This window comes from Pleurodeles waltl, chromosome 3_1, assembly GCF_031143425.1.
Source record: "Pleurodeles waltl isolate 20211129_DDA chromosome 3_1, aPleWal1.hap1.20221129, whole genome shotgun sequence".
NCBI lineage: Eukaryota > Metazoa > Chordata > Amphibia > Caudata > Salamandridae > Pleurodeles > Pleurodeles waltl.
Window position 1 is genome coordinate 1031387522 of NC_090440.1, and position 243793 is coordinate 1031631314.

Consider the following 243793-nt stretch of genomic DNA (forward strand, 5'->3'; position numbering starts at 1 on the left):
GGAGCAAAGCAGGGGAAAAGGATGGGCTGAGCTATGGGACAGGAGAAGGTACCGGGAATATGTTCATGAGAGCTGTACTTTGCAGGGGAGAAAAGAAATTTCAGGGACGAGATGGGAGGTGAAAGGAAAAGTATAGAGCACAGAGGCAGTGGGATCATCCAGGAGAGTGGGTAGCGGTAGAGAGCAAAAGGTGATAATGTAGTAACAATGTCTGAGTCGCAGATGTATTAAAAGGCTTTTATTGATTTGAAGAGCTACACAGTAGCGGACGATGGACACACAGGAGCTCCTCAGCTGCCAATTCCAGTTAAATTGTCACATAGCAAGGCACAACATTCCATAACACCCACATCATCCCATTCTAATAAGAAATACTGAGTGCCCGGGACATACTGAGTAAGTATTAGGCATCTTCTCTTCTCTAAAAATACAAAACAAAGAAAAAACACACCAGACAACCATGGAGATAAAACCCTGACCGAAACAATACAAGATAACACAGACACAGCAACACAGAAGACTTAACCTAATATAAAATTAAAATAAGTAGAAACAATCAATTGCGAAACCTGCTTTTCTTAAAAATGACTCTAAAACTCTTTAATCTACAGGTTACGTGAGATAGATTGTCATCACTTTGAGTCCCACTAGTTGTTTTACACTTATTATTCAGTTTATTCCCCCAACACATTTTCACACTCATCACAATTATCAGACATATTTTTGATCTTACCAGCTTTTGCCAATTCCACCAGTGTCCGCCACTAACTTTGATGGCATTACCACAGACTTTCTCCACTCTGACATGATGGCTGAACTTGCTTCTCCCTTTCTGCAAATGGACAGCAGACCTACTGTAAACAATTTCACCAATCTTAACATAGACCAATTTGACATTTCTGTTTTTGTCATGCCAGTTTTTATGATTCTCTTGAGTGAGTTCCACATTATTTTTCACTAAGACCATCAAATGCTCCACATCAGACTTGAATGCTGGACAAAAACTGGTACCAGCCTTTTGTACTCTCAGAAGTTCAAAAGGGGAAGCTTTGGTGGTAGAGTGAGGTGTGGTCCTATAGAACCAAAGCATGCTGTGCACAGCTTTCACTACATCAAGATTAGAACTTTTGGCCTACCTGTTGCGTTCACCCATTCCCCTGTTCATTCTCTGTACAAGGCCATTGGCTTTTGGGGGTGGTACAAAGAACTTCTCAAGTGCTTGACTCTAAATACCCAAGAAAATACTGCAGTTATTTACTAATAAACTGCGACCTATTATCAGAGACCAAATACTCAGGAAAAACGTCTCTCAAAAATACTTCTCTAAGAGAATCTACAATACTACCTGCATTTGGATCTCTCACCAATTTGAGTTCATGTCATTTTGAACAATAATCAATCAAAACAACTATGAGTCTGTTACCTTCAGGTAAATAGTCATATGGCCCCATAATGTCAACATCCAACTTGGCCCATGGTCCATCTTGGCATTCAATGGGGATGAGAGGTGGGGTAGACACCTTCCTACTTTTGTCAGCAGTCTTGTATATTGTACAATTCTCCACCACTTCAACTACTACAGAGTCTATTCTTGATCACCAAAACAATTCACAAATATGTCTAATAGTAAGAGAAGAACCAAAATGACCCTTATGAGAATTTCAGATTATTTTGCGTCTCATTGTATGCAGGGGAATCAACCCATGTGATCTCAATGCAAGACTATCCTTCACAGAAATGTCATCACTCATTTTACAATACGGCTGCACTAATGGAAAAATAACTTTCTCCCTAGGCCAACTTCCCTTTACAAGATCTATCATTTGCTGCAAAATCTGGTCCTTTGACATGGCATCTCACCATTTGTCTTTGGAACACACCTTTACCTTTAGTATATCTATGGAGGCAACTAGGCAGTCTTCAAAATCTTCATCCAACAAGTCAGCTCAATGTACATTTCCATCACAGTCATCATCATTCTTACAAGGAAAACAGAAAAGAAAATCTGCTCTGATGTTCCCTCCCTGGGGGATATGAGTTACATCGAACTGGAATTGCTTCAACTTTGCAGACAACCTTAAAATACGAGGTGAGCAACACTTGCTTCCTCCCCCACTCAGGATGTTTACCAAGGGCTTATGATCTATTTGCAAATTAAAATGTCTTTCCCACACATATCTCAGGAATTTCACTATGGTCCAGCAACAAGCCAACAACTGACTCTCAATAGCAGAATATTGAAGTTCTGCTTCATGAAATAACCTAGATGCAAAAACTATGGTAATTACACTGTCTCTATCCTTCTGCACAAGGGTAGCTCCAAGTCCTACTTGGCAGAGATCAACAGTGATGCAACCATGGGTTAAAAGGCCTGCAAGCCTCACTGTTGCTCTGTATCACACTTTTCACACCACACAAACTTTGTGCCTTTTTTTAGTAAGTCACTAATGGACCTCACTTTGGTGGCAAAATTAGGAATGAAGCACAAGTAAAACTCGCACAGACCCAAGAATGATTTCACACCTTCCCTATCAGTGTGAGTGGTGCACAACCAATGGAGTCTACTAAGGCAGGCCTGGGTCTGAATCCATCCTTAGAGATGACATGCCCAGAATACTTCACCTTATTGCAGAGAATTTTACACTTTTCCCTTTTTTATACCACTCTGTAATCCCTGAAGATGCCCAGCAAGCAATGTAGAATAGTATTGTGGGCTTCAACATCTTTAGCAAACACCAAAACATCATACTGGAACACCAGGACTACCTCAACATCCTTCAACAGATTATACACGACCCTCTGAAAAACAGAGGCTGCAGAGGCCAGACTGAACATCATCCAGCGGTACTGAAAAGTATCAATGTGAGAAACAAAGGCAGTTAGGTGACTGGACTCTTTATGGAGTTCAGCCTGATGATAAGCGCACACCAGATCAAGTTTAGAGAAAACAGTGGCTCCTGCTGTGCATGCACATAAATCTGAAATTTTGGATAAGGGATGGGAATCCACCGAAACCTCTTTGTTAAGAGATCTGAGATGAACACAACCATACACCTGGCCACACCTCTTACGCATCACAACTAAATGTGAAAACCAGAATGAATAATCTGTTGGCTCTTTGAGGCCCTTTTCGCACAGACTTCTGAGCTCCTTTTCAAGATATTGTCTGGCACTGAAAGGGACCCACCCTAGGTTTACATTTAACAGGCACCACCCCTTCTTTCATCCTGATTTTGTGTTTGAAACCAGAAATTCTACCAAAATTCTCTCTTAAAACAGTAGGAATTATTTTTGCTCCATTCAAGCGCTACATCTTTGAAGTCCACCACAAAAACCTGTTCTTTAGTAACTGGTTTGAGGATGATACTGAATAACCCCTGATGGAACCAGCCAAGTATGTTTTTTCCTGCAACCTAAACTTTCCTTTTGATCTTCCTCCCTTTGAATTCCAAAATGTCCTCAAAATAGCCCAATAGTACAATTTTAGGACCTTTATAAGAAACCAGAAATCAGTCTGGAGGAGGTAAAGGCTTACCTCCCCACTTATCAGTGAATAGGCAATGTGTGATCATTGTGATCCTGGCTCCGGAATCCAAAAGGAGTTTCAATACTGTGTTCCCTACACGAATATCAGCCACTAGAACAACACAAATGGCTGGATCTCCCACTTGGGGTTCATCCACTATTGTGGTTTGCTCAGATGAACTAGAAACCTCATCCCAAATTGCCAGGACAAGAGCTTGCATTCCACCCAAATCTGCATCAGATTCTGGATCAGATGCCACCACGCACGCTATTGATTTCATGTTGTTGTATTTTTTTAAAGCAAACTTTAGCAAAATGGCAAACTTTTCTCCAAAGGTTGCATGTGACATTTGCAGCTTGACACCTACCCCACTTAACATATGTAACATTCCCACACTTAAAGCAAAAGACGGCATTCGTAACTGGAGAATTCTCAGCCCTCGTAACTTTAGATGCTCCATGGTTTTTAGTGTATAGACCAGATTGGTGAGACCTTCCCACCTTTATAGCACCTATACCTTCAACAGGCTTATCATCAAGTTCCCTGACAGAAATCTGTGAAATTTCAATGTTTTGGCAACCTTAATGGTCTCATCTAAAGATGGAATTCCCTGTGCCAGTAGTTTTTATCTAATTTGTTTTTCCTTAGATTGACACACAAACTGATCTCTAATGAGTTGTTCAGAGAAGTTATCAAATAGGCAGTCACCAACCAGTCTGCGCAGCACCAATATGTAAGCATCAGCATCCTCATCAGCACCTTGGCTGTGCTTGACAAATTTGTGCCGCAGAACCATTAAGCTAGGCTGTTTTTTTAATCTTAATTTGAGTTTTATGACTGCTTCTGAGTAGTCAACAGGATCTTCATTTTTCGTCAACTCTGGTAAAGGCTTGAAAACAGAACTGCCTTCAGTTCCCAAAGAGTGTAAAAGTAAGCATTTTTTCCTTTCAGGCCTGAACCTTGAGACACCACTCGCTCCCAAATGTGTTTCAAAGGCATCAAACCACAATGCCCATTGAACTGCTGGTTCACCTGAAGTAGGAGGTGTGACTCCTGCATAATTAGGAAAATGAAGAATTAGCTAGATATATAGAGAAATATTTGGCTACATATGTAGAGAATGACACTATTAAACCACTGGATTAAAGACAGCAAAGATATATTTTAGAAATAAAAAAATAGACTGTCCAAAATATTGGTGTGCGTATCACCAGCAGTACGTGCAAAATAGTGACATCAAGAACGGCAACTGTGTAGAAAATGTACACTAGGCCGTGCTATAGAATGGCTGTCCGAAAAACTCTTGCTGTCTAATAAAGATGTGCGTGTATCACCGAAAAGATGCACACAAGACGAAAATCCTGTGTTCATGAGGTGTGCATATCACTGTGTAGATGATGCGTACATGACAGTGCGTTTCAGTAAAAAATGGTGTGTGTATCACCGAAAGTGTAAAGTAGTTGATAATGGTACTTTGCATGAACAACACAATTAAACTTACGTCTCACTATGGGTGTACGCATTACAGCACACGATGTCAAGAGCCTCACCAGTGATGTAGCTCAGTGGTTCCCAACCTGTGGTCCGGGGATCCCTTGGGGTCCGCGAAGCCTCCTCGGGGGGTCTGCGACTGCTTGGAAAATTAAATAATATTAACAGATTAGGTCCTTAGCTTTCAGTAATGACCCTGTGGGGGGCCCCCAGATTCCAAAAATGATTCAGTGGGGGTCCCCGAGTTCCAGTAATGATAAAGTGGGGCTCCATGGAAGTCAAAAGGTTGGGAACCACTGATTTATCTCAGACCTCCTCAGCAAATGATGGCGCAGATGCACCGAGTGTCTGTTTCCTTACACTGTAGGAAAGGGTGGAGATAGAGATCCCCGCTACTGGTGGGCTGATCAGGTGAGGCCTCACCAAGATGGCTGACAGCCTGCATGTTCTGACAATGTAGAGCGGATTATATGCCAGTAGAATACATTAAATAAAATGGAGGCAGCAGCTATGCTCCAAAGCAAAAACTTAAGTTGCAGTCTATTCTCCCACAAATACATAGGGAGAGGAAAATACAGGCGCTGTTGCATTCTTCTCCTGTTTAAAAAACAAAAACAAAAATAGCAATGTCCCTCAAAACTGGGTAGGCTGGCATAGACGATACACTGAAAATCAAATCAGAGGCAGGATCATAAGGAAACACCTTGCAGCGCACACATCCGCAGATGAGGACCTTAAAGTTGATCGTGGCGGTGCACTCACCTCTTCAACAGAAAAAAGAAGATGAAACGCGGACCTTAAACAGCGCCATGAGGAGGTCTGTCTGATAAGCTGTGAAGTACATGCTGGATCTCTGCGAGAAGCTCGGAATGGCCGAGCACGTGGGTTGTAGCCGTTCAGCTCAACTCGTGGTGACTATTTTTGTGGTGACAATGCCAGATTTGCAGAAATATTAAAAGGAGTCTATTGATTTGAAGAGCTGCACAGTAGCGGAGGATGGACACGAAGGAGCTCCTCTGCTGCCAATTCCAGTTAGACCGTCATATTTCAAGGCAAAACATTCTATAACACCCAATCATCGCACTCTATTAAGAAAGACCAATAGGCCTGAATTCCACATACATAGTAAGTATTCGAGATAGGTATTAGGGGTCCAGCGTAGAGCTGGGGAATGCTGGCGCGAGGTGGAGATGACAGGAAGAGATAAGCTGTGCAAGGGAAATGATAGGACTGGGTAGAGCAGATAGAGAGGTAAAACAAATTCCTGTTCCGCACCCCACCCTTGTATGCTGTGTAAACGTGGTTCAGTACCGCCGCCTCAAAATTCTTGACCTTGCAATAACTTGCGACAGCCCTGTATGTAATAGATTGACATTCATTCTACCAAATTAGCTTTGATCTTGTTGGTTCCGTACAATAACCCATCCTGAGCACCCTGTGCAGTTTGTTTTACTCTCTGTACCTAGCACTTACAAAATAGAAAGATTTACATTTTCAAAAGCACAGAATGCTACTACTAGATTCTTCTCAGAGATGAAAGAAACTAGGTTTAATTAAATAAGCAGTAAATTGTAATGTCATAGTCAAGCCTCTTACTGATGGGTTGGATCAATCATCTCCCACACAGTGACTTCTCCACACCACTTCATTTGCAATGAGGCTGACTCTGACACAGGTGTACCGTAATGAAAAGTGCACACTTTCAAGTTGTAAATTAGGAAAGTGCCATGAAACTTGCGTGGGTGTGCAAACGCTTTAAAAAATAAAGAAACCTGTATTACGGATACAGTTGCTTAGAGATGTGCTGACATACATTTAACAATATTTCTCAAGGGAGGACTAATTTTCATATCCAGTTGTAGGGACAAAATATGAGACAAAATTAAGCTGGGCAATACAAGAGAGCTTCAAATGCAATCATCCACCTTTCTGGGTCTTCTCGACATGTTGTAATCTATTCTGTGGGTTTTAACCACACCGATCACTTTCATTTCTTACTGGGCCTGCCTTTTAAAAATCCCTTGATGTCATTGGTAAATGCTTTACATTTGTCCCGCCTTGAGGCTGGTTTGTTACTGTCTTGGAGACTGACCTGTTTCATGGATTATTGCATGATCAGGCATGTACCATTAGTGTGGCACACAATGTTTTTCTTTTTACTTGCCGCTTAGTGCTCATGGCAGTATGTTGTTTCTTCCTCTTCCTTGTTTTTGGGCATCTTGCTGTTTCTTTGCTATGTCTGTGGGGTCTTTTTTTATTTTTTTATTTGCAGCTTTATGTAGCACGAGCTCAACAAAAGGTATTGGGGTGCTTTACATGAGCACCGATTACATTACACAAGAACACATTCACTTTTGGTAGCAAGGGAAGATTAAGTGATTTGCCCAGAATCAAAGGATGTGGAGCTGGCACCACAACTCAAACCATGTTCCCCCGCTCCAAGGGGGGCAGCTCTAGTCCTTACGCCATATCATCTCCCCTAGGATTCTTTGTCTGGTGAGTGTTGGTGACATCTAGGAATAACTCATTTTTATTTATATAGCACTTGGTAATACAGGTTCTGCCATTTCATAGTATTGCAAAGCACGTGCCATTCTTAACAAAATCTCTGTAATTCGAATTAATTTGCAATTAAGCTGCCTCTTCTGTTATTCCACTTGTATACAGTCAATGTTTTCAAAAGTTAGGCTGGTATTGCACATGTAGAAGAATAATTCCTTAAAAAGTTTAACACACAGAAATATATGGCTGCCAATTTTCATTGCTCCTAACTCTCTTGGCTGCCTCATTCTCTGGGTTAAATGCCGTGAAGGTGCCTCTTTGTGGCTTGTTTGGTGCCATAAAAGTTTAGTTAAACACACTAGAAAGGGTTGCACCCCTACGGTATCACAGTTAGGGGCATATTTCTACTCTGTTTGTGCCGCATTTGCGTCATTTTTTAACACAAATGTGGTGCAAATGTAACTCCATATTTATATTTTGACGCTAGACACGTCTAGCATCAAAATATTGGAGTTTGCACCATTTTTTGGATGCGGGAACCTACCTTGCGTCAATGAGATGCAAGGTAGGCGTTCCGATTCAAAAAATGGCGCTATACCCATAGTGCCATATTTATCCCCGGTGCAAAAATGACGTGCGGGTGGGATGCCACCCCAAATAATGGCGCTAAGCTTGCTTAGTGCCATTATTTAACGCCTGGGTCAGACCAGGCGTTAGGGTACCTGGGGACCCATTTCCAGGGTCAAACACCATGGAATGGGCCCACAGGTGCCCACCCCAAGCCCCAGGAACACCCTCACCCACACCAGAGGATGGGGACCCCATCCCAGGTAACTAGGTTAATTATTTGTTTTTTAAAATGCCATTGGGGGCCCTAACATGCGCCCTGTGCTGGCCATAAGGGTGATGGGCATGACTCCTGTCTTTTCTAAGACAGGAGTCATGTTTTGGGATGGTTGCGCATCTGGAAGAGCTGCAAGGCTGGTTAGCAGCATTTTTTGCCACTAACCAGCCTTGCATCATTTCCAGGTGCACAACCTCCTATCCCATACCGCGACCCTCACCAGGCTACCAATTTTTTTTTTATTACGTTAGCCCAAGCTTAGCGCTGACTTGTGCCATTTCTTAAATATGGCACCCGGTTGGTGCTGTGGAATGGTGCAAACCAGCGCTAATCTTTTTGCCGCAAAATTGCATTTAAGAGAGGGGCTATGGAAAGATGAGGGGCACTTTTGCCTAGTGGTAGTGAGGGAATCCAAGGAGAAGGTCATGGGGAGAGGGGCAAAAATGATTGTTGCACCAGGGGCCACCAACGCTTAAGCCGGCACTGACCAGGGGTTTTGTACCTATGTTTTGGAACACAACACACTTTCGGGTCTAAATTACAGTATCGCAAGGTCATGGGAGCTGCAGGAACTGGAACTAGATTTAGTACATAATTTCTTGAATGTGTTCCACACAACTGTAAGACCGTTTGATTGAAGGCTCATTCTTGAACATCCAAGTGATTATTTATTTCAATAATGTCATATATATATATATATATATATATATATATATATAGTCACCATTAGGTAATTACAGTTATTCCATAGGAAGATAGTTTTTTGTTTTGACAATAACTTTGGCACTGCTTGACAAATCTTCACAAACTTTTCAAAATGTATACATTAGTCGGGTCTGACCACTGCCTTGAATGTTTTGGGGTGATTTGTGAAGTGAGAGCTGAGACAAGGGGGGCAAGATGCGTTTTCCCCATGCATTTTCACATAGGGATTTTGAAACTACTAGATGGAATTATACCCAATTTGGCAGAAAGTAGCTCTTGGTCCAGAAAACTTCCTTTTTGTGAGTTGGTGTAAATCCGTTCAGTAGTTTTTGAGATATCAGAGTTTAAAATATACAGATATCTAGAGATGCAGATCCTCCGCGGATCCAACTGTTAAAATGCTGATATCTGATTGGCTGCCAGCACTTGAACAAAAGTGTTGCCAGCCACCTTGGGACTTGGCTTCAACCAAGTCCCACAAGAAAGATAGAAAAAAGAAAAGATGCCAGAGTAGCATCACCCTGACCCCTTAGCACTGGTGCTAGGGTTCCCCAAGGGACCCCGGCAGGACTAAAAGGTGTTTGTTTTTTTAAATCTCTGAAAAATCTGCGGACGTTTCTGCAGATTTTTTAAAGATTTTTTTTTTAAAAGCACTGTCTCCCATGCTTTTCATTTTGTTTTTCCCCAGGTGCGCCAGTTCCCGGGGGCATTGAGGGGTCAGAGCAAACACTCCGGTTCCAGCGGGCAGAGCTATCAAAATGCTTTCGCTGGCTGGAATCAGACATTTCATCTCTTTCTGTGCCCGCAGAGATGCAAGCAGGGAAAGAGATGAAAATATTGCTCTTGCACACAAGGAGCTGCATGTTTAGGAGCTCCCTGTGTGCAAGAGCATGCTGGCTCCTACAGGAGGCGGGGAGCCAGCTGGGACCGCAGGGCCTTGAGGCTCCCTGTGGTCCCATTGCACACTGGGTGCCCTGGGGGGCACCCAGGAGACAAGGCCGGGCAACAGGGGACTGGGTCCTCGGTGCCAAAATTGACCTGGGAAGGTGGGCCGCATGCCCACCCCCAGTCCTCCATTTGTTTCTTCTCCTCTCCTGGTAAGAGGAGAGTCCATGGTTCTCCCTTTAAATTGCTACAGGTATGCAAATGTGCAAATCACCTGGAAGCTCCGCCAGCTTTGCCCCCCACTGTCCACCTTAGTAGTAAGGAAAGGTCTTCCCACATTTTGCCAGGTTGATGGACAGTTTACTAAAGGGCCCCCAGTGATTTTGGTGCTGATTTTGGTGGCACGTTCTTGATACAGAGGAATATGAAGACATCTCCACAAAACAAAGAAGCACTTATGTTATATAGATAAGAAGAAGGGCCCTGGTTTGGTAGAGATTTTCTTCTTTGTAGTCTTGTTGGCCTCTCTATAGGAGGATTCATGTTAACACATATTTCTAGATAAAGAAGCACCGGGCACAATCATATTGCCAAAACACCCACAAGGTCACTGGTGACATTTCCTTGTACTCCATTATGCAGCCGTAGTGTAGGATACGTACTGCACATTTAGCCAAGGAGGCAGAAAAAACTCTTCTTGGGTAGATATTTTGTGCCTAACTGTGGACTCTTGTTGGTTTAAAGGACAGGTGAGGTTCCTTTGTGGCCGAGTCACTCACACAGCTACTGACACACCAACACAGACATTCCCACATCTACTCATAGATGCACTCAGGCACTCATGCACCCACTCACAGATCCACTCAGACATTCACACACCCACTCACAGACCCACTGAGACATTCACGCACCCACTCACAGGCCCTCTCAGACATTCATGCACCCACTCACAGACTCACTCAGGCTCATGCACCCACTCACAGACCCACTCAGAGATTCACACACCCACTCACAGACCCACTCGAAGACTCACACACTCACTCACAGACCTAATCACAGACTCACACACCCACTCACAGACCCACTCACAGATCCACTCAGAGACCCACTTGGACATTAATGCATTCACTCACAGACCCACTCAGACATTCACGCACCTACACACAGACCAACTCTGACTCTCACACACCCACTCACAAACCCACACAGGCACTCATACCCATTCACAAACGCACTCTCACTCCTACTCTCACCCCGATAGACACTCTCATGCCCACTCTCACACCCCCATAGACCCTCTCACACCCACTCTCCCAGCCAGACAGACACTGTCACACCCACTCTCATACCCAGGGACACTGTCTCACACCTATTCTCACATCCAAACAGATAGGGCCACCGGTCAACCCCTGCCGTGCACAACAGAAGGCTATGCATGGCGTAAGGATGGGTGGGGATGGGGTTTGCCGCAGGGTCTGGCCACAGACCATCTCCTGCATCCATCCCTCACCACGCACTGCCTTTTTCCATGCGCTGTGTGAGTTAGCTGTTTATAGGGGTTGGGTGCAGGGCCTGCCTGCAGGACAGGCCCTGTGGCCAACCCCCGCTGTGCACGGCCAAAGGCTGTGCACAGCAGGGGGTGGATTAACATATAGTAATTAAAATTATCATACATTAAAAAAACATAGAAATTCAATTAAAAAAACAAAGGTTACAACGAAGTTATAGTTCTGAATTTACTCACACAAAACCATAGAAACTGAGCAGTTAGCGTTATTTTAAGTAACAATAACTCGTGCCCTAAGATAACAATAACTCACACCCTCGCCAGGCACTGCTAGTTACCCCAGATATTACAGCACTCATGACAACTTTTATAATGTCAGTAAAAATACCAATGAAATATTTGCAGTCAAATTATTGAACAAAAAACTGTGCATGGCAGAGGCGTGAGTTATAGTTACTTGAAATAACTCTAACTATAACTGCTGAATTTCTATGGCTTTGTGTGAATAAATTCAGAACCGAACTGTAACATCCCTGTAACCTCTGTTTTTTTTATTAAATACACATGTGAATATATATATATATATATATATATATATATATATATATATATATATATATATATATACCTGCTGCAGACATATGTGGCTCTATCTGCATTTTGTGTGAGTACAAATCAGTACCAAAGTTAGATTTTAACGATCAAATCTATTTATTTGTATTTGCTGTAAAGGACACATACACACACCTACATCCAAAGGCCAAAAACAGACAATTAATATCACCTGAAAGTCGGAATTTTGTCTGTTACAAATTCAGAACTGAAACTCAGATTTACGATAGCTTAATTATCACCTTTGAAAACTGCCTTTACTGGATTGTTTGTGGATGAGGCTCCTCTGGGCCTGAAACTGAGCCACCCATCAATCACAGCACCTATACTGCAGGAATTCAATGTCTTAGATGGGTGGGCCCCGGTTAGGATTTGATAAGGTAAAGTAATCAAGACCCTGCAAGCCCAAACAAAGATTTTACTTTCTCATTACTTTTTCTTATCATTTTCTTATCATTTGGATAATAACCCAACATAACATAAGTAATGAGCATAAAGAACAAAATGTGCTAAGTAAAAACACAATAATAAGCATTAGCAATGCCAATAGGTCTAGCTTATGAATGTACTGTCAAGCCAGACCTAAAAATCTATATAAGTTAATAACTGCCCACCTTCCACCTGTGCTGCTGCCAGAGAAATACATCATAAATGATTTAGTTAGCTGAGAACCTTTAATAGGATCACAATGGCATGTCTGACCCCCTGAAAGTTCAAGTTTAGATAGCTGAATAAATACACAAAATGATCATAGCTGTGTGGAGGACAAACGCTCTTGTGTAGAAGCACATTACTTCTACCCAATCAAAACATACTCCTGGCTCCCAGTATGTGGGTGGATCCAAAGACCCTCTCCTGGTGATTCTGTCATAAATGTCAAGCCAGGCGATAAAAATCATGGTGCTAAGTAATGCAACATTTAAAAAACACTCTCTGTACCATCAATTCCTAATGCAGAAATTGAATACATTAACCTTCATTGAGCAAAGACCGTAAGTAGGAGTGGTCAATAAAAAATGCCTGTTAGACCCCCTCCACGCTCCAGATTTACTGTTACCTGGAGTCTCAGGATTTTCAGAGGGGACAAATCATAATTATTTTCCCAGATATTTTGCCACCACACTTGCTTCAAGGAAGTGAAATCTCTGGATCATAAACCACTTACCAGAAGTGTTTCTGTTGAACTCATAATTCACATAGGGGTGGTAACTCTTGCTGTGGTCTAAGCAGGTAAGCAGGATTAATGGGCCAATCGTAATGAATGCAATGATGAACACAGTGCCATGTAAACATATTCAATCATGTTCAATTTTAATAATCTCTTAATTGTGAATTCAAGAAAGCCTACTAAACACGTACATATTTATTCAGAATTCTGGTGTCTAAAACTTCAACAGCTGTTACTATTGTAACTATTCAATAATTATTCAAATCATTTTTTTAAATTGGCAGTGTAAATCATGTACACTAGTACAAATTCACAAAAATAATGCAATATTTTTCATAATCTACCTTACAAAGATTGCCAGTTGTACCCTTGCAAATTTTTCAGTTATACAATAAAGTCCATGAAATGGAGAAGTTAAAGATTGAATAAACTCTTCTAAAATGTTTGGGCCATATGGTACTGGCAAGTAACTCTGAAGGCTAATCTTGTGGTATTTTTTGGCCAATATCTCATAAACCTTTAATCCTTTAATTATTTGTAACCATACTTAGAACCTGATTTAGGCTTTGCCAGATGGTACTTACTCCTTCATGATGGCGGGGGACATTACCCCCACCACCCTGATAGACTACTGTCTGCCAGATTCAGAGATGACCTCCTCTGTACCTTGAAGGGAAGCGCCTTTGCGATTCCCTTCACGGTACAAAAGTTTGATGGACATGCCCTGGTTTTACTTGGCAGTGACAGACGAAAAAATGGGAATTTCACTATCTAGCCTAAATAGGAAAGGTGCTGTTAACGCCCTTTATCTAACAACCCCTACTTTGTTGGAGGAACCTTTCTGTTGACAGTGCCAATGGGGCTCCGTTGACCGAAAGCTTATTTTGTTTTGTAAATTATTTTTATTGAGTTTTTGAAGTGCAAAAATGCAAACATTACAAAGAACAAGAAGGAAACTTAGCCAGTTCTTACTGGATGTTGAGATATTGGAGGGAGTAGCAATGAGTGAGTTTGTCATCTTGACTGGGGAAGCAGAGTAAATAAGATGTGTGAGGAAAATATAAACAAAGAATGAAAGGGGGGTAAGGGTAGGTAGTATCGTGCGGGTGTGATACACAGGGTGTGTTGTGTTGCGGGCTATGTCTGCGTAGTGACTGTGCGATTAGTGGTTCGAATCCGTACTGGTATTTACGTGGACCTGGGATATGACGGCAGTGACGAAGTCTGTGGCTTATGGTGTCTTTACAGCCTGCGTATGATATTTGTATGATCAAGGTGGAAGGTCATCTGTGTGAACTTCTTGTTTGAAGTGAGTCAGTAAGGTGGCCTACTGGGAAGGTATTGGACGTGTATGCAGACATCTCGCTTCTACAATGCAATGTGCCTTCTCCTCAACAACATTCCATTTTCGTAGTGTGTTCTGCCAAGCTTCAACTGGGGGGCTGTTAGGGGACACGAGTGTAGCGTGATAGTTATCTTGGCTAGTAGGAGGCCCAGGGATGCAAAGCAGGTTCATATTTTCTGCTGTTTCTTACACTTAAATATGCCAAGAGAGCATGCCTCCCAGGTGGCTAGGTTCAGAAGCTCTGTGACGACCCTCAAAGTGGTGTCTATTGACTGCCAGTAATTGTTCAAGGAGGTTCAGGCCCAGAGCATGTGTTTGAGGTCAGCATCAGGGGATTGGCAGAGTGGGCATGTCGCTTGCACGTGGGGAAAAATTTGATTCAGCTGTGCTGGTATTAGATATGCCCTATGAAGTATATGAAACAGAATACTCTTGAATTGTGAATTGGTGGAGACTGTTTTGGGGCATTGAAGTGTTTTTTCCCACTCTTTATTGTATAGTACCCTCCCCAAATCATCTTCCCAAGTTTGATGCAGGGGAAGAAGGGAGGCAAGGGAGAGCCCTCAGATTGCTTTTTATATCCATGTAGTGAGTTGCTGACCTGTCCCCATAACTAAGATAGATTGTAGGACTGGGTTGGTGGGCACTTCCTCATCTGTGACTTTCCAGAGAGTGAGAAGGGTGTGTTCAAGTTGTCTGTGTAATAGAAATTGCCCTGGTGGGAAATTATAGTCTTCGATCAGGTGCTCGAAGGGGAGGAGATGGTCGTCTCAGAACAAGTCACCCGTAACTTGTACTGAATGTTCTGTCCAGGTCTTTAAAGTCATAAAAGTGTAGTATCTTGGCCGGCGAGGCAATTCAACCTGAGGGAGGGTGAGTGGGTATGATGGGGTTGTGCGGGATAGATGGTGGATGCGGGCCATACAAACCTGTGACATTGAGACCTGAAGAGGCCAGGGGGAGGAGGGCCATGCCTTCAGGAGGACGAATCCCTTGAGAGTCGATACTGGTATGGATCCGTTGCTGTCAGAAGCTTCCCCTATATATCTGCCTGATAGCCAACTGGACAGCCATTGAAGTTGTGATGCTAAGAAGTAGGCCTTGTTCAGTTTCGAGTTGCAATTTAGTTGGAGTTACTCAGTGCCGTTTGGTGCCCCAGATTAGGTTGGAGAGGATAGTGTCCAGTTGTTTAAAAAAGGAACATAGAGGGATTACTGAGAGATTCGCAAAGTAATATAGTAGGTGTGGTAAGACGTCCATTTTTGCTAATGCTATCTTCCCTGATGGGGCCAGGGGACAGAAAGCTTATGACCTGCTTGTCTCTAAATGATGTGAGTGGACTGAGAGTTTGGCAGACAGGATACTCCATTGTGTTTGTGACAGAGTATTATATCTGTCCAACTCTATAATCACGCTCTTAGTTCCTGACGTTATTGCATGAGGAAATGTTTCTATACCTTGTCTGGATAATCTAAAATTATTGGAAATGGAAGCTCGGTCAACCTGAGGACTTTATTTTCTTTGTAAACTGACAAACTTCCCTAGAAAATTGCTACCCAAACTATTCCCTAATTAGAACAACCATCAAATTTGAGTTTGACTGCTCTACTCTTAAATATATAGCAGTGCAGATTTATTTACCACAATAACCATTGTTGTTTTACCCTATTTTAATGTATTCAAATACCACACTTTAATCGAGGATTACAGAATAACATCCCTAAATTTGGAAAGTTGGGAGAAAATGAAATGTTGCAGAAATATAAAAAAAACTTTGGTAAAAAATACCATACATAGAAAACACTGAAAGGATGGCAGGCCATAAGGACTAAATATATTTTAAAATGGATTGCAAGAAAGGAGTCAACCAGAAGAATCAATTCGGAAAATGATCTGGTATTAATCATTGTAGTGGTGATCCTGAAATCTCCAACTGGATTGGAATTCTGGGCTACCATAATGTGGATGCCCGGAAATTATATTATTCAAATTATAACTTTTTTTCTTTTACATATGGATCCAATAAATGCTAATTGAGATTTTTCTTTTGTAATGTAATGCATTCCATGTTTTGAATCCCTGGTATGACTTTTGTCAAATCAAAAAAATAGACACACACATGCATGCACTTTTTCTCTCTCTCTCTCTCTTTCTGTTTGTCTCTTTCTGTCTGTCTCTCCCTCCCTCCCTCTCTCGCTTTGACTCTGTCTCTCTCTTTCTCTTTCTCTACAAGACTACAAGAGAAAGGACAATAAGAAACATCCAACCAGTATAAAAATCTGGGCCCAAAAAGAAACGAGTCACAGAGAAATTTAACACCAAAGAAACCTTGCACTGCCTAAGGAAGGCGAAAGCTGAAACTTGTTGTGGATCTATATTTTTGTTATTTGGTAAGCCTATTTTTTTGAGTCACTGGTGATAGCCATGATGCAAATACGGTTAGGGTAGAGTTTCCATTGAACAAATGTTTTTTGTTTTAAGTGTTCTTTTAGTGTCAAAACATGTCATGCAGTTTGGGTTTGTCATGCCATGTTTCATGCACATTGGCAAATAAGGGGTGAAAATAAAAATAAAGGGAGGAGGAGAGTCAAAAAGCAGCCTTTTCCCATTTTAACTCTCCTAGGAATTTTTGCTTACCACACAGAAAAAAACACTGAACCAAAATAGACCAAACATGGCATAAAACTGGAACTTTGCTCTGGTAACTGCCATTTCTTGCTTTGTGTTTGTGTAGAAATTTGCTACTAAAATATGTTGCTGACCTTAAAAGGGTTACAGAGCTATAGATATTTTCAAAATCAAAGTTGATTTTGTACTTTCGTCTAATTCTAGGGTCTCTGATCAATTTAATTTAAAAAGTCACATGCTTAGCATGTTTAGCTCACACTTATTGTTTTTAAATTTGTGCTGCTTCATCAAGGGGGGCATTGTCAAAAAGTGCTCATGTTTTATTATCTGTGACTTCATTTGACGATTTTGCATGTTTAGTCTTATATGGGTATGACACCTTTCATGCAGGTCTGTTGGACCTGCCCATTTCTGCAGGGTCACCCACAAATGTTTTGCCTTTACCATCCATTGTTTTTTGCTGAATTTGATTTTGTGGGCCTTAGGAGTCTGTGAACTTTACCACTGCTAACCAGTGATTGTGCTCTTGCCTTTAAACATGATAGGATTGGCTTACACCTGTTTGGTCTATGTAACTTACTGATAAGTCCCTTGTAGAGTGGTATATCATAAACCCAGGGCCAGGAAAAAATGACGCTAGTGGGCCTGTAGCACTAACTGTGCCATTCATTAAGTGGTCCATTAAAACATGTCCCAGGCCTTCCATTGCAGCCTGAATGCAGTTTAAAAGTGCTATTTTGACTTGGCAAAATAATCCCCTTGCCAAGCCTTAAACTCCCCATGTATTGCATGTCACCTCTAATGTATGCCCTACGTAGCCCACGGGGCAGGGTGCATTGTAATTAAAAATGTGAACATGTAATTTTAAGCAGTGGCCGCTGGTGACATTTGAAGTGGTCGGACATAAAAGTTTACAATGAATGAACAGTGGGGAGCGAACGGAGCGAACCCGACTGCCACGATAGACGGGGTTCCCCCCAGAGAAAAGTTTGAAAAAAGAGTGGGCAAATGGTGCATTTTCAAGCATATTTGAGATAGCAAGAAGGTTAATAAAGCAACTGTGAAAGTGTAGTTATGACATCAATAATGAGATTTCATATGATAATGACGTAGGTAGCTGCTTATTCAGTATAACCACAGAACTTCATAATAGAATTTGAGACAACAATGCTGAGTACCTCACAGATTTCTTCATTTATTTGTACATCTTTACCAATGAAATCTACTGTGGCAATACAAATTATTGTGATTTGTCAGACTGGACACAATGAGACAGCAATAAACAATGAAAAGGCCATATGGGACCCTACAAGGCACTGTACAGATCATTCAGGGGATGAAGAAATATGATCACATCACCCCTATCCGGATGGAACTCTGTTAGCTCCCCTTGCTGGTCCACTACATCATCAAAACCAGCAGCATCATTTACAAAGATTGCAAATGATGCAGCTTTTGTTTGTGAAGTAGTGGCCCAGCAAAGCCACTGTGACAAAAAGCACTATGAACATGTACATCATTATTGTAAACATGCATTACACACATTATAAAACAGGCTGCTACAGAATGCGCAAAAAGGTTTAAGATAAAAAGTGTTTCCAAAATGTTGATTTTTTTGTACACTGCACTAGTGCAGGTTTTTTTATAACTGTCTTTACATCGTAGCTGGTAGCTCCCTTACAATACCTCTTAAAAAGCACCAAGGTATATCAGGAAGGTTCAAGTGATTCCATCAACTAAAGCAAATACCGACTTCCAGGCACCCTTTACATTTGCAGATTGACCAGTTGCGCACATTTACATTTCTTTCTGGGAAGGAGGCACAATGGCAAGAAGGCTTGCTTAGATGTTTAGCGGTCTGACCCTCCCTCGGTTTCACAGCACAGGAGACTCGTGCCTTACTTCCGCTGAAGCATTTCAGCTGTCAGGACAGCTGGTCATGCCCTTCAGATCACCCATGCCCCCCCCCACACTTCGACCACTGGATTTCAGAACGTGAGAACAAAGCTCGGCCTTGGAGTCAGGACAAACGTGATTCGCGCCTGGCCACAGCAGAGGTCACAAGGTGTGATCTCCAATCTAGTCTCCTCTTTATGTTTGCCTCCTTGGGCAAACCACGTTTGGCGAAAGGCGCACAAAGAGGGGAGGTGGTGACGAGACGGCTGCGCTATATTTCTCGCTGAGTCCTCACTGGCACTCTGTCTCCGTGGAGGGCCAATGAAAGTGCAGCTGTATTTGCAATAGCTGCAAGAAGAAATGAGCGAGGAACTGGGGAAACAATGGCTTTGGATTTTTTTTTAAACAGCGTTGAGAGTCAGTATTTATATTGCACACAACTGAATTACAGTTAAATGTATGCTAATCTAACTTTTAAGTGCAACCCTATAATTCTCTAACTTGCACTAGCAAAAACATGAATTTGAACTTGTCAGCCATCATATTTTCCCTCAACATGAGAATTAGCGATACTCCTGAGAATTTCTAAAGTACCTAGGTAAAAGCATGAATGTGATATACAAATTAACACATTTTAAGGCAGATTTATGAAAAGTGGCGCCGCACCTAAAGCCACTGTATTTATTATACGGCGCACCATGGCGATAGTTAGGAAACTAGCATCAGATTTTTTAATGCTAGTTCAGCGTTTTGCAGGATTAGCGTAAAAAATGTTGACACTAATCCTGCAAAGCACCCAGAGGCCAGTTGAAACCAATGGGAGCCTCCTTTTAATGCCTGCTGTGAGCAGGCTTTAAAAGTGTTGAGATAATTATGCAAAGAAATCTTGTAGATTTCTTTGCACCATTTTTTTTTTAGGCCCCTCCCTAAGGAGGGAACACCCCCTTTGCATACATTATGCGCAGGCATAATGTAGCACAAGGGGTTACAATGTTACGCAATGCATGCATTGCGCCACTTTGTAAATTTGGAGCAGCGATTTTGGCCTTGTTGGGCCACATTAGTGTAAAAAACAATGACACTAATGTGGCGAAAGGAGGCTCTTAAATCTGCTCCTTTGTGTTCTTATTTGGCCAGAACGTGTGCCTACTGATGCCACTATGTTTAGGATGTTTAACTAAATAGAGCAAATGTGCACAACGCATGAGTCCGAGAAGAGAGACACAAAACACTTCGATGCATTAATCAGTTAGCTTGTGACTCGCCTTTGACTCTGAAGGACAGGCAGAGACTATGTAGTACTGTGTATTGGTCGAGGGATTTAGGCATCATAATCTGAAAGTGGTGTCCCTTCTTTCCATGATGATGTTAGAGCAGTGTTTAATTTGTGAATAAAAACGTGCCAGTGCCCAACGCCCGCCTCTTAAACACGCGGCTGCTGCAATTAAATGTGCTAACACGGAATACTGAGGCAGGTAATCCTGAAACCATCTTTAGCCTCTTTGATCCATTTAAAGCCAATTCCTGCCCCTTCAGCTCACTCTGGCAGCTTTCTGCTTTCTCCCATTGTGACGCTTTCTCGTTTTTCTTTTCCTCCGTCTTTCCGATATGTGTCTTTTGCTCACAGTAAATACTTGAGGCAGAAAAATAAGCGCCGGCCCTCAAAAATAAGTGCTGGTGCTCCACATCGGAAACAACAAGCAGAAATTAAGCACTGTGTTAGAGTGTTAATAGGATGCATTAAAGATGTTAGCCTTGATACTTTACGTCACGGTGAGGTATGTTGTGGTATGGTGCAACATTTTTTGGGGGAGTTTGATATTGCACATAATAGGACCCGAAGTTATCGGAGAGCTTTACATAAGCACCAGTTGCATTACAGATGGACAAGTAATCTAAAACGGTTTGTTTTGTTTTGCTGGTATGCCACGTTATGTCAAATAGATATTATTGAATTGCAAGGCTGAGAGGATGTTCAAACACCATGCCTACATTTTTTATAACAGCTCCCTTGGTTATACTACAGGATTTCTTGAATCAACATCATGTTTAAATCTGCTGCTGAAATACATTTGCGCTCGGCTGGAACCCTGCGGAAACTTGGCATTCTGCGTTTAGAAGAGATTTCATAAATAGGCCCTTTCATCGCAAACACCGTTTTTATACAGCTGGATGACCGTATATTTATTATCACCCAGCTCACCTGAATGACGCACAGACTAGTAAAGATGGACTTCAATCCATAAAGGGATCGATCGTATCTGATCTTTATTCATTTCATGCAAGGCTCGGACGGAGTCAGACAAAAATGCGACTCCAACAGAAGTCGTAAATTGTGGTATGCTCTGCATGGTCGTTACCTTGCACCCATTTCCAAACAACAGTGGTGCACGAAGAGGAGGGACAGACACTGGCTGAGCAGCCCTGCCCAGTAACTGCAGAAATGGGCAATCACTGCATGGCTTCACAATAGCCATTACTGTGATTGATCATGCTCCGTGGGCAAAGCCTTCCACCCCTGTGGTGCCATGCTACCTGCACTGGAGGCCTAGACTAGGACTAGCAACACTTCTGGCAGCCAATCCATACCCTGCTCCCTTGCTGGTACACAGCATGAAAGCAGTCAGGATTGGCTTGAGCGGGCAAACTTACTGCTCATTAGGAGACTGGGAGTTGCAGCTTTGATCAACCACAGTCACTAAATGTGCCCTAGAGAGAGATCTCTAGTGCAAATGCCGGGCTGGCCTGAGAAAGGTAGCCTTCCAACCTGACATGCACACTTTGGGCCCACTTTACAACATGTCTGTTGTGGAAGGCTGACTGCCTCAGACACAGGCATATGAAAATGAAAGTGTTTTTTATTAAATAAAAGTTAATTTACATATGCATATGAAAATGGTCAAGGGGGGCAAAATATGAGTGGGGCAACGCTCAAAGGTAGTATTTACACTTACAGTTCAACTCTGCCTTTTAAATCAATGGCAAAGCTTCCCTAGTCCTTAACATTAAATGTAGGTCTCTTAAAAAGGAAGGCCTATAAAGTCCTATTGGCAGGGAGCTTTATTTTGTTAAGTAAGACAAATGTTTTATGATATGTCTTAGCAGCAACACATCCAAACTTTCATTTTGCTGAGTGTAGAGTGATAGCCCTATTGGCTACTACAGAGTTACCAGGTGGCATCTCAAACCCGACTAACATTCGACTTGTACTTCCAAAAATGGGTCATGTGAGGTAGCAAATTAATCGTGGCATTAAATGCAGCCTGATGACTAGGTCAAAATTAATTTCCCTATTAAAGGTAGGCAACTTTTAGAAAGTTGCCACTCTGTACTCTGCTTTGCCAGTAGTATCACAAAGGCATACACACACAGATAGCGTTCTGTCCGCCTATGGAGATGTGTTAACGATTCCCAGGCTCAGGAACAAAGGCAGTGCTACAGCAGCGAGGTGTCTCGTCCTCTGCTAGAATGGCCTATCGGGGGGTTAACCAAGAAGCGTGCTTCAACAGTGAAGCCGCCTTTGATGGGCCACCTGGCTCAACATCCCTGCACAAGATGCCTTTTGTTCCTGTATACAGCATGGAAGAGAAAGGAAACTCATCCCCAAACCCGTTTTACTGTGGGCGGGTTGCCCTCAGGTAGCCTGCTGGGCTAACTTGTACCTGACGACCAAGGAAGTGTCGTGCCATCTTGAAGGAGGCAAGAATGTGGCATTCTGGGATAGCCAGATGCAACACATCACAGGAACTTTGTCACTAGGTAGAAGAGGACCCAGTAGAACAATTGCTAATGACTGCATGGTCCCCTCAGGGCACTTCCTGGGATAAATATGGCATCCGTGGCACATTGACCTCAGTACTCGCTGGACTTGGAAGAAGGATGAGAAGATCACTTTGCACCTGTTGGAAGTGCACAAAGAGAGACTGCGATGCCATAGCAACTGCACCTGCTGCACTTTGGCTTGCAGTGTTTGGACCCTGTTCTGCGTGCCTGGCTTGGGTAAAAGCTGCTTCCTGGCCCCAGTCCAAACAGAGACTTCAAGAGTCATCCAGCTGACCTCCCAGAACTGTACTGGGGTCAATAAAGCTGAAAGAGCCCAAGTTGCATCGCTGGTAGCTACCACAGAGGTTTTGCCACTACCTGACGCCGGGCACCCCAGAGGACAATTCGGAGATATCCAAAAGGTGCCTCCATGTCTGCTGGACCCGTGGGTGTTGGCTGTGACAAGATTCATCACCCAAGAGGCACTCCAGCCCCCACCAAAGATTTGCACCGTGACTGCTGTGTTGCACAAATGCAGGGTCTGCATTGGCAGCCCTGGGAACCCTTCAAATGAGACCTTGTCAGACACGAGATCCGTGGACTGAGTTGCCCCCACTGCTCCCCTATGGACCAAGGACTTAACAAGACTTCACCCCCGTCAAACGCACAACATCAGGAGCATCCTTGAGCATCTTTGAGCCTGCATCTCTCAGCATTAGTAACACTCCTTTGTCATTTATGGCGGTCATCCCGTAAAGTTTGGATCTTACTCTAAAAATGCTCCCGTAGTCAGGTAACTGTCCAAAGTATCCTTTCTGGTCGACTAGACCCATCCTGTTGGACTTGTCCCCCAACTCAAGCCAGAGGTGTTGAACTAACTTTTACAAACTTTTCAAAAGTTTCCAAACTGTTTGTTGGCCAGTGCTTGTTTGCGGTTAATATAAAAATTATTTTATTTTTTCTAAAATTTGTATATCAGAATCCTCCAGTGGATTCTGATAAATAAGGTCACAAAAAATGTATAAAAATCTGCTCTATGTTAATAAATCAGTGTCTTGTTTCTTTTGTGTTGTATGACTTTCCTATTCTGTTTGGTGCTGTTAAATGCTATACACATTGTTCCTTTGCTAAGCCTTATTGTTCAAATCTACAGCTACCTAGGGTTGAGCTAAGATTAAGTAAATGTACCTGACTGGACCCAAGATGGTATTTGTGAGCGTACCGCACGGTAAGGCTTCACAGCCATATAATTTGGAAACCCAAATCCCTACGTTGGTGCCTAGCTGCGGGATTCAGAACTTGTGTTTAGCTTTATCAGTCAACAATTAAGTTAGTAACTGACCAAAAGTGTTTTTGCCAAGTTGAGAAGCAAAAGTTTGGCCAAGTTCTGACATTTTAAAGGCACCTGCTTCAAAGAAGAAAAAGTCAAAAGAAATGCAAAAAGTTTTTAATTCTACTACAAAAAGTTTTCCAGGATGAAGGGCAAAGGAATTAACTTGGCCACCTTGCCTACTTTGAAAATAAATGAGTTGAGGGCTTTGTGGTAAGAGATAAAAATCCTTCCAGGAGTCTCAGCTAAAAAGGATGCCCTGGAAAAGGCCTTCAAAGCTTGGGAAGAGGCAAGGAAAGAACAGGCCCTACTGCGGGATGAGATTACCCCTGAGAGTGGGGATGAGGATGACAATGTGGATCCTTTCACAAGAGAGGCAGGAGAGTGTGGTCCCCACAAGTCATTCAAGACATGACTCACTGTCTACGAGTGAAAGGAGCTTCACATCTTTGAGAAGGCCTAAGGACACAGAAGCCCAGCTTAGACTCTTGGAGCGACATTAGAGGAAGCTGGCATTAGAAGAAAAGTGATTGGCCCTGGTGGAGAAAAGGGTCAAGCTTAGGTTGAGACCTCAGGAAACTGGTGGCAACAAAGGTCACAGAGGCAACCCCTGAGGGTGTCTATGATCCAAAGTTTCCAAAAGGGATTGTGCCCGAGTATTCCTAGGGGGGGGTGACATAAACAAATGACTGACATTCTATGACCGAGCTCTTAGGTTGAGAAGGGTGGGTGTACAACATTGGGGGTCCTTACTGTGGAAGCTCATTCCAACTATATGGAATAATAGATTGCTGACACTAGAAGATGAGGTGGCAGGATCTTACAGTCACGTGAAAGGTGCACTCATTGAGCTCTTTGCTTTAACCCCTAAAGCGTATAGGCAAAAGTTTAGGAGTACACAAAAGGGACCAACATAATCATTAGTTGACTTTATAGATATTGGATGGGTGTATTAAAGGTTAATACCTATGAGGACTTGTATGATTTAGGGGGTCATTATGACCCCGGCGGTCTGCAGTAATATGGAGGAAAGTACTGCCAACAGGCTGGCAGTACTTTCCTCCATATTATGACATTGGCAGTTTGGCTGAAGCCAAACCGCCAATGTACCACACCGACCGCCACGGCGGTAACGGCCGTCGGGCTGGAGGCAACAATCTCCAGCCCGGCGGCCATCACTTGCCCGCCTGCAGGATTATGACCCCACCTACCACCATGGTTTTCGTGGCTTCCTTACCCCCACGAAAACCATGGCGGTAGGCGCTACCAGTGACATGGAATCCCTTCCATGTCACTGATAGGGGTCTCCCCTGCCCCCCTCTCCCTCCACTTATTCTCCATACCTTCATACACGCCCCTCTCTTCACACACGCACACATCCATACACACACACATTCATCCTAGCATGCATGCACCCTTTCAGACACACATCCACAAACACACACCTACATACATACACGCAGACACGCAGTCACACTACTCAACATACACCCACTCACACCCTACAACACGCAACATACACCCACACACCATACAACACGCAACACACACCCTAATACTCGCCCGCTCAGACATACACACACACACACCCACACACACACACAACTCCCCCCTCCCCTGTCGGAGCACCCATTAACCTGTGTCCAGGGGGTCGTCTGGCAGGAGACCAGAGTGGGTGCTGCTGACAGCAGCAGCGTCCGACAGCAGAACACCGCCAGGCCATATTAATTCTCATAATACGGCTTGCGGCGGTCTACTGGCGTGGCACTGCTGGTGGCAGCAGAGCTACCTTACCGCCATCCGCCGGCATGGCCACAGCTGGATTTCCGCCATCCTTCTGGTGGAAATCTGGCTGTGGTCATAATTTGGCGGACGGCTGGTAGCCGCGACGATGGTCTTTTGGCGGCTGTCGCTGCAGCGGTAGACGGTTTTTACCGCCGGGTCATAATGACCCCCTTAGTGTTTAAAGAACACATTTTTGACAAATTGTTTCTAAGAGAAATTCCAGCAGCATCTGGTAGACTCTAGGTTATCTAGCCCTAGAGAGCTGGTGAAGATAGCTGATGAGTGGGTACGCACTAGGGTATCCAAAAAGTCCTCAGGTGGTGAACACTAAAAGGGAGGACAGCCCCCCCCTTCAGGGAAAAGATGGGGGGGGGAGTTCAAAAAGTCTGAGAAACCCAAAGAGTCCCCAAAAGAAGCCTAAAGTTGGGAGCCCAGAGCCACATCTCAAAATAAGGGGAGGGCATATTAGGAAAATAATTTCGACCCTTCAAAGTCCGAAGTGTGCTCTGAGTGTAGACAGCCAAGACATAAGAGGAGCGATGTAGCAGGCACCAAAAGGTCACCAACTGGTGACACTCCCAAGGGGTTTGCCAGTGTAGGGATTGGGATAGAAGTTGTCCCTGGGGATTTCAAAGAGTACACTGAAGCCACATTAGTTTTCCTGGGTGGTGAGGAATTTGAATCTTTGCCCGCTGGCCTGCCAGTATGGAAAAGTACAGTCAGTGGCCAAAAATAAATGGGGTGGAAGTTCAGGCCTTGAGGGATACAAATGCCAGCATAACCATGGTGATGGCCAAGCTGGATTCCCCATGCCAGATCTTAACAGATGAGGTGCATGAGACAGTCAACTCTGACAACGTTACAAAGTCACTTCCCATGGCTGTGGTAGACTTTGAGTGGGTAGCGGTTACTGGCCTTAAGATTGTAGCTCTGTCCCCTGCCATCCCAATGAAGATTCTTATGGGTAATGACCTTGAAACGCCTGCTTGAGCAGAGGTGGAGCGAAGGACTCATCCAGCAATGCAGGGTCTCCTTGAGTGGGTTTGTGTCTCCATGAGAGCACAGAAGGCTTTAATGGAAAGTACAGGGACTGTGGAACCTGAAACAGTGGACCCAATCCCTAGTGACAAGAGGAAGGGCAAGAAGCAAATCCCAGGATGGCTTCTACAAAAATTATTCATAACCAGAACGAGCCCAAACCTCAAGGAGAGGGCTGCAGCAAGTGCTGCCTATAGGGGGCACAAAGGCGACAATCCACTAAGCCGTAACAGCTTACTCTGCATCTCATTGCTTTGATATTACAGCTTTTACATGAAAACAAGCAATGTCACTGATCCCTTGTCTGTATGTAAAAGCTGTAATATCATCTCGGCACCTGCAGAGGGCTCCACCAAATGTAATGTGCATGTGTCAGATGGAGAATATTACACATCCTAACACAGACACAATACATGTCTGACATGCTGCACTAGCATCAAGAAGTGCAGCATTTCAGATAATGGAGATTTAGGGCCTGTCTGTCATGCACTCTTATACCCCATCAGAAGTTACGATAATGGAAAAAGGACAGACTCCTGTCCTGTCTGAGATTCCAAATGGGAATATGGTAGTGAGCCTTGCTGGTGCGCCGTTTGTTGGATCTCAGAGTTTGGCTGGGAACCGTGGTAGGTGTTTGAATTGTAGCACAAGGTGTGTGTAAGTTAAGTTTTCACCTTGGGGGTATAAGTGCTTATGTGTTTTCTGGAACCGTGCACCAGTGTCTGGGTGTATGTGTGAGTGTTTATGTGTGTGAGGTTGTTTCTCAGCAGGAAAGAGCAGCGGATAATAGAGGTCTGTGACCACCAGGTGAACAGGCAGTGCAGCTACAGGTCTTTGAAATGTTTAGCATGCAGTGAGTCAAGGAGTTTGAGGAGTGGTACACTTGCTGGAGCCTGGTGGCAGGATTTGTGGACTTAGACCATTAGGCAATGAGGTGAGGGAGAAGAGAGCGCCATTGGTGAGAACCTCTGGAAAGGTCAGAGCAGCGCAGAAGCTAGTTGTTCGCCATGGTTGAGCATTGCATGCTGCTTTCGGAGTTCAGCATTACCATCAGCAGATGCTACAATTGGTTGGTCTCTTATCTTGTCTCTCGGGCCTCGGTGGGAGAGTCAATACAGCCACAGTAGTGTGCTGCACACCCTGGAGTACTTCAGTGCCTAGTTATCAGGAGTAGTGGGTGCTATATGATCCAATTGCAATTGCAGTTACAATGAAGTGTCTTGGGGGAAATCGGTATGGTGCATTTCTTTGACATGCAGACATGTTTCCCTTTGGCATATCAGACTGTGTCACGTTAATGAATGGTATTTACTAGGGGTAAAAGTTTTTCAACATGAGCTTGCTGCTTTCACCGTTCCATTCATCACTGTTGCTTTGGCTTTCACATTCATCAGTACTGTCTTGTACTTCGCTCTGCTGGCTTTTCTCCTGCATCGCTGTACCCTATATGTGGGCTAAATGCTTACTGTGAATAGAGCAAGTTTGTGATCTGTTGCATTCAATGGAGGATTGGGGTTTCCACAGCACATGCCCTGAAGTCATTTGTTTGAAGGTGCTCTGATGTATGATGAATGGGGAAGGTCCATTTAGGCTCTGTGAAATGGAGTGTTTGTCTACCATCACATGGTTTAGTGGGGCAGAGAACCCAAGATTTTCCAAGATTTTCCATGCTCACACTGTGCAGTTTGGTCACTGGACACATGTCTTTTTCTGACATCAAAGTTTGGTTCCTTGTACTTTATTCTTAGAGGATGGGATTGGAGCGCTGGACGGGAGACACAAGGTTGCGTTTTTCTGTACAGGGAGATTTCCTCTCATTTGAGGCTGCTTACCCATGTTGCATGGTCAGCAGCTGTGTCCACTGGGCCACATCGCCTCCCATGTTTTGGACATGAACTAGAGCCATGACCCGTCTTTAACCTCTTCCAACCCTCACCCCAATGATGATGCCATTGATGAGCTGGTGAGAGGTGAAGTCTGTAGTGGTGCACACCCTGTGTGGCCTAGATTCTTGTTATACGTGAAGCAACATTCTAGTCTACTGGAATTAAAACAGGAAAGATTTTTGTGTGGTGCTTATCCTAGGCTCATGTGTTTTGGGGTGCTCATATATGTTGATAGAAGAGGTGAATGCTCACTGAGCTGGTGTGTTTTCCTAGGATCACACTGTTTGGTCACAGGGCTTGGGGCTGGGTTTGGTCCCAGGTTTTCTGTTTCCATATTGTGAGGTTCAGCCATTGGATGGGTTTCTCTTGCACCTGTTTTGCATCTTGAGGTTGTGTTTTCTGTTTAATTCTTGGTGCATAGGGTTGGAGTGTGGGTGGCAGGCAAGGGCCACTTGGGGGCTTGGTTTATTTGGGCTTGAAGGTCAAAGAGGACATCCTGCTGAATTGAGCATCTAGTTCAGGCCTGCAGTGGCTCACCGACTGGCTGAATTTTTAGATCAATGTGTGAGATGATTGTGCTGTGTTTTTTTTCCAAGCTCTTATGGACAGAGAGCTTAGTCAAGGTCATGGACTTTGTTTGTGCCCCACCACTTTCTAGATTCACCAGCCACCACTGATGGAGGGCCTGGTCGCTGAAGACGAGGGTGCAGCCTTGAGAGACTTGCCTGACTTGGCAGAGCTTCAAGGAGAAGGTGGTCCTCTGGAGAGAACTTGAGCCAGGGACAGAAGACTTGCTCCACTCTTGAGGGTCTGAGACAGCTCGCTGTCAGGCAGGAAGAAAGTGATGTCAGTGGTACCCATAAGGTAGGAGGCAAGTAGGCAAGGAACCCCAAACCAGGGGCAAACAGGAGGGTGGTGGTCCACCAACAGTAGAGATAGCTCCCCCTTAACCTGGCCAATGTCATCCCCTTGGTTGGGCATCTGGGGTAGATCAAAACCTGGGACAGGCTGGTCAATCATTTCCATTACCTCAGATGTCAGAAAAGGTAAAGGAGTTCTGTCACTCCTGTGTGACCTGCCAAGCCAGTAACAAGGCAGGTAGCAAACCAAAGCTCCCCCTGATACTACTTCCAATGGTGGGGCTTCAGCCCAACTCAGCAGTGAGACAATGGACATACCACCCTCACAGGACCTATGCAACAGACTCAACAACTACTTCCACCACAAAATCAAGACCATCTACGACAGTTTCAACAAGGACAGCCCACGCGCCGAACCCCCCATCCGACAACCGACACCAACAAACCCACTATCTCCACCTGGACACCTCTCTCCACCGAAGACACATAGAAAACCATGAAGTCCATCCACTCCGGGGCTACCACGGTCCCATGCCTCCATCACATCTTCAACAGAGCTGCAGACACCATCGCCCCCAAGCTCTGCCTCACCATCAACTGCTCACTAGCTGCCGCCAAGTTCCCTGATGACTAGAAACACGCTTAGATCAACCCCCCCTCAAGAAACCATCGGCTGACCCAACCGACCTCAAAAATGTTAGGCCTATCTCCCTACTTCCATTTCCTACAAAAGTCATAGAAAAAGCAGCCACCTCACCACGTTTCTAGAAAGCCACAACATCCTCGACATCTTCCAATCCAGATTCAGGTCAAACCACAGCACCGAAACAGCCCTCCTGTCCACAACAGACAACATCCGCTCCCTACTGGACAAAGGAAAGATGGCGATACTCATCCTACTTGACCTCTCGGCAATGTTCGACACAGTCTCCCATCACACCCTGTTAAGAAGACTCTACGAAGCCGGCATTAGAGACAAGGCCCTCAAATGGATCCAATCTTTTCTCTCCAGAAGAACGCAACAAGTGAGACTCACCCCCTTGCTTGCAGAACCCACACCCACCACCTGCAGAGTGCCCCAAGGATCCTCCCTCAGCCCCACACTGTTCAACATCCACATGGCCCCACTAGCCACCATCGTCAGAAGCTACAGAACAAATATCATCTTCTATGCCGACGACACACAACTCTTCCTCTCCCTCTCCAACGAACCAGACAAGGCCAGACACAACTTCCACAAGGGCATGAAAGCAGTCGCCAACTGGATGAGAGATAGCTGCTTTCAACTCAACAAGACTGAGGTACTCATCCTGGGCCCCCAACCCAATGCATGGAGTGACTCCTGGTGGCCACCCACCCTCGGAAACCCACTTACCACCGCCAGCCATGCCCACAACTTCGGAATCATCCGGGACCCTGACCTTAGCACGAACCATCAGATCAACTGAGTCACCTCCACCCTCTTCCGGACCCTCCACCTCCTACGCAGGACCTTCAAATGGATCCCCCTCGAGCATAGAAAGACCGTCACACATGCCCTCATCATCAGCAGACTGGGCTACGACAACGCACTCAACAAAAAACACACCTGCAAATTGCAAAACATTCAGAACGCCGCCGCCAGATTGATCCTTGACCTACCCTGACACTGCCACATCTCACAACACCTACGCACACTGCACTGGCTCCCTATCGAAAAAAGAATCACTTTCAAAATCCTCACCTACACAGACAAAGCCGTCCACAACACCAGACCTGCCTACCTTAACCAGCAAATCAACTTCCACATACCCCACAGGACCCTACGCTCAGCCCAGCTCTTCCTCGCAGAAGTACCCCCCATAAGGAAAACCAGAATAGGATGACGCTCCTTCTCTTACCTCGCTGCTACCACCTGGAACACCCTACCCATCCACATCAGACAAACTCCTACAACCCCAGCTTCATGAAGGAACTGAAGACCTGGCGTTTCTAATCCACCTCCGGTACACGCTCCACCCCTCCACCCCTTCTTCCCAGCACCTTGAGACCCTAACAGGTGAGTAGCTGCGTTCTATAAACTTTGATTGATTGATTTTAAGAGGGTGGGGATTGACACTGTTGGTCCCCTGGACCCACCTACTGCCTCAGGGCTTAGGTTCATCCTAGTGGTAGTAGATCACGCCACTAGATATCCAGAAGCCATACGCCTTAGAACAGTTACTACTACTGCAATAGCTAGAGCCCTCTTAGTATTTATACTAGAGTTGAGTTTCCTAAGTAGGACATTTCAGATAGAGGTAAAAACTTCATGTTATCTGAAATCAATGTGGGATGAGTGTGGGGTAACCTATAAGTTCACTGCACCTTACCACCCACAATGAAATGGCCTTGTTGAAAGAATTAACAAGACCTTGTAAGGCATGGTTATGGGTTTACCAGTGAAACTCAGGAGGAGATGGAATATTCTTCTCTCATGCCTGTTGTTTGCCTACAGGAAGGTTTCTCAGAAGGGAGTAGGTTTTAGCCCTTTTGAACTGCTCTTTGGACACCCTGTCAAATGTCCCTTAAATTTGGTGAAAGAAGATTGGGAGAGGCCTCTCAAGGAGCTCAAAATAGGTGTCCTAGATTATGCATAAGGCCTTCACTCCATAATGGCAGAGTACATGAAGAAGGCAGAGAAGAACTTGAAGGCCCGCCAGGAGCTTGTCAGTCACTTGTATGACCAAAAGGCTTCGATAGCTGAATACCAACCTGTCAATTGGTTTGGGTACTGGAGACTGTAGCACCCATAGCACTCAAAGACAAATGGCCTGGGCCCATCCTTATCTTAGAAAAGAAGGGGGAGGTCACATACTTGGTGAATTTAGGGTGATACATGTGAACAGGCTCAAGTTACATTACAACAGAGCAGATAAGATCATCCTCATAGTGACAGATGGTAGGGAAGAGGAGAAAAGTGACCCTCTCCCAGACTTGTTGTCTTCAAGATGATTCAGTGGACGGAGTAGCACTCTCTCCCACTTTGACAGATCAGCAACAAACAGACTGTCTTAACTTACTTAGACAGTTTGGTGGATTGAGTTCCTTGACCCCAGGTCTGATAACATGGTGTACTCATGATGTGGGCAGAGGTGACAGTCTATCTGTCAAAAGTAAAATTTACAGACTGTCAGATCCGGTCATGGCTAGCATAAAAGCAGATGTTGCTCAAATGCTAGTATTAGAGGTGATTGAGTCCTCTTACAGTTCATGGTCCAACCCAGTGGTTCTAGTGCCCAAAGCTAATACTAAATGAGGAGAACCTGAGCTAAGGTTTCGTGTAGACTATAAATGACGATGCAGTCACAAAGTCTGATGCGCATCTCATTCCAAGAGCTGATGAGCTCAGGCAGGTTGGGGGCTGTAAATGTCTGAGTATCTATGAGCACGTCAGTTTATTGTTAGATAGCATTCACACCAGGAGCCAGGGAGAGGTCTGCCTTTTCAAACCCAGGAGGTCATTTTCAGTTCAGAGTGATGCCCTTTGAATTCAAAAATGCACCTGCCACCTTTCAGAGTTTGGTGAACAGAGTTCTTTCAGGATTGGAAAGGTTAAGAACAGCATATCTTGATGACACTGCTGTATTCAGTTCCACCTGGGAGGATTACCTGGTCCACCTTAGGAAAGTGCTTCAAGCTCTTCAACAGTCAAGGCTGACTATCAAAGCAAGAAAGTGCCAGATAGGGCCAGGGTCCATAGTGTACCTGGGCCACCAAGTTGGTAGAGGCCATGTACATCTCTCCCACCGAAGATCCAGACAGTTGGGGCCCGGGAAGGTCAAAAGACACAGACTCAGGTCAGAGCCTTTCGAGGCTTGACCGTGTACCATAGGAGGTTTGTGAAAGGCTATGGTACCATAGTGGCACCTTCAATAAAATTAACCTCTAAGGAACAGCCAAGACAAGTCATTTGGACTGACTCCTATCAAAAGGCCATTGACACCCTGTGCTCAGCACCTGTCTTAATGGCACCTGACTTCACCCAAGAGTTTATTGTCCAAACTGATGCTTCAGAACATGGGAGTGGGGCTGTCCTATCACAGCTTAATGGCCATGGTCAGGATCATCTAGTTGCCTTTATTAGCAGGCGACTCCTCCCCGGAGAGCAGTGTTGGAATGCCATTGAAAGGGAAGTCTTTGCTGTGGTTTGTTCCCTGAAGAAGCAAAGACCCTACTTGTTTGGGACTCACGTCAATGTTCAAACTGACCCCAGACCTCTCAGGTGGCTAATGCAGATGAAAGGACAGAATCCCAAACTGTTGAGGTGGTCCAACTTGCTACAGGGTATGGATGTTACAATGGAACACTGACCTGGGACTAACCATGCCAATGCAGATGGCCTTTCCGGGTTTTTCCACTTAGATGATGGGAACCACCAGGATTAGGGTTACGTTGCTCATCACTTTTCGCTTGGAGGGGGGCATGTAAGGAATTGTCTCATTTTGCATGTTAACCCCCACATTTTTGGACTGATGCTGCTGGTTTTTCGACTCTGAGAGTGCATTGAGGCCTGCTAACCAGATCTCAATGCTAGTATTTTAACCCCATACAAATTGCATGTTGAATTAAATGCACCCAATTGGCAAGGCCTTGCTTACTTATAAGTCTCTAGTACATGGTACACAGGGTATGCAGGGCATGTAAGACGGAGTGTCCACTGAGGTCTGCAGCTCTGTTTGTGCCACTCTTCGTGTGATAAGGTACAAAATGACTCCCAGACAGCCACTGCAGACTGGAAGGGCAGTATTTACACTGCCAGTTCAACTTTGCCATTTAAACCAATGGCAAAGCTACTCTATCCCTTAACATTATATGTAAGTTCCCCTTAAGGAACACCTGTAAAGTCCAATGGCAAGGAGCTTTAGTTTGTTAAGCAAGACATATGTTTTACCGGGTGGCAACCTAACCCAGCTACCATACGACTGGGACTAACAAATTTGGTCATGTGAGATATCAAATTAGTTGTAGCATTTATTGTAACCTCATAACTAGGTCACAATTAATGTCACTGTTAAAAGTAGGCAACTTTTAGAAAATGGCCACTCTCTGCTCTGCTTGTCCTGTAGCCTCACAAAAGCATACACACACAGCCAGCTTTCTGACCGCCTGGAGAGACATATGAATGACTCCAAAACTCCGGAACAAAGGCAGTGCTGCAAAAGTGGATGGCCACTCGGGGGATATCCCAAAGGCCTCCTTCAAAGGGGAAGCTGCCTTTGATGGGCTGTCTGGTCCAACACCTCTGAGCAGGATGCCTTTTTTCTTGTAGGCTGCATTGAGACTGGGCCAGAGAGGGGAAATTTATCCCAAACCGGTTTTACCATGGGGGAGTTACCCTCAAGTATCCACAACTCTAGAGTGGGCTACCTTGATCCTGATGACCGAGGAAGGGTCACGCCTTCATGAAGGGGGCAAGAATGTGGCATTCTGGGAACATCACAGGAACTTTGCCACCAGGTAGGAGGGGAGCCAGGAGCCCCTTGGTTAGTGACAGTGTGGTCCCTTCAGGCCACTTTCCTGGGACAAATACGACACACCTGCACATTGACCCTCAGTACTAGCTGGACTTGGAAGGAGGACGAGAAGAAGCCCATTTAGCACCCCCTGGAAGCACACAAAGAGATGCTATGATGCCGGAGTGACTATAGCTGCTGGACTTTGGGTAAGCAGAGTTTGGACCCTGTTCTGCGTGCCTGGCTTGGGAAAAAGCTGATTCCAAGCCCCAGTCTGAAGTAGAGATGCCGAAGGTCAGCTGGCTGACCTCCCAGAACGGCACTTGGGAGATTAAAGCTGAAAGAGCCAGAGTGGCATCTATGGTAGACACCACAGACGTTTTGCCTCACCAGATGCTGGGCACCCCAAAGGACAATTTGGAGATAGCCAAAAGGTGCACGTGTCTGCTGGACGCATGGGTGTTGGTTGTGACCGTATTCATCACCCAAGAGGGACACCAGCCCCCACCAAAGATCTGGATTGTGACCACTGTGTTGCAAAAATGCAAGGTCTGCATCTGCAGCCCTTGGAACCCTGCAAACAACATTTTGCGGGCCCCCGAGATCCATGGACTGGGTAGCCCTTACTCACCTATGGACCGAGGACTCGACCGGACTTCACCCCTGTCAACCGCACAGCATCAGGAGCATACTTGAGCATCTTTGAGAGTGCATCCCTCAGCATCAGGACCACTCCATTGACGTCTATGGTGGCCATCCTGTAAAGTGTGGATCTTGCTCTAAAATGCTCTGATGGCCTGGTAACTATCCAAAGTAGCCATTCTGGTCTCCTAGACCACTGTCTGGTCAGTTATGGACATCCACCTCAGGCCAGAGTTGTCGAACTTACTTGTAAAAACTTTTTAAACATTTCAAAACATTTTGTTGGCAAATACTTGTTTATGGTTGCTATATGAAATATTTATTATTTCTATAATCTGTTTCTCCGGAACACTCCTGTGGATTTTGTATGATGAAGGGCTCTAAAAGTTTATAAAAATCTGCTCTATTTTTATAAATCAGTGTAGGAAAGTACCATCTTGCCTGGCATGTTACCCCCATATTTCACTGTATATATGTTGTTTTAGTGTATGTGTCACTGGGACCCTGCCAGCCAGGGCCTCCGTGCTCATAAGTATGCCCTGTATGTGTTCCCTGTGTGATGACTAACTGTCTCACTGAGGCTCTGCTAACCAGAACCTCAGTGGGTATGCTCTATCTGCTTTCTAAATTGTCACTAACAGGCTAGTGACCAATTTCACCAATTCACATTGGCATATTGGAACACCCTTATAATTTCCTAGTATATGGTACTGAGGTACCCAGGGTATTGGGGTACCAGGGGATCCCTATGGGCTGCAGCATTTCTTTTGTCACCCATAGGGAGCTCTGACAATTCTTACACAGGCCTGCCACTGCAGCCTGGGTGAAAAATAGTCCACGTTATTTCACAGCCATTTACCACTGCACTTAAGTAACTTATAAGTCACCTATACGTCTAACCTTCACCTGGTGAAGGTTGGGTGCAAAGTTACTTAGTGTGTGGGCACCCTGGCACTAGCCAAGGTGTCCCCACATCGTTCAGGGCAAATTCCCCGGACTTTGTGAGTGCGGGGACACCATTACACACGTGCACTGTACATAGGTCACTACCTATGTACAGCGTCACAATGGTAACTCCGAACATGGCCATGTAACATGTCTAAGATCATGGAATTGTCACCCCAATGCCAATTTGGCATTGGGGAGACAATTCCATGATCCCCCGAGTCTCTAGCACAGACCCGGGTACTGCCAAACTACCTTTCCCGGGGTTTCACTGCAGCTGCTGCTGCTGCTGCCAACCCCTCAGACAGGTTTCTGCCCTCCTGGGGTCCAGCCAGGCTTGGACCAGGAAGGCAGAACAAAGGACTTCCTCAGAGAGAGGGTGCTACACCCTCTCCCTTTTGAAAAAGGTGTCAGGGCTGGGGAGGGGTAGCCTCCCCCAGCCTCTGGAAATGCTTTGATGGGCACAGATGGTGCCCATCTCTGCATAAGCCAGTCTACACCGGTTCAGGGATCCCCCAGCCCTGCTCTGGCGCGAAACTGGACAAAGGAAAGGGGAGTGACCACTCCCCTGACCTGCACCTCCCAGGGGAGGTGCCCAGAGCTCCTCCAGTGTGCTCCAGACCTCTGCCATCTTGGAAACAGAGGTGCTGCTGGCACACTGGACTGCTCTGAGTGGCCAGTGCCAGAAGGTGACGTCAGAGACTCCTCCTGATAGGCTCTTACCTGCGTTGCTAGCCTATCCTCCTTCCTAGGTAGCCAAACCTCCTTTTTTGGCTATTTAGGGTCTCTGCTTTGGGGAATTCTTTAGATAACGAATGCAAGAGCTCCTCTGCATCTCTCTCTTCACCTTCTGCCAAAGGATCGACCGCTGACTGCTCAGGACGCCTGCAAAACCGCAACAAAGTAGCAAGGACGACTACTGCAACCTTGTATCGCTGATCCTGCCGCCTTCTCGATTGTTTTCCTGGTGGTGCATGCTCTGGGGGTAGCCTGCCTCCTCTCTGCACTAGGAGCTCTGAAGAAATCTCCTGTGGGTCGACGGAATCTTCCCCCTGCAACCGCAGGCAACAAAAGACTGCATCACCGGTCCTCTGGGTCCCCTCTCAGCACGACGAGCGTGGTCCCTGGAACTCAGCAACTCTGTCCAAGTGACTCCCACAGTCCAGTGACTCTTCAGTCCAAGTTTGGTGGAGGTAAGTCCTTGCCTCCCCATGCTAGACTGCATTGCTGGGTACCGCGTGATTTGCAGCTGCTCCGGCTCCTGTGCACTCTTCCAGGATTTCCTTCGTGCACAGCCAAGCCTGGGTCCCTGACACTCTAACCTGCAGTGCACAGCTTTCTGAGTTGTCCTCCGGCGTCGTGGGACTCCCTTTTGTGTCTTCGGGTGAGCTCCGGTTCACTCCTCTTTGTAGTGCCTGTTCCGGCACTTCTGCGGGTGCTGCCTGCTTCTGTGAGGGCTCCCTGACTTGCTGGGCATCCCCTCTGTCTCCTCATCCAAGTGGCGACATCCTGGTCCCTCCTGGGTTACAGCAGCATCCAAAAATCCTAACCGCGACCCTTGCAGCTAGCAAGGCTTGTTTGCGGTCTTTCTGCGTGGGAACACCTCTGCAAGCTTCTACACGACGTGGGACATCCATCCTCCAAAGGGGAATTTTCTAGTCCTCTTCGTTCTTGCAGAATCCACAGCTTCTACCATCTGGTGGCAGCTCCTTTGCACCCCCAGTTGGCATTTCCTGGGCATCTGCCCTATCTCGACTTTGTCGCGACTCTTGGACTTGGTCCCCTTGTTCCACAGGTACTCTCGTCCGGAAATCCACTTTGGTTGCATTGCTGGTGTTGGTCTTCCTTGCAGAATTCCCCTATCACGACTTCTGTGCTCTCTGGGGAATATAGGTGCACTTTACACCTACTTTTCAGGGTCTTGGGTTGGGCTATTTTTCTAACCCTCACTGTTTTCTTACAGTCCCAGCTACCCTCTACAAGCTCACATAGGTTTGGGGTCCATTCGTGGTTCGCATTCCACTTTTGGAATTTATGGTTTGTGTTGCCCCTATTCCTATGTGCTCCTATTGCAATCTATTGTAACTATACACTGCTTGCATTACTTCCTTTTGCTATTACTGCATATTTTTGGTATTGTGTATATATATCTTGTGTATATTTGGCATCCTCATACTGAGGGTACTCACTAAGATACTTTTGGCATATTGTCATAAAAATAAAGTACCTTTATTTTTAGTATATCTGTGTATTGTGTTTTCTTACGATATTGTGCATATGACACCAGTGGTATAGTAGGAGCTTTGCATATCTCCTAGTAGAGCCTAAGCTGCTCTTCTATAATTATCTTCTATCAGCCTAAGCTGCTAGAAACACCTCTTCTATACTAATAAGGGATAACTGGACCTGGTACAGAGTGTAAGTACCCCTTGGTACCCACTACAAGCCAGGCCAGCCTCCTACAATCAGTGTCTTGTTTCTTTCGTGTCATGTGACTTTCTTATTCTGTTGCTTGGTGCTGTTAAATGCTTTACATAGTGTTCCTTTGCTAAGCCTTAAAGCTCAAAGTCACAGCTACCCCAGGAGGAGCTAAGGTTAAGTAAACATACCTGACTGGACCCAAGACAGTAATTGTGATTGTACTGCATGGTAAGGTTTCCCAACCATACCACATGGTACACCCAAATCCTCACACCCACTATGCACAATTTTGTCATCAATGATGTAATTTCAAATGTTGCAGTGATGTTATTAGTGATGTCATAGAACATGTGATGACTGATGCAATATGTGGGATAATCAGCTGTGCCTCATGAGGACGCAAGTTATAGTTACCTGAGGGTACGAGTTACAGTTAGTAGAGATAAGCATAACTGGTGAATGTAGTGTTTTCTTGAATTTTAAACATTATGTTGTCACTGAAACTTTCACCTACGACATTACGTTAACCTTTTTTTTTTCAGTGAAATTCTAGAGTATTTTTAATATAAAGTAATATTTTCCTAACATATGCAAAACCAAACCCCGCTGCTCTGTGTCCAACCCCCTTCAGGCAGCCAATCCCTCTCCACACACGTCCTTCTGGCATGTGCAGCGTGCAGTTGGTCTTGCAGGTCAGGTCCTCCCACACTCAGGCAGACAACATCCCTGGGGTCAATTTGTAAGGGAAGGGCCATTCCCGGCACCATATTTTTTACTGCAAGTAGGGAGGGGTGAGCACCTCCCCCTTCCTGAGCCATTGAGGCCCCAGAGACCCTATCCCCTGGGTCTTAATTTAATGAAGGGGAGAGGTTAAGTCCCCCCACCCCAAACCACATTGGGCCCTGGAAATCCCATACCCCAGGGCCTTTCTTATTTATTAAAGAGCGGAGGGTGTGAGCCCCCACTCCCTGAGCCACTTTGGGCACTGGGGACCCTATCCCATGCAGTCTTTTTGTTATTGGAAATGCATGGCTCCCCTCTCCGAGCCACTCTGAGAACCCTATCACCTGGGGCCCTTGTGGTTTTTTTTAAGAAGAGGGGGGTGAGGGGTCCTTTCTCAACAGTCACTTTGGCCCTGGGGTCCCCAAAGCCTTGGGACCTTTTTTTTAACAGGAGGGGTGGTACAGCTCCCATACTCCAAGCCACTTTGTGCCCCAGGAGCCCCACCCTCCAGGACCTTATTTATGGATTTTTTTAAGAGGAGAGAGGCATGTGGCCCTCCGTTCTGAGCCACTTAGGTTCCTGGGGACACCATTCCTGTGGCCTTTGTTGTACTGTTAAGGGGAGGAGGGTGCATGGGAATGCTTCATGAGCTACTTTCCCCAGGAGTGTTTGTTTTTTTCAAGGTGAGAGGGCGTGCAACCCCACATCCCTAAGCAAATAGTGAGAATAGGAACCGATATCCCTGAGTCTCTGATGGGTGCCATAATGCCAATCTGGTGCACCAACAAAACACTACATTGTGGGCCGTAGGGGGAGTTCAGGGCCCCACCAGCATCCTGCATGTACCTATTCTGGGTGCATTGGGAGCAAGCATTGCTCCCATCCAACAGGAGCAGTTACTTTTCACTGCTCCTGCCAGGTGGGAGCAAGGTGAGTGTCCCTGCCTGTGAGAGTGCAGGTAGGGAATCATATGTCTGCACCCACCCGGCGGAAGGATTTTAAAAACTACCACCAGGTTAAAGCAGACATACCTTCCCTCCCCGTGCTCCTGCAAGCAGAGAATTTACTATGTCCCAGGCGTGGCCCCCTGGGACACAGTCATTGAGCCGGCCCTGGAGGATGAGGTACCCTGGGCCTTAACGGGCTCAGCCATGGGGGCCACACACAACCTCACCTTTTTTTAAAGAATTGGTTCCAGGGGCTCCAGGGGATTTTAATATGAAATCAACCCTGGTGTACGCAGTTCCCGGGGTCCAAAACTGGCTTGGGGAGGGGAGCCCCACTTATGTCCCCCTTCTCAAATAAAAAAAAAAGCAATTGTGGGAATTTTTTTCTAGCATTGCCGCACACATCCTACATTTTTTTTTTTTTTTACATTTTGGAGCAAGGGGGTGTCCCTTTGACACCCCCCACCCCCCCAGCAAGGCCTAAAGGGGCAGTGTATCCTTTACCCAGCCCTCTTATATATTTTGTTAATACAAACAAAGGACAGTGGACTAAGGCCCTAATTATGACATTGGCGGTAAATCCTGCTTACCGCTGCCATGACGGCCGCCAACATACCGCAATGGTGGCGAATATCACACACACCAATCCAATAGAATACAGCCACATACACAAATCCGCCAGCCCAAAGGTCAGTGATAAAGTGACGGTACCAGCACCCATACCGTAACGTCCACCTCATTATGACCCACAAATCACCATGGTGGACATTCAACGGCGGTAAAGCATTGGCGGTACATACCGCCACGCTCAGAATGGACACTACATTGGCCAATACTAAAAACACACACCTGACACTCATACACACACCACAACCCTTTACAAACAACAATTACTGCCAGGAGATTGACACGAACAGCACAGAGATAACTAGAAACACACACCACTTACACCTGTACATCCCTCACGCACTCCACATCACACACCCCACCACATTACTCAACACACTCTCACCATCACACACCACACAACACCCATGTCCCCACAAAGGCACCCCCATTTCACTGATGAGGAGTTAAGGGTCATGGTGGAGGAAATTGTCAGGGTAGAGCCACAGTTGTTTGGAGCACAGGTACAGCAGATGTCCATTGCAAGGAAGATGGAGCTATGGCGGAGAATCATGGACAGGGTGAACGCTGTGGGACAGCACCCAAGAACAAGGGACGACATCAGAAAGAGGTAGAACGACCTACGGGGAAGGTACGTTCCATAGCAGCAAGGCACCAGCTCACCATACACAGGACTGGCGGTGGACCTCCCACCTCCTCCCCCACAGCTCACAGCATGGGAGGAGCAAGTCTTGGCACTACTGCATCCTGAGGGACTTGCTGGAGTAGCCAGAGGACTGGACACTGGTAAGTCAACATTTACTACTCATCAACCCCATACCTGCATGTCATCTCACACTCTCACTCCCATCACTCCGCTCCATCCCACACACTGCACCTACACATATGACTAACCACAATGCCAAGCCCTGCATGCCATACCAATGCATGGACAGCCCTCCCAGCCCTGCATGGACACCCATCACCAAAGCATGCACAGCACAGGGGAACTAACAATCACACAATACATCACCATACACCAGCAAAAGGTAGCAAGGCAACACCAACGATAGAGGGGAAGCCAAGGATGTACAATATGTCACAGACATGAAGCATAATACATCCCTTACATCCCCATAGGTGCCCCATCCCATGTCAGCGGAGAGGAGGTGCCACGAAAAACCAGTCCCCCAACAGAAGATGCCCCCAGTGATGACAGTAAATCTGGACTTCAGGATCTGGACCAACAACCTGGCCCATCAAGGACCACTGGACAGCCAGTCACCCAAGCCACCACAGAGCCTCCCCCATCAGTATCCAACACCACAGCACCCACCCAGCGTACCCACACCTCTGTCCCCAGGACACGCCAATCAGCAGTGTGCCCACCTATACAGGGACTCCAGTCCCCACCTCATACCTAAGACAATCAGGAACCTGGGGTCAACCTAGCTTGCTAGCATTCTATTTCAGTCAGGGCTTTGTGGGTACCAGGAGGGGTGCAGTTGGCGGTGTGTGGCCCTCATCTTGCCGTAGCATCTAGCCAAATCACTGGCAGTGCAATGCATAGTGCTCAAGCCTGATCCCTGTATGCGTCGGTGCTGTGTATGCCAAATGTGGTGTTGGCGCAGTAATTGACCCAGTGTTTCCTTTTTCTCTCCCCCCATTTTTTTCTTCTGTCATCCTGTTCATGTGTGCATTAGCATCATCTGGCAGAGGAGCAGGGGACCTGCGATAGAGGGAGCTGCATCCCACAGGACCCGGCAGGCAGAGTCCACCAACACCGAGGGAGCCAGTGGGACTGAGGCCGAGGGCAGCACCACGGCGGAGACAGGAGGTGACAACACAGACTCAGATACCTCCTCTGATGGAAGCTCCCTGGTGGTGGTGGACACCTCTGTGACCACCCAAGCTGCAGGTACAGCCGCCTCCCCATACCAGCACCGCCCTCCCAGTAGCCCCTCAGCAAGTTGCCCGTGCCTGCTCACCCGGAGGGTGGGCATCTCCTTCGCCCCAGGCAGCTCAGGCCCTCCCCCAGTGAGCCCTGCTGCCATGAGTGAGGAGGCTATTGACCTCCTGAGATCCATCTCTGTAGGGCAGTGAACCATTGTGAATGCCATCCAGGGGCTGGCATCCCAGATGCAGCAATGCAATGCATTACTGGAGGGCATCCACTGTGGTTTGGTGGCCCAACAGAGATCAATACAGGCTCTGGCCTCCTGTCTGATGGCACCCATTGTCCCTGTCAGACTTGCAGTTTGAGTTCCATGGCGGCGTTGTTCTTCCCTGTGTCTCAAATGGTGAGTCTTTTCTCTTCTGTGATGTGTTTCTGCCAGGCTTTTGATGGCGTTGGTACTGCCCCAGAAAACGTGGCGGATTGCTGTGTGTTAATATGGTGGGCGGTACCTTGTCTTCCGACTGGCTGTTGATGGCTACCGCCATGGTGAGTGTTATTTCCACCCTGGTGGTTGGTATGGTACATTGGCTGTCTATGGGAGTTATCACCGCCATGGCCTTAAATTGGCGGTAATTACCGCCAGCCTTTTGGCGGTGTTACCGCCACTTTATCACTCACCACCAGGGTCATAATGAGAGCCTAAGTCCTAGAGTCCTGCAATGGCTGTCTGCAAAACATTTTCTCATGTTGCAGGCAGCCAATCCGACAGGGTCACAGTAACTGAACTGTGTGCCCAATTGGAGCCAGACCTGGTATCTGCTATCCGTCATCCCACTGGGATCCCCCCTCTTGTGCAAGTGCTATCAGTTCTCTATTTCCTGGCAACTCGTTCTTCCCAAGTGACAGTGGGCTTGGCAGCAGGAATGTCACAGCCAATGTTCTCAATCGTGCTGGCAAGAGTCTTGTCCCGCAGGAGCCTTACTTTCGTGGGAGCGAGTTGACCCAAGGAGAAAAAAGTTCCCTAGGCCAATCAGAACATTCTATTTTTTCAAATTGAGGAGTCCTTTGAACCCAACTGTCCAGTAGGCTGTACACAGCATGGAAACCCCTAGAAATTCACTGAAAAAAGAGAGGTTACAGGGACATTATAGTTAGATTCAGATTTTATACACACAAAACCATAGAAATTCAGCAGGTATAGTTATCCTTAGCTCAAGAAACTAACATGCCCTAAGGTAACTATACCTTGCACCCTCTCAATGCACTTCTAGTTACCTCACATATTACATCACTCATGACATTTTCTATCACATCAATGATAATATCACAGCAACATTTACAGTTAAACTGTTGATAAGAAAACTGTGCATGGTGGGGGGCACACACCCAGGATCTTCCCCCCTTTTGCCCTAGCCTGTCTTTTGTTATATACAATGGGAGGTGAGGGATTGTGAAGAGGATTTCTATTGTCTCTGAGGGGCCTCACTGATGACTTACTCGCAAGGTTCATGGTGGTCTGACAAGCAGACAGGGTGGTGGTGACCCCACAGACATCTCTAAACATTTGCAGAATCGCCATCATGGTAGCTCCAGTCAGTGTAGGAACAGTTTAACAGATTACCCCATCAAACATGGTGGCCAGCTGTCAAACTTTTTATTTTTCAAAAACAAACACCCAATTGGCTTCTACTTTGCAGGAGTTTTCTCCCATAATGAGGGGGTAATTTTTCTGTCTGAATGTCCACTCTAGATAGAGCAGAAGGCTTACCTCCAACAGCCTCTGCTTCATTGGGCCATTGTAGGAAGTTTTTCACTGACAGATTAAATTTTACTACATCATCTTAACACTTGCAGTCCCCCTTGACTCAAAATCGGCTGGGCAGACTTTGAGTTTGGTGGACAGAGAACTCTGTTGACATTGCAATGGAGTACCTGTCCACCAAACTCTAAATCAACCCCAGAGGCCCACCAAATGCAAATCAGTGCTGATCCTGCTCCTCATGGGAACAGTCTATCCCAAACCTCAGCCATCTCACTCATTCACACTGCCTCCGACTGCTTTTTAGCTGGGAAACTTGAGATACACACCCCGAATCTTACTGACTAAGCTATGTCCCTGGTCACCAGAGCAGGTAAATGGCTGGGAGAGCGGTGCTGCATGCCACCTTCCCTGTAAAACTGTAATGCAGCCATGGGGGATGGGATCCCAGTGCTTACTAAAGGATTTGGGAAGGGTGCTGCATGCCTTCCTCCCCGTAAATTATAATTATATTAACGCTCCCCCAAGCACTTGCCAAACAGGCCTGGGGGGCAGGGTATCCATACCCTGCCTCCCCATATGTTTTTTCCTTTTTTTGATGACAGGGGAGTGAGTCCTCTAGTTCTAAAATGGCTGCTGACACATCTGTATTGATGGTGGAAGCCAGTCAGAGCTCATCTTTAGATCTGTTGGCTCTGTGGATCCTCCACTGTGTGGTTTATACATACATTTTAATCTCAATTTGTTAGAAACTACTGAACAGATTTACATCAGAAAGCACACTTTCTGGACTAAGATTTAGCCTTCTGCCAAATTTTGTATAGTTCTGTTCAGCTAGTTTAGCTGTATCGCTGTTCAATTTTCCTATGGAAAATAGCATTGGGAAAATGTTTTTGGAACTCCCAATTTGTTAGAGTGCCTGCTTGACGGATCACCGAAAAGCTTTCCAGGAAGGAGCTGAGATAGATGGCCTTATATTTTTTTTAATGTTTGTGAAGATTAAGCAAATGGTGCCGAAAGATATTAGTGAACAAAAAAATGATTTTCCTATGGAAACATGGTCCTAACTATAGCCCCATGACCACCACTGAGTTATATTTATATAGTAGCTGTAAGTGCGGCTGCACTGCAGGTCATGTTGCATATCAGATTTAATTCACATAAGTGTAAGGAAGGTGCCATACAAATAAAAAAGACAACATGGTTTGACTGAGGTCTGGATCACACTTATGTGGATTAAATCTGATAGGCAGAGATAATTTAGTCAGTGAGATTTGGGGGGTATATCTCAAATATCCAAATTAAAAAAGCAGTGACCTTTGGGTGGAGGGGTGAGGTGAACAAGGTATGTGATGGGATGTTTAAAGGAGGAGCAGTGTCAGTATTGAAATGTATTGAGCAGGTCTCTGACTAGAGTTTCACAGTGGGTGGAAAACGATGGATTGGAATGCTACCCTGAAGGATTGCCTGTGGCTAGACTATTTGCAAGCAATCATCCCATCAACTTTAAGGTGTTTGATTGCCAGTAGCATGCCTGGAAACTTGAGACTAGCATGCTTGCCAAGGCTTCTACTGCCAATGTTAGTAAATTCCAAAAAGTAGTCCATTTGCACCCATTCAAAGAATACTTCTGTGGGTGCAGATTTACTACTTTTTTCGATAAACCAGTCACTATACATATTTAGGATTCTGATGCAAGAAATGAACAGGTTAAAACCTCTAAGTGAAATGAAAATGAGAAAAAATAACACAGACCCAGAGACCCGACTCAGGGTCCCTAGACACAACTACCTAACTAAGAATGTATTTGATGGGTGTCACACCCCAAACACTCTTGCTGAAGCTACATCACTACCCGTTTCTCCTAGGTCTGGTAGTTTTCTCTGGGAACTCATGACTATGGTCACATATAACACAAAGGCTTTAAGTATCTGTCCTGGGAGCACTTACATTAAATGTATTTTCACTATAAGCACTTTTCTTTGTCTGTGCCACAAGAAGCCTTGATGGTAAAGTTGTCAAATCGGTGAATAAGGCAGGGCTTTATGTTTCTTGTCCTCACCTTTTACTAATAATTTTCCTCAAGTGACTGACAGTCCCACGTACTAATCCTGAATCGCAAACAGAGGTGGGTGTGCAAGCAATTAATAGGGCAAGCCAAGCTGTAGGCCTGGTCTGGCTCTAAGAGTCCATGCACAAGCCAAAATATAAAAACGTTTGAGGTGTATTGTGCAAAAAACATAGGGGGTCATTACAACATTGGCGGTAAAAGGTGCTTACCGCCGTGCAGAAGACCGCCAATACACTGCCGCGGAATTCCGCCACAGCTATTATGACCCACATCTTGGAATCCGCCGAAATTCAGACACCCACACAACACCGCCACACCAAAGGTCAGTGATAAACTGGCGATAACAAAACCTCCACCTCCACAGAAACACGCCCATGCTATTATGACCCACGAATCCATGGGGCGGTCTTTCAACCGCGGTAATCCATTGGCGGTACACACCGCTGCGCTCAAAATACACACACATCTCCAAAACACCGCCACATTGGACAATTCAAAATACACACACCTGATACACATACAAACACCACTCCCACACACCCAACACAATATAAAACACACACCCACATCACCCACAAACCCCTACGACCAAAAATTAGAGACGAAGGCCAGAGAGACTGCACAGCCAAGACAACACCACCATACAGAGGCACACAACACCATCACCCAACCCACATCCACGCACAAAACACCACACACCACTACACATCACCACACACATCAACACTCACACAGCCCCACACATCACACACACCACCCCATGTCACGCCAAAGACACCCCCGCTTCTCCGAGGAGGAGCTCCGGGTCATGGTGGAGGAAATCATCCGGGTAGAGCCACAGCTATGTGGCTCACAGGTACAGCACACATCAATAGCCAGGAAGATGGAGCTATGGGGAAGAATCGTGGACAGGGTCAACGCAGTGGGACAGCACCCAAGAAATAGGGAGGACATCAGGAAGAGGTGGAACGACCTACGGGGGAAGGTGCGTTCAACGGTCTCCAGGCACAACATCGCGGTTCAGCGGACTGGCGGCGGACCCCCACCTCCTCCCCCACAACTAACAACATGGGAGGAGCAATTCTTGACCATCATGCATCCAGAGGGCCTCGGAGGAGTCGGTGGAGGATGGGACACTGGTAAGTCAAATCTTAACTATCAAATCCCCACTCTACCTGCATGCTATCACACACTCCCACCCTCACCCCCTCCCCTATCACCCCAAATCCTCACTAATGTACTAATAACACAAACCACACATCCCAACACCAAGCCCTGCATGACACAACTAAGCATGGACACCCAGCACTAAAGCATGCCCACTGCACATACCCATACAACCCCCTAAACCACCATCACACAAGCTCCCACACAGGAATGCTTGCACTGGGGTACACGCTCACCCACCCATTGCACACCATTACACACACACATGCAATAATCATGCTCTTATGCCCCTGCAGGAACCCGAAGGACCGTCACCACACCAGAGGGTCCAGATAACACCACTCCACCCCCAGAAGAGGCCCACAGTGACGAGGACAGGTCAATCAGCGGTGTGTCCACCACTACAGGGCACCCAGGGTAACCCACCACCCCAACAACAACAGGGACCTGGGGGCAGTGGTAGTGGGCACACGGTCCAGGGGACGGAGGCACAGGAACACAGGGGAACTGGGAGGGCTGCTGTGCGACAGGGGGCGGACAGCCAAGGGAACCCACTCTCCACGAGGCACTACCCTCCATCATGGGAGCATACCACCACTCCCAGGAGACGATGGCGACGGTCCTGGACAAGGAGACCCTGCGCCTGCAGGAGGAACAGTATTTGGGGTTCAGGGAGGAGCTCAGTACCATCAGCTCCGCCCTGGGCACCATCGTAGGGGTGCTGAAGGACATACAGCAGACCTTGAGGGACACTGTGGCACTCCAAGGGGCCCCTGACACTAGCCAGGACGATGAACTAACCACCACCTCCGCCGGCGCTAGTGGACAGGACGCCCCGCCACAGGACCACTACACCAGCACCCCACCCCCTGCTGACAGACAACCACCACGCAAGCGGTCCCTGAGATCCAGGAACAGGACAGAGCAAGATGGCAAGACCCCCGCCAGGAAATGAGACCACCCTGTTTGTCCTCCCACTGTCCCACCTTGTTACCCTGTCCATACTTTAACTGCCCCAGCTCCACTTCCTATGCCCAGATGGGCAGTGCACCTGTGAGACTAATAGACTGGACTCTGCCATGGACATTCCTCCACCATCACCCCTCACCATTTTACCACCCCCTCCAATAATTAGCACTTCAATAAACACCCTTGAAACACAAAACAATCTGGAGTCAGTCTGTGATTTAGTAAATATGTATTATCAATGACAGTGTGATAATGCGTTTCCTATTGTAAAGCTAACATACCTATGTCACACATCACAAGTCCTTGAAGGATGCAAGCAGATGACACGTTGGTAACCACACCTGTGAAACAGTAATCGAAAGGTACAACTCAGTTACCAAATATTGGTTGAAACCGACAGACAGGATAGAGGTAGACCTGTGAAAGTTAATGTAATGTTAAACATGAAAATGTTCTCACCTGTGTGTCACTGGAAATATTGCTGTATGACTGACTCCCTGTTGTCGTTGTCTTCTTCCTCAGCTTCCTCCTCATCACTGTCCACAGGCTCCACAGGCTCCACAGCTGCTACAACACCGTCATCTGGATCATCCTCCTGCAGAAAAGGCACCTGGCGTCGCAAAGCCAAATTATGAAGCACGGAGCAGGCGATGATGATCTCGCACACCTCCTTCGGTGAGTAGAATAGGGATCCACCTGTCATATGGAGGCACCTGAACCTGGCCTTCAGGAGGCCGAAGGTGCGTTCGATCACCCTCCTAGTCCGCCCATGGGCCTCATTGTAGCGTTCCCCTGCCTTGGTCCTGGGATTCCTCACTGGGGTCAATAGCCAGGAAAGGTTGGGGTAACCAGAGTCCCCCACTAGCCATACACGGTGCCTCTGGAGTTGACCCATCATATCAGGGATGCTGCTATTCCGCAGGATGTAGGTGTCATGCACAGAGCCAGGGAACATAGCATTTACCTGCGAGATGTACTGGTCTGCCAAACAGACCATCTGAACATTCATAGAATGATAACTCTTCCTGTTCCTGTACACCTGTTTACTCCTGTGGGGGGGGACCAGAGTTACATGGGTCCCATCAATGGCACCTATGACGTTGGGGATATGTCCAAGGGCATAGAAGTCACCTTTAACTGTAGGCAAATCTGCCACCTCAGGGAAAATGATGTATCTCCTTACGTGTTTCAGCAGGGCAGACAACACCCTGGACAGCACGTTGGAAAACATAGGCTGGGACATCCCTGATGCCATGGCCACTGTTGTCTGAAAAGACCCACTTGCAAGGAAATGGAGCACTGACAGCACCTGCACGTCAGGGGGGATTCCAGTCAGATGGCGGATTGGTGACATCAGGTCTGGCTCCAACTGGGTACATAGTTCCTGGATTGTGGCACGGTCAAACCGGTAGGTGACGATGACATGTCACTCTTCCATTGTCAACAGGTCCACCAGCGGTCGGTACACCGGATGATTCCGCCATCTTCTCAAGTGTCCCAGCTGACGGTGCCTACGAAGGACAACAGCGACGAATCAGTCATTATTCCTCCAGGTATGTACCCACAGTTACACACAAGACTACACCACTCACAAATCCCTTCCTGTATGTGTGTTGAGTGTAGGCCTAGCTATGTGTGACGCAGAGGTAAATCAAGCCATGTGGGGCCCTGAAATGGCGGCTGCCTGACCTCTAAACTGGGACAATGGGATTGTGGGGTAACTGCGCTGGCGTTGCACACCATCGCGGTAGGCGGTCGTAGACCGATGCGCAATGCTGCATTGGTTAACAATGGACCCTATGGGTCCCAGGAGCCAATGAACAGGTGCGCCGGCGGTGATGATGCGCACCGCCGCGGACGTCACCGCCGCAGACATCACCGCCATTTTCTATCTGTTCAATCACTAGATCCCTGACCTTCGACAGGAGAGGACCTACACTGCAAGTGCTGCTGTGACCTCGGTCTGGAAGTGAGGATGGCTGCTGCATCTGGGGAAAGGGCCCCTGCCTTCACTGCACAGGAGTTGGAGAAAGTGGTAGACGGGGTCCTCCCCCAGTACACGCTACTCTACGGTCCTCCAGACCAACAGGTTAGTACACAGGGAGCACGTTGTATGGGCTAGGCCTGGGTGAAGCGGGCTGGTTGGATGAGGGAAGGGGGCAGAGTTCATAGAACATTTATGCATGGGAATGAATGGGCCACATGGGCAGAGTAGGGAGGGGGCCACTCACATAGACGGTGCAGTTGGTAATGACTGTTCCTCTTTCCTTGTGCATGTCATGTAGGTCAGCACGCACCAGAAGAGGGACATTTGGCGTGCCATCACCAAGGAGGTCCGGACCCTGGGGGCCCACCAGAGACGGGGCACCCCCTGCCGGAAGAGATGGGAGGACATTCGCCGCTGCAGCAAGAAGACGGCAGAGGCTCAACTGGGGATGGCCTCCCAACGAGGGAGGGGTGACCGTCGCACCATGACCCCTCTGATGTTCCGGATCCTGGCGGTGGCCTACCCGGAGTTGGATGGGCGCTTGAGGGCATCACAGCAGACACAAGGGGGTGAGTACAACCTCATTCTGCGGACTTTGCGCACAGTGGAGGGGTCTGGGTGGGGGAGGAGGCCTGTGGGTGTACCTAGGCTAGGGTGAGTTTTCGTAGGCTAGGCCCCTCCATAATGCAGGCCATGTGGCACTCTACCCACCTCAGCAGAGTGCCAAGTACAGGTATAGTTGCCCCTGTGGCATCCATGTGTGCAGATGTCCACCATAGCCATGTAGGCCATATCCCAGAGATTGCATGTGCAGAGGGCAGGAGCACGGCGTAATGCAGGGGGCTGCTGTGTCTGTCTTGTCCGCCAACGGTAGCGGTGTGCCATGCACTTAAACTCTCTTTCTTCTGTCTCCCCCCCTTTTTCTGCTCTCCCTGTCCTTTTGTACATCAGCATCATCAGGCGGAGGTACAGTGGCACCGGTGCACGAGGGAGCTGCATCCCACATGGCCATGGAGGGCCACACCACGGACTCAGAATGCACCAGTGGGACGGAGGGCGAGGGGAGCTTCACGTCGGCCACCGGATCACCAAGCAGCGACACGGACTCGTTCGCCGATGGGGGCTCCCTTGTGGGGGCGGCACCATCTGTGCACCCCACTTCTACAGGTACAGCCGCCAACTCCCCTACCAGCACCACCCTCCCAGCAGCCCCTCAGAGTTTCCCCCGTGCCCGCTCACCCAGGAGGGTGGGCATCACCTTCGCCCCAGGCACCTCAGGCCCTGCCCCTGTCACCCCAGCTGCCCTCAGTGAGGAGGCCATTGACCTCCTCAGGTCACTCACTGTTGGGCAGTCGACCAAGGTTTGTGGAGTGCACCAGCCACCAGGGCAGGCAGTGTGACCCGGAGGCAAAGCACTGGCAGCCCACCCCCTGTAAAGGCTCTAAAATTAGAGATTGGACGACGGGACCGTGTGAAGACTCCTGGTGGGAAAACAACTCACATGGGTTCCAAGGGGATTGGAGAGTCAGCTGTGACTCCACCAAAGGTGGGGAAGGGCCAGAGGAAGTCTGCACAGCCTGTTGTGAGTGTCACGGCGGAGAAGGGCGCCATCATTCCCGGCGGTCGAGACACAACCGCCAGCACCGTCGTCACTGGTCAGGAGACCACCACCGGAGTCACAGCCCAGGAGGGCCCAAGTATTGTCACTGGTCAGGAGACCACCGCCCTAGTCACAGCCCTGGAGGGCCCAAGTATCGTCACTGGTCAGGAGACCACCGCCGGAGTCACAGCCCAGGAGGGCCCAAGTATCGTCACTGGTCAGGAGACCACCGCCGGAGACACAGCCCAGGAGGGCCCAAGTATTGTCACTGGTCAGGAGACCACCGCCGGAGTCACAGCCCAGAAGGGTCCAAGTATCGTCACTGGTCAGGAGACCACTGCCACCGCCGGAGTCAGTGCCCAGGAGGGCCATGGCTGCCACAGCCCAGGTGGGCTATGATGGAACGTCATGCCACACACCAATGCCCAGTGTAGGGAACGTCATGCCACACACCAATGCCCAGTGTAGGGAACGTCATGCCACACACCAATGTCCGTACCAGAACCGCCATGACAAAGCACCGCTGAACAGGGCAAAGACCGCCATGGTGAAGACCGCTGAACAGGGCAAAGACCGCCATGGTGAAGACCACTGAACAGGGCGAAGACCGCCATGGCAAAGCACCACTGAACAGGGCAAAGACCGCAATGGTGAAGACCGCTGAACAGGGCAAAGACCGCCATGGCAAAGCACCGCTGAACAGGGCAAATACCGCAATGGTGAAGACCGCTGAACAGGGCAAAGACCGCCATGGTGAAGACCGCTGAACAGGGCAAAGACCGCCATGGCAAAGCACCGCTGAACAGGGCAAAGACCGCAATGGTGAAGACCGCTGAACAGGGCAAAGACCGCCATGGCAAAGCACCGCTGGACAGGGCAAAGACCGCAATGCTGAAGACCGCTGAACAGGGCAAAGACCGCCATGGTGAAGACCGCTGAACAGGGCAAAGACCGCCATGGCAAAGCACCGCTGAACAGGGCAAAGACCGCAATGGTGAAGACCGCTGAACAGGGCAAAGACTGCAATGGTGAAGACCGCTGAAAAGGGCATGCACCGGGTAGGAATGAATAGACTGCCACATCAGGCATCCTTATCCCATGTGCAGCTGGGACAATGACAGGACAGGAACTTTCACGGGGAGACTCATCCAGTCTGGGCACCAGTCCCCCCCAGAACCAGTGGAGAATGTTATCGACTTGTGAGACTGTGGCTTTGCACTCCCCAGGATGGTACAGTGGGCAACCCACCCACTGTAGAGACTTGTGAGACTGTGGCTTTGCACTCCCCAGGATGGCACAGTGGGCAACCCACCCACTGTAGAGACTTGAGAGACTGTGGCTTTGCACTCCCCAGGATGGCACAGTGGGCAACCCACCCACTGTAGAGACTTGTGAGACTGTGGCTTTGCACTCCCCAGGATACATCAATGGGCATGGAGCCCCGTTGTGGGTCTGGCTTTGCAGTAATCTGGCTTAGGTGCCCCCCCTTCCCTTCCCCCTGAGGTGCCTGTAGTATTTCTATCTGATGCCCCGGCAGTGTTCTCTCCGATTGCGGTCAGGTATCTTTTGTGGGCCTCGCCCATGCATTTTTGGACTGTTGGTGCACGGACATTGTTATGTACATATCTGCACTACTTCTCGTAATGTATATATTTCTGACTGAATTTCGTATATATCTGTATATTTTTGTAAGACATGTATATTGCTACATTACAATGTTTGAACGGATTTTGCTTTGTCTTTTCATTCTTCCGGGGGGATTGTGGGTTGTTACTGTGATTTTTGTGGATGCATTGGTGTGTATGTTGTATTATGCGAGGTTGGGGGTGGGGGTGTTTGGTGGGTGTCCCCCTAACTTTTGCCTCCCCCATGTCGTAGGTGCAGTACTCACCATTGTCTTCGGCACCTACGTAGATGATGGTCGTAGAGGAGCAGAAAGACAAGGGCAGGGAGTATATGGAGTTACGGGTCCATGGAGTACTCGTTCCTCGTGGGATGTGTTCAGGTGAGCATTTTCCCATTGCAGCAACTGTTTCCGCCGTGTTTTTATCCACGGTGAATCCGCCCCGGAAAAGGTGGTGGATTGGCAGGTTGTGATACTATGGGCGGTACATTGTCTCCCGCCTGTCTGTTGGCGGTGACCGCCGTGCTGCTTGTCTGTACCGCCGTGGCGGGCGGTGTGTTAAAGTGGCTGTCTTTGTTGGCGGTTTCCGCCAGGGTCATAATTCCATTTTTTTATCCCCCGCACTGTTTGCGGTATTACCGCAGCTTTAATACCGTCCACCAGGGTTGTAATGACCACCATAGTGTAAAAATGTGATACATTCTCTTCAAAATTCAAAAAAATGTATTTCTTTAACATGCAGATGCTTTTCACCTTAGTGCAACAGATTATGGCCCTCATTACAACCCTGGCGGTTGGTGTTAAAGCGGCGGTAATTTTGCCAACAGGCCGGCGGTACTACCGCCAACAGGCAGGCGGTAAAAAAATGGAATCACGACCGTGGCGGAAACCGCCAACATAGACAGCCACTTTAACACTCTGACCGCCACGGCAGTACAAACAAACAGCGCGACGGACACCGCCAACAGACAGGCGGGAGACAATGTACCGCCCACCCTATCACAACAGGCCTATCTGCCAACTTTTCCGGTGCGGAACCAACGAAAATAAAAACACGGCGGAAACAGTACACAGAAGGGAAGACACTCACCTCTCCACACCCCACGAGGAACCAGGACGCCATGGAGCCCGAATTGCAGATACTGCAGATGATGGTCTTCCTGCTCCTCTATCAGGAGCTCCAACGACGGCTGTGACGACCACGGTGAGTACTGCACCTACAACACAGGGGCAGGGGGAGGGAAAAGAGAGTGACACACACACGCAACACGCAACACCCCCACCCCCACCCTCACCCACAACACCATACACACAAATACATGATGCAACATTACATATACACTCCCCCCCCCCCGGAATAACGCAAGGACAAAAGGAAATGATTTGAACAAATGTAATCATGTGAAATATCATTATCAAAATTCAAAATCCAGTATATACAATTATGTACACCAAATACACAAGTCCAGATAGTGCACCAATCAATGTCCATGGACCATTGGGCCCAAAATGCATGGGCGAGGCCCACACATGATACCTGACTCCAAACGGAGAGAACACTGGAGGGGCATCAGATAGAAAATATACAGGCACCTCAGGGGGAGGGGAAGAGGGGGCACTTCAGCCTGATGAACGCACAACGCCACTGCTCCACGGGGGAGCTCCATGCCCACTGCTTTATCCTGGGGAGTGCAAAGCCACAGTCTCTCAAGTCTTTTCAGTGGGTGGTTTGCCCACTGCTTTATCCTGGGGAGTGCAAAGCCACAGTCTCTCAAGTCTTTCAGTGGGTGGTTTGCCCACTGCTTTATCCTGGGGAGTGCAAAGCCACAGTCTCTCAAGTCTTTTCAGTGGGTGGTTTGCCCACTGCTTTATCCTGGGAAGTGCAAAGCCACAGTCTTTCCAGTGGATAACAGTCTCCACTGGTTCTGGAGGGGGCATGGTGCCCAGAGTGCTTCATCCTGCCAAGGACTGAGGTAGTGGATGTATCTCTCCACTGGTTCTGGAGGGGGCATGGTGCCCAGAGTGCTTCATTCTGCCAAGGACTGAGGTAGGGGATGTACTTCTCTACTGGTTCTGGAGGGGGGCTTTGTGCCCAGAGTGCTTCATCCTGCCTAGGACTGAGGTAGTGGATATATTTCTCCACTGGTTCTGGAGGGGGCTTTGTGCCCAGAGTGCTTCATCCTGCCAAGGACTCAGGTAGTGAATGTATTTCTCCACTGGTTCTGGAGGGGGCATGGAGCCCAGAGTGCTTCATCCTGCCAAGGACTGAGGTAGTGGATGTATCTCTCCACTGGTTCTGGAGGGGGCATGGTGCCCAGAGTGCTTCATCCTGCCGAGGACTGAGGTAGTGGATGTACTTCTCCACTGGTTCTGGAGGGGGCTTTGTGCCCAGAGTGCTTCATCCTGCCAAGGACTGAGGTAGTGGATGTATTTCTCCACTGGTTCTGGATGGAGCTTTGTGCCCAGAGTGCTTCATCCTGCCAAGGACTAAGGTAGTGGATGTATTTCTCCACTGGTTCTGGAGGGGGCTTTGTGCCCAGAGTGCTCCAAGTGCAGTGTGGCCGGAATAATACACTTGCCTGGGTGTGTGTGCCACAAGATTGCCGAGGTACAGGTAGCATGATATACCATGGTGGCAGAGACATACCCCACACTGCTGCGGCTTCGCATTCCATATGCAGGTGACAACTGTGATGACAGTGATGCTTCATGGAAGCTGCCCAGGGTCCTGGAACTCACCACCAGCCTCGGGCGACTGACCACTGGGGATGGTAGCCATGTCTGCGGTGGTGCCACTGTCTGAGGACGTCGCGGGCTGCTGACGGTGCTTGCGGTGGTGTCAGTCGTGGCGGTGCTTGCGGTGGTGTCAGTCGCGACAGTGCTTGCAGCGGGGTCTGTGGCAGCGGTGCTGGCTGCGAGGTCTGTGGCGGCAGTGCTGGCGGCGGGGTCTGTGGTGGTGCAGGTGGTGGTGTTCTCCGCCGTACAGGTTGGCGTGGAGGTGGACAGAAGGTGTGACACTGGTCCCTCAGTCGGTGCCACCATGCCCTCTCCTGACCTGCCCTTCAGTTTTTGGCCCTTCCCCACCTTTGATGGTGGCGCAGCTGTCTTGCCACTATTCCCTTTCGTTTTCCCTGACCCCTTGGTGGCAAGTGTTTTCGGTTTCTCCCTCTGGGATGTGGGCACCTTTTTCACCTTGGCAGGTGGCGGAATGTCCTTGCCGTCGCTCCGTGGCAGACTGGCAGCCCTGATGGTTGGCGCACTCCATGACCCCGCAGTTGCTGGCACCACTGTGCCTGGGGATGTGGTGGCGGAGGTGCTGGGCTGGGACCTGAAAAGCCTGGCCCTAGGGGAAGGACGGGGGGGAGTGTAGGGAAGAGGTCAATGTTAGCCAGGAAAAGTTTTTTAGATACACTGGGATGGGTAGATGGAGGGGGTTTGGGAGTGGAGGAAGAGGTAGTGGTTGTAGGAGGTGTACGTCTGCTGAATTTGGGTGAAGGTGCATGGGCTGGAGGCTGTTGTGAGGTGGATGGCTGTTGGGTGGGTTTGTGCCTGTGTTTGTGTACTTTGGGAGGAGGGCTCACTGACACACTGGGAGAGGACACTGGGGATGTGTGAATGGTAGAGGGGTGGTGAGTGCATGTGAGCGGTGTGTGGTGATGGGCGAGCTGGTGATGGAGGTAGTGGCTGAGGATGTAGTGCATGCAGGTGTGGGTGGAGATGAGACTGGGAGGGAGGAGGGAGACGTGGAGGAGGGGGACACAGTGGGGGAAGTAGATGTTGGTATGTGTGCATGGGTATGATGCATGTGTGAGTGCCTGTGGGATGTGTGGTGCTTATGTTTGCCTGAGCCACTCTTGTGTGTTGATGTGTGTGCATGCTGGTCTGATGGTGTGCTTGGCATAGGCTGAGATACAGGGGATTGGGTCTGGGTGGAGGAGGTTGGAGGGGGGAGGCTGGACACAGGGACAATGGCTGCCATCAGTGCTGAGGCCAGAGCCTGAAATGCTCTCTGTTGGGCTGCCTGGCCAGAATGAATGCCCTCCAGGTATGCATTTGTTTGTTGCAAATGCCTTTCAACACCCTGGATGGCATTCAGAATGGTAGACTGCCCAACAGTGAGGGATCTCAGGAGGTCAATAGCCCCACTGAGGGCAGCAGGGCTGACTGAGGCAGGGCCTGAGGTGTCTGGGGTGAAGGAGATGCCCACCCTCCTGGGTGAGCGGGCACGGGACACACGCTGAGGGGCTGCTGGGAGGGCGGTGCTGGTAGGGGGGGTGGCGGCTGTACCTGTTGAGGGGCACAGAGGGGCCTATCAAGATCGCCCTGGCCTAGGGGAACCCACTGCCCACCTCCCCCACCCAGACACCTCGTAATGCGCGCAGAGTCAGCTGAATGAGAGTGTACTCACCCCCTCGTGGCTGCTGTGATGCCCTCAAGCGCCCATCCAACTCCGGATACGCCACCGCCAGGATCCGGAACATCAGGGGGGTCATGGTGCGACGGGCACCCCTCCCACGTTGGGAGGCCATCCCCAGCTGGGCCTCCGCCGTCTTCTTGCTCCAGTGGCGCAGGTCCTCCCATCTTTTACGGCAGTGGGTGCTCCGTCTGTGGTGGATCCCCAGGGTCTGGATGTCCTTGGCGATGGCACGCCAAATAGCCTTCTTCTGGTGGGCGCTGACCTAGAGGAATAGTACAGGGGGAAAGGAAATTCTTTACCCGTCCGGACCGTCATACTCATTGTTCCCTGTTCCCACCCTTGCCCTGACGCACATGCACTCACCGTCCGCACATGCAGGCCTCAGCCCCCCATGTATCTTCCATCCACACCACTCAAAACAGGCATTGCCCATGCAGCATGCTCACAGTGTACTCACCTGTTTGTCTGGAGGACCGTACAGTTGTGTGTACTGGGGTAGGACCCCATCCACCAGTTTCTTCAACACCTCCGAAGTGAAGGCAGGGGCCCTTTCCCCAGACACTGTAGCCATTGTCGCTCCCAGACACAGGTCACAGCAGCACTTGCAGTGTAGGTCCTCTCCTGTTGAAGGTCAGGTATCAAGTGAGTGAACAGACAGAAAATGGAGGTTACGTCCGCGGCGGTGTGTACCGTCACTGCCGGCGTACATCGTCATTGGCTCCTCGGACCCATAGGGTCCAATGTTAACCAATGCTGGATTGCGCTGCGGTCTTCGACCACCCACCACGACGGTGTACAATGCCAGCGCAGTTACCTCATATCCCCTTGTCCCAACTTACAGGTCAGGCACCCGCCATTTCAGGGGGCCACATGGCATTATTATTAACTGTGTCACACCAATGTAGGCCTTGAATACACACAGTTACAGGCACATTGTGGATTAATAAATGTGTCCAAATGTCATTTTGTGATACCTCAGTGTTGGCTGACTCTCTGCTCGCTGTTCTCCTCCATAGGGCACATCTGCTGGGGCAGGTCATGAGATGTCGGCATCCTCCGGTGTACAGACCACTGGTGGACCTGTCGACAATGGAAGAGAGACACATATTAGTCACCTACAGACTTGATCGTGCAACAATCCATGAATTGTGTGCCCAGTTGGAGCCAGACCTGATGTCAGCTATCTGCCAACCCACGGGGATACCCCCCTCTAGTGCAGGTCCTGTCAGTACTCCATTTCCTGGCTAGTGGTTCCTTTCAAACAAACAGTGGCCATTGCATCAGGGATGTCACAGCCAATGTTCTCTAATGTGAACAAAAAAGGCAAGGGCACACCCAAAGTCAAAGTGTAATGTGGTAGATCCAAGTAGTATTTCAGGAATTGAGTCGACGTCCGGTAAAGAGAGTGATATTTGGTATTTATTATAACAGCAAGTATGTAGTCAGAGTATCAATCAAATGACTACGTGCAACATAAGTCCATACAGTAAAACAGCAAGATGAAAATGAGTGGTCAGAGTTCAAATCCAAAGACCATATGCAACATAAACCCATACAGCAAAACAGCCAACACGTGTTTCGTCTTCAAGACTTTGTCAAGGCTGTGAAAATAGATGAACAATATATACACGTGGATAAAATAGGCAATGTACAAAGGGATATCAGACATCAAAAATCCATTTATAGGAAAGGGGGGGGAGACCAACCAACAGTGTGACTAGGAAGATTACACCAATTGGAGTGAGGGATGTGCACCACATGTGTACAGTCATGTACAAAGCAAAGTGCATATTATCCACGGAACACACCTTCCCCCGTAGGTCATTCCACCTCTTCCTGATGTCATCTTCCTTGCAATGGAGGTGTGATGCACCCGTGATACGAATAGCTGTGGCTCTACCTGGACGATTTCCTCCACCATGACCCTGAGCTCCTCCTCAGAGAACCTGGGGTGTTGTTGAGGTTCCATGATGTGGTGTGGGTGATGTGTAAGGTGGTGTGTTTTGTAATGTGTGTGGAGATGTGTTGTTGTGCTGTGGGTTTGAGGGTGATGTGGGTGTGTGCTTTATATTGGATTGGGTGTGTGGTGTGTGTATGTGTATCAGATGTGTGTATTTCGAATTGTCCAATGTGGTTGTGTTTTGTATATGTGTGTGTATTTTGAGCGCCGCGTAGTGTACTACCAATGGATTACCGCGGTTGAAAGACCGCCACATTGATTCGTGGGTCGTGATAGTGTGGGCGTATTCCTGTTGGCGTGATGGTGTCGGTTTTGTTATCGCCAATTTATCACTGACCTTTGGTGTGGCGGACTTGTGTGGGTGTCTGTATTATGGCGGATTCCGAACTGTGGGTCGTAATAGCTGTAGTGGATTTCCACTGCTGTAGTGGTATGTTGGCGGTCTTCTGCACGGCGGTAAGCGGCATTTACCGCCAGGGTTGTAATGAGAGCCTATATTATTACATAGACAGACATTTATTAAAAGTGATAGTTCTTAGAAAGATTCATAGCTCGCCACCCAACGACAATTCCATTAGTGAGCTAAGCTGCACATCATTAATCATGTAAACTGTAAATGTGGCATAGACGCTTATTGTATATGGAGAAACATTATATATATCATCATATATCATTATCACATATATCATATATCATTAAGTTAAACATAAGAGTTGCTTGTATAGCACACATCCTGATCTCAAGTATTTAAAAGTGTGCTCATATGTGATAACAAAGAAAAAGGAGGCTCTGTGAAATAAAGTATTTGCCAAGGATCACACAATTTTGGATAAATAGGGAGCTTGTATTGATTCCAGGTTATCAGGTTTCCCATTTTGAAATTCAGCCACCAGGTGGGTTTCACTGTTTCTCTCCCTCTCTCCTGTTTATGTCTACGGTTACCTCTGAATCTTGGGTCACAGCTATAAAAACTGACACAGAGATAGCAGATCCAACTCAGGGTCCCCAAAAATGCATTATTGATGGGGAGTCACACCCCACCCCACTGAAGCTATGCACCTGAGCAGAGTTATTTTCCTTTACCAATTCCAGCATTCTCAAGTTTCCTGTTGCGCATATTTGTGAATAGCTCATCCAGACCCTGTTGTCAGTTTCAGTTCCATTCATCCCGTTATAACATCAGTACTACAAGTTCCATAATAAAATGCGAATACCTGGAATGGACGAGCTACTCATGAACCTTGAGAGCTCTGGAAATGATGCCTTTAAGCATTGTGCTACATCCATCCATTACAAACATCACAACAGTAATGTGACATATTCTTTAACAGCTTAGATGTCAAGGCTTTTCCTGCCTCAGTGCTTCAGGTGTACATAGCTGGCTCTGGGTGCAGACCTTTCCATAGGCTCCCATTCCACCTAAACCAGGTGTGCAGTTACAGTGAACTCCTCAGTCCCAACCCAATCAGGTGCACAAGGTCTTTGGCAGGGACGTAACTGAGGTTCCCACACCCAAAGCGGCAGACACGTTAATACTGACAGTGCATGTGCTGCTTTTCATATCAGCATGGCAGGCTGATAGCACAAAATGTGACTTGACGCTGCAGTTTCATGTTGAAGCCCACCTGTATTTCAAAGCTCTGCCACATACTGAGTATGTAGACTCTTTGCACACATGCGCCCATGTGCTTTATTTTCAGTCTACAGCAAGAGCACTTAAAATTGTAATTTCTCAAAATCCACAAAAACTGGAGCAAGAATACCAAATTATCCTGTTCTCAAATGTTTAGCCTTATTTTATGACTCACTTCCACTTTTTTATGTGAAGCATGGGAATTAAACTACTTCAGGGAGCACAGAACTGTGTGGAGACTTACACAGGATGACAGTAAGCAGACCATGATGGAATTTTAGCTGCTACCACATTACATCAATCAAATGCACCTAGGAGAGCAGAGAATCCTAAAATTATAAAATATTCCGCACCTCTTAGTGCCCCAGAGAATGATCTTGGGAATGAGTATAGTTGCAAGCTGCAATTTTCAATATGAATGCATTAAACATTTCTTTTCTTCTAGAGTCAGTAATGAGAGTTGATTCAAGTTTTAAAATATTTATTTTATCTTAAGTTTTTAAGTCTTTCTTTATTAGTCAATTAACTTTTACAGAACATAGCGTAAAGCGTGTCCCAAAATCTGTCCCTATTCCAATATTCTAAATAAGTGAAGTAAAAACATTTTAGTCAATTAATAATGAAGCAAACAATTCTAGGAGCAGTCTGGTTTGCAAGCTATTAGCACTCATAAAGAATACAGTAACAGACTTCTAAAAAGAAAATAGTGTAGGCAGGAACCAAATCTGAGTGTGTCAAGAGCTCAGAGAAAAAGAGTCTGGGTCTGAGAGTGAGCCTGCTAAAGTCTGCCAATACACCACTGTTTTTTCAATGGAAACACATGTATACATGTAACGTGAAATATAAATATTTAGCAAAGTTGCTTCATTCAAGATATTGGAAATCCAATCAGGAGCCGCGTTTTCTTGAGATTGGAACACCTTCTGTCGATGTAACTTTTTGAACAAAGAGCAGTCTAAACGTCCACTCTGTCTTTCTGTCACCATTAGTCTGGATACATATGCATTCTTTCTCGTGCGCTTTGCTTTCTGAAAAATGTGTATTAGTTTTAAGTTTATTCTAATTTTATCACTTCAATTCACACGTATCTTCACACCACAGCCTTAGTCATAAGAAGCATGTTTCAGATTAGTTTATCAAGTTTTGAATTACAATGCAGGTCAGTCAGATTGAAAGAATAAAATAATATAGCTTTCTTTGTTTCAGACAGAATTTAGCATCATGCATAGGCCATGCAAATGTTATGATAGAAACATTTCTGCCTAACTAAAGTATGTTAGAACTTGACAACGTTAGCAAATCAAGCAAGTCGAGCAAATGCAGGTCATGCACTGTTTAGAAAGGAAAGTGCACGTTTAAATACGGCTCATACAATGTACTTAAGTAATGGATTTTCTTTTATAATAAAATCTCTACCATCCCCTTAACAAGCTACTGAGCAAGATCACCAATCAAGAGGAGCAGACCAGCAGCAAGGAGGGTGTGGTAGTAGAAGAGGAACGAGAGAACAGAGGAGGCATTCATGGACCTATGGTCAGTGAGTAAAGTGGACTGATGTGAATGAGGGCCACTCAGAGCTGGTCTTTGCTCATTTAGCACCCTGGGTGAAAAACACATTTCTGCCTTCCATTTTCCTCAGGGCAAAATTGGTTGGGGGCTTGAGGGAGAAAGACTGTGAAGGAGGATAAATGGAAAGAGGTGAAAAATACTCGAATAAGGGAAGGGAAGAAACATGTTTATAGAGAGGCCACAAGATAACTGTTGGAAATGGCCCTTTCTGCATGGTCGTTCCCAGACTTTTTGCCTTCCTCGTCCTCATTTTCTGACCATGTGTTTGTTGGCTTTATGACTCTGTGCACGTTATCACTGCTAACCAGTAATAACGTGCTTGTGCTCTTTCCCTAAACATGGTAATATTGGCGTATACACAATTGGCATATTTAATTTACTTGTAAGTCCTTAGTAAGGTACACTATAGGTGCCCAGGGCCTGTAAATAAAATTCTACTAGTGGGCCTGCAGCACTGATTGTGCCACTCACTACAGTAGCTCTGTACACACATCTCAGGCCTGCCACTGTAAAGCCTGTGTGTGCAGTTTTAAACTACCCTTTTAAACTGGCAAGTGCACCTACTTGCCAGGCCCAATCCTTCCTTTTTATTACATATTAGTCGCCTCTAAGGTAGGGCCTAGTTCACCCCAAGAGCAGCGTGCAGTGTAAATAAAAATATGGACATGTACTTTTAAGTTTAACATATCCTGGTTGTGAAAAAATGCTAACTTTGTTTTTCACTACTGCAAGGCCTATCTCTCCTATAGGTTAATACTGGAGTTACCTTGAAGCATCCTTTAAGTATATCTTCCAAAAGATAGAAATTTGGAGTTTGGTGTCTCTGGTCTCACAATTTAAAATCACAGCTTATGGTGACGTTGGATTTTAAATTGTAAGTCTGAAAATGTCATTTTTAGAAAGTAAGGCATTTTCTTAATTTCACCATTCTGTGCCTCTGCCTGTCTCTGAGTACACGTCTGGGGAGGGGGGCAGCTGGACCTTGTGCATTCCCTCTGGACAGACGCACACAATAGGAGATTAGGTGTGACTTGATGGGGCTTAATGCACCATTAACTCTTTTGATTAGGGTGCCTGAGCTTAGCACTGTCTCATTTACACCTGAATAAGGCTGTGCCTCTTCCCCATACAAAGAGCTGCGTAACGCCCTGTAGAGTGTTTGGATCCAGGGAAGGCTGGGCAGATACCTTGTGATCTTCAAAGCCCTCTTCGAAGACTTCCTCACCTTAAAGGCACATTTGGGTATAAGTAATGGACTCCAAGCCCCACCAATTCAGGTCTCTACTGGAACCAAGGATACTCTACCAGGAAGAAGGACTGCTGTGCTGCCAGGAGGGACTGCCAGTCTGCTAACTACATTGCTGTGTTGACCTACTGCTTGCTGTGTGCTGTGCTGTGCTGTAGGTGGACTGCTACTCTGCTACTTGCTTTGTTGTGTTGGCCTGCTGCTGGCACCTTCTTGCCTGAAGTGAGAAGCACTGGATATATTCTCTACATCCTGGAACCCAAGTTCTCCAGTGGCCAGCTGGATGATCTCCTGTTTCTGAAGTCTTAGGGATACAAAACAGTTCCAGCCAATCTGCTCCTCCACCTGGACTTTGCCATCTGTGAGTCTGCCCTGCCGAATGGTACCACCTTATTCCTGGACCCTTGGAAATGGTCCTCACCGGAACCGCTGCAAAGCCTTGCAAATCAACGCTGTGCAGACCGCACACTAGGATTTAAGGTGCTGTGTTCAGCGGGCCTAAGTGGGTCCCTGTATCTGGTTCCATTCTATCACAGGAAGTCTAAACTCTTGATTTTGCCCTGGTCCGACTCGACCAGATAAACACAATTGGCACTTTGCACTTTTATGTGCTATTTTCACCTAAATCTTTAAAATTGCACATCTCAGAATCTACTTCATTGATTTGTGTTGTTTGGGTCTTGTTATACTCAGGTAAATATTCCCTATTTTTCTAAAAGGGTGTGGAGTCTTTTTGTAATGTCTTTCACAGTGGTGCTGTAATTAAGTGTTGCTCAAATACTTTACACATTGCGTCTTAAATTAAGCCTGACTGCTCTGTGCCAAGCCACCACAGGGTGAGCACAGGTTAATTTAGTTTGTGTATCTGGCTTACCTTGACTAGGATTGTGGTCCCTACTTGTGCATGGTGCATACCTCTAACAACTAGAGACCCAATTTCTAACATTGCTGATCAGTGCTGAGGCTAGGACTTGTATTTGTGTAGTGCCTTACCGTAATTTGGTATACACTATCATCCACAACTGAGACCATTACATGTTTCTCCCTTTTCTCTCAATTGGTCATTTTTTTTCTTAATGTACTCCTGCTTAATCTGCATGCATCTGAGACTCTTGTTGTTGCATCAGTTGTGCCTTAGCAGGGGGGGGGGGGCAATCCTTGATCTCAGTCTCTCTCTTGGCATGCTGCATTAGGAGTGAGCTAAAAGATTTCTGCAGGCAAGGGGGCTGACTGTATCTAGGAGATCCACAAGGCTGGATCTTCAGGAAGCCCTGTACGCTGTTGAGTAGGCAATCTGGGAAAAGGCTTCAACAGAGGACCAGGTGGTGATGATTGTGGGCAAGACTGTGAGGAAAAGTATGCCTTTGGAATTCTGAAAGATGCAAAAACTTGGAATCTCCTGGAGGATTCTGAACCAGAACCCTGAGAGGGCAGTGGCCCTGATAAGGGTGAGGAGGGGGAAAATGACAGGGCAGAGGCTCCAGTGGAAAGAGAGGACCCCATAGATAGGGAGTCCCTTGCTGGATCTATTGCCAGGAGCAGTGTCACCTCCCAAACCCTGTCTCCTGTTGAGCTCAAGGACAGAAAGGATGAAAAGGACTTGAAGCTGCAGCTGGTCCAGCTTGCTGTAGAGGAAAGAAGAGCTGAGGCACACAGGGCTCTGGCTGAGGAGATGATGGTGGAGTTTGACAGGGCCTTTACCAGGGACAATTTTGCTCCCGGGGAGAAGAAATTTGTAGTATTATGTTTATTTCTAGAACAATATTGTAGGTATTGTTTTGTTGTAGTATTTCAATGTAGGGTTGTATTTTATGTTTTAGGGGTTTTTGTATTATGTAGAATCTATTTGGTATCTCCCAGCTCCACCTGCAGCATTTAGTATCTCCCTCAGCTGGACAGCATTCCATGCTGGACAGTTGATGGTGCTGGAGGTTTTATTGGAGGCTGGAGTTCCTGTTTGTTCACCTGTGAAATATTACTGAATAAAAAGCTGATGTCAACATCACCTGCGTGGACCTGCACTCATATTCATCCCTGATACTACATTTTGGCGAGACTAATGCAAGATATTTTAGGGGGGCTGGGGGTGTGTGTGTTTTTTTCAAGATGACGTTCTTGTATTCACCAACACTCAGGAAGAACATATCAAGAAATTGAGAAGAGTGCTTTCGTTGTTCAGAGCTGAAGGCATCACACTGAAAAAAGAAAAGTGTAAATTTGTTCAGTCTCAAATAACATATTTAGGACATGTTATTTCAAGTGATGGTATTAAGCCGAAAGATGATTTAGTACGTACTATAACAGGTTTGTCTACTCCAAGGTGTAAAAAAGATATTCAGATCTTTTTGGGCATGGCAGAATTCTATGCCAGGTACATTCCCAACTTTGCTAAAAGATCAAACTCCATTAGATCTTTGCTCAGGAAGGGGAGTGAGTTTATTTGGTCCACAGATTGTGAGATGGAATTTCAAGATCTTAAGGAAGCACTCTCTTCTGCCCAATCCCTTAGTAGTTTCCAACCTGGTCTTCCGTGTTATCTTATTACTGATGCAGTTTTAAACTGCCATTTCACCTGGAAAATGCACCCACTTGCCAGGCCCAAACCTTCTTTTTTATTACATATATGTGCCCCCTAAGGTAAGCCCTAGTTTGCCCCAAGGGCAAAGTACAGTGCATTTAAAACATTGGATGTGTACTTTTAAGTTTAACATGTCCTGGTAGCGAAAAACTGCTAAATTAATTTTCTCACTACTGCAAGGCCTATCTCTCCTATAGATTAACATTAGGGTTACCTTGAAGCATCCTTTAAGTGTAACTTCCAACTGGGAAAAGATGGAAATATGGAGTTTGGTGTCCCTGGACTCACAAATTGAAATCACAACCTATGTTGAAGTTGGATTTAAAATTGTAAGTAAAAAAATGCCTCTTTTAGAACGTTGACATTTTCTTACTTTAACCATTCTATGCCTCTGTCTCTGAATACATGTCTGGGGTGGGGGAAAGCTGGGCCATGTGCATTCCCTCTAGATAGCCAATGGGAGATTAGATGTGACTTGATAGGCCTTAATGGGCTATTAACTCTCTTGATGGGGGGTGGAGTTTAGCACTGCCTCATGTTCACCTGAATCGGGCTGTGCCTCCCCCACACAAATGGCTGCATAACCCTCTGCAAAGGGTCTGGAGCCAGGGAAGGAAGGGCAGGGACCTCGTGATCTTTAAAGGCCTATTTGAAGTCTTCCCCACTTCAAAGGCACATTTGGGTATAAGTACTGGACCCCGAACCCCACCAAATCAGAACACTACTGGAACTAAGGACACTCTGCCAGGAAGAAGGACCATTGTGCTGCCAGGAGAGACTGTCAGTCCTCTAACTACATTGTTGTGTTGGCCTACTGCTTGCTGTGTGCTGTCCTGTAGTATGGACTGCCACTTTGCTACTTGCTTTTCCGTGTTGGCCTGCTGCTTCTTCCCTGGAGTGAGATGGACTGGACCTATTCTCTAAAGCCTTGAACCCAAGCTCTCCAAGGGCCAGCTAGCTGGTCTCCTGTTTTCTGAAGTCTTAGGGACACACAAAACTTCCAGCCAGCCTGCTCCTGCACCTGAACTCTGCCATCTTTGAGTCTGCCTTTCCAAGTGGTACCACCCCAGTCTTGGACCCTTGGGGGTGTGCCTAAGGTGCACTGCCCTCTGTGGTCATCTCCAGAACCACAGCAAAGCCTTGCAAATCAATGCTGTGCAGACCGTGTACCAGGCTTTAAGGTACTTTGTTCAGCGGGCCTAAGTGGGTCCCAGTATCTGGCCCCATTCTATTGCGGTCGATCTGAACTCTTGACTTTGTCTTGATCCGACATGACCAGATAACTACAGTTGACGATTTGCACTTTTATGCACTATTTTCACATAAATATTTCAAATTGCCTAGCTCAGAATCTACTTCATGGATTTGTGTTGTTTTGGTCTTCTTATACTCAGACAAATATTCTATATTTTTCTAAACTGGTGTGGAGTTTTTTGTGGTGTCTTTCACTATGTTACTGTAATTAAATGTTGCACAAATACTTTACACATTGCCTCTTAAGCCTGGCTTCTCTGTGCCAAGCTACCAGAGGGTGAGCACAGATTAGTTTAGGCTGTGTATCTGACTTATCCTGACTAGGATTGTGGTACCCAGTTGGGCAAGGTGCACACCTCTGCCAACTAGAGACCCGATTTCTAACAATAACGAACCGGGGTGGTGGTCTGTAATAAAAAAAAAAAAGATGAAACGCCTTTGGGAGGTAAGCATAGTGTGCCCCACTGAATGGAAGGTGCCCTGGTCCCAGGCCCTGCTCTCCCACGCGTCCATCCAGCCTGGGGCCACTGCACCTCCTGCACCATTGATCACTTTTTTTGTATACTTCAGTGTCTCACCACTGATAGCTACGCATCTGGATCCGGGGTATATAACATTCCTCTCTCTCCCTCTGCCTTTATCTGCCCGAAACAAACTGTGGGTCTGTAAGAAGATTCCCTCCTTCGTGGTCAGCTTTTAATGTAGCCTCTCCAGGCGCCCATCGTGTTACTATCGTGCGACCTTTCACCTACTTGACCTGCACCTTCCTAACTCGCCTATGCACACTATTTTCAGTTCCCCCTTTTGCCCTGCTATGACGGGCCCCGCAGAATAAATTCTCAGACTCTGTCACCCTTTCTGTAGTGCACAGACATCCCCTCACTGCCCAGCTTCCCTCCTGCCTGCACGTGAGGCCTGCTGCTCCTCAGGGCCCCGCCTCCGACCCAAGCAGGAGCATACGGGGACGCCTCCCGGCAGGGCGCTACCAGGAAGTGGGGATGGTTATCGCTGCGTGCCAAGGCAGGGTGCACACTGGGTGAAGTGGAAAAGGAGAGACGCGGGCAGAGACGGGAGCGGTTGACTCACTCCACAGCTGCTTCTGGGCACCGAGAGAGCTTTCACTTCGTCCACATCAGCAGGCAGAGAAGAAACATGCCGCCTCTCAAGGTCTGCATCGTCGGTTCTGGAAACTGGTAGGTGCCAACGTGCAAGGAAGCCTCTGCGAGCACCGGTGGCGCATAATAAAACAAACGTCCTGCTCTGCGTAGTCGCTGACTGGCGGACTGGCTTGTGCATGCTGCAGTGAGCCCTCTCGGATTTTACTCCAATGTTTGCGCGCTGTACAGCCGTGGTGCAGACGGGTTCTTTATGCTCACATTACTTCACACTTACAGCGAGCAGTGGCACAGAATTAATGTCTTCATTTCAGTGCTGTCTGAGCCGCGGGAGATTGGAAACATGTGATGCCTGTTTTTCCAACGGTGCAAGTCATTCGATGCGTTTGCCCAGAGAGTGCCAACCAGACACATATGCCCCTTATGTGTCCAGTCAGTGGACGCCACGCATGTGGGACCTAGAATTTGACAATCGACATATATTAGAGTCTACGTTTTTGAAAAAAAATGTTTTTGCATGCTATATTTTCTAATGGAACCGCTATCTTTCTTTGCACAGGTGGTTAAACTAATTAAGTCGGGGTGCTGGTGATGGGGTGGAGGTTGGATGCCTGTGCCCTTTACATATTCCTACATGTCATCTCCCCTTCAGTTGAGGGGTTTTAACTCTGCTTCTACACAAGCAAAATGCCTCCCATTGACTTCAGTTAACACCTGCCCTGAAAACCTACCATAGCACTTCATCTCCATTGGCTTCGATTCGATCACTCTCGAAACCACTGCACCCTCCTTAGAGGCTGAAAGCGTGGAGAGGTGTGTGTGTGCTGAAGTTAAGACTAAAGTGAAGGGAGATGCAGCACACTAGGCTCTTAATGCCGTGATATTTATGCGTCTTAAAATGCCTGTGTCGTGCTTCTGTTTAAGAGCCAAAAAACGCTACGTTAAATCTCCACCTTTGGCACAGTAACAAAAGGATCGTGCCTTGCTTCTAATCGACTCAGATCGGTGACACACCCGTTACCGCTATGGCAGTGGAGTAGTAATGGTGTGCTTTGCCCCAATGCCGGCACAAAATGGGCACCTGTCACTTTATGGTGCAGACATATATGCATAATTAGGGTGTAGTGAGCCTCTCGAACACCTGGGCCCCGGCGCCAATGCACCTTCTACGCCCTTGATAGCTACGCCCACTGAACATGCCATTTCTTCTCCGACCATACTCCGCTTCGAAAGGCAGCGACACGGTAACATTTGCTTATTTATTGAGAAGAAATCGTGCTTTCACCAAAGCGCTTTACATAGTAAAACCTGAAATGACAGTTGAGACTGTCATATAAAGGGAAAATCGATAAAAGTCGGAAGGACAGCAAAGTGCCCGGAAAGTCAATATAGACTTTTTTCCAACAAGGTAAAGGCTGCCACGAACAGAAGCATCTGAATCTCTGTGGTGTGCATGAATCAGACATGTGTTGGGGATTTGTGCTAAGAGGGAAGGGGTCTTAATGCCTCACAGCAGCCTGAGCTCTCCCTGCTCCTGTGGTGCACTGCACGGTACACGTGTATGCCTGTGTCTAGACAGATCAGCGGCAGGCACAGTAGACCTGTGGGCCTTGGCAGGGTGTAACGCCTCACTATTGCACAAAGTCCTTGCTTACACGGATCACGGTGCTGCATTGCTCCTGTCCCCCTTTCCTGCTCCCACCTGACGTGGCTTCCAGACAGTTAGGGAGATTTATTTCCTTGTTAAAGGTATTAAGGCGAGACGACCTTGCAGCACTGTGTAGACACGGCCTGTACTCCTCTGGGATGTTGCAGGTACTATGAGCCTAATCTTTAGCCGGATACGCGACTGAAATGCATACTCTCCCTGACACTTTCCACCACACAAATACCCTGCTTCTTGTTAGCCAACGTTTTCAGCACAGACATGGCACAAGTCCTAAAAAAATAAGTGGGGGACTAACCCAATTAGTAAGTAAGCAGGTGACATCATGGTGCATGACATCACAGCACAACATCACACCATTACAGGACGTGACATCACAACCCATTACCTCACTGGAAGTAACATCACAAGAAGTAACATCAAATCTTAACTCTTCACGCACATTGAGCGCATTATGAGATTTAAGAAATGAGATTTTGTGTCTGGGTTGTTACTAAAACATGACACAATCCGACGCAATATGTGGCCCTCAATATATACATCTATTTTTTTGAAACTCAGCCACAAAGAAGTTGGTAACGAGGAGAAACATAACAGTAAATCTGTTCTACTTAATTGACCGCCAAGTCTGCATTTTAAAATATCATATGGGGTTAAGGCACCTGTTGCAGAGATCTTTGTGTGCCCAGTACAGGTGGGGGACCGCAGCGAGACCGGTCATATTTTAACCAGACATACAATTACTCAACTTTCATATACAAAATTATACAAGAAAGACCCAATGCAAGCCGTTTCTTGCGTTAGAGAATATAACATTCTCCGGACGTATTTATTACAATTCACAAACACGACAAATGTTTTGTTTTCCACATAAATACGACAATAAGTATAATACAGCATAGTGGTTGTATGGTCAGATCTAATACATAGAATCTTCTATCAAACATTCCATAACTAATACATGAATACATTACATTTCATATCAAATTAAGGAGTCATGATTGACCACCCTCAGGCCCTTGTGGTGCTGACTGATTCAATTGACTTAATTGACTTGGACCCAGAGCAAGACTCTGCCGGTCTCTCCATAAGTTGTCTTTACCAAGGCAAACTCACTTGTCCCCTCAAGACAGAGGGAGCTTGAGCCACCATAACAGCTGTACCCCAGAACAACCATGCCAGAGCTACCCAATACAGGGATTCCCCCTGGCACCCATTGGGAGGTGGGCCTTGGCCAACTGAGCCATACCTTGGTCCCTATACCAGGCCACCATCCCCCTGTATCCCCAGGGCCATGTGATGGGGTACCCTGGCTGGCTATGGACAAATCGCGGTAGCGGGCATCCCCAGCCTTCCAGTAGTGACTGCAGTACCCCTGCCCCGGATTGAGCTAAATGCTTAAACAATCCAATTCATCCTGAATTCGCCTGCACAGATTCTTTAATGCCAAGGTTGTCTACCTGTTCTTAGTGGCCAAACATGACTCCTCCTCTGCACTCCTCCAAACAATGATTGAACATAACCCACATTGGACTAAACACAGGGATGGGAGGGTGGGGAAAAAACAAAGCACTCCATTGCTCGAGCAGGCCAAAGGGGCCAAAGGGCGGCGGCAGCAATCGTCAGGGGGGGCCCAGGCAGAAATGTGTAACTAGGCCACCCTGCTTGCTACTTAACATGCCCCGCCAACCCTGACGACCGCATGGGCGACCCGCCACTGATGGGAGCAACCAATGGTTGCTCACCGCAGGAAATTCAAAAGGTGGCCACCGTTGGCCACTGCCTGTGACCGGTCCGATCCAGCCCACACCTGTCTTCGGTGCCCGTGACCTGGCGGCTTGGCCCCTTGTCCACTGGTGGAGGACCGCAGCGAGACCGGTCATATTTTAACCAGACATACAATTACTCAACTTTCATATACAAAATTATACAAGAAAGACCCAATGCAAGCCGGTTTCTTGCGTTAGAGAATATAACATTCTCCGGATGTATTTATTACAATTCACAAACACAACAAACGTTTTGTTTTCCACATAAATACGACAATAAGTATAATACAGCATAGTGGTTGCATGGTCATATCTAATACATAGAATCTTCTATCAAATATTCCATAACTAATACATGAATACATTAAATTTCATATCAAATTAAGGAATCATGATTGACCACCCTCAGGCCCTTGTGGTGCTGACTGATTCAATTGACTTGATTTAATTGACTTGGACCCAGAGCAAGACTCTGCCGGTCTCTCCATAAGTTGTCTTTACCAAGGCGAACTCACTTGTCCCCTCAAGACAGAGGGAGCTTGGGCCAGCATAACAGCTGTACCCCAGAACAACCATGCCAGAGCTACCCAATACAGGGATTCCCCCTGGCACCCATTGGGAGGTGGGCCTTGGCCAACTGGGCCATACCTTGGTCCCTATACCAGGTCACCATCCCCCGTACTCCCAGGGCCGTGTGATGGAGTACCCCGGCTGGCTATGGACAAATCGCGGTAGCGGGCGTCCCCAGCCTTCCAGTAGTGCCCACAGTACCCCTGCCCCGGATTGAGCTAAATGCTCAAACAATCCAATTCATCCTGAATTCACCTGCACATATTCTTGATGCCAAGGTTGTCTACCTGTTCTTAGTGGCCAAACATGACTCCTCCTCTGCCACAGACCTGGATGGTTTCCCAACCAACCAGGTCTCCCCCCAGACTCTGTGAGACGACCGGAGACCATGCAAATGGTGGAGTGCTGTAGCACCCCGTCTGTGATTTCCTGGGCAAGCCTACGTACCCCATTCCGACAAAGACCTCGCTTCACATTCCAGTAGAAGAAAAGTTCAGCTTTTCGGCCTGTCTGTTAACCTGGTTCTGGGCAGAAGGTGACTTCGCCTGCTACCGGGAGTGTGACCGAGGATCCATACACAGGCGGTAGCCATGTGACCTAAAGATCAGATTTCAAAGGAGATAAAATAAATATCAGTAGACCTACAACACAGTGCGAGTCAATTTGTAGTTACATAATTTTAGGTCTCATGAGGCCCTTTTTCACTCAGGCCTTCTGGGTGAAGCTCTGTTTTTCCAAGCATGAGGGGATGACCCCCTCCCACACCTAACAGGGGGTGAGCTTAGTGAGTGCTAATAATGATTGTAGACCAGGTGTCTCTAGGCACTGGCTCATGGGGAACTAGCAACCCTCAAGCCACTCATAAGTAGCTCTCCTGTGTGTTGGCCAGGCTATCAAAAACTAGTGCATGTTTAAAATGACTCATGTGCACTTGTACTCATGTGGTCAGTACCACGATTCCTACAATATTCCACAGCTCCGGATGATTTTCAGCAACATAAGTAGTCTTTAGTACAAGTGTGGCAATGTTTTAGTTGATAATGTCAGGAGGTGTGGGGATGACCCTACTTAACACTACCAGGCCAGGCATGTGCAATGAGAGTAGACCTTTCAGTAGCCCAAATCACATGTGGACGAGATGATGTCTGAAACACCTTTATAACACACTGACAAGCCTGGTGAGAAATTCACACAGCCTCTGACTAATCTCCAGAGCGCCCATTCACATCTCCTCATGAATACTCAGCCACGGGCAGAATTCATCCGGACGTCCAGAAGTTGTATGCTGTACGTCAAAAGTATAGAGACTCAACATGTGCACAAACTGATACTCTTAGAGCAAGCAAGACCAAGTTAAAATATAAACAAGGACTGTATCACAGCTATGGATTACTTCAAGGCTTTCTGGAGTATTTGTAGCTCAAATCATAAAAGGAAGTGAAACAGACTTGTCTTCTATAGGTGTGCTCAGGGCGAGTGGAGGCCCTACAAAAAAAACAGGCGAGCGTGCCTGCTCGTTGATCTACAAGAGAAGAGATGTCATCAAACATAAATTAAACACACCCAAGGACAGTCAATACAGTCAGTATTTACCACCCGAAGGAAAACAATACTGGTAACAAACCCACATGCATGAGAGGTGTGCACACTCAGTGAGTGCAAGCATAGGCCAGAGCGCACAAAAAACACCCCAAGCGTGCTCTCCAGACACAACTAATAAGGTTTGAAATCTCCAAAACATATCAATACATCCTAGTGGCAGCAAGTGCTCACCACCTAGTACCCGCAACAAACAGGGTAACACCTAGGACCAATCAGCACTGCATGCGCATCAATGGGATAGCGCATGAATGAATGCGCAGCCCACCCCCGTGCCATCAAGTGCACAACGTGGAATACACATGTAGCAAGAGGCCCACGCTAAGAACAAAACAGGGTCAGCAGGGCTCATGAATCCTTCAAGGCAGAAGAGTTTGCACCTTCCCATGCCCCCAGAATGCATCCCTCTCACCCACCCAACATTTGTCTCCAGGGAGGTTACATGATCAGTGGGCAAGGGAACCTGCATCAAGCCTCACCAAAATAAGCTTGTTGGGTTACGCACCTGCAGCAGAGGTCTTAAGAGTGGCGTGCATGATACTATCCTGGCAATCGACCTTGACCCCTCACCCTTCTCCTAAGTTGATAATAAGTGTGTCGGTGAGTAGGGTGCCAGCCGTTCCTATGGCCCAATACTGCCCGGGGCTGGCAGATCTATTCTGAGCCACAGGACAGCGGGCAGACTAGTTTTTTTATTTTTATGAATACGTTGCATCGTTGCAATAGCAACCCAGACTATACGCCGGAAAAAGCCAAAAAGGAGAGATTACCTGTTCAAAAAAACGTTATCTGAAACAGAGGGTGTCAATAAAATACCTCTCGACCAGTAGGTGGAGTCTGCGCATTTCTAAGAGAAACCAGAAAAGTTCTAGAAAGACCCACCAGCCCCTACCTGAAGAGGATAAAGAATAAAATCGCTAGCCATTTCATACAATTACTTTGCGGGAATCCCTTGAGCATGAACACAACTTTACCGGGGTAAAATTGCAAGTTTTATAGAGGAGCCTAGTCAGACAACTGAAATAACCTAATTTCTTAGATGTATACACGACAAAGGGGCAAATTTTCTGAAAGGTCTGAATTACCTTTAGTATGTACGGCTTTTGCTTCGTTTTATACAAAAAAGTAATATGGGGCCTGTTCCTGAGTAATTCGTTGAAAATGTACCTGTAAATTAACCGAGTGTTTCTTTGTGTTTACAATAAACACAGAACTTCTCTCCACATACATATTTATGGCAGTGCTTAATTTGTAAATAAAAGCATGCCGGTGCTCAAAGTCCTCCTTTTAAAAACCGCGGCTGCTGCAAATAAATGTGGGAACATGTAATACTGCAGCAGCGTAATCCTGATGCCAACTCCGGCCTCTTTGATCCATTTAAAGCCACTTCCCCGCCCCTTCAGCTCGCTTTTGCAGCTTTCTGTTTTCTCCTATTGTGAGGCTTTTTCATTTTCCTCTTCCTCCGTCTTTCCCATATGTGTCTTCTGCTCGCAGCAAACGCTTGAGGCAGAAGAACAAGCGCCGGCCTCGAAACACAAGTGCCGGTGCCCAGAACCGAAAATAACAGGCACAAACCAGCACCGTCCACGGGACACATAGGAGGAGAACCCTCCTCCCGGTGGCAGTGACTACATGGAAAAAACGCCAATTGTACCAAACGTGAAACCAACCCCTGAACCAGGGTCATGGGACCTAGTGGAAGAACTCGACATAGCTGAAGGGGTGATGCAAGAATCACTACGTGCCTATATCACAACAACCTCTGAGTAGCGAACATCCCCATGAGACTACCCATTCCCTGAGAATGACCCCGCACAACATTACAACCCATCTCCTCTCCTGCAGATCGCAACCAACCGTAAAAACTCCGAACATTGCCGTTTCAGAACGCACCTGCTACTACAACTCTCCTGCTCTGTAGATCAGCAACTACCAGGTGCAACTATATTTCCCCCCATGAAGCTCGAAAAGAGAATGACATGAGGACCACAAGGCGGCCGAACCGGTGACCCTCAAGATGTCGTCAGTGAGTACCACCCCAGAAACCGCTACTCGCCTCATACACAAATAACGGCATTGCCGCCCCCCCTCCAATCCTACCTGTGGCTTCTTCTGGAGAAGAAGGGAGCGGTGTTCATCCAGAAACAGAGAGCAAGAACTCCCCGAATGTGGCTACACAGCTGGGCAACACAGGCCAAAGAACCAACCCCTCTCCCCAAGTGGCACCCAATAAGGCATGACCACAGCACGGCGGCACAACAAAAGGCCCCCGAACTCCAGTGGCCCCCCAGCTCAGCACACCAAAGTGCATGAAAGGAGGATACACTAAAAAAGCAAAGGCATATGTCCCCTGAATGAAAGGTAAACACTGGGCTGATTGAATTAGGTGACTTTCTCTCATTAGCCTGACAGTTCATAATGGAGCTGGATGCGCTCGTGTTTGGTTACTGAGAAAACTAGGGCCGAAGCTAATAAATCTGCTCTCTTCAGTGACAGGGGAGGGGGCGGCTGCAGGGAGAACTTACTTAACCCACTGTTGATGCCCTCGGAGGGCAGTGTTTCTGCCAGGTTAATACAAGCGGCAGCCGTGGTGGGCCCTCCTTGAATAACTCATTTACACCGGCCGAGCAGCAGCCCCCAGCCGGGAGATTGACATCCTGGGAACAGCCCGCAGCCGGGGAGTGGGTACACCTCACCCAACCCATGCCCCTCATAGAGGGCCCAAAACAGTCACTGAATACATCACCCCTTAGGACACCATCCGTCTCTGGCGCGGGTCTGCTTGAGGCCACAAGTCAGGCCAGGAAGTCCTCCCCGCAGATCTAGCCAAAAACGTGAGCCTCGTAGGCCTCCACAATGGAAAATCCACACGTCTTCCTCCACGACCCCAGGCCAGCTCAACGCCATGAGCCGGGCAAAGAACTTCTCTTCCCACGACGTCCTCAAGCTGCAAGCCCAAGATCAAACTGCGCGCTGGCGGCAGCAGGAAAAATCGAAGCACTCCATTGCTCGAGCAGGCCAAAGGGCGGCGGCAGCAATCGTCAGGGGGGGCCCAGGCAGAAACGTGTAACTGGGCGACCCTGCTTGCTACTTAACATGCCCTGCCGCCCCTGACGATTGCATGAGCGACCCCGCCACTGATGGGAGCAACCAATGGTTGCTCACCGCGGAAAATTCAAAAGGTGGCCACCGTTGGCCACAGCCTGTGACCGGTCCGATCCGGCCCACACCTGTCTTCGGTGCCCGTGACCTGGCAGCTTGGTCCCTTGTCCAAATCCCATGGAACAGTAATAATGGTAAGATAACTTTGGAGAGTAACATATTTGCTGGAGAGTCCTGTATTATCTCTAGTCCCAGTTTAGAATCAAAGTAGCGTAGAGGGTTAATGTGTCTTCTGCAAAACATCTGCAGATGACAGATTTTTATTTTATGTCCCTAGGTAACTGAGTTACTGCTTTTAACACAGACATCCTTTTGTTACTTGCAGTTCATACATTGTAATCCTGAAAATGTAGCACAGTAAGCTATGAAGGTATGTGACTGCTAGACCTTGTAACCCTCATTTTGTTATTTAACACATCTTGTACATTGATTTACACATTTATAGGATTTATTGTCAATGTATATTGTGTATGTCTGATGTAAAACACTCTGATACCGTGCATTGGGGTGAGTAGCGCTATAAAAGAAATAAAACAAAATAGTGGTATTTAAATTGTTGATTGTGTAAATACTGTAACAGACCAAACACATTCAACATTCATACGGTGCATTCATATCTCTTATATACAGGGCTTGAACACCATAAAAAGCATGCTGCTCTTAAATATTTATGAAGTGATAACAACAAGCTGTGTGCCTTTGTTTACCCTCCCTTGCATTTGCATATAGGTGTGAGCATCAGATAGACCCCAATCAGAGTAGTGGAACAAAAGGAGCAATGAATACCTTAAATTTGGCCTTTGTTGTGGGCCCAGCTGGAGTCTGAAACGTGAAAGCTCCCTTGCCACCTGTACGTTGCTCCTCGAAACAAGAGCAGACAAGTTGCAGGTGCTGCTGAATGTGTCCCGGTGTCTGAAAATTACACTGGGACATGTTCAGCATATTTCAGTAAGGCCCGCTTCTTGCAGGGTGGACGGCCTATACCTTGCGAAAATAGTGGGTGGATGTCATGTAACTGCGTGTACCCCCGACTTGTGCCCTCAGCACAGGTTAAAGACTCATGAAAATTATTCTATGGAACACTTACTTTTAGTCAGGGGTTAAGTGGCATGAAAAAACTGGGATGGGGGATCTCTATATGGGGCGTGACCTTTGTAATTAAGAGCATGGCGTAAGCATGTGAGCTAAAAATCTGTGCTTACCATAGTGTGCCGCCTGACTGCTATTTTGCTGCCTCTTTATGTTATTGCATCCAGTTACAACCTGCATCCAGGTGACATTACACCTAAAAAAAAGCCAGGACTATTAGCTTTGTCAATGCTTGTCAGCTGCATAACATAAACAAGTAACAATGCTGACATTGTTGTATTTAATATTGAAAATGCTTCAATCCTGAAATGTTGAGACTGTGACATCACTAATCGATCCTCTTTAAAGTTACATCAAAGGCCCGTGAAGGGTGGTACTGCTGCTGAGTTAAGATATTTTAGACATTCTGAGGACAAAAATAGAGAGCCTGTCTCAGCACCTGCTTTGTAGAACTGCTGGTGCTGAGCACCAACTGGACTCAGCCCACTTAAAGTGCTAGTTTTAGTTTACATTTGGGGATTCAACCCCTTAAGAGCTGAGGGTTCCCTCCACCCCTGTGCTGGGTCTTTGTTAGGTCTTGCTGACAGTTTGTTTATGAAGACATATTATGTACTATATCAATACCTGCAGTTGGCTTTGAGTCAGTCCATTGCTTACCGTTGGTTGGCTTTCTTGTCAATCACCTTTGCTTGCTTTTTATTCAGTGGCTTTCCTTCCTCTGCTTGTGTTTGTCCCTCCCCTGGATCATAGGCTATTTGCCATTCTTCTGAATAATTTATTGTTATCCTTTTTTTCTTACATTCAAGGAGCTATTGTTTTCTTTCAATACTATGTGAGAATGCATGTGTTTTCTTACTGTGTTGCTTGTGAGCTACTCCCCCCAGATAACCACCCACCAGTGCTAAATCTGAGCCGGCGGTTGCAGGTGGGGACCACCAACACTCGTTTTTGGGACTGGTGCTTATTTTTCCTCATCTGATTTCGACCCAGAGCAACAGTGAGAAACACACACAAGGGGGGAAGAAAGAGGAAGAGAAAGACCAAATGATTGTGACGAAGGAGGAAAGCAGGAACTTGCTTTAGTGTTATATAAGGGCAGAGAGTGTATGGTAGTGATTTACAGAGGCAGTAAGTGCGTACTTCAATGTCCAGGATTCAAGTCTAACTGCACCCCAAGGTCCCCAGACTTTCTTCAATTTTTGAGGGCATCTCTAGCTCTGATACACAAATGTATACTACATAGCCTTGGTATTTAGAACACCAACATTCAATAGTGCTAGCGTCTGAGCAAAACTTTGTTTTTATTCTTTCACAAATTAAGCAATTATCCCCACCTCCCTGTGCTCTCTGTATTGTGTCCCTCCCACTCTCAGCTCATCCACTGCTTTCCCATCTGATGCATCCAACTTTTTTTTATTACCCCCGTAGATCCTGTGTTGCTCCCCCACCCACCACTCAGTTGCATTGACTTGGTCCTCCTACACCATTGCCTACTCCTCTGTTGCTATCCTGCCCCTCCCCATTGAGTTTTTCTGTAATTATTTTTTTGAAGGACACGTCACCTGCAGTGTGCCACTAGGCCACTCCTTTCTCTTTGATGCTTTTTCACACATATTTTTAAAATTTACAGCACGAAGATTGGCATCCACCATCTTGAAACAATAAATTAAAAGTTTAAAAAAAAGTTCAAACACATTTTTGTGCATGCATGGTAACGCATGCTTATATAAATCATTATGCTGTGGTGTCTTTTTCATGTTTGTTTTGCCAGTGCTGTTCTGCTTTGGCAAACAAGACTTTTATTGTTGCCCGTGCGGAACAGTATTGTCAAAAAGGATTGTCAAAGCCGAAAGTTTAGGGATTGCTATTGAAAGGCAAAACCTACAGGCTTTGGCAATGCTTGATTTGGTATTTTGGGTAGTTTGTGCACAAGCCTTCATAACTCTTTTTTCTCAGAAGCTACCCATGCTAAATATGTATCTTTTCCGCACATGTTGGGTTGTAAAGATAATCTGGGTTTGTGGTTTCCCTCAGAAGATCCCCTGAGAAATAGACAAAAAGTTCAATTTGTTTAATTGCCCAGATGTGCTGGAAATAAGTGTGTTTTTGGAAACAAAAAGTTTTACTCAGGTATCGTCAGCCTCTTCCCAGCTTTAATGCACAGGGTGAGTTAAAAAAGTTTTTTTGTCACGTCAATATTTTTCAGTTTTCCAAGTGAAAGTCAATACTTTCTATTTTTTCAGTTTTTGCGTTTCGTGGAGGAAACAGATGTGAAACAGATTGATGAATCTGGAAAGATGTATATTTCTGAAAACTAGAAAAATGAAAACTCAGCAAAGGGTCACTTGTGTAGATTGCTTAACGTTTTCCCAAAGAAACTAATTGGTCAATTAAAAAAAACTGTAAAAAATAAGTAGGTAAAAACAGGAATAGGCCTGTAGGTATTCATTTGTACGTTTTTTCCACTAAAGACTGATTTAAAAAATAATATATAGTTATGTTCATCATACTCTTCTCGTCGCAGATATATATCATTTTTGTCTGGTGCCCGAAAAACACCACTGTACCCAGAGCTACAAACAGGTCCACACTTAATGCAAGATTATTCTATGGATTTTTTTTTTTCAAAATGTGTTTTATGCGCATTGACTTAAAAGTGAAAGTCAAAAATAAGGAGAAATTCAATAGATAATAATACATGTGCCATCATCTTGCACTCCAACTCCTTTCATAATAAAATGGTACCCAACTTGTATGGGTGCACTATCACTTTGGACAAGAAAGGCTGAAAAATGCAACTGTGTGAAGATTGGGAATAACACTGGATAAGATACCTTTGTGGTTTTCCTGATGTATTGGGGCCTGAGGTCTTGTAGGAGTCCAGGGTGGTGTGCTTGCATGGATCCCTCTACTTTTTCTTACTCTGCATTCCATGCAAATGTCAAACTTTAATTAAATCAAAGAATTGTCTAAGTTTTCTTTGTGAAATAAAGTGTCAGATTATGCAGAAAACATTAAAAGTCCTACTACCCAGCGTCCCACACTTCTTGTGATTAAAAACAGTAACCCTCTTTTGTGAGTGGCCTTGTTGCCTTGGGCATGGAAGTCCCCAAACACACTGAGGAAACATGAAGAGTTTTGCTTATAATTCCAGTCATTCTTGGGATGTTGGTAGCTGTGGCATTTCTGAAAACACCCAGATCAGTCCAGAGTGGTGTTTTGTTCATGGGTCTGACTACGTCTTCCTAAACTGCCTTCCAAACCTCAAACTTTGGTTGAAATGGCAGAATGTCCTCATATTTGTGTCCGGGGAAGCTAAGGAATCTGCAGAACCCAACAAAGGTCCTACCTACCAACGTTCCCAAATTCCTTTCAATAAAAACAATCATCTGTTTCTCTGGGTGGGCTGATTGCCTCAGACAGGAAATGTACAGAAGCACACAATGGAAAATATAAAAAATGTTGCTTAGAAATGTTTCATTACCAGGACAGCCTCTTGAAGCTGATGACCAAAGTCAAATCTGAATCCCCGGAAGATATTTGACCCCCCTACAAGTCCAAGTTTGTCTTCTCCTTCATGCCTGATCCTGTGATCCCATTGCTTAATCTATCCTTAACGCAGGGCATTGTTCCCCACTCCTTTAAGGAGGCAATAGTAATCCCAGTTCTATAAAAAGCTGGTGGGGACCCTTCTGTCTTAAAGAACTATCGCCCCCATTTCTTTACTTCCCCGCCTAGCCAAGATATTTTTATTTACATTTATTTTTTATCAAAGTGAATAACATGGAATAATAGCAGCATGAAGTTACAGCATATTCGACGTACAGTGTACATAACAAGATACACAGTGTCAGCAAACTGCTCCCGTCACTTCCTTAGAAAATAAAAAAATAAATAAAAAAGGGGCATGCATATTGTGTTGTACCTAGCATGGAGATCTAGCTGTGGTATTCCAACAAAAATATCCACAGTGCAACAGTAACAATGACTATATGGGTTGCATGTGGGCCAATGTTTGAGAGGTCCTGTGAGCGCAGTATTGGGGGGCAAATGTCAGGTGAGGACAAGAAGGGTGAGAGTGCAGCATGAGTTCGTTGGGGCTCTTCTAAGGAAGTGGGCCGGATAAATCTACGATGGACAATCGTCCGACTTAGCTTTCGCATCTATCTTGTCCAGGATTGTGTGCCAATCTGGTGGTGTGCGTGTGGGGCGGCAATTTGGAGGTGTGTTGTTCAATATTTGTTGTTCTAGAGCGAGGTGGGGGGTTTCCAGCATATGGCCATCCTGCTCTTGACCTGAACCAAGGCCAGGTCCAGGCATTTATTGAGGGGCTTGCACTTAGCAGACAGTTTAGTAATGCCTAACAAGCAGTGTAAGGTGTCTCTCTGGACTGAGATACCCAAGGAATCTTAGGTGAGGAAGCCAACAATCCCCTCCCATTATGGGTTGAGCATTGGACACTCCCATACCATGTGTAGGAAATTTGCCTCTGAGGTGGGGCAAAGGGGGCAGGCATCCGATGCGCCTGGATACATGCACTCTCCGTTTAGGGGTGAAATACGTGTGGAGTAAGTAATTGAACTGTGTATATTTAAGTCAGGGATTTGTGGAGACGCTCTTTAGGCCTTCCAGGCACTGGGCCCATTGTATGTCTGATAGTGGAGTGCTGAGGACTTCTCCCAGTACATTCTGAGGTATTGGAGGGGGTGCTCCCACTCCAAGAGTAATGCTGCATACAATATCGTGATGGCTTTACAGGCAGACCCGTGTGTCAGAAGGACCTGTAGTGTCACTGAGGTTACTGATTCGTCGTGAGTCGGGTGAGTGTAGCGTATAGCAAGAAGGAGCATTGGGGAATGCCAGAATCATCTATCATACTTTCTAGGGTGTTGAGTATCTTATCGGTTTATAGGTTTCCCCAGGTCGTGACCCCCTCCTGGGTCCAGGCTGAGGCATCTAGACGTGTTTGCAGACCTCTGCTTTCCGGGAGGACCCATGAAGGGAGCTCCAGGGCATATGGGGTGGCAATATTTTTTTGCCTACAATATATTTGGTCCAGGAGGCTTTGTCTGTCCTTCTCAGAGCATTGCCCCCAACTCCTGGAGGATCTAAGTAAGGACCCTGCAGCCACCGGAGGATCTGTGCCGTGGTCTGGTCACCCCGTCCTGTCTCTGTGACATTGTGGTTTGCAAGCCAGCACATGGGCAATTGGAGCCTGGGCCGCTGCATAGTAGCATTCAAAATTCAGGCCCCAGATCAGTGCTGTGAGAAAGGCACGCAGTTCTGTGAAAAGTTTCACTGGTAGGAATGTTGGGAGAGCAGAGAAAAAAAATAAAAGTCTAGGTAGGATAAGCATCTTAGATATGCCTATTCTCCCCATTGTGGAGAGCGGAAGTGACGTCCAAAAAGGGACGGAAGCTCTTGCGCTCCGAATAGCTCTGCCTGCATTGCCATTGATAAGGTCAGCAGGAGGAGTGATATGCACAAACTCCCAACTATTTAATGGAGTGGATCTCCCATGGGAGTGAGTTGTGGGGTAGGTCCCCCCGCTGGGCATCTGTCAGTTGTATTGATGGGAGGAGGATGGATTTGTCCCAGTTCACACGAAGACCCGATGCCTCTCCGAAGCAGCGTAGGAGTTCCAGGAGGGAAGGTAGGAAATTTGGGCTGTTTTTGAGATATATTAATGCGTCATTTGCGTACATTAAGACGATTTTCCAACTATTGTAGGCATAAGCTCCCAGCTCCAGGGCGTGTGCTTGGAGAGCGTAGGCCAGAGGTTAACTCGGTAGGGCAAAGATCACGGATGACAGGGGACAGTCCTGCCTGTACCCCGCTGAATATGGAACGGTTTAGATATAATATGACCAGTCTTGACCCGAGCTTGTGGAATACTGGGGGGCAGTCTGACCCAACGCAAGAACATAGGGCTGATTCCCATCCCCTCAAGCACCTTGAATATGTACGACCATTGCCTTTTCGATGTCTAAGGAGGCAATCCAAGGAGTGGTTCCAGTAGATCCCGCCCAGTCCATCAGCATAAACAGACGGTAGAGGTTTGAAAAGGTGTTTTGCCCTGTGATTAATCCATTTTGATCATGGTGCACTAATTGCTGAGCGATGGGTATGATGCGATTAGCCAGGACATTCCCCAGTATTTTTTAATCAGTGTCTAAAAGGGATAGTGGTCCATAGGAACTCATCAGCAGTGGGTCACAGTTTGGTTTTGGAAGAACAACTAATATAGCCTTGCGGAGTGATGGGGGGAGCATCCTAGTAGTGAATGCTTCATTAAAGACTTTGAATAGGTGGGGCAGGAGTGTGGGGCGGTATGCCGTGTAGAACTCAACTGGCCATCCATGTAATCCTGAGTCTTGCCCTGTGCTAATTGCTATATTGCTTCTCCAAGTTCATCCATGGATAGCGGGGCATCAAGAGCTGTCTTGTGTGCCTCCTGGAGACGGGGGAGTTGGATAGAGCTCAAGAACGTGTCTGTCGTTCTGGTGTCGGTCAGCACAGGTGCCTTGTAAAGTTTGGTGTAAGAGCAGAAGGCCTCATTAGGGGTGTCTTGGGTGTTAAGGATTTGTCCCGCTGTGTCACGTATGGCGTTGATTGGGGTCTTAGGGGTCACAGATTTAAGGAGCCATGCCAGTATTCTACATGCCTTGTCCCCTTCAGCATGTCTCCTAGCCTGGTATGCACTGTAATCCAAATGGCTCAAGTGTCTGTGTATGGGTGCGGTGTAGTTTATTGAGGCTAGGCAGTATGGTTTGGTCTTAAGGAAGCAGCCATTCGAGAGTGTGTAAGTGAGACTCCAAGGAGTCCAATTCTGTGTGCAGTACCTTACGCACTCTGTGAGATGTTTGAATTGCATGGCCTCTCAGGACCGCTTTAAATGCATCCCACTCAATGCCCAAGCCTGGTGCCTTACCTTTGTTGGTAGTGAAATATGTGTCAAAGTGGGTAGAGATGGCATCGCAGAATGGAGGATTGCGTAGGACTTCTGGGGAGAGCCTCCAAGTGGTTACACAAGAAAGGGGGCATCCCTAGTTTAAATAGAGTCATAAAGGGCAGTGGTCGGATATGGTTCGCTCTAAGTATTCAGCTCCGTGAGTCCCCGATAGTGCTGGTGCTTTACAGAAGAAGAGATCACTCCTAGTCTGTTTGTTGTGTAAGCTAGAATAATGTGAATAATCCCTGTGGTTGAGATTTAAGCAACACCACACATCGCTTACCTGCAGGCTGCTGCCCAATGTGTTAAGGCTTGGGTGGGTGTGATTGATTGTGCTCCAGAAATTGGAGGGTGGGAGCGGTCCCTAGCGGTGTCTGGGACACAGTTAAAGTCCCCCCCAGTAGATGGGACAGATAGGTCATGAAGTAGGGCAGGTGTAAGAGTTTGCAAGAATTGTGGTTGGTTGGCATTCGGTGCATACAGAGAGACTATCGTAATGGGGAGGCAATCCAGTGACCACTCTAGAATAGCATAACACCCATTAACATCTAGATTAGTGTGCATGATGCGCATTGGCATGCCTGGTGCCATCCATATAAGTACCCCTCTGGGATAGCAGAAGTATGCAGTCCTATGAGGATGCCTCGCCAGCGCTTCTGCATGTTGTCGATTCGGTGGCCGTCAGCTGCGTTTCTCACAAAAGCATTGTTATGTGCCTTCGATAGAGGTATTGGTAGATCTGCTGTTTTTTTGCTTGGCCTACCATTCCCCTCACATTCCAAGTCAGTAAGCAATATCTGGTGTTGGAGCTCGCCCCTGTTGTGGCCATGGAGATGTTACGTGAAACCAACCCCTGAACCAGGGTCATGGGACCTAGTGGAAGAACTCGACATAGCTGAAGGGGTGATGCAAGAATCACTACGTGCCTATATCACAACAACCTCTGAGTAGCGAACATCCCCATGAGACTACCCATTCCCTGAGAATGACCCCGCACAACATTACAACCCATCTCCTCTCCTGCAGATCACAACCAACCGTAAAAACTCCGAACATTGCCGTTTCAGAACGCACCTGCTACTACAACTCTCCTGCTCTGTAGATCAGCAACTACCAGGTGCAACTATATTTCCCCCCATGAAGCTCGAAAAGAGAATGACATGAGGACCACAAGGGGGCCGAACCGGTGACCCTCAAGATGTCGTCAGTGAGTACCACCCCAGAAACCGCTACTCGCCTCATACACAAATAACGGCATTGCCGCCCCCCCTCCAATCCTACCTGTGGCTTCTTCTGGAGAAGAAGGGAGCGGTGTTCATCCAGAAACAGAGAGCAAGAACTCCCCGAATGTGGCTACACAGCTGGGCAACACAGGCCAAAGAACCAACCCCTCTCCCCAAGTGGCACCCAATAAGGCATGACCACAGCACGGCGGCACAACAAAAGGCCCCCGAACTCCAGTGGCCCCCCAGCTCAGCACACCAAAGTGCATGAAAGGAGGATACACTAAAAAAGCAAAGGCATATGTCCCCTGAATGAAAGGTAAACACTGGGCTGATTGAATTAGGTGACTTTCTCTCATTAGCCTGACAGTTCATAATGGAGCTGGATGCGCTCGTGTTTGGTTACTGAGAAAACTAGGGCCGAAGCTAATAAATCTGCTCTCTTCAGTGACAGGGGAGGGGGCGGCTGCAGGGAGGACTTACTTAACCCACTGTTGATGCCCTCGGAGGGCAGTGTTTCTGCCAGGTTAATACAAGCGGCAGCCGTGGTGGGCCCTCCTTGAATAACTCATTTACACCGGCCGAGCAGCAGCCCCCAGCCGGGAGATTGACATCCTGGGAACAGCCCGCAGCCGGGGAGTGGGTACACCTCACCCAACCCATGCCCCTCATAGAGGGCCCAAAACAGTCACTGAATACATCACCCCTTAGGACACCATCCGTCTCTGGCGCGGGTCTGCTTGAGGCCACAAGTCAGGCCAGGAAGTCCTCCCCGCAGATCTAGCCAAAAACGTGAGCCTCGTAGGCCTCCACAATGGAAAATCCACACGTCTTCCTCCACGACCCCAGGCCAGCTCAACGCCATGAGCCGGGCAAAGAACTTCTCTTCCCACGACGTCCTCAAGCTGCAAGCCCAAGATCAAACTGCGCGCTGGCGGCAGCAGGAAAAATCGAAGCACTCCATTGCTCGAGCAGGCCAAAGGGCGGCGGCAGCAATCGTCAGGGGGGGCCCAGGCAGAAACGTGTAACTGGGCGACCCTGCTTGCTACTTAACATGCCCTGCCGCCCCTGACGATTGCATGAGCGACCCCGCCACTGATGGGAGCAACCAATGGTTGCTCACCGCGGAAAATTCAAAAGGTGGCCACCGTTGGCCACTGCCTGTGACCGGTCCGATCCGGCCCACACCTGTCTTCGGTGCCCGTGACCTGGCAGCTTGGTCCCTTGTCCAAATCCCATGGAACAGTAATAATGGTAAGATAACTTTGGAGAGTAACATATTTGCTGGAGAGTCCTGTATTATCTCTAGTCCCAGTTTAGAATCAAAGTAGCGTAGAGGGTTAATGTGTCTTCTGCAAAACATCTGCAGATGACAGATTTTTATTTTATGTCCCTAGGTAACTGAGTTACTGCTTTTAACACAGACATCCTTTTGTTACTTGCAGTTCATACATTGTAATCCTGAAAATGTAGCACAGTAAGCTATGAAGGTATGTGACTGCTAGACCTTGTAACCCTCATTTTGTTATTTAACACATCTTGTACATTGATTTACACATTTATAGGATTTATTGTCAATGTATATTGTGTATGTCTGATGTAAAACACTCTGATACCGTGCATTGGGGTGAGTAGCGCTATAAAAGAAATAAAACAAAATAGTGGTATTTAAATTGTTGATTGTGTAAATACTGTAACAGACCAAACACATTCAACATTCATACGGTGCATTCATATCTCTTATATACAGGGCTTGAACACCATAAAAAGCATGCTGCTCTTAAATATTTATGAAGTGATAACAACAAGCTGTGTGCCTTTGTTTACCCTCCCTTGCATTTGCATATAGGTGTGAGCATCAGATAGACCCCAATCAGAGTAGTGGAACAAAAGGAGCAATGAATACCTTAAATTTGGCCTTTGTTGTGGGCCCAGCTGGAGTCTGAAACGTGAAAGCTCCCTTGCCACCTGTACGTTGCTCCTCGAAACAAGAGCAGACAAGTTGCAGGTGCTGCTGAATGTGTCCCGGTGTCTGAAAATTACACTGGGACATGTTCAGCATATTTCAGTAAGGCCCGCTTCTTGCAGGGTGGACGGCCTATACCTTGCGAAAATAGTGGGTGGATGTCATGTAACTGCGTGTACCCCCGACTTGTGCCCTCAGCACAGGTTAAAGACTCATGAAAATTATTCTATGGAACACTTACTTTTAGTCAGGGGTTAAGTGGCATGAAAAAACTGGGATGGGGGATCTCTATATGGGGCGTGACCTTTGTAATTAAGAGCATGGCGTAAGCATGTGAGCTAAAAATCTGTGCTTACCATAGTGTGCCGCCTGACTGCTATTTTGCTGCCTCTTTATGTTATTGCATCCAGTTACAACCTGCATCCAGGTGACATTACACCTAAAAAAAAGCCAGGACTATTAGCTTTGTCAATGCTTGTCAGCTGCATAACATAAACAAGTAACAATGCTGACATTGTTGTATTTAATATTGAAAATGCTTCAATCCTGAAATGTTGAGACTGTGACATCACTAATCGATCCTCTTTAAAGTTACATCAAAGGCCCGTGAAGGGTGGTACTGCTGCTGAGTTAAGATATTTTAGACATTCTGAGGACAAAAATAGAGAGCCTGTCTCAGCACCTGCTTTGTAGAACTGCTGGTGCTGAGCACCAACTGGACTCAGCCCACTTAAAGTGCTAGTTTTAGTTTACATTTGGGGATTCAACCCCTTAAGAGCTGAGGGTTCCCTCCACCCCTGTGCTGGGTCTTTGTTAGGTCTTGCTGACAGTTTGTTTATGAAGACATATTATGTACTATATCAATACCTGCAGTTGGCTTTGAGTCAGTCCATTGCTTACCGTTGGTTGGCTTTCTTGTCAATCACCTTTGCTTGCTTTTTATTCAGTGGCTTTCCTTCCTCTGCTTGTGTTTGTCCCTCCCCTGGATCATAGGCTATTTGCCATTCTTCTGAATAATTTATTGTTATCCTTTTTTTCTTACATTCAAGGAGCTATTGTTTTCTTTCAATACTATGTGAGAATGCATGTGTTTTCTTACTGTGTTGCTTGTGAGCTACTCCCCCCAGATAACCACCCACCAGTGCTAAATCTGAGCCGGCGGTTGCAGGTGGGGACCACCAACACTCGTTTTTGGGACTGGTGCTTATTTTTCCTCATCTGATTTCGACCCAGAGCAACAGTGAGAAACACACACAAGGGGGGAAGAAAGAGGAAGAGAAAGACCAAATGATTGTGACGAAGGAGGAAAGCAGGAACTTGCTTTAGTGTTATATAAGGGCAGAGAGTGTATGGTAGTGATTTACAGAGGCAGTAAGTGCGTACTTCAATGTCCAGGATTCAAGTCTAACTGCACCCCAAGGTCCCCAGACTTTCTTCAATTTTTGAGGGCATCTCTAGCTCTGATACACAAATGTATACTACATAGCCTTGGTATTTAGAACACCAACATTCAATAGTGCTAGCGTCTGAGCAAAACTTTGTTTTTATTCTTTCACAAATTAAGCAATTATCCCCACCTCCCTGTGCTCTCTGTATTGTGTCCCTCCCACTCTCAGCTCATCCACTGCTTTCCCATCTGATGCATCCAACTTTTTTTTATTACCCCCGTAGATCCTGTGTTGCTCCCCCACCCACCACTCAGTTGCATTGACTTGGTCCTCCTACACCATTGCCTACTCCTCTGTTGCTATCCTGCCCCTCCCCATTGAGTTTTTCTGTAATTATTTTTTTGAAGGACACGTCACCTGCAGTGTGCCACTAGGCCACTCCTTTCTCTTTGATGCTTTTTCACACATATTTTTAAAATTTACAGCACGAAGATTGGCATCCACCATCTTGAAACAATAAATTAAAAGTTTAAAAAAAAGTTCAAACACATTTTTGTGCATGCATGGTAACGCATGCTTATATAAATCATTATGCTGTGGTGTCTTTTTCATGTTTGTTTTGCCAGTGCTGTTCTGCTTTGGCAAACAAGACTTTTATTGTTGCCCGTGCGGAACAGTATTGTCAAAAAGGATTGTCAAAGCCGAAAGTTTAGGGATTGCTATTGAAAGGCAAAACCTACAGGCTTTGGCAATGCTTGATTTGGTATTTTGGGTAGTTTGTGCACAAGCCTTCATAACTCTTTTTTCTCAGAAGCTACCCATGCTAAATATGTATCTTTTCCGCACATGTTGGGTTGTAAAGATAATCTGGGTTTGTGGTTTCCCTCAGAAGATCCCCTGAGAAATAGACAAAAAGTTCAATTTGTTTAATTGCCCAGATGTGCTGGAAATAAGTGTGTTTTTGGAAACAAAAAGTTTTACTCAGGTATCGTCAGCCTCTTCCCAGCTTTAATGCACAGGGTGAGTTAAAAAAGTTTTTTTGTCACGTCAATATTTTTCAGTTTTCCAAGTGAAAGTCAATACTTTCTATTTTTTCAGTTTTTGCGTTTCGTGGAGGAAACAGATGTGAAACAGATTGATGAATCTGGAAAGATGTATATTTCTGAAAACTAGAAAAATGAAAACTCAGCAAAGGGTCACTTGTGTAGATTGCTTAACGTTTTCCCAAAGAAACTAATTGGTCAATTAAAAAAAACTGTAAAAAATAAGTAGGTAAAAACAGGAATAGGCCTGTAGGTATTCATTTGTACGTTTTTTCCACTAAAGACTGATTTAAAAAATAATATATAGTTATGTTCATCATACTCTTCTCGTCGCAGATATATATCATTTTTGTCTGGTGCCCGAAAAACACCACTGTACCCAGAGCTACAAACAGGTCCACACTTAATGCAAGATTATTCTATGGATTTTTTTTTTTCAAAATGTGTTTTATGCGCATTGACTTAAAAGTGAAAGTCAAAAATAAGGAGAAATTCAATAGATAATAATACATGTGCCATCATCTTGCACTCCAACTCCTTTCATAATAAAATGGTACCCAACTTGTATGGGTGCACTATCACTTTGGACAAGAAAGGCTGAAAAATGCAACTGTGTGAAGATTGGGAATAACACTGGATAAGATACCTTTGTGGTTTTCCTGATGTATTGGGGCCTGAGGTCTTGTAGGAGTCCAGGGTGGTGTGCTTGCATGGATCCCTCTACTTTTTCTTACTCTGCATTCCATGCAAATGTCAAACTTTAATTAAATCAAAGAATTGTCTAAGTTTTCTTTGTGAAATAAAGTGTCAGATTATGCAGAAAACATTAAAAGTCCTACTACCCAGCGTCCCACACTTCTTGTGATTAAAAACAGTAACCCTCTTTTGTGAGTGGCCTTGTTGCCTTGGGCATGGAAGTCCCCAAACACACTGAGGAAACATGAAGAGTTTTGCTTATAATTCCAGTCATTCTTGGGATGTTGGTAGCTGTGGCATTTCTGAAAACACCCAGATCAGTCCAGAGTGGTGTTTTGTTCATGGGTCTGACTACGTCTTCCTAAACTGCCTTCCAAACCTCAAACTTTGGTTGAAATGGCAGAATGTCCTCATATTTGTGTCCGGGGAAGCTAAGGAATCTGCAGAACCCAACAAAGGTCCTACCTACCAACGTTCCCAAATTCCTTTCAATAAAAACAATCATCTGTTTCTCTGGGTGGGCTGATTGCCTCAGACAGGAAATGTACAGAAGCACACAATGGAAAATATAAAAAATGTTGCTTAGAAATGTTTCATTACCAGGACAGCCTCTTGAAGCTGATGACCAAAGTCAAATCTGAATCCCCGGAAGATATTTGACCCCCCTACAAGTCCAAGTTTGTCTTCTCCTTCATGCCTGATCCTGTGATCCCATTGCTTAATCTATCCTTAACGCAGGGCATTGTTCCCCACTCCTTTAAGGAGGCAATAGTAATCCCAGTTCTATAAAAAGCTGGTGGGGACCCTTCTGTCTTAAAGAACTATCGCCCCCATTTCTTTACTTCCCCGCCTAGCCAAGATATTTTTATTTACATTTATTTTTTATCAAAGTGAATAACATGGAATAATAGCAGCATGAAGTTACAGCATATTCGACGTACAGTGTACATAACAAGATACACAGTGTCAGCAAACTGCTCCCGTCACTTCCTTAGAAAATAAAAAAATAAATAAAAAAGGGGCATGCATATTGTGTTGTACCTAGCATGGAGATCTAGCTGTGGTATTCCAACAAAAATATCCACAGTGCAACAGTAACAATGACTATATGGGTTGCATGTGGGCCAATGTTTGAGAGGTCCTGTGAGCGCAGTATTGGGGGGCAAATGTCAGGTGAGGACAAGAAGGGTGAGAGTGCAGCATGAGTTCGTTGGGGCTCTTCTAAGGAAGTGGGCCGGATAAATCTACGATGGACAATCGTCCGACTTAGCTTTCGCATCTATCTTGTCCAGGATTGTGTGCCAATCTGGTGGTGTGCGTGTGGGGCGGCAATTTGGAGGTGTGTTGTTCAATATTTGTTGTTCTAGAGCGAGGTGGGGGGTTTCCAGCATATGGCCATCCTGCTCTTGACCTGAACCAAGGCCAGGTCCAGGCATTTATTGAGGGGCTTGCACTTAGCAGACAGTTTAGTAATGCCTAACAAGCAGTGTAAGGTGTCTCTCTGGACTGAGATACCCAAGGAATCTTAGGTGAGGAAGCCAACAATCCCCTCCCATTATGGGTTGAGCATTGGACACTCCCATACCATGTGTAGGAAATTTGCCTCTGAGGTGGGGCAAAGGGGGCAGGCATCCGATGCGCCTGGATACATGCACTCTCCGTTTAGGGGTGAAATACGTGTGGAGTAAGTAATTGAACTGTGTATATTTAAGTCAGGGATTTGTGGAGACGCTCTTTAGGCCTTCCAGGCACTGGGCCCATTGTATGTCTGATAGTGGAGTGCTGAGGACTTCTCCCAGTACATTCTGAGGTATTGGAGGGGGTGCTCCCACTCCAAGAGTAATGCTGCATACAATATCGTGATGGCTTTACAGGCAGACCCGTGTGTCAGAAGGACCTGTAGTGTCACTGAGGTTACTGATTCGTCGTGAGTCGGGCGAGTGTAGCGTATAGCAAGAAGGAGCATTGGGGAATGCCAGAATCATCTATCATACTTTCTAGGGTGTTGAGTATCTTATCGGTTTATAGGTTTCCCCAGGTCGTGACCCCCTCCTGGGTCCAGGCTGAGGCATCTAGACGTGTTTGCAGACCTCTGCTTTCCGGGAGGACCCATGAAGGGAGCTCCAGGGCATATGGGGTGGCAATATTTTTTTGCCTACAATATATTTGGTCCAGGAGGCTTTGTCTGTCCTTCTCAGAGCATTGCCCCCAACTCCTGGAGGATCTAAGTAAGGACCCTGCAGCCACCGGAGGATCTGTGCCGTGGTCTGGTCACCCCGTCCTGTCTCTGTGACATTGTGGTTTGCAAGCCAGCACATGGGCAATTGGAGCCTGGGCCGCTGCATAGTAGCATTCAAAATTCAGGCCCCAGATCAGTGCTGTGAGAAAGGCACGCAGTTCTGTGAAAAGTTTCACTGGTAGGAATGTTGGGAGAGCAGAGAAAAAAAATAAAAGTCTAGGTAGGATAAGCATCTTAGATATGCCTATTCTCCCCATTGTGGAGAGCGGAAGTGACGTCCAAAAAGGGACGGAAGCTCTTGCGCTCCGAATAGCTCTGCCTGCATTGCCATTGATAAGGTCAGCAGGAGGAGTGATATGCACAAACTCCCAACTATTTAATGGAGTGGATCTCCCATGGGAGTGAGTTGTGGGGTAGGTCCCCCCGCTGGGCATCTGTCAGTTGTATTGATGGGAGGAGGATGGATTTGTCCCAGTTCACACGAAGACCCGATGCCTCTCCGAAGCAGCGTAGGAGTTCCAGGAGGGAAGGTAGGAAATTTGGGCTGTTTTTGAGATATATTAATGCGTCATTTGCGTACATTAAGACGATTTTCCAACTATTGTAGGCATAAGCTCCCAGCTCCAGGGCGTGTGCTTGGAGAGCGTAGGCCAGAGGTTAACTCGGTAGGGCAAAGATCACGGATGACAGGGGACAGTCCTGCCTGTACCCCGCTGAATATGGAACGGTTTAGATATAATATGACCAGTCTTGACCCGAGCTTGTGGAATACTGGGGGGCAGTCTGACCCAACGCAAGAACATAGGGCTGATTCCCATCCCCTCAAGCACCTTGAATATGTACGACCATTGCCTTTTCGATGTCTAAGGAGGCAATCCAAGGAGTGGTTCCAGTAGATCCCGCCCAGTCCATCAGCATAAACAGACGGTAGAGGTTTGAAAAGGTGTTTTGCCCTGTGATTAATCCATTTTGATCATGGTGCACTAATTGCTGAGCGATGGGTATGATGCGATTAGCCAGGACATTCCCCAGTATTTTTTAATCAGTGTCTAAAAGGGATAGTGGTCCATAGGAACTCATCAGCAGTGGGTCACAGTTTGGTTTTGGAAGAACAACTAATATAGCCTTGCGGAGTGATGGGGGGAGCATCCTAGTAGTGAATGCTTCATTAAAGACTTTGAATAGGTGGGGCAGGAGTGTGGGGCGGTATGCCGTGTAGAACTCAACTGGCCATCCATGTAATCCTGAGTCTTGCCCTGTGCTAATTGCTATATTGCTTCTCCAAGTTCATCCATGGATAGCGGGGCATCAAGAGCTGTCTTGTGTGCCTCCTGGAGACGGGGGAGTTGGATAGAGCTCAAGAACGTGTCTGTCGTTCTGGTGTCGGTCAGCACAGGTGCCTTGTAAAGTTTGGTGTAAGAGCAGAAGGCCTCATTAGGGGTGTCTTGGGTGTTAAGGATTTGTCCCGCTGTGTCACGTATGGCGTTGATTGGGGTCTTAGGGGTCACAGATTTAAGGAGCCATGCCAGTATTCTACATGCCTTGTCCCCTTCAGCATGTCTCCTAGCCTGGTATGCACTGTAATCCAAATGGCTCAAGTGTCTGTGTATGGGTGCGGTGTAGTTTATTGAGGCTAGGCAGTATGGTTTGGTCTTAAGGAAGCAGCCATTCGAGAGTGTGTAAGTGAGACTCCAAGGAGTCCAATTCTGTGTGCAGTACCTTACGCACTCTGTGAGATGTTTGAATTGCATGGCCTCTCAGGACCGCTTTAAATGCATCCCACTCAATGCCCAAGCCTGGTGCCTTACCTTTGTTGGTAGTGAAATATGTGTCAAAGTGGGTAGAGATGGCATCGCAGAATGGAGGATTGCGTAGGACTTCTGGGGAGAGCCTCCAAGTGGTTACACAAGAAAGGGGGCATCCCTAGTTTAAATAGAGTCATAAAGGGCAGTGGTCGGATATGGTTCGCTCTAAGTATTCAGCTCCGTGAGTCCCCGATAGTGCTGGTGCTTTACAGAAGAAGAGATCACTCCTAGTCTGTTTGTTGTGTAAGCTAGAATAATGTGAATAATCCCTGTGGTTGAGATTTAAGCAACACCACACATCACTTACCTGCAGGCTGCTGCCCAATGTGTTAAGGCTTGGGTGGGTGTGATTGATTGTGCTCCAGAAATTGGAGGGTGGGAGCGGTCCCTAGCGGTGTCTGGGACACAGTTAAAGTCCCCCCCAGTAGATGGGACAGATAGGTCATGAAGTAGGGCAGGTGTAAGAGTTTGCAAGAATTGTGGTTGGTTGGCATTCGGTGCATACAGAGAGACTATCGTAATGGGGAGGCAATCCAGTGACCACTCTAGAATAGCATAACACCCATTAACATCTAGATTAGTGTGCATGATGCGCATTGGCATGCCTGGTGCCATCCATATAAGTACCCCTCTGGGATAGCAGAAGTATGCAGTCCTATGAGGATGCCTCGCCAGCGCTTCTGCATGTTGTCGATTCGGTGGCCGTCAGCTGCGTTTCTCACAAAAGCATTGTTATGTGCCTTCGATAGAGGTATTGGTAGATCTGCTGTTTTTTTGCTTGGCCTACCATTCCCCTCACATTCCAAGTCAGTAAGCAATATCTGGTGTTGGAGCTCGCCCCTGTTGTGGCCATGGAGATGTTAGTGCTAATGAATTAAGGTACCGCTATGTCCCTCCCCCACCCTGCAGCGCCTCTCACTATGTACCCCAGGTCGACCATGTAGCTTGCCATATTTTATGAACAGTGACTTAGAACAATATAAGAGAGAAAACAATACAAACATGTGTCCAAAGTCCCTTCTACCCTGGCTGGATCGTCAACTGGCGACCAGCTATTCACACTCAATTGCTGGGAAATTAGACAATAAGAAACTTAATACAAAAAGCAAATGACAACAACTAGCTGTCAATATAGGGGAGGGGACCGAGAGAACAAACTTGGTGCAAAGACAAACTAGTGTCCGGGAAGACCAGCCGTTGCGATAGGTGGCGATCCTCTGCTTTGTGGTTGGTAAGAACCAGGATGCTGCAAGGAGGGCGGGTCGAGTCATATGTACGGTCATTGGGGTATGCTGCCTCACATTGTTTCTTCAGCAGTCTGTGGGGTGACCAATGGGACACCACCAAGCACGGTATCCAGCAGTAGTTGGGGAGTGCTCATGTAGTCTTCTTCGGAGCTGCTGGCCCGTAACGGCAGAGGAGACGTTCCATGTTCTGATCATTCTAGAGTCGCCACGACCTTTGCCTTCTCCTTGGCTGCCTGTTCCATGGTGCGGCCTAAGGACGTGCGCTTGTTGAGGTTTTCAGCGCGTCTCTGTGGACCCGCCTCCAGAGGCATCTGCAGACTCCAGGGGTGCCAATGTTATGCCCCTGGACTCCAGCCAGTGCCAGGTCTCATCAGTGGTACTACAGAGGGTGGTAGTGCTATCATGCATGATCCGCAAGGTTGCTGGGAACTGCAGCGCATATTTTATGCCCTGTTCACGTAGAAGTTGTTTGACCACAAGGAAGGAGGACCTGTGGGGCTGCACCTCAAACGTGTTTTTCCGGGAATGCATTAACCCTACAGTTTTCCACCATCCACGGACCCTTATGACGGTGACTTGTAGGATGTGGTTTGTGTCCCTATAATTGAATAGCCGGGCTACCACTGGTAGAGGAGGGGCGCTGGGAGGAGGATGGGCCTGGAACCCTGTGGGCCCTTTCTATTGAGAAGAAGGGTGAGTGCTTGCCTTGTAGGATGATGGACGTGAACCATTGTTCCCGTTTTAGCTCCTTGCTGGGCCCTCTACCTGCTCGGGCAGGCCCACAATCTGTACAGTGTTCTGTCAAGACCTGCCTTCCTTGTCGTCCACGTGCTTCCAAAAATACTCCATTTCCTCTTGCAGGACATTGAGTTTGGTTGCGGTTTCCTTGATTGATGGTCTAAGGGAGGCTAATATGGATTCTGTTGTTGCTACTCACTGTTTCAGCTTTCTGTGATCGGCGTGCAACAGGCACATTTCAGAGCACAATGCTTCAATCTCCGGTTCCAGGGTGGCTTTGACGTCCAGCACCACCAACAGGATCTCTTCAAATCTGTGGAAATGAGCAGTGAGCAAGGACTCTGTGATCCCCTCCGATGGAGGAGGATTCCCAGCTGCCGGTGTCCCCTGTGTTGAAGATGTCGGGCAGGCCGGTGCCTTGTCAAGCTTTGAGCGGACCATGACGATGTTTAATGTCCTGATCTCTGATGAGGGGTGGGGAGCCAGAGAGCGGGCAGCCCATGGGGGCCTGTACCCATTAGCGGTGGGGCAAAGAGGTGCAAAGCCACCACCCCCATTTTAAGGTGCAGATGTGGGTGTCCTCTGGTGTGATGTCTGTCAGCCCGGGGCCCTGTGGTATGTGGTGCGTGTATTCGTAGTCAATTCACTTCAATAGGCAAGCCATGTGAAGACCACTGGTGTGGCCTCCCCATAAAAAGGTGAAGCAGTTGTTGGGGATTCCAGGGGTACCACATATGGGTGCTGCAGAGCCCCAGAGGCAGCAGTCCTGACTCCCCTCTAAGCCAGCGGGGTCCGGTGGCTGGGGATGCCCAGGGCCGTCACAGAGTGAGCCGCTGCAGCCAAATTGTTCGCCCACCCACGCTGACAACACAGGTGGCTCATAATACCGGCCTTTGTCTGCTGGGGCCCAGGGGGGGTCACGCAGGTGTTGTCCATGTAGGGGTGCCCCCCCCCCATCTTTCACTGAACAAGCAGCACCAATGCAGTAGGTCCACTCTTCACAGCCCGTGCTCCTGGGCCCACATCTTCGTAGTTAGAGGCAGGCAGGTCGGGCCGCGCCCGCTTATCCCATCACAGGAGCCTCAGTCGTGGCTTGTGGGTAGTGATCCCGACCATGGGCACAATATAGGAAAGTGGAGGGTAGCCACCTCAGTTCAGTCCCTCAGCATGCGTGACTGAGGCCCGCGCTGTCACGGCAGGAAGCAGCAGACGCAGCCGTGCTTGCCACACCCCCTCGCCAGCCGTGAGTCCGCTCGTACTCGAACCCTCGGGTGCCGATCTGTCCCCGCTGAATCCAGTAGGCTGGTAGGCGGGGTTAGTGTCACTCCCATCCAGAGAGCTGGGATGCCTCCTCCACAGGCCTGCTGCAAGTACGGGAGTAAGCCAGGGTCTACAGCCCGCATGCTCTGATCACCGCTGCAGCACCCCACTTGGGTGTCCACTAGCATCAGAGAAAGGTGGTTTTCTCATCATGGGTCAAATTTGTCAATTTCCCCTCGGTGGGGAACCATTTGCTGCAGTCAGAATAATGAAGTATGGCTGGGCACTCGGCGCTCCGCGGTTAGCGTCCAGCACGGCTGCCATCTTGACCACGCCCCACCTAAGCAAGATATTGGAGGCACATAAAGCCCATTGTCTTTACTCTTTTCTAGAGGATTGCTCCTTTCTGGACTCCCATCAGGCAGGTTTTCGCACTGCCCATTCTACGGAAACAGACATATTATCCCTTGTTGATGACATGACTGAAGATGCAGACAAAGACTTAGCCCAAGCATTAGTCTTATTGGATCTGTCGGTGGCTGTTGACACAGTAGACTGCAAAGTCCTTATCGAGTGTATCAAGGCTGCAGGTTTGCAAGGATCAGCATTAGACTGAATGAAGTCCTTTCTCTCAGGCCAGTCGCAATCAGTATGCATTGCTCCATTCTGTTCATCAAAGGTTAGGCTCAACTGCAGAGTACCACAGGGCTCGCTCTGTTCCCTCATCTGTTAAACATAGATAAGCAAGGAGTAAAAATACATAATTATGCCAACGATATGCAACTGCTTTTCATCATTGATGATACGACGGAATCTAGAGAGTTTTTTCAGAGAACAATGCTGTGTATCCGAAACTGGATGAACCTTAATCAGCTGAAGCTTAACTCTGATAAAACCGAAATTGTGATACTCAAAAACAAACTGCAGAGGTGGAATCCTTCCTTTTGGCCTTCAGAAATGGACATTCCCCCCGTGCCAAAAAATGCGGTCAAATGTCTTGGGATTCTTGTTGATGAAGATCTTTCCATGAAGCCCCAGATAGGCGCAGTAACCTCTGCCTGTTTTTTCCAACTCTGGAAATAATGAAAATTTGGAAATATTTTATCTTAGAAGCCATCATCCAAATGCTAATTCCCTCTACCTGGGACTTCCACAGAAACTGTGTCAGAGATATCAGAGATTGCAGTTGGTACATAATCAAGCAGCCAGGCTGGTGTGGAGCCAGCCCAGATATTGCCATGTTAAGCCGTTGATGGCAAAACTACACTGGCTTCCAGTAGCTCACAGGACTATATTTAAAACTGAGTATACCTTCTTAAAATCTCTATAGGGGAAGAGTCCAGCTTTTGTGGCCTCTAGAGTCTGCAAATACACGCCCAAACCCAATGTCCGATCAGCCCACCAAAATTTCTTAGAGGTGCCTAAGTTCAACAGGAAGAGACTGGGCAGCACCATATTTGCTGTGATTGCTCCAATCCCTGACATTTCTGAAAATTAGTCATCTGGGACTGTCCACGATGGTGTGACTTGAATGGATCCAACAGCAGCGGCCGCCGCAAATCTCAGTGGGGGGTGGGACAAAGGGGACGGGGGAAAGAACAAAAAATAAATAATAATAAAAAGACACCTTCAGCCTCCGCCCTCTTCTACTGCCTCGCTCGTTGCTCCTCTTCTTGTAGTGTCCCAGCATTCACTGGGACACCAGCACAGACTCCCCAGCAATCCTGGCATTGCTTTCATGCTAAAGCTAGCATGAAAGCAGCACCAGGATTGGTCTGAGCGGCTCGAACACATGGGCACTTAGGTGCACTCTCTCCTCCTCCCCCTCCCACCTCCTGTGGCCCGGCCCCGCCCCTCCTTGTACTGCTGGCTGGGCCAGCAGATGAAAAATGAAACAAAGGTGGAACTATTGTTTAATTTTTCATCTCCTAGCTCTTGGACAGGAGACCCCTAGGATCCAACAGCTTTTTCCTAACTGGAATGCCCTTTAAATGTCAAAGTATCGATGAAAATCAATTTCCTCATATTTGTAACAGAATTTTCCGGAATCTTCAGCCAGCAGCAAAGCTTCTGCTGTTCAGTATTTATAAACTTCTCCAGATGAAAATGTACCCCACACTTGTGTGTGGATGTATAATAATGGACGGGAGTCGGTCAAAACTCTGCCTGTTAGGTCAGTGTGATCTGTGCTAGCCAAACCCAGATATTGGGGGTACCATTTATTGCGAAAGAAATGTGGGGAAAGCAGGATGCTATGACTTTTGACATTGGCTAGAAGTTAATGAAATTGTGTTGCACAAATATGGAGGTATTGCGTTTTTGATCTGTATGTATACATTTTAAGGGTATTCTAGGTAAAGAAAAAACATACTGGAATCCATGCACACCATAAAGCCTGGAATGCCAGGCGACTCCTGTTCTAAACACCGGAGCCATCATCCTTGGAAATATGCGAAGAGTTTGTATGTTTTATCATAGTTTTGATGTTTGCAGGGCATTCTGTGTAGAAATAGGTGCTGGCATCCATGCAGCCCACACTACACTGGATTGCCCTCGGCCTATAGATCTGAGAAATACCCAGGGTTGATAGAGTTTTCTGGGTGCCAGCTGATCCCAAGCCCATCTGCTGCAGCTGGGATTTGATCATAGTTTTGACATAAGGGCTGACAGAGAGGAGATAGACCCCCAAGTCTGCCAACCAGGGGATCAGAAAGGCTGAAAGAGCACCCAGAGTGGAGGGTCCAGTCAGATTGCAAGATGGACCAGCCCCCTATCTCATTGATTACTCCCTGGCATCTCGACGGCTTAGATAGATTTCAGTTTGCCCCTGGGATGAGGGGTGCAGCCTAATGCCAGGAAAGATGTCACCCACCCCATTAATAAATCAGATATAATCCCTTGTATCTAGTGAGGTGCCCCCCACCTTGGGCTCAATGCAGGCCCTCACAACCCCGGGAAGGAGGGGAGCCCCCAACTCTTCAGGCACCTTTTATCGTACTCTGCAAGGGGGGCATCATTTTGCACTACTCAGCTGTCCCTGAGGTATGCATTTGGGGGGTAAAACCCCAATATGCGTCCCCTCAGGAAAGCAGATAAGTTGTATTTGCCCCTAGGGTGGGGAGTGCAGTCAAGGTCCCTGACAGTAACCCGAGCCCATTGAATACAAAAATATTTTCTGGCATCAGGTGGGCTATATGCTCCCCTGTGGTCGCTAAACTCTCGAAATCTTCTCCTCACAAGGGGTCAGGAAGACAATATTGACCCCTCAGTGGTAGGGACATTTGGCCTTGCTGGAAGGCTGTACTCCTTCATTCAGTGAACCAGATCGTCTAATTGTGTGGATCCCTGCTCGGAGATTCCCAAGCAAAAGTTCAGGAGTGCGATGTACCGTTCTAAAGGGGAGTGCCTCACCTCCTTTATCAAGGAGCTGAAGCAAAAGTTCAAAATAATGTAATGTAAAGCAGTGTAGCGTTTGAGTTGACAGCATCATCCAAAGACAGACATCCATTCATTTATTTGAGGTCCGTACAGCATTACATGCTTCCTTCTAGTTACTTTATGGCACTAAAATCAAGAAGAGGTAAAAACTTTGGTTCAATGGAAGGGGTTGCTTAGAGTCTGATCTGTAGGTCTGAATCGCTCAGGTTTCTCAGTCTTGAGCATTGTGTTGGATGGACTCTGTTGTAAGCAGGTTTGAAAAGACTTTTCTGCGTATAGTTTGGGTCAGCTCTCCAGTTTAGGTCCATGAAGCTCTATAGCCTGTGGCCATGGACCCCTCAAGGACCTGCCTTCATTATTAAGGTGCTTGGTGGATTGTGGTAGATCTCTGGCTACTCCGCGATAAGGCCACCTGATACTGATGGGCAGGTGTCATGGGAGAGTATGGATGTACACCTGATGGACTACTAGCTACAGGCAATGGCTGTGTCTCTTCTCAGCTTTTGAGGGGTAGACCAGAAGTCTCTTAAGAGCCAGCACCTTTTTCTTTTTCATACCTGAGAATGAAAGACGCCCACTGGCTAAAGCTAGGAGAAGCAGAGCTGTCAGGAGCAGCCCCTTCAAATGAGAATAGTGCACAGATTTTAGACACTCCGGGTTAGGCAGGATTTTGCCTCCCAGAGCATTCATCTTACAATGAAAACAAATTCAGGGCTTTTATAGTTATTTGGTATCACTGCTGGGTGGTGCTATTAGGTTGCTGCATTATGGAAACGCCAGCCATTCCTCGTTTGTTCTGTCTAAAAGTGTATGGGCATTTTGGAGCTGGACATCAGTGTTGCTGGACAGGTGGCGACGGGAATCTGTGGCCAATTATATTGACCTATGATGCTATAAAAACGCACCATGTACCATGAAATGTCAACTATTGGAAGAAAACATCCCCATTATCCTTGTAATGTCGTTTTAACATATTAACATGTGGAAATCAATAGGACTTGACTAATATGCTACAAAATGCACAAATTACCACGATGTTACCCAAAAAATCATGAGGGGAGTGTTTGGCCTAGAGACAGCTTTAGCTGCAACGCCAGCCTCATGGTTTTGCAACAAAAAAAAATACACACATACATTCATAGAGGGGCTTTCGTGTGACCTCATTATTTAATGGTCTTTATAAGTGTCACTTACATTTTGCTTCTGACCACCATGCCATGCAGCCTCAGGCAGTTAGTCAGCCTGCTTCGTCCTTTGGCTTCCTTGAAGCGTGAGACAGCAGTTTGCCGGATCACATGTGCACAGCTGTATCAAAAAGAGTGCCCTTCAAAGAGAGGACTGGTGTTACCAATTATTTAATTTTTTTGCTTATTGCATTTATTTCCAAAATAATTGCACGGTTTCCGAGGGCAGGCCTATCGACTTTGCGATACTTGTTAAAGCGGTAGTTAACTAAAATAAATTGTTATCAAAGTACTTTGTGAATTCATCTTTAAACACACACCATTGATCTATGTCAATAAAAATAAGGGCCTGGTTGAGAGGTTGGCAGCAACAGAGAAACCTCTTAAAACAAAAATGCTCAATTGTCTAACTGTTCAATTAAGGAAGTGGTAATTTGCGGATGTCACACCGGCATTGCTACTTTCATCTCCACCAATAGGTCGCCAAGATGCAGTGCTAATTCTGCCAAAGAACCAATAGGTCGCCAAGATGCAGTGCTAATTCTGCCAAAGATTTGGCGTTTCAGTTGTTGCCTGTATTATGGCACATCCATGCCCATGTTTGTAAGTTAGCACCATGAACAGACCCCTTTAGCTAGGGTGGTGGACTGTCCTAACATCCCCCGCATGGTATGATATGTGGACCTTGATAATTTACCTTATTGCCGAGGCATGTTTCTGGCATCCCCTGGAGGTCCCAGAAATTCCACACACTACAGCTTTGGCAGAACTTTTGTAAACAATTCCCCTCCCCTATTCCCTCGAAGTGGCTTTTTTCAAAGCAAACGATCATGTGATGGAGGACATTTAATGACCAGAATGGTAAACTCAGGCCCTGATTTATACTTTTTGCCGCAAAATTGCACTGACGCAGTTTTGCAGCAAAAAGTTTAGCGCCGGCTGCATCATTTAAAAACGCCAACCGGGCGCCTTATTTATTGAATGGCGCAAGCCGGCGCTAAACTTGGGCTAGCGTCTTAGTAGAATACGCTAGCTGGGTGGGGGTGACAGTAGAGAAGGAGGGGGTTGTGCATCAGAAAATGATGCTTGCTTGGTTAAAGGCAAAATAAATGCATCTAAGTAGACCAGCGGCATGTCCTGGCGCACAACCTCCAAAAACATGACTCCTGTCTTAGGAAAGACAGGAGTCATGCCCACCACCCCAATGGCCAGCACAGGGGACAAGTGTCCCCCTGCATGGCCATTGCACCCTGTGCCATGCAGGGGGTCCAAAGTCAGGGCCCCCGATGGCACTTAAAAAAAAAAAATAATACTTACCCATACTTACCATACTTACTTGGAGGGGTTCCCCATCCTCTGGTATCCCTCTGGTATGGGTGGGGGTGTTCCTGGAGGCTTGGGAAGAGCACCTGTGGACCCATTCCATGGTGTTTTACCATGGCAATGGGTCCACAGGTCCCCTAACGCCTGTTCTGACCCAGGTGTTAAATAATGGTGCAAAGCAAGCTTTGCACCATTACTTGGCCCCTCCTCCCACCCTTGCGTCATTTTAGCACGGGGATAAATATGAGCCTATAGTGTTAGCACCATTTTTGGATGGGAACACCTACCTTGCATCTCATTGACACAAGGTAGGTTCATGCATCCATAAAATGGTGCTAACTCCTAGATTTTGACACTAGACTTGTCTAACGTCAAAATATAAATATGGAGTTAAGTTTGCGCTGAATTTGTGTAAAACAAATGATGCTAATTTGGTGCAAACAGAGTATAAATATGCCACTCAAAATCGAAGCAGATACTGAGCACTGGTACATCTGTCACACTAGTGATCAGAATTTCTACAGATGAAGCTCTAAACCAGGCCTTACTTTTTTGAGAGGACAGGGTGCAAACGTATGGACGGTTCGACATTTGTCTCTTCATGTGCAAGAATCAAGGCTGTGCAGACCACACAGGGAGAGAGGTGGTTTCAAATTGTCGCATGGCCTACTGCTCAAAAAATGGTTTCACTAGCACGGTATGTCACTTATCCCGGAGCACCCAGGGCTCCATTCTGAGATGAGTGGGTTTCTGAGGGTATCTCCTCATGGAGTCATTGATATGGGGGCATTGGTCACTCGAGGAAGAATGCTTCGTTATAGGATTGGTGAATAGTATGTAGGAATTGGTATTTCCGCACCAATTCCTGCATGTTTTTGCCCAACTGGAGTCTATGCGTAAACATATGTGTGCACAAGCATCGTAATTTAGCCCCGAACTTGCAATAAGGGCCAGCTGGTGAAACACTCTTATCTTGTCATTCAGATGTTGCCGGTAACTCCCATTGAGGTTACCGGTCCACATGGAAAGAGGCCCATATCAGCGTGGGTTATGCCTGATGAGCAGTGTCAGTAAACTTTGTTTCATATTTGCGTATATCAATCCATTCATCCATTGACTCAATTCATCCATTCAACAGATGGATCTGACAATAATTCAATGCTTAGTCTATACCTTGTCATTTCTGGTACCTTGTTATGCTGATCTGTGTCCAATAAAATAGATTAAATAGATGATGTTAATTTATATTATAACATTTACTTAGCAACCTGGCTAAGAGAGAGAGAGGCATATTCAACCTTGGAGGTCAGTGTGCATGTCACAACATATTTGAATACCTGTAACTGTGTTGCTGTTGCAACTATGCAATGAAATAATGTATTTATTTGTATGCGCGGGGAAATCCTTAGTTGAACCGGGAATACCGTGAAAAAAACACTTTAAGAATAGCTGTTGACTACACTAAAATTAGCGATGGTTCCATTGCACCTACTGCACACTCTAACTTTCATATTTAGTCAAAATGTGTTTTAATTTGGGTGGCCAGCTTCCTGATTTCACCCTTAAAAAATATTGATTCTGCAAGAGCTACGGCAAATGCTCAAGACCTTCATTACAACTCTGATTGGAATGTGTCCAATTGCTTTTGCTCCGCAGGAGGGGAAAACAAAAGTAACTTTTTGTCACTGGTGTCAGAAACTGACGGTCGCCACCTGCTGCAAACAGCCGAATTCTAACTCCAGCTGGTCGGACAGGTTTTGTCGTGCACCCCCTTCTTTTTGGCTGGGCTCTCTGGAGTCACGACTTGGCTGCACATTTTATTTTACATTTGAAGCAAAAACAATGCGTTCTCTGTTTGGGACTGTAGCATTTACTGTAGTGCTCTCGGTGCGTGCACAACATTTTAAGCGTGGGAACACACAAATCTCTGTTTGTTTGGGGTGGTTCCCTTCAGTATAAACTGTGCTTGCTGTTTTCTCAGCAAATTGGAAAATGCCGTTGAGAGTGGAAGGCAGCATGTCAAGTTCCTTGCCCTGAGTTGCAGTCTCAGGGCAACATTGGGCGTGGCGGACACTGGGAGGTCAAATTTACACTTCTATCTCCAGGCCTAGAACATTTGGGGAAAGTTCAAGAGGCTTATTTTCGATTCTAACTGGAGACCTAGAATATTTGGAGAAAGTATAAAACTCACAAGGGTTTAAAATTATAGTAATGCACTGACCCGAGTGCCAAAAACCTGAGGGCACCACTCAAGGCACTGAACTAGGAATATGTGTTCAGGCTCCTTGCGAGACTTCCACAATGCATTTGATTATGTATGAGGACTCCGATCAGGTGTGCATCTTTGTGCACTTGTGCAGCTTCAGAGGAGAGGTCTAACCCAAAACTCTCCGATTGTTTGCTTTTCTCCGTTGCCTTTGGTAGGGGACCCTATGGGACCCTCAAGCGCTCCAGGTTTGTCAAGGAGTAGGGTGACCAGCATTCTGAAGCCAAAAACCGGGACATTTAGCAAAAATAGAAGAAGGACTACAATTTTACTTCCACTGAGCGCGCAGAATGACAGCGCTCATCAGCGTAGAATTACAGCAGAGCCACTAAGGACATAAGTAAAATGCAATTTTTTAAGTCAGTATTTTGCCTGTTAATTAATTTGCTTTCTTATAACAGTTGCTACTTCTCCCCACTTCGGAAAACATAAAAGGGCACTTCTCATCTTTTTCAGTCGACCCTCTCTAAAAACCGGGACAAGAGCTAAGTTTCCCAGAATCTGCTGGGACAGCTGGTGAAAAACGGTGGTTATCCCGGCAAATCCGGGACTCCTGGTCACCCTATTAAGAAGGGGTCTTGGTGTTTAGCCTGTACTAGGCGATCCAGGGTCTGCTTTTGGTAGGTTACCAGGCTGCCAACCCTGCGGATTGGACAGTTCGTAACTGCAGTTTACAGGCTGGGATCTCAGTGAATGTGTGGGATCATGGCATGGATTATATTTTGTCTTTGAACACTTCCGTTTACTGAACAGCAGGGTACTTTTTCAGCCATTTGTAACAGTCTGGCACCCTGTTGTTACTGTATGGTAGATGCCAGGAGTGGCCTTATTTTAGAATAGACCTTGGAATAGACCTAAGAATAAAGTATTGAACCATACTTGCATCCTTCCCAAGGTCTGACTTTGGAAACAAGCACAAAGCATAGAGAGACATTTGACTGGTCTACATTCTGGGCTTGTTTAGGGAGATGTGCTGTCCTGGTGCACGTTTTGTAATTGACCACGTGCTGGGGCAACCAAAGATTCCATCATGTGTAAGGAACCAACCAACACAAATGAGGGACCTACCTGGCCTGCATATACAGGATCTCCTCCAGTATGGTTTTTGACATTTCAGAAGGGTCTACACAGTCTCCATTGTAATACCAGTCGGATGTGGGTATGCCATAGTGGCGCAATTTGGGAATTGTTTACATTATTGTGCCCCAAGTACAATATGAAAAAAGGGCAATTGAGTGCGGGATCTGCCTCTGGACTAAGGCTTGAATCCCAGTGTTGCAAGCCAAATGATTTTGACCATGTAAGTAGATTTTCCTTAATCCTCTGGCCTGTGATGATAGCCTTTGGGCCTGCATAGCTGTGAAAATAGAGGTCTGACTTTCCCATCCATGGGCTAAATCACGGGGGCAGCTTCAGACCTCCAATACTCTAGCAGGGTCATTTATGTTGGCCCCCACACTCTGCCTTGGTTCTGAGAAATCAAAGAAAACACTGGTGTAGAGTTATACATATTTATTTATTATAAATAAATGGACATAGAGTGTAAACAAGAATTAGAATTGTCATGATAATAGTTAGCACACTGGCTTAGGTAAATATTAGGAAACTAAATCTATATATATCAATAAGATTATATAAGAGAGCTAACAGAATCCTACATTGTATTCTCTGCCACTTCACAAAGAGGTGCTCAGATCCCTGCATACTTTGTATATAGCTTGTCAGGAAACAGCACAGCCTCTTTTTTGTCCGTCATCCAAGTCCATGGCCATGTCACTTGTATCTTAGAAAGACTTCTTGCATAGAATAGCCCTCTTTACCTTACAGCTAAAGCATGTGCTTCAGTAGTCATTCACTGAATAAAAATGGATGAACCCAAACTGCGCATTGGAATGTAGATTGAGTAATATATACAAGTGAGACAGTGACAACATAGCAGGTGATGTGCATTTGTTGTAGGTCACAATGCTGGTCATTACATATTGTTGCTTAATAAAACTCATTAGTAGTAAATCACACACACATATATATATCATCTATGCAGTCATAAAAACGTAACAAACCATCAAGAAATTCATAACATGAAGAACAATGAAACCACACGTCATGTTACCCTAAACCGTGACAAGGGCCTATGATAATATCCGCTGTACCAAGCATTTTGTACATTTTTTAAAGATATATCTTTATTGGGTTCTTTATCATATTCAACAGTGACTCACAACAACTTGCAACACATTGATTTCACATTTTGCTAGAGAAAAAAAGCATCTGAACAGATATGCATTTGGGAATTGGGTGCGTATTAATGGTATGGCTGCTGTCGAGAGCAGTGGGTCGGGATGCTAAATGCGAGGGGTCTGTGGGGGAAAACGCCATTGTATTGTAAGTGGAGAGGAATAAAGTAGTCGTGAGGAGGGGTGGTGGGTGGGTTCGTTTCTATGACCAGGCTCGTAGGTGTGGGTGCGCGAGGAAAGCAGAGTGACGGTGGGTTTGTCATTGCAATGGGGACGTATAAAGTGGGAGAGGGGCCTGGTGTTTGTGTGTGCCATTATAAACAGCGCTGTGCGGGGTGAGATTTACCGCATGTGTGGAAGCAGAGCCCGAGAGATCATGGTGGAAGGTCATTGTTTCCTGCCTCCTGCAGAAAGTGTGCAAGAAGTGCGGCCCACTGAGGAGATATGGGTTGTTTGCGAAGTCGACAAACCTCCTCGTAGTGAAGTGCGTCTTCCTCTACTGTGCCCCATTTGCGTATTGTCCCCTTCCATGCACCTAATGGAGGGGCTGGGGGAGAGCGCCAGTGCAGTGTAAGTGTATGTTTGGTTAAGGGTAGCGCAAGGTCTGCAAAGCGGGCTCAAACTTTCAGGTTTTTCTTGCATTTGTAAATCTGTATGGAGCATGCTGCCCACGTATGTATGTCTGGTAGCTCTGTGACAGTGTGCAGTATGGTGTGTATGGAGCACCAGTTTTCCTGGATAGCTGGACAGGACCACAGCATATTTCTGAGGTCCACGTCTGGAAAGTGGCAGTGTGGGCAAAAAATTGCTTCTGGGGGAAGTGGTGGTGAACTTTCACCGGGGTCAGAGTAGGATAAAGAACTGTATATTTTTAAAGCCTGAGTTGCGGGAGACCCTTTTTTGAAACTCCAGAGCCCGTTCTCATTCTTTAGAGTGTAGCACCCTCCTGAAGTCATCTTCCCACTTTTGACGTAGTGTAGTGAGGGTGGCAGCTGTCTGCCCTCATATTGCTTTGTAGAGCCAAGTAATCAAGTGTCGACCAGTGTCCATCATGAGAAGGGTCTGGAGCACCGATGCACTGCAGGTTCCTCCCCCGAAAAGGTCCCAAAGGGTGTGGCATGTGTGGCTGAGTTGTTAGTGTAATATGAACTGCCCAGGAGAAAGGTTGTTCTCCTCGGCTAGCTGGTCATATTGGAAAAAGTGACCCTCAGCAAAGAGGTCACCTGTCGTAAGTACCGAGAGCTCTGTCCAAACCCTCTATTCTCCTGGGGGGTAGTAACCTGAGTTGTGAGGTAGGCCTATGAGTGGCAGGTTGGGGGCATATGTGGGTTTGTGCGAGATATTCAATGTATTCTAGCCGTGCAAGCCTTTGCTACCTTAATCTGGATAGGCCAGGGGGCTGTGTGCTGTGCTTATGGAAGAAGGAAGCATCGGATCATGGAGATTGGTAGAGGTCCAGTATCAGTACTTGCTTCGTGCAAGAAACAACCTGCTGTCCATTGGGATTCCCACTGCAATTGGGGTGAGGAAGTACGCCTCAAAGTTCGGGGTACCTAGGCCTCTCAGGGATGGAGGCAGTTGGGGCTTAGCCAGGACAATGTGTCTGCACCCAAAGCCCCATATGCATAGTAGAGAGTCCAGTCTTTGAAAAAGGAGCAGGGTGGTATAATTGGAAGATCTGTGAAGTAATATAGTAGGCGGGGTAGGATGATAATTTTAGCTAAGGTAATTTTACCTAAAGGGGCCAAGGGGAGCAATAGCCAAAACTATACCTCGGTACGGATTCGAGAGAGGGCCTTACGGAGGTTTCCCTCATATAGGATCTGCTGGCTGTGGTATAAATGAACTCCTAAATAGTGGATTGCTTGTGCTTGCCAATTGAGAGGGGTGTCTCTGAGGTAAATAATACGTGGTGTTTGATGGGAGCATAATGGGTACACTGCTGGTTTCATCAGTTAACGTAAGGGCCAGCTCCTAGTGAATGTTACACCAAGACATTGTGGAGCGGTATATGATTGGCCATTATGTCTTGATCGTTCGCATAGAGGGAGACTGCATGCGTTTGACAGGTGAGTGGAATGCCCCATTCCCAACCCTCCTCGTGGAGCCGCATGGCCACTGCTTCCATGGCAAGCGAAAATAGTAAAAAGGACAATGGGCATCCCTGCCTTGTGCCCCAGTTGACAGGGAAGGGGGCCAAAACAAGGCGTCCCAGGCGATTTTTGGGAGGTTGGCTTGGAGCAAAGTAATTTGGTGTAGGTCGTTAGCCTGGATTGGACCCTCATGTGGGCAAGTACAGCGAAGAGGTAGTGCCAGGACAGGGTGTCATTTGCCTTTTCCAAATCAAGGACAAGACTATCTGACAGGGGAAAACGCCCCTGTACCTGATCCTGGACATGAAAGAGATGTCAGATATTCTACGAGGTGTTGCGTCTGGGGACAAATCCATTTTGGTCTTTGCGCACCAGCTCTAAGAGGATCTGAGCATACCAATCTGCTAGGATTGCACCTAGAATTTTATAATCGGCTCCGAGGATGGCAGTGGGTCTGTAGGAGGCTAGAAGGGAGGGGTTTCTATCTGGTTTAGTAAGGGAATTCATGAGGGAGTGATGGAGCTCACTGCCGTGTAAGGCAGCATTATACATTTCCTTCAGGCATGGAGTCAAGAGTGGGGCAAAGGTGGCATAGTATTCCAAGGGCAGCCTGTGCAGTCTTGTGTCTTGTTGCGGGCCAGGTCCCAAATTGCCTGTTTCACATCTATAGGGGTGATTTCAGCTTCCAGAGATTGCATGGTGGAGGTTGGAATTTGCGGGAGATGTATTCCCACCAGGAAAGCTGTGACAACGTCAGATGTCGCGTAGGAGGTTGCTCTATAGATGGATGAGTATTAGTCATAGAAGGGTTGCAAGATGTTAGGTTGTATGCGGACTGTTACACCTGCCAGATTGACCAATTCAGTAATGGATCGGGTTTCAGAGTCTCGCTGGCATAGCCAGGCCAGAAGCCTACCAGATTTATCTTCCTCGTGATGAACCCTTGCCATGTGTTGGCTGTGAAATTATACTCCCGCAGATCTTCTAAAAGGGTCATGTATGCGGTTCTTTTGTCTGCTAGGCGCAGGGGCAGTGTGGAGTCGATGTCTGCTGCTGTAGCCAGCTCCGCCAAGGTGCAATCAGTCAAGGCTATGTCCGTCTCAAGGGTTCTGTGGACTCCAGAGATTTGCAGGTCCCACGTGTCACCACTTCAAAGGCGTCCAAGTCAAGTGTCCGGGAGGAGGCGGTGTTGTGATTGATGGAGAAATACTGTTGGATCTGTTCCTCTTTCTCCTCCCAGAACACGGGATCTTCCAAACAATTGCACGCAAGTTTCCATGTGGAGGTGGGGGCGGGAGGGGGGAGGGATCCACCTGAGTTCCATGATGTGTGTTCTTAGTAGTCCGTGTGCTGAAGTAATGGTATGAGCGAACTAGAGCAGTGGAATCGATTGAGCTGCACTCACAGGTTATGTGGAATGGAGTGAAAGGAATAGAGCCTGGTTTCCAGATGTTGAGATTGTGAGTGACCACTGTGAGTGACCAATGGAGCAACCAGCTTTGAAAGTGATCCACTTGGGCATATAGAGGGGAGTGGGGAGTGAGGGGTTAGATCTGTCTAGTGTCGGATCTAGTGCACAGTTATAGTCTCTATAGTCTATAGTGCTGGAAGTGTAGTAGTTTCTTAAGGTTATGGCGGGGCAAAGCCCGTCAATGGGCATCGGGCTGTGACAAGGTGTGCTCTTTCACGGGAATAAAAGGAGATGAAATCTGATGCCGGGGTGAAGGTTCTGAACCAGGCCTTTAGAATGGTGAGTGGGTTCTCACACTCTATTCCTTCTGAAAGCCCCAAGACACGGATGTAGCTCGTATGGGAGTGCCCCTCCAAGTCCTCCGTGACTCGCTGCTGATTGTCTTTTGTGAGAGGTTGTATGGCGGGCTTACGGTGGTCGTCCCGCAGAAAACCAATGTCTGCAGCTAAGGAGTCGAGCCTTGCCTCCATGGAGGCCCGATATTGTTCTATAGCTGCCAGCATCTTGTCTAGTTTATCTGCCTTTGAGAGGTTAAGTGTGTCCTCCAGTCGCTGGGTGTCCAAATGATGCACTTCCCCACTATGAAATGTAATGCGAGTTCATCTGCTGTTGGCTCCTCCATAGTTACAGTTGGCTGAGGCATTTTGGCCTTTCTAGCTTTACAGGCCTCATCAGGACTGGCGGTTGACAAGTGACCAATTACTGCAAAATCAAGAAATGCTGCATGAAACAGTGATCACCATTCTCGCTGCCTTTCCTGCTCATTAATAGGCAAAAACGTGAATAGCCCAAGCCATTACTCTCCTAAAAGTAGCCTGTGCCGCCTTTATGCTCTTAGGTTGCACTTTCCACAGTGCTAATGGAAAAACCATGAAGCTGTGTTACCGCATTCCACCTTACTGTGCTGTCAGTGTACACCGGTGTGCACCTGGTCTGTGAACACTGCTCCACGCAAGGATGTACCATCCATGTAGTTCATATAGTGGACATGAAATTTTGACAGATTTATATTAAAACCATGATATTGTGACACCCAATCATGTAGAGTTATACTTTCACTTAAATGAGTATTCGATTCTCTTTGAGTCTCAATGCCTCACACTTTCAGTGGAGGATGTTTACTCCACCATCCTGCCGGGAAAGAACTAAACGCAATAAGGTGGGTCGCCAAAGGTTATACCGGAAAATCTGCCTTTAAGGAACCAGTGAACAGGTGTTGGGATCAGTGCACCGCTCCATACCATGCACTGGTTGGAGAGTCTATCCAGTACTATCAGTAGGCTCATTCGACTAGATCCAAAGCAACTTCTGCAAAGCTGCCACTTGCATTTCTGTGCATATCTCCCTGGAGATACTTTGTGGTTTCTGCCTGTTGAATCAAAAAGACTGGTATCCGTGGCAAGAATTGCTGCATACCCAAAATAGTTAGGGTGTGTGTTGAAACTATAATCTGTGATATGTGTATAATGGTGCTGCTGTGATGACAGACGGACCCCAAGCTACCTAGGGCTGTCATACAGACTAGCGACTAAGGAAGCTTCTGCCCGCATAAATGAGCAAACTATGGCAATGGAGCATACAGAACGATAGTACTGCAATAAATGTCAGTGGACAAACGTAGTTGGGCTAATGGCAACTATATTTTGGTGAACAGAGAAACCAAAAAAAGAGTAAGTTGTCCCTACACATGTACAGTGCTTAACTTGTGTTGTTTCTGATGCGGAGCACCGGCAGTTATTTTTGAGGGCCGGCACTTATTTTTCTGCATCAAGGATTTACTGCGAGCAAAAGACATATGGGAAAGACAAGGAAGAGAAAAACGAAAAAGCGTCACAATGGGACAAAGCAGAAAGCTGCAGGAGTGAGGTGAAGGGGCAGGGAGTGGTTGTAAATGGTTTGAAGAGGCCCGGGATGACTTCAGGATTACGCTGCCTCACTATTCCGTGTTCGCACACTTAATTGCATCACCCGCGTGTTCAAGAGGAGGGCTTTGGGCACCGGCACCGGTGTTTATCTGCAAATTAAGCACTGCACATGTATCATCCTATTGGACCTTTTTCAAGGCCTACTCGAACAAGTCTGTAGCACAGCTATAGTTTTCATGAATATAGTTGTGTCCACAAGTACAACGCCTTGGAAAAAATTAGTGTATTCTGTCAGAGAAATGGTCCTCATTATTAAAGTAAAAACTGATGTGGCAAAGAAGCTCGAATCCTGCTTGTGCGTAAGTGAAGAAGTTCATTGTTCCATGTTGTTTGGGCCAATGCAATATACTAGAAAACGCAACCAAAGTGGCCGTGTCTGCTGCTTCAAGGCTTATAGTGAGTGCCTGGAGGATAAAGGGCTATGACAGCCCATATCATCTGGGTGTACGCGATGCGGCTCTTCTCGTTTGTGGTTCTGCCTGTTGGCAAGTCTAGCACAATAATTGTATAACTCTGGAACGTATATTTGGGGACGTGATGGAGGTGTCTTCTACACATCTGAGATATTTGGAGTTCCTTTCAATGTTTAAGTGAAGAGAAGTACATAGGCCCAGATTTATACTTTTTTAGCACTGCATTTGCATCATTTTTTGACGCAAAAGTGGTGCAAACTTACACAACACAATTATATTTTGTAAGTTTGCGCCGATTTTGCGTCAAAACATTAAGCAAATACAGCGCAAAGAAAGTATAAATATGGACCATAGTTTTACTAATCTGCATAGAATCACACATAGGCACTGGAAGTAGTGGTGCTGGGAGTGCTACACCACCCCCAAAGTAAGCATACCAAAGTTCAGAAGATGATTGAGCAATAAAGATGCATTTTTACCTTGTCTCATTTCCTCTGCATTCAAAGACATAGGTCGAATGTCAGGTTATGTCTGACATATCGCGCCTTATTCTTTTAAAATGGAAATTGGCATTTACTTTTCTTCCTCTAACTGCACACTGAGAGGCTTTTGTGAATGGAACTATGTGAAAACCTTGTTGGGGCGCATGGAGTGTAATTTTTTAACACATAATAACCTTTAAATATCGTTAATGGAACTGTACAAATATTTTTAAAATAGCTGTTAGGAAAGCACAAATGGAAAATCATTTTTGTAATTCTGAAGTGTGATGGAAACGAAGGTTTTAATAGGATCAAAACAAATCAAGACACTTTACTTGTTAATGTGTAAATGATAAATATTCACTGAAAGCCAATTTCTAGGCGTTATCTGTAGTGCATTATATTCTGCATGACTACAAATGTAGTGGTCATTTCAATAGAAAATGTGCTGTCTGTAAATGACAGTGCGGTACTATGCTTTAGTAATATATTTGGACAGCCTTCCAAAATGAACCACAAGCTAAACACCACACCCTTACCACTCTCCTGCTGAACTGATGTGCTTAGTTTGCTACACTTGTTCTTTGTGTAACACTATGATTTTTCACAATCCCTATTACTTCAGTGATGTAATATTGATAGCAGCACCCCCACTCTGGAATTTGTTCCGGCACCACTGGAATCACACCATGTAATGTGAGGTATATTAATGCTTTTGAAAAGAAAGGAGAGGGTCTCTACAGAACCAGAAATATTGTGCACCTTTCAGAAATGTTTCACTTTTATGGATGTAAAATGTATTCAATACTTCAGTCAGTTGGGCAGTGAAAATGGATTACTGGTAATCCCTAGGTTGTTGGTTCTGTGTAGTACATGTTTCTAACAAAACGTAGGGGGCTTCGTGAGTATGGCCCTCATTCCAACCCTGGCGGTCTATGACCGCCAGGGTGGAGGGCAACGGAAGCACCGCCAACAGGTTGGCGGTGCTTCCAGGGCCATTCTGACCGCGGCGGTAAAGCCGCGGTCAGAAAAGGGGAACCGGCGGTTTCCCGCCGGTTTTCCCCTGGCCCAGGGAATCCCAGCGCCGCCATGGGGATTCCGACCCCCTTCCCGCCAGCCTGTTTCTGGCGGTTTACACCGCCAGAACCAGGATGGCGGGAACGGGTGTCGTGGGGCCCCTGGGGGCCCCTGCACTGCCCATGCCACTGGCATGGGCAGTGCAGGGGCCCCCTAACAGGGCCCCATTAAGATTTTCACTGTCTGCTTTGCAGACAGTGAAAATCGCGACGGGTGCTACTGCACCCGTCGCACCCCTGCAACTCCGCCGGCTCCGTTCGGAGCCGGCTTCATTGTTGCAGGGTCTTTCCCGCTGGGCCGGCGGGCGCCCTTTTGGCGGTCGCCCGCCGGCCCAGTGGGAAAGTCGAAATGACCCCCGCTGTCTTTTGACCGCGGTGCGGTCTTTCGACGGGGTTACTTTGGCGGGTATGTGTTTTTAAACCTCATTTTAATGGCATGAAATCATATAGTATACATGCACGGTAGTATATTTATATGTATGGTATACATTTCCAATCGATCCACACACATATACATTACGGAGTTCAGGTTCTTGTAACTATACAAACACTTGGGAAACAAAACATCCATACGCTCAGGTTCTTACTAGTCCATCTGTTTCAAAGGTTGCGTTGGCGGGAGTGTGATGGTATTTATGATTAACTGACCAGTTAGAGTAGCAGGTGCCTAAGGGAGCCCCAGCCCATGAATTTCTCTTCTGGCTGGGGTGGGGGGCTTCTCCCATAACATCCTGGACATTTCCTGTGGGCTCAGTGGAAGACTCACTTTGAGCCCTGGAAAGATTAGAATACTCTATAAAGCTGTGGGTGACTTCCCTCCACATATCGGAAAGAGGCCTTCTGTGTGACCTATTGCCTCTTCCCTTAAAAGTGCCTCTTCCGCTCTAGCCCAGAATTCCACCACTGTTTTCCATCCAGTACAGTGGTTCCTAACCTGTGGTCTGGGGACCCCTGGAGGTCCACAAAGCCTCCTCAGGATTAGAAAATGTAATAAGTTTAGCAGTTTAGGTCCACAGATTTCAGTAATGACTCAGTGGCGGGGGGGTCCCTGGATTTCAATAATGTTTCAGTGGGGATCCCCGGGTTGCAGTATTGATAACACGGGGGTCCACAGAAGTCAAAAGGTTGGGAACCACTGCATATTTAGGACCCAAATTCGTCTTCCAGGTCCTAGCTATCTGCTCCCTGGCCAGAGCAAGGGCCAGGTCTATCAGTTTATCCCCACTCGTTTCAGTGTTGGACAGTTAAAACCCGCTAACAAACAGATCTCAGGTGACACCTCAATTTCACTCTTGAATGGTCTCACCTAAATGTCTAATAATATGTGTCCAGCAGCCCTGTATCTCTAGGCAATTCCATACCATATGGAAACAGTACCCTAGTTGCAATAAATATCTAGGATACAGTCTTGGGTCACCACCAAAGATGCCCCATATTTTCTTAGGGGAGATGTACGTTTAGTGTAGAAAATTAAACTGCGCGAACTTCAGTCTCACGTTCCAGGACACCTATTGTGTGTGACTCAGTATCTGGCCCTTTGCTTATTCCTCATTTCATGTCCTGATCTGCTTCCCTGACCTTCAGTAGATCCATCCCTACCATTCTATTACGTGCCCCGTAAAACAATTTTATAAAGTGTCTGCTGCTCCCTAAAGTCATGAGCTGGAGCAAAACAGCATGCTGTGTGGGCTGTTTTGTTCCAGAAACCCATAAGTGTGCAAATGTATGGATTAGGGCCCCATAGGTCAAACATTGCACTGGAGCCGATTATCATCTACAACCAACTGACCCAGGGGCATAGCATTGCCAATAACAGTCTCCCATTGCAGTTTGTATGGCAGTCTCGGTCCATGCTGGTAACTGACGAGCTTTAAAAAATGTCGGGCATATTTATACTCCGTTTGCGCCGAATTAGCGTCGTTTTTTTCGACGCAAATTCGGCGCAAAACTAACGCCATATTTATACTTTGGCTTTAGACGCGTCTAGCGCCAAAGTATGAGGAATGAGCGTCATTTTTTTGCGTGAACGCCTTCCTTGCGTTAATGAGATGCAAGGAAGAGTTCCCGTCTAAAAAAATGACTGCGACGCAAATGCGTCGTATTTATACTCCCGGGCAAAAATCACGCCCGGGAGTAGGTGGGGCAAAAAACCCCGCATTTGCGCCTCTTTTTAACGCCTGGGTCAGGGCAGGCGTTAAGGGACCTGTGGGCTCAAAATGAGCCCACAGCTGCCCTCCCATGCCCCCAGGGACCCCCCCTGCCTCCCTTGCCCACCCCAGGAGGACACCCAAGGATGGAGGGACCCATCCCAGGGACATTCAGGTAAGTTCAGGTAAGTATAATTTTTTTTTTTTAATATTTTTTTTGGGCATAGGGGGGCCTGATTTGTGCCCCCCTACATGCCACAATGCCCAATGACCATGCCCAGGGGACATAAGTCCCCTGGGCATGGCCATTGGGCAAGGGGGCATGACTCCTGTCTTTACTAAGACAGGAGTTATGTAAATGGCGTCTGGGCGTCGTTAAAAATGGCGCAAATCGGGTGGAGGCGATTTTTTTGCCTCAACCTGACTTGCCCCATTTTATGACGCCCTAACGCCATTTTTCCCAATGCCGGCGCTGCCTGGTGTACGTGGTTTTTTTCCACGCACACCAGGCAGCGCCGGTCTGCTAGCGCCGGCTAACGCCATTCAATAAATACGGCGCCCGCATGGCGCTTCAGAATGGCGTTAGCCGGCGCTAAACTTTTTGACGCTAAACTGCGTTAGCGCAGTTTAGCGTCAAAAAGTATAAATACGGGCCGAAGAATTGATCCCTCCCCTCCCCCCATGGCAATCCGGTCGGTGGTAAAGCAGGGGAGTACAGGTGGCAGCCCACTGTCATTTTAACACACTTTCTCCAACATGTCAAGGCTTTCGATAATAAAATAGGTAATTTAGGGGACTAGTCGGTCTTTCTAACAAGAGTGCTATAAGAGCACCTTTGTTGGGCTCCCCTCCAATAATGGCAGATTTCCTCAACACTCTCCCCATCAGAGCAACGTGCTATTCGTTGTGAGCATCGTGAGTATGTCGAGGAAGGTGATAACATTGCAAGCAGGCATTTCCCCTCCCAAACGGAACATGGTTTATTCCAAATTATGCCTAAGAGGGAATCGTACATAGACTAGTGGACCCTTGCAGAGTTCAAACTTTTGCTTAACTTTGACATATTGTCAATAATGGGACATTTGCTCTCTCACTCAAATACTGATATATTTAATGAAAAAAAATCTTGTTTACTACTTAAGCGGTATAAGAATTCACTCTTAACGAAGCCCTCAAAAAGAGACTTTAAAGATATCCGCACAGGTTTATATGCATTATGAGTTTAGGTCTATGTACATTATAGGTTTCTTTTTAAGACATTCATTACGAGTGCCCTCTTAGTACCATTTTAGGCGGAAGCCTGAGTTTCCGCTAAAACGGTACCTGCTTTAACACTCCATTCATCGTTTTCAGGGGGACACAACCTACAGAGAATTTTGTCCCCAGACATTAACCTTAAGTTACAGGTTCAATAGGCGCGCTACCGTTGCTTTCTGTGTGTATTTGCCCATTTCAAACGGGGCCTCTATGGTTCTAGGCCACAATCCCCCAGTAGTACCGCCACCCGGTATTACTGAAGCCCCGGCGTTGTTAATATCAGGGGCTGGACTCCTGCATTGTATTTTTGAGGGACCCCAGCCACTCGTGCTGATGGCCCAAGTAACACAGCTTCAGTGCGCAGCTTCAGTGAATCAGATTTAATTCTATATCCGCCATTTTCCCGAGACCAGAGCCTGTACGCACACTGCGGAGCTTGCATCAAAAAGCCGCTCCTTTTCTTGGCTGGGCGCGTGTGCATTCTGTGGTCAAAAAAGCATTCTTTCTTCCAGATGTATGCAAACCGGTTCCACGTGCTTCCCTCGCAAGTAATGGTTTGGTATTTTTATTTCAGCTGTTCCCAAAAATGTCAAAATCTGGCAGATCGCTTTTTTTTAATGGAAATATATGTGTGTATGGTAAAATGTAATAACGACAGTTATACATTACCACCTGGATATTTTGTGAATTTTCATAGTTTTTGTTTTTTAGAGTGAATCGCAAATGAGTTTAAATCATCTTCATCTTCTTTGGGAAAAAGGACCATTGTTTTATTGTTTTTTTTTTATGTTATCATATAGACAGGGCCACAGACTCTTACTGACTTTTGAAGACCATTATAGGAAAAAGGGTAAAATACATCTATACGTGCTGGGGTATGTACAGGACGAAAACCGAGTTTGGAGCAACGCAGCGTGGGATGTAATAATATTTAATATAACTTTTTTTGCCGCTTCTAAGCACTCTCAATAACGAGTACTTTCCTATTGAAAGTTACTCAAACATGTCTCCACAATGGACACATGGGGTACATGGCCTCGGTGGCATTTGGATTCTGGACCAGCAGATCGCACCAGATAGTGTTGACTCAATAAACCGGCTTGAATGTTATGATGAGAGGGGGCATTTGAAATGCAATTCAGATTATGTACATACATCAAGCTGAGTTTGCTTTACACGTTTTTCAATTACATAGCAAATATTAAGTTGGTTTAAACACAAGCAGATTTATTTACATTTCTTTAGGCGGTGCTTAATTTTTAAAATAGTAAAAATTACGGTTATTTCGCCAGTACGCTTACACTACTGTTATCTCCTTTTTATCCGTAATATATTTATTTCCGCTTCGAAGCACAGTGCACGCAAGAATGAGTGAAAAAGGGGGTGGAGTCATGTGACTAAATGTGTAGTTTACAACCTATAAACACCCAGCTTCAGTACTTTTGTGACTTTTAACGATCACCTAATCTCCTTGTGCCTTAAATCAGTGGTTAATTTGAGTTGGTGGTTGCCGATCGGGCACACCAGGACTCATTTTTGGGGACAGGTAAAAGAGTGAAAACCCCCATACGGAAGGAAAAGACGGAAAAAACGTAACAAAGGGAGAAAGCAGGAACCTGCTAGCGTGAGATGAAGGGGCAGGGTCAGGGAGTGTCTGGCAGTGGATTAAGAGGCCTGAGGCGGATTCAAGACTATGCGTTAGGGCGGTGACCTTTTAATAGCGCTGGCCACGAGGCTCTGGGAGCTTTTGGGCACCGGCACTCATTACAGTCATTAAACACCTTACAACTTTCAACCTTCTTTTTCACTGAGGAAATGGAGTATTGTGCTCCTTCAGAAGCTCACTGATTGTTGTCTAATTCTTGAAAAATCTATAGTTGCACACTGTACTAAAATGCACCTCTATAAAACAACCCAGCTAAAGCCAGGTGAAAACTGCTTCCACCCTGGACATGTTTAGCCCATTTCAGTGCCGGAGTTCTATCTTTTAAAAATATTAGTGATACCAAGGCCCATAGGTATACTTTTTTTGCGCCGCATTTGCGTCATTTCTTTTGACGCAAAAGCAGCACAATCCTACCCAATATAATTGTGTTTTCTAAGTTTTCCCTGCTTTTGCGTCAAAAAATGAAGCAAATGCGGCGCAAAAAAGTATAACTATGAGCCCCAGTCTCTGGTGCACGTGTGGAGCATTTCAAGGAGGTCCAATGACAGGACTCTTTGTTTACTCTCCTCGCTTGCTGAAAGTACAGCAAGCCTCATAAACACTTTTGCAACCTGTTCCATGGCTAGATTTGGAATGGAAAATCATTCTCACCTGGAGAATTCTGGTGTATTTTTATTCCATTCCTCTGAGTTCCATTGAAGGTGTAATGTCCTTGTGCTTCCTGCCTGGCACGTGCAGAGTTTCTGATTCGCAATAATACACTTGCTCTACACTTCTACACTTCCAGGCCTTGGGTGGGAAACCTTGGGAGCGTTGCAAGGGAAGAGCAGATGCCGACAGTGAGACCTCCTGCAGAATGTGAAGAGGGCCGCTCAGTCTTCCTTATCTCACAAATATTAACAGGCCCTAGGTTGAAAAAGGTTCCTCCTGATGGGTTGAGCGGCCTATGAATGGTTAGGGAGCTCTCTGCACTAGGGGATGCAGGGGCCTGTATTACGCCCTTGGATGCAGAAGAGGACGGCATCTGGCCCCGACTTTGAACTTTGCCAGACGCCGCAAAGGACAGCAATGGCGCGTATGAATTTCGCCTGCCCAGTGTGTGATACTGATGCCAGAACAAGGATACGTTGAAGCGCCACACTGTCTTCCTACCAATCACTGCAGACCAGGCACGCCTTCACTCAAATCATAGAAATACAGACTCTTCCGGGAGCCAAGAACAGATGTGGGAGCTTCATTGGCTTGAACACTGGTTCTGTATTACCAGTTTGGCTCCATCAGTAGAAGAGGAGTGGCAGTGCTTGCTTCCAGCTTAACAGTTGTGTTCACCCAAGCACGATGCTCTGCCTGCAGCCCTCACCAACCTATCCTGCTGACTGTACATTACCTGTTCGGTATCACTGGTGGAAGGAGGCTTGTTGCATTTGTAAGGGAAATATTTCCAGGCAGATCAATCTTGATTGTTGAGCTGAATTGATCTATGCATCATGCCAGTGGTGGCATACATGGCTGTAGGTTCCTGCAGCACAGAACGTCTTCAAATCACTTACTTGGAACCCACAGAAGGTTCTGCAATGAAGGATTTGATTTTCCTATCAAAATACTTATTCGGTGTAAATGCCCCCAAACAACTTAACTAACAAGTAATAGCTTGCTAATTAGCTCTTTTTCATGGTGGCCCAATAGAGCGACTTGGGACAAACCATTGCATAGTCGGACAAGGTGAGGAGCGGGACATAGACAAGAATGTGACAAACCACAGCACATCTTTCCCTAGGTTGCTTCCCAATTCAAATGAGTGTTTCGGGAGGTGAGTGTCTTTCTGACATGCATGTCGCGTTAAGCATGGCATAATAAGCCTGTTTAGGGCAAATCACTGCTAGGACGCTGCAATATGACCCACATAGTCCTTGCAGTGAGAAGAGAGCAATTCTCCTACAGTAGTCTTTCTTCATTGCCACTGATACTGATCACGTTTCCTAGCCTTGCCCTCCTGTGATAAACTCAAATCCGAGGCACAGAGGATCAGATAAATTCATCCCTTTTCAATTTACCTGTAGCTTTTGAATGAAAGAGGAGCAGGCTACATTGTGCCTGTCTCTGTCAGGTCACAAACCTCTTTGAAAACACAGCAGTAAATCCCTTCTGTGTGGACTCCTCCAAGGCCCCCAGAGCATAAGTGGCAGCCCTTACACTGCGGCCCGATTAGGACGCCGACCCTGCTCTGATTGTACCTCTGCTGATTCCCATGGCACACAGGACGCTAAAGGACCCACTGCGTCCTCCTGTGTCCTGCTGGGCCATCGTGTTGCTCCAGCCACCCTGTCTGCAGATATTTGAGTTTCAGGCCCACCGACTTGGTAATCTAAGGTCTAGGCTGACACATGGGTTTAGTGGGCTTAGTGCTTTCCCTGACATTTAAGACCCTGTGTGTGTGCGTGTGTGAGAGCGAGAAATTGACACTTGCCTGCTCCCATATGGGCTCTACCTGTTCTGCGGATGAGGGCACTTGCATTGCTGCTACTCAAGCTGCACTTGCTCTGCAACCCTGATTGCACCTGTTCTGCGTGTTGTGGAAGAGAAACCTGCTCCATTCCTGCTCATACTATGCCTGTTCAGCATGTTCTAGTGTAGCTTGAGAAAATCCCTTTCTTATGCAATTCTTCAAACCTTTCGATTTGCCAAGGCTTGATTAGAGCTTTTAGTGGTACCAGCGTGAGGAAGGACTGCCTCACTCCTCATTCCAACTGTCTGATGAATATAAATGTGATGTACAATTGTCTTCCATGGTTTAAATTTCTGTCATTCTTTTTCCTAAGGGGTTCCGCGATTGCCAAGATCATTGGTGGTAATGTACGGAAATCCAACAGGTTCAATCCCATCGTCAATTTGTGGGTTTTTGAAGAACTAATAAACGGAAGGAAACTGACTGAGATCATCAACGAAGACCACGAAAATGTCAAGTATCTTCCGGGTCACAAACTGCCTAAAAACGTGGTAAGTCAGACAGAGCTGGCAGTTGATTAATTGTGAAACAAACGAAACAACATTCACGGTGCAATTTTTCCCTTCTAGTGTTCACGTGGTGGCATTTAGCAATTCTTTGTCCTTGGATGCCCTTCAGAGTGGTGAGTAACTACTCGGAGTGAAGTGGAACCTGCAGATAGCTCACTGTGAAAGCCTATGCCGATCATTGACACTGATATATTGTATTGTTTAGTGCATAGAAACCATAACACATTTTATGTACAAATGGCTATGGGCGGCGTCGTCGATGCAAGATTACCTTTTACGAACAGGAAACGTGGGCACGCTGGCAAAAAGGTTGTGTGTTTTCGAGTCAAAGTGCACGACGAACGCCCCGCGAATTAAAATTAGACATTACAAAATCCTTTAAAATGCGAAGCACGGAAATGAGCAAAAAATGCAACACATAACCCGAATAATTGAAATACGGTTATACCAGATAGTAGTTTGTACACAGCTAATCATTGCAAAGTGCTACGTGCAGTTAGTGTGTGCTTACCACTGACGAGTTTTATTTGATGCTTATGTTTTTTAAATAAATGTGCTGTATCATTCTAGAAAAAAGAGGTATCAACCTTTCCATCCATGTATTTTAACAAGCATTGGCAAATGCACATTGTTGGCTTTTGTACAGTCCATGCAATAGACACACAGTTTAACAAAAATAATATTTCTTTATTAGTTTGAAATACAACAACAGTAGCAATATCAAGCAATATATCGGTAGGCTTCATCTGTAATGTTTACAGAGATGCACTTATGTGCTGAGGCATTCGTGAATAACACAAATACTGATAAATGAATGTTCTTCATTGCTATACACAGGACATTGTACTCCCATTTTAGGCGCTGCATACATAAAGAAACTATAGATTCAACAACAGACACACAAAGTTAATGCGCACGTTCACGTATAGCAGACACAAATATGCATGTATGTGACAGAGCACCACACCTACAATCCTGCACAACAACAAACACAGAATAAAAGAATAAACAGAGTTTAGAGCAGTTAAAATGATATTGCATTGTATGTCACCTCTCATGTAGAGAAATCTAGGAAACCCAATAAAGAGTTTCCTCTCAGAGAGTCAAGGGAAGGAATTGAGGATCTCTTCTTCTAAGGATAAGAATGGGCCTGGGCTCCCACCTAAAGAAAGAATAAGGGTCTGGCCGCAACTACTCTAGGAACATGCACCAACATAAATACACACCTTCTAAGTTGACACATTTCTGTTCTTTCTTCATCATGTTAACCAATAGGATTTCAACACGCTTCTGCGAACAGGTTTACTCCACATCTTCTCACCAGAATGCAAACCTCTTTCATACATGAGTCCTTGAATGTTGCGCTCCACCTTACTTGTTTTTCACCACCTCCCGAGAATTATTCTTCCTGTCATCTGCATCTTTTGCGGTGAGAACCCCACTATCAGCTGTGTAATAGTAAACAGGTGTCCTTTTACCAACTCATATGCAGTAGCTTATGAAACAGCAACATCTGCAGCAAAGAGAAAATACATCTTGTACAATAGCTATTCAAAACGAAAACAGGCCTTTCAATATTCATGTATTTTCTATTTAACATGGCAGCATCAGTTATGTTAGGCATATATATTTCATTTCTGTCTTAGTCTTGTAATGTTTAAGTATAATTGCCTACTACAAATTTTTACATTAAGCACATTTCGTTTTAAAACATGGGTTTTGCACATCATTTTATTAAAGCATTGTCATCAATTAAAATTCGCTTTAGCACCATGATGGCTTGGAGTTAGCTGATCATCCTAATTCACACATTGGAACTGAACTCAAAAACACAGTGATCGCTGTCAAACTTGTTTGGCGCACGACCCAGCCCTGTAAAAACAGAAACCCCTCCAATTACATAAACCAACAATCTGCAGGTGACTGACTGCACTCAGGAGCTCCCACAGGGAAAGTGGCCACGGAACTGGCAAACTTTACAAAAAACGTGTAATATATTTGATGTTTTCAGGGCAGCTTGTAACTTTCTCCATTAACTACAGTATTGCTAACAGCTGAAGCCTTTCTTGTGACAACGACCCTTGGTTTAGTTTCATCACCTCTCTTCTTGCTTAAGAGGAAATGTGTTGCTGCACATGATCTTTTGTCTCGGATAATTGCTGAGATTTCATATTTTATCAGTGGGGCAAGAGACTTGAGCAGTTGCTCTGTCTGGTTTCAAAAATAGTTGGACAACAGTTTATTTTCAGAACAGTACATGATTCAGAAAACCATTTTGTTGCCTGACAGATAGTGATGACAGAGAAATGCCCTCACTGCAGATTCATATTGCAAAATATGTTTTTTGCCTCACTGTGATAAAACATTTTAACCCTTTCTTTGTGCGAGGTCCCACCAATTAATATTTTTAGATTTTGGGGGTTATAACAACTTTGGAGGAGGTGTTAATCCGTCCCAAAAGTGACGGTAAAGTGACGGATATACCACCAGCCGTATTACGAGTCCATTATATCCTATGGAACTCGTAATACAGCTGGTGGTTTATCCGTCACTTTACCGTCACTTTTGGGATGGATTAACACCTCCTCCAAAGTTGTAATAACCCCCTTTGTCTTTTCAGAAGCTGAGATTGGGTGAACAGTTGAAAAAATAAAAGATCCCTGCAAGCAAAGCCTGAGGCTTTTAATCCGGTTTCTCCATTTAGTAGCTGTGGGGCCCTTTTATAAGACTGGAAAAGACAACGTCTTGTGCTCAGTACATGGAAAGTGGGCTTTATCAATGCCCCCTTTAAACTGCTGGCTTGCTTGTGTTTGCACCCTACAGTTTTTGCCTTGTGACTGTGTGTGTGCTGTGTCAGACTTCGAGACTAGACAAGCCCCTTCATATTGTAGGTTTCGGAGTGTTGGTGATAGTGTGGGGGGGGGCGGCTACGGCTGCATCTGCCCCTCTTTCTCACCCCTCCATGGATATCCCCCTCCCTCCTGCCCGCCCTCCCCCACCCCCATGGCCTGTTTCAACTCGTATCCATCGCCGCTTCTCCCCACTTTGTCCCAGTGGGATACACAACAGAATATCTCACATTGTAAAAGGCTGCAGTTTTTTGTTTGTTGACTTGCTGTTTCTTTTAGTGTAAGAGTTCTAGATATAATTTCCATTTTTTTACTGTATTGTTCAGGTTGTGCTATTGAAGGATGCACTTGGCACATAGTCGCCCTGCGTGGCTCTATGATGCCCAGGCTATCCTCAAGTGTCTTAATTTTGAACCAAATGCTAACAAAAACATGTTTAAATAATATATTTCAGCCAGTGGCAGTCACTCCTGGATAATGCATTTTTTGGGTTGCAACACTGTTTGACCAATCTCAATGAAATTTTTCCAGAAAATTGCTCATTTTTGCCTAGTTTGTGCGTGGAAAGTTTCGCGGTGATCCGTCAAGCGCAGGCAAAAAAAAAAGGGAGACCCAAAACGTGAAATCCCCAGGCATCCTCCTTAGAGTTTTTTAAGAAGTGCCACCGCAAAAAACGACTTATCGAAACTACACAAAATTTGTCAGGAAGCTAGATCTTGGTCCTTTTGTGCTTTTTGTGATTTGGTATAAATCCATTCAGTAGCTTTTGAAAAATTAAGATGAAAAAATAATTGTATATCTTGACGGTTGGCGTTTGAGCAACTTTTGTGAGAGTCCCTTTGACCCAATTATCCAGTTTTAAAAAACAGAGCGTTCTGATTGGCCAAGGGATCTTTTTTCACCTTGCTCTGGTTCACTCCCACATGAGTCTGGCTCTCACGATTGGCTGTCAGCATGATAAAATGTTGCTGACAGCCATACAGGACTCTGGGTCTTAGTCCCCTGTCCTGAAGTAAAACAAAATAACACAAGGGGGCAGTATAGGGATACCCTGCCCTCTATATCCCATGTGGGACCCAGAGGGAACCCTCCACCCCTGGGGCCAAAATGCAAAAAAACCCAAGAAACTGGCAACTGGAGCCATATTCTATAGTTATAAGCCCCGTGGAGCCCACCACTGGAGCTGCATTTAATAAGGGGACGGGAGCTTGTGGCCCTCCTCCCAGAGTCATTGTAGGTCCCAGGAAGCCTTCCCTGGGGCTGCATTTCAAAGTGGAGGGGGTGCATGCTGCCTCTCCCCAAGCCGTTGTCAGCACCAGGGAATTCACCCCGGGACAGCATTTTATAAGGGTAGCGGGGCTCGCGGCCTCCCTCCCTGAGCAATTATAAGCCTCTGGGAGCCCACCCCTGGGGCTGGAATGTTCAGAAAAAGTGAAGGGGGCTGTGTGCCCCCCCCCAGCCTTAGAAAGGCCTGGGGGCCTATCCCCCAGGACCACTATCTTGACAAAATGGGAGGGGACCACATGGTCAACCCGTCCCTGAGCCCCCTTGGGCTGTCTCACTTGCTGTGTCCCAGGGAGCCCAGCCCCAGGACCGCACCGGAGCAGGCAGAAAAAACAGCGTTTGCTCCCACCTGTCATGAGCACTTTAAAAACTCCTGCGATTCAGGGGCAAACACAAAGTCTACTCCCAGCAGGTGGGAGCTTTGAAACTTCTCCTGCCAGCTGGGAGCAGACTTTTGATCTGTTTCCATGTCTGCACTGATGCAAGCAGGGAAACAGATTAAGCTATTGCTTCTGCCCGGGGGAAGTAGCATAAATAGCTGCTCCTTGCAGGTGGGACCAATGTGGCTCTTCCTGCGGCCCCAACTAGAGTATTATGGGTGCCCTAGCTGGGCACCAGGGCACCCGACCAATAATAAACATAGGCCCCGGGGGATGGGGTACCCAGGGCCAGAATAGCCTTGGGAGGGGACTTCTCCCCCTATAAAAAGTAGAAGGCCCTGGGGAAAGGGTCCACAGAGCCTAGAGAGGCTCAGGGAGGGGGTCACGTTACCCCCCCTTTAAAATATATATATAGCCTTGGGGGATAGAGTCCCCAGGGCCATAATAAGCTTGGGGAGAGGGTCTGGGCAGCCCATATCCATTTTAATATAAACAGTCTCTGAGGATGGGGTCCCCATTGGGCCCTGGGGGGTGGGCTCCCTAGAGCCGTAATAGCCTCAGGGAGGAGGGGGCTGCGTGGGTCCCCTCCTCTTTGAAATAAAAGAAAAACAGCCCTGGGGATCCGGTTCCCAGGTACTAAAGAGGTTCAGGGAGGGGTTCCACATAGCCCCTACCCTTAAAATACACAGGGCCCTAGAGGATGGGCTCCCCAAGACCTTGTGAGGGTCAGGGAGGGGAGCCACAAGGCCCCAGCCTCTTTTAAAAGAAAAGGCTCTGGGGTTCCGATCTCCTGTGCCTAATAAGGCTCAGGGAGGGAGGTGTCCTGTGTCGCCCCTACCCTTTTTTCTTGTATTTGGCCTCAGATGGGGTCCCCGTGGCCCAAAGCTCACCTTAATGCTGCACACACTAGAGGACGTGTGCAACAGGAGTTCACTGCCTGGTGGGGATTTGGCTGGAGAGCCTGGCCACAGGCCAGATCCTGTGGCCAGCCCAGTGTCACACATGACGAAAGGCCGTCTGCTGTGGGGGTTGGCTTTATATATGGTAATAATATATTACTTTACATTACAAAAAAACTTAGAAATTCACAGAAAAAAACTAAAGTTAAAGTAAAGTTAGAACTAGGTGTAATAAAAAGACCCATTTTTGGTTAAAAGGAAAAAAACTTAGAAATTCACTGAAAAAAGCAAAGGTTGAAGTAAGGTTGTAGTTAGGTGAATATGTGTATGACAACATTAACGTTCTGAACTAAAGAAACTACAGAAATTCACCAGTTATAGTTAGCAGAGCTAACTGTAACTTGCACCCCTGCCATGCACTGCTTGCGACCTCACATATTACAGCAGTCATGACATGTTCTGTGACATCATTTATGACATCACTGATGACATCTCAAATGACATTGAAGACATCACTAATGACATCATCCAATGAACGTGCTAGTTTTTTGTATAGTATACACAGTGGTGGTTAATTTCCATATTACTTATCTACCTAATTTTGTACTGCCTGTTTTCAGCTAATGGGTGTAAGCATTTACAAAACGCATGTGCTGCTTATGCATCATAGGTCTGTAGAGGTAATGAACATGCTGTAAATCTTTGTGATGTATAGTAACTGTGTGAAGATGACAGTTGACGACTTGTGTCCAGCATTTTCCACTCAATTTTTTTTTGTTCTGCAGAAAATCTTTACAACAGGCAAAGGGGCACATTTAAGAAACGTGGCACTGCACCCAGTGCAGCACCACTTTTTTTGCACCCCTTAGCGCCCCCCTAATACCACCATGTGTGCCCGTATTTAAAAGATGGCGCACCATGGTGCAGGGTAGGGGGCAATAGCGTCAACATTTTTGACGCTATTGATGTACTGTTCAGGGTTAGCAACAAAATTTTGGCCCTAACCCTGAACAGAACACAGGGGCCCATTGTAACCAATGGTGTGCTTGCTTTTAACTCCTGCTCTGAGAAGGTGTTACAAATGCCACAAAAATCACGCAAAGAAAATTGGCTATCTGTAAAGGTTTTACCACAGGATGAAGGCTGCAGGTAGAATAATGTTTAGCACCTTCAGACCCCAGTTATTTTAAGTGAGTAGTGTATTTTTTTAACAAGTGACAAACTGTGGTGATGCAGCAGCACTCATGAAAAATAGTCTGCTGGGTTTTGGTCCTTCCCTGGTTTATGTACAATTTCATAGTCATATTCTTGAAGTCTTAACCCCCGCCTCTCTATGCGAGGGGGTACCTTGGCCTTCGGGTTCCAAAAAATTGTAGCGCCTGGTGGTCCATGATGATGGTAGTGTTTGCATGGCCACACCACAGCCAGACTCTCTTTCTCTGTCTGAGAGTAAGCATGTTCTATATCAGACAGGCTTTGACCGTCATAGGCCACAATGCATCAGAGCATTTCGATGACCACTGTGTTGAGCAAGAATTGCCCCTAGCCCTACTGGTCTTACATCAACTGTTAATTCAGTATGTAACTTGCGGTCAAAGAAGGCCTTTTCTGTTGCATTCTCAATTGTATATTTAATGTCTCTGAAACTCTTGTCGACTTCTGGAGACCAGCAAAATGGTACAGTTTGCTTTGTCAAGTCTCTCAATAGGGCACTTACTGTAGAAACGTTACAGATATATCTTGCGCAATAACTAGCTATGGCTATAAAGGACCTCAGCATAGTGACAAATTGGCAGGTTGGGAGGGCAAGTGGATGATAGTGCTCGCACCTTGTCTGGATCTGGAGTCATCCCCCCATCAGAAACTTAGTGCCCAAAGATTTTGAGTATGGTCTTGTGACACTCACACTGCAGCATTCAAAGTGAGGCCTGCATCAGTGAGTAGCTGGCACACTTGAGTCAGGGCTTTATCATGTTCTTTTTGTGTTCGCTCAAAAACCAATATGTCATCACTGTAATTGAAAGCATGCGTAACAGGCTGAATTACTCGGCGAGTAAAAGCCTGAAATATTTTAGGAGCCGAAGATACCCCAAAACTCACCATCTTATACCTGAACAAACCAAACATGAGTTGAAAAGGTAGTACTGTACTTGCAGTTCTCCTCCAACTTGAATTGATGGTACCATTTGTTCAGGTCAAGGCAGAAACCCATTTTGGCTCCGTTTATTTGCATGATCATGTCTGCTAAGTGTGGAACAGAATGTCTCTCCCTCTCAGTGGCTTTGCCTGATACATATCAACACAAACATGCATTGCTCCGCTAATGTCCTTTTTTGGATCTAGTACTATGGGCCAGTGAAACACATTGTGTGGGGCCTGTGGAGTGTTCAATGATGTAATGTTTTAAGAGGGCTTCCAACTCTTTCTCTACAGCTTCTTGTAGATGGAAATCAACCCTGCAGTGTCACTGAGTAACAACGGTGAAAGTCTTCATTAATATGAAGCTGTACTTTCATTTTATTGAGTTTTAGCAGGCCGCGGAACAACAGCGGCAATTGGCTTGTAATTTCCCACTGGACACAGAGGTTGTAGTTGAGGGATATTAATCCCATGTCAGCAGGGGTGGCACAGCTGAGTAAACAAGCTTTCAACGGAGTTCCTTGTAGGACTTGAATGGTGGCCTGCACCAATGTCTTTTTGTATTGCATTGTCACTAAGAATGACCCTTCGCTTTGCAGTGATTCAGAAACATCCTAAGTATATACCGTCATGCCAGATGGACTGAGGCATGACACAAGGGATGGTCTTTTAAACTTTTCTATTGCCATTTTGTTAATCGATACACCACTGTCTTTGATGAAGGTAATTGGGTGATTGTTTACCTTCAACTTGATTTGGGACAGTGTCCAAATGATGTTTGCCACTCTGGAGAACTTTTTTTCTCTTTACAGGTAGCTACCCCCACACGTGCACCTTTGGTGGATATCAAAAATGCACATTCATCTTCTTCGCTGGTGCCTGATAGTGATGTTGACAAGCCTTTGTACGATGAGCTTGGCGACAATTGATTTTGCCTGGTTTCTATTGGTCGTAGCTGATGTTTCTTTTTGGTTTTATGGGTGTGGCTCAAATGCTTCTGAACATCGTTGATGCCATTTTCTCTTGCCATTGTCACACATTTTAGTTTTCTTTGGCCCAGCACACAGTTATGCAGTGGTTCTCTCTTCCACAACCTTTGAAAATTTGACCCATGGTGGTACATTTACCGCATCAGAAGCATAGTTTTGCTTTCTTTGAAGACATCAACCTGCGTGTGTCCTGTTTATGCTTGTGCTTGCTTTTCACAATCAACGTCAATTTCTGGTGTGCCATTCCTGCTTCCGTGTCAGCAGCTGTCGATCTGCTTGTACTTCTGCTCTCACAGCCATCAGAATTTTCACTAGACTGTGTGTTTCTCTTAGCATGTGCCTTTTAAACAAGTAACAAAGGCAACCATCAATGATTCTGAGGCACATACCTTCTTCGTCAGTGAAGCTGCAGAACTTGCAGTGTTTAATGAGTACATCAAGTCTTTCAACAATCTCATCCATTGTTTCGTATACCTTCCATAGTCGACGTCCTGCATTGGATTGAAATTGGCCTCTAAGGCTTCTTCTACCTTTTGGTACGATTTCACATCAGTCTGTGAGATTTTCTTTAGCACTTCTTTCACTCCGTTAGCTGCAAGATTTTTTTAATATTTGATGATCTTCTTGTCATCTTCTTCCTCTAGTGCATCTATGAAGTCACTGAGGCCCATATTTATACTTTTTTAGTGCCGCAATTGCGCCGTTTTTGGCGCAAAAGCGGCACAAACTTACAAAATACAGTTGTATTTTGTAAGTTTGCGCCACTTTTGCGTCAAAAAACGGCGCAATTGCGGCGCTAAAAAAGTATAAATATGGGCCTCAGTGTTTCAATCCACGTAGCCCACCTGGCACTGATGTTATACTTCTTAGAAGCAGCTTATCACCCCAGACACCTCCTGGGGTGATAAGCTGCGTCTAGCAAATGCAATGATTGATTGAAGAATGGGTGAAAGGTTAGAAGGATGAAAAAATGCACAGGTGGGTAAAAAGGATGGGTGAAAGAGTGGATAGGTGGAAGGATATGTGTGTTGAAAGAATGGGCGAAAGGGTAGATGGATGAAGAGATGCGTGGGTGGGTGGAAGGATCGGTGAAATGATAAGTGGGTGAATAAAAGGGTGGATGAGTGAAAGGATGTGTGAGTAGGTGCAAGGATGGATTTGTGAAAGGATACATGGGTGGGAGAAAGGATGCATGAGTGAATTAAAGGATGGGTGAATGGGTCAGTGGGTGAACAGTTGCAGGATTAGTGAAACAATGGGTGCGTAAGTGAATAAATGTTTGGGTGGGTGGGTAAAAATGATTGATGAAAGGCTGTGTGAAAGGGTGGATGGCTCAAGATAGGCGGGTGGCAGGATGGGTGAAAGCATGTGTGGGGGGTGAAAGAATGGATGGGTGAAATGATGGGTGAATTGATAGGTGGAAGAATGTATGGGTGAATGAAAGGATGGGTAAAAGGGTGGGTGGGCAAAAGGATGTGTGGGTGGGTGAAAGGGTGTGTGGGTGCATGAGTGAAAGGATGCATTGGAGTGAATGGGTGAAAGGCTTGATGGGTGAAAACATGTATTGGTGAAAAGATGGGCAGGTGAAAAAAGGGATTGAGGAAACGGAACCTGCAAGATGCAGGCAAAGAGACCGGAAATGTGAGTTGGTGAATGAAAAACTCATGTGGAATCGAGACTAGGAACCCTTGATATTCAGCTGCCCATAAAGTCTGCAGTAAAATGTTAGGCCCGTTACTTTTTTTCCACATTAAGACCTGGGGATAGGCTGTCTGAATTGCTTGCCAGCATATGGTGCTTGTGAAACACCAATACTTCTCTTTAAATTCTCCTATTTTTGATTCAGGTCGCTGTACCGGAAGTTGTTGAAGCTGCTACTGGCGCAGATATCCTCGTTTTTGTCCTACCGCATCAGTTCATAAGCCGTGTTTGTGGACAGCTGGTTGGCCACGTGAAAAGCGGAGCATTTGGGATTTCACTTATTAAGGTAATGATCCATCTTGTAAATACCAGCACGTCCATCTATCAGAATGGGAAAAGGATTGTTTTTTCCAGTAACGTGTGTGAATCTGTAGCACACACAACCATTTCTCCTCGTGGAACTTTGAAGGGTTCAGAGTCTAGTATTGTTGCTATTGCATGAGGAACGGGTGTAATTTGAAGTTTCTAAAGGTCATCGGATACACCAGTACTACTAATCCTACAGCAATGTCACTGTGCATCCTATAGTTGTGCACATCATGGTACAGAAAAGGGTTGTCCAGCACAGCTCCAGTATGTACACGAGGTAAATTCAGATATATTGCAAAGGATCTGCATTTTAATCATCTACATATTGGTTATCCTGAAAATCAGGCATGGCATGGTGTAGCTGGTTGGGGCATTACACAACTCAGCACCGCCTAATCACTGGGCAGCTCCACAACATTAAAGCGACTGTTGACACCTAAACACACCTACACGGTGGACGCCTGTTTCAGTCTTTAGTACTTGAATGTAGTGGTCAGTCCTCACCGTGGACAAAGAGAGCAAAGAGGGTGCAATGGAGGGTTTGGTGGCAATTTAATTGTAGCAGCAGATGTGATAAGGGGAACAGTAACAAGTGGTGAAAGCTCATGGATTTCCCTAGCCTAGGTTTTGAGATCTTTTTCGAAGAGGTGAAAAAGAGGTTTAGTAGAATCATGAGCCACTGTGTATTCCAGATTTAAGGGGTCAGGCATGAAACGGACTGCTGGCCGGCAGAGGGCAGGGAAATTACTGCATGGAAGGGGAAGGTAATTATGGAGCGAGTATAGGAATATAGACCCTTTTAATGTACATCACACCCAGCTGCACTCTACTAGTAGAAGTAGTAGTATCCACAACAACAATAATACAAATTACAATAACGTTAGTAGAAGCACTTCAGAGGGGTAATCAGCCTGCTCTGCAAATCTCTGTAAAGCCTGTGGGGTAATACACTTGTTAAACTCCTTGCATGATCGACTCAAAGATCTTTGTGAGGTTAATTAAAGATCATTACTTAGAATAACTGTGAAATGTTGTACTGTCAGAACTGCACCTTCGAAGTATTAAGCGCTTTGAAAGACATCGTATTGTTATGATCTCTGAATTGTTATTAACACACTGTTAAGGTTTTGGTGGGATCATTTACACCTACGACTGGAACTCTAATTGCTTAATTTATGAAAAAATATATAAAATAAAAAACAAGTGAACCAAATTGTACTCAGCAGCCGCCTCCAGGGCTGCTAAATACCAAGGCTGCTCAGTCTTGATTCCGCCTCATTCTTCTTTCTCCCCCACCCTATACTTATTGTCTTTTTATCTCACTCTGCAGTTCCTTCCACATCCCTGCTTTCTCCCTTTGTCACTGTTTTCCTGTCTTTCTCCTTTTATTTTCCCTTACTTTCTCTCTCTCTCTCATGCTCTGGGTCTAAGACTGGTGATGAAAAAATAAGTCCCGGCCCCTAACAATGATTGCCAGCACCCGCTGAGTGCACTGGATATGCTCGATTCTTTTGAACAAAATATTCCTTCTTCTCCAGTCCCAGATGTCCCTTTGAAAGAATACAAATGTTCACATCTGTCCTTGCAGGGGGTGGATGAAGGTCCGGACGGCTTGAAGCTCATATCAGACATCATTCGAGAGAAACTTGGCATTGAAGTCAGTGTTCTGATGGGGGCCAACATAGCCAGTGAAGTGGCTGATGAAAAGTTCTGTGAAACAACAATCGGTAATTAGCATTTTATTGCAAGGCACTATCACGCGGCCTCATTTCCCTTCCTACACACGAGTAATTATTTACAATCCATGCATAATTACATTCTTTTCACTGACAAGGCCTCAGAATACATGTTTGCCTTGGCTTATTTTGTGCGTGAAAGGCGTTCAGTTTTGTTAAATGTAAAAATAGCAGAAAGAGTGATTGTTATTAAGTTTGAACTTCTGTTATCCTATGATCGTTTGACCCTTAGATAATTACGATTTATGTCATCAACCCTGGCGTAATCATCCAGCCTTTTGAATTGCTGACAGCATCTTGAGCCAGCGGCAGGTATGGGAGGCTCGGACTGGTTCAGCCAATCAGAATAGAATGCGGGCGCTGACTGCCTTTATTTACCCGCCGAGTCTCATTGACAGAGTGAATCAGGCATGCGGGAGACAGGAGCCCAGGGCGGTTTGACGAGGTTGAGATTAGGAGGTTGGGTGATAATATTCCTGCAGCTCTCATGCTGTTGGGCGTTAATAGCATTTTTAATACTCTTCCTCTCATACATCCTCGCTTTCAGGCCGGGCCATAATTGAGTGCTGGGCAATTAACAATAATCGACGCCTTCAGTAATGAGCAGTAATGCTTAAGTATATACCACAAGACACTGCCTTCCGTTCCTAACATCAACCTGTTAACCAAATGAAGTATTATTTTGCTTTGCCAGTGTACTGGGTTGTGTAGTCCAGTTAACACAGCATTTGGTCAGGGTCATATTAGGCTGTTTGTTCAGCTTGATACAGAATTGCACAGTAGGTAGGCTGCTAGTCGGAACTGTGTGTGATGGGTACCAGCAATCAACTTGAGTCAAAGACAAATAAAAACAAGCATTGCCAAAACCAATAGGTCTCAGCTCTGAACGGCAGAGCTGTTGACTTTGCAAATTATTTATAGGGGTTGCATGCAAATCTATGTGTCAAGACAGCTGGCAGTTTTCCAATGGGTTTTCTACCGAGGAAAATCCATTCCTAGATAACTGTTGACGTGCACGCATGTGTCCTGACCCATGTGCACACTTGGGTCGTGGCACATGACTTGTGACACTTGAGCATGGGTGCGTTTTGATGTGTGCACATATGCATGTGTTGTGACTCATGGAAGACATTTCTAAAATAACTTTTTAATAGCGTATGGCCATATTACAGCTTTATTTTAATTTTATTTTTTTTAAGTTAAAAACAAGTATGCGCTTTCCCCAAAAATGGGGGGCAAGTAACCTGGTAGCACTTTGCAACAAAAATAAAGTGAGTAGGAACAACCGACGTAGAGAGGGAGATCATGCTGTCCTGTAGACCGCTCACTGCAGAATACATTTTTTTGGCAAAGCCAGTAGGTCTGGCTTACAACTGGAAGAGCTTCTATATTTCCATCCATACAGTCCCTCTTCTTAATTGTTTATAATCCATGCATTTAGACACTCGTCCTTGCACTCATGCATCTCTTCATCCACCTATTTACTCATCCTTTTATTCACTCACTCACCAATCCACAATACAACACCCACAAACTTACAATGATTGAAGCGGCAATTTGACTGATAAGCTGGACTGATTGGCTGTGCTGCTAGTTTGTGAAGGATGTGAGAATGCTACCGGTGGTGTGTGTCTACTAATATTAGAGGGATGTGAGAGTGTGGTCACTAGTGTGGAACCTCTGCTCTGTGAGGGGTGTGTCATGTGTAAGTATTACTTTTTGACAGGTATGAATGCTGTCAGCATTGCATGTAGATTTGGAGAGGTGTGATAGTGCACCAGTTAGCACGTTACTGCTCGTCCGTGAGGGGAGTGAGATGTGGTCTGGATTGTGGGGCACTAGTCTGTGAGGGGAGTGAGATGTGGTCTGGATTGTGGGGCACTAGTCTGAGGGGAGTGAGATGTGGTCTAGAATGTGGGGCACTAGTCTGTGAGGGGAGTGAGATGTGGTCTGGATTGTGGGGCACTAGTCTGTGAGGGGAGTGAGATGTGGTCTGGATTGTGGGGCACTAGTCTGTGAGGGGAGTGAGATGTGGTCTGGAATGTGGGGCACTAGTCTGTGAGGGGAGTGAGATGTGGTCTGGATTGTGGGGCACTAGTCTGTGAGGGGAGTGACCGTGCGTCCGGTAGTGGACTCGTGTGACAGTGTGCTGGTGCTTCCGTGTTGTATCCCTGCTAGTCCTTGAGGGGGTGAGAGTGCTTCTCGTAGAAGTGTGTGACTGCGACTCTGAAAGCGGAAGAATGGTCACATAAAGGCAATACTGGCAAAAATGTTCAAACATAGCCCTCCGGTTCCTCCCGTTGTGCATTCATTTGTTTTCTCCCTCAAGCACCCTCTTTCTCGTGCAGACTCTGGGCCTGATTACAACTTTGGAGGAGGTGTTAATCCGTCCCAAATGTGACGGATATACCACCAGCCGTATTACGAGTTCCATAGGATATAATGGACTCGTAATAAGGCTGGTGGTATATCCGGCACTTTACCGTCACTTTTGTGACGGATTAACACCTCCTCCAAAGTTGTAATCAGGCCCTCTGTCTCTTTTTGCATCTGCTGTGCCTTCTGCCATAAACCACAGGGAGCTGTAGATAGAGTTGGCAGCTCAGCCCTCAAGCTTCAACAATGTCCACCAGTCGCTGCAGCCCACAGGGGGGAAATGCCTGGTGGAGTAAATAGCCAATGTGGCCCGGGGTTTGGTTGCTGTTGATAGTACAAACCTGTGCCTGCTGCTGTGTGAGGAGTGTGAGCGCGCTCTTAGTGTGAGGCTGCTGCTCTCCGAGGGGTCTGAGTGGGGTGTGCACAGGTTGTGAAGAGTATACGAGTGATGTTGACAGTGTGTCCCCCTCTAGTCTATGATAGTGCTCTCTAGTGGCCTGTTATGTAACTGCTGCTCTGTGAGGAGTGCGAGTGCTGTCAGTAGTGTGCGGTTGCTAATCTGGGCTCGTATTACACATACGGTGCACGTTCCTTCTTTGCTCCCAGGTGACCTTTCAAAAGGTGGGCGCTGTGCAAATAAGGAGACTGTGCCATACTAGACTGAATGTGCTGCCCCCAAGGCAGACACGAGCTCGCGCTACCCTGACGGCAGCACATTCAAGTTAAATACGGAGCGGCTTTGTAGCAGCCGCTCCGTGCAGGTGGCAACCTGATTGCTCTGTTAAGAGGGGTGAGAGATCCCCTTGCAGGTGGGTACAGTGAGTGACTGCACCCGCCTGCAAGGGATGTCAAGGAGGGTCCAGAGGGCTGCCATCAAGGGGCACACTTACAGTACGCCATCTGTTTGTGGCACACTGTCCGTGGGCCTCCTGTGAGCATCGTTCCCTTTGTGCCTGCAGGTAGATTACAGTACACCCTCTGATGTTAGCGCTTGTGCTAAATTTGTGAAAGTGCTATCTATATTACAGAATTGGCAGTACAGTGCTTAATTTGTGCTTGTTGTTTCCGGTGCCGAGCACTGCCACTTATTTTTGAGGGCCGGCGCTTATTCTTCTGTGTCAAGCATTTGGTGCGAGCAAAACACACATATGGGAAAGACGGAGGAAGAGAAAAATGAAAAAGCGTCACAAAGGTAGAAAGCAGAAAGCTGTAAACGTGAACTGAAGGGTCAGGGAGTGGCTTTATATTGATTAAAGAGGCCCGAGATAGCTTCAGGATTACGCTGCCTCAGTTTCGGTGTGCCCACATTTAATTGCAGCAGATGCGGGTTTAACAGGAGGGTTTTCAGCACCGGCACGTTTTTATTTGCAAATTAAGCACTCGGTTGCACACATTCTGCAGCACACATAGAAACGGAAAACTGCCTCTGAGGATTGTTTTTGTGCAGGAAGGTGCCACTTCCTGCACAAAAACAATCGTGCCTGCAATGCAGGCACCCTTGCATCATGGCGCAAGGGTGCTTGTGTTGGCGCTAGGCAGCCAAAAGTGTGCCAGAACAAGGAAACAACAGGTTAAATAAAGCGCATTCCTGCCTTTTCCGTTCCTGCAGCGCTGCAAGGTGGCTGGCTGCACAGCATGAAAATTTGTTATATGTGGCCCCCAAGTGTTATCCACTGTCTCGTTTTCTCACACAAAGCCTTCAGACTATGAAGCCAGGAATAATTTGATCTCTGCATTCTTTGTAGTGATGGCTGGTGGACCCCAGCTTCATACCCGTGCAACGCAAAGCAAGAAGTGGATGGGCAGCCCTAGAGCCTGACTGTCAGATTTGTGCTTATTATAAACTTTTCTGACGCTTGACATTTTATACATTACCATGTTGAGAATGTTAAGGTGATGGGCTTGAGACATAAAATAAAATAGAGAATTATCATTTAAAAGCTTTGCTCAAGGTTCTATATTAATGAAACTTTTTCAGCTTCACTTTAGCAGCTTGGTACATTTTGCCCTGTATTCATACTACCAAATTGCTTCGGTTGAGACATTAAATATCTATAGACAGTCCTTAATTTTACCCTCGTCAGGAAATCGCTGCAGCTTGCACCACAGATTGCCTCTGCCAACGCTGTCAGTTACAGTATTAACACAACTACTAACCACACTCCCGCAAGTGTGGCTATGCAGACTACTTCAGGTCCCCCAAAGCTAAAAGAATGGTGTGGGTGGCAGATATTAGACATTTTTAAATCTATGTTTAATTAATAAACAACTGTTGTTGGGCTCATCTCTAAATTAGACAAACAGCATCACCATGGGGCAGTGTCAGGAGTGCCGATGCTGACAATTAAGTGCCTTTGCCTAGCATCAGAAATCATTGGCTCAAATTAACACTAGTTATAGGAGAAGGGGAGGTTTTTCCATCAGTATTGTTTTTTAGGTCCCTGCACTGTCTCCATCTACTTTGTGGGCTTCAGTCTAGCCGGAGGCTTCCTATATGCTAGCTCCATCGTCACTCTCCCAGTCTTTATCCCCATTTGTCCATGACATGCATTTGTCATGCCTCTTCCTGTGTTTTCCCCTCCCCGAGAGCACCGTCCAAGTACACTATCCCTCCACTATCCCTCATTTTATGATCTATTTAGGAACTTCTTTTTTCTTTGTCTATGAGTCCTCCTCAGGAGTTCTGGTGTTCTCACTAGCTAAGAGCGCATTTCTTTCTTCATATCCTGTGCCCATGCGTCTCCTCCCTATTTATTTAAGGCTGCTGAGGCCTCCTCCCACCCCGTTTTTGCTTTGGTTGCTCTGCTTCTGCTGCAAGCTGCTTCTGCAGTGCGCCTTCCTCTGCCTCCCGCAGCCTTGGACCTGCCCGGCTGGTGCTTGTCCACTCCCCTGCCCTCGGCTCTGGTCTCCTCCTCCTGTCCTCTCCAGCTACCGTTACTCGCTCTCCTCCCCCTGTTCTCTCCGGCTTCCCTGGTACCTCCGCTCGCTCCCTATCCACTGGCGGTGACTGCCTCCTCCTCCCCCCTGCTTGTTAATTTATGCATTTTAATTAGGTTCACAGAAGGCCTGCAACTGACATCTGATGTATTTCTCTCCAGCACGGTGTTTCCTTGTGTTCACTTGATGTTTAGCAGCCCCCAACTGCTTCCACTCCATTAAGTGAGAGTGAAGTGACAAAAGTTACAAAAACAGCTGAATGTTTAAGTGTTTCTGCTATGGACTTGGCCATTACAGTTTGTTTCACTCATATCTCAAATCCTTATGTTCCAAGCAGTATGTTTATAGCTCTGTCTAGTGCTGCATCGAACCGCTACAGGTCTTACTCATGAATCTGACTTGTACCCCACATGAGCGTTATTTGTAGTTGGCCCTACTCCATCAGGAAAGTTTGGATTATTTGTTTCTTGTTTACTCAATTCTGGTGAAGTGGCCGACCTAAAAGCATTTACTGATCTGTAAGCCATACCCTGGTTAGCCAGTTCGGAAGGGAAGTTCATAATATGGACACTGTCAGACCCCATGAGATCCAAACCCCTCTGATTACACCAACCGCTCCAACAGGACCGAGCTGATCTATATCACTTTGAGGCAGAGTTTGTCCAAGCTTTGGAGAGAAAAGATTTAGCCTGTTCCAAAAGATCTGGGACGGTCCATAATTTCCAGTAATCACCATGCCATCAGACTCAGGGATACTTCCTGAATCAACCTCTGGGACTTTCCTCAAGAATCTTGCAAGAGATCCTGAAACAGGGATAGACAGATAGGAGAATCCCAAGAAAGTTCCATCAGAACTGGATACCATACTTGAGATCTCCAAAAGGGTGTCACCCGTACACTATCCGCTTGCTGACGTCACAGTTGCACAGATATCCGTGTTATCATAGAGAAGGGAGGGAATGCATAACCCCGCTCTTTGCTTCAATTCTGGAGTAACTCATCCGTGGCTGCTGCAAAGGGTTCAGCTTCCAATTGAAGAACTTGTCCATCTGATGAATCAGGCAAAAGGTGAATAAGTCCACCAAAAATGGGCCCCATATCTCTGCTAGGGTTTGAAATACCCGTATCTGTAGTTTCCACATGCTGGCATCTGAGAGAAGTCTGGAGTTCCAGTCCGCAATTTCGTTCCAGGCTCCTGGCAGGCATTCCACTGTCAATAAAATTCGGCTGTTGAGACAGAATTCCCAGAGGTTCCTAGCCAGGTCTGAGAGTATTTTGGATCTGGTTCCACCAAGATGATTGACATAACGGACTGCTGAAAAGTTTTCTGTCTTTAAAAGAACAAAGCATGGAATTTTTTCTTTGATCCAAAAGCGGTTGGGAAGGACCCCGCCAATAGCTCTAAACAGTTGATGCTTCTGTTCTTGCGATAACTCTCTGCAGCAAGCTCTCCAGCTCGCCCTGCTTGCGTTGGATATGATGACTATGGGCCTGATCACAACTTTAGCGGAGGGGGTTAATCCGTCCCATATGTGACGGATATCCCGCCCGCCGTATTACGAGTCCATTATATCCTATGGAACTCGTAATACGGCGGGCGGGATATCCGTCACATTTGGGACGTATTGGCCCCCTCCGCCAAAGTTGTAATCAGGCCCTATGTCTGGATTGGATCCAAATATGGCTCTCTCTTTCCAGGATTCAATATGGACCAACCATCATCTCATCCTCTGTTTGGCTTCCATTGAGAGCGAAATTACTTCTGAGTATGTTAATCCCTTCCAAAGATGGGATGCTTTCAGGTGCTGAAGCATTCAATAGATTAAAGGCCCGGGAAAGATGGTGTGTACTGACGACGAGAGGAGGTCCACAATCCTCGCAAGCTGTTAAAAAGAGGTTGTCTCCTTCTTGAGGGTATCCTGTAATGCCTGCTTGATCTTGGCCACCTTCTTGGAAAAGAGACTTAGAGTAGCTACTACAGAGTCTACCACGAATTCCAGGAATGTCAACTGTTGGGACAGTATCAGCTGAGACTTGCCTTCACTGATTACAAACCCCAACGACTCCAGGAGTGAGATCGCCAGTTGACGGTATTCTGACAGTTTCCATGGGCACTGGTCCATGAGCAAGTTGTTGAGACAGACGATAAGGCAGGTTCCCATGGCTCTTAGATACTATATTGCAGGTTTGAAACCTTGGTAAAACACCAAGGTGCTGAGGAGAGACCGAATAGTAGCTTTGTGGACTCAAACACATGTTCCCCCCAACTGAACTGAAGGAATCGCCGAGGAGGGGGATACATGTTAATGGCCAGGTTGGTGTCCTTGAGGTCCAGCCAGACCAACCAGTCACCCTGGCGAAGCAGGTCAGGAAGGAGGTGAATATCCTCCATTTTGAAGTGGCTGAATACCAGCCACTAGTTGAAAATCTTCGGATTGATGACTGGCCATTGACGGTCATCTCTCTTCTCCACCAGGAAAAGAAGGCTGAAGATGCCCGCTGGGTGAAGTGAAGTGGGGGTAATTGCCCCTTTGACCAGAAGAGCTCTGACTTCCTGATCAACCAGTTCTAAGTCACTGAGTGGGGGGAGTCGCTGCTTGGTGGGGAGAGCTGTAGAACTCTACATGAAAATCCTGTACCCTTTGGAGCACCCATGCTCTGTCGTGAGCACATGACAGTTGTGTAATAGTGTCAGTCTGCCACCTGCATCTATGAGGGAAGAAAGGAATATACTCACTTTGGGCGAGTCCTGCCATTTCCAGTGCCTAGAGCCTTGTCCTCTGGAAGGGGCTTGGAAGATGAAACGGCCAGTTAAGCACCCCTTGCCAGGACCAGCCCCAGCGAAAACCCTAGGGGTAAAAATCTGTTTCATCAATGCCTGTGCCTTGTCCAGGGAGGAGAAAGTGGGAATACATTTGCCCAGCACTTTAACAAACTGATCACCAAAAAGATAGTTTTGTGCCACTGCTTCTGTCTCAGAGGTGGCTAAATCCCCAAGTTAGGAGAGAACCTTGATGTGTAGAGAACGTCAGCGTTCAGTCAACAGGCACAGTTATCATTCCCTAACAGGATTACGGCAGGCGGAGCCCAGTCAGAGAGTATGTCAGGTGAAACCAGGGATCCAGAGGCCTTAGCCTCCTCTGGCTTTTCCAATATTTTGTTTAGGGGCCTGTGACATCCAGACGTTTATCTTGGCAGAAGTACCAGGACCTGTCAATGCCCTTTTTTTGGGTTGCAAATATATATGGCCAAGAAAGAGGCCATTTAGGGATCCAATTTGGGAGAAAGAGCAATCTTTCCCTCTAAGGGGGCGACGAGGGCACTCCGCTCTAAGATGGTTGTGCACTTCTTTATCCATGAGCTTTCTAAGGCGGCCTGCAACATAAGATGGCACTTTGTCACCGGCAACCCACTCTGTAGATCTAGGGTGAAAGAGATCGTCTGAGTCCAACAAACGCGGCAGTAGGCACTTCATTAGTAGAGGCTGGGGCCTGGGTAGAATCCCCCAAGGAGGACCTCCAATGCCTTGAGTGACCTAGGTCACCATCTGAGTCTCCTTGTGAATTGTCTGTGCCCTCCAGGGCTGGAGAGAGGGCCATGGGTGGAGAAGGGTCGCCTGTCTCAAAATCTGCTTCCCCGTCTTGGGCAGGTGTCGTGAGGGTATCTGAGGGAAAAGCCCTGTGGGACAGGAATGTCCTCTTAAGCCTATCAAAGGCATCCGTATCTACCCCTTGTGTATGTTTATGCTTTGCGCCCACCTTGTAAGGCTTTGCCCATGGTTGCCGAAGAGGTAGTGAGACCGAAGGTCCAGGAGGTTCTTCTCCTGAAGAGGGATACATTACAGCTTCCCATGAACTGTTGCAAAGTCTTCTCATAGGGTGCCATGGTGTAAGGCACCCCTCTAGAAGTTGAGGCATCCACCACTTCGCAAACCTGATTGTCAAATGGAAAATATGAAACTTCCTCTTCCTCAGAAGAGTGACCTTGCAAGGATTGTATTGTTGTATAAGACTGGGGGGAACCAGTACAATATGGATGCTTGCAAAGTCCAATCAAGTCTGCTGACTGGGACCTTACACCCTTATATGATTCAAAAGGCCAATGCTGGCGGGATCATGTGTCCCCAAAGCGCTAATGAAATTGCCTTTGGAAGTGCTAGAAGCGCTGTTTAATATACATTTGTGTTAGGTAGAAAATTGGGCAAATGCACAGGTACAGAACCCAAGTAGGGGTGTCAGACTCCAGGCAAATGGAGAAGTTAAGTCAGGGCTCTGCAATCAGCACCTCAGTGGGCCAGAGGGGTCGGCAGCACCCACTAATAGCTGGAGTCCTGCACCACGTCTCTCAGTCCCATAGGCCGATATTAGCTGAAAGTTCCACCTCATCGGAGTGCTTATGAGGGACAGTGCTGCCACAGGCCACCTGAATGAGAAAATAACAAGTTAAGCGAGCACAACACTGACATGGCCAGTGAGATATACACCTCTCTGCAACCTCCGACCTCGTCCCCAAAAGATATCTGGCAGCCTTTGAGGGGCTATCTGTCAACCCTGGATGACTCCGAAATGCGGGGCAGTCCTGCTTCTGAACCCACTGCATCCCATGGTGTGCGGATATCCAGAACAGAGACATCGCCGATGACTGACTCCTTGACTTCTCAGTGAAAATAGTGCATAAGATATGTCATCCTCCTATACCCTATATAGTACTGCCCTTTACTTGTTCCAGTTCTTCTTTTATGTACAGGGCCCAAACTGCAATTGTACAGAGACATGGATAAATCCAACAGCATGGATCTACTGTGGTATTGTAGAGAGATTAATAAAGTAGTATGCTCAGCCTCACTTCTTAGGCCACAGCACAGTCATTCAGAAGAAATTTTCTACATAGCACCTTACCTACATATAGAATTGTGTCCACTGGAAAGAATCTCAAGTATCGGGGAATGGTGGAGACTGATGCAAGAGGGCTACATGAAAAAAGAGTCACATTCCATCTTTATTTTCGATCACTCCAATTTAAGGGCAAGATTTACAAGGCCCTAGCACCACACGAGCGTCACTTTTTGTGACGTTCCGGTGGTGCTGTGCAGTGTGCCACGTTCAAAAGGTGGCGCTAAGCCTTTTTTTTGTGACTTACCCCACCTTGTAAATATAGCCACTCCGAAGCAGTTTGCTGCAGGGGCGTGCAATGGGTGTTGCAGTGGACCTTCCACCGCAACACCCATTGCTTTTGACGCTGCCCCAGATTTACAAGAAGGCGTAAATCTGTGGCAGTGCCAAAAACTAACCCAGGGGTGGTGTTAGCATGGCAGAACGAGGAGGAATACTTTTTTTCCTCATCGTTTTCACTTTTCCTATGTGTGGTGCATTCTGCGGCACACATAGAAAGAGCAAAAGGGCATGAATGAATGTTTATGTGCAGGAAGGTGCCCCTTCCGGCACATAAACAATCATTCAAAAATGACTATTTGTTACTTCTATGTGTGCTGCACTCTGCAGCACACATAGAAGTGACAGATCACCTTTGTAGATTGTTTATGTGCAGGAAGGAACAACTTCTTTAACATAAACGGTCAATGCCCTCTACGCAGAGGGTTCCTGTTTTGGTGCTGCCTGCTAAATTTAGCACTGGTGCAGGGGGAAACACGGGTACGCCATATTTTAGTAAATACAGTACATCCCTGTGTTTCTAAAGTGACGCAGCGATGCAAATTCTGGCGCAGCACTGTGCTGCGCCACTTTTTAGTAACTCTGGCCCAAAGTGTCTAGTCTGGAAAGGTTTGGCTCTATTCACACAAAACAATTAGTGTGACTTAACATTTATAGTATCCTGCTTACTCCTGAGTTCCAAGAACAAGACAAGTTAAATTTTTTATCAAAGCTCTTCTTGCAGCGTCTTGATTCCCACATGTCACAGGCAACCAGTATGCAGTTGCATCTTAATTTGATTATATCTTGAAAAGCCCTATTTTTCAATGTATGTGTATGATGTTATTGAATTTGTATGTTTGTGAAAAAACTGTGAAATTGAAAGAAAGGTCTTCAGACTCCTTATGGGTGTGAGTAATCAATGTAGGAGCATTACTAGCAACTACTGACAAGGTGTTTCCCATCATCTCATTTACGCCCCCACCCTTTAGAACCCAAGTTTGGTATAACGAGCAATACATATTAGAAGAGGATGAAAAGGGTTTGTGCGTATTTGCGTTGTACACGTTGTACACCATATTAAAATTCACTGTAACTCCCACAAAACATTGTTTCTTTTCACAGGGTGCACAAATAAGCAGCACGGTGCCATCTTCAAAGATTTAATGCAGACCCCAAACTTCAGGATTACTGTGGTCGAGGACTGTGACACGGTGGAGCTCTGTGGGGCTTTGAAGGTAGGTTGAATCAGGGCTGCTTTTCATGGTAGATGAACCATTTATTATTGTCTACTATTTTGATTAATTAAGATTTAATAGTAAATCAAGGTGCAGTATATGTGGTTCTTAGGTTTTACAATGAATTATCTAATATATCACAGCTTTTTATCCTTTCTGTGTCTGTGGGAGAACTATGTTGATACAGAATGGTCAAAAATCAAAGTTTACTCTAATTAAAATCATTATTAAGTGTGGAAAGCTCATGTGGCCTTACAAGTAATTATGTCACTACAGTAATAATAAGCACATCACTTACAGGGCCATTTAGACGCATGAGTCAGTGCTAAAAGGGATACAGATTGTATGTGTGCTTGCTACAGCTTCCAGTCCACATTTGGAGCTGAAGGCTTATTGCACTAGTTCTGTATTTTCATTGGCAGTCACTGCCAGAATTTCTTATGATGGTAAAAGCTGATGCAAACCTGTGCGTAATGGCGTAATTGCCATTTGTGTACGATATTCACCATATGTTTGTGCACATATGTTGACTCGGTGCAAAAACGAACGAGTCCCAGCACAAATATCACTTGTGCTTGGATCAAGTTAGCACCCATAATAACGAACAGAGATAGTGTATGTATATATATATATATATATATATATATATATATATGCAAAAAACAAAGGAGAACTCTGGGACGTTCCCAAATTTAGGTGGAGAGCAGCTCTAGTAATGAGCACCCTGCAACACCAGCGACACTCTAGATTTGCTCACCTCAAATGTCTGCTCATCAAGCAAAGTTTTTAAGCATAGGATCAACACAGTGCTATCCACGCCGAGCTAGATAACGACAAAGTCTTTTGCCATTTGTACAGCAAAATCTTTAAGCATAGGATTGACACAGTGTCATCCACGCCGAGCTGTAAAATGACAAAAGCCATTTACCACTCCAGGCACAGTATTACAGCTTTGGACTGGTCAAATACCATCCAAGCCAACCTGGAATGAGTAAAGCAACCCCTGACACGTGTCATGGGTGGATGGGCCCCATCAGGGAAAGCACCAAGCTTGCGTGGTCCAATGTGGTTCCGGGGGCTTCAAGCCGAAGTAGGTGGATCCGCTGATCGTGGCTAATATACAAACCACATTAGACCACGCAAGCTTGGTGCTTTCCCCGATGGGGCCCATCCACTAATATGAGGAGGGTTCCTGCTAAATATAACTTCCCCGAATATGGGTTATTTTTTCTAAGGATTAGGTAGGTGTATTGGTCCTGACGAATCGCACCAGATCATTATGACTATTGAGCGAGAAACATGTTGACCATGATTTCAGAGTAGTACAGGGGATCCTGTATCTACTTCACTATACTCTAAATTTAGGAATTAGTGATAACTACTGACACTTATCTCTTATTTTTGGAGGGGAGTTTAGACCTTAATTTATTGCCTCCCTTCACTCTTGTTTTTAATCAGGACAGAGGTCGGATATCACAATAAATTATGTTTTACCTCTAGTCATTTTTAACAGCACCCCTTTTTTCATACCAATCCTATATATCCACACTTTTTGACCGGCTGGTTACTAATATAAAAGATCTCCGGCAAAGTGCCCCCTTGTGGGGCCCGTCAGGCATTGCAGTGCCGGCCTGACGAGGAGCACAGCCCTATGATGAAGCATGTCACCAGTTGGTGAGTGAGGGCTCTTGCTTCAATATTTGAACACCCAGGAACCTGTGAATCATAGGCTCATGTAGTGGAACTGTGTATATACATTTTTGTCTTACATATACAAGACTGCCATACACCATATCTATTAGGCCACAATAAGCCACACAAGTGGCTTTGTGTGGCCTTGTAGATATGGGCCTGCACAATGCGCTGCTGTTACCTCACAAACAGTGACACACCAGCAGCAGCATATGAGGCTTGTAATTAAGCCCTCAGATTTTTAGGCGATGTAGAGGGTACGCTCATACCCATGCCCTTTGACAGTGAGTAGCTATTGGAGTTGAAGCCCGATTCCTCCTTGAAATATTTCAAGAAGATTGGGATTTTGTTTGGGTTGGGTAGTGGTCTTGCAAGGGCAACACACATCCTTGATAAATCAGGGCCCTAGTGTGCAGTATTCCTGGGGGACCTAGGGTTCAGTACCCCCAGGGGACCCACTACTTTGTATCCCTTGGAGAACCTAGCGTTCAGTACCCCTGGGTGCCTAGAGATCGATACCCCTGGTAGACCTTGGGTTCAGTACCCCCAAGGGAGCCACTATTTGAATCCCCCGGGAGAACCTAGCATTTGGTACACCTGGGGGACCCAGTGCTCAGTACCCCACGGGAGGCACTAATATTCAGTACCTCCAGTGGACCTAGGATTCGGCACCCCTGGTGGACCAAAGCTTTTGTACCACTTGGGGACCCACTGATTGGGACCCCCAAGGGGACCTAGGTTTCTGTACCTCTCGGAGATAAATGTTTGGTATCCCAGTGTAACCTAAGGTTTGGTATCTAAGAGGGGGCAACTGCTCAGTAGCCCTGAGGGACCTAAGGTTTGGTACTCCCGGAGGACCTAGGTCCGGGTACCCACTGGGGGGACATTGAGATCATTACTGCCAGGGAAGCCTCTGTTTGGGATCCCCGAGAGACCTATGGTTCAGTACCCTGGGGGACCTAGAGATTGGTAACTCCGGGTTCGGTACTCTTTAGAGGACTCATTACACTGTACCCCTGGGTGGGAGACATATGGTGTGGAACCCTGGGGGACATAGGGTTCAGTGCTGCCAGGGCACCTAGAGTTTGGTACCCTTGAGGGATATACAAGGCTTACTTACAGTGAGAACTGATGCTCTCAGTTTTCTCTTGCCGGAGGACCACTAGTGGGAGCTACACCTTGAGGTGACTGAGGCGATCATCACCAGATTGGCGTTTCTCTTTCTAGATCTCTTCATCACAGCTTGGTTCAGGGAGTGTACTCAATTTTGTACCATACACATTATTGCAGATGGTTCTCTGGGGTATGTTTCCTTGTTCAGTTGGTCACAAGTGCTGCTATTGCAATCAATCCTGTTTCTATTCAAATTTGTACAGGAAGCTCAGGATGATTAAGTACAGCTGGTTCTGAGTATTTCATATTGGGTGAGGATAATCAGTTTCTCTGATCTGTTCACACTCAGCATTCAGCTGCCTTTTCCCCTCCTATAGAGCACACCTTCTCTTGCAGCAGGGTTGTTGGGTTCTCCACCTCAGACACTGCAGCTGTAGCCATGGAGATTTAGCTGTGTTATCTAGAATCCTTTCCCCTTCAGATGAGGTCACAGATATAATCTTGGTAGCCAGGAAGCCTGCCACCAAATCCTACTTTGGCAGCTGAAATAAGGTTGTGCATTTCTGTGAGTTGGAAGGCATTCATCCTTTTACATCTAACCTGTGCAGCGTCTTGAGGTGTCCATTGTCTCTTGCACAGAAGGGTCTAGGGGTGGCTACATTTATAGATTACTGGGAAGCTTTATCTAACTGAGTGCATCTTCTTGACCAACCTTCCCTGGTAAAATTGCCACTAGTGGCACATTTTGTGGCAGGTTTGCCTTACTTGTACCCTCATACTCTTCAGTGGGATTTGAACTGTGTTTGACTTTTTGCTGGCATCTGTATTCAAGGTAATGCAGTTCAACCTCTTTCTGTTCTGTTGTTGCCCATTACATATGTTCCCAAGGTCGCAAACTGGCCCGTTTGGTTTGCCTGACCTTCTTACTTTTTCTACTGGGAGATGTTAGCCCTTTGCACCTATCCCTCTTACTTACTCACATGTGGTTACCAAAGGGAAGTGGCTTTTTCGTGTACATTCTGTTTCTGATTTATAATGTTTCCTAATGTTTTTTCTAGTGTAGTGGAAATGGGACTCTTTAACCCGAACGGGAGGTAGCATTTTATTGTCCATTGGCTTTCCGTTACTGTAAAGCTTCCATTTCACTGTATTTGACGTGTCTTCTGTCTGCTTGTGATATTTCTCGTGATGTTTATACTGATATATCTAACTTTTATGCATGCACTGAAATGTCTCTGTTATGTAGTATAACATTTTCAATTTACATGCAACATTCGTGGAATCTTTTTTAAAGAATGTTAATATTGGGTACGAGTCGGTGAGACTTTGTCCGCCTGTGTAAGGGTTGGCTGCCCATCATATCATAAAATTGAATTTTATATTAAAAAAGATGGAAATTCACTGAAAAAAAGGGTTAAGTTGAATTATACGTCGGTCTTTTAATGATAAAAAAAAAATACAGTTTTAAAACCAAAATCCTACTGAAATTTCCACTTATAAATAGCTGTCCTAAGTATAACTTGCACAGCTATGATGCACTGCTCATAACTTCACATAGTACATCGCTGATGACATATGAAATGTGGTGGCATACGTTATTTAGGTCAGTTACACCAGTTACATATAGTTGGTGGATTGCTGAATTTCAGTGTTTTTTTGTTTCAAAACTAGTTTTTTATTATTAGAAGAGCTATGTATAACTTCATTATTATATATATATATATATATATATATATATATATATATATATATATATATATATATATATATATAAAACATGTATAATTAATAATATATATATAATGCGTATATATATTGTGTATTATTATTATATATATATAAATATATATATATATATATATATATATATATATATGTATTATATATGTTCGATGGCAGATGTGGCTGCAGATACACATGCTATGCATTGCTTCCACCATCTAATGTTGGGCTCGGAGTGTTACAAGTTGTTTTTCTTCGAAGAAGTCTTTTCGAAGTCACAGGATCAAGTGACTCCTCCTCTCGCTCATCCTGCACATGGGCATCGACTCCATTGTTAGATTGTTTTCTTTCCGTTGTAGGGTTCGGACGTGTTTCCTCGCGCTCCGAGATTTAGATTCGGAAAGCTTAGATAACTTTCTTTGACCGTCGGTATTGTTTTGATCGTGTTTCCACCCATAGTCGAACTGATAGTACAGTTGAAAACCAAATTTCGCCATTCATGGCACGAGCGCCCAATTTGGGCCTGTTTGGGCCTACCTCGTCGAAGCCTTATGGATCGGACTCCATTTCGATTTTGTCCCCGATGCCATTCAAAATTTCCATACACAGACCAACATCTTGCATGTAATCTGTGTCTCTCTCCCAATCACCCAGAAGAGGATTGTGAGGCCTGTTAATCGTTTCGATCCAAGAAGACCCTGCGTGACCAGAGAGCCAGGAGACTAGAAATGGCGTTGAAGAGTACCGAGTTTATCAACACCATGGAGGAAGAACAGGTGCAGACGGCAGTTTCCATCCGAGACACCGACTCCGAAGAAGACTCGGAGGAAGATAGACTCATCGCTGCCGGTCAGCACAAGAGTACGACTGCCCCTACGACCACTCCTAAAAAGTCCTCGAAGGCCTTGGGTGAACCACTGCAAGAGAGCCATGGTTCGACCCGCAAGAAAATGCTCGTCAACCGACCTTCGGGTTCGGTGCCAAAAAAGGCCACTCCTCCTTCGATACCAGAGTCGAGCAAGTCCACCAAAAGCTCAACTTCCGACCCGACGTTTACACTCTTTGGAGTCGAAGCCTCGACGTCCTGCCTCGAAGCCGAAACAACCGGCTGCATTTTCGGGCCCCAAAAAAAACTGTCATCTTTCAGAGCCGAAAAAGTCTTCTTATTCAGAAGAACAAGGATTTTCGAGCCATCTGAAGCAGAACTCTAAATCATATGACGAACAGTCCTCTAAATCTTTGAAACCATCTGAATGTGTTGCTGAGGACCACGAGATTCAACCCATTCTGGAAATCATGGATGAGAGACAATCAAGGATCCATATCCATAAAGAGACTGGCAGAATAAATACTGCACCTACTTTGCAGACGAAGATAAAGTTGGCTTTTCAGGAACATTTAGATACTGCTCCACCACCAGCAAAGATTTTCAAATGGAAGGAGAAGCCATTACCTATCCATACTTCTCCCCCTCATTCACCACAACTTTCTTTTTCGCCACCACCCACTAGCCCACCACCTTTGCCTTTACCAACTCATTCACAAACATATTCTCATGGTGATAAGGTTGATCCTTGGGATCAGTATGATCCAGATCCTATAACTGCTAATGACCCGGACTTATATCCTTCCAAACCTTCCCCACCAGAAGACACTACTACATACACGCAGGTTATTTCTTGGGCAGCAGCGTACCACGGGTTACTTATGCACAGTGAGCCTTTGGAAGAGGATTTCCTTTTTAATACCTTATCCTCCACGCACTCACAATAGCAGTGCCTCCCAATGCTACCTGGCATGATAAAACATGCGGATGAGATATTCAGTGAGCCGGTTAAAGCTAGGGTTTTAACACCCCGCATTGACAAAAAATATAAGCCTGCACCTACAGATCCTGCATACATTACCCACCAAGTACCACCAGACTCAGTGGTTGTGAGTGCCGCTAGAAAAAGGGCCAATAGTCAGTCGCCAGGGGATGCCCCTCTCCCTGACAAAGAGAGTAGGGAATTCGATGCTGCTGGCAAGAGGGTAGCTACACAAGCAGCTAACCAATGGCAAATTGCGAACTTACAAGCCTTGTTAGCAAGGTGTCGTCCCCACTGGGATGAGATGCAGGAGCTGTTACAACACCTGCCAAAAGGAGCACTAAAAAAGAGCTCAACAAATTGTTGAGGAGGGTCAGGCCATAAGTAATAACCAAATACGGTGTGCCATTGATGCTGCAGATACAGCAGCTAGAAGCGTGAATACTGCTGTCACCAAACGCAGACACGCATGGCTATGTTCCTCTGGATCTAAGCCAGAAATACAGCAGGCAGTATTGAATATGCCTTTCGATAAAAAGCACCTGTTTGGGCCTGAGGTTGACACCACAATAGAAAAACTGATTAAGGACTCAGACACTGGTAAAGCAATAGGAGCCTTACATACAACACCTTTCAGTGGCTCCTTTCGTAGGCAGCAATTTAGAGGAGGATTCAAGCCACAATCCACAGATGCTTCTACCTCCCGGTCTAAACAAGGGCAACAACAGCAGTACCAGAGAGGAGGATTTAGAGGCTCTTATAGAGGGCAACACTTTAGAGCCAGAGGCAAATTCCAGACCTCAAAACAAGACACTACCCCATCAAAACAGTGACTTACTAAACATGCCACAACCCCACACATCTCCTGTGGGGGGCAGACTGCAGCAATTCCACTCCCAATGGCAAAATATTACCACAGACCAATGGGTACTTTCAATTATCTGCAATGGTTATTTGCCTAGAATTGATTTCTACCCCTCCAAACATTCCTCCACGTTATCACAGGTTGTCCCCAGAACACAATGTTCTCTCACAAGAAGAAGTACAATCGCTACTACTAAAAGAGGCAATAGAATTGGTCCCAACATCTCAACAAGGAACAGGTGTATACTCACTAAACTTCCTCATTCCCAAAAAGGATGGCACTCTCAGAACCATTCTAGATCTCAGACCACTAAATCTATATATCCTGTCTGAACACTTTCACATGGTAACTCTGCAGGACGTAATTCCACTACTACAAAAACAAGATTACATGACTGCAAAACACCTCAAGAGATGCGTATTTCCATATACCCATCCATCACGCTCACAGAAAATACCTGAGGTTTGTGATAGCAGGAAAACATTACCAATTCAAAGTTCTGCCATTCGGCATAACAACAGCTCCAAGAGCATTCACGAAATGTCTAGCGGTAGTAGCAGCTTACCTAAGAAGACAACACATACATGTCTTTCCTTATCTAGACGATTGGCTAATAAAATCAAGCAACTTTATACAATGTCAACAACACACTCAATACACAATAGAAACACAACATAAACTAGGGTTCACTCTCAACTACCAAAAATCCCATCTTCAGCCAGCACAGGTGAAACCTTACCTAGGTGCTATTCTCAATACGCAAAAAGCCTTAGCCTATCCACATACATAAAGGATACAAGCTGTCCAAACTCTCATACCACAAATGCAGCCAAATCAACAATACATTGTAAGGTTTATCATGAAACTATTGGGAATAATGGCATCCTGCATAGCAATAGTACCACATGCAAGACTAAACATGAGAACACTTCAACAGTGCCTCTCACAGCAGTGTTCTCAAGCACAGGGTCAATTGCAAGATCTAGTATTAGACTGCCAAACGCACAGGTCCCTTCAATGGTGGAATCTCAGCAATTTAATGAAGGGGCGGTCATTTCAAGACCATGTGCCTCAGACCACAATAACAACAGATGCATCAATGATCGGTTGGGGAGCTCATCTCAGCAACCTTACCATTCAAGGGGAATGGAATTCAAAACAGCTAAATTATCACATAAACCATTTAGAATTAATAGCTGTGTTCCTTGCCCTAAAAGCGTTTCAACCACTTCTCAAACACAACACTGTCTTGATAAAAACCGACAATATGGCATCCATGTATTACTTAAAGAAACAAGGCGGGACACATTCATCTCAACTGTGCTTTCTAGCCCAAACAATATGGAAATGGGCAATTCACAATCACATTCATCTACTAGCAGAATACATCCCAGGAATACACAATCAGCTAGTGGATCTCCTAAGCAGAACACACCAACAGATACACAAATGGGACATTCACTCTCAGGTATTTCATCAGTACTTTCAAAAGTGCGGGACACCAGAAATAAACCTATTCGCCACAAGCGAAAACGCAAAATGACAAAACTTTCCATCAGACACCCACACCCTCTGTCCAAGGGCACTGCTCTATGGATCAACTGGTCAGGGATATTTGCTTACGCTTTTTCCCCTCTCCCACTACTTCCATTTCTGGTCAACAAACTGCATCAGACCTCTCTCACCATGATACTCATAGCCCCAACGTGGGCATGACAACATTGTTACACAACACTCATAGACCTGTCAGTAGTACCTCACTACAAACTTCCAAACAGACCGGATTTGTTAACACAAAACAAAGGACAAATCAGACATCTAAATCCCAGTGCTCTCAACTTAGCAATTTGGCTCCTGAAGTCATAGAATTTGGATACTTACAACTTCCATTAGAATGCATGGAAGTTCTCAAACAGGCACGCAAGCATGCAACTAGGCAATGCTATGCTAACAAATGGAAACAATTTGTTTATTACTGTCAATCTAAAAATACTGACCCACTTACAGCATCAATGCAAGATATTGTATGGTACCTACTTCATTTACAGAAATCAAATTTAGCTTTCTCATCTATTAGAATTCATCTTACTGTCATATCATCATATTTGCAGACTATACAACATACCACACTATTTAGAGTCCCAGTTATAAAAGCCTTCATGGAAGGGCTAAAGCGTATTATTCCACCTAAAACACCACCAGTTCCTGCTTGGAATCTGAATATTGTCCTCACAAGACTAATGGGCCCATCTTTTGAACCCATGCATTCCTGTGAGATTCAATTTTTAACCTGGAAAGTTGCTTTCCTAGTAGCGATTACTTCATTAAGAAGAGAAGCTTTTTTCCAAGTACACAAACATAAAGTCGTACTTAGAACTAATCCAAAATCTCTGCCAAAGGTTGTTTCCCCTTTTCACATAAACCAAACAGTGGAATTGCCAGTCTTCTTCCCACAGCCAGATTCAACTGCAGAAAGAGCCCTTCAAACTCCTGACCTTAAAAGACCTCTAATGTATTATGTGGATAGAACAAAAGAATTTAGGAAAACTAAACAACTTTTTGTTGCTTTTCAACAACCACATAAAGGTAATCCTATCTCTAAACAAGGGTTAGCTATCTGGATTGTTAAATGTATTCAAACATGTTACATTAAGGCAAAAAGACAACTTTTAGTCACACCTAAAGCACATTCCACTAGGAAAAAAGGTGCATTTATGGCATTTTTAGGAAACATACCAATGGCAGACATATGTAAAGCTGCCACATGGTCTACACCACATACATTTACTAAGCATTACTATGTAGATGTATTTTCAAAGCAACAGGCCAATGTTGGTCAGGCTGTCTTAAAAACATTATTTCAAACAACTCCAACTCCTACAGGCTAACCACCGAAATTTATGGGGAGAACAACTGCTTTGTAGTCTATGCATAGCATTTGTATCTGCAGCTACACATACCATTGAACGGAAAATGTCACTTACCCAGTGTACATCTGTTCGTGGCATGTAGTGCTGCAGATTCACATGCACCCTCCCTCCTCCCCGGAAGCCTGTAGTTGTTGCAGTTTTCTTATTTGTACTTATGTATATACATTTACATTTGCATGGATATCTATTTATACTTACTATTTTTTATAAAACATTTATATTCTTACACTGTATCACTCCTTCCTACACCCTTTTGCGGGAAAACAATCTAACAATGGAGTCGATGCCGATGCGCAGAATGACCGAGAAGAGGAGTGACTCAATCCCGTGACTCTGAAAAGACTTCTTCGAAGAAAAACAACTTGTAACACTCGAAGCCCAACACTAGATGGTGGAAACAATGCATAGCATGTGAATCTGCAGCACTACATGCCACGAACAGATGTACACTGGGTAAGTCACATTTTCCATATATATATATATATATATATATATATATATATATATTCATATAATGTTTTCTTCACTGAGAAAACCAAAAGTTACAGGGATGTTATAATTCTTCGGTTGACGTTTATCCACACAAAATCATAGAAATTCAGTCAGCAGTTATAGTTATACTTATAGTTACACTTCTGTTAAGAAACTATATCTTGTGGCCTAAGGTTACTTTACGGCACAAGTTATAGTTTCTTCAGATAAGTGAAACTGGTTATTATACTGCTAACCAGTAGTAAAGTGCCAGTGCAACCCCTTTTAACATGGTCGAATTGGCATACTCTTAATTGGTATATTTAACTTCCCTCTAGTGGACTGCATCACCTATTGTTCCATCTACTGCACGGGTAGTGCAAATAAGGTGTCAGTCCTACTATTATAGCTTGACTGTAGCAGTGTAAAAACTAGAAATCAACATGTCAAAGTAAACCCTTTTGACAGGTCAAAATCTGCATTTTAAATATAAATAGTTCACCTCTATGTATCTCCCAAGGCAGGGTGCATGGTATTTTATTGTAGGACTTGTAGAGATATAAAGGTAACATATCCTTACTGTGACTCGCACCTAAAAGCTATTTTAAGTAATAGGTCCACAATTACCCACTCACTGAGAACCAGACACCCCATTGTAGCTCTTGACTCTCTTAGAGTAGCGAAGCAGAGCAGTCCAAGACCTACTCAGAGGAGGTGATGTGGGCTTGTAATCATCATTTGCCAGCAAGCAATTATAACACTCAACAAATGATTGTCCAGTCTGTGTGTTTTATTTAGAAAAAGAAAAGTGCATTTATTACACACACACACACATACTACCTAATACTACATAGTAATTTACAAATATACATAAGGCTGGTGGAAATTCTTTTGTTAACACTACATATGACCCCAAAAATTACAATACCTCCCCAGTACAATATAACACATAACCGTGTAGGAGGGTGCCACTTGAAATCAAGCACACCTAGTGGCCTTATCAATACACTTTGGGGCCTATGTATGATAAAGTCATGTAATGTAGCGCAGCATGTCACCTTGCTGTTTGGGACAGAGAAAGTGCAAGAACGCACTGTATTTTAGGTAATACAATGCATTTCAGCTATTTCCTCTGCACTAGTACCATTTTGGCAGCCTAGTGCCAGTGAAGATCCCCTTGCACCATGGTGCAAGCATGCCTGCGTTGCATGCAGAATTGTTTTGTGCAAGACGGGACACCATCCTGCACAAAAGCAATCTTGAAAGGCATGTTCCTCTATGTGTACTGCAGAATTCAGCACCATAGAAAAAGTAAGTAATGAGGAAAAATAAAGATATTTCTCCTCGTTATGACTCTATTGGGAAGGCATATGTTTTTGGTGCATTTCCAGGTTTATCAGTTCTGGTAAATCTGGGAATGCCTCAAAAACCATGGGAGTTGCGTGGGAACACCAATGCAACTCCCATGGAATGCCTTCCCAGGGCAGAGTAGGACAAAGCGGCGATTTGTGCTACATCCCCTTACTCCAGATTTACAGAGCCATTCAGGGCCAAGCTAAGTGGCCTAGCGTGGCTTCATAAATCTGACTTACCGTTTGTGTCGCTCTTGCACCATGTTGCATAGTGCACATGCAACGCAAACAAGCTTGTAAATAGGCCCCTTAAAGACCAGCAGCACATGTTAATGCATCAATCTATCACTGACTTCATTAACCATAATCCAGCTGCAATCATTATAATTAATAAAATATTGCAATCACCTGCCATCATTGCATTTAATATAGCATTGCAGTTTTTCATGAAATATAATTACTAGCAGCAATAACAGCACATTTAAATGAAGCATTATGCAAATCCTATTATATGTGCCTGAGCCTTTCTTTAACCAACTTAAGCCACCAAATGTGCATCCATAGAGCCAACCTATAGGGGTCACTCTACGCTCAAGCTGTCAAACAAAAGTTTAAACCTTAGTAGTACTTAACTTTTAGCTGAAAAGCCAGGGAGGGGTTCATAATTTCTTTGACCCTTTAAACCTAGGGTCACTACTTGTTTGGATTTCCTTTGGGGGAGATGCTGCATTCCTGTGTCCCCCCTTCTCAACACACCCATTGGTGAGGCCCCTACTGTCCTCAGGTTACCACAAACAGCAGAAACCATGGTCAATTCCAAGCACCGCAGGACCTTATGTGGTGCTTTCTCTCAGTAAAGGAGATGGGGCCCTGGGCCCTTTCCCTGTTCTCGTAGGAGGGGGAGCAACAGCACTCACCCTCTTCGTGCGGGGGCCCAGAGATGGGGTCCCAGGCACCTTTTTTTCTTTTGTGAGGGGAGCATAACAGCGCTTCCTTTTCTGGCGTTTTTTTGTAAAACATTTTTATTGGCATTTCTCAATATGAAACATTCAACATGATAGAAGCACTGCACTGACAACAAACTATCCGCAGTCACATGACCCCTTCCAAAGACTGTTCGTAACTCTCTGCTCCCTCTCCCACAACACTTGACAGACGGCAGCAGTAAAGAGCAGTATTAAGCACACATTAGAAGCCTACTTGATGCATTTCTTATCAGAATCACTATGCAAACTAAGCGTTCTCTCACCCACCTCCTAGGGTGGGTCTTGACCTGCTTCTTAGGGCGACCATCCACTCCTCCCTTCCAGGCAGTCTGGGGCTCTTGATGGCCTGGACCCCTCCTAGCAAGAGGTCAGTGTCCCTAAACCACAGTCCCCCATTCCCTGCCATGCATTCCAAATTTGGTCAAACTTAACCTGTTTCGTAAACTTTGCAGTGGAGCTCCATGCACTCTGGTTCTTGGTTGGAGGGGGGGGGAATGTTTTGGGGGGCAGGGTCAAAGGTCAGGTCCTTCTTTCTACAATATCCCCACCCAGTTGAGTCTTCTTGCACAAACGTGGACTGATTTTGCTCCTAGTGGCGAGCCCTAGCCATCTGCAGCTGTTTCCTCAGGTCTCCTAGCCTCTAACGTGGCACACTTTGAAAGGGAGCTGGTTGCACTGGCTCTCTGCACCAGCCGTTCTCCCCTTTCTTGTTCCCTGATGCTTCTCTCCTCCTGTGTAGGTGCAGAAGTCCAGTTCCGACCCAACTGGGCCTTAGGAAATGTAAGGAGACCAGCTTCTCTGGGCCTGGAGAGAGACCCCCTGGTTCTGGGGCAGAGTCCTTAGTCCATGAGGGCATCAGGGGGTTTGTCCTTCCAGTTGTCCATGGTGCTGCCATTGTCCATTGTCCAGTCCAAGTGTTCAGCTCCAATAAAAAACACCTTCTCTCCATTGTGCAAGAGTTAAATGTGGGTGGAAAGTTCTAGAGGCCAGGCACCCCTGGCCAGATTTAGGGTGCCACATCACCTCTGCACAGCATGTAGGGACCGGTCGATATGGATCTAGGAGGCAGTCAGACAAATACTTTTATTTGGCTGAAAGCCATAAAAAAGGTAAAACAGCAGCAAAAAGACACATATACCTGCAAACAACTAAGCAGTGTAAAGTTGCAAACAATTGATGTATGTGTATCTAAAGGTAGATAATACAGTCTTATGACACTTAAAAACTGACTGTGTTGTAACAGTCAAGGCCGGGTTCAGTTTATTAAAGGCTTTAAAAGCTATTTACAACAAAGGCAGAAGCTCTAGCTAGAGGTAGAACGTTCAGGTTTCTCTGGAAATCTTAAGGTGCTCCTCTTTTCCGATTCTGAGTGCTTCTTGAATATAACTTATAACAGCTAGGCAACAATGCTCCTAATCTAAAAGCTGTAGATGTTGCAGGCTTAAAATGTGTGATCTAAAACCATGAGAACGCAGTAACAGACATAAAAATTACAGTCTGGGACATACATAAAAACCAAAAAAGAGCATGAAATGAACAAACGATTGTTTGGAGATGTTATTGCAAAGGCAAAGGGGTACAGTAGAGAACCAAGGGGCATATTTATACTTTTTGATGCAAAACTGCACTAATGCAGTTTTGCATCAAAATTTTAGCACCGGCTTGTGCCATTCCTGAGCGCCAGCTGGGTGCCATATTTATGCCATATTTATGGAATGGTGCAAGCCGGTGCAAAGGGTGGGCTAGAGTAAAAAAAAAAATGACATTAGCCAGGTGGGGGTGGGGGTGGCGGAATGGGGGAAGGGGGTTTTGCACGAAAAAATGACGTTAGGCTGGTTAGAGGCAAAAATAATGCCTCTAAACATCCTAGCGTCATTTTCTGACGCAAAACCATCCATACCACATGACTCCTGTCTTAGAAAAGACAGGAGTCATGCCCACTACCCTAGTGGCCAGCACAGGAGACCAGTGTCCCCTGGGCATGGCCATTGCACCCTGTGCCATGCAGGGGGCGCCAAGTTGGGCTCTTGATGGCACTTTAATTAAAAAAAAAAAATACTTACCTATACTTACCCCACTTCCTGGGATGGGGTTCCCCCATCCTCCTGTGTCCTAACAGGCGTTAGGGGACCTGTGGAACCATGGAAATGGGTCCACAGGTTCCCTAACGCTTGGTCTGACCCAGGTGTTAAGTAATGGTGCAAAGCAAGCTTTGCACCATTATTTAGCCCCTCCTCCCACCCGTGCGTCATTTTAGAACAGGGGCATAAATATGGGGATATGGGGTTAGCACCATTTTTTTAGGCGGGAATGCCTACCTTGCATCTCATTGACGCAAGGTAGGTTCACGCATCTAAAAATGGTGCAAACACCAATATTTTGACATTAGACATGCCTAACGTCAAAATAGAAATATGGAGTTAGTTTTGCACCAAATTTGCATAAAAAACAAACAAATGACGCAAATTCGGCACAAATATACAGTATAAATATGCCCCCAAGTGCCAGCTGAGAATAAGGCACTAAAAGTGAAAATTGCTTATTTTAAAACGGGTTAAATAAAATCTATGTTCGGGGTTCAAGATCCGCTATAAGATGGTTCCATTCACTCTGTAAGTTTTATATCTAGGTAGCAACAGACCAAACTCATAGATTGACATTTGGAGAGTCTGGTTTGGTCTCTATGTTGATAAAAAAAAGAGATTTCACAGACTTCTTTGTGCTAATATCATTTACATTAGGTGAAGAAACAAAATTCACAGGCCAAGGACAGAAACAGTTCTCTTGACATAGGCTAACCAGGGAATGAGATCTTAAAAAGTCTTCAACGACCAATCAGGAAAATAAAGTGTGGGGCGACTGCCAGATCATAAGCCAAAGAAGCAGTGGCGCAGCCTTAACTATGTCCTCCAAAAAAGGAAGGCCAAGTTCTAAGTGGATAATAAGACTGACGGTACTCTAGGAAGACTCTAGGAAGAAGCCAGCAATCTGCACATCAAATTTGTTCTCAATCAGGTGTAAACCTCTTGGTGAAGTATAGCCCCATACGTCAGCCTCACAAATTCCCAAAGAAAAACATTTGCTTTTATACAGAGTTATTAGCTCCTTGATGGGCTTATGGACTAATTTCTTAGAGAATTTAAAAATCACACCTATAACCCCAGTAGATTTACAAGCTCTCTGACTCAGGAGCTTATCCCAGCTCAAATTGCTCATCAGCAAAACCCCAAAGTAATTAAAGCTCTGAACCTTAGTGATTGGGATACCATCTATAGTATATGTGTGTCAGCTGTTTTTTTTCAGTTCACAAACCATTATATGTGATTTCTGGTGGTTCAATCTCAAATTTAACTCCCCCATAAAATCATTAATAACAGTCCAGTAGCAACAGCAGTCCATTAGAGGTGCAGGCGATTAAGGGCCATCATCCGCATAAAGTAAAACAGGTATTTGACAAGACCCAACCCTGGGGATATCCTTGCCTCTTTGCATGAGCTCCGCCTCTAGTGCATTAATATAAAAAAAGAAAGAAGGGAGCTAAAATACAACCTTGTCTCACACCTGTGCTGTAATTAAAGGAAGGAGTGCACTCACCATTAATATCAAGTTGGACCTGGGCCATTCTACCACAGTGCAGATGTTTCAGAAGATCAATCAGGGTTAAATCAATCCAAGCTTTCCCTATCATAACCTTTAACTTGCCCCTGTACACCAGGTCAAACATGCTAGAGGAGTCCAGTAAGGCCATATGGAGAGCTCATCCCCAAGCATGAATATATTTCCCAGATATCAAAAGCAAGTTCAGGGTTCTCTGTACCAACCACTAGATGAAACCTTACTGCACCTCTGAGAAATAATTTTTCTCTACAGCCCAACCCTCCAGTTTGTGCAGGATTGCTCTCCAGAGGATCTTCACGGAGGAATCTAGAAGGGAAATTGGTCAAGTTGCCTTGCTTCTATCCCCTTCTTAAATATTAGGACGATGATGGACTCCTTCCAGGAATTAGGGTTTCCTAGCCTCTAAGGTAGCACCCTTTGACAGGGAGCTGGTTTCACTGGCTCCCTATGCCAGCCGTTCTCTTTTTTCTTCTCCTTCGACACTTCTCTCCTCCTGCGTAGGTGCAGAAGTCCAGTTCTGCCCCAGCTGGGCCTTAGGGGATGTAAGGAGACCAGCTACTCTGGGCCTGGAGAGAGACCCACTGGTCCTAGGGCAGAGTCCTTAGTCCATGAAGGCATCAGGGAGGTTGTCCTTCCAGTTGTCCATGGTGCTGCCACTGTCCAGTCTCAGTGTTGAGCTATAACAAAAAGCACTTTCTCTCCCTTGTGCAAGGGTTTTTAAATGTGGGTGGAAAGTTCTAGAGGCCAGGCACCCCTGGCCCACTCTGAGGGTGTCACATCACCTCTCCATCCCTATCCCAACCCTCCTGCACAGCATGTTGGGACAGGTAAGGATGACATCATGTAGGAGCCACTGGTGACATCTCCTCTGGGAGCTCAGCTATGGATGACATCGCTACCAGGGCCTTTCCCACCAAAACTTCAAGATGCACCCCCTCCTGGGTTGGCCTTAGAGGTCTGGACTACCTCCTTTGTTCAGTGGCCTTTGACTGTCCCAACCGTGATACAGTGTGATAGCTAAATAATGAATGCTGATTTTTTTCCCCACTCCTTCCTCCTCTGGAGCTGAGTAAAACAGTGTAATTGCCAATATAGGCATGGTTTCCACAACATGTTTAGGCTGGTTTGGAAGCATACCACCGAAAACAATCAAGTAGCAGCAGCCTGTCTAAAGTTTAATAATAAAAACAGGTTAACTAATGTGCATTGACGTCTTACACATTTACCATGATCCCCAAGGTAGGTATTTACAACACATGTCGGGTTGAAGCTTGTAAGTAATTAAGGTGAAATGATGTGAAAATGTCCAGGCCCCCCCATACACTGCTAAGTTATTAACATTGTTTATAAACACGGAAGCAGCAGTTTACAAAACCCATGAAGTAATGGCAATGACAAAATTATGAAAGGCATTCAATCTGTTATACAAGAGGCATAAAACCAAGATGTCATTACACGTACAATATCATAAACAGTTCTATCTTTGTGTTAATTATGCATAATGCAGTACTATGAATTTCATTGCTGCAAATACATGGCAATGTGTTCTTAATTGCTTATCATCATTCATAACAATTAAAAAGTATAATAATTGACCCTAGTAGACGAAGGGTAAACAGGCCATTTTCATTCTATGTTTCAGCTACAATAAGAGAAGCTCCACGAACGTGGCGGTTGGAACAATTGATACCAATTAAACACGCTCCTTAAGTAGAACTTACTTGCTTCGAGGCGTGTTATCATGCATTCGGAGAACAGTTTACTGTTACTGGTTACTCAATACTATGAAAACCGTAAATATAATCCAGGTTATCAAGGCCAAGTGCACTGACACACAAGTCACTCAATCAGTCAATCAAAGACATTTGTAAAGCACATGCCTGCTTCATCAGAAGCGTCCCGGCGGTCAAGGCTCGGAGAGACTGATCATGCGATAGCAGTGCAGAGGGGACTAGTCTTTATCAAAAAGAAAAGCCTTTAATTCTTTTTTGAAAATAGAGACAGAGGCAGCCCTACAATGGCTAATTGGGAGTGCAATTCACAGTTTAGATGTCAGGAACCTAAAAGATCTCCCTCCCTGTCTAGCCATATTGAATTTTGGGACCTGCAGCAGTCGAAGGTTATTCGACTTAAGAATTCTGCATTGCTTGTGAGATTGAACTCTTTCACTCAGATAGGAAGGGCCCTCACTTGCAAAGGCCCTGAAAGCAAAACTAAGGGCTTTAAATTTGATGTGATTATTAACTTACAGGCAATGTAGCTGCTTCAAATAAGTCGATATAGACAGTTGATAAGGATTTCTCTGAATCAGTCTTATTGCTGCATTTTGAATCATCTGAAGTCTTAGAATTAGGGAGGCAGGAAGGCTCAAATACAGACTGTTAACATATTCTAAACGGGTCGATACCATGGTGTAAACCACTGTTTTTTGCGTGTCCTCTGCGACCACATGCACCAGCTTCTTCATAGATTTGATTGTAAAGAAACAGACTGAAGAAAGATGTTTAATTTGAGTAGAAAAAGAAAGGTTTCAATCAAATACAAATCCCAAATTCTTAGCAGTGTAGGTGGGAGCTGGAGGGGGGATTAAATGCCCCAGGCCATCATAGGCTGGTGGGAGGCCACTTGGACCAAAGAAAAGGACTTCTGGTTTGTCCGAGTCTAGTTTAAGGAAGCTAGTATCCATCCAGCCAGCGACTCCATTAAGACACTCCTTGAGCTTAGTAAGTGCATTATCCAAATGATCCTGAAAGGACAGTAAGAGCTGGGTATTGTCCGCATAAGACACCACCTACGCACCCCAAGTTTCAGCTGAGCCAGTGGCAGTAAATATAGGTTGAAGAGGGTAGGAATCAAAGCTGAGCCCTGTGGGATTCTGCAGAGAAGGGGGTTTGAGGGGAGGGAGGAAACGAAAATGGATGGATGGAAAGGAAACAGCTGCAATCTATACTCCAAAAAGGACTTCAGCCAAGAAAAAGCCCTGCCTTGGATGCCTAGCAAACTAAATCTGTATGAAGGGTGGCATGCAAGACTGTATGGAATGCTGATGATAGATCCAACAGAACCACCATAGCTGAGGGTCCACAGTCCTGGTTCTCTTTGATTTAATTTGTCACCTTCAGAACAAGTTTCAGTGCTAAAGCCTGAGATTGTGATTCATGAACCAGGCCATTAGCTTCCACAAAGGGTCATAACTGACCATTTATCAGTTTCTCCTGGATTTTATCCGCCACCAGCAGGAGGAAGGTGTATCTAAAATTATTCAGTATAGCGAGGTTTGAATTAAGTTTTTTAAGTAAGGGCAGAAGAAAAGCTTGTTTCCAATCAGAGGGAAAAAGAACTGCTTCTAAAGAGGTGTTCAACATTTTATTAAGCACAGGGTTGATGGTGGAGAAGATCATTCTTTTTGTTTAAAACCTTTATTTTTCAGTTTTTAAACAAACCAACGTACAACAGTGTATAAAGTATCAGAAGCACATCGTTCCAGGAGAATTACAAGAGAATATATTAATAAGTAATCATTAATCTCACAGTTTGGAAGCACCCAGTTAAGGGACAAGCCCACCCTACACTTCCCCACCTCAATCCCAGTTTTGTTCATACATTTAGTCTCCCTCTTCCCCTCCCGGTGCATCCTTTTGCCTATTGCCTGTTACGCTATTGTCATCAGAGAACCCAGCTGAGGCCTACGGATTCAAGAGTTTGTCACAGAGACCTCCCCACATCCTCTACTATCTTGTTGTCATGCCGACTTTGTTTCATATGTAATTCTTTTGCTAATGCCCATTCCTCTATATGGATATACCAACAGGTAGGGTCAGGGGCTCTTTGGCCCATCCATGTGATGGCTACCCGCTGCTTGGTCAGAAACAATGCCAGTTGCAGGAACTTATGTGCTATCTTTCTCCCTTTCAGGTGACGTATTTTCCATAGGAGGTCACACAACAACGTGAGTGTGAGAATTGATGTTCACAGTCTTCTTTAAGTCCAGTACCACTTGTTCCCAATACCTGTAAACCTCCCTGCATTCCCAAGCCAGATGTAGAAAGCCTGCACCCCCCTCCCCGCAACTAGGGCAGCTATCTGCACAGGATGCTGACATCCTGTGACGGTTCCCGGGGTCAGGTAGGTCCTGTGTAAGAAATTATGATGAATTAACTTAAAGCGGTTGATGCATGAGACTGAGTTGATAAGAGCTTTAATCCGTGTCCAGTCATCTCCCCCAGCTGTTCGTCCAAGTCATGTTCCCATGCTGCCTGGGAACGCGGTATGTGGGAACGTGGTATAGCCCCCACCCCCACTGTCTAGTCTCATTGCTTTTTTATAATACTGAGATCAGGTGGCGACCTGGCCCACATGACAAAAGTAATCCCAGAGTTTGCATAGTTCCAGGGACCTCATGGAAAATGGGCCAGGGTTCCCTGGCTATCTGGTCAAACCGGCCTAATGTTTGAAGGGCCTTGTCCCAGTGTGAATGTGGTGCATGCCTCTTCAAATGCTGTGAACGTCTCCCTGGGGTATAGGTCTCCAAGAGTGCTACAGCCTCCTGTGTGCTACTCTTGAAAGAATACCTCCTCCATTAATTGTTTGTTGGGTTTCAGAATCAAAATCAGGAGCTTCCCGTGGAACGGGGCTCTCTTTAACTCTTTTTGGGCAAACCGTTGCCAAATGCAGGCTGTGCATCACTCTATATGTGTGATGTTCAGTGGGAGTCCAGCCCATGCCGTTAGGAGCTCGGGTGAGCATTCTACTAGAACTCTCCCCGACAATAAGCGCTTCTCCCAGTTGTCTTTGAGATCCTGCCAATGGCCTGCATGCTTTAAGTGTGCTGCGTAGTAATACAGGTCAAGGCTCGGACCCCCCTCATCAAAAGTTTTCTTCAGTGTTGTCAAGGCTACTTTGAAGTGTCCCCCAGCCCACAAGAGAGATACAAGTAGGGTGTCCAACTGCTTGAAGACCCTTTCCGGGAGAAATCACATTGAATTCTGCATGAAATAAAGGGACCTCAGGAGCAGCATGAACTTACAGATGGCCAAGCAAACCATCAGGAAGAGGGGCAATGTGTTCCAGAAACCTTTGGAGGATCTAAGTCCCTCCAAACCTTTCCCACATTAAGACTAAGCTGTTGTGCAGCTGTATGTACTTCTTTTATGCCCAGGTATGGAAACTGTTCTGTTTCCCAACATAGTCTCAAAGGTGGCAGTTCTTCTAGCGGGGTCTCTTATAAATAACAAGGCGAGTGGAAACAATAAGGACTAGGCTTTATTGAGTCTGAGTCCCGAAAGGCCACCAAAATCCTCCAACAGCCAGAGTAACAGTTTCACGGAGACTTGAGTGGAGGCCACATAGAATAGAGCATCATCAGCATAGAGTGTAACAATATGACAACGTCCTCCCAGTGGTATGCCCCAAGTCTGTAGTTCCTGGCGCTCCAAGACCACTAACATCTCAACTGTGATTGCGAACAGGAGCGGTGAGAGAGGGCAGCCCTGTCTCATCCCCCATCCCAGTGTCCACATCTCTTAGCGAGTACTCCCCACTTTGACTCTCGCCCTTGGCTCTGTGTAGACTAGGCAAACCCAGCCACAGAACTAAGGACCAAAGCCCATAATCTGTAGCACCTCTAGCAGGTATCCCCAGTCCACCATATTGAGTTATTTTTCCAAGTCAGTGGTGACCAGCACCATTTCCTCTTCACATACTCAAACTCATGTAGTATATGGGATAGTTGACCAGGTTCATTCTGGTGTTACATCCTGGTATGAAGCCTCAATGGTCTTCATGTACTAGGTGGATCGAATGTGTTGTTAATCGAGTGGCCAGAAGGTTGCACCATCAGATCCGTGTTAATCATTGTGACGGGTCTATATGCAGCTGGGTCAGTCTGCTCTCCCCCGGATTCACAAGCATGCATCCCCCGCTCTCATAGTTGGCCCTGGTCCATGGCTTCCAGGAACACCTCTAAAAGCTTCTGTGCCAGTGTCACCAAGAATGCCTGATAGAATTCAGTGGGAAACCATCTCCCTGGTGCCCTAGAACACGTGTGCTTTCAGAGCTGATTGAAGCTCTTCCAATCTTAGGGGGACCTTTAAAGCTTTTATTGCCACTGGACTGAGTTTTGGGATGGCCAGCCCCTCCATTAACCTTGAGTATTGCTGTGGGTCAGAACCCCAGTCAGCAGTATACACTTGTCGCAGGTGCTGAGCGAAGTCATTAAGGGGCAGATTTAAGAAAAGTGGTGCTGCATCCAATGCAGCACCACTTTTCTTGTGCCTCTAACGCCACCATGCATGCGCCATATTTAAGATACAGTGCACCATGGCGGTAGTTAGGGAACTAGCGTCAAAACGTTTGACGCTAGTTTGGCGCTTTGCAGGATTAGCGTTAAAACTGACGCTAATCCTGCAAAGCACTTTGAGGCCCATTATAAATAATGATGCACCTCCTTTTAAAGTCTGCTCTGTGCAGGCATTAAAAATGCTGCAAAAAATGGTGCAAAAAAATCTTTCAGATTTCTTTGCACCATTTTTTCGGCTCCCTAGTAGTGCAGGCATAATGTGTCGCAAGGGGTTACAAAGTGAATTGCGCCACTTTATAAATCTGGTGCAGTGATTTTGGCCTCGTTGGAGCAAGGCATAAAAAATTACCCTAATGTGGCGCAAGGAGGCACTAGGCCCTCTCAAATCTGAGCCTAAGGAGGGACAATCTCCCTACAATGAATCCTTGCTAGGAGTTTGCCCGATTTGTCTCCTTCGAGGTGTGACTGTTGTCTGTAGTGTCGCTAGGTATACTTATCTAGTCTGTCCCAAATGTTTGCAATTTGCCGATGGATAAGGTATTCCCTCACATATAAGTCTGGCGCGTTGAGCCTATGCTTGTGCAAGTTTTGTCTCTTCCATAAGGAGCTCCGACTGTAGTTGCCTGCGTACCCTGTAAGTTAGGCTCAAACATGGCGGCTTAATGGGAACCAGAATTTTTAAGGTTGTAGCAGGATTAGTGAGGATTAAGATGCCAGGCCAACCAGGATGTCGGGGGATTATGTCCTGTCAACCATGTTTTTAGTGGAGGAGATCATTCTTCTGTTGAGGATCCAGCTTTATAGTTCTTTCAGAGAAACTTCCTAAGAAATAATGACAAAACTGAAGAGTAGACTGAGTTGGCTCAGTGTCTGCCCGCACCTCAAGTACAGTCCTTATAGGGAAGGTTGCATACATTTTCGGAATTTTCTTGTGAAAAAATAATGACAAATTGTTGCAGAGTTTACAGGAAGGACTAAGATTACTTTTTGCGGCATCAGGTGAAAGAAAAGAGTCAACAATTTTGGATACTTCACGTGAAGTGTTTGAAGTCGCCAAGATTCGAGAGGAGATTTACTCTCTCTGAGCTCTATAGGAAGCTTTACGAAAATTTCTTATCACTTTTTTATATTGACCTCTGGGCAATAGGGCTTTCTTCATCGGCTCTTCTCTTCCCTTAACAAGGAGGAGAACCAAGAAGAACTAAGGAAGAGGGCTTAGTCCCTTTTACCACCTGAGGTTTTAGTGGCACCATAAAATCAAGGACAGTGATAATCCATTTATAAACGTTGGCCACATCGGTGTCGAGGATGCCCATTAGGGAAGAAGTGGCAGATTGTAACTTTTGAGAGAGGGGCACCTGCATGATATTTTGCCATACTCTTGAAAGAGGTGGAGGTTTATATGGTTTCTTCCAATTCAGCACTTCATTAAAAGATGACCAGATGAGACACTCTGCCGGAAAAACTTTCAGGTCAGTGATGTAGGAGAAAATCAAATCGAAATCGAGCATGTCCTTCTTATGCGTGGGCAACTGGACCCTTTGCAAAAGGTTCATGCCTGCCAAAATAAGGCTGAGCTGGTCAGCAGGAGAGCATTTATGATCGTCCATATGCACATTGAAATCCCCAAGGACAGTAAAATTAGAGTGTTGCAATGAAACAACTATTTGGGAAGTCAGGCGGTCTATATATCAAAATTCCTGAAAAGGAAAAAGAGCCTGCCAATTTGAAGGTAAAAATAAGCCCCTCAGTATTCTCTACTTGCTTCAGTGGAGTGGAGGTTCCTTCAAATGCATCCCTAAATATAACAGCGACACCACCTCACATTTTCTTTCCTTCACTGTTGACAAGATGCAATCCCCTGGGATAAAAGTGAATACTAAGTGCAGCTGTTATGAAGAGCTTTCTGACGAGCAGGCTTGAATCACGTCTATATAAGTTAAGTCTCATAGAAAGAACCTCCGCCCAGTAGGTAGTAATGTTTGGGCACATCCAGAACATGTGGAAGAGGCCAGTATCCAAAGCCCTACACCTTGGCTAAGTATCCAAATTCTCTAAATTTTGTGTAGTCAATGCGGTGTTAAGTAAGTTCTTTGCAAAACACTGTATTGTATTAATTTAAATCTTGTGTGTCTCAAAACTTTGGCAGGGAATGCAGGCACTGAGACCTATCCTTCATCGATTAGTTGCCTTTCTAGTTCTTTATCCTATCAGTATCAAGGTTGGTCCAGGTTGATCCTTGACAAACCCGAAGTGCTGAGGTGTAAGGAAGAGTTCTCACCAAAAGTGATGCATGCATGTAACACTGTGTGTATTGGTGACTCTCTAATGTTCCCACCCCCTTACATTTGTAGTATTGTTCTAGTGAGCAAGCCATAGGCTAGGATCTGGCCCACTGATTTTAACGATGTTTACCATAAGCTCTTAAATGTGTGCAGTCAACATGTCACCATTTGCAAGATGTTAGTCCTATGCTATTCTGCACTGTTGATGGCATTCCCTAGTTCCTTAAACGTATCTTTCCACTCTTGATGGGACCCCTCATTAGATTAATATGGTCTGACATGTGCCTCTATTCAATTTTGCTTCTTTGTCCCTCAAATCTTGACCATCTTCACTGATTTCCATCCCATATCGGGAACAACACAGCAGCCTTATCACATGACATCCTTTCACGGGGCTCTTCGTCAAAGTGTTAACAGTTCTCCTTCATAAGAACCTGCCCCCTGCCACAGCTTAGACAATTTTGATGTGTATGTATGTGCACCTTGAGACTTGGATTAAACAAACATAGAGGGCAAATAGAAGGGTGCTATCTATAGTAGAGGTGAGGGAGCAATACAGGATCGTTGACTGTGGCAACAAGGTTCTCATCCATTTAGACTAGGAGGATCCCAAGGTTCTTTATCAATGATAGATACGATCTTTCTTGAATTGCTAACATATGTGAACATGTTCATGCCCCTTCACTAACTAATTTGGTGCATGGCTTCAATACAAGTGCCTTGACGGTGCTGTCCATCTTCTATGCATCTCTCTGTTTTTAGGTCTTGCTTGACAGCAGTGCTGTCAGCTTGAGCTATTGTTACGAATACTTTAAAATATGCAAAGGGTAGGCTTTGGGCCCACCTGTAGGTGTATTTATTTTGCACCTCTTGTTATAGGATGTTTGGTACATCATTCCAACTTCTAATGTGTGCTTGAAATAAAATGCATGAATGACTATTTTACATTCCAACAGTACACCGAAACACCACATATTACAATATGTATCTCATAGGTGCTTTGTATACAGAAGCAATTGTTTAATTATGTGCAGCGACTTTCGTATGCTTTATTCAGGGCTCAAAAATGCAAGACGGACCGGTTGGGAATGTCAGTGCTTGCCTATCTTTCTGATTTGATTACTTGTGCAATTGAGGGCTGTTTTTAAGCTTTATTTTTGCATTTTAATAATCAATAATAAGCACCAACTTTGATCAAAACAATCAGCCTTCAGGAGACAAAGCAGCATATCAAAGTATGACAGAAAGACAATTTACATTATCAGTGACAGTATGTTGCCACATTGGATGGGTGAGGTAGCACTAAATACAGTAATAAGCAAAAAACAATAAGCAGGGCCATGCATCAGTATCCAACTGCCTAGGGAAAGGAAGCAGGAGCCACAACGCGGGCGGACCTCACGCTTGCCAAAAAGCTATACTGTAGCTTCATCATGAGGTTTCTTCTTCAGGCTCCAAAGATGAAAAAGTCCACATGTCTGAAACTCGGAATGTTTTTGACATAGTGAGGTGTACACCCCCTAACCGATGTAGGTAAGAAAGGGATGCCACATGGACTTGAATTTAGTCTGTTTGTCTCTAAGTATTGAAGTGAATGTCTCCATAGCGTATATACCCCACACCTTACTCCACCAAAGGTTTACAGTAGGGGCGTGAGGCTGCTTCCACATCTGGGCTATACAGAGGTGTGCCGCTAATAGAAGAAAAGTTGTAAATTTGTCTCTAGGCCCTCTCATCCTCAGGGTCCCCCAACAGATCAAGCAGTGGCTCCCGTGGCAAAGTAATGTAAGTGATGTTGTATATGTTCTGCAGGATAGTATCTCAGAAAGACTGTAGGGAGGGGCATGCCCACCAAGCATGTAAAAAGTGCCCCGCTCTCCACACCCCTTCCAGCAAACATCTGAGTTCCCAAACATTTTGTGCAGATGGTCAGGGGTCAGATACCAACGGGTGATAAGTTTGCACGTGTTTTCTTTATGTTTCAAACATATGGAAGAACCAGAGCCCTCTGCCAGATGGACTAATTGAGGGCTTTTTTTACTGTAAATATTTTTTACTTATGCATCTGCTATTCAAGAATATACCTGTATGTGGTAACTGTGTGGTTATATCCGAATCGTGCTTTTTCTTGCCCCATGTTTCTGTGATAGCAACAATATCCTGATTATATTTGCTTTCAAACCATCTCGGACCAGAAATAACGCTTGGACCGATTCTGATCAGAGTATGATTGGCACATCACTCTATCTGCAGAGCTTCCCTATTCTATTTTACTAAAAGCGACATTAACACCTGCGTGTTAAATTATTCAGCCAGAGTACGATAAAGTAAGGGTCATGCACATAATTAATCCAAGTTTCCAAGTTTATAATTAAGCACTTTCGGCTCAGAGCCATTTGCACAAAGCCAACATCAAAACACGGGAAGATATTTGATCATTGTATGGGAAAAGGTGGACAAATAAAAAGGAAAACGACGTAGAAAAAAAGGAAAATACATGCCTTAATATAAAAGAGCCTAAAAAAGGGCATTGTTCAACAACATAAAAAATGTAACTGTTTGCCACTTTTAAACCTGCAGTCCCATTAGCACCGAATGCCAGTTAAACTTCTGCAACTTATGGACACAGCAGTTTAAGTTAGAATAGTCTTATCAAGCACTTGTCACTGTCGTACAGTAAGCCTTTGAAGTCTTCAACCGCACTTCCACTGTACTAACAGTAGTCTGTTGTCTCTTTTATTGACTGTCAAAAACAATCTTTAAATTGGCGATTTTCTGCAAGAGTTGAGTGGTAAGATTTAGAAACTGTGGGAAGTTTCCTTTCCCTTAGTCCACCACAGTGCAGTCTGTGGTTATCGGCTAGTCTCTTCGTTGCTGCATCCTGTGGTTTATTATCATTTCTTTGGATCCAGTTGCAAATGGGCATATTTTGACCTGTAACAAGGTGTTTACCTTGGTTTTTAAAGTGACTCCGGGTTTTGGTGACAATAGTTTGGCAATATTTAAGATGAATTTTTGTCCTTGATCCTCTCTCTTAGTTTGTTTTCTGAAATTGGGGACATCTCTCCCTTGTACTTCACAATATTTCCATCTTGATAGAGAGATTGTCTTTAGAATTGTGCTTTCCGTTAATTGTCTATTTGGCTGGCTCTGACTCCTTGGGATAGTAGAATCAGCAAATTGGGACTGAGTTTTGACTTGCAGTATTCTCTCCTCTGTGGCCGATTATTCTGTGCTTAAATATTCAGCCCGTTACTCCCAACTCCATTCCTAGAAAACACATAAGGGGGCGGGACGATGGAAAAGGGTTAGAGGACATACATCTACCCTGTCTTTTATCTTTCATATCCACCTGAACCTTTGTCGAAAACATTGTTGGAATTCTTTTATTTGCATGATTTTGCGATTGCCTAGGAGTATTTAGTAGGAGCATGAGCTGCCATCTAGTTGATGATGGCCATCTCTCCGGACCTTTTTCTCCTCTTTTCTTTTCCATTTCCCATTTATAATTGTACTACAAATACTCGTTTCAAGAACAGGTTCGCTGGCTGGTTTAGGGTAATTTTAGGGGCTCACATGACTTTAAGTCCATGCCCGTTTTAGCACAGTTGTTCTAGTTTGAGGGGTGTTATAGCAGATGGCTTAAACTTCAATCCAAGAGATGAACAAATTATACAAATCATAACATACACATGCTACAAGCGCATGCCAAGGCAAAGTGCTTCAAAGTCACTTGGTGTGCAACTGAATGGCCAAAGACCCATTTCTTTTTACTGCAAGTAAGTCCATATTACTGAGGCAACCTCTGGCAGGATGTAGCTGGAGTTCTGTGCAGTGGAAATCTTGGTTGTGTTGGCTTCGCCAGGACCTGCTTGATCGGCCCAGTTCAATCCCCTCTCCCTGGCATGCAATCCGCCTTGCCTTCTATACTTGAGTCACAGCTCTCAAAGCTTCTGCATAGAGCCTGCTTCCTTGATCATCTGTGCATGTTCTTGCCTTTCAAAATAACTCTACGGCCAGGGATGTGACACAGGAAGCCACACTTCATTGCACCTTCTACAGCATCGCAAAGCTGAAGTACTGATCTTGAATGCAACTGAGTACATAAGTACAGGAGCACTAAAACCGCCTCCTTACTTGTCAAGGTGAGAGATTTAACTGCACTTTTGGGCTATATTGCAAAATGAGGTTCAGATGATTTAAATGTTGGCATAGTCACTCAGAAGGAAACACAATCTACAAGAAAATGTATACAAAAGAGTTGTAGTGCTTTCTTATGGCATAAGAATTTATTGATTTTCAAATAATAACAAATCACATAAATGTTAGAAAATTGTCAGTTCTGAATTGAAGGAAGCTGGCTCTCTATGTGGTGCACTAAAAAGAAGTACACCGCGTAGAGAGTCCGGTGGATACCCAGTTGACTTGCAGAAGCAAAAGTAGATAGGATTAATGTTCTATTTTGTGGTAGTGTGGGCGAGCCGTTAGACTTATCAGAGGGTAGTGATAAGCATTTGTTGTATTTACAGAGGTAATAAGTGAGACAAAGACTCTAAGAGTAAATCTGAGACCAAGGTAGAAAAATATTAATTCTTGTTATATACGTTTCAAGCCCAAGAACTTTGTAATCAGGTAAGTACTTTTTCAAGCATAAATACTTTTCAGATACAAAAATCAACACTTAGTGCAGTTCTCAGAGTTCTTCACTGTTAACCTATGGAGGAAAACTAGGTTCAGCAAACAGAGGCTTAACAACGACTTATGTGGCCAGTCTCAGAGATTTAAGATAAGTACTGGGCACTGATCAGAACCATACCAGTAGGACACTCCTTGCAGCACTAGGGCAGCCGGGTGTAGGGGTGCAGTAAGGTGCCCAATGGTTTTCAACAGAAGTTGGTCCTCGAGACAAACAGGCTGCAGGCTCTGGCTAGGAATCCAGTTGTAGACGCGGGGTGCTCGGAGATGTAGGTGCACCTTTGGTCCTTTTCTCCAGGGCCTAGGGGCGACGGATGCTGGGGTGTCCTTAGGCGTCAGGTTTCTGCATCCAAGAGTACTCGCGGTCAGCGGGTCCTGTGTGGTGAGGCTGCAGGTGTCGTCAGGGAGACCAGCACGGGGGACCGGAGCTCAGAGGAGCCAGGGGACGTCATTGGCACCAGTGACCCACCGCAGATGGGATCAGGGGCGACGAGTGCAGTGGTTGCTGAAGGTTTCGGGTTTTCTCTCCCCACAAGGCCGTGGAAGAAGGGGGGCCTGCATGCAGAGATTGCAGGCGACTTGGGGGAGTCCAAGATGGGGGAGACCCCACTGGACTCGAACTCTGGACAGCTAGGGAACCTTGCTGGCACTGTTGGTTGGCTTCACCTTGAGTTGTGGACGTCGGGTGCAGAGGTCACTTTGGGTGTCAGGTCTTTGCTGTTCCGTAGGTTGCAGAGTCCTTTCTTGAGACTTTGTTGCAGAGCAGAAATGCTGCTCACGGGAGTCTGGAGTCTTTATAGAAGGCAAGCAGTCCTCCTGGGTTTCTGGGAGGCTCAGCTGCAGAACGAGTCATCATTTTGGGCAGAGTCCGTTGAGGTCCGCAGGCAGAGTTGGTACCAAGTCAGTTGCTTCTATATTTTGTCTTCTGCAGGTGTGACTCTTCTTTGGGTGACTACACCTTTTCTATGACCACTTCAGGCGGGAAGTGGGCTTAACTCTAACCCTAGTGGTTTATTTCCTTACAAAGGAGGAATTTGAAAAGTGGTGTCCACTTTAGCTTGTCCAACTTAGGGGTGGGACTGGCATGAAGTAGACACACCTCCTAATCTTCCTAATTTTCCCACCTGTGCTGCCACCAAATGTGGGGTCAGTCACCACCACCACCTGGAGAGACCTGTTTCGCATCACAAAGGTGGCCAGGCCTTTAAAGCATCCCACCCTGGAATGTCCAACCTGCCTGGGTGAAGTGGTAACACCCCTGCCATGTGCAGGCTTTTGTCTCTGGTCCTCGAGAGCGCTGGCTGTCACCTTGGGGGGTCAAAAACACATCTATGGTGGCTGAACTGGTCAGGACCAGTCAGTCAACATACTAGTAGCTGGTAGGTTTTCAGGGGGCACCTCTAAGGTGCCCTCTGGGTGGAGTTATTAATAACTTCCTCACTGGCATCAGTGAGGGTTCATTAATCTGAGATGTTTGATACCAAACATCCTTATATTCAGAGAGGCCATTATATAGCTGGGAAACTCATAGTGACCAGTGTCCAGCACATGCATTTAAAATGGCTTCCCTGGTCACCTACTATGTCTGAGAATCGACAAAGACATAGCAGGGGCATAACCGGACGTGCAGATGTGCCCTCACATGCAATTTAATGTACCCTGCCTTAGGGCTGTAAGGGCTGCTAGAGGGTTGACTTACATATAGTGCATGCAGTATTTAGGGGACAACACACAGGCTGTGTGCCATGTCGTGTTTTCACTTTTGTCTGCACTAAGACTCAAAGCCTGTAATGGCAGCCTGTCATGTGCTTGGTAAGAGGTCCATTAGGATGGCAGAATTTGTGCTGCTGCCCTTAGGGACCCTCCTTAGTACCCCAGGCCTTGGGTACTAGGGACCTTCAGTGTGTGCTAAAGTTTTTGCAAATTGGGAAAGACAATTGTGCAGTTTTGGGGTAAAGAGATTTGGCACTGTAGTACTGGTTAGCAGAAACCCTGTGCACTTTAAGTCAAAATTACACCTGAAACCAGGCAAAAAGTGTGGGAGGTGATCCATGTCAAAAGAGGGACTTTTCTACATCTGTTATGTTGTCTAATATCATAGATGTTTAAGTATATTGTACATCCCACACTAGAAGTAGTCTTAACCTGGATTTTGTTATATTATTGTTCTAATGTATGAACTCATGGCTGGATGCTAGGTCCAGCATGAAATAGGTGTCTCTGAAATCTTGCTGATGAGGGGGTTGCAGGGAGTATGGAAGGAGCCATGCGAGAGATGGGGAAGGCATAGGAAGAGTTATTAAGTAGTTGAGTAATGTGTCTAGATTCGTAATGTCCAGGCAAAATGCGATCAGATCCATCATGTATCAAAAGATGTGTTTACTAACCGCTTACTGCAGTAATAATAAATGTTCTAGAGGACATTATCTTAATATTGCAGATTATCACCATAGCTATGGATGCTGAGTCGAATGTGAGGGCACATCGTGAGATTAAAACGCAATTATCTCAATTACACAATAACAGAAAAAGACTTACACTCCTCTGTACAAGAACCGAAAGTTGTTATTAGAATCTAAAACAGCAGTGATCTGATTAACTGTTCTTTCACGCTGGTTTGCATGTGAATTGTGCTTTCTCAATAAATTGCAAAATGGGTTTGCAAAACACTGTCAGATATGTTTTAAGGAATATCAGGTTATATAAAAACATGTTAATCTCAAATTCCCGATTTATTAAATCATCATAAAGTATGACATAGAGTGAAAAAACAATGAGTGCAAAAATACAGGCTCAGAAACATCCACTGCCAAAATATCTATCATAAATTAATTATTCCGTGCAAAAATGTTGACTTGCATTAAATTTGTAAAAACTTACATCCTACCTGTTGCTTGACTGGGGCCACCATTAGCTATTCTAACTCCAGTCTTAGCATATTTGAGGAAGTGCACAATTATGGGTGTATCTACCTGTTTACATTTTAGGTTTCACCTGCTGTCTGTTTGTGCAAGACCTCTTGTGGTCCATACTAAAATCTTACAGTGGCCTTAGAACCCACTGTTTGCCAACGATTGGTTGGCTTTATTGTCACTTCTATTTGCTTGCTTTTTTGTGGTTTGCCTTCACCTAATGGTATTTATCCCTCCTTCTGGACCATAACATCTTTAATGTGAAGTCTTCCATTGCTTTGGTTGCAGAACATTGTCGCTGTGGGTGCAGGCTTCTGCGACGGATTGGGATTCGGCGACAACACTAAGGCAGCAGTAATACGGCTAGGCCTCATGGAGATGGTGGCTTTCGCCAAACTCTTTTGCAAGGGGGAAGTCACCACTGCTACCTTTTTGGAAAGCTGCGGAGTTGCTGACCTAATTACCACATGCTACGGGGGACGTAATAGAAAAGTGGCAGAGGCCTTTGCAAAAACTGGAAAGGTAAATGATGATTGAGGTTCACTTGCTATTGGTAGTTGCACTTCAAAAATTGTGCTGTCTAATCCGGCGGCGGCCGTCGCAAATGTCAAGATGGGTGTGGTGGGGGTGAGGGGGAAAGGGGAAACAACTTTTTAAAAAAACAAAAAAAAAAAAACTTACCTTTCTCATCACCTCAGCTCGCTGCCTCCAGCCACCTCGCTTTCTCTTCTGCTGGTGCCCCAGCATTCACTGGGACACCAGCACAGGCTCCCCAGCAATCCTGGCGCTGCTTTCATGCTAAACCTAGCATGAAAACAGAGTCAGGATTGGTCTGAGCGGCTTGGACTGCCTCTCTCCACCCTGAAAACAGTTTTTATTTCTGCCTTAGAGAATAGCATACTTCTGTCCATTTTCAGGGTGGAAAAGTACCTGCAAAAGTTTGAAAGTTATATTCAACTGGGAGGTTAGTTGATGTTCAGCTGCTTCAGGAGACACAATCACAATCCACCACTTGTCGCACAATTAGGCATTTCGGGCCAGATGTATCATCACGGCCCTTTGCGATTCGGAAATAGCGATTTTTAAGAAATCGCTATTTCCGACTTGCAAAGTGCCATGTATCACATTTGCGATTCGGTAATAGCGATTTCTTAAAAATCGCAAATGCTATTACCGAATCGCAAATTGCGATACCGGCCCCATTCGCAGCTATGGGCCTGTTGGCCCATAGCTGCGAATTTTTTGCATTTCCAAAATTGCGATTTCTGAACCAGAAATCGCAATTTTGGAAATGCAAATGCCCAGGGTGCTGGGGGCCTATGGCCCCCTCTGCTGCACCCCAAAAATGTTTTGGGGGACATGTAAGGTGCACACATGCCAAAAGGGCATGTGTGCTTTACATGTTCAATTTAAAAATGCATTTTAAATGCATTTTTTAATTTTGCACCAGGTTACCACCTGGTTTCATTTCATGGTATTTTGCATGTGCAAAATGCCATTCTGCGAAAAATCGCAATTTGCGATTTTTTGCAGCATCGCCTTGCGATGTGGATTTTACGAATCGCAAATTGCGACTCGCAAAACCAGGTCGCAACGCAAGAAATCGCAATTTTTGCGATTTTAAATTTGTGGTCTGCGAATGCCTTTCATGCATCGCAGACCACTTTTTTGCACTCGCAAACAGCCGAATTTTGCGATTCGCACCGTTTGCGAGTGCAAAAAATGTTCATACATCTGGCCCTTGGAATATCCTCTAATAATGCTGTAATGTACGTGTAAAAATTATCTATTTGTGAAGGCAGACGTCACAGATTTTTCTGTTGTAAATACTGCCCCTTAGGCAAACCTAGGTTTGCAAATAGCTTAGTGAATTAAGTCCACAGTGTGTTCAGTCCTTTCAGGCAGTCTGTCTTTCTCTGTTTGGCACAGCAATTAATTTTGGGGCTCATTTAGTATTTCACACAATGCGGGACATAGCTAAGGAACTTGCTGTGCTGCATTGTGTGAAAGGGAGAGAGCAGAAATTCTCCATATTTAAAAAGATATGGAGCAGTTCTGCCCTTTTCTTGCACTGATGCACCGTGTGCTTCCAAGCTCCAACCCAGGCATCCTTGCACCATGGTGCACAGGTGCTTGCGTTACAGGCAGGATTGTTTTTGTGCAGGATGGTATACCAGTTTTGATGCAATCTCAGGTTTACAGATACTTGTAAATCTGGGAATGAGTCAAAACCCATGGGTGTTGCGTAGGAACACACCGCAATGCCCATGGAACTCCTCCCTGACGAAGTGTAAGGTAACACAGCGACGTGGGCTGCGTTGCCTTACACCATATCTATGAGACCACGAAAAGCCACGCAAAGTCTCTTTGCGTGGCCTCATACATATGGGTCTGCACACAGTACCACCCAAGCGTCATAAAAAGTGACGCACCCGCAGCTTAAGGGGCTTGAAAATATGCCCCTTGATTTCAGTGTGAGAGAGAATAGTAAAGACAGAAGTACAGATGGTATGTCACATGCCTGTATGGCTAAAGTATTTGGACCTTGAACCAAAGGCAATGCAGGAAAGTCCTCAACATTACATTTGATGTGGACAATGTGCTTGATCTCGCCACCATTGAGGTTCTCCACTAGTTTAAGAAGAGCAAAGTTGCAGACATGAAACTCCATGTGCCAATCAGACACAGTGCCTGTCCTTACACAAAGCAGTCTCCAACCCCCTGGAGTGTGTCTGGGGCTAGGGCAGAGACTACTGTTCGAAGTTTGCCTACTTTGAAAACAGGAATGGGTATAAGTTATGGACCTCTGACACCACATAGTTAGAACACTTCTGGACTCAGGACATTCTGGCAGGAAGAAGAACTGGATGCTATAGGAGGGACTGTCACTCTGCCTGTTGCTTTGTTGTGCTGGCCTGCTGCTAGCTGCTTGTGTCCTTAGAGTTAAAGGACTGAACTTGGCTTTCTACATCCTGCTTTTCAAGGTTCTCCAAGGGCTGAGCTTGCCTCCTGTTAAGAAGTCTCAAAGCCATCAAAGACTTCACCTGCCAGCACATGGGCTCTCTTCCTGATTTGCCAAGTGGTGCAAATCCAGTCCCTGGGCCTTTGTAATCCAGCTCTGGTGCAACTGAGAAGAAACTAAGCTCATATACTCCAGAGCGAGATAGTAACTGGTGTCACTGTCCGACTCCACGCCTCTGCCTGCACTGGAGCCGTGGTCCCCACTGAGTGCAACAGCCACGACCTGCATCACAGGAGGGGTGCCACTGAAGCGCCTCCGAAGTCCCACCACAGCATGAGTCCCAAGCGCCGTGTCAACGACATCCGTAACACCAAACTCCGACTCTGCAGCAGCACCGGTTACTCCGTGGTGTGATTGTGTCACTGCAAAGTCAACACCTCGCATCTTGACCTGCTAGAGTCATCAAACCAGACTTGTTGTAAAGAACCGGCGCCTTGCAACCGACACTGCAGCACCTCCCCTGCAACTGTAAGGAACCAACACCTCACCTCCCCTGCCTAGCAGTAAGGAACTGATGCCTCAACTCCCCAGTACCAGTAAGGAACTGCACTGGCTCCTGCGATGCCTCACCTTCCCTACTCTGGGTATTGTCTTTGTTTCCTCATCATTTTCCAAGCGTCTGTATCCGGGGCCTGCGCGACTTCATGACCAGCCCCAACTTCCTTGCGAGTGGCGTGATACTGTTGGAAGCGACTCCGTAAAGGCGCAGTGATAGCGCTAGTTAGACCCCATTTCTATCAACTGTGTTCATGGTAAGAAACTACTGTAAGTTTAAAAGGCTGCCCTCTGGCCATTATGTAACCCCAAAGACTTCACTAAGCTCTTGGCTGCAGTGGTTGCCTTTCCGTAGTTGAGGAAAGTCTTCTGTTACCCCTGCCTGGACAATGACCTCGCCTGAACATTAGTCTGCCTAGATGTGTCCCACAGGAGCCTGTTCAATCTTACATCCTCTGTGACCCACACAAAACCACTCTGCTTCCCACTGTGCTGTCATTTTATTGAAAAATTATTTAACTTAAGTTTCAGAAAGGCTTGTTCGATGGCATATGTTGCTGCAGATACACATGTTTAGCACAGTCCGCTGCCTGGTGTTGGACTCGGAGTATTACAAGTTGTTTTTCTTCGAAGAAGTCTTTTTTGGTCACAGGACCGAAGGACTCCTCCCTCTTCGGCTCCATTGCGCATGGGCGCCGACTCCATCTTAGATTGTTTTTTTCCGCTGTCGGGTTCGGACGTATTCCTTTTCGCTCCGTGTTTCGGTTCGGAAAGTTAGTCAGAATCTCGGAAGAAAGCGTCGGTATTGTTCCGTTCGGTATCGGGATAGTTAGGTACATCGACACCGATCATCGGAAGACTTTGGGGTAGCTTCGATCCCCCATCGGGGCCTGGTCGGCCCGACCGCGTGCGACATCGAAGCCGATGGAACGGACCCCGTTCCGTTTCTGCCCAAAATGTCACAGTAAGTATCCTTATACAGATCAGCACTTGGTCTGTAACTTGTGCTTGTCCCCCGAGCACAAGGAGGATACCTGTGAGGCCTGTCGAGCCTTCCGGTCCAGAAAAACACTCCGGGACCGAAGAGCCAGGCGTCTACAAATGGCGTCCACGCCGACAAAACAACGTTTCGACGACGAAGAGGAAACATTCTCGGTCCCGGAATCAGAATCCGGAGACTCCGACGTCGAACAACAACAACAAACAGTGAGTAAGACGTTGAAAATAAAAAGCATCGAGAAGACAAAAGCCCAGGGGACGCCACTGCCAACAGGCCATGGCTCGACCCATAAAACCGGCGAGCCGTCGAAGGCGCCGAAAAAGGGCACGCCCATAGCGAAGACACCCGACTCCGGTCGAGGGACCGCCATGGAGCAACCTCGGAGCCGAGATAGCGGCTCCGAGAGGCAAAAACAAGATGCCGGCACCGAAAAACATCGGCACCGAGACACACTGCCGAAAGCCACCAAAATTCTGTCGGTGCCGAAGCCGAAAAAAGATTCTATCTCGGCGCCGAAAAGTTCCACACCTCCATCCTACACAGAGGAACAAGGAATAAGTGGCCAGATGCACAGATTTGGACAAGAGCTCCAAAGTGTAGAATCAGACTACCCACAAAAGAGACTGTACATCCAGCAAGACACAGGGAAGATATCAACCCTTCCCCCAATAATGAGGAAAAGAAGGATCGGATTTCTCAAGGATGACGCACAACCACAAGCCAAAGTGGTTAAAAAAGTCACGCCTCCGCCCTCTCCACCACAACAGGCATCGCCGGCACAAACACCGCCACAAATGCACTCACCAGCGCAAACTACCATAAGTCAAGATAATCAGGATCAAGACGCTTGGGACCTATATGACACCCCAGTGCCGGACAATGATCCTGATTCATACCCCACAAAGCCGTCACCGCCAGAGGACAGTACCTCATACTCGCAACTGGTGGCTAGGGCAGCAGAATTCCACAATGTCCAACTGCATTCCGATCCTATAGAGGATGATTTTTTATTTAACACCCTCTCGGCTACACATAGCCAATATCAATGTCTCCCAATGCTACCAGGGATGTTACGGCACGCAAAACAAATTTTTGAAGAGCCCGTAAAATCAAGAGCCATCACCCCAAGGGTGGATAAGAAATACAAACCACCACCCACAGACCCAGTGTTTATTACTTCGCAGTTACCACCTGACTCCGTAGTAGTAGGGGCAGCTCGCAAAAGAGCAAATTCCCATACATCTGGCGACGCCCCACCTCCGGACAAAGAAAGCCGAAAATTTGATGCGGCAGGAAAAAGAGTAGCATCACAGGCAGCCAACCAGTGGCGCATCGCAAATTCTCAAGCGCTGCTGGCCCGATATGACCGCGCACACTGGGATGAGATGCAACTTCTCATAGACCATCTTCCCCAGGAATACCAAAAAAGGGCGGAGCAAATAGTTGAAGAGGGACAAACGATCTCAAACAATCAAATCCGCTCTTCAATGGACGCAGCCGATACTGCAGCGAGAACAGTCAACACTGCTGTCACCATAAGGAGACACGCTTGGCTCCGCACTTCAGGCTTCAAACCTGAAATCCAGCAGGCTGTCCTTAATATGCCCTTCAACGAGAAACAACTTTTTGGCCCTGAAGTGGACACAGCCATTGAAAAACTTAAAAAGGACACAGACACGGCCAAAGCCATGGGCGCACTCTACTCCCCGCAGAGCAGAGGCTCTTTTAGAAAAACTCCATTTAGAGCGGGGTTTCGTGGCCAACCCACAGACACCACCAGCCAACAAACAAGAACCACACCATATCAGGGTTCATTCCAAAGGGGAGGTTTCAGGGGATATAGAGGGGGTCAATTCCCAAGGAGTAGGGGAAGATTCCAGACTCCAAAAACACCTCCACCTAAACAGTGACTTTCAAGTCACACAACCCCTTCACTCAACACCAGTGGGGGGAAGACTAAGCCAATTCTACCAATCTTGGCAGCAGATTACAACAGACAATTGGGTATTAGCAATAATCCAACATGGCTATTGCATAGAATTCCACAAATTCCCACCAAACATCCCTCCAAAAACACGCAAAATGTCACCACAACATTTAGAACTTTTAGGACTAGAAGTTCAAGCACTACTGCAAAAGGATGCAATAGAGTTAGTACCAGTACAACAAAAAAACACAGGAGTTTACTCCCTGTACTTTCTAATTCCAAAAAAAGACAAAACATTAAGACCAATATTAGATCTCAGGACACTAAATACCTACATCATATCGGACCATTTTCACATGGTCACACTACAAGACATCATTCCACTGCTCAAACAGCAAGATTACATGACCACATTAGACCTAAAAGATGCGTACTTTCATATACCGATACACCCTTCTCACAGAAAGTACCTAAGGTTCGTATTCAAAGGAATACATTACCAATTCAAGGTGTTGCCATTCGGAATAACAACTGCACCAAGAGTATTCACAAAATGTCTAGCAGTAGTAGCAGCACATATCAGGAGACAACAGATACATGTGTTTCCTTACCTAGACGATTGGCTAATCAAGACCAACACAGTAAAAAAGTGCACAAACGACACCACATATGTCATACAAACCCTTCACAAACTGGGTTTCTCCATCAACTATACAAAGTCACACCTCGAACCGTGTCAGACACAACAATATCTAGGGGCAACCATCAACACATCAAAAGGAATTGCCACTCCAAGTCCACAAAGAGTGCAAGCATTCCACAAGGTAATAAGTGCTATGTTTCCAAACCAAAAGATACAAGCAAAATTTGTGCTAAAACTTCTAGGCATGATGTCATCATGCATAGCCATTGTCCCAAACGCAAGACTACACATGCGACCCTTACAACAGTGCCTAGCATCACAATGGTCACAGGCACAGGCACAGGGTCAACTTCAAGATCTGGTGTTGGTAGACCGCCAAACATACCTCTCGCTTCTATGGTGGAACAGCAACAATTTAAACAAAGGGCGGACATTTCAGGACCCAGTGCCTCAATACGTTATAACAACAGATGCTTCCATGACAGGGTGGGGAGCACACCTCAATCACCACAGCATTCAAGGACAATGGGATGTACACCAAACAAAATTTCATATAAATTACCTAGAACTGTTAGCAGTATTTCTAGCGTTAAAAGCCTTTCAACCCATAATAACACACAAATACATTCTTGTCAAAACAGACAACATGACAACAATGTATTATTTAAACAAACAAGGAGGAACACACTCAACACAATTGTGTCTCCTAACACAAAAAATATGGCAGTGGGCGATTCACAACCACATTCGCCTAATAGCACAATTTATTCCAGGGATCCAAAACCAACTAGCAGACAACCTTTCGCGAGACCACCAACAAGTCCACAAATGGGAAATTCACCCCCAAGTTCTGAACAAGTACTTTCAAATTTGGGGAACACCCCAGATAGATTTGTTCGCAACAAAAGAAAACGCAAAATGCCAAAACTTCGCATCCAGGTACCCACACCGCGAATCACAAGGCAATGCTCTATGGATGAGTTGGTCAGGGATATTTGCATACGCTTTTCCCCCTCTCCCTCTCCTTCCATATCTAGTAAACAAATTGAGTCAAAACCAACTCAAACTCATACTGATAGCACCCACATGGGCAGGACAACCTTGGTATACAACTCTACTAGACCTTTCACTAGTACCGCATGTCAAACTACCCAACAGACCAGATCTGTTAACACAACACAAACAACAGATCAGGCATCCAAACCCAGCATCATTGAATCTAGCAATTTGGCTCCTGAAATCCTAGAATTCGGACACTTAGACCTCACACAAGAATGTATGGAGGTCATAAAACAAGCTAGAAAAGCTTCCACTAGACACTGCTATGCATCTAAGTGGAAAAGATTTGTTTGCTACTGCCATACCAATCAAATCCAACCATTGCATGCCTCTACGAAGGACATAGTGGGATACTTACTACATTTGCAAAAAGCGAATCTCGCTTTTTCATCTATAAAAATACACCTCGCAGCAATATCTGCTTACCTACAAACTACTCATTCATCGTCTCTATTTAGAATACCAGTTATTAAAGCATTCATGGAAGGGCTAAAAAGAATTATACCACCAAGAACACCACCAGTTCCTTCATGGAACCTTAACATCGTCTTAACAAGACTCATGGGTCCACCTTTCGAACCCATGCATTCCTGTGAAATGCAATATCTAACGTGGAAAGTCGCATTTCTCATTGCAATCACATCCCTCAGAAGAGTAAGTGAAATACAGGCATTTACCATACAAGAACCATTTATTCAAATACACAAAATAGTTCTAAGAACAAATCCAAAATTTCTACCAAAAGTAATCTCACCATTCCATTTAAATCAAACAGTAGAATTGCCAGTGTTCTTCCCACAACCAGATTCCGTGGCTGAAAGGGCACTACATACATTAGACATCAAAAGAGCACTAATGTACTACATTGACAGAACAAAGCTAATCAGGAAAACAAAACAACTGTTCATAGCTTTTCAAAAACCACACATAGGAAATCCAGTCTCTAAACAAGGCATTGCTAGATGGATAGTCAGATGTATTCAAACATGCTATCTTAAAGCCAAGAGAGAATTGCCTATTACACCAAAGGCACACTCAACCAGAAAGAAAGGTGCTACAATGGCCTTTCTAGGAAACATTCCTATGAGCGAAATATGTAAGGCTGCAACCTGGTCTACGCCTCATACATTTACTAAACACTACTGTGTAGACGTACTAAATGCACAACAAGCTACAGTGGGCCAAGCTGTACTAAGAACATTATTCCAAACTACTTCAACTCCTACAGGCTAAACCACCGCTTTTAGGGGAGGTAACTGCTTTATAGTCTATGCTAAACATGTGTATCTGCAGCAACATATGCCATCGAACTGAAAATGTCACTTACCCAGTGTACATCTGTTCGTGGCATTAGTCGCTGCAGATTCACATGTGCCCTCCCGCCTCCCCGGGAAGCCTGTAGCCGTTTAGAAGTAGATCTTAAATCTTAAACATTTGTACATTTGTAAATAATTATTATAAACTTTTTATGTACATACGTATTCACTCCATTGCATGGGCACTATTTATAGCAAACAACTCCATCCTCACCCTCTGCGGGGAAAACAATCTAAGATGGAGTCGACGCCCATGCGCAATGGAGCCGAAGAGGGAGGAGTCCTTCGGTCCTGTGACCAAAAAAGACTTCTTCGAAGAAAAACAACTTGTAATACTCCGAGCCCAACACCAGGCAGCGGACTGTGCTAAACATGTGAATCTGCAGCGACTAATGCCACGAACAGATGTACACTGGGTAAGTGACATTTTCATTACTCTTCCAGAAAGGGGCAGAGCATAAGTCCTTTTGTCTCGAGGGTTCACAGGCTTATGGAACAACTGGTATCATGCAGCAGAGTGGTTCACCATGGCAGTCTTCACATTTGTTCCCTCTGGAGTGCTGGGATCAGGTGTTGGGCAACAAGTCCAATTTTGTCCCAGGCCTCCCATCCTTGGAAACAGTCTTCAGAAGATCTGGACACATGCTCCCAAACCTACAATGGAATGCATCTTCCACCTGTTTTATCCTCAACTTGCGGTTACAACATACTCTTTAGAGTATAGGTGATGTGCTCCTTCAGTGCCTTCTGGGCAGATTAGATTTGTCTCCCTACGTATACATGTAGAAGGTGGAAGACAGTATTCATCTGCTGAAAGCATTCGCTCCAGCAGTGAGATCCAGAGTGGCAATAGTGCTCACAGATAGAACTTAGCCTTCCTCTGCATCCAAAGGGAGGGGAACACACACTTCCTGCCACTCTTCCAGGTAGGAGGAGAGTGTTGGTACTGAGTAATCATTCATGGTGTATTCCTGCTAGGCTCTCGTGTTGCAGGAGTCAACAACCACAGAGAAGACAGCTTAGGTAATGCCTCCATTCAACTCACAAGTGGGAGATTCCCCTTAACGTTCTCATTTCTGTCTTTGAGGTCTGGAGATGGCCAGCCATCTATAACATTTCCACTCATGTGAACATGTATAACAAGGCCACCACCTGCTTGGGCAAGCGAAGACGTCCCTAGGGGACAACCTGATGTAAGACTAAAGAGGTGCACTACTTTATGTATTTCCTCTATCTTATGTTCCTGAGTCCTACAAAACATAGGGACATCATTGAGCCCTCAGCCAAAATGCTTCCAGATTGGTTCCATCACGTTCACTTCCCAGACCACCCTCATCTTCCGAAGAAATACACTTGCATCTCCAGAGGAAGAAGCCCTGGCGAACGGAGGGAGGAAGGGTGCATGTCTGTATCCTGCCAATCTATCCTTCACTCACTGTGGCAATCCTGAACATATCAGAAATTTCTCCACCAAAGCTGAATACGAGAGTAAACAGCTATGAATATTTTAGGATTTACCATAACACAGTCCACTCACTCGTGGTGGATGATGGTTTAACCTTCTTGAGGCATCGGTTGAATCAGACATGAAAGCAAGCACCCGTAAGACCAATTAATGAGCAATCAGCATGTACAAAAACAGATCTGGAGAACCACCAGTGAGCTTGTTAAAAGTCGCTTGACAGACATGAGGCACTATTTCATTCTGGTCAGGCTGCACAAGGTCTCCTATGAACTCAGCCTTGGTCTAGTGAAACCTGTGTACAACATATTTGAACTCACAACCTCCTACGAAATAGAGCTTCTCTCCAGGAAGACGTCCTTTCTGGTGCCCATAACTTAAGCGAGGTGGAGCTGTAGGTTGTATGTCGTACACAGGATCCATTGGTACACTGTGATCCAGAGTCTTACTTCATCCTTGACCTTGAGGTAATGAACGATTTTTAGAACAACGACATTTTCCCCTACCTTCTTTGCATGCCCACATACCTTTGTGGCTTTGGAGATGCTGAACATCTTGGATGTTAGGAGTGTCTTGCGTTTTTATTTTGATAGAACCTGCATTCAGTTTAGCTACTCTTTGTCAATCTTGCTACCAATTATGCTGGTTGTGTGGCTATTAAGGGAAGGATTGCTGATGTGATTGTGATCGCCTATGCTCCTTTATGTGTAGCATTGGTCCTCCATTTAGTGCCATAGCACACTCCTCCAAAGCTAAGGTGGCTATGGCACCATTCTGTGAGACATAGATAAGGTAGCTACATGGGCAACAGCAAATGCATCATGCAGGCACTGTGCTCTGAAGCAGTGGTTCTTAACTTCTGATCTGAAAATCCCCTGGGTCCATGAGGCCTACCTAGGTGGAGGTAGGGGGGGTGTTATGAAAATTAATAAAGTATATATAAATAAGCAAAATTAAACATGTGAGAACGTTTTCTATATTTGACTGTCAAACAAAATGTTTCAATAATCTGAGCATTTTTTGGTGTATATTTGTTTTGTATTGTTGTGTATAATTTTGGAGGTTCACATCATAGAAATTGCATAGGCCGGGGGTCCTTGGCTTTCAATAATTGCTCAGGCGATGCTCCGATTCCAGTAATGATTCAGTGGTGCCCCCTGAAGTGAAAAGGTTACGAACCATTGCCCTATTGGCTTTCGTCCAGAGCAATGCATTATTTGGCCATGAGGTTTTCCATAACCAGTTCATCTAGACTGCTGATCCATTTAGCTTTCTACTCCGTATTCTAGGCTCACTTCTGTGTAATGTATCCACGAGTTGAGAATGGGAAAGAGCCAGGATGTAGGAACAGGAAATGTTACCTTCAGTTTGCCTCATTTACTCCTGGACCATTGTCGTTTCCCAAATCACCACCGCCCCTCCGACACCATGACATCCACAGATTGGTTTAGAAGGGCACTAGCAGGTACCTGCATGGCGCTGAGCACACAACCCTCTGATTAACAGCGTTGGGAATATTTTCTATTTAAGTGGTGCGGTACGACAAGCTGATAATTAGAAAGAACCTTCTTACCGAAAGTAGCAGTCACGCTATAAAAGTAACTTGATCCTAATCCCTTGAATGTTACTCTTTTTATCACCCTCCTCCACGAAACATAAAGCAGGCTCAGGGAGATACATTTCATTACCAAAGATGTGGCACAAAAGCAAGAATGCTTTTTTCTACTCGTGTGACTAAAACATGCTTTTTTATTTTAGTCAATTGAGGAACTAGAAAAAGCAATGTTGAATGGACAAAAGCTTCAAGGTCCACAAGCTTCGGCAGAAGTCTATAAAATTCTAAAACAGAAAAACCTGTCTGAAAAGTAAGTAGTATTTCGCTTTGTAACTTTTGAATGATTTACTGTCTATAATTTGTATTTTTAACCGTTTGTCTTGTGAATGTTCCCTATTTTAAATGAGTGATGAGGACGAGCATGAAAGTTGTCGGTTTTAATTGGCACCCTGTTGTGTTGCCAGATGTGCTAAGATCTTGTAGCAAATCAGTTGTTTTGTGCACACCGATTGGTTTGTGATCAGATCGTCATTTTGCACTGCCTCTGATGCACTACTCAGTTGCAACTCAAAATATCCTTTTGCAAGTGATTACAGAAAGACCAGCTTCTTTAACGAGTATAAGGCAGGAGCACTTTTGCGACCCATGCAAATACAGAGGAACAGCAGACCTCCATCGCTAAAGCAACAGGGACTGCTGCAAAAGGAAAAGTAGTGCAACAGGTATTGGGGAAAGCTTGTGGCGGTCATCTGACCGCCATGTGCTCGTGCAAAGCCAATATCCATCTCTCACAAGGTGGAAGGTGTCCCAGCCCACTTTGCAAATCCCTCTCTTTCAGGACTCTGTAACTGATCAATAGTTTGTGACTGTAATTGGTGCTGCCACCCATTGATACATTACATTCCGACTTGCACAGGAGAAGGGTATATACATCCTCATTTTCAAGTCAACATGAGTTAAAACATTTATGTTCCATGTTGGAAAGTTATTTCTGAATCACAATGTGTCTTTAGTATATTGTAACAGCCTGTTTTACAGTTGCAAAGCCAGTGATTTTGTGAATTGTAGGTTTTTCAACCGCAAACCACTTTTATATTCCAGGCCCTTGATTTCTCAAGTAAGACATACCAGAAAAAGGCACATCATGAGGTAGAAGGAGCTGCAGATATTCATAGTATCCCACGTGCCGTTTAACATGATGCAGAATCACTATTCTCTGTGCCTCCTGACAAACGTCCTGAGCCACATAGCACGTCACATATCTTAGTCACAACATGGCACAAATATTTGTCCGAGAGATGATCATGGAAAGCTTTATGTTCGATGGCATCTGTCGCTGTAGATACGCATGTTTTGCAATAGCTCGCCATCTGGTGTTGGGCCGGAGTGTTACAAGTTGTTTTTCTTCGAAGAAGTCTTTCGAGTCACGGGACCGAGTGACTCCTCCTTTTGTCTCCATTGCGCAAGGGCGTCGACTCCATCTTCGATTGTTTTTTTTCCGCCATCGGGTTCGGACGTGTTCCTGTCGCTCCGAGTTTCGGAACGGAAAATTAGCTAATTTCGGAAGATTTTCGTCGGTATTGTTGCGTTCGGGATCGGCGTACTTAGATTCCACACCGCATCGAAGATCGAAGAGCTCCGGTGCCCTTCGGGGTAGTTTTTCGATCCCCCGTCGGGGCCTGGTCGGCCCGACCGCGTGCTGAAGAACGCCGATGGAACGGACCCCGTTCCGTTTCTGCCCCAAATGCCACAATAAATACCCCTATACAGACCAACACTTGGTCTGTAACCTGTGCCTGTCACCTGAGCACAGTGAAGACACCTCTGAGGCCTGTCGTGCGTTCCGGTCCCGAAAGACACTCCGAGACCGTCGAGCCAGAAGACTTCAGATGGCGTCCGCGCCGACAGCCCACCGAGAGTTCGAGGAGCAGGAAGAGGAAGGTACCTTCTCGATCCAAGAATCGGACTCCGAAGGATTCGACGATACACAAACCGTGAGTAAGACGTCGAAAACCACACAGAGAAAGATTTACAAGGCCCAGGGGACGCCACTGCCATCAGGCCATGGCTCCACCCATAAATTCGGTGACCGACCGTCGGCACCGAAAAAGGCCCAAACAGTGCCGAGGTCGTCCGACTCCGGTCGAGACACCGGCACGCAGCCTTCTCGGGACCGAGAAAATGCTGGAGACAAGCCTCGACACCGAGATGCCGGTGTGGACACGGCTCGACGCCGAGACAGCGGCATCGAAGAAGTTCGACGCCGAGAGGTTTCGGCCCCGAAAAAGAAAAAAGTCACCTCGGAGCCGAAAAAACACGCAGACAGGGTTTCGATGCCGAAACAAACTGCAAGCGACCCAGCTTCAGGCTCTTATACAGAAGAGCACTCGCTAACCTCCCAAATGCAAAAGCATAGGTTTGAGGAAGAGCTACAAGCAACTGATGTGGACCATACGCAAAAGCGTATCTTCATACAGCAGGGGACAGGAAAAATAAGCACCCTTCCCCCCATTAGAAGAAAGAGAAGGTTGGAGTTCCAAACTGAACAGACACCACAACCAAAAGTGGTGAAAAGAGTTACCCCACCACCCTCTCCTCCGCCCGTGATTAACGTCTCACCAGCACGAACTCCATCACTCTCCCCAGCTCACACCACCATAAGCCAGGGTGACCAAGATCAAGACGCATGGGACCTATACGACGCCCCAGTGTCAGATAACAGTCCGGAGGCATACCCTACGAAGCCATCTCCACCAGAAGACAGCACCGCGTATTCTCAAGTGGTGGCTAGAGCAGCACAATTTCACAACGTAAGCCTCCACTCAGAACAGGTCGAGGATGATTTTTTATTCAACACACTCTCCTCCACCCACAGCTCATACCAAAGCCTGCCTATGCTCCCTGGTATGCTCCGGCACGCGAAAGAAATCTTTAAGGAGCCGGTCAAAAGTAGGGCAATCACACCAAGGGTGGAAAAAAAGTATAAGGCGCCTCCTACAGACCCGGTTTTCATCACTACACAGCTGCCACCAGACTCTGTCGTTGTAGGAGCAGCTAGGAAAAGGGCCAACTCTCACACATCTGGAGATGCACCACCCCCAGATAAAGAAAGCCGCAAGTTCGATGCAGCTGGTAAAAGAGTCGCAGCACAAGCTGCAAACCAGTGGCGCATCGCAAACTCCCAGGCACTACTTGCGCGCTATGACAGAGCCCACTGGGACGAGATGCAACATCTCATTGAACATCTGCCCAAGGACTTACAAAATAGGGCAAAACAAGTGGTTGAGGAGGGACAGACCATTTCCAACAACCAAATCCGCTCCTCCATGGACGCTGCAGATACAGCTGCACGGACAATTAATACATCTGTAACTATCAGAAGGCATGCATGGCTCCGAACGTCTGGATTTAAACCAGAGATTCAACAAGCAGTTCTCAATATGCCTTTTAATGAAAAAGAACTGTTCGGTCCAGAAGTGGACACAGCGATTGAGAAACTCAAAAAAGATACGGACACTGCCAAAGCCATGGGCGCACTCTACTCCCCGCAGAGCAGAGGGAATTACAGCACATTCCGTAAAACACCCTTTCGAGGGGGGTTTCGGGGTCAGAGCACACAAGCCAGCACCTCACAAGCAACACCGTCCAGTTACCAGGGACAGTATAGAGGAGGTTTTCGGGAACAATATAGAGGAGGGCAATTCCCTAGAAATAGAGGAAGATTTCAGAGCCCCAAAACCCCTACTACTAAACAGTGACTCACATGTCACTCACCCCCTCCACACAACACCAGTGGGGGGAAGAATAAGTCATTATTACAAAGCATGGGAGGAGATCACTACAGACACTTGGGTTCTAGCAATTATCCAACATGGTTATTGCATAGAATTTCTACAATTCCCTCCAAACATACCACCAAAAGCACAAAATTTGACAACACACCATTCCAATCTCCTGGAGATAGAAGTGCAGGCACTATTGCAAAAGAATGCAATCGAATTAGTGCCAAACACACAAATAAACACAGGAGTTTACTCACTGTACTTTCTGATACCAAAGAAGGACAAAACGCTGAGGCCAATCCTAGACCTCAGAGTAGTGAACACTTTCATCAAATCAGACCACTTTCACATGGTCACACTACAAGAAGTATTGCCATTGCTAAAACTACACGACTACATGGCAACTTTAGACCTCAAGGATGCTTATTTCCATATACCAATACACCCATCGCACAGGAAATACCTAAGGTTTGTATTCAAAGGAATACATTACCAATTCAAGGTACTGCCTTTCGGATTAACAACCGCACCAAGAGTCTTTACCAAATGCCTAGCGGTAGTCGCTGCACACATAAGAAGGCAGCAAATACATGTGTTCCCATATCTAGACGACTGGCTAATCAAGGCCCATTCGTTAATACAGTGCTCAAATCACACAAATCATATCATACAAACCCTCTTCAAACTAGGGTTCACCGTCAATTTCACAAAATCCAAAATTCTGCTGCGCAAGGTACAACAATACCTGGGAGCCATAATAGACACATCAAAAGGAGTAGCCACTCCAAGTCCACAAAGAATTCGAAATTTCAACACCATCATACAACGCATGTATCCAACACAAAGGATACACGCAAAGATGGTACTACAACTCCTAGGCATGATGTCTTCATGCATAGCCATTGTCCCAAACGCAAGACTGCACATGAGGCCCTTACAACAGTGCCTAGCATCACAATGGTCACAAGCACAGGGTCACCTTCTAGATCTGGTGTTAATAGACCGCCAAACTTACCTCTCGCTTCTGTGGTGGAACAACATAAATTTAAACAAAGGGCGGCCTTTCCAAGACCCAGTGCCACAATACGTAATAACAACAGATGCTTCCATGACAGGGTGGGGAGCACACCTCGATCAACACAGCATACAAGGACAATGGAACGTACATCAAACAAAACTGCATATAAATCACCTAGAACTTCTAGCAGTTTTTCAAGCACTAAAAGCTTTCCAACCAATAATAGTTCACAAATACATTCTCGTCAAAACAGACAACATGACAACAATGTATTATCTAAACAAGCAGGGGGGGACGCACTCCACGCAGTTAAGCCTGCTAGCACAAAAGATTTGGCGTTGGGCAATTCACAACCAAATTCGCCTAATAGCACAATTTATACCAGGGATCCAAAATCAACTCGCAGACAATCTCTCTCGAGATCACCAACAGGTCCACGAATGGGAAATTCACCCCCAAATTCTGAACACTTATTTCAAACTCTGGGGAACACCTCAGATAGACTTGTTTGCGACAAGGGAGAACGCAAAATGCCAAAACTTCGCATCCAGATACCCACACGAACAATCCCAAGGCAATGCCCTATGGATGAACTGGTCAGGGATATTTGCTTACGCTTTTCCTCCTCTCCCTCTCCTTCCTTACCTGGTAAACAAACTCAGTCAAAACAAACTCAAACTCATATTGATAGCACCAACTTGGGCAAGGCAACCCTGGTACACAACGCTGCTAGACCTATCAGTAGTACCCTGCATCAAATTGCCCAACAGGCCAGATCTGTTGACACAGCACAACCAAAAGATCAGACACCCAGATCCAGCATCGCTGAATCTAGCAATCTGGCTCCTGAAATCCTAGAATTCGGGCACTTACAACTTACCCAAGAATGTATGGAAGTCATAAAACAAGCCAGAAGGCCATCCACCAGGCACTGCTATGCAAGTAAATGGAAGAGGTTTGTTTGCTACTGCCATATTAATCAAATACAACCATTACACACAACTCCAGAACATGTAGTGGGTTACTTGCTTCACTTACAAAAATCTAACCTGGCTTTCTCTTCCATTAAAATACACCTTGCAGCAATATCTGCATACCTGCAGACTACCTATTCAACTTCCCTATATAAGATACCAGTCATTAAGGCATTCATGGAGGGCCTTAGGAGAATTATACCACCAAGAACACCACCTGTTCCTTCATGGAACCTAAATGTTGTCCTAACTAGACTTATGGGTCCACCTTTTGAACCCATGCACTCCTGCGACATACAGTTCCTAACCTGGAAGGTGGCATTTCTCATCGCCATTACTTCCCTAAGAAGAGTAAGCGAGATTCAGGCGTTTACAATACAGGAACCTTTTATACAACTACACAAGAATAAGGTCGTCCTAAGGACCAATCCTAAATTTTTGCCAAAGGTTATTTCACCGTTCCATCTAAATCAAACAGTGGAACTTCCAGTGTTCTTTCCACAGCCAGATACCGTAGCTGAAAGGGCACTACATACATTAGATGTCAAAAGAGCATTGATGTATTACATTGACAGAACAAAAAACATCAGAAAGACTAAACAACTATTTATTGCATTTCAAAAACCTCATGCAGGAAACCCAATATCAAAACAAGGTATAGCCAGATGGATAGTTAAATGCATCCAAATCTGCTACCTTAAAGCTAAACGACAGCTGCCCATTACACCAAGGGCACACTCAACCAGAAAGAAAGGTGCTACCATGGCCTTTCTAGGAAACATCCCAATGCAAGAAATATGTAAGGCAGCCACATGGTCTACGCCTCACACATTCACCAAGCACTACTGTGTAGACGTGTTATCCGCACAACAAGCCACAGTAGGTCAAGCCGTATTAAGAACATTATTTCAAACTACTTCCACTCCTACAGGCTGATCCACCGCTTTTGGGGAGATAACTGCTTACTAGTTTATGCAAAACATGCGTATCTACAGCGACAGATGCCATCGAACTGAAAATGTCACTTACCCAGTGTACATCTGTTCGTGGCATCAGTCGCAGTAGATTCGCATGTGCCCACCCGCCTCCCCGGGAGCCTGTAGCAGTTTGGAAGTTACCTTCAATTATTTATATATGTATCATCTCAACCTTAAATAGGTGCATACTTAGTCACTCCATTGCATGGGCACTATTACTACAATTCAACTCCTACCTCACCCTCTGCGGGGAAAAACAATCGAAGATGGAGTCGACGCCCATGCGCAATGGAGACAAAAGGAGGAGTCACTCGGTCCCGTGACTCGAAAGACTTCTTCGAAGAAAAACAACTTGTAACACTCCGGCCCAACACCAGATGGCGAGCTATTGCAAAACATGCTAATCTACTGCGACTGATGCCACGAACAGATGTACACTGGGTAAGTGACATTTTCATTCAGCATCACAAAAAATATAACAATTCCAAAACATGTGTAGTTTAGAATAGGTGTTGGAAGACAATACAGCTCGTTTGCCACCTTTATTCTTAATCATCCGTGTCATTCTCTTCTGTATCTCAAAGCATCTTTTTGGTCGAAGCCTACTGCCTGGTTTGCTAATGAATTCTTGTTAGCATTCTGAAAGCTTGCTTGGATATGAGTTTTGCCCATGGCTTTGTGGCTTGTAACTTATAATTTTGCTTGATTTCTATTTGCTGGCTCTATTTTCTTTAGGCTGTCCAGCTTGAGTTTGTTCATCCTTTGAAGCAATATCTGTTATTATATCCTTCCAAGTACTCATTTCCTGTAAACAGGCCTTTAAATCCTGTTATTATCTTGTCACATTTGCTGTGCATTCAGAGACAGAGGTCAAATATCAGGCTCAATCTTCAGATGGTGCTTAGTGTTTACTTTTCATTCTCTTACTTCAAAGTGAGATAATTCGTGACAATCCTGCTGGGTACCCATGTGAGAGGAGAGGATGTAAAATGTTATTTTTACACATTTATTACTAGCACACAACGAAAATGAACTCTGCTTTTTTCAGAATATATCAGAATTAGAACAGTACAGATGACACACTTTTTTGTAATTCTGAACTGTGGTGGAAACAAATATTTGAATATGATCAAACCTCATCAATACACTAGGTGATGGCATTTCCACACATTATTGTTTGTAGGCAGTTAAAAATATATGCCTGTTTAGGTGTAATGTTCATTTAATTTGAAAACGTGTTGTCTGTAATGGCAGTGCACTATCAGAACTCGCATACTTCACACTACACCACAACAATCTGCTCTATACCCTTCCACTCTACGCCACCCCACTCTACACCCCTCAACAATAAGACACTCTACAACACACCAAACCACTCCATTCTACCCCACTCTACCTCAGTCTACACCAGTTCAGTCTAACCCACTCCACTCAACCTGCCTCACTCAAATCTACCCCCATTCTACTCTACCCCACTCCGCTTTACCCAACTCCACTCTAATAAAATCCACCCCAATCTAACCCACTCAAATCCACCCCACTCCATTCTACCAGTCTATGCCACTCCAATCTACCCCAATATAAAAACACTCTAATCCATCCTAATGTACCCCACGTCAATCTACCACTATCTACCCCACATCCACCAAATCTGCTCCAATTCACTCTACACTAATCCACTTCAGCACTCCAGCCTACCTCAGTCTGTCCCACTCTACTCCAATCTGAGTCTACCTTGATCCACCCCACTACATCACAGTCCACCCCAATCTACCCCACTTCAACCTATCCCGCCCTATTCCAATCTAACCCACTCCACTCTGCCCCAGTCTACCACACTCCAGTCTATCCATATCCACTGTACCCAATCTACCCCACTCTACTCAGTTCTTCCCCAATGCATTTACCCTAGTTTACCCTCATTCTACCCCAATGCACACTACTTCACCCCACTCCAATCTACCCCAATCCAATCCACTATGATCCAATCTACCCCACTCCACTACAGTTTACCCCAGTCTACCACACTCCAATCTACCTCACTGCACCCCAATCTATCCGTCTCCTTCACTTCACCATAACCTACACCACTCCACTGTACCACAATCCACTCAATCTAACCCAATCTACTCCACTCAATCTAACCCAATCTATCCCACTCAATCTAACCCAATCTATCCCACCCAATCTAACCCACTCCACACCAATCTACCCCACTCCACTCAACCCCATTCTATTGCACTACACTGAGATCTACCCCACTCCTCTGTACCCCATTCCACTCCATTCTACCCTAAGTCACCCCTCTCCAGTCTACCCAATTGACCCTGCTCAACTCCAGTCAACCAAACTCCATTCCAATTTACCCCATTCCACTACATTCTACCCTAATCCAGCCCTCTCTAGTCTATCCCAATGCACCCCACTTCACTCTGTTCTACTCTCATTCTGATCTATGCCACTACAATCTAACCCACTACACTCACCTACCCCACTTCACTCAGTCTACATGAATCTACCCCACTTCACTCCACTCTAACCTACCCCCCCTCCACTACTATCTACCACAACCTACCACATTCCACACCTCTCCAATCTATCCCAATTCAGCCACCTCCATTCTACACCAGTGTACCCCAATCTAACCCATTCCAACCCAATTTACCCCACTCCAATCTCCACTCTATTCCTCTCCGGTCTTCCCCAGTCCACTCCACCCAGTCTACCCCTATACACACCACTCCAGTTTGACACAATCTACTCCACTCCAATCTACCTGATTCTAGACCAATCCAATCTACCCAATCACTCTACCACAGTCTACCCCACTCTACCCATCTAGCCCACTCCATCCATTTACCGAACTCCACTCCACACATCTACCCCACTCCACTCCAGTCTACCGCATTCTACCCTACTCCATCTGCTACACCCAATCCATCCCATTCCAGTCTAGCCCACCGCATGCAATGTACGCCACTCCACTCCACCCCAATCTACACCAGTTCACTCCAATCTTCCTTACTACACTGCACTCAAATCTACCACACTCCACTGTACTCCAAACTACCACACCCCTCCAACCTAACCTACCACACTCCACTCCAATCTACACCACTCCAATCTACCCCAGCCGGCCATACCCCACTCCAGTCTACCCCACCCCACTCAACTACACTCCAGTCTACCCTTCTCCATTCCAGTCTACCCCATTCCACTTCACCCCAGTCTACACCACTTCACTCAATCTAATCCAGTCTAACCCACCCCTCTCCAATCTACCTCACATCACCCTAATTTACCATACTACACTGAAACGTACCCCCACACCACTCCAATCTACCCCACTCCACTCCACTCCAATTTACTGCCTCCACTCCAATGTACCCCCACTCCATTCTGGCCTACCCCAACCAACCCCACTGCAGTTTACCTAATTACACCTAAACTATCCACTCCACCCAATCTACACCACTCCAGTCTACTACACTCGGTTCCAATTTATCTCTCTCCACTCTTATCCACCCCACTCTAATCCACCATAGTCTACCCTACACCAATGCACCACAATCTACCCCACTCCAAGCTACCACAATCCACTACAATCCAATCTTCCATGCTCCACTATCATCTGCCCCACTCCAATCTACCCGTCAATCCGAATCAACTCAATCAAACCACTCTAATCCAATCCTCCACCCTCTACACCACCCAGATCTACTCTACTCCAATCTTCCCTACCCCACTCTACCCTACCCCATTCTACCCCAATCAACTCTACTCCACTGAATCTAACCCAATCCCTCCCAACCCACTCTACATCAATTGACAGCACTACTCTTGAATTACCCCCCTTACTCCAATCTACCTCAATCTAATCCGATCTACCCCACTCCACTCTGATCTACCCTACTTCATTCCAATTTACCTCAATCCACCCCACTCCAGTCTATCCCAATCCACTTCAGTCTACCCCACTGTGCTCCAAATTACCCCCACTCCACTCTTCCTGCCTTCACTCCAATCTACCTCACTCCACTCCAATCTGCTCCACTCCAGTCTGCCTCACTCCACCCAGCTCCACTGTACTCCAGTGTACCATACTCCGATCTACTCTCTTCCATTCTACTCCACTCCATTCTACCACGCTCTACTGAACTCTACCCCCACTCCACTCTATCCCACTCCACTCAAATCTACCCAAACTACCCCCACTACACTCCAATCTGCCCCACTCCAGTCTAATCTTCCTCAATTCACTGCACTCAAATTTACCCCATGCTACCCCAATTTACACATCTACCATACTCCACTCTACCCCACCCCACTCTTTCCCACTTCACTGCACTCAAACCCTACCCCCATTCCACTACAGTCTACCATACTCCACCCCACCCCACCCCACCCCACTCCACTCCACTCCACTCCAATCTATACCCCTCCATCTCTCTCCAAACTACCCCGCCAACTATAGCCCACTCCAATCTACCCCACCTCACTCCACTCTATCCCACCTCCACTCTACCCCAACCCCACTCCATCCTTATAAAATCTACTCCAACTTATTCCACTGATATCTACCCCAGTCAACCCCACCCACCCAACTCCATGCCACTTACTTTTAATCATGCTGACCAGCAGCCACGCTTCTGTACAACATGGCTAGAACACATTGCCAAAGTCAAAAGCTCTTGCAGAGGTGAGACCTATTGCCTTTGCCAATGCTTGTTGTTCTACCGTATCTTCTTTTTTGTCACTTTTTCTCTTGTTATTTCTCCTGGTGCAGCTGTCTATTGGTTGTTCTCGTTTGTACATTTGCTGAGATAGGCCACAATTTGTTGCTGGTTTATTTTCAGCAGGGAAGAGCTTACCTTCCACAAAGGAAAAAGCTGCAAGGGTAGGAAGGTGAAGAGCACTGAAGCCAGCCAAAGGTGTCATAATAATTAAAACTTTTGATCCCTACATTTAGTCAGACATTCCTCCATCTCACTTGCATAATATCTTCTTCTCTCTTCCTGTGACAAAAGATCTTGAAGCCTCGCACGGAATCTTTGTGTGTGCTTAGAAAGCAGCCAATGGGCTTAGCTGTGCAAACCCAACACATTCCTCCAGTACTTCTAGTTTCTACAACAAAGACCACATCACTTCCTGATATGAACTAGTTTCACTATGGTAAAACAAAATGTAAGCGTCTCTCAGAACTCAGCATTATAGAGGAAGAGAAGGAACTAAAAATAGTCGCTATAATGTGGACGCTTTAGATGACAAATAGTAGTTTTTATAGTTGGAAAGTTTTCAACAAAATGCAGCCATGCTGCTCACAGTAGGTGAGTCTGCATAAGATATCCCAACAGCAGTTAGACAGATGATTAACTACTGCATAGATCATCCCACTGCATTGCATCTGCATGGACCCTTGCTTCTATATTTTACGCTTCCCTCACCTCCCCAGCAACATCTACCTTCCAGAACTTACAAATGTTATATGATCCAGCTAAATGTACATAGTCTGAGAATGTTCTGTATAGTGGGGTAACTTGCTGTGTGAAAGGGAGAGGGCAGAAATGTTCCATATTTACAATAATGTGGAGCATACCTGCTCTCTCCTTTCGTTGGCACACTGTGTTGCCTAGCATCAACGCAGGTACCCTTCCACCATAGTGCAAGGATTCCTATATACATATATTTATATGGTACTGAGCTCTTTAGTGCCCACTAGATGCTGGTGGGGTGAATAAGACCCTCACCTGTAGAAGATATGATTTCACACCCAGATGTCTGCCTTCACTGTCATGACCTGGAATGTCAGTGACATACATGATAGCTTAAGAAGAGACCCAGTCTTCCTCTTTCACAAGGCGCCATGCACTGACAGTGTTGCTCCTTCAAGAGACCCATCTCATGGCACCCGAGCACTCTTTCCTTAGCTCACTACGTGTACTATTGGCTATTTGCTGTGTACTCTTGAGGCACTAGAAGGGCAGCAATTCTTCTCCACATGTCTCTTCCCTTTGATCTGTGTTGGACCTCTTCTGACGCACTGGGGATGTATGTGGCTTTTGAGGGCTCGCTACAGGGTACTGACTATAACTTGCTGAGCGTGTTACCTTTCCTAACCTTGAGGCCTTGAGGAGGCTCATTTTAGGGCTCCTTTTGCATTAATGTGTTGCTGCTTCACGCCCCTGACATCCTCTGTGTAGGAAAGTGCCCTCTTTTTTGCATGGTTACCCCCACTTTTTGCCTATCATCAGTATGCTTAGACTGTTTTCACTGGGATCTTGCTAACCAGGACCCCAGTGATTGTGCTCTCTCCCTCCAAATTTGGTTACCTTGGACCTTTGTGCGCTCCACAATTGGCATACTGGTGTCCCCTTATACGTCCTTGGGACACCAGGGGTCCCCCATGGGCTGCAACACTTATTATGCCACCCCTGGGAGCCCTTGCAAAATGTGTCTGCAGGCCTGCCATTGCAGCCTGCTTAAAAAGGTGCATGCACCCTTTCACCACAGGTCACTGTAAGTCACCCCTATGGTAGGCCTTCCAGCCCAAAGGGCAGGGTGCAGGTCCCTGTGTGTGAGGGCACCCCTGCACGAGCAGAGGTGCCCCTGTAAACTCCAACTCCATTGCAATGGCCTTTGTAAGAGCGGGGAAGCCATTGTACCTGTGTCCAGCTACATAATGGAAACTCCAAACCTGGGCATGTTTGGTATCAAACATGTCAGAATCATACCCCTATACCAATGCCAGTCTCAGTTGTATGATTCCATGAACACTGGGGGCTCCTGCAACTTACTGTGTCTGCTGCCAGTGGGTTGCCTGTGGGGGCTGCGACTGCTTCTGTTAACTCACCCGACTGCTGGGGTCAGCCCTGACTCCCCTCCAAGGGTCGAGTCCTGTGGACCTTGCTGGTCCTCTTCAACCTTGCAACTTTTCTTTTGCCTCCTCTTGCATGTGCCAAGGCTTGTTGGTGGTTGTCCTAACCACTAACCATCTGCGACCTGGCGACCGATGTGGGACACCATCTGCACCACTCCAAAGACTCCTCTGCAGCTCCTGGACTCCACAGCTGGTCTTCTTCTTCCCCAGTCAACCCGGATCTTCATCCACACAAGGGTGGATAGTGGCTCCTGCCCCCGAATGGACACTTCATCGTGGATGGAACTCTTTCCCCTTCTTTTGCAGGACCTCTTCTTCCAGAATCCACCTTTGGATTACTCCGGTCTGGTCCTGTTTTTGCACAATCCATTTTCTAAGTCCTCTAGTTAGTCCTTGGGAAAACCAGGTACTTACCTCTGCTCTCCTGGTCACAGGTGGGGGGGGGGTTCAGGTGTCACTAAGGTACTCACCTGTTACCCCAAGTTCTCCCGGCCCCCCTCTCACTACTCTATACCCTTGGGTGAGGGACTTCACTTGCATTCCACTATTTTAGTATATGTTTTGGCAATGCTTGTTGTTTTCTCAACTAATTACTGATTTCTATTGTGTATATATTTATTCAGCGTATACTTATCTCCTTTCGAGGGGACTTCCTATAAGTAATGTATTGTTACTGTAATAAAGTACCTTTATTTTTGCAACAGTGTGTGGCTCCTTTCATGTGTGATAAGTTACAGTGTGACAATTGTGGTATTGCGTAAGTTTTGTATGTCTCCTATATAAGTCTTGGCTGCTCATCCACAGCTACCTCTAGAGAGCCCTGGTTTCCTAGACACTGTCTTCATTCACTAACGGATCGCCTGGACCTGGTACAAGGTGCCAACACCATACACCAGGCCAACTTCCTACACTCTGCACAACAGCCTCGCATATCCCCCTTACGGGAGTTGGGGTGCAGTCCTCTTCCTGCTGTAAAAATTGCAGGCATCCTTTAGCTGAACCAGGGAATGGTAGAATCTCCGGGTATATTCTGGGAGCGGGGAAGGCCACTATGCAGGGGATTGCTCGATCATACCTGAGGGGCATGGAACAGGAGAAGTGCAGCTAAATCACTTAACTTGAGACTGATATCTTACTGCTGGAATGGGAAAATCACAGATATTAAATTGATCAAGTGATGTGTCATATGGAAATAGACAAAGCTATCTCGAGACAGCTCTATTTGGATGAGGCACATCAATGTTAGATGGCATCTGTCAGACTGGTGTATGAACAGGGTGATAAGTCAAGTAAACTTTTATATTGGCTAGTAACAAAAAAAAATGCTGCAACGCACGTGGTTCCCCCTCCCACGGGTGAGGTGGAGAGACTAATCTTGTCTGCACCAGATATTGCATCTGCCTTTTGCGGTTTACTATTGTTTCTTATATACAGGGAGAAAGCTCTACACTCCCCACTCATTGCAGATCTCCCAAAGCCCCACCTGACCCCCTCCGATCAAGAGAATCTTAATCAACCTCTAATGTTGGAGGAGGTGGAAGAGCAATTACCAACATGGCCCTGGTGTAAAACAGGATCCAGATGGATCGCCAGTTAAATGCTACTGAAAACTTTGGACAGCACTGCTCTCACCCTTCCTGGAGATTTATCAAGAAACGATAGACAGGGGCCACTTTTTGCCTGAGCTGGACCTAGTGAACATTGTGGTACTGCATAAACCGGGGTTTACCAGCAGACCTATGTGCCTCATAGCACCCAGCTCCTCTTATTAATACAGAATAGAAATTGTATGCCTAGGTCCTGGCCAAGAGGGTCCTTAGGTTTCTGACACACTTGGTCTACCAAGACCAGTGCAACTGTATTCCCCCAGCGTGGTTCGAGGCTTTGCATATGCAGAGTTCACAGAGCCCTTGCACTGTATCAGTCCTTGCTGTGTCCCAAATCCCTAATGCCTATAGACTTCGAAAAAGCTTTTAACTCTGGATTAGACATTTCTTGAAGGGACGCTACAGGCCCATGTTTCTGTCATATGTCTGAGTATTATATGCACAACCTTAAGCTCAGGTCAGAGTGAATGGGGCCCTCTCCCCTAGGTTGCCAATCCACAGAGGAACTATACAAGGTTGACCTCTTGTACCACTCCTATTTATCTGGTTTGTAGTGTGATTCCCTGGACTTGTGCTTCAACTGGGGTGTTGGGGGTGGGAGTGGGTTGGCAATTGCTCTCTATTTAGATGTTACACGTTTGTTCCTGACTCATCCATCCACTATAGGGCCTCAACCAAACCAAATATTTGAGGCTCATGAGCAAGCATCTGGTCTTCGAGTGAGTTGAGCCAATCCCTGCTGGATCCCTTGAGAAGTGACAGTAGTGACGAAACTAGGCAGCCGTGTCCGCTGATACGTCGCCTCAGTTGCCAATATCTAGGAATAGATATCGACCTTGAGCCAAACATGACCTGGCGCCTGAGATTACAACCGTTACTGCTCAAAAACCTGGAACGGCCTAGCCAAATAGTCCACACTGCCTCTTAACATTCTAGGTATCAAAATGATGGTACTCCCACATATATTATATGTGCTTTAAAATTTCCCTTTGCTTATCCAGCAGAGCTGATTCTGCGAACTGATGGCCAAAATATGTGCATTTCTGTAATCAAGCATACACTCCCTCACCACAGGAAAAGACTTCAGTAAATGTGTGCAGTTTACATTTGATGGCACGCTGGACATGGCAGATGTTCACCTTTATTATTGGGTGGCGTAAACCCTAGTTCTTAATGACTGGTTGAACAGTAGGTGGGAGGACCCTATTTTAAGTGGTGAAGTAGCACTGCTTGGCCTGGATCACATCACAGACATTCATTGTGGGGCACCTCTTCCACAGTCCCTCCAGGAGGCCACCAGGGTGGTCCTGCAGGCATGGAGCTCAGCGCTTCGGTGGACTGGTTGGGACCGAAGGGTGACACTTGAGACCACAATTTGGAGGATCCAATGGCTGACATACCCAGGAGGGTGTTTCATAATTGGGATCTAATTGGAATACCAAGGTTGGGGGATGTAGGGGAAGGGGGCACAAATGTAGTACTTCAGGAGCTACAAGCAGAATTCGACTTACAAAAATCAAAGAGCTACTTTGTGGTCTTTTTCCTCTTTGTCCTTCAGTGGAGCCTTTTTCCAGATTGGGGTAGGATATATATAGAAAACAATAGACAGGGAAAAAAAAAAAAGCACCTTCATAAAAAGCAGGATCAGCGCAGAGGGCAGTCAGTCTCACTAACCTTTCTGTCCCGGACGTGCAGTATCAAACGGCCTGGAGAAGGCTTCAGAGAAAGCTCAAAGTAACATCCCTCATCTCCAGGGTGGCAAAGTCCTTAACATCATCATGCCCTGGAAGAGCTTTTATGATCAAACCTATGAAGGTGCTTTATTTTATAGTATTTTCTCTGGAGATGAGTTTATAAATCTAGGATGCATTTTGATGACAACCATTGGATTACACTGAATCTCAAATCTGCACGGTTGCTGTTCTCTCCTCCTATGAATCTCACATATTATGGGCAGCTCAGGCAGCCCTTTGATCGTGATCTTTAAACCCATACATCACTCCAGAGTAAGTTTACCTGCTTGCTACCAATGGCAACTGAAGCTCTAAAAGTAAGTCACTCAGTTATCCAACTGAAGATCGATAGTAGTGTGGTGGGGGCACTAATGATGAGTGTAGGAAATGGATTATTATTATCACACAGATTAAGTACAATAAATCTGTGTCCAATCCCCAGTAAAGTGACATAAAGCAATCAGGCTTCAATCAAAGGCAATGTGTAAAGTAGTAAAGCAAAGCACACACAGTGGAAAACGTACTGCACAAAAGACAATACAATTCCACAACCAATTTTATAATAAAGAGAAAAAGCTTATGAGTAAAGTAAGACCAACAAGACAAAAATCCAACAAAGGGAACCAGAGAAAAGATTTTTTTTTGAAGGTTTAAGTGAAAATAGCTCCAAAAAGCACAAAGCGTCAAAAAGCAGAAAGCATCAAACATAGTCTATGAAAGTGGCAGACAGGGGCATAGGCATGATTTGACGTCAACAGCGAAGGAGTGCTGATCAGATACACCAAGTTGATTGTTCTTGGTAAAAGTCTGCAAGTCAAAACATTTGAAAATGTTTCAAAGTCCTGGTCAAAAATGAGACTGTAATTTTTAAACATTTTTTTTCAAGAAAAGGTTGTCTCTCCGTGGCACAAATCTGAAACTGTAGCTGCCACCATGGAACTAGGTTGATCCTAGTAAGGGTCTGGAGCATTTGCTTGAAAAATATTTGAATTCCCAAAACAGAAAGGGACTTTGTAATATTTTCAGAGATGCTGGAGCTTTTGAGGGGCTATTCTAAGAACCATGCAGGGGTTACATGCCTGCTGAAGTGCCTGGATACCCTCATGGATGTACAAATCGACATAACAGGGTGGACATTCAGTACAATGATGTGAAACAGGTAGTTTGGTATTTTGGCACTGGAACTAGCGTTTTTAAGTTTCCAAACTTTTTCTTGGTGTCTAAGCAAACACACAAGTAAATGTCTACGACACCCAACACTGAGAGGGGAGGTAAGGTGGGGAGTTGTCTCAGGTTAGTGGGTATCTAATGACTCTCATGGTGCCAGGCAAAGGCTGCCAGCAAAGACCAGTCCAGGTTCCACTTGCGAGCTGAGAATTGTATGGAAAAGGCCTCTTGCAGCTTTTTGTGTTCCTTTATCTGCACAGGAAGGCAGCCAACTGGCCACTGGAGCCCACTTCTTTGTTCTGGGTACGAAGGGGATCAGTTCCAGTCCAGAAAGTTTACTGTTGAAGGCTGGGTGAGAGGGGGGCGGGGGGGGGGGGGTAATACTGCTGTGCATTCGGTAATAATGGAATAAAAGCTCCCATGGGCAACCCTATGCACTGTTTCAGTAGTTCCCGTTTGCCTTGATGCAAACAGTATGCCTCTCTCTAAAATCCAAGATGGGGAAACCTTTCTCCCCTGGTGTAGAGCCTGTGTGCCCTCCCAGAGGTGTGGTCATGGTAATGAGCAAGCCGCTTCTCTCTGGTCACAAAAAAACGTTCTGGAGGTAGCTTTCCTATCACTGGGTTTGGTGCCAGCCTGTCTAGAGGAGTAAAAGCTGGGCCCTTTCCAGGTGCCACCTAAATTTACTTGTGATTTGGTAGAACCCCTGGAAGTAAATTAAGCTCCTATGCTCACTCCTGCTGGTCTTACTGCCAGGGGAATAAAACACCTTCCCACCCAATAGCCATTGTCTCTTCCACGGGAGAAGTCCTCTTTCATACCTAATTCAAGCCAAGCACCAACTGGGCAGTTGCTTGATAGCTAATGCAAATTAGCCTCCCTTCCACAGCTTCAGACAGGGCAAAGATAGTTTTCTAAATGTCACATTTCACAAATATTTAATACAAACCCGACTATCATTAGAATGGATTTTGATTAAATGTGAAATAACTCTTTGAATGGAGTCTGTAGCTGGTATAGGTCAAATGATATAGATTAGAGTGTATAATCTACAGGGAGTGCAGAATTATTAGGCAAATGAGTATTTTGACCACATCATCCTCTTTATGCATGTTGTCTTACTCCAAGCTGTATAGGCTCGAAAGCCTACTACCAATTAAGCATATTAGGTGATGTGCATCTCTGTAATGAGAAGGGGTGTGGTCTAATGACATCAACACCCTATATCAGGTGTGCATAATTATTAGACAACTTCCTTTCCTTTGGCAAAATGGGTCAAAAGAAGGACTTGACAGGCTCAGAAAAGTCAAAAATAGTGAGATATCTTGCAGAGGGATGCAGCACTCTTAAAATTGCAAAGCTTCTTAAGCGTGATCATCGAACAATCAAGCGTTTCATTCAAAATAGTCAACAGGGTCGCAAGAAGCGTGTGGAAAAACCAAGGCGCAAAATAACTGCCCATGAACTGAGAAAAGTCAAGCGTGCAGCTGCCACTTGCCACCAGTTTGGCCATATTTCAGAGCTGAAACATCACTGGAGTGCCCAAAAGCACAAGGTGTGCAATACTCAGAGACATGGCCAAGGTAAGAAAGGCTGAAAGACGACCACCACTGAACAAGACACACAAGCTGAAATGTCAAGACTGGGCCAAGAAATATCTCAAGACTGATTTTTCTAAGGTTTTATGGACTGATGAAATGAGAGTGAGTCTTGATGGGCCAGATGGATGGGCCCGTGGCTGGATTGGTAAAGGGCAGAGAGCTCCAGTCTGACTCAGACGCCAGCAAGGTGGAGGTGGAGTACTGGTTTGGGCTGGGATCATCAAAGATGAGCTTGTGGGGCCTTTTCGGGTTGAGGATGGAGTCAAGCTCAACTCCCAGTCCTACTGCCAGTTCCTGGAAGACACCTTCTTCAAGCAGTGGTACAGGAAGAAGTCTGCATCCTTCAAGAAAAACATGATTTTCATGCAGGACAATGCTCCATCACACGCGTCCAAGTACTCCACAGCGTGGCTGGCAAGAAAGGGTATAAAAGAAGGAAATCTAATGACATGGCCTCCTTGTTCACCTGATCTGAACCCCATTGAGAACCTGTGGTCCATCATCAAATGTGAGATTTACAAGGAGGGAAAACAGTACACCTCTCTGAACAGTGTCTGGGAGGCTGTGGTTGCTGCTGCACGCAATGTTGATGGTGAACAGATCAAAACACTGACAGAATCCATGGATGGCAGGCTTTTGAGTGTCCTTGCAAAGAAAGGTGGCTATATTGGTCACTGATTTGTTTTTGTTTTGTTTTTGAATGTCAGAAATGTATATTTGTGAATGTTGAGATGTTATATTGGTTTCACTGGTAATAATAAATAATTGAAATGGGTATATATTTGTTTTTTGTTAAGTTGCCTAATAATTATGCACAGTAATAGTCACCTGCACACACAGATATCCCCCTAACATAGCTAAAACTAAAAACAAACTAAGAACTACTTCCAAAAATATTCAGCTTTGATATTAATTAGTTTTTTGGGTTCATTGAGAACATGGTTGTTGTTCAATAATAAAATTAATCCTCAAAAATACAACTTGCCTAATAATTCTGCACTCCCTGTATACTTTGACTTTTTTATGTACCAGTGTCATACAGTCCCACCACTGACAATGTTATTTTGTCACTGAGGGAACATGCCATTTCTAATATCACACATGCTCCATTCTACTATGCACCCTAACACATGAGCAGCAGGATGTGCTTAGAGGTAACTTATTTAAAATTTAATCTCAGGGTTTCCTACCAGTCAAAAGGGTTATTTTGACAGGTCTGGGCAGCAAGGTTCAAGCTGCTGCTGCCAGACTACATAGGGCACTGGATAGCAGTGACCCATTGTTAGAGTTCAAGATTACCTGCAGGTGACTCCCAAAACAAGTGGAAAACTAGGTCTGACAACCCAAAAAGGGGTCACTTTGTAACAATGAGCAATACCAAGGAATACTACATAGTAACTAATGAATGCCCTATTATCACTCCTATCCACCAAAAGGCTTGACTAACATGTTTATCTGTAATCACAGGGCTCAGACTAAGCACCCTGCTTGAAATATTTTTTTAATTCAGCTTCCACCTTCTGCTTTTACATAGCATCTCGTTAAGCCACATTTTTCAAACCATTTTGTAAGCAGTTATCAAACCTTAGAGAGGATTACAAATGATTCTTATTTTTTTGTAACTTACTAGCCTCATCGGTCAATGCAGATTATATGCTTTATTGAAATAAAGATTCAACGTATTGCATTATTTGTGACAGGGAGAAGAAAGTAAACTACACTGCTGTTAACCTCAATATGCCAAACGTTTCTGGGATGGTGTTTGGGGAAAATTTGATCATATTTTCAGCAGCAGGACTAAATAATATAGCAGAAGTGGATTTATGTAGAGCTGTAAGAGCTGTTGTATGAAGCTCTCATCAAACAGCACAATTAACCTCTTCAGTGCATGCGCCGGCCGCTGGCTGATGCACGCACACCCTCCCGACGCCAGGGAGGGATTTAAAAAAAAATTAAAACTCCCTCAGGAGACACGGAAGAGCTTCTGTGTCAGCCCCCTTACCCGCCCCTCTGTGACATCAGCACACCATAATGAGCGCTGACGTCACAACTTGTTTTCCCCTCTGGAGCAGGAAGTGAAGGTAAGACCACTTTCTGCTCTGGTGGGGAAAATGGGCCCGAAAAGGCCTCCGCACTTTTCAGGATGGCCTCGTTTGAAAGGGCCTTCGTGAAATTGTTTCCTGACCGTGGAGCACAGCTGCGCTGCAATCCACAGCCAGGAAACCCCACTAGACTCCAGGGATTACACTTGGGGGGGTCGTCGGCTCCCTCTAACAATGGGCATGCCCCCCCCCCCTCGGGGGCATATTTAAAAAAATATATATACATTAGTTTACCCCCCTGGGGTTAAAAATTAACTTTTTTTAAAAAAAATGTATTAATTTAAAATGAAACTGACAGGGGTTTGCACTGAGCAAGGCTGACCCCCCTGTGGGGGCATTTTTTTTTTTTTTAATAGATGAAAGGTTTCCCTGAGGGACACAATTATTGCCCCTCCCCTCCCCCAGGAAACCATACAGCTATTTAAAAAAATCTATATTCGGTGGCATTTGTAGATGCAGATACACATGCTTTGCATACGTTTGTCATCTAGTGTTGGGCTCAGAGTGTTACAAGCTATTTTTCTTCAAAGAAGCTTTTTCGAGTCACAAGATAGAGTGACTCCTCCTCTCAGTGATAGTGCGCATGGGCATTGAGTCCTTTGTTAGATTGTTTTCTTTCTGCCGTCAGATTCGGACGTGTTTTCTCTCGTCTCGATCCAGAGAATCTCAATTTGGAAATTCACAATGTATTCTACTCTTTCTGTAATATCGTCAGTATTGTTTTCGATCGTGTTTCCAATTGTACTCGATCGAATTTAGACCTCAGGGGTCGTTTTTTTCTCGTCCTTACAAGGGCAATGCCCTTTAAGGGTCTGCTTCCATGTGAGTCTGAAGAAACAAACTCCGTTTCGATTCTGTCCTCGGTGTCACGGGAAATTTCTGTACACCGATCAGCACTCAGTGTGCAATCTTTATCTCCAGAGCATCAAGACGACAATTGCAACGCATGTAGATCCTTTTGATCTAAGAAGACTCTTCGGGACCGTAGAGCTCATCGTCTCAAGATGGCATCGAAACCAACAGAAGAACATGCCCAAGAAGAGGTTCACCACAGGGCAGTCTTTTCCGCCCAAGACTCCAACTCTGAAGAACATTCAGATGACAATAGCTATTACATGCCTGCGGCGCAGAACATGAGTACAACTGCCCCATCATACCACACAAAAATTACTAAAAAGACTCCAGCACTGGTCATCAATCCTCCACTGCCGTCAGGCCATAGTTGGATTTGAAAACAAAGTCCTGATGACCAACCTTCAGGTTCGGCACAGAGATCTAAGACTAAGGTGCACTCGGCTTCGAACAAACAGACTCCCACACCAATTTCTGAGTCGACCCGAAAATCAAAAAAATAACTTCTGAGCCAAAAAGATCAGCACCATCTTTGGAGCCAAAAAGGATTACACCAGCTTCGGAGCCAACACTTTCGGCTCGACCAAAACAAAAAAATTCAGAGTCTAACGCTAGGGGTAGTGAAGAAACTACTTCTACCCAGGAGGCCATAGACATTGAACCTATTCTAGAGGTGATGGATGCCAAACAAAGAAAAATACTTAGTCAGAAGGACACAGGAAGAATAATTGCCCACCCTCCAATATCCTTTAAAAGGAAACTGACATTTAGAGACACTTCAAATGATGAACCTCCGTCAAAGAAGGCCTTCAAGCACAAACAACAGGGAGAGGCTTCAACGCAGAACCAGCCTTCTCCACCACATTCTCCTTTTCCTCCTTCCACATCACCTCCATCATCACCCACATATGAGGCACAATTATCACCACATACATCCTGAATTTCACCACATGAGGATCATTTTAGTGATGATCAACAGGACACAGATCCATGGGACACATATGACTCTGATCCCATATTACCAAATGACCCTCAGTATCTCCTGCCAGACCCTCACCACCAGAGGACAGTACAGCATATAATCAAGTAGTGGTTAGAGCTGCAACATACCATAATGTGCAAATGCACACTGCCACATAGAGCAGGATTTTCTATTTGACACACTGGCATCAACACATAAGGAATACGAATGTCTTCCTATGCACCCAGGCATGGTCAGAGGCATGCTTCTGATATATTTCAAGAGCCTGTTAAAGCTAGGATTATCACTCCTAGAGTGGACAAGAAATATAAACCAGCACCCTCAGACACTGTGTTTATAAGAGCTCAACTACCTCCTAATTCCATTGTAATTGGTGCAGTGAGGAAAAAGGGCCAACAGCCAGTCCACAGGAGATGCCCCTCCTCCTGATAAGGAAAGCAGGAAAATAGATGGAGCTGGAAAAAGGGTGGCCTCCCAAGGTAGCAAATCACTGGAAGGTAGCCAATTCACAAGCTCTTTTGGCTAGATATGACAGAGCACACTAGGATGAAATGGAAGAGCTATTACAATACCTCCCTCCAGAACACCAAAATAAAGAGGACAGCAAATAGTTAATGAAGGGCAAGTAATATCTAACAATACCATTAGATCTGCTATGGATGCAGCTGATACAGCAGCTAGATCAGTTAACACCAGTGTGCTTATTAGGAGACATGCCTGGTTGAGATGTTCAGGTTTCAAACCTGAGATACAAGAGGCAGTTTTAAACATGCTGTTTGATAAGCAGCATTTATTTAGCCCTGAAGTCGAGACAGTAATAGACAAACTTAAAAAAGATTCCGAAACAGCTAAAGCCATGGGGGCTTTGTATACCACACTCACCAGGTTTCATTTTCGTAGACCACAATTTAGACGGGGTTTCAAACCTTCGGCCACAGAAACAGCATCAAAAGCAATCCACACAGTTAGTGGCTCCTATAGAGGCTCTAAAAGTAGAGGTAGATGTAAAACCTCCACATTCAGAGGTTCCTCACAATCAAACAAACAGTAACTTTCTCACCATCTCCACAGAGCCCACATCTCCAGTGGGAGGGAAGACTGGTAAATTACAATCCACAATGGCACAACATCACTACAGATCAGTGGGTTCTGTCAATTATCCAACATGGTTACTGTCTAGAACTCACTTCCACTCCACCAAACATTCCACATCGTTCACACAAATTAAATCAGGAGTATCTCATTCTGTTGTAGTGATATGTGTGTTTTGACCACTGATTTCGTGTTACACCACTTTGCACCTGGCTTAGCTGTCCACCGTCACATTAGTGGTCACCAGTTACAGACTCCATTTTGTATTCAGCTTAGCCTTAGCTTCACTGCCAGGTTAAAAGCTGCAAGTGATTTTCCACGTTGTACAATGTGCATTCTGTCTTGTTTTCATACTTTTCCCACCAAGGGCTTTGACTGATAAGAATGTACTCAGACGGCAGGGAAAGGCCTTGTTTTGGGTTGGCACTTTGGGATGGTGGCCACATCCCGACGTGTTATTTTCAAAGCTATCCAAAAGCAATCAGCATTTTTTTAATAACAAAACTTCTGCAGGGAGAGGGAAGTCTGGAATTTTCCTCTATTGCTTGTTTAAAGCATAAGAGGCCGAGACCAGATGGACCGGGGGACAGAGCAGATTTCAGGCGCATTTAGGACGCTGGAGTGTGTCATCCTTCCCGTGAGGATAATTGATCTCTCTCTCCTCAATCGATTCTGGGATCTGGCGATTTGATGCTGATAGGAGAGAGATGATGGAGTTTTACCCTTGCCTCATGGTGATGCATACTTTTTAATTCATTATTTGCTTTGCATTATAATATAGATACATATATTTGCTGTGTATATTGCAGTGGAGAATCATTTGTACATTATTGCTGTGACCATTTTTAAACGTGTGCTTTCTACATGCTAATCTCCTTTTAGGACCCTTGCATAGTGAAATAATAGATGTCTTATTTGGACTAAGAAGCACATTCCAGAGATTTTTGTCAGAGCATGAGTGTTTCAGCTCAGTCATTTGTGAAGCAAAACATCTATTAAAACAAGAAGTACAATCACTTCTAATCAGAGGTGCAATGGAAGTGGTACCTACAGGGAGTGCAGAATTATTAGGCAAGTTATATTTTTGAGGATTAATATTATTATTGAACAACAACCATGTTCTCAATGAACCCAAAAAACTCATTAATATCAAAGCTGAATATTTTTGGAAGTAGTTTTTAGTTTGTTTTTAGTTTTAGCTATGTTAGGGGGATATCTGTGTGTGCAGGTGACTATTACTGTGCATAATTATTAGGCAACTTAACAAAAAAAAATATATACCCATTTCAATTATTTATTATTACCAGTGAAACCAATATAACATCTCAACATTCACAAATATACATTTCTGACATTCAAAAACAAAACAAAAACAAATCAGTGACCAATATAGCCACCTTTCTTTGCAAGGACACTCAAAAGCCTGCCATCCATGGATTCTGTCAGTGTTTTGATCTGTTCACCATCAACATTGCGTGCAGCAGCAACCACAGCCTCCCAGACACTGTTCAGAGAGGTGTACTGTTTTCCCTCCTTGTAAATCTCACATTTGATGATGGACCACAGGTTCTCAATGGGGTTCAGATCAGGTGAACAAGGAGGCCATGTCATTAGATTTCCTTCTTTTATACCCTTTCTTGCCAGCCACGCTGTGGAGTACTTGGACGCGTGTGATGGAGCATTGTCCTGCATGAAAACCATGTTTTTCTTGAAGGATGCAGACTTCTTCCTGTACCACTGCTTGAAGAAGGTGTCTTCCAGGAACTGGCAGTAGGACTGGGAGTTGAGCTTGACTCCATCCTCAACCCGAAAAGGCCCCACAAGCACATCTTTGATGATACCAGCCCAAACCAGTACTCCACCTCCACCTTGCTGGCGTCTGAGTCGGACTGGAGCTCTCTGCCCTTTACCAATCCAGCCACGGGCCCATCCATCTGGCCCATCAAGACTCACTCTCATTTCATCAGTCCATAAAACCTTAGAAAAATCAGTCTTGAGATATTTCTTGGCCCAGTCTTGACGTTTCAGCTTGTGTGTCTTGTTCAGTGGTGGTCGTCTTTCAGCCTTTCTTAACTTGGCCATGTCTCTGAGTATTGCACACCTTGTGCTTTTGGGCACTCCAGTGATGTTGCAGCTCTGAAATATGGCCAAACTGGTGGCAAGTGGCATCGTGGCAGCTGCACGCTTGACTTTTCTCAGTTCATGGGCAGTTATTTTGCGCCTTGGTTTTTCCACACGCTTCATGCGACCCTGTTGACTATTTTGAATGAAACGCTTGATTGTTCGATGATCACGCTTCAGAAGCTTTGCAATTTTAAGAGTGCTGCATCCCTCTGCAAGATATCTCACTATTTTTGACTTTTCTGAGCCTGTCAAGTCCTTCTTTTGACCCATTTTGCCAAAGGAAAGGAAGTTGCCTAATAATTATGCACACCTGATATAGGGTGTTGATGTCATTAGACCACACCCCTTCTCATTACAGAGATGCACATCACCTAATATGCTTAATTGATAGTAGGCTTTCGAGCCTATACAGCTTGGAGTAAGACAACATGCATAAAGAGGATGATGTGGTCAAAATACTCATTTGCCTAATAATTCTGCACTCCCTGTATAGCTCAACAAGGGAAAGGAGTATATTCTCTATACTTCCTTATACCAAAAAAGGATTGTACTGATCAATTCCAGATCTCAGGCCTCTCAATCAGTACATCCTCTCAGAGCATTTCCACATCGTTACTCTTCAGGATGTCATTCCCCCATTACAAAAACAGGATTACATGACAGCATTAGATCTAAAAGATGCTTACTTCCACATTCCCATTCATCCAGCACATCGCAAATACTTACAATTTGTGATAGCAGACAAGCATTACCAGTTCAAAGAGCTACCTTTTGGAGTAACAACAGCACCAAGGGTATTCACCAAATGTCTCGTAGTGGTTACAGCATACCTCAGAAGGCAAAGGCAAGCCCGTCTGCGCCCGTCCGCACCAGACCGAGCCAAGAAACTATGCCCAAAACCCCTCAGGGAAAGAAACTATCACCTACTCTAGAGAGGAACTTCTTATCCTAAATACTATACCCCACAAGTTGTGTGTGAAGAGCATAGACCCTTACAATGGTCAGTTTAGATGCCCGTCTTGCGCTTGGTCTTTCCAAGTTCACATGTACCCGCGAAAGGATAAGGGCCTTAACAAATTACCCATTTTTTTAACTTAATTGTCGCTCGCTAGGAGCTCATACAATGGATATTCATCTCTTGGTAGAACAAAGAGAACCTCTGGCCATGTTTCTGACAGAAGAGAGCTCTGCGCCAGATATTGTAATGGCACTTCCTACTGGCTATAAGATCAGCAGAATTGATAGACCTAATAGAGGAGGTGGTATAGCAGTGATTTATAAAGACTCTTGTAAGTTCACTACAGCACCCAATTTAATTAAAGACGGCTAAAGTATGTCTTTCTCTATTAATGTGAACCCTCATTACACTCTATCTGGTGTTTTGATCTATCGTCCTATAGGTCCTATGGGAGATTTTATGACCTCACTGGCTGAAGATATTTCGCAATCAATATATACTAAACCTAACCTCCTAGTGCTGGGTGATTTTAACCTACATGCAGAAAAGCTGGATAATGCCTCTACTAAGATTCTGATATCAGATATGAATGCATGTGATTTAGTACAGTTAATTCAGGGACCTACTCATAATAAAGGACATACACTCGATCTGGCATTTTCTAACGTACCATGTCTAGAATTCATATCCTCACTCCCGCTTGCATGGTCGGATCATTATCTTGTAGAGCTAGAACTATCCATTGTGCATCATAAGAATTTGAACACGGTTGCCCCTTCACGCAGAAGAAAGTGGCACAAGTTAAAAGCCACTGAGTTTATTAGCGCACTCGAAAAAAAGAGACCAGGACATATAAATATAAACAATATATCAGACTTCACGCAATCCATGAATAAATGGACAGAGGATAGCCTGGACAAAATCATACCCCTCTCCTATACCAAAAATACATTCCGAAAGAAATCTGCCCCCTGGTTTAATGCTAGCCTCTTGGAAAAGAAAAGAGGTTGCAGGAAACTAGAAAGGAAATGGAGATACACCCAGGATGACTCTGCAAAAAATGAGTACAAGATTATGATTCGAGATTACCACTTAGAAATTAGGAAAACACAGGCGGCATACTACTCTGGAAAAATTGAGGCAGCAGCTAACTCTCCTAAAGAGATATTCAATGCCTTAAAAGACCTTATTAACTCCACTGAGGAGGTAGACAGTAGGGACTTCCCACAGCAACATGTAGAGGATCTGGCAAGCTTCTTTTTAAGCAAAATTCAGAATATTTATGAAGCATTTCCCACCTCCCAAAGTAAAGATCAGGAGACGAGGTATCAGGAGGCGCAGGAGGATATCCTCCTAACAAACTTTACTCCCATTAGTCTGGATGTAGTGGTAAAATCATTGAATTCAACGAAATCAGGTTCCCCGTTAGATCCTGCACCCCCCCAGATCTTAGCTATGGGACTACCAGTCTTAGGCCCATTAATTACCAAACTTATTAACACCTCATTAGTCTCTGGTATGGTACCAGACTCATGGAAATAGGCAATTGTTAAGCCTCTTCCAAAAAAATCTAATTTAGATTCAAGGCTACTGAATAATTATAGACCAATCTCACTGCTGCCTCTAATGGCTAAACTTACGGAGAAGCAGGTACACTATCAGCTGTCTATGCTTTTGGAAGAAGGAAAACTCCTACATCCCACTCAGATGGGTTTCAGGCCTAAGCATGGAACAGAAACCGCACTGATTGCCATTACAGAGGAAGCAAAAAAAAAGGATGGACAAAGGAATTGAAACTGCGATCATCCTTTTGGATTTGAGCGCGGCATTCGATACAGTTGATCTAAATATCCTCGTAGCTAGATTGCGGGGATGTGGAATCGCTGGCATTGCACTAGAATGGATCCGCTCATTTGTACATGGTAGATCCTTTCAGGTGCTGGATAGATCTTACATCTCTAAGCGTACCTTCAGTACTTGTGGTGTCCCTCAAGGGTCGGCCTTGAGCCCGCTACTTTTTAATGTTTATATGCAGCCTCTAGCAGGGATCGTGGAACCATTCGGACTAAATCTGGTTTCGTATGCAGACGATACCCAATTGGTCGTCTCCTTCTCTAAAGCTCACCCAGATTTGGGTACGGCACTAGGGCCCTGCCTGAAAGCAGTGGCTACCTGGATGTCGGGAAGCAAACTGAAGCTTAACGACGAAAAAACTGAGGTGCTGTTCTTTGGGAGAAATATGCCCCTAGTTAATTCCAGCCTACTAGACGGAGCCCCCACCCTGCCTCCTCCTAAAAGCCTTATCAAAAGCTTGGGCATCTGGCTGGACCCCCTATTATCAATGGCTCAACATGCCAATAGAGTAGCAGGAACTTCATTTGCCCTGCTCAGGACGTTGAGGAAGGTTCTAACGCTACCACCGTTTCTGGCTAGAAGACTGGTCATTCAGGCGCTGATAGGTTCTCGGATTGATTATGGCAATGCCCTGTTTATAGGATCACCTAAATATGTTATCCAAAGACTGCAAAGAGTACAGAATGCTGCGGCACGCCTGCTTTTAAACATCCCCAAGCAACATTCTACACGAGCAGGAATCGTGTCCTTACACTGGCTCCCTGTAGAGGAGAGGATTCAGTTTAAGGCCCTGTGCCACATTCACAGAGCCATTTTCAACAAGGGTTCTGAAATGCTTAAAACACTGGCACAGGTCTATATTCCAGCTAGGCCACTCAGATCCTCATCAGCCAACTTGATCATAGTACAGTCGGTGAAGAAAGCAAGATGGGGAGGAAGATCACTGGCATATCAAGGTGCTTTGCTCTGGAATAACCTGCCTATCAATATAAGATCTAACTCTCAAGAGACTTCCTTTAGGAAGGACTTGAAGACCTGGCTATTTAAAATCTAAACTCCTCTACGAACATAAATAGCTCACTTCCGCTATGGTAATACAAGCGCTACGAGGCCTTCGGGCAGTTAGGCGCTATATAAATAAGTATAACATAACATAACATATAGACATGTCTTTCCCTATCTGGACGACTGGCTCATAAAAACCAGCATCATTCAAACCTGTCAACAGCACACACAATCGATACCCTACACAGTCTAGGGTTCACAATCAATTACCAAAAATCTCATCTCCAACCAGTGCAAATACAACCGTATCTGGGAGCAATTCTGAACACTCAATCAGGATTAGCGTACCCAAACCCACTAAGAATTCAAGCTTTCCACAATCTCATATCAAAGCCACAATACAATCAAACTTACCCAGTAAGATTTATCATGAAACTATTGGGAATGATGGCATCGTGCATAGCAATACTACCCAATGCACGTCTAAACATGAGACCCCTACAACAGTGTCTCCCTCAACAATGGTCCCTGGCATAGGGTCAACTTCACGATCTAGTGTTGTTGGACCGCCAGACTTACAACTCTGGATGGTGGGTGGAATCACACCAACTTATTTGTGGACATTTCAGGACCCTGTGCCACAGACCATAATCACCACAGATGTATCAATGATAGGTTGGGGAGCCCATCTCAACAGTCTTACTATACAGGGAGAATTGGACTCAGTCTAACAGACTTATCACATAAACCACTTGGAATTGCTAGCAGTGTTCCTAGCACTCAAAGCATTCCAGACATTGATCACGCACAAAACAGTGTTAATAAGAACAGCAATGTATTATCTGCAAAAACAGGGGAGGGGACACATTCATCCAAATAGTCCCTTCTAGCACAGACAATTTGCAAATGGCAATTCACAATCGCATTCAACTACTAGCAGAGTACATCCCAGGGGTACACAACCAGCTAGTGGACCTCCTAATCAGGACGCAGCAACAAACACTCGAGTGGGAGATTCACCCACAAGTAATTCAACAGTACTTTCACATGTGGGGAACAACAAACAGACCTTTTCACAACAAGCGAAAACGCAAAATGCCCAAACTTCGCATCCAGGTACCCACACCCTCGATCCAAGAGCAATGCTCTAAGGATCAATTCGTCAGGGATATTTGCTTACGCTTTTACCCCTCTCCCACTAATTCCATTTCTGGTCAACAGAATACATCACACCTCCCTCACTATGATACTCATAGCTCCCATGTGGGCATGTCAACACTGGTACACAACACTATTAGATCTGTCTGTAGTACCACATCACAAGCTCCCTCACAGACCAGACCTATTGACTCAAAACAAAGGCTGGATCAGGCATCCCAATCCCAGTATGTTCAACCTGGCGATTTTGGCTCCTGAGGTCATAGAGTTTGGATATCTACAGCTTCCATCAGAATGTATGGACATTCTAAAGGAAGCACGTAAACCTACAACCAGGCAGTGCTATGCAGCTAACTGGAAACTTTTTGTATATTACTGTCAACCCAAAAACATTGATCCTCATAAAGCATCTGTACAGGATATTGTACATTATTTCCTATACTTACAAAAAGAAAATCTTGCATATTCATCTATTAAAATGAATTTAACAGCAATATCAGCCTACCTCAAAAAATAGACAGCATACCTCTTTAGAGTCCCTGCCATAAAAGCTTTCATGGAAGGGGTTAAAAGAGTTATTCCACCTAGAGTGCCACCAGCTCCTGCCTAGAATTTTAATATTGTGCTCACAAGACTTATGGGTCCACCATTTGAACCTATGCATTCCTGTGCTCCCTAGTTTCTCTCATGGAAAGTTGCATTCCTGGTAGCAATTACTTCCTTAAAGAGAGTTAGTGAAATTCAGGCATTCACTTTAGAAGAACCTTTCTTCCAAATTCACAAACATAAAATAGTACTTAGGACAAATCCAAGATTTCTACCCAAAGTGGTTTCACCATTTCACATCAATCAGTGAGTGGAATTGCCAGTCTTCTTTTCCCAGCCAGATTCAGTTGCTGAACGAGCTCTCCGCAATCTTGACCTCAAAAGAGCTCTCATGTATTATATAGACAGAACAAAAGATTTTAGAAAATCTAAATAACTTATTGTAGCTTTTCAACAGCCTCATAAGGGTAATCCTATTTCAAAACAAGGATTGACCAAATGGAGAGTAAAGTGTATACACACACCACCAGTTGTCTTGCAGCATGCGTCTTCAAAGCAATGTACATACTCCAACAGAAACATTTCAACCATAACTTTTAGGCAGCAATAAAAACGTCAAGCTAACTCTTGTGATTATGTTTCTGCTAGAGAAGGATTGTGCTTGTGTCTAGTGGCAGTTTTGGTTCCATAAAGTAGAGCAGAATTTTTATATGCCTGCTGCAAAGATCAAATCTGTATTTTGTGAATAGCTCAATGGATTACTAAAGCCAGCCATTACCTGCGCTATAATACAAATGAAATGTTTGTGCAAGGGGGGCTATGGAGAGATGAAGAGCACTTTTGCTGGGTGGTAGTGAGGGAATCCGAGGAGGTGGTCATGGGAGGGGGGAGCACCAATAATGATTGTCGGACTGGGTGCCACAGGCACTAAAGATTGATAATGGGTGTGTGGGAAGGTGAAGTAATAGTGTGTTTTTTGTTTTTTTGAGTGTCTTGAGAGAACGTGCTGATTGAGGGAAGAAGCGAAGGTAAAGTGACTGACCTTTACTGATGCACACATCACACACACACCCATCAGCAATTTTGTGACCATCTATGTAGGCTAGTGTTTTAGAGGGACAGTTTAGCCAGTAGCAGTGATAGTGTCTCGTTGGATGACTGCTGTTCAAGCCCTTATTCAGCTTATGGAGGACAGCTGACTGAGACAGCAGGTACTGAGACAGCATCTGAGGGACAGGACAATGGAGCAGAGTGGGAGTAATTTTTGGATTGGAGGAGTCCCATCCAACAACTCCTCTTCCAGTGATTCTGAGGGAGGTGATGAGGCCAGTTTTGCTTTGCAAGCACAGTCTGTGCAGCGGGTTAATAGCGGGTTAGCCCAACCCAGAGTGCAGGTGCATGCGGTGGCAAGCACAGAGAGAGTGCTCTCTTGGGAGCTCCCCAATTTAGTTCAGCCCCAAATTCCACCACCCATATCGTATTGTGGCGACATCAAAATTATCTATCACAAAACAACCTGGTTTTGTAAGGCAGGCACCTGCGTTTTTGGTCCTGCGTTCAGTTGCCATATAGGGAAACGTACCAAACCCAGACATTTCTGAGAACTCGACACCCGGGGGAGTCTACGGAGGTGTGGCTTGTGTGGATTCCCCAAACTTTTCTTACCCAGAATACCTTGCAAAGGTGAAATGTTAAACAAAAACTCTATTTTTTCTTGCATTTCTGTCACGCAAACTACAGGAGTATGCTGGGATCCACAAAATTCCTACCACCCAGTGTTTCCCGACCTGTCCTGATAAAAACGCTACCACAGTGGAGTGCCTGTACCTAGTACTTAAATCAGGAATGGATCATTCCAGGGTCAACAGTTGCCCTCACACAAGGACTACGCTGTGCGATCCATTCCTGTCACGGGCACTAGGCCTACCCACACAAGTGAGATACCATTTTTATTATGACACTTGGGGGTAACGCTGGGTGGAAGGACGTTTGTGGCTCCTCCCAGATTCCAGAACTTTCCATCGCCGAAATTTGCAGTAAACAAGTTTTTTTAGCCAAATTTCAAGGTTTGCAAAGGATTCTGGGTGACAGAACCTGATGAGAGCCCCACAAGTCACCTCATTCCAGATTCCCCTAGGTGTCTGCTTTCCATAAATTCAAAGGTTTGGTAAGTTTCCCTAGGTGCAGGCTGAGCTACAGCCCAAAAGCCACAGCTAGGCAAAATGGGATGTTTCTCCATTGCATTTTGGGGCGTTTCCTGTCACGGGCACTAGGCCTACCCACACAAGTGAGGTACCATTTTTATCGGGAGACCTGGGGGAATGCTGGGTAGAAGGTTTGTGGCTCCCCTCAGATCCCAGAACTTTGCTGCACCAAAACATGAGGAAAGAGTGTTTTTTAGCCCAGTTTTAAGGTTTGCAGAGGATTCTGGGTGACAGAAGCCAATGAGAGCCCCACAAGCCACCCAATCCTGGATTCCCCTAGGTGTCTACTTTCCATAAATGTATAGGTTTGGTAGGTTTCCTTAGATGCTAGCTGAGCTACAGCCCAAAATCCACAGCTAGGCACTTAGCAAAAAACATCATTTTTCAATGGACAAATGTGATGTGTCCATGTTGCGTTTTGGGGCATTTCCTGTCACGGGCACCAGGCCTATCCACACAAGTGAGGTACCATTTTCATCTGGATACTTGGGGGAACACAGAATAGAAAAACACGTGTTATTGCCAATTGCCTTTCTCTCCATTTTTGCCTTAAGAAAAAGTCATTTTGAGAAATGCCCTGTACATTTGGGTGCCCAGCAGCTAAGGGGTTAAGTTGTTAAAAATGTAGTCCTTTGGCCAAACGGGTAAATGTTTGTGAAGTAGGAAACACCAATCAGAACAAGTATGCATTTTGTAATAAATTCCTTGTGTGACATTTGTTCTTCATTATTCAAAGTGGATGTGTCGTGCTCACCACGTTCTGTACTTATAAAAGGTCCTTTAGTTATTTTCATATCACCTACTTGTAAACCACAGCAGGCTCAAATTCTGGGGATCCTCATATTGTTGTAGCAGGACTTTGGTAATACAAGTAGCTTAACAAAATACAACTGAAAGGTAGCAGAAAGCCATAATCCAAAATAAGGTTCAAGCCCAAATATAATGTCGGCAAGATCATAAACCGGTGACTCTGAAGCTGGGCACAAATGAACAGCCTCGCTAACATATAAACAGAACTCCTAATGGTTAAGCAGTAACAGGTATTCTAACACCTCAATACACAGAATAGTGCCTAGCGGAGAAGGTCCTCCCAGAATTACAGAAGCACCAAAGAGGAGAGGATCAATTGGTGGTGGATTTATTGAGACTTGGCTATAGCTCTTCATCATTTATGTTTTACTTCACTTTATCAGAAGCTGCAGCAAAGAGAGGATTAAGAGAGAAAACACTTGAAAGTCTATGGTTTAGTGAGAGAAAACTGGACAATTTATGCCAGCCTCCCACACCGCCGTTTGGAGGTTTGTGTGCTGTCCTAACAGGGAAATGCCTAGACTTCAGCAACATTGTTTTATTTAAGGGTTAATAGAGAGTAAGGATCAGGTTCCTGGACGAAGCATCCATTTGCACAATAGATACATAGCTGGTGGCAACCGCTAGTAAACAGTCTTACTTATTTATTATTATACCTGCTTTAGCTGGGGACAGGTGCAATAACATAAGGACCCCGTCTGCTTGCTCTGTTAGGGTCTTCAGGTAAGAGTTAGTGAGTCAACCTGAGGCAGAACAGCTGCAGAAAAAGGAGAAAGACCTATGAGATTTTCCTGAAGACTCTGCCTGTAACACAGTCAGTGTAAGAGGCGTTCAGGTTTAAAAAAAAAAAAAGAAAAAAAAAAGAATCTGTGTGAAAATGTCATCATATGCGGTGCGAAGTCTGGGAATCAAGAAGGCAGCCGTGTGTTTGGCCGGGTGCAGGCTCCTGTCTCTTCACAACCTAGCCAATCAGATAAGGAGGAACCTACTAGAACACAGAGCAAACCCCAGGATTAGGCATGGGTTTGGTGTGTGGCTGCAATATCTGGCAGCAGCTTTAGTGGCTGAAGGAAGCAGGCAGATCTGTCTTTGTGTGTCTGCCTATTACAGTGGTGTGGCATTTGACCAGCGGTAGCAGGTGTGGGGCCAGTAATGCAAGGAAGGGAACCATGCAGATGTGAGCCAGCTGAAAAATAACTGAGGGCAGTGAGGACTTGTGTCGGAGCTGCTGGCTCCGGCAAAAACCTGGAATGTGATGCAAACATGAAGGAGTATCATGAAGCCAGTGGAGTATGCAGAGCAGCAGGGCAGGTGCAATGGCCAGCACAACGGCAAGTACGGCGGGGGCCTGGCTGTCAATTGCGGATTTGCTGAAAGAGGTGGAACAGAAAAGGGTAATTTTGCGGGGCATGGTCAGCATACCAGCAAGCCGACAGCACTCTGAGGCATCGGCACCCATAAATGAGCATTCGGTTGATGGTATAACAAAAGGAAAATGCGGCATCCTGAAGCAGACAGCCCTGGTATGGCACTTAAATGGGGATTTAGCTGCAGGAGCAACAGGAGGAGGACAGCAGAGTGACCATACTAGACTCACCCAATCCCCAGCAGTGGGCAGTTAACCGCCCCCCTCCTTGGACTCTGAGAACATAGGAGAGCAGGTCAGTGATGATGGGTGAGCAGGAACTGAATCGATGGCATGTGTGGCTGTAGATACGCATGCTATGCATAAGCTTGCCATGTAGTGTTGGGTTCAGAGTAGTACAACTTGTTTTTCTTCAAAGAAGCTCTTTGAGTCACGAGATTGAGTAACTCCACCTCTCTGTAATACTGCGCAGGGACATCAAGTCCTTTGTTAGATTGTTTCTCTCTGTCGTCTGGTTCGGGTGGGTGCTCCTCTCGCTCAGAGTTCTCGGCTCAATACAGTCCACAATGGTATTTTCTCCATCTCTCTATCATTGTTGGTATTGTTTTGAACATGTACTCTTCTATACTTGATTTTTCAGTTCCAACTTAAAATCCGGATCGATTTTCAGCCCTTCAGGGCAGACGCGACCCTCTCAAGCCCTTTTCGGGTCTACCTCTTCTATGTGGCATCTAACTATGCAGCCCTAATGAAACAGACTCCATTTCATTGTTGCCCTCAATGCCACTCCAGATTTCCACAAACTGACCACCACCAGGTGTGTAACTTGTGCCTTTTTTCTGCGACCACAACGAGCAGACCTGCGAAGCGTGCTATTCCTTCCTTTCAATCAAAAAAGACACTTAGAGATCAAAGAGCTCTGCGAATGGAAATGGCGTCTCAAACTCTAGATGATACACCGGACATCTTCGGCGACAAGCATGCAGAAGAAGAGTTGGAGCAGGAGGAAGCCTTCTCCATTCAAGACTCCGCCGCACAATCTGACATTGAGAGTCAACTGTTGCAATCGGCGCAAACCATGAGTAAAAAGACCCATTCATCCTCGCCAAAACTACATCTAAGGAGGTCACCAGTCCGCCACGGTCTTCCAACCATGGTCAGAGGCAAGAAAATCATTAGGATTTTCCAGCCGTTCAGCTCGGCACCGAAAAAAGCCAAAGAGAAATCTTCGGCATCAACCTCGAGCACCTATACTTTGACTTCGACACAACCAAAGATACATGGTGTTTCGGTTCAGACTATTTTGGTACCGACCACTTTGGCACCGAAAAAGAAAAAACAGCCATCCACAGTTTTGGTACCAAAAATATCCTATACACAAAAGACTTTGAAACCAAAAATCTCAAAAAGACTTCTACAGATTCTGGACAGTCTTCAACAGCCAGGCCTTCACCAGTGGAACCAATTTTAGAAGTTATGGATGCTTGTCAGCACCGGCTTCAAATTCAAAAGGGAACAGGACGGATTATAACCTCACATCCTCCCCCTTTAAAAAGGAAATTCACTTTTCAAGAGGCTCTTGACTCCTCTCTGCCTCCAAAAAAGACAATAAAGGAAAGACTTTTCTTACTCAACCCCCTCCACCTCTGCTTATCTCTCCACCAACATCTCTCCTTCCTTTGGGTTCACATCCTTCAATTTGCCACCTGGTGGAGCTCATGATTTGGGAGATACATTAGATGATCAGGAGCCATGGGATGCACATGATCTGGGTCCTATTACACCTAATGATCTGGATCTCTACCTAGCTAGACCTTCACCACCTGAGGATTCCACCTCATATCAACAGGTTATAGCTGGGGCAGCAGCATATCACAGTGCACGTATGTACACAGATCTAATAAAAGAGGATCTTCTATTTGACACCCTTGGCGCAACACATAAGGAGAGTCTATTTCTTCCAATGCTCCCAGGCATGCTCAGGCACGCAGACAAAATATTTAAAGAGCCAGTTAGATCAAGGGTTATCACTCCCAGAGTAGATAAAAATACAAGGCTGCACCCACTGACCCTTCATTTATGAAAAGCACAAACCCCTCCAGACTCTATTGTTGCCTCTACTACTCGCAAAAGGGACAATAGCCAATCAACAGGAGACACACCTCCTCCTGATCAAGAAAGCAAAAAAAGAGATGCAGCAGGAAAAGGAGTGGCAGTTCAAGCAGCCAATCACTGGCTGATTGCAAACGCACAGGCGTTGTTATCCTGATACGATAGAGCTCACTGAGATGCTATGGAGAAGCTTCTACAATACCTCCCAAAGAAACATCGCAAAAGGGGGTAGAAATTGTAGCTGAGGGACAGACAATTTCAAACAATTCAATTAGATGTGTGCTTGATGCTGCTGATACAGCAGTATGCAATAATAACACCAGTTGCTCAGGCTTTAATACAGAGGTATACCATGCCATTTTATAAAGACAATTTATCTGGCTCACAAGTGGATACCACACTTGAAAACTAAATAAAGACAGTCAAACTGCCAAAGATATGGGAGCACTCCAAGCCAGCAAACACAAGGGTACTTTTTGTCGTACATGATTTGCAAGGGGCTTTTGGTCATCGTGGTTTTCTTAAGTGCCGGTTGAGTTAGAGCCCAAAATCCACAGCTACACACTTTACAATAAAGGGTCAGTTTTGAGTGAAAATATGTGATGTATCCATATTGTGTTTAGGAAGTTTCCTGTTGCGGGCACTAGGCCTACCTGCACAAGTGGGGTACCATTTTTATCAAAATTCTTGTGGGAGCATAGAATAGTAGATATTCATCATTACTAATTTGATTTCACTGCATTTGTGCCTTCCAAATGTAGGCCAGTGTGGAAGAAAGAAGACATTTTGAAAAAAAACCTCTAAGTCATATGCTGGTACTTGTACCCACAGATGCAGAGATGTACAAACAACCACTGCTTCTAAACTCCATATCTTGTGCCCATTTCAGAAATGCATAGGTTACCTTGATATCTATTTTTCACTCTACATTTTTCACCACAAGAACTGGTCTATACTCAGTACACAATGAAAACGCAATGTACAACAGAACTCAGTTGCTGACTCAGGTTACCTCGGGTGCTTGGAGAACCCACAAACCCTATACATAGTCACAACCACAAAAGGGTCTGTTGAGCGTAATGGTACATTGCTTTTGTAAATCGGCCATCGTGACATTAAGCTACAGATGAAAACATTGTCACAAATGGCTGTTTTTTTCCTGTTCATTTTCAATATTTCTTTGTTTCAACAGTTAGTTTTTTGGGGGGAAAGCCGTGAGGGATCTTCATATATGACCCCTTGCTGAATCCAGAATTTTGCCTACTTTTCATAAATATATAGCTTCCTGGATCACCCATGGGTTTCACACTGGTTTGCATCACAATCTGGAAGTAGGTTGAACGCACAAAAAAATAGGAAAAATGGGCTGCCTCTTGGGAAAATGCCAAAACTATGGTAAAACAATTAGGTTTGATGTTCCAGAAAGCAGGGAAGATGGCGACTTTAGCACATCAAACTGCTCGTTGATGCCATCTTTATGAGAAAAAACACACACTTATCCAGAACACTTGTTTCCTATTTTTTCCCCAAACCCCAAAAGTTAGCTATGTTGTGGCTATTTTCTTGGTCCCCTCAATGGGAATCCACAAACTCTGGGTACCTTTAATATCCCCATGATGTTGGGAATAAAAAGACGCAAAATTGGTGTGGATAGTTTATGTGGACAAAAAGTTATGAAGAGATAAGCACGAACTATCCCAAATAGCTAAAACAAAAAAGGTTTAGCACTGGAGAGGAAAAGGCAGAGCAACAAGGGCTGCATACAAGATTTGGGCAGAGGTCAAACAGAAGTTGGGAATAGGGCAGCATAGTATTACACTACCCTCTGGCACTCAGAAATATTTACAGCTGTATTTCATGATAATTATTAAATTAATTGGGAAGTGGCAGGAGTGGAGAGGCTAGAGAAGCATATTGACGTTGGACCAAATTAACCCTTTTGAGGAATTACAAGCTGCGTTTGGGCTGACAGAAAGGGATTCCTTCAAGTATGTGCATAAAGGGACTTAAAATAGACGGGGAGGTTGTGACAAAGGGGAGGGGCCCAATATTGGACCAGCTGGGCTGTCATGGGTGTGACAAGATAAGGAAAATTATAAAGATCTAATGTCAGACGATCTGGGTAAGTAAGTAGAAAACTGGGATAGGAGATTAGGGTATAAAAAGACAAGCTTCCTAGAATCAGGGGAGATGGGCCTCGAGGTGTTGATATCAGCGGGACTGAAGGTCAACCATTGTAAAACATTGTTTAATCTCTACAACACCTGGGCCAAAATAGGCAGCTGGGGGAAAAGACCTGAGGCGAGCTGCCCTCGATGTGGCAGTCATGAGGGAGATTTAGGATGCATATTCTGCAACTGTGTAAAGCTGGAACCTTTTAAGGAAGGAATCACCCTGCAGCTCGTCTTTTCAAATACAAGTTTCGTTGATACCTCAGCTTATGCCATTTGGTATAGACAAGGGGCAGTGAAGGGCACTGGTCATCAAATGGATTGCGAGAATGGACATTTGCGATACTAGCTGCCCATAAGGACGTCTGTAATGGGGTAATAATAATTATAGAAAGGCTAGATATTTATTTGGGAACCCATCAGCTAATGAGTTCAAAGTTTCAGCAAATGATGTACTAAGTAGTACTTGGGGAAATTATATACGAATTGATCATTTTAAGAGATTGTTTTGACCAATGAATTATTATGTTTGTAATTTGTATTTGATTTATGCTCATCTTTGAAAGTGAATTAAAAAAACACGAACGTGAAGTCTGAAGTTACAGAACGTCTTGCTACTATCTAAAATGGTTCACATGAGGAATACAGTGTTAATTTGCCCTTAGCAGGTGTTAAAAAGAAAGCTTAGCAGCAGTTTGTAAAGCATGTACATGGAGAGCATTAAAGATGCTTTCAGAATGCCTTCTAGCCATGACAATTTACACAGAAGTGTACTGAACCGGTCATCTTCGCTGTTTCAATAAAAGGACAATTAGGATGCACAATTTTATTTTAGTTCCGTATTATTCTGAGATATCCACTTGGAATTTACCATCTATGATTTTCAGTTGAGTTGTTTTCAAGTCATGAACCCAGCTTTACACACTCTTGATGTCAGTGGTCAAGTCACGTATCAAATATGTCGTCACCGGTCACAGTTTAACTACAAATGTCGACATTTATTTAAACCTTGCTGACATTCCTTATCAATTTTCATTTTCAGATTTCCATTATTCATAGCAGTATACAAGATTTGCTATGAAGGAACACCAGTCAAAGAATTCATCTCTTGTCTGCAAAACCACCCTGAACACTTGTAACCATGAATAAGACCTACAGTTCTCCATGTTTCACTTCTCAGAAAACATATCATTATTGGTATTCCAAGATTACTTGCATTTGATTATAGATTTGCTAAACTGTTATGTAATATGTATATACTGTAAAGGCCTGGTTTGATTTTCAGACCCAATCATTTGGAATATGCCACTTGAGTGCCAGGATGCAGAGAACCAAACAGAAAACTAATTAGGTTGTCAGGGGATTTTTGTTGCAAGGTTTTCAACATTCCCAACATTCTAGGTGACCATCAAGTAAAAATGTGTTGCCTCTGTCATATCACCCTCCCTGCTGTAAACTAATCAGACCTGGAAAACTGATAAGTGGGAAGTAACACAAATCCACTGTATTAACAACCACAGGCAGATTTAGTTTTTCAGTTTTCCCAATAAGTCTTCACTTAAACCATTACTGTAGTTTAAATTACCAATACATCCGTATTAACCGTTCGAACATTCCAGTTAATGCATTTTAATACTGTGTATCTTTCGGTCTAGGACTTCTCTAAGATCTAGAAGCATTAAAGGAAATAACTTTTTCACTGTGCAACCACCACAGGCTTGATGTTTAATCTGGAAATTAACATGGAATTAATTGCCATTAGACAGTCCCTGACACTCAAGATTTAGGCATTTTAGAAGTGTTGTACAGTTTAAAGGTTTTTGCTTCTTGTGAAATGATGCAGGTTCACAGTTTCAAATGTTTTAAGGTGAAAGGTACTTAAAATGGAGATTCTTTGCTAAAAAAAAAAAGTAGGAATCTGGTACTTAAACCTCTTGCTGCAAACGCACAATCTGTTAAGTCCACTTTATTTTCAATCTGTTCACCAAATGTGGCTGCCATTGTAGCAGAAGCTGTTAATATTATTATAAAAACAGTGTCAAACAGAGGAATGAGTTACTCAACAGAGGCAGTAAATACCTGCACAACGCACTTTGTGCAAGATAACTACATAACAGCACCCATACTTCTCAGGTAGGTCCTTAGCAGTTGTTGATTCAGTGGAAGATATAACACTAATCATGTGTTTATGCAATATCTTCATTTTCATAGATTATACCATGCACTATGAGGCCATTCACATCCCAGAAGAGTGAAACTATTTGACATTAATAAACATAGAATGTGAAACAAATTTTCCTGTTAACTCTCCATCCTCCAATTGTATTGTATGTGTACACAAGAAAATGTATCAATGCAAGAGATTTTAACCTAGAATAATTACTTTTATATGTTATATCCCAAAATCTTGAGGTCTAGTAATCCTTATGGTGAAACTTAAAGTTTTTGTACTTGACAGTAGCAAACTGCCAATGAATTTGTGTTTGGTCTGTACTCTTCCACAGAGCAGAAGAGGCATTCCTTCAGTTTTAGAGAGTGGTCCATATGGCTCCTATAAGACAATCGACACCTGAATGAGCCTGTGGACTTCTCGCTGGTATTAGTGTTTCACATTTGGGACACATTACTGAATTGTTGCAGATTACTAATTTGGCCAATATCTAAATTGAAAAGGGTAAACTTAACTATGTCATGCTTTATTTTCTAAACTGTGTGAAACTTGGCATCTGGTTAGTAACAACTTTTAACATTAAAGATAAAGCTATACTGATGTTGTCAATGAATGCAGAGTTAACTAATTTGTTAATAAGTAATCATCAAGAACAAGCTTGTATTTTAACATTATGTAACATATGTATATCATGACAGCGCACAAATAAACATTGACCAATGCAGCCCTGTGTATTTAATGACTTTGATGTACTCATCTAGGTAAAAATAAAATTAAGCTTTTTGTTTAATGATTTTATTGAATAACTTATACTCCTCCAACACATTAAATCTTGTGGTCAAATTAAACAAGGTTCTAACCTTTAGATAATGCAAGTAGGCCATTTAAAACACTGTTCAATTTACACAAAATGTTATATTGTATAAAATAGCTGTACATTTTTAAGAAAAGTAAACACTTTGATTCATTTCATAGGTACTTCTACTCATAGTGTATTTAATACTTACACCTAAGCATTTACAAATATGTTTTCAGTTCATAGGCAGGTAATTAGCTCACAGTAATGCCCACTGAGCAGACCTGTAGTGAGTACAAACCTTGCACAGTAGATCAAGTGGACAAAGTAGCCAAGCACAAACAAATACTTGTGCATTTAGCTGCTCTTAACAATATTAGCAAACATACAAATGGTAATGTGCAACACTGTATAAAAGACTAGACCACTATGATAAACAGTCATCAGTAACTTTTAAACAATCACTACAGGCAGAACTGTGTATCTAAAATCATTTTGGGCATCTTCTTATCATATCAAACACCGCTGCATACCTTAATTCTAAAACAACAAAAAAATACTGTTCACCTAAATGTTATAACTATTTTGACACAGTTGAAAAGATACTGCAATCATGAACTCAGATTTATTTTTTATCTTTATTAACCAGGATGCAGATTTCCTGTGCCTCTAAAAGTGTGCCAGTAGCCTCTTGTCAGTTTGGGTCACTTCTCTGTGCAACTATCTGCCTGAAATTAGAAACACTTACATAAAATCTAGTGCTAAACATAAAAGGAGGATAAAAAAGCAGAGTAACAAACTGATGAGAGTGGTAATTTATGCTTACAAAACTAAGTAGTACAGTTGTTTTGATATTTTATAAATTTAGCCAGATTTCACTTTGATGGTAAAATGTAGCAACTGATATATTGCATCAACATTATATGCAATATGTTCCATGATTATAGTTTATATTAGGAGAAACCTGAGGCTCAAATATCTGTGCTGCAGAGTTTACCTGCACGTGGGGAATATCTGAGAGCACCTGAAAAGCCACATTTCTTATGATTTTATGTAGCAAGTTTGTAAATGGCTTATTCTTCCCACAATAATGTACTCAATAAAACCTGAGAAGCATTTCTTTAAAAACGTTCATGATCAGACACATTGTTCTTTCCAAAAATTGAGTAGGAAAAAATATTTGAGGTAGACTTATAATACCCATTCAACTTTCAGTGGCATCAAGAATTAAGGATCACACAACATCATTTCGCAACATACTTCTTACTACTGCTATAAACATCAATGTCGTATTAAAAAACCAAATAAAACATTTTTTGACCATGGGTATCAGTTGATGACCGAGTAAAGCCATTGTTCTGTTTCAACTGGCAAATATGTGTAAGTTATGCTTAAATGTAAAGGACGAGAAATTGGATATAGAAAACATACAGTGTACTGTGAAGCAATAAACATACATTTTAATTGAGAAAACAGACACTCTTCTCCCCCAGTCAAACAGTTATAAAGTTCTATGGTAATTGATGCTTCTTTTAGTTTTGGACGTAAATGAAACATTTGGCCCAAACCTATTCGAAACCATTTGACGGGCAGTTAAATAAGACTTTAGTATAGAGAGAGATACAATTCTTTACACTGTACAGTTCACAATGACACATTTTCTTTCATATTAGAACACATGACACATGCAAGAATATTTACTACAAATCTTATGTTCGATGGTCTGATGCTTCAGATACATGGAAATAAGATGTACTCTTGTAAATTAATGCGTTTTACAACCGGTTGCTAGAGTCCACCATGAGAACACTTTCAAGATTAAATATATTATATATATATATATATATATATATATATATATATATATATATATATATATATATATATACACACACACTCAGCCGCATACACAAACAACAATTATTGATAACATAGGTAACAATAGTGCAATCATATCTCGTTCTAGCTCATATAATACATACTTTTACATAATTTTCAAGTAAAAAAGGCATCAAAACATGATACTATTTATTGCACACAACTCAATCAGTATGTTTCTCAGACCACAGGGCTGATGTAAACTTTAGTGGAAAGTTAAAGACAAGGGACCCTATTCACAATGCTTATTTTTTCTTGAGTAAATGTGTCTTCATCATAGAAATCTAGGAGTAAATGACATGCGTCAGGAGTAAAACACAACTACTGACAAAAAAAGGTTGGTGAATTGGGCCAACAATATGTACTTTTGCCTGGTTTTCCCCCTCAAAGTCTTTGAGATGATTTCTAATTTCCAACTGAGATGTTTTAGTATCAATCAGCCCTTATACTCTGAATTTTACATTTTGACTGCATTCTACTGATTCTTATTTGTATTGAATACCTTAAACTGAAAGAGACAATATTATTACATTAGTATACAGCAGTTATAACTAAGGACATTAGTAGGTACATCAACAAATCCAGTTTTCTTTAAATCATGGAGAGAAATATCATCTATATGACTTTAACAATATGACTATTAAATCAACTTTATTAAGGTCAAGTATTGTAAATGAGGAAATCAAAGCATCACTAACTAATTTTATATAAAGGGGACATCTGAATGATCGCTCTTAACATCCACTACCCAACGTTCTCAAAATAATTTTGTACTCTTTTGACTATTACGTTTACCTCTTGGAGAAATGACTGCACAGCTACCCATAAGAGATTCACTGACCTTCTCATACCATGTTAATATGATGGCAGTAACCATCTGGCTACAGAACAGATTGTTTAGAGGGAGCGCCGCTTGTGCTGATGGTTCAATATCTACCAGAACAACAGATATTACTTATGTCTTTGATTTTGTCAAGGTAGTTATTTTACAGACTTTTTTTTTACCATGGGTTTGTGCTTTCTGGTGCAGAGCATGTTTATGTATATGCAGATTTGCTGAGCTTTACCTATTGGGTTTCTTACTTGTGGTCGGTCTTGAGACCTGCCAGTAAAAGCACAGTGGCGGTTATGTACATTTGGGTTGTCTCTACAGATGGGGCAGTCAGTGAAGGTAAGGGTATTATACTTCTGCCTACCTTCATCAGCTTTTGGGGTTTTGTTGGATCTCAGATTGAATGGGATGGTCATCAACGTTTCTCAGACTGAAAGGTTTTCTTTGTATCTAGAAAGTAAAGAGATCTCCCTCTTGGAAAGGAGGAATCCGGAGAGGATGAAAGCAAAACCTTTGGTCCATAAAAACATCTGAGATACCTTTTGGAATTAAGGAAGAATTGGATCTGTGGGAAGCATTATTATCAAATAAGACATAAAACTATTTCATTTATGTTTTGGTCAATCCAGTGCCTAATTTAATTCTAAGAAAGTTGTTGAACAGAAGATTTGTACACAGACTTAAATGAAAGGCTAGTTACCTTATAGACTGTGATCAGTTCACAGGAGGAGAAAACATTTCTTCACTGAAAAGAAGACTTTGATTGGACACACTAAATAATTACCAGAAAGCTGAAAAGGATCTATGAGATGTACATTTTCAGTAAGCTATAATGGCTGCTAAGTGAGCCTCCATGGTTTAAAATTGCAAGCCAAATTTGTCGATAAAAAACTTGCTAAAGTAAGCCTCTTCCTCACACACCACAGAACCAATAATTTTCCTTCAATCTCAAATGCATAATCTACTCTTTTTGAAGGCATGAAAGATGCTGCTGCAGGATGTTTAGCCCCTTTCGAAATATTCATACACTCTAAATTTGGATGGCCTTCCTGA

The 243793-nt window shown here is 45.4% G+C and overlaps 1 protein-coding gene across 1 annotated transcript; it reads left to right on the forward strand.

Moving 5' to 3' along the window:
- The first annotated feature begins 70119 nt into the window (after window positions 1-70119).
- Window positions 70120-239958, forward strand: LOC138284945 (glycerol-3-phosphate dehydrogenase 1-like protein). The gene is made up of 8 exons (XM_069224293.1): window positions 70120-70452; window positions 126584-126761; window positions 137166-137306; window positions 138918-139056; window positions 150654-150766; window positions 183802-184035; window positions 196196-196302; window positions 238107-239958. The coding sequence occupies exons 1-8, from the start codon at window positions 70412-70414 to the stop codon at window positions 238201-238203; spliced, it is 1050 nt and encodes a 349-aa protein (XP_069080394.1). The 5' UTR covers window positions 70120-70411; the 3' UTR covers window positions 238204-239958.
- The last annotated feature ends 3835 nt before the right edge of the window (window positions 239959-243793 follow it).

Excerpts from the sequence above, each read along its gene's own strand:
- LOC138284945 (XM_069224293.1), top strand. The coding sequence starts at position 70,412 with ATGCCGCCTCTCAAGGTCTGCATCGTCGGTTCTGGAAACTG. Across the intron at positions 137,307-138,917 it reads TTGGGATTTCACTTATTAAG|GGGGTGGATGAAGGTCCGGA; the intron begins GTAATGATCCAT and ends CTGTCCTTGCAG. Across the intron at positions 184,036-196,195 it reads CCTTTGCAAAAACTGGAAAG|TCAATTGAGGAACTAGAAAA; the intron begins GTAAATGATGAT and ends TTTTTATTTTAG.